General features: G+C 42.3%; 1 protein-coding gene and 3 pseudogenes across 3 annotated transcripts; all 4 read left to right on the top strand.

Annotated features, from left to right (window-relative positions):
• The first annotated feature begins 11,360 nt into the window (after positions 1 to 11,360).
• On the top strand, positions 11,361 to 11,831 carry LOC133102442 (large ribosomal subunit protein eL33-like; annotated as a pseudogene).
• Positions 11,832 to 32,295: 20,464 nt separating this feature from the next.
• LOC133102187 (large ribosomal subunit protein eL43-like) lies at positions 32,296 to 32,562 on the top strand (annotated as a pseudogene).
• A 31,148-nt stretch (positions 32,563 to 63,710) lies between these two features.
• Positions 63,711 to 250,100, top strand: SASH1 (SAM and SH3 domain containing 1). Of its 3 annotated transcripts, XM_061206866.1 has the most exons (20): positions 63,711 to 64,403; positions 104,554 to 104,682; positions 152,298 to 152,348; positions 152,476 to 152,525; positions 177,159 to 177,199; positions 179,418 to 179,504; positions 181,839 to 181,951; positions 189,195 to 189,296; positions 212,922 to 213,054; positions 218,321 to 218,667; positions 224,181 to 224,255; positions 226,542 to 226,685; positions 229,963 to 230,098; positions 231,997 to 232,166; positions 232,935 to 233,144; positions 233,855 to 234,005; positions 238,591 to 238,704; positions 242,749 to 243,878; positions 245,131 to 245,262; positions 246,746 to 250,100. In XM_061206866.1, the coding sequence occupies exons 1-20, from the start codon at positions 64,275 to 64,277 to the stop codon at positions 247,007 to 247,009; spliced, it is 3,708 nt and encodes a 1,235-aa protein (XP_061062849.1). In that variant the 5' UTR covers positions 63,711 to 64,274; the 3' UTR covers positions 247,010 to 250,100. The 3 variants fall into 3 exon arrangements, with proteins under 3 accessions (XP_061062849.1, XP_061062850.1, XP_061062851.1); XM_061206867.1 differs by lacking the exons at positions 152,298 to 152,348; positions 152,476 to 152,525 and having other exon boundaries at positions 64,314 to 64,403; positions 246,746 to 250,099; XM_061206868.1 differs by lacking the exons at positions 63,711 to 64,403; positions 104,554 to 104,682; positions 152,298 to 152,348; ... (3 more) ...; positions 181,839 to 181,951; positions 189,195 to 189,296 and adding an exon at positions 207,852 to 208,190 and having other exon boundaries at positions 246,746 to 250,099.
• On the top strand, positions 183,169 to 185,264 carry LOC133102618 (lanosterol 14-alpha demethylase-like; annotated as a pseudogene).
• Positions 250,101 to 288,358: the final 38,258 nt, after the last annotated feature.

Below are 288,358 nucleotides of genomic sequence, written 5' to 3'. Positions count from 1 at the left end.
CATCTTTAAAACTACAAAGATAATGCTGCTGATGGCCTTTGTCCACTGTCAACCCAGTCTCAATGCTCGTTTCTTCCAGCTCTCACAGTCTTAAACCCTAGAGTACCTTGATTTGTTTATGTGAGTGTTTGGCACGTGGTAGGATGCAAGATAATGCACAATTATTGTTCAGAGGATGCCTGTTGTTAGTCTGCTTGGTCTGCTGTAACAAAGTAGTACCACAGATCGGGTGGTTTAAACAACAGCAATTTATTGTGTCTCATAGTTCTGGAGGCCAGAAGTCCAGAAACAAGATTTTGGCAGGGGTGGTTCCTTCTGAGGGCTGTGAAGGAAGGCTCTGTTCCAGGCCTCTCTCCTTGGCTTGTAGATTGCTGTCTTCTTGTTCACATGGCATTCTCCTTATAAGCGTGTCTCTGTGTCCAAGTTTCCCCGTTTTATAAGGACACCAGTCACATTGAATTCATGCCCACCCCAATGACCTCATTTTGATTAAGTTACCTCTGTAAAGACCCTATCTCCAAATAAGATCATATTCTGAGGTACTGGGGTTAGGCCTCACCTTATGAATTTGGGAGGTGGGACACACAGTTCAACCCACAATGCCAGTGTTATACATGGTTTTTTAAATGTTCATATATTATCAAATTATAGCTGAGAAATGTAAACAAGTTTGTGGAAAGGAAACTTTTATTATTATGATGTTATGTAACAGGACTTTCCTGGTATATCCGAGCTCTTTTCTGCAGGTAAGTGGGGATCTCCCACAGTTGCAAAAAAGGTCGTATCACAGGTTAACTGTGGATCTCTGCCTGATCTCCAGTTGTTATCAGATGTACACTGAGTTTATAGTCTTGGCTTCAGTACTTCTGAGAGTCAAACTCTAAAATAAAAGGTACATCCTATGCGGTAGAATTTCTTTTTTGATTATTGGGCAACTAAGAGGATGGAGAGACCAATGCCTTCCTTGTAGAGATGAGGAAATGGACACCTAGAAAACAGAAGTCAGGTGGCCAAGGCCTCAAGGCTAAGTAGTAGCATTAGTAGCCCTGCAACTAGACTCATAATTCCCTGCTTTTTTCACCACATCACACTCTCCGTCCTCCATACCAGGTATCCCTTGCCTTAACCCTACCTACCAAAATTACCCACTGCTCACTGACAACGTCTGACTTTCCTTACCTCATTTAATTAAAAAAAAAAAAATTAACTAATCCTAATAAATTTGCTAAGTAAGTACATTACGGTTGCCCATGAGCAGGATGAGAATTCTGGAGTATGCCTTAGCTAACTGTTTCCCCAGAAGCCCATAAAACCAAAAAAAAAAAAAAAAAAAAAATCTAGGTGTCTGATTTGGATAAGGTAGTAGCTTTCTTTACCCTTCAGATCCGACTTTTCAGCTAAAACCTGCCTTGCGGCCATACTTATAAATATATGCTTCAAGGTGGAAAAAAATTTTGTCTGAGATGTCCACCTAGTGGCATTTAGTGATTATTCTTGAAAACAAAAGAAAGAAGAGCCCTTTACCCTCTCTTTCCTACCAAGTCTTGATGAATGCATCATAACTGATATGTGAGGTTTGGATTTTAGAGACCACCTAATTCAGCCACTTTACAAATGGAGCTGTGGCCTGGGCAGTGGCTTGTCCACGGCCACTGAGTTAAAGAAACCTGGGGACAGGTCCCTTTATGTCCCATCCAGAATTCTTAACGCCCTCGTGTAATGCTGCTTCATGGTTATTTAGCACATGTGTAAGCTAGTGGAAGTTTAATCTCTCTCTCCCCATGAAGGTAAGAGAAACTGTAGCCATAGTGTTCATTGGTGGGTGACTTAATGCTTTGCCACGTAGCTTCATTATGTCATACTCATTAATTTTAAAGAATAGACTGTGTTTTCTAAATATATAATTTACTGTGACTATTTTCTGACTCTTCACTGGTGTTACTTATACCTAAACTTATCTGTGTGTGCTTTATGGGGAAAGTTTTGTTTAAAAATCTTAAAATTTTTCCTTCAGATTTTTTGCAAGTTAAGAGTTTTTTTTAAAACCTCTTTTCAGGTTTATTAAATGGGGTTAAACTATACTAAGCACCAGCTATGGGTTTTTTTGAGTCTTAGATCCTGGCGAATGAGCCAACCCTGCAGAGTGGTCTCCGAACAGAGGGTGCTGCGCGCTGTAGGCAGTTCATGCCACGGGAACACTAATTCTAGAACATTAAACATATCATGTTAAATTGATTTCTGGATGTTTCTCTGTGGAAGTCTTGGAATAGCCCTCCCCTTCCTTTCTTTGAGCCAAGAAAACTCTGAACCAGAACAATTCAATTTCAATTTGTGGAAAAACTCTACTCCATGGACTAAACATAGTGCTAAGACAGATTGGTGGGGAAGGGGGGCAGGAACATTTTGATCACTTTGGCGTGTTACTAAAATATCTGAATTTCTAGTTAATCGCTCTGAGATGTATTTACAAGCCTTGTTTCCGAGGAGTATTTGCAAGCCTCGTTCTCAAGCCTGGGAACCTCAGGAGCAAAGCCTGCTCTGAGCCATAGTCCTTGTGTTGTATGTTAAGCATTTGGAAGGAACCCCAAGGAGGCCTCAGGAAGCAGTCACTGCCTCTTGACTTATCATCCTGAAGGCGATTCGTTTTAAAGTTGATAATCCCTAGAGCTACAAGAGTGTCCCACATCTGCCCTGAATTGAAAACAGATTGCCATTAAGAGCCTTACATCAGCGCTGCGAATTCATTCGATCTGAGTCAGAAAGGAAGTTGGAGAACATTCGAACGTATGGCCTGATAGCAACACGGCAGCTCCCTTCATGGAGGACCAAGACGGCAGGGTATGTAGGCTGTCTGTTTTCAAACTTTAAGACTGTTTTTCTGTAAGGAAATGTCCTGCTGACCTTCGGGCAGGAATATTCGGGAGGGGACTGTAATAGCTAACAGGTATAAAGTAACTGTCAGTCTGTGGGCTTTTCAGTGCCACCAATGAATCGATCAGAATTCCGAGAGGCTAGGAAGCCTCCCCTGTCCAGAAATTTCTCTGCCAGGTTTTGCGTTTTTGTGACTTATCATTTATATAAGATATATTCAAAAGTTATGTAGATATTTATATAAAATTCTCCCCCCCTAGACTCTAAAACGATTCTGGAAGCCAAGAAAAGTTTTTACTGTTAAAAAGCGAGAGCTTTTCCACCCTCAGCTTATCTATGAAATTATTTTAAAATATTTCCACACATGCCAGGAATGAAGGATGGAACTCTGAACTTCATATTCCAAGCCTCAGGGGACCGGGACCATCTGATTAACTATTTAGCATTTAATATCCTACTGAAGTCTTCTTCTCAGCCGGCTGAACAACTTTTTCCCTTCTTTTTCTGTGGAAAAATTTCTATTATAGAATGTGAGGTTCTTTTTCTTCTAAATTAAAATGGAGATTAGATTTGTTCATCAAAAATGATTAAAGGAAAAAGAAGGCAGCAGTGGTTACGAACAAGGGTCTGAGTACCCCACAGCTTGAGGCATGGATGCTGAGCTGCCCTCCGCCGCTCCACCCCCATAATCCCCCGCCCCAGCCTGGCTCCGGAGGCCCTTCTGGCTCCTTCTCCGGGTCTGGACTGGGCTTTGGCGAGTGGAGGCCTCTCGGGTTACTTCCAGAAGCCTATTCTGCTCACCCTTTTCTCTGAGAAGCTGAGGACAGTGCCTGGTACAGCTGATAGCCAATAAATACTTGTTGAATGAAAATAGCATTGTGGAAGGGAACCCTGGAAGAAGTATCAGTTTGAACGTATGAAGCTAGTGAACCTCTCTTTGGGTCAATTTCCACTCACCTTCTTGGCAAGATTGACACCAGAACTAAAGCATAGAAGGTGACGAGTAATTGAGAGAAACGTGCTAGAGTGTCAGTCAGAGCAACTACGTATAAAATGTGTGATTCCGCGGTTATGGTATTAATAAAGTAAAGAAATGAAATATGAGTCTTGAGAGGTAACAGTTGCCCTACGAGAGTGTTCAGGAGTCCGAGGAAAGCTGGTCCAGGAGAAAGTGAACAAACACAGCTGGCCGGCTTCCCCTTCAACTCAGTGCAGATGTGCTCATCAAAAATGTTCCGATAGCACAAAGCCTGTTCCTGTTACATGTGCTTCCCCCGGTTTCAGAAAAAATACATTAAGAGCAGCCCAGTTGGCAGGTAAGATTTTCAGTCCAAATGCCAATGTACTGTTCCCTCTTGACTGGTTGCCCACAGTTCTTGAAAGGGGGAAGGTTTTTCAGATGCCAAAAATTGAGTGCAAACTGTGTCATGGGACTATGCCCTCTTAATCCCAGCGAGACAGAGGCTCCCTTTTAGAAAAGGAAGCACATTTGGGTTTTTGTGCTGGAGGATGCAAAAAGATGTATTGATCGACTCAGACAGAAGGGGGAATTCTCAGGCTTAGAAACATCGCTTCTGTCCTAGCTGAGGAGACTGGCGAATGAGCCTTGAAATCTATAGAAACAGTTCCAGTTCAGACCAGCTTCCTCTCTGGCAGATGATTATAGATATATAGATATTTATATAGAGATATAGCTATATTTATATGTATCTTAATTTCACTAACTTACTTAATCTCAACCCCGGAAGTTTGGGAAGAAAATAAAAGTAGTGTTGCAGAGACTTCAGGGTGAAACCCATGTCAGAAATTTAACTTCTAGGGAGTTCTCTGGTGGTTCAGTGATTAGGACTCCATGCTTTCGCTACCGAGGGCTCGGCTTCAATCCCTGGTCAGGGACCTAAGATCTAAGATCCCAAAAGCCTCACAGCACAGCCTCACAAAAAAAAGAAAAGAAATTTAACCTCTATTACCTCAAGTAAAATTCACCTCCAAAAAGCTCTCTTGCCCCTTTTAGAGTAACAAGCAAGTCTTCATTTGGGGCCATATCCTCTTTCCCTGCCCTGTGTTTGAACATCAGGCCTGTCTCTAAGGCTGTGCCACTATATGCCAAGTCACAGCCTCAGGGCTCTCCAGAGTTTTGTAAACCATTGTTTGGAATTCAGAACACATTATCCCCCAGAAACAAGGTTAGGCTCCCAGCTCAACTCCTGAATGCAAATTTATCCCAAAATATAGAGAATTTGTTGCAACTTTCTGGAAATGGACAGAAAGAACTTCTATCATTTTGGTTAATGGCATTGAAGAATCAATTTTACAATGAACTGTAATAATGCTTTTGAGAGCATTTTTAATATCCTTGAGAATTAATTATTGGCCTTGCATACCATTCCTTTCTTTATCCAAGCCCTAACCACCTATCCTAGGTGCTTAGTCTCCTGTTACTCCCTTGAATGGTACTCTAGGTAGGAGTCCTAGCAAATTATTTGCATGTACTTTTCCATTTGTGGTTTCTTTTGCCTGGAATATCCTCCTCCTCTTCTGGTTCCTGGCAAACTCTTGATCAGCTCAAACACTAACACAGTTAAAACTCTTCTGTGATGCCCCAGTCAAACTCTCACTTCTCTCCTCCCTTGGACATAAACCCTTCTGAGAAAACTTTGCACAAGTTCAAGTGGTTCCTTCACTGACCTTTTAAAGTACCAGAGATCCTAGTTTTAAAAGTTGCCCCTAGGAAAAGTTAGAAATTCCCCTCCCCACCTCTCCTGCATTTCTCTAAAACCTTATAAGTACCACTATGTATTAACATTCACCACATTATATTGCAAGTTTTTATTTACACGTGGTCCCCTTCCCTAGACGGAGAACTCCTTAAAGATAGGGATTTCTTCAGGACTTATTACAACCCTGGAATATATTAATAGTAAATAATTAATAAAAGGATAGATGGATGAATGGACGGATGGATGAAGTGAGCGCTGGATAAAAAGTTCATTTATTTGGAGGAGGATGAAGAGCTATATAGAAACTTCTATGGGATTCTGAATGGAACTTTTAGTTTCAAGGGCATGATATTGATGAAATTTGACCATTATTATTTTACTTCTATGGTTATGTAAGGAAGGGATTATGAATAGTGGGAAGAGAATGGAGCTTGGAATAAGAATGTATGGGTTCTAACTCTAGTTCTCTACTTTCCAGTTATGTAGTCTTGGGTAAGTTATTTACCTCTCTATTTTTGCTTTTCTTCATCTGTAAGACGGGGGTAATACCTACCTTCAAGGAGTTACCATGAGCATCAAATGGTAATCCATCTATAAGCTCTAGTCTAGTGCTTAACCCATATGAGGTAGAAGGTAAGTGGTCATAAAATATGGATCTAAATCTGAGATGGCAGACATAGAACTTTGAAACCAGGAGGAATCTGGGCCCCTTCTTTCCAGCCTTGGACACTCTCCTTTTGCAACTTCCCCCCTTCATTTTGATGCAGCCTGCCAATAGCATGATCCTAGCTTTTACCAGCCACTTCCCATATCGCTTGGGTGATTAAAAATAAAATAAACTTGAAAGTGTGACAGAAAAGAAGAAGAGGGTTCAGGGGATTTGTGAGTTAAGTACTGGGAAAAAAATTTCCCAAAGCAGAATTAAGTAGGCTATGATGGAGGAAGAAGGAACATTGTACGTACATGCAAAGAAAAGAGCGAGGGGATGAGGAGAAAGCTGTTTGGTAGCGGTGGCTGCAAAGTGAAAGGAAGAGATGAGGAGTTGCATTGCTGGGAAATTGCATTCCGGGATTCTAAAAGGGGCAATTGTGGGTTTCTTTGTTTTTTTGTTTTTATTTTTTTTAATTTTTTTATACAGCAGGTTCTTATTAGTTATCCATTTTATACATATTAGTGTATATATATCAATCCCAATAACAGGAGCAATGTTCATTTACCATACCTACGAATGCACTCCTGTGCATTGGTAACCAAAAAGCACCTTGTGTAATTTCAAATAGTTCACATAAATAAAAATGATAGAAATACATTCCTAACTAACATTTAATGTACCACTTACCAGGTGCCAGGCACTGTTCTTAGCTCTTTACCCATATTAGCTCATTTTATCCTCACAACAACCCTGTGAGGTAGGTACATACAATCCTTATTTTACTGATAAGGAAAGACAACACACTGGGTTGTATGGGAGCCACTGCTCGAACCCAGGCAGTCTGGTCCCAGAGCCTGCACACTTCACGCAAGAATGTACCTGCAGGGACTTCCCTGGTGGCACAGTGGTCAAGAATCCGCCTGCCAATGCAGGGGACACGGGTTTGAGCCCTGGTCCGGGAAGATCCCACATGCCGCCGAGTAACTAAGCCCATGCGCCACAACTACTGAGCCTGCGCTCTAGAGCCCGTGAGCCACAACTACTGAGCCCGTGTGCCACAACTACTGAGCCCTCGTGCCACAACTACTGAAGCCCGCGCGCCTACAGCCTGTGCTCCACAACAAGAGAAGCCACCACAATGCGAAGCCCGCTCACCGCAATGCAGGGTGGACCCCGCTCGCCGCAACTAGAGAAAGTCCGTGCGCAGCAACGAAGACCCAACAACGAGGACCCAAAGCAGCCAAAAATAAATAAATAAATCTAAAAAAAAAAAGAATGTACCTGCAGCTGATGTGGCTCCTCGCACAATCAGGTGGCCGATTCAGCTGTCACGGTCAGCAACGTTGTGAAGTCCACTTTGGTGATGACCATCCCTATGGATATACTTTTCAAAATATAATTTTAATGCCTGAACAGTTAGAATGGTAGAATTTTATAGCATGGAAGGACATTTAGTTGATTATGCCCAGACCAGTAAGTCAGCCTCAGGGACACTGATCGGATTCTCTGGGGACCCACAGGGGGTGAGGGTCAGATGAGCCTAGCCACCCACATAGCACTGCAGTGTCGGAAGGACATCATCTTTATTCCAGATGATGTCCAGGGAATTCTAAAAAAAATTCTTTCTGAAATTAGGTTGACACCCCAGTAGCTTTCCAAATATGAAAATAGATACAGTTGTGCTGTCTTTTTTTTTTTTTAAAGAATCATCTATTTTTGACCTATTAAAAAAGTAACAAAGTATACAGTTTGTGAGCATTCTGTTTATGCTTCCTAGGTTGAGTTTGACAGGTCCACGTTCTAAAGTCATTCCATTACTCATACGCCTAACGCTGAGCTCTTACCTCTCCCTCAAATTGCTCTGAGCAATTTGATTCCATTTTCTCCTACCAAAAATAGGGACACATTCAACTAGTTAACAAATTTCACAAATTCTGATCCAAGGATGTGTTAGGCAGGCAGAAAGAATGTAATTCTCCCTTTTGCTACCTGTTTGAATTATTAGAAGCATTTCTACAATTAATAAAGTAACTGCAAATGCTACAAAGTTTTCTCTCTCTCTAGCTGTTTTAGTCATTCCTATTTTAAGCCTTTCACATGCCCCACTGATGTTTTAGGGCATAGTTTTTGGATGAATAAGGAGGTAAGCTTGCTGGAGAAGTTGCCAGAAGTTTTGCCTGCCTCCAATACATCCACTCTGTGACCCACCTGAGTTCTTTCCTTTGACTCACGAGATCAGGAAACATAGCATTTGGCAAAAATAGGGAGCCAGGAGGAGCCCCACCTCCTCCTTGGCCAGCAGTGGTGGGAGAGGAAGGAGGAAAAGAGGAACGGGGTAGTAAGTGGGTTGCCTAGGTGTCTGTCTTCATTTTTTACTCATTACAGCCTGGCAGGAGAATATCTTATGTAACATCAGTCCCCTGTGGAGCATTTTTACAACCATTCAGGTGTCCTGGAAATAAACATCATTAAGTTAAATTAAGTTTTAATTTAATTTAAATTCTGAATAAAAGGCTTTACATAAACTGACTAAAAAGAGCTTAACTATTCAAAAATAGGTCCAATAGAAAAAGACACTTTCAAGTGTCCAAAACAATCCCATCGTTTTTTAAAAATCGTGCAAGTTCAAGCAATACCTAACAGAAATACAAAATTAAGTTAGATGTGCCCTTCAAGGAACTAATTTTTTTAAATCATCAAACTGCTCCAAAATGCCAAGAAAACACAGGACACTAAAATGAAGTCCAGATTCTCAAACAGAATTTGAATTTTAAGCGAACTCTTCATTGGCCAATGGATATTTCAGAGTCTGGTTTTAGACCAACTAGCTACCTAGCAGGATTATTGCGAAGCTAGGATGAGATGTAATGAATTTCAGTCTCCCAGTCCAGCACATAGTGAACAGTCACTAGTATTTTGTGGAATGAATGCTGAATAATTCTGTTTTTTATATTTATTTTATTCAAGTGTAGTTGATTTAGAATGTTGTGTTAATTTCTGCTATATAGCAAGCGATTCAGTGATACGCATATTTACATTCTTCTTCATATTCTTTTCCATCATGGTTTATCACAGGATATTGAATATAGTTCCCCGTGCTACTCAGTAGGACCTTGTTGTTTATCCACTCTATGTATAATAGTTTGCATCTGCTAATCCCAAACTCCCAGTCCATTCCTCCCCCACCCACCCCCTCTTGGCAACCACAGGTCTGTTCTCTATGTCTGTGAATCTGTTTCTGTTTTGTAGGTAAGTTCATTTGTGTCATACTTTAGATTTCACATATAAGTGATATCATATGGTATTTGTCTTTCTCTTTTTGACTTACTTCACTCAGTATGATAATCTCTAGGTCCATCCATGTTGCTGCCAATGGCATTATTTCATTCTTTTTTAATGGCTGAGTAGTATTCCATTCTATATATGTACCACATCTTCTTTATCCATTCATCTGTCGATGGACACTTAGGTTGCTTCCATGTCTTGGCTATTGTGAATAGTGCTGCTATGAACATAGGGGTGCATATATCTTTTGAATTATATTTTTGTCTGGATATATGCCCAGGAGTGGGATTGATGGATCATATGGTAATTCTATTTTTAGCTTTTTGAGGAACCTCCATACTGTTTTCCATAGTGGCTGCACCAATTTACATTCCCACCAACAGTGTAGGAGGGTTCCCTTTCCTCTACACCTTCTCCAATGATGAATAATTCTGAACTCATGAAGCCAAGCCAACTCAGCTATCCTCTTAGGTCCTAGCTGACACCTTAGCACGGGTTATTCCTCAGATTACATAAAAACAACACTTCCTAGAAAGGGCAGATCCCCAGAAAACAGAAGTCCCAAGTTTCTGAAACTTGTTTTCTAACCTTTTATGAAAGGGTAATGTAAGACTTATGACTGCTTTGCTCTGAGAATTAAAGGATATCATGTTCATCCATTCATTCATTTGTTTGTTTAAAAAATATTGATTGTGTGTTTTCAATGCATCAAGTATTGTTCTTGTGCTTGGGAGACGGATGTAGACAAGGCAGGTGAGGGCTCTGCCTGCATGGAAATTACATTCTCATAGAGCTCCTGGTGTGTTACTCCTGCTGTCACAGCTGTCACCAAGCACTGAACAACCCCTGGGGATGGGCAGCAAAGTGCCCTGGAAAGAGCAGTCAGCTTGGAAGTTAGACTGATACCTCCTTGAATCCAGGCTCCACATCTTGTCAGCTGAGTTTCCTGGGAAAAGTTTCTGAGCCACAGTCCTTGTCTGTAAAATGTGTGTAATAATGCCTACCTTGCAGGGATTCTGTGAAGATGAAATGAGACATATTGAGTGTAAAGTACACACAGTAGGTCCTCAGTAAATGGTAACCTTTTATTACCTTAATGAAGAAATAGATCAAAAGAGTGTCACAGAAGAAGGATATCTTGGGATAAGAAAATTTGACGGGCAGTTGTTTCCTCTGAGCACATTCTACAAAAGAGATACCTTTTCAACCATTTTTGAGATAGACTGTTGATATGGAGCGTGTTGAAAGTGTGATAATAAGACATAGGAGAAGCATGACATCTCGTTATGCATACTACATTGCATTGAACATATGTTCTTTGTCCCCACTCCCTCCTCAAATCGCAGTAAAATGGAAATAAGGGGGGGAAATAAAACCACAAGAACAACAATGATGGGGGGGTGGATAACAGAAATGAGAAATGCCAACAAAGTTGGGAAGATTGAACACAGATTGAGGGAAACAGTAGCAACTGATGTAGAATATAACGGAGGAAACTGAAAATTAATTACGTGGGGTGTGGGGTGTGGAGAACACCCACAGGAACAAGCGTATTGGAGCCGAGAACCCTAAGAAGGTTCTGGGAAAGGAAGCCCCACAATGCAGGGCTTCCAATCTGATTTCTGGTGCCTCAGTCTTAAGTATAAACAAAGAATCATCAGATAACAGGAGAAAGCTGTGGACGTGAAAGACAGCTAAACAGATGGGTGGGGAAAATGAACTCAAAGGTAGCAGAGACAATCTGAGGGACAGAATTGCATTGAAAATACACACTGAGGCTCTTTCAGCCATCTTGGAGCCTGTGGAGGCCTGCTGGGAACAGGACTTCTACAATGACATATATGTCTGGAAGGCTATGGTCCAAGGCCTTTTTTGCTGGCTAGAAGCGGGGTCCCTGGAACCAGAGGGAGCACACAGCTCTTCTGAAAATTGAAGGTGTATGTGCTCGAGATGAAACTAAATTCTATCTAGCCAAGAGATGTGCTTTTGTGTACAAAGCAAAGAACATAGTAACTTTTTTTTCGGCCGTGCCTCATGGCTTGCAGGATCTTAGTTCCCAGACCAGGGACTGAACCTGGGTCCTCAGCAGTGAAAGTGCAGAGTCCTAACCGCCGGACCGCCAGGGAATTCCCAGAACACAGTAACTCCTGGTGGGAAAACCCAACAAAACCAGAGTAGTCTGGGGAAAGCTAACTCAAGCTCATGGAACCAGCGGCACGGTTGGTGCCAAATTCCAAAGCAACCTTCCTCGTAAGGCCATTGGACACAGAATCCGTGTGATGCTGTACCCTTCGAAGATTTAAACTTATTGAAAAGTGAATAAATAAAAGTATGGATTTGTTCTCTTGTATTTTTGTTTATGTGTATATATGTGTATACATACACGTATATACACACTGAGTATGCTCAGTGAGGCAAGAGGAAGAAAAACAAATACAATTAAAAAAACAAAAAAAAGAATATTCTGAAAACAAAAACAATTTATAAGAGGCTTTGAAGATAAAGTTTAGGAAATCTGCCAGAACTAGATAGGAAATGGGACAGAGTCTAAGGAAATTAGATGATCAGTCCAATAGGTCAAATATCCAAATAATAAGGTCTGGAAAGAGAGAGCTGAAAAAACAAAATGGAAGAAATCAATGAAATAATAAACAAAAATTTCCCAGAAGTGAAAGACAGGAGTTTCCTGATTAGAAAGACCCACCTAACACCCAACATAGAGAATAAAGCACATCATTGTGAAATTTCCTGGGTTCCCAGCCAGTGACTGAGCACAGCAGGGGGACGAGGGCCAGCCATTGCTGCCCAGTGGAAGACTTCTTCACTGGGCAGTCTTTAGTCTGGGTCTCATCATCAGCCTGGCCTTGAATTTCTCAGAACTACCCTGCAGTCTAAGTCTCTTCCTACCCAAACTTCCTTCCTTGCCCCTCTCCTTCATGGTGTCAGATCTGCCCTGGAACCACCGCTTTATCTCGTTCATTTCTAATTCTGCCTTGTTTTCTGCTTCTCAGAGGACCCGAGATAACACAATCATTACATTGGGAGGATAAAAAAAGGAAAAATAAGGAAGGGTAGGGGAAGGAGGCAGGATGGAATGTTAAATCATCATCTTTCATATTAGGAAGTCAATAGATAATATCTGTATGTCTGTAGTGGGGGGAAAAGAATCTAAGAAATAGCAGGATAAGCACATAATTTAGAAAGGATGACGACAATGCCAGAAACAAACAAATAAAATAACCAAAAGAGCTAAGAGTGGTTATGTCAGGGAAGGAGGGGGTGAAGAAAGGAACTGTGTGTGGGGGGGAAGAAGGGGAGTAAGGCCTTGAGTACTACTTGACTTAATAAATTTTGCTTATTAAGCTCTGCCTGATATTATGATGATTAAAAAGCATGTATCTATACACATATATATCAAGCAGATACATATATAAAACATCTTTAAATATATTTTTAAAATATGTAAATATATGTCAAACATAATCAAACATCTCTAAAGTATTTATAGTTTAAATAAATTTGAATATGTATTTAAAGTATGTTGAGGAATTCCCTGGCGGTCCAGTGGTTAGGACTCTGTGCTTCCACAGCAAGGGGCACGGGTTTGATCCCTGGTCAGGGAACTAAGATTCCGCACGGCCAAAAATAAAATAAAATAAATAAAGTATATAAATATATTATATATATATAATAAATATACATAATATATATATATTTTAACATCTGATCAAGATTGTGGTGAGGAGTCCCATGTGGTGCCTTTTGCCTTTTTGCCCTCTCCTCCATCTATAGTACGCCCAGCCCTCTCCCCAGCTGCAGCCTCTGCTTCTAAGCATAGCTCATTTCTCTGCGGTGAGGACACACCTAGAGATGTATCCAGGAGGCAGGGAAGGACACTCACGTATCCCTAGAAGGAAACCTGAAGAGATCCAACCAGCTGCTTCGCAACTCTCTCTGGGGACCCCACTCCACAAGGCTTATCATGTGACTACAGCTCAGCCCAGGTTTATTTCTTCCTTATTCTGAGCCGTCCGCAGCTGGTTAAACTAGCCAAATGCTTTCCTCTGGGGTGAATGACTGAACTGGAGAAGGAGGAGGGGGCCATGAAGAAGAGAGGATGACAGAGCAGCTCCCGCTCCCTCCCGCGCCCACCCTCCACCTCCCAGCTGTGACTGCTGCCCTGCGGCCACCTGGGCCCTGAGACAGCTGCCTCAGAGGCCCTGGACTCCTGCCACATTCCTTCCTCCCGTGGCGTGCAGGCCGGGTGGAATGTGGGCAGGGACACTGCGGGGAGGCAAGTGTGTGTGTGTGTGTGTGTGTGTGTGTGTGTACACACCAGAGAAACCTCACACCCTTACCTCACATGACCATAGTTCTTCCCTACTTGGTCAGAAGCATGTGTATCTACCTGGGTCTCCTACTGGGCTTTCCTCATCTCCATCTACTCTTGGAATAGATGACACAAAACAGGAGACACTGAATTGTTTGGGGACCAGGAACTCCAGAAGGCCCGTCCATAACCCTGTGAGTTATTCTGTCAGCAGGAGCACATTATCTAGGCCAAGGAACAAAAGTCATCCCAATTCCCAATATTGGAACATATCAGAAGATTTTTGATGACAAGAACCAATAAGCAGATAATTTTTTATTTTTATTTTTTCCATTTTATAAAAGTAATACATACTGGGAGTTCCCTGGTGGCCTAGTGGTTAGGACTCTGTGCTTTCTCTGCTGTGGCCCATGTTCAATCCCTGGTCGGGTAACTGAGATCCCACAAGCTGTGCAGCGTGGCCAAAAAAAAATGATAAAATAAAAGTAATACATACTCAGTTGCATAAAATTAGAACTTAGAAACAAGTCCAAAGGGCCACAGTTGTACAACACAAAGGTGCCCACCATTTGCCTTGTTCTTTCAAGTCTTTTTCTTTCAGTCTCTTCCAGAACTTTGAAATCTTACTTTATGCGTAATTTCATATTCTGATTTTCCACTTAAAATTTCATCAAATGTGTTTCCTTATACCGTTAAAAACACTTTGTAAGCATCTTTTTTTGAAGTATATATAATATTCCAGCTCACAGATGCAGCATAATTTGCCCAATCATTCTTCTTGTTAGGCTTTTACAATTATTTCAAGAATTTTAAATTAGAAATAACGTTGTGATAAACCTTTGGCATATAAATCTTTGTCCTCATTTCAGATTATTTCCTCAGAATAGATTCCCAGAAATGGAGCTGCTCAGTCAAGTGGTATGAACATTTTTAAGGCCAAGTAAATCTTTTTTCAGGCTGACTGTGAAAAAGATTGTTTAGTATTTAATAATATTCATATTTTTCAGATGAAAACATATAAACCATTAAGTCCATGCCCATGGTCCAGCTTAAGAAGACATATACATCTAAAGGCACTCTGTACTTCTCACCTCTCACATGCCCTCCCTCACCTACAAAGGTAGCCATTATTCTGAATTTGTATTCTCACAGACTTTTTTTTTTTTTAATTTATTTATTTATTTTTGGCTGCGTTGGGTCTTCATTGCTGCGCGCCGGCTTTCTCTAGTTGCGGTGAGCGGGGGCTACTCTTTGTTGCAGCGCGCGTGCTTCTCATTGCAGTGGCTTCTCTTGTTGCGGAGCACGGGCTGTAGGCGCGTGGGCTTCAGTAGTTGTGGCACGTGGGCTCAGTAGTTGTGGCTCGCGGGCTCTAGAGCACAGGCTCCGTAGTTGTGGCGCATGGGCTTAGTTGCTCCGCGGCATGTGGGATCTTCCCAGACCAGGGCTTGAACCCGTGTCCCTTGCATTGGCAGGTGGATTCTTAACCACTGCGCCACCAGGGAAGTCCCTCACAGACTTTTTAAGCAACAGAACTTCAAGAATAGAGGGTCAGGAATTCCCTGGCAGTCCAGCGGTTAGAACTCCGTGCTTCCACTGCAGGGGGCATGGGTTTGATCCCTGGTCAGGGAACTAAGATCCTGCAAGCCTATGGTAAGGCCAAACAAACAAAAAGAACTCAGGTCACTTAGCATCTTTTACAGATATAGAAATAAAAGGTGTTTTAAAAAAAGAATATAGGGTCTTTTGGTTAGAGAATAAGAGAGGATAAGAGAGAGGGGTAAGGACAGGGAGGGAGAGAGAGAGATTGACTTGTTTGGCCTTGAAACATAGTATGCTGGAGTAATTGTCTGAGGAAATAGTTAGAAGGTAAAATTCAAGCAGCTTTGTACCCAATCCATACTGTACTTATGGGATGCCCACAGGAGCAAGAACGTACATGCACACTGAACATACGTGATGCCACCTCCTTCTCTCCCGCTCCAGCCCTTCTCACCTCTCCCCTCACGCCCTCATGGGAATCCGACACAATTGTTGAACCAGTAGGTAAGGTCTGAAGTGGGACTGCCTGTACTTGAATCCAACCTCCAACACCTGCCATCTGTGGCCTTAGAAAAGTTGCCTCCCCATTTCCAAAGTCCCCTTTTTTACCTGGAAAATGAGGATGAAGCTAACACTATCCACCTGCTACAGTTGTGACATGGGCTAAATGAGATAAGCACCTAGCGCCCTACCATGTTTGTATTACTTTACATTGTGGCCTCTGGGTGTTTGCTGGCCCAAGAAAAGCCATTTCACAGGGTGGTAGCCAGAGGACCCTTGACAAGGTTTGGCTGAGGACATGGTACTGACATTACATTTGTTTTTCAAAAAGCCATGAGACGCTATATATTTTTCTCTTTTCCACTATTTTCCTTAAGTTCCAAGATGCCTGAGTAGGGTTTCCTATGGTAATTCTGGTAGAAGTTTTTCCCCCTTTCTCTACTTTTCAAGTGAAGAAACGGTCTAAGCATGAATCACATCTGCAACCCTGAACTTACTTTTCCTATGTTCTAATCAGTTGAGCCAAGAGACTCCAATGGTTTTCAGTCCAAACACACCTAAGATGTCTGCATTATAGGTTTGGTGACCTATGATAAGCAGGTGCCTCAGATTCTTGCTCTGTTACCTGAACCTCTGGTTGTTCGTAGGGGTTAGAGATGGAAGGGATTGTATGGGGTAAGGATTGAAGTTTAGCTCTAGCTAAACTTAGGAATAATCCCGTGATAGTCAGTGGTTGTTAACTTTCTTACATCAGGAACATCTTTTAAAATATGATTCTTTCCTAAAGGATGTGTTCTTTCTCTTTAAAAAAGCACATATGCACATTCACATAAAATGTTTACAAACAAGGGAGTTGAGATCTCCCTGAAGCTAATTCATGGATTCTCCAGTAAGAAATTCTGATCTTATTAGGAAACTAAGACCCAGAGAGAGAGGTCCAGAGACTTGCCCCCAGTCACACAAATATTTAGCAGCAGAAGCAGAACTGCAGCCCAGGTGCCCCATCGGCCAGTCTGCTGACCACCCCCCCCCTCCGCCTTCCCTCCACGTGCTGCCCCAGGAGCCAGCAGGGGAAGCCTAGAGGGTCAGATTTCAGGGCTGGGGTGCAAGTAGAGGTGCTGTTCTTGCTCTGAGTCTCTGATGCCGTCAGGATGCGGCTGAAGATCTAGAATGCACTTTCTTTCCTCAAGATGCCTCTGCAACACTCAAACAATACTGTAAGAAGTCTGTTCCTAATGGCTTCTTAAGCATCTGTAGGGTGATGGTGGGGTGCCAGTGTGATCCACTGTGGCCCTTCCTCCACCACCAAGACCCACAGTGTGGTCTGGGTCAATGGCTTCTGAAGCCCTAGGAAATTAGGGATTTCAGGAACAAGTATTTAGAATCTGGTGGCCTGTTACCATCAAGCATTCTACTCTGCCTCCGTTGGTGTCCAGTGGCCCCTGCTTTCCTTCTGAGTGTGTTTCAGATCTTTTCCAGGATCCTTTGGGGATGTGCACGCCCCCTGCCACCATGGGCACGGTCTCCCCTCCTACCCCTTGCAGTGGCCCAATAACCTTCACCAGAGACAGCAGCTTACTATTGGCAAGTTGTTCCCTTAATTCTGTATGAAATCTATGTTAATGCTTTCTTTGAATGTCTATATTTAAAACTATTTTATCTTGGATTTATTTTCCAAGCAGAATGTTCCTTCATTTCCTGCTTTGTATGCATGTGTGCATGTAATTAGTGAGTGTGTGTGTGTGTGTGTGTGTGTGTGGTGTGTGTTTATTCCTCTGTTGTTTGCAACACCTCCCAGTTGGGGATCATTTGTAAATTCAGTTAATGAGCATTTAACACATTCCCTTTGATGAAGCTGTTAAATCTGGGCTCCACACTGGCATCCCACCAGACACTTCCCCCTCTCCCAAGCCATTTGTGTTTACCTATTCTCAGCTACTTAGTTATGGTTTCTTGTTTGTTGGCACAATATCAAACTAACCTTTTGTCCTGTCTGGAACACAGAGAGCTTCAGGTTTGTGAGAAAATGATTAAATCTGTATTCAAAGCAAATTTACTTTACTAGTGGGCTTTCATTTTCACCAAGCAAAATAGACTGTAGGCAAAACAAACATTCCACGGTCACCCACACCAGGCATGTGGCAGCGACACATCAGCTATAGCTGTGGGCTTTTGCGAGAACAAATACCAAACGCAAAACCTGGGCTCCAGCTGTCAGAGAGTTTTCCTGGATTTAATTATAACTTGATCTCTGAAGAGGGCATGTGTGTCAAGTGTGCTTTTCAATCACTTTGTGAAAGCTGAGTAAGTGGCAGGGCAACCCTGGGATGTGCCTGTGAGATGAGCATCCCTGCAGCAGAGGATCATGGGAGTCATGCTCGAGCCTGTCCCAGTCCCAGAAACACAGTCAGTCTCCTAGGTTAGAGACGTAAAAAGAAACAACACACAGGTGTCTTTAAATTGACTATTTAAAACTCAGTATAATTAAAAATACAAAAACCACGGGAAGGGATTGAACTACATATTCATCTTCACATGAAACAAGAACAACCCCCCAGCTTAGAAAAATTCCCCCACCGCTTTATTTCTTATCTGCCACGGGTGTGTGCCTCATGCACCTTTCCCCAACCTCAAGAAGGATAGTTTAGTTCTATAATTTCCTACCTCTCAGCAAATTCCACGCCAATCCTAGAGCCGACACAGACATACACAGGATAAACACACACACACACACACACACACACACACACACACACACCTGGTCGAACCATCAGAAAAATGTCCTGGTAACAATCAGATTATGATTTCTCACCCGGTTCTCAGCACCTGGCCCCAGAGTCTATGCTTCTAAATGCCAACATACATGTTGCCCAAATCATTTACATCCAAGCCTGGCTACCTAACAAAGACCAGAGAAATTTCTCAGAGATTTCACCTTCCAGCCTTTAGGGTAGCAGAGAGGCAGTTAACTGGAAATGGCCAAATCTCACACAGTGTGCAACTTTTCCATTTTACTGTGCAAAACAGACAGATACTAGGTCAGTTTCGATGGATTATTTAGGTTAATTATGTCAGGTCACCTGACATAATCCATAATTTGAGAAGCATTTTATACTTTGAGCTAATAGCAGGCAGGGAAGGAGGAGGGAGGGAACCGCTGGTGTTGACCCAGGGAGAAAGCAGAGTAAGTGGCAGGGCAGCCCTATGACGGATGACTAAACTTGTGCAAACACGGCCATCCGTCCATCCGTGTGTAAAGGTGTGATCCTACCCAATCCTACCTGATTTCAAATGCCTCACAGTCTCAAGCTTAGAGCCCTTAACCTCATTTTTGTTGCTGTTTTCCTTTCCTGTTGATTTGAGGGTAAAAGGCAATGAAATGGTTAGAGGGAGGGGCCCCCCTCCACAGGAGTCTCCAGGCCTGTCTGATGTATCTGTTTGGATGGGGGCCCCATGGAGGTCCTCACAGTAGCCAGTGGTAGCCTTTGCCATTGTCCAGAGTAAACTTAAGAGAAGGCTTTCAGGCAAATGTTTCTTTTTAAGCTGATTAGCCTCAGAGACATAGATAATTGTTACTGATAAAGCCATTGGATTCGGGGAACAACTGAAAATAGGAACCTAGAAACAAGCGTAATGAGTATTGTACATGGGGAAATAGGAGTTGGAGATGCTACTTCCTTTAATATATAACCAGAGGGTGATTTGATTTCTATCCTGCCTGCATACACGTGTTATATAGCAACTGTGAATGCAAATAATAATCATGAATTCTGTGAGGAAAGTCTAAGTTTCAATGCATGTTCATTTTTATCTATGATTACAACCAACACCCTTAGCTTTTCGTCTTTGATGCCCAGATATATGGTAAGAATTTCCCTTCTCTCTCCAAGTTAAGAATTGGGAATTAAATTTAAAATTATTATTATAGATTTCAATATGTTGTACCAAAGAGATGAAAAGGCATCTTGTCTTCCAGACTGCCTTTTTCTTTACACAATCCTACCCCCTACCATTCCTGGCATTTTCCTGTCCTTCTACTTGACCAGAATATTAGTATTTTTGATAAAAGCCCAGGATAATTAGGACACCTTTTTTGTAGTGTTGATTCTCTTTATTGGTGCTTTTAGAATATCATTTGGCCCATGCTCAAGTTCCTTGAAATATTTCTCACGTGGCAGAGTGAATATCATAAAAACGCTTGGACTGTGATATCACTTTTTTGGTCCTCACATTACTAAGCCCCACTGGGAAATCTTCGGAATATCTTAAAGTAATGGTCTAACCCATGTGGTCAGGCCTGGGAGCCAAGTCACTGGGAAGATCAGCCTCCCAAACACTCATTCGTTCATTGAAAGTACAATTAAGACGGTGTCACACTGAGGGGAACACAGTGTACCATTTTTCAGTGTCTTTTAAATATTGAATAAACCTGAATTTCTGAAATGTAAGGGCCTTCAAGGGTATCAAAGCTTTCTCTTAACTTTTCTGGAATAAAGTTCAAGTTTGTTTAAGTCCTGTTTAGCAAAACGCAGATTATATCAGAGAAGGGGGAAAAAAGTTGAACTTTATTAAGACACGCCAAGGCTCTGGATATGGCTGAGCGCCAGCGAATTTCTCCTGTGGCATGTTTTATCTTGCATTCTTCTCACTAGTTTGAATTATGACCTAACTGGGCCAAGATTGTCCAGGCTACAGAGACTTCCCAACTAAGAGCAAATACTAAATTTGGAAAGTTCCATTCTCCTTCAATAAAGTAAGAAGCTTTAAACGCAAAGAGATCAATAGTAAAAACATGCTATTACAGAATTTCCACTAAGGTCAGTCTTGTGGCCACTACTTGTGTTGGATCAACTGAGTTGACATTGACAAATTTGGGAAGTGAGTTTTGACTGTCTTCTCTCTTTAATCATCTACCATTCTTCTTTCTTTTCTCTTCTAATGGCATTTCTTTTCCTGTTCTTTTTAATTCTCTTTCCTTATCAAAACAAGACATGATATGATATTTTCATTTCTACCTTGGCTGCAACACATTCATACCTCCGTATTGCCTTTCCCAGGGCATTTGCACTTAAAACTGTTTTCTCTGTTTTTAGAATAAAGGGTTGTCCATGATTAAAGGCATTTCAAATAACAGCATGCAGTGGAGGGAGATGTTTTAAAGGACAGAAAAGTAAAACTTTTCCTCATTTTAAGGTCTTGAAAGACCCACTTAATAGGTAGAATAGGTCACTGAGATCCTATCTCCTCCGATTTCTTCTATTTACCTTAATCCTCTTCTCTGAGCCAACTCTCTGAGATATGGGAGCTCAGAGGCCATTTTACCTGTGCTCTCTCTGCCCTCTGTTTCACCAGCTAGAGTGGACATCTGTAATTTCTGTAATCTGCCCAACTCTATAATCCCTTTTCTGATAACAGCATCCAATTTTCCTTTGCAGCCCACTATTGCCCACTATCTGTCTACGTGGTCTAGTGGGATTGAATCCACCTCCAGATCTAAAGGTTGTCCTGTGATGGAGGCCTAGCCATTCACGAGAGCATCACATGCCCATGGCCACTCTGCTTAGTTTAGGTAAGGGCCAGGCAAATCATAGTTGATCTCAGGAATTTTGCTGGAACTACTGAAAAAAAAAAGGTGCTTTTTTCCTACAGTTTCTGAGATGGTTGATTTAAGCCTGGAGCTGCTGGTGGCCATCTTCCCACCATGAAGATATGCCTGCCTAAGATCAAATCAACACAGAGAAAAGCAAAGCTTAGGGAAAGAGAAACACAGATCCCTAAAGGTATTCCTCAGCACTGGAATCTACCCCTGATATTTCAGTTATGGGATCCAATAAATTCCCCTTGGTTTCAACCAATATGAATAGGGTCACTGGCAACATGGAAATCCCACACTCAGTCAGCAGCCCAGGCCTAAAACTTTCCTTCCCCTTCCTGGTCTGTCTCATCCTCTTTCACATTAAACCCAGCATCACCGTCATCCACAACAGTGAAGCCCAGAGATTAGTCACTTCAAGCCTTCAGCATCCAGGACGTCCAAGGAGACAGAAAAGTACAGCTCTAGCAGCTGCTGAAGGAACCCTTCAGGGTGTGAGTCTGGGAGAAGCACAGCAGGAGGAGAGGTACATGGGACATTCCTACAACCCAAGAAGCAATTATCCTAGGCTAGGGTTGGGGAAGGAGGGGACAAGGAAATCCTAACTATTGAGGGGAGGGGTGCAAGTCCCACGCCTGTACTGGTCAGTGCACCTGATGGTGATGGTGGTGGTGGTGGTGATGACACATGGAATCTGGGTACACAGGTCCACAGTGACACCCTTTGTAGATCTTACAAAACTAAATGGGATTAGAAAATAAAAACCTAAAAATCTATGCAAAGTCAAACCAATTACAATTATTTACGTGAAACGCATCCCATTTGTGCCTAATTACCATGAAACATAATAATGATTATGTACTTCATTAAGTATGTGTCAGATTAATTTAATTTCTTAGATTTTATTTGATGGCATATATAAACATGATACGTTCATGCTCTGGGTTCCCAGTTTGTTTGTAACACATACAAATCGGTCATCTGTCTACAACTTTAAAAAATTATAATGCCAAAGTATTTCTATCAATACTTGAGGAAATGAGGGACCAGAGATTGGTAAATAAGTGGCACTGTTCCTACAGTTTCCTTATCAACAGGGAGGCATCACCCTCATATCTTGGACAATTACAGCCCGATGAAGATCAGGTGGTGGATAACTTGCCCATATTTGTTTTAGGCAAAATCACTTCAAAAGGAATAATATCAGGAAGAGCTTTAAAAAGATGAGTGGTTGGGGAATTCTGACGGTCCTGTGGTTAGGACTCGGCGCTTTCACTGCTGGGCCTGGGTTCAATCCCTGGTCAGGGAACTGAGATCCCGCAAGCCGTGAGGCACGGCAAAAAAAAAAAAAAAAAAAAAAAAGGAGAGGTTAATGCAAAGATGAGGCTGTGTGGTAGAGGGAAAAGTGCATGGGGGTAGGGTGAGGCAGACCTGCCTTCACTCAGCCTCTCTCAGCCTCAGTGTTCAGATCTGTAAAATGGGAGTCATATATCCTACCTCATTGAATTGATGTAAGGATCACATGAGAAGATGCAGGATTGTCCAATAAATGCTAGCTGTTGTCATCTTCAGAAAAACGTGGAATTCAGCATGAAGATAGCTTTCAGTGAGCAAGACCATCTAATTCTCTCTGCCTGAATAGAATTTATAGGAAAACTGTGATTCACTGCATAAATATGAGCCCGAAACTCCTATATTAGTTTAAACTTATGAAGTTATGTTTATAGGTCAAAAAATGTTCCAGTATTGGCAGTTTCATGTGGTTCAATCTACTATGAGTAACGGAAGTTACTTCCTCCCATCTGTCCATCCTCAGTGCCTCCAAATTGTGAGAGCCATTCACCCGTCTGATGAGGCAGACTAAGCTTTCTCCAAGAACGCTAAGCAAAGCCGGCTCTCAAGAGAAAACCAAGAGAGATGGAGGGACAGGCAAGATGTGACTGATCTATTAAGTAGTGAAATGCTCTTTGAAATCAAATGAAAGCCAGAAATAAGGGCTGAGGTTAAGAAAGCCACAGCTTGGGGCATAAGATATTTATTGTTATCTTTGTTATTGCTGGTCTCCTGGAGGCATTTGAAGACTCGGTATAAGGAAAAGAACTGAAAAATCCAGACATGGCAAAAAAGAAAAGTTTAGAACCAAGAAAAATAGATACTAAGGTTTAAAAGAATTTAGTTAAGTTCCTTCTGAAAAAGGGCAGCTAGCATCTTTAACACTGGTAGCAAGATGAGGCAAAAAAAAAAAAAAAAGAAAGAAAGAAAAAAACTGAATATGGAACAGGAAGGAAATACCTTTGTAAAATGTACTTAATGAAGTGTTTTTGTTTTTGTTTTTGTTTTTTCTAAATTTTAGTTATATATTTATTTTTGGCTGCATCGGGTCTCATTGCTGCGCGTGGGCTTTCTCTAGTTGCGGCGAGCTGGGGCCACTCTTCATTGTGGTGCGTGGGCTTCCCATTGCGGTGGCTTCTCTTGTTGAGGAGCACAGGCCCCAGGTGTGTGGGCCTAAGCAGTTGTGGCACGTGGGCTCAGTAGTTGTAGCTTGCAGGCCCTAGAGTGCAGGCTCAGTAGTTGTGGCACACGGGCTTAGTTGCTCCGCGGCATGTGGGATCCTCCCGGACCAGGGCTCGAACCCATGTCCCCTGCATTGGCAGGCAGATTCTTAACTACTGCGCCACCAGAGAAGTCCCAAATGAAGTGTTTTTAAGTGTTACTTGAGATTAGAAGGTAGACAGAACTGTCTTCTGTGTTGATCCTTTCATAGAATCATGCAGCTGGAAGACATAGGTTAGTCTTATTTCCTGCCTCGGGAAGCTATATAACTAAGCCATCCAATTTGAATGGTTATCCAATCCATTTTTTTTCAAGGTTTTAAACCACACCCTGCCCTGAGTTCTGAGCTTGCCTGTCACCCACTACTGGCAGAGGGTGACACCCATCTCCCCCAGGCCCCAACCCTGCTTCATCCTGGGATATGGACTAATACAGCCTTCCACAGAAACTGGATTTTCTTTGGTGCATGGATATTATTACAGATATTAGCAACGCTCGGCCTTCCGTCACTTCTGAGTGTGTTGGCCTATGGGCTGCACGACTCAGACACGGCCTCTAGAAGGCTCCACACCTGGAAGAGACCTGTGAAGGACATTCTGCTCAAATGCTGAGTCTCATGGGAGCTCAGTCACTGAGGACGTGGCTCAAGCCAGAGCTCAGTTTTGGCAGCTCGCTTCTCTCTCCAGCAAATAAGCATCAGGGCAGAGCAACAAAGGCAAATTGTATGTGAATTCCATCAATCATAGGCTCTGTGCCAGGCTCTAAAAGGTCTACTTAAATCAACAGGAGCCCAGAGAAGGGAATCACATCTACCATGATCTATAACAGTCTGGAAGGGCTCACTAAACCTGGATGTAGGTCCCTACAGAGTGGCCACAGAGCACCTTGCAAACCCGAGATGATCCAAACCTTATAGGTGGTCAGTGGTGCTGGCAATGACCCTCCAGATGTGCTCAGAACCAGATCACCCCTGGACTAGCGGGAAGCAAAGAAACTGCCCTTTGTCTCCTCAGGTGTGGCTCCTTGCCTGCAGCAAGTCAGCAGCCTAGGAAGCATCCCCAGTGGGGTTACAATTCTGTCGATAAATGCCTGGTTTGAGGAAGTGGCCTTGAGCTGTTTGCTTTTCTTCCCTTCGGAATGCAAGCGCACAGATTGTCTTGCAAGGGCTTCAGGGAAGTCTCGGTATTCCACTTTCTCCACCTGGACCCTGGGCAGCGCTGTGAATGGGTGCTTTCCCGTGTGCCTGGCACCCTTGCCCTTCTCCGCAGCTGCTCCCTCCCAGGCGGCGAGGGCAGGTAGATGCTGGAGACCCAGAGCCAGCGAATCCTGGATGGGGAGGGGGTTTGAGCAATGTCATTTATGCCACTAGTGCTAGGCTCTAAATTTTCTATAATCTGCATGCACCCTGTAGCCTGTCCAAAAGGCAAAGTGAGTTAGAATCCTGGGGGAAGCCATCAGCTAGAGGCTTCCCACAGGTCACAAAACACTGTGTTTTGCCGTCTGGGCTGTCACATGGCCCCTACCTTAGTTCAACCATGCCAGTTATCCGGAGAGAAGGAAAAGGAAAGGTTCTATTCCTTTATCAGAATGTAGGACGTATTTGCTCTTCTCATACACTCGGAGAGCATTAAGATTCATCTGGGAGCAAGAGAAACCTGAGAAAGAGTCATTGGCCTAGTTTGGTGGCTGAATGTTTCACGGGAAATCTTGGAATTGCAGTTGGACCCTTGCCGCAATTCTGGGGAGACCAAGGGAAATGTGTTCTCTGAATAGCATGACGTGTGTATGCCTGCCACACCTGGGCTGGCCCCATCAAAGAAGGATGCTCGCGAGGCGCTGGGCGCTCCCATGTTTCTGGAGTGGCCCACTTAGATTTTGCACAGAGAAATTCAGCTCTATGGCCAATGAATTCCTTTGCAGATTTGTTTTTGGCCACAAGAGAAGGCAGACAAGAATACGAATGAGGCCACAGAGCCAGGAAACTGTGACACGGTTGGCCACCAAATGGAGACCAGTGGCAGAATCCAGGAATAGTTGAGAACATGTTCTTCAGGGTCAGAATTGTACAAATCCTGGATTCTTCCCTTACTCCTAAGGCCCTGGACAAATTACCCAACTCCTCTGTAGGGATGGGTGATAGAGCCTTTCTCACTGGGATGAAGTCCGAATAGGGATGATGGTAATAGGTCCTTTCTCACCAACATGTAGGAAGATTAAATAACATTTGGTAAAACATTTACCTAGAATCCAGCCTAGAACATAACTAAGTACTTGATGCATGGTGGCTGCTGTTATTTTATTATTCTTACACAGAAGGGACTGCACACGCAGCACGGAATTGCTAATGCCCCAGGTTTTAAATAATACTTCATAAATGGCAGTGCGGAGCTGTGAACCTCAGCTTGTCTGATCAAATCCCAAGCCCTCACTCATAATGGAGAAAGAGCGTGGAACAAAAAAAAATGGCTTGAAAATTTCCACTGCCCTTCTGTCTTATTGGGTGGAAAATCACGTGGAAAAAGCACCAGATTTTTTCTGAAGTGGTTCAGCACCTCAGTAGTTTCTAGCCTCAACTCTCTGTGCTACGCATTGACGTTTACCTTTTCCAAAGAATGGGAGTTAAAACCCACTACCACAGCCATTGTACTAAAATGCATCGAATCTGGTTCCCACTTTTGAAAGAGGCAAAGGAAAATTTCATGAATGCTTAGTAAGTCCTTTGTGTTAATAAGACATTTACACACGCGTGCACACACACACACACACACAGTGTTGACTTTGCTTTGCTTGTGGGTAAATTCTAATCTACTGTTCCTGTTTCAGTAACATCACAAGAGAGCATTTTGGATCTGGAAAGGTCTGAGACTGTGTCTAATCCAGTGTCTTCACTTTATAGATGAGCAAACAAAGGCCCAGGATAATGAACTAAATGAGTCCCAGATGTCCTGCTATCCACTTTAAAGGTGGCTTAAATGTAGCTTTGGGGGAAAGTAATGAGTTTTGATGCCTCAGTGGGGTGGGCTGGCTCATTACAGGGGCATCTTGAACCCTTAGAGAAAAGGAGCTCTCTGTTTGCACACATGTGTGCACACTTACACACACGCACGCACACACACACACACACAGACTCCTTGCTCCCAATTTTGCTTTGTCCTCAAATTTCAGAGAAGGAGCTGAAGTAAACACATCAACAATCAAGGCATTTTTTGAGCAGAATAGATCCATTATTCTTTGGGTGAGCAGATTCCAGATTCTGATTTCTGTTCTTAACTCAGCTCCTTCTCCCTTGGAGAGAGAGAGAGAAATGGAGAAAAACCGCAACAAACAATATTATTCCTAACAAGAGCTCTTTCACCTTCTTTCTGAGTACTGATGAGAGGCAGCCACCCCACAGGGCAGAGAGGCATTTCCTCAGTGGCCTGTGGTACATTCAGATTAAGCTGATGGTCAGCACCACGGTGGAGGCAGGCAGAAGTGCACTCTCCCCTCATCTGAAGAAGTGCAGGTGCTTGAAGAAGAGTATGAAATTGTTCCCAGCATGCCTTTCTCCCTCAGACCCCAGCCCAGGTGAGGGCTGCGTGATGACAGCAGTGCTTCACCTGCCAGGCAGAGCCAACTCTGGATTGCCCACACCTTGCCCCGCAGTGCAATTTCTCACATCCGACATTCTGACAGGCTATGTTCCATCCTCTGCACTAGAGCAATGGAGACGAGGACACCGTACAGTTCTGGTAATTTCCCTGTAAGTGTTGGGAAGCCAACTGCTTAGTGTTCTTCCAAACAATGAAATTTAAAGTTCTGTATTATTCTAATACCACTTATATGTATTGACTTTATTAAGCCATTTCTCGTTACCGTTAAAACTTATTGAAAATTCTTGTTACATTAAAGGAGAGAATACTTGTTAAAAAGCAAATTTCTATGGATATTTGCATATTCTTAAATACATTCTTATGTGAGTAATAGTGACGTTTACTTAGCATTTACTCTGTTCCTTGGCCCAGTATTTCATATGACTCTGTGAGCCACATGGTATTCATAGCCCCATTTTATAGATGAGAAAACTGAGGCTCAGGGGGCTTGAATTATTGACCCAAGGATGATTAGCTTAGAATACTGCTCTGTCGGAAATATCCTGGCAGTCCAGATGTTGGGACTCCACGCTCTCACTGCTGAGGGCCCGGGTTCGATCCCTGGTCAGGGAACTAAGATCCCACAAGCCGCGTGCCTCAGCCAAAAAAAAAAAAAAAAAGAAAAGCATGCTGCTCTGTCAAGCTGTAAAGGTAGCACACTGGGACCTACAGAGCCCAGGTATCCAGAGTTCTGTACATACAGTGTTCAATGCTCGTTTGGAGGAAGGAGGCCAGGGCAAGAGAAAGAAGTGTGCTGAGGACAGGAGTCGCCGCGTGGAGGCTCTGACTGCCTCTTGTTTAAAGGATTTGGAAAATTTAGCAAAATATTGAAGGCACATTTTTATACTTGTGAAGGCACAGGTCAAGTGTCAAAGGTGTGCAGCTGTGGAGGGTTAACCTCTGTGTGAGGTTAAGCTAAGGGAAGAAAGGTCTTTAGAGAAGAGAATTTCTTTGTTGCTGAATTCTAGCATTTCCATGTGGCCAGGGCTGCTCCTCCAAAAGCAGGAAGAAACTTCTGTTGGTTTTTTGTCTTTTTTTTTTTTTTGAATTTTATTTGATTTATTTATTTTTACACAGCAGGTTCTTATTAGTTATCTATGTTATACGTATTAGTGTATATATGTCAATCTCAGTCTCCCAATTCATCCCACTACCGCCCACCACTGTCCCCCCTTGGTGTCCATACGTTTGTTCTCTACATCTGTGTCTATTTCCACCTTGCAAACCGGTTCATCTGTACCATTTTTCTAGATTCCACATATATGCGTTAATATATGATATTTGTTTTTCTCTTTCTGACTCACTTCACTCTGTATGACAGTCTCTAGGTCCAACCGGAAAAGCACACCGATAAGGGCCTGTAACGTGAAATAGGATTCATTCATCACAGAGGGTAGGACTCTGGGCCCTGGTGTAACACTGCCCCACGGAGCTGCTGCTGACCTCAGGGAACTACAAAGGAGAGGCCCCGTGGAGAGTCACACCACTGCCGTCACTCGGGCAGCCGTTTTCTTCCTTAGTTTGTTTATTTTCCTGAGAAAAGATAATGATAAGACAGTCAGTTATGGATTTATTTATTAAGCAACTTGTATTTGATTGTGACAACAGTTTAAGATGAGAGCCCTGATATTTACTTTGAGCTAGGGTTGTAAAATTTAGCAGAAAAAAAATACGGGATGTTCAGTTAAATTTGAACTTCAGATAGACAATAATTTTTTCGTACACATATGCCCCATGCGATATTTATATTTTTGTACCAATTATTGTGCAATTATTTGTATGTTATCTGGTAACCCTATTGAAACATCAATGTAACACAGCACCACTACCTTCAGTAGAAATGAGTGCATGGCTATAACTTACAAGTTTTAAGGGAAATAGCATTCATTAAAAGAAAATACAATGAATTGCTGACTTGAAAAAAGTTTTATCACAATTTCTTATTTGGCAATTTCCCACTTTAAGTAAGTCTGTAAATTTGCTATCAGAGAACCAACAGATAATCATATTTTCTCTCGAGTCAAGATATCATTAGGTAATTCGTAAGTAAAGCATACAGGACATTTTGCAAGCATTTAAAATACTTTGTAACTGTAGATAAATGTTTGTGTGTTAAAGGAGGGAATTCATTCAATGAATACAAAAAATACCCATTGAGCACTCACTCTATCCTAGACATCGTTGAAGGTTTGGGGAGAAATAAGGAGAGAAAAAAAAAAAAAAAACAACTTCCCTGTCCTCTTGGGTCTTGATTTTAGAGAATGGTTTTATGAGGCTGTGTGAATTTTAGACACTAACCAATCCCAGGGAGCTTAATGATATTTTGTGGGGCAATATGATGTTATAAAGATTTCTTTTTCATAATTTAGACTTTAGATATTTATTTTTCAGCATTTATTGGTGCTACAAGAATTATACATCCTGATATCATTTAAATCCTTTAAGAAGTTCTCAGGATTTTATGCCTGAGAATTATATAAATTTAAGAAGCCTTTGGGGTGAGAGGTCAAACTGAATTGGGGGGGCACAAGAAGCAAGACATTAATTCAGGACGTTATCTTTAGTTACAAATTCTCAACTCTTAAATCAGAGTAAATTTACAGGGTGCCTGTCCCATCCTCCCCCCATATTTGAATGAAGGTTCTAGGAGCAGGGAATGTTGTCAAGATGTTGGGGAGGAAATGAAACTTTAAGTTCCTAGGGCCTGTTTCCATTGATGCATGGATATCAGTTTAACAACATATTGTAGTTCTTATTCTACACTTGAGAGGTAGTAAATTGCTTTTGGGTAGAAATGAATTAACTCTTTCCTATGACTACATTACCATAACACACTGTCAGAAATGATTTAGTAAACTGAATATGGAAGGCTAAAAACCTTAATATATTGCCAAGAAATAAATTGATTAATGTGTCCTTTTTTCATTAGTATAATCAGATTCACAAGATGACTTCATGCTAATACTCATTTTCATAACCTCTATTGTCTGTCTCAGCAGACTCAAGGTTGGAAGGATGTAAAATGTTATCTAGTCCGACATGCCCGTGTCCATCAGATGCTTATTTTCTCTATAACATCCTCACAATGTGGTCCAACGTTTTTAGGTACTCTAGAATAAATTTCATAGAATTGGTTAAAAAAAAACTCTGCCGCCCAGAAATAAGATATTCTGTTCCCTTCATTTAGAGCAAGGAAACAAGATCAGGCCAGAGTTTCAAAAACCTTAAAGCACTACAAAGTATTCCCTGTATGTTTTACTTGAGGGAAGAAAAATAGCTGATAAACCATTCTTTATTGGTGGCAATAGCAATTCTATATCTCAAACCTAACTAACATTCTGTATCTAAATAGCATCTGTACCTAAAAACAACTAACATAATGATTATTATGTACCAAACACTCTACTAAGTCATTTTCATGTCATTTCTTGTTTAATGAAAAAAGTCATCATTTAATTTTCACAAGAACCTTAAGATAGCGTCTTATGTTCTTGGTTAATAATGATGATCAGAGTGAGAGTTGGAGAAGTTAAGTATTTGCCTACCATTTTAACATCAGAGGAGACCTTTGGAATCATAGAATCCAGTCTTCTAATTTTCTAGGATTTACCACGATATTTGTATCATAAAGTGAGAGTGGGAAACCTTAGATCCATGGTGCTATGATTTCATACAGCCTTATTCTCAAAGTCACATGATATGTCCCCATGCTTCAAAAACAGTCTATACCTATGTATATCTATATATCTATATCCTTCTATATATCTAGTAACAAATGATTGAAATTATTCTTCTCCCAATTTGACCATGGATAAGGTAAAGGAGATGAAAATGTGTTTGATTCCAGGCACCTCTGTACTTTAAACTTGATTAAAAAATAAAAACATGACTCATCCAACAGCAGCAGAGTACACATTTATCTCAGCACAAGTGGAACATTCTCTAGGATGGGCCATATGCTAATCCATAAAACAAGACTCAATATAAAAGGATTGAAATCATACAAAGTATGTTTTCTGACCATTATGGAAATATATTAACAGAAGGAAATTTGGTAAATTCACAATTATAGGAAAATTAAACAATACACTCCTAAATAATGAATGGATCAAAGAAGAAATTGCAAGGAAAATTAGAAGATGTTTTGAGATGAAATCAAAGAAGAATACAGCATATCAAAATTTATGGGATGAAACTAAAGCAGTGCTTAGAGGGCAGTGTATAGCTGTAAAATGCCTATATTAAAAAAGAAGAAAAGCTCTCTGGGCTCAGTTTGCAGCAACATGGCTAAATCCACCAAGAAGGACAGAATCGGGCTTCCCTGGTGGCACAGTGGTTGAGAATCTGCCTGCCAATGCAGGGGACACGGGTTCGAGCCCTGGTCTGGGAAGATCCCACATGCCGCGGAGCAACTGGGCCCGTGAGCCACAATTACTGAGCCTGCGCGTCTGGAGCCTGTGCTCCGCAGCAAGAGAGGCCGCGATAGTGAGAGGCCCGCGCACCGCGATGAAGAGTGGCCCCTGCTTGCCGCAACTGGAGAAAGCCCTGGCGCAGAGACGAAGACCCAACACAGCCATAAGTAAATAAGTAAATAAATAAATAAATAAAAATTAAAAAAAAAAAAGAAGGACAGAATCATCAGTAAACACAAGACCCGTTATGGTTCCTACCTTGGGAAATTGGTGAAAAAAAATGGAAATCAGCCTGCATTCTAAGTTCACTTGCTTTTCTATGGCAAAAGCAAGATAAAGAGATGAACTGTGAGGATCTGGCACTCTAATTCCTGCGTGAAAATAGTAGCTGGTGGTGCCTGGACCTACAACACCACTTCTACCATCACAGTAAAGTTCATCATCAGAAGACTGAAGGAATTAAAAAAACACTAGAAGCTCTACCGTTTGAAACATTGCTAACCCATAATAAATGGGTTAATTTATGTAACAAAAAGAAGAGGAAGAAACAGAAGGGGGAGGGGGAGAAGGAGAAGGAGGAGGAGGAGGAGAAGGAGAAAAAGGAGAAGAAGAAGGAAAAGACAAAGATGGAGAAGAAGGAGAAGAAGTGGCAGAGGAGGAGGAGGAAGAAGAGGAGGGAGAGGAGAAGGAGGAGGTGAGGAGGAAGAGGAGCAGCAAGAGGAGGGATCGCAAATCAATAACCAAATCTTCCATCTTAAGAAAGTAGAAAAAGAAGAGCGAACTAAACTCCAAGCAATCAGAGAGATGAAATTTAAAGACTAGAGCAGAAATCAGTGAAACACACTCTGAAAAACAATAGAGAAAATCAATGAAACTAAAAGTTGGTTCTTTGATAAGATCAACAAAACTGACAAACTTTTAGCTAGCCTGACCAAGGGAAAAAGAAAGACTCAATTTTTTTTTTCACATCTTTATTGGAGTATAATTGCTTCACAATGGTGTGTTAGTTTCTGCTGTACAACAAAGTGAATCAGCTATATGTATACATATATCCCCACATCCCTTCCCTCTTGAGTCTCCCTCCCTCCCACCCTCCCTATCCCACCCCTCTAGGTGGACACAAAGCACTGAGCTGATCTCCCTGTGCTATGCGGCTGCGTCCCACTAGCTATCGGTTTTACATTTGGTAGTATATATATGTACATGCCACTCTCTCACTTTGTCCCAGCTTACCCTTCCCCCCTCCCCGTGTCCTCAAGTCCATTCTCTACTAAGTCTGCGTCTTTATTCCCGTCCTGCCCCTAGCTTCTTCATGACCTTTTTTTTTCTTAGATTCCATATATCTGTGTTAGCATATGGTATTTGTTTTTCTCTTTCTGACTTACTTCACTCTGTATGACAGACTCTAGGTCCATCCACCACACTACGAATAACTCAATTTCGTTACTTTTTATGGCTGAGTAATATTCCATTGTATATATGTGCTACATCTTCTTTATCCATTCATCTGTCGATGGACACTTAGGTTGCTTCCATGTCCTGGCTATTGTAAATAGAGCTGCAATGAACATTGTGGTATATGACTCTTTTAGAATTATGGTTGAGAAGACTCAATTTTATTTTTTTTGACCATTTTTTTTCTTTTCTTTTTTTAAATTTATTTAAAAAAAGTAGTTGTGGCACAGTAGTTGTGGCTCACGTGCTCTAGAGTGCAGGCTCAGTAGCTGTGGCGCACGGGCTTAGTTGCTCCGTGGCATGTGGGATCTTCCTGGACCAGGGTTGGAACCCGTGTCCCCTGCATTGGCAGGCGGATTCTTAACCACTGTGCCACCAGGGAAATCCCACTTAGGTATAGATTTAACAAAAGGAGTGAAAGATTTATACACTGAACACCACAGAACATTGTTGAAAGAAATTCAAGATCTAATTAAAAGGAAAAACACCCCATGTTCATGAATCAGAACACTTAATATTTATAAGATGGCAGTACTCCCCAAATTGATCTACAGTTTCAACACAGCCCCTATAATGGGACCCAGAATAGCCCAAACAATTCTGAGAAAAGAAGAACAAAGTGGAAAGACTCACAATACCCAATTTCAAAAGTTACTACAAATCAAGCCAGTGTGGTACTGGTGTGAAGAAAGACATATAGATCAATGGAATATAATTGAAAGTCCAGAAATAAACCCTAACGTATATGATCACTTGATTTTCGATGAGGATGCCAAGACAATTCAATGGGATAAAGAATAGTCATTTCAACAAATGGTGCTGGGACAACTGGATATCCACATGCAAAAGAATAAAGTTGGACTCCTTCCTCACATCATGCACAAAAATTAACTCAAACGGCTAATAGTCCTAAATGTAAGAGCTAACTATAAAACTCTGAGGAGAAAACATAGACATAAATCTTTGTGACCTTAGGTTAGGTAATAGTTTCTTAGATATGATGCCAAAGTACAAGTGACAAAAGAAAACGTTGGGTTGGCCAAAAAGTTCGTTCAGGATTTTCCGTACAGCTTAACAACCCAAACGAACTTTTTGGCCAACCCATATAAATTGGATTACATCAAAAATAAAAACTTTTGTGGTGCAAGAAATAACATCAGGAAAGTGAAAAGACAACCTCAGAATAGGAGAAACTATTTGCAAACTATATATCTGACAAGGGACTTGTATCCCGAATATGAACTAATGCAATTCAGTAATAAGGAGACAACTCAATTTTAAAATGGCAAAGGATTTGAATAAATAATTCTCCAAAGAAGATATTTAAATGACCAATAAGCACACAAAAAGATGCTCAACATCTTTTGTCATTAAGGAAATAGAAATCAAAACCACATTGAGATACCATGTCACACCCACTAGGATGTTTATAAACAAAAAGAGACACTATAACAAGAGTTGATGAAAACGTAGAAAAATTGGAACCCTTGTTCATTACTGGTAAGAATTTAAGATGGTATAGCTGCTTTAGAAAAACAGTTTGGCAGTTCCTCAAAGTTAAACAGAATTATCATATGACTCAACAATATCACTCTTAGGGATATACCCAGGAGAAATGAAAACACATGTACACACAAAAACTTGTATACGAATGTTCCGAGCAACATTATTTATTTTAAGAAAATGGAAACAGCACAAGTGTACATCAACTGATGAATGAATAAATAATATGACTCTTGAAAACATTTTGCTAAGTGAAAGAAGTCAGTCACAATACACCACATATTGTATGATTCCATTTATATAAAATATTCTCAATTGGCATATTTATAGAGACCTAAAATAGATCAGTGGTGCTTCGAGCTTGAGGTGAGGCTTGGAGGGAGGGAATGAGAATTGCCTACTAATGGGTACAAAGTTTCTTTTCAAGGGCATGAAAATGTTCTAAAATCAGGCTGTGGTGATGGTTTTACAACCCTGGGAATGTGCTCAAATGCAATAAATTGTACACTTTAAATGGGCGAATTGTATTTTAATGTGAATTAACTCTCAAAAAAGCTGTTTTAAAAAATAGGACATAGCATCCTTCTTTATTCCCTCCTAAATCTACCAGTACTCATACTATCCCTCAAATCTTTTCAATAATTTTATTATTGGGAATTCCCCGGCGGTCCGGTGGTGAGGACTTTGCGCTTTCACTGCCTTGGGCCCGGGTTCAATCCCTGGTCGGGGAACTAAGATCCCACGAGCTGCACAGCGTGGCCAAAAACAGCAAAAACAACAACAAAATTATTATTGCTCTTTTAAGACCTAGCTTTAAAAATTCACAACTTCTAGAAAACTTTCTTAAAATAACTGCTATGTTCTATACTAATCAGTTTCTTCAGAATATATTCAGCTGTTTAACCCCTGCTCATATGCTTTTGGTAATTGTTTTAGAGTCATATTCTCATTGACATTCCTGAGCTGAGACTAATTTCCTCAAGTCCTCTACCTTCATTACCTTCTGCTGCAGGGTTACCTGGGAAAGCTGATGATTCTATTTGTTCCCGAGTTTACAGTCGGGAGCTCACCAAAGCTCACTCTCAATCCGAGGAAGCTTTGACCTTGATCTCTATTTCAGAGGGCCCAGGCAGTAGACAGCAGGCTGACTCAAAGGATTTGACGAGAGTTGAATGAAGTGCTATTTCACAGAAGTGTGGCCAGGATTAAAGAACAAGGGATAGTATGGGACTTCCCTGGTGATCCAGTGGGTAAGACTCTGAGCTCCCAATGCAGGGGGCCCGGGTTCCATCCCTGGTCGGGGAACTAGATCCCACATGCCACAACTAAGAGTCTGCATGCCACAACTAAAGATCCCGCATGCCGCAGTGAAGATCCCACAAGCCGCAACTAAGACCTGGCGCAGCCAAAATAAATAATTAATAATAAATAAATTAAAAAAAAAAAGAACCAGGGATGGTGAAGCACCAGACACTAGCAACTGCAGGAAGCCTGTACCACCTCGAAGCCTGAAGGGAAAATTGGGGAAAACAGTTGTTAAGTCAAGAACCATAACCCTGGAAATGGGCTCACCTCTGCTGAGTTCCAAGCTTAGAGGAAGGTAGCAACTGTTAAAACCCTGGCAGGAGTCGGCACTGTTAGACATTGATAGACACCCTACCCTACCTCTCTCTCCTTATACTCTCCTATCCTCCACCATTGACCCAACCCAAAGGAAGCCAGAGGACCAGGACTCAGGCCACCATCAATAGACATCAGCCTCCCAGGAGAAAGATGGCAAAGAAGGCAGAGATGGATCTAGAGGAGCTGATGGTCACTAGCCTCTAAGCACCAAGGTTCCAGCCTCTAACTGGCTTCTAGGAAGCCTCTCCTTGATTGTCAAGGAACATCACTGCTGCCACTTCTCTGTCGCTTGTTTTGCGCTCTGCTTCGTACTTTGTGGCCCTTTCAAAATCAGCTGTTATTTCAGCCCCTAATAGGTCTCTCCAGGAGAGGGGGGTTCTTTGATCCTGTTGACATAGGAGGGCTGTCTCTCCGCACTGGTATTTACAGCCCTTCCTTGGGTTTACAGAGTAATCTTTTCCTTCAGTTTTCACAGCCTCTTTCCCATACCTGGGAACACAGACAGGTCCCCTCAGGGCTGAGCCAGGGGCAGATTTCCTTCCCCATCCCTCCATTCCCTCTGAGAGTGAGGCCATGGAACGCATCACCCAGCAGCCCCCTCAGAACCACTTCTTCCAGCTGACAATCATCCTGTGTCCCAAGCTGAGCTATAAGTCTTTTTGCACTCTCACATCCAGGGAGAATTCCTTATTGGCCGTTTTATATTTTCTTTAATTGACACTGGGGCAACAGTGGGAGGGAGTTGCTACAAGAGGAGCCTGAATATTTTAGGAAAATGGATTATTGTGTTTTACTTGTAATATAGTGATGACCACAGGGGCTAATACCAAGTCAAATAGGACATTTTGCCCCTACAGATAATATAGCCTGATGCTAGTGCCTTCATATTTCTTTTGTCATTATCTTGCAATATGTATTGGCTTAATTTACACTCAGACCTAAGGGGTTCTCTTGTATTGTCACCCCCTACAGAGTACCATAACTTTTTTACAGGCTTATTTTAACAATCTAAGGACTTATCTTACTTCGGAGTTTGCAACTATGTTCCAAATCCTTGAGGTTGCCAAAACTCTGACCTCTGTAAAAGTGAAACATTGTTGGCTTCACTGTTACTTTTTCTTTTTCTTTTACTATGGAATCATTCAGTAGTTACTGAATTCTGAAGCTTCTATCGTGTGTCAAGTTTAGAGGAACAGAGGTAGGAAATGTTATCCAAGCCAGTGTGGATGCCGTGGTTCCAAATTGTAGTTCCTGAACCTGAAGCAGCAGCACCAGCTGGGAACTTGTTAGAAATGCAAGTTCTCAGGCCCGGCCCAGACCTACTGAACCTGACCCTCTGGGAACCCTCCAGAAGGTTCTGATGCAGGTTAAAGTTTAAGAACCACTGGTCTAGTGTACCAAGGGACGACAAGGAGTATGTTTTAGTCTGGGTTCTCTTCAGTGCCTAAATAATGGACTTCACCATTGAAAGTAGCCTTTGAATGAGCATTACCATACCCCTGCCTTGTTGCCTTTGTTTTGCTGTCCAAACAGAAGGCCATGTGAGGCTGGTCTGAGTTCGTTCAACGGCATCACAAGCAGTTAGCCCACTGAGTCTCAGAAGCCAGCTGTGCCCAGGGATTGGGAGAACTTCATCCTGGCCACAGGACTTGGTCAGTACCTCTGGGAATCACTTTGTGCCATGCGCTCAGTAGATACGTGCACGATGACCCGACCTCGGTGTTTTTAAGCATATGTGGTGACAGTGCCTCTTAGTTATCCTTGGGTGCGCCAGAGAACTGGCCACTTGCCACTTTCTGAGCACAACCCTCAAAGGCAACTGGAGAGGAAGCTGAGAGCCCTGTCCTAAAAGATCTTACAGTATACCAAGCTGTCAGACCCATTAAAAAATGACATCCTCCTGGAAGAGGATATGTATAAACCAGGTTCCATGGCTGCCCCAGTATTTTCATGCATCCTATTGTATTTACTGCTCTACCACCCCCTGCTGATTCTCAGGGTCCAGAGGAGGGTGTATGATTCGTCCTGAGAATCCAGCCCTACCAGAATGGCCTGTCATCTTCCTCATGTTGCTAATGGGCAGCTACTTTTTTAATTAGGTTATTAATTTTTTTGCTCAGCCTCTTAGTCAGCTTAACTTGGCTTTATCTTGTTTTGGTGGAAAGCAAATCACTTGGCTGGTAGAATTTGATTTAACTGGCCACTTCACGCAGGGTTTGATGACTTTTCCGTTAATGTTTATTCAGCAAATACATTTTATTTAATTTTCCCTGAAATAACCCAGCTGACTCTGAATGTTCAAGATGTGCAGAGCGCTGAAGAGGAGCTGTGATCCCAGAATCTCTATGATAAGACGAGGATAGAGATCATGGAAGAGACACAGCCTGAAGGCTTGGAGATTTAGCCTGGGGAAGCAAGATGTGCAGCCAACCACAATGCCCTATCTTTTTCTCTCGGTGCCTAATCTCTAAGTCTCTCTATATTTCTCTCTCTCTCTCTAGTGTCTCATGTGTGTTTGTGTGGGTGCACATATGCACATACGCATGTGTATGTGCATTGCACCTCGTACAAGGTATAATAATGGCATCTTACCAGTTTTTTAAAAAATGGTAAAAAAAAAAAAAAAGCAAAAATACATAATAATGGCTAACAATATTGCATGTCTGAAAACATACTCTGTAATGGGCCCTAGGCAAAAAACCTTCCTTGTGTTATATCAGTGTTTACCAAAAACTTGAGAGCATTTTTTTTTTTAGATAGTTTCTGCTTTTCTTTCTTGTTCTCCAGTTTTTCATATCAGAAAATGGGGACTTCCCTGGTGGTCCGGTGGTTAAGACTCTGCTCTTCCACTGCAGGGGGCATGGGTTCAATCCCTGGTCGGGGAACTAATTTCCCGCATGACATGTGGCACAGCCTAAAACAATTTAAAAAAAAAAAAAGAAAATGGAATCGTTCCTTTTCAGCCTGTGAGCATCTCTTCCTCTATGTGGCCCCACCAGAAATGGTTTGGTGTTTGTAGTTATGCTATCTTGGGAAGGAGAGAAGGTGGAATGTTGAATGAGAACTGAAGGTTATTATAATGAAAAATGAGTGATGGGGTAAAAATGCGAAATCTTCTCAGGTGGACTGTGCAAGACCCTCTTGCCTTTTCGGTGGCAAAGGCCAAGCAATGGTCTGTTGGCCTTGCCCTCTGTGAGTTACAGAATGGCCTTTGCTTATAAATCCATGGAGCTGAAGATCATGCAGAGGGCTTGTCCGCACTAGCTTATTTACTCTAGGATCAGACACAAGATGTCAGTTAATCTCAGTTATACTAGTGTTGCATATTTCCTTCCTCCACCCACTGGTTCTGGCCCCCAAATTGCTTCTGAACTAGCCCTGCCTGTTGGCCAGAAGAGACTGGCAAATAACCATTCCTCAGGACAGCCAGAGCTTGTATATCAGGCTGGAATGCTGTCAGAAGAAATGTAATTATCGTCATGCCACCGGTAGACTGAGACCCATGTTAATATGAGGAAAAGACTAGTTCCTCCATCCTTGTATTAAAAGGCTTAGGGTATGGAGGTCAGTTGTAAATATTGGACAGGTGACCTTTGCCTGCCTGCTGGGGGGTCAGAGCTCTAAACACACAGGCATCATGTATGAGGATACTGTTTCTTTCTTGGGCAAGGGAGAACAAGGACTGGCCAGTTTTGAGTGATTATTATTCTATCCTCCATTTAAAGAGTCAGTCCAGGGGTAATCAGTGAGGATTTGCTATGTTCAAGGCACTCTGCTATGAGGGATATAGCGAATTCTGTCAAAGAGCGTATGATCCAGCAGAAGATTAAAGAAATACGTAAACATAGAACAAGGATTTACATAGTAAGAACTTGACCTCTAGAATCAAAGAAACTAGAGTTCAAATTTCTGCTCGTTCTCATAAATGGTGCTATAACAGCTGGAAATCCATAAGTGAAAGAAAAAGAGAACCTAGAGCCATACATCATATATTATGTAAAGGTTAACTCAAAATAGATCATAGATCAAAATGTAAAAATTTAAACCTAGAAAATTTTCCAGAGCAAAGCATAGGAGAAATGTTTTGTGGCTCTGCTAGGCAAAGATTCCTTAGATAAAACAATAAGATCCATAAAAGAAAAAATGGATAAGTTGGACTTAATCAAATGTAAAAATTCTTTTTGAAAGACATTATAAAATAAAAAGAGAACCACAGACTGAGAAAATATTTTCAAAGCACATATCGGATAAAGGACTTGTATCCAGAATATATATTCAGATATCTTAAAAGTCAGTAGTAGGATAACAGCCCAATTTTTTTTTTTTAAACATCTTTATTGAAGTATAATTGCTTTACAATGGTGTGTTACTTTCTGCTTTATAACAAAGTGAATCAGTTATACATATACATATGTTCCCATATCTCTTCCCTCTTGCGTCTCCCTCCCTCCCACCCTCCCTATCCCACCCCTCTAGGTGGTCACAAAGCACTGAGCTGATCTCCCTGTGCTATGCGGCTGCTTCCCACTAGCTATCTATTTTACATTTGGTAGTGTAGATATGTCCATGCCACTCTCTCACCCTGTCACATCTCACCCCTCCCCCTCCCCATATCCCCAAGTCCATTCTCTAGTAGGTCCGTGTCTTTATTCCCGTCTTGCCACTAGGTTCTTCATGACCTTTTTTTTTTTTTCTTAGATTCCATATTATATGTGTTAGCATACTGTATTTGTTTTTCTCTTTCTGACTTACTTCACTCTGTATGACAGACTCTAACTCCATCCACCTCATTACAAATACCTCCATTTCATTTCTTTTTATGGCTGAGTAATATTCCATTGTATATATGTGCCACATCTTCTTTATCCATTCATCCGATGATGGACACTTAGGTTGCTTCCATGTCCTGGCTATTGTAAATAGAGCTGCAATGAATATTTTGGTACATGACTCTTTTTGAATTATGGTTTTCTCAGGGTATATGCCCAGTAGTGGGATTGCTGGGTCGTATGGTAGTTCTATTTGTAGTTTTTTAAGGAACCTCCATACTGTTCTCCATAGTGGCTGTATCAATTTACATTCCCACCAACAGTGCAAGAGGGTTCCCTTTTCTCCACACCCTCTCCAGCATTTATTGTTTCTAGATTTTTTGATGATCAGCCCAATTTTTTCAATGGGCAAAATATTGAACAGAGCACATGAAAAGGTATTCAACATCACTCGTCATTAGAGAAATGCAAATGAAAACCACAGTGAGATATGCCTAGATACCTATTAGAATGACTTTAAAAAATAAACCAAAAAAAAAAAAACCAAAAGCAAAAAAAACCCTGTTGACACCAAGTGCTGGCAAGGCTGTGGAGCAAAGGAAACTCTCACACATTACTTATTGGAATGCAAGATGGTACAGCTACTTCTGAAAAATATTTTGGCAATTTCTTATAAAATTAAATACACACTTACCCCATGGCCCAACAATCCCACCCCTGGGTATTCACCCAAGTGAAATGAAAACCTATGTTCACACAACACCTGTCCACGAATGTTTATAAATGGTTTTGTTCATAAGCAACAAAAACTGGGAAATACCCAAGCATGCTTCAACTGGTTAATGAGTAAACTGGGGTACATCCATACAATAGAATACCACTCAGCAATAAAAAGGAACAAACTACTGATACTCACAGTAACATGGATGAATCACAAATGCTTCACAAACTTCAAATGCTTAGTGAAAGAAACCAGCCTCAGTAGGCTACATGCTGTATAACTCCACTTATGTGACTTTCTGAAAAAGGCAAGCTGTAAAGGACAGAGATCAGATCAGTGTTTTCCAGAGCCGGGGAGTGGGGAAAGGAGTTCACGGCTTCAGTCCATGAGGGAATTCTTTGGGGTGGTGTAACTGTCCCCTATCTTGATTGTGGTGGTAGTTACACGAGTGTAACACAGCACTGTGCAGTAAAAGGTATGAAATTTACCATATATAAATTATGCCTCGATAAACCTGACTTGGAAGAAAAAGAAGTAATACTAACGACAGTACTTAGTTGTCAAAAACTATGAAGGTGATGTTAAAATAAAACAAAACTCCACTGTGGCACTTAAGCTGAGTAAGTGACCTTCGGCAAGTTTCTTAACCTTTGTAAGTATCCATTTCTTCATCTTTAAAATGAGAAGAAATAGTAGCACTGCATACAAAATATGTTCTAAGAACTAAATAACTCATGAAATAAAATTTGCTAGTTTATTCACCATTTAGTCTGTACCAGGCTTTGGATATGGCTTACCTAAGTCAGTTCTAAAAACCTCAGGGAATAGACTCTATCATTAATATGCTGAAAACAGTGCCTGGCATATAGGAAGTGCTCCACAAGTGCTGACTTTGTTTTACTCTTCACTGAGAATCTCTTAAGTCCAGGCACTGTGCTAGGCACTAAGAATAACAAAAGGAAAAGACCATGGAGTCCCTGCCCTTAGGCAGCTCACAGTGAAGAGACGAGGAAGCAAATGAACAATTAAAATGCTGTGTGTTGTTTCCTGGACTTGCCGTGGTGATCATTTCATAATGTATTTTTAGGATCACTATGTTGTACACCTAAAACTCACATAATATTATATATATCAACTATACTTCAATTTAAAAAAAAAGAAGATAGAGAATCTTTAAAAAGTAGTAAAATAGGGGCTTCCCTGGTGGCGCAGTGGTTGAGAATCTGCCTGCCAATGCAGGGGACACGGGTTCGAGCCCTGGTCTGGGAAGATCCCACATGCCGCGGAGCAACTGGGCCCGTGAGCCACAGTTACTGAGCCTGCGCGTCTGGAGCCTGTGCTCCGCAACAAGAGAGGCCGCGATAGCGAGAGGCCCACGCACCGCGATGAAGAGTGGCCCCCGCTCGCCGCAACTAGAGAAAGCCCTTGCACAGAAACGAAGACCCAACACAGCCAAAAATAAATTAAAAAAAAAAAAAAAGTAGTAAAATAAACTAAACTGCAGTGTGTTAAGTGCTGTGTGAGTGGGACTTGCAGGATGCTTCTCTGGGATCATGGAGGAGGGAGAGGCTCGTGCTGGGGAGATGGTGGTACTGCCGAAATCCTGCCCAGGAGAGGTGGCATCTGATTATGTCCTGAAGGACAGGTTGAGCGTCAGCAGACAGAGATCCAGGGCGTGTGGAGTGACTGAGGAGAGACACACTCCAAATGATAACCAGACCTCCCCCGCCCCCCCTCATAAAAGATCATGGGAATTAGTGGCAGAGAAAGGGGATACCATCTGAGCCAAACCCCAAAGTTGGACTTAGATATTGTAGGGAAACTACGGGAGCAGAGGCTGGATGGAAGCTCACGTAAGCTGACATCCTGATTCTGACATGCTCTCCGACTGTCCAGATCTTTGGAAAAGAGCTTTGATAATCTCTATACTCATTCCGGTGTCTTAGATTCACCCTGACTGAGAAAATTCACCTGTAGCTCCAATTTAAAACCTCTTGGCTTCAGTTTTTCTTCGTGCTTATTTGTGAGTACATGTGGAGGATGGTTCCAGGGTAACTTAGCCTGCTAATTTTTTCTACTATTTGAGGTATGGCACATGTTTCACAATGTCCTGTGATTCTCGAGGCTTGGTATTTAAATACAACTAACACTCTTCTGGGTGCAAAATACCACTGCAAAACTATTTAGAAGATTTCTGGCAAAGCAGTGGCGTAGAAGGTGGAAGTGGAGGGAGAACATTGAATGAAGTGGCTCTTTGTCAATATAAATATACAAACCTGGGCTTCCCTGGTGGCGCAGTGGTTAAGAATCCGCCTGCCAATGCAGGGGACACGGGTTCCAGCCCTGGTCCGCGAAGATCCCACATGCCGCGGAGCAACTAAGCCCGTGCACCACAACTACTGAGCCTGCGCTATAGAGCCCGCGAGCCACAACTACTGAGCCTGCGCGCCTAGAGCCCGTGCTCCGCAACAAGAGAAGCCACCACAATGAGAAGCCCGCGCGCAGCAACGAAGACCCAACGCAGCCAAAAATTTAAAAATAACAATAATAATTCAAAAATTTTTTTAAAAAATATACAAACCTGTGTCGAGTCTCTTTACCCTTTTACTGTCCCACAGCCCCTCAATAGGTGGCACGAGCTCATCGACATTTGTGAGCAGATGGGACATCATTTTAATGTTGCTTCTAATTGACAAGGGCGTTGGTGGCTGTGTGCGTGAAGCTGCATGCCTGGTGTAGGGTGGGCAGTGGAATTAGAAACTGCTACCTGCTCCTTCTGGCAGAGGAGCAAGAGCTGTAATTGTGTCAACTGGCTAGAACACATTGTGTTAACTCGTAATCAAAGGCCTTATTTTGCTGATTTTATTTCCCTTAACTTGCCAGTCCTTCCCTCCCTCTTGCAGAGTTCTGAATTTTGGGCAACTTGAACAAGGAAACCTTGTTTCTCTGAAAATTACCTTTAGCATAAGCTCAGTGTTTTCCTGTCCAGATTTTCATAAGCAGTTTGGGTTGCATTAAATTTACACCAGTAATGAGCTTGTGCTTCTCAGAAAAGGTCCAAAGAGGAAGTGAAAAGAGCTGGGAAGTAGCTCAAGCAGTCCTTGGACTCTACCAGGTATTCTAATCAGAGGATAAACAACACGGAGTCGGAAGTTCTGTCCCCGAGCAGCCATAATTTTTGCAATTCTCATTTCATAAGCCATATGGTGAGTAGATGCAGCCCCACTTCCTATAGTGAACACAGACGACGCCAAGACTGCAGCCACATACGCTACCTCACTCGGCGGCATCCGTGAGGACTCTGCCTACTAATGAGAATACTTTTGTTTATGCAAAACAAAGCAGAAAACACTTACTTGATCAGTTTAGGAACGGTCTTTTATATTGTATGGGTTCCCTTTAGTCATTCAGCTTCTTGGAAGAAAACAAATCCCAATTATTAATCATATCCTATTAGATCAGCCTTGAAAACAATTTATATGATAATGAGGAGTTTACTGAGCCCGCTGAGTGTATTATTTTGTGCCTGAGCCTAGGGGTTATTTCTAAGACATTCATGGTCATTTCCCTCTAATCAATGGCATACGTTTTCATGTTAGGCCCTTGAACCAATTTTGGAAGTAGATGTCTATTTTCCTCTCTCCTCTCCACCCAACATCATTACTGTGTCTGAGCTCAGGAGGAGGGAAAGAAAGAGGGGATGGAGTTAGAATAACTTATTCTCTCCTAAGCCCCAAGTCTACTCATGAAAAATAGTATACATGGCTTTTGGGTTTTTTTTAACATCTTTATTGGAGTATAATTGCTTTACAATGATGTGTTAGTTTCTGCTGTATAACAAAGTGAATCAGCTATACATATACATATATCCCCACATCTCCTCCCTCTTGCGTCTCCCTCCCACCCTCCTGTATACATGGTTTTTAAAAGCAGCTATTTATCATTAGTATTAAACAGAATTGAAATAAAATTTTAATAACCACTATTCTCATTTATTCAGTGCTCCCTTTAAGCCAGGTAGATATTGTATTAACTGCTTTTCCACATAATAATAATAAAAGTAGCTAATATATTTTTATTGATCATTTACTATGTGCCACTCATAGCATCAAATTCTTTGCAAACTATCTCATTTATTCTTCTTATCAACACTAGGTCATAGACACTTTCATTAACTCCATTTTATAATTGAAGAAATTGAGGCTTAGAGCATACTTGTTTAAGGTTGAACTTAAATAGTCAAAGTCTATGTGCTCAACCACCACCTTAGATCCTTTGATGAATCCTTAAATAGATTTTGTTTGTTTGTTTCTGATGCAAGTTATCCCAGTGACTGGTCAGTTTTATATAAATTCAAAATATTTTAAGTTTAAAGGATTTTCTTACCTTGGTGGTAGGAGCCTGTCAAAAATCTCAGAAAAAGAATAGCCTGCCACACCGCTGAACACTTCTGCCTTTGAGAATCCTTGCGCTGTAGCCCCACAGACTCTTCCCCCACTCACAACTCTGAGGATACAGTAATCCTTTTGTTCACCGATTTCCTGGCACATCAGTGTTTTCAAACTAGAATCAAAACAGAGTCCGAACTTTACCGCTGCCTAGCTTGGTTTAAACCTCATTATTTTTCCAAGAGATTTACTTAAAATATAATATTACTGGAGTCGGAACACTGTGTTTACTATTTAACGTCAAGTTTTGCTCTTATCTAGGTTTTTCCAGTTGGAAGCAGCTTCGCTGGTCTTCCCTCTGTTTCTCCCCTTTCAGATGGGAGAGGCTGAGTGGAAACCCACCAGCATTCCCAGCGGAGGCAGTGGGGGGAGAGACCGGCTTCTTTATTTTTAATTCACTGTATATGAAGGGAGCCGCTCTGTAGCTGTTTTCAGTCTAGACAGGATATGATGATAATAACACAAATAAAAGTTCATGTATTTCAGCCACGGACAAATGAAGTGGGTGCAGGGCATAGATATATGTCATGCTGTTAGTGACATGGAGCAGTACACAGCCCACTTCAGGGCACGGTGCCCAGATTAATTGGCTTGCCCAGAATGCATCTGTGATTAGAAGAAAGCTCTCAGGAAATGCTGGGCAGTGTGCATTTGGACTCTCAATTTTTCATCTCATAGGCACTGAAAGTTAGACATTTTATTTTACAGACCAGGAAAGTGAGTGGTGTTTGACACCATGGGTTTATGAAATGTTTTGCTGGTTTTCCTTCATAAGTCATAGATATTTCTGGGAGAAACTGGCCACCATATGTTGAGATGATGCAGGGAGTATTGATTATTGCTTTGCCGAGGTGGCCAAGCTCTGGGACAGTCAGGGTTTAAAGAAGTATGGAAAGAGGGGTGTATCTTGAGTATATGTATGCGTGAAAGAGCCTCAAAGTGAGGCTCTTTATGTCACACAAGCTACTGAAATAGAACCCCTGAGATTGCTGTGCTTAAAAATACTGTCGTTTGTGCCTTGAGGAGTATAAAGGTGATCAGATATAGCACCTGGCTGCATGCGCTCCACTCTGAATCAGCTGGAAAGGGAAGGAATCTGGAGAAATAGCCAAGGGCACAGAGCAACTTCAAAAATAGTGTTTTTCCTTGGAAAATCTCGAGATGAATAGTAAAGAAGGTAGACTCTGTATCCAAGAAAAATCAACGGTGAAATTGCTTGTGTTGCTGACCAAAGGCTAAATACTTCTTTTGGATACAGATGAGCCATTCCAATGGCCTCCACGGAACCTGGGCGTGCATGAGCCAGTGATAAAATTCAGTCCAATAAAGAGCTCTTGTTAATCTGTGACACCATATTTATCATCAAACTTGCAAAACCAGGAAAGTTAAACACTCTGGGTGGATCAAAAGAGGTGGTTCCTGAATATTTGTTATTAGTAAGGAGGTTTGAGGAAATACTGAGAAAAGCTTTTAAAACGTGACTCCCAACATCTCCTGCTTGCTTTTTTTTGGATGCTGGGTCCCTTCAGGTTCCATTCCTTAAAAATTTGCCATAGTGCACTCCTGTTCCTTTTTGGAAATGCTACAACATGTAAAAGTTTTGCAGTACATTCCACTGTTTAAATAAACCTACCTAAGGAGGCAAAAGACCTGTACTCAGAAAGCTATAAGACACTGATGAAAGAAATCAAAGATGACACAAACAGGTGGAGAGATATACCATCTTCTTGGATTGGAAGAATCAATATTGTGAAAATGACTATACTACCCAAAGCAATCTACAGATTCAATGAAATCCCTATCAGATTACCAATGGCATTTTTCATAGAATTAGAACAAAAAAGTGTACAGTTTGTATGGAAACACAAAAGACCCAGAATAGCCAAAGCAGTCTTGAGAAAGAAAAATGGAGCTGAAGAAATCAGGCTCCCTGACTTCAGACTATACTACAAAGCTACAGTAATCAAAATAATATGCTACTGGCACAAAAACAGAAATATAGATCAATGGTACAGGATGGAAAGCCCAGAGAAAAACCCATGCACCTATGGACACCTAATCTATTACAAAGGAGGCAAGAATATACAATGGAGAAGAGGCAGTCTCTTCAATAAGTGGTGCTGGGAAAACTGGACAGCTGCATGTAAAAGAATGAAACTAGAATGCTCCCTAATACCACACACAAAAATAAACTGAAAATGGATTAAAGACCTAAATGTAAAAGACAGGACACTATAAAACTCTTAGAGGAAAACATAGGAAAAACACTCTTTGACATAAATCACAGCAAGATCTTTTTTGACCCACCTCCTAGAGTGATGAAACTAAAAACAAAAGTAAACAAATTGGACCTAATTAAACTTAAAAGCTTTTGCACAGCAAAGAAAACCATAAACGAGATGAAAAGACAACCCTCAGAATGGGAGAAAATATTTGCAAACAAAGCAACGGACAAGGGATTAATGTCCAAAATATACAAACAGCTCATGCAGCTCAATATCAAAAAAACAAAGAACCCAATCAAAAAATGTGCAGATGACCTAAATAGACATTTCTCCAAAAAAGACATACGGATGGCCAAGAGGCACGTGAAAAGATGCTCAACTTCACTAATTATTAGAGAAATGCAAATCAAAACTACAGTGAGGTATCACCTCACACTGGTCAGAATGGCCATCATCAAAAAATGTACAAACAATAAATGCTGGAGTGGGTGTGGAGAAAAGGGAACCCTCTTTCACTGCTGGTGGGAATGTAAATTGATACAGCCACTGTGGAGAATAGTATGGAGGTTCCTTAAAAAACTAAAAATAGAACTACTATATGACCCAGCAATCCCACTACTGGGCATATACCCTGAGAAAACCATAATTCAAAAAGATGCATGTACCCCAATGTTCATTACAGCACTGTTTACAATAGCCAGGACATAGAAGCAACCTAAATGTCCATCAACAGACGAATCGATAAAGAAGTTGTGGTACATATATACAATGGAATATTACTCAGCCATAAAAAAGAATGAAATTGGGTCGTTTGCAAAGATGTGGATGGACCTAGAGTCTGTCATACAGAGTGAAGAAGGTCAGAAAGAGAAAAACAAGTATTGTATATTAACGCATGTATGTGGAATCTAGAAAAATGGTACAGATGAACCAATCAGCAGTGCAGGAAAAGAGACACAGACATAGGAAATGGACGTGTGGACACAGGGGGGGAAGGGGGGTGGGATGAGTTGGGAGATTAGGTTTGACACATATACTCTACTGTGTGTAAAATAGATAGCTAGTGGGAACCTGCTGTATAGCACACGGAGCTCAGCTCAGTGCTCTGTGGTGACCTAGATGGGTGGGATGGGGGTGGGAGGGGGATCCAAGAGGGAGGGGATACGTGTTTACATATAGATGATTCGCTTCATTGTACAGCAGAAACTGACACAGCATTGTAAAGCAACTATACCCCAATTAAAAAAAGAAAAAACAAAAGAACAGTGAGGCATTCAAGAATGATCAGAAGGGGCTTCCCTGGTGGCGCAGTGGTTAAGAATCCGCCTGCCAATGCAGGGGACATGGGTTCGATCCCTGGTCTGGGAGGATCCACATGCTGCGGAGAAACTAAGCCTGTGCGCCAGAACTACTGAGCCTGTGCTCTAGAGCCCGCGAGCCACAACTACTGAAACCCGCATGCCTAGAGCCTGTGCTCCGCAACAAGAGGAGCCACCGCGACGAGAAACTCACTCACCTCAACAAAGAGTAGCCCCCGCTCGCCACAACTAGAGAAAGCCCACGTGCAGCAATGAAGACCCAATGCAGCCACAAATAAATTAATTAATTTAAAAAAAAAGAATGATCAGAATTGAAAAGGTTATGCTTTCTTTTTTTTTTTTTAATTTTATTTTTGGCTGCATACAGTATTTGTTTTTCTCTTTTTGGCTGCGTTTGGTCTTCGTTGCTGCGCTCAGGCTTTCTTTAGTTGCAGCGGGCGGGGGCCACTCTTCATTGCAGTGCATGGGCTTCTCATTGCAGTGGCCTCTCTTGTTGCGGAGCACAGGCTCCAGGCATGCAGTCTCAGTAGTTGTGGCTCGCAGGCTCCAGAGTGCAGGCTCAGCAGCCATGGTGCACGGGCTTCGTTGCTCTGCGGCATGTGGGATCTTCCCAGACCAGGGCTCGAACCCGTGTCTCCTGCATTGGCAGGCAGATTCTTAACCACTGCGCCACCAGGGAAGCCCAAGGTTATGCTTTCTGAGACAGGGTTTTGAGAACTCTTTCTTTGTCTCTCAGCTTCAGGAACTCAGTCCTTCCAATTCTTGCAGTTATTTACATAGAGAATGTCGAAGTCTAGGACTTTGAGTGAGTACTGAGAATTCCTGACCATACAGCACACCAGAGACCGTGTGGTTTAAGGTACCAGTATCTTGTGCTTCAACCTCTGCCACTCATTTGTTGAGGTATTCATTCATTCATTCAAATGTCTGGCCGGCATTGAATTTGGCTCCATGAAGGCTTGAATCTGGAGGTGGAAAAGTAGCAGGCATGTTTCGGAAGGTGATGAATAAGTAGCATTACAAAATATATTATCTATAGGACCAGATCTATACACAATAAACATTTAATAAATGTTTAACCTTCATTAACTTTGTGCTTATCATGAAACAACATAGTAACAAAAATAGAAAAATTTTCAAAGATAATTTAATTCAAGATCCCACCATCCTAGTGTATCACCAGTTTTCATTTTACTTCATTTACTTACTTGTTCAAAAAATATTTATTGAGCTCCTACTCAATTACAAACACTGGCATATAATATTTGTAGATTCTCGATTCACCTTTGCACACATGCACTCCTGATTTCTCAGAGTTACGTGTTTCATACGGAGGATATTTTTTCGTGCTGTTACATGTTCTTTATATTGACATTTTAATCAATAGATATTATTCCTTCAATATCATCATTTATTTGACCATTGTTCTCTTGTGGAATATGAAGCTTCTTTCTAAATTTTAAGTGTTATAAAAAGGGCAGTAATAAGCCTCTGAGCACAGAGCTTCTGATTCCTTTCCAATAATTTACCAGGATAAATTCCCAGGAGTCTAAATACTGGATTAGAGGATATGAACTTTTTTATGGATTTTGATGCATCCTGCCAAATTTCTGAATCTTGTACCAATTTACATTTGTAATTTTGTTTATGTCAGTCACGTTCCATTGCCACCTTCCTGAAGATACTGCTTGATTTCTAGATGGAGAATTGAGGAACACTTGGCCTCATCAAGAATGCATGCATAAGCCATTTCTTATAAGGGGTATCTTCCAGATGGCTTAACCCATCTGTTATATAAATACCTTCCACTAACCAGGAAAACTATTTTCCTCCTCCCCAGACTTTTGGTATCTCCTTACTTCCTTATTCCCTAAGACAATTCCTATACCAAAATACTCACTCACAGTATTACAGAACATTAGAAATGGAAAAGACCTCAAATATCTCCCCCCTCCTCATTTTAGAGTTAGGGACCCCGAGAACCAGGAAGATTGCAAATTACTTCACATCGCAGTGTTGGTGGGGAGATCTAGGACGAGATTCTCTGCATGAAGCTGTTTGGTACTGCTGCTAGGAAATATCAAGGGAGGTGGCCCATTTACTAATATTGGAAAGAAAAAGAATCAGCATGGCCTTTGGGCAGGTATGACCTGCACATTAGTGAAGTGTTCCAAATTTTGCTCCCTCCCTAATGTGCCCGTGGCTTTTCATGTGTACTCTGTCATTGCAGGCGTTGGCATTGCCTGTTCAGCCCAGGGACCCTCAGCAGTACATGGTGCACTTGGGAAGTAAAATGAAGGTTACCACTTCAGAAAGGAAATCAGGAAGCATTAAAATACAAAGGATGCGCTCTCCCAGAGCCTTAAGACTAACCTCTTTAGTTGACAGCAGACTAGGTGCAGTGTGACTGACCGTCTCATTCTCTGAGCTTTGGACTAGCTATTCATTCCCTCACTAGCATTTTTTAAAACAGAGAACTTCAAGTTCCTCCAACACATAATATTGTTTTATGTCTTTGTGCCTTTGTTCCTGTTGTTCTCATAGTCTGAAACCAGCTTAGCCCCCATGTGACTGGCTAATTTCAACCTTTCCTTTGAGACTGTTTTAACTCAGACGAAGCCTCTTACAGGAAGGCTGCCATGATGCCTCTAGGCCGCCATGACCATCCAGTCTCTCAGTTCATAAAGGGCCTACGGATTCTTTTATCACACTGGGTTGAGAGTATTTATGTGTCTCCCTCACAAGACTAAGCTCATCAAGATCAGAGTCTGTGACTTTTCATACTCCGCAATGCTTAAATACCTTCCACTAAGTACAGAATAGACATTCAGTAAATGCTTATTGAACTGAAATATCTGAAATGTATGAATGAGGATTTGTAAAAATCTTAAAATCCAGTGAAGATGGTCTGGGTCTAGCATCAGCATAATGTGACTAGAATGTAATTCTTTCTTAGAATGCTTAAATCTGATCAATTTTGTTGTATTATTGAGCAGGAAACATGTGTTAACGGGAAAGGGGTAGTCTGTTTGGACTCTGTACAAGAGAATCCCACCAACAATAATTTCTCAAAAATATAAATTATTATTATCATCACCATCATCTCCTCTGGAATCTTATTCTAGTACCACCCTCTCTTAAATTTCCAATCTCTCCTCCTCTACTATTCCTTTTCTGCTTGCCTTATAAATTCGCTCAAATCTTTCACATGCTTAAAGATATTTCTTCAAACCTTGTGATCCCTTGTGTTATCTTTCTTCACCTACTTTTCTCCCATCATTTCCTCAGCCTCCTGCAATCTTGTTTCTACTCCTTCCTCTACAATGAAATTGCACTGGCTAAGTAGAGTTACCAGTGACCGCTAAAATGAACGTTCAGTTGATACTCTTCCTGTCGACTTTTCCATAATGTTGGACACTGCTGATCCTTCCCGTCTTCCTGTTACCCTCAGATTCCTTGACATCATGCCATCATGATTCTCTACCCCTGGGACTACTCTCACTCAGACACTGTGTCATTACCCCATGTTGTTCTCTTGAATGCTGGTGTTCCCCAAGTTCTGTCTTTCTCAGTTTTACATTCTCACTTACACCAATGGATTTCATCCCTTACTACCCATCATAATCACCTGTGGCTCTTTCAAAAAAATAAGAATACCTGAGAAAAAGGAACATTTGTGAACTGTAGGTGGGAATGTAAATTGGTATAACCACTATGGAAAACGGTATGGAGGTTCCTCAAAAAATTAAAAACAGTACTGCCGGCCTTCCCTGGTGGCGCAGTGGTTGAGAATCTGCCTGCCAATGCAGGGGGCACGGGTTCGAGCCCTGGCCTGGGGAGATCCCACATGCCGCGGAGCAACTAGGCCCGAGAGCCACAATTACTGAGCCTGCGCGTCTGGAGCCTGTGCTCCGCAACAAGAGAGGCCGCGATAGTGAGAGGCCCGCGCACCGCGATGAAGAGTGGCCCCCGCTCACCGCAACTAGAGGAAGCCCTCGCACAGAAGCAAAAGACCCAACACAGCCAAAAATAAATAAATAAATAAATTAATTAATTAAAAAAAAAAAACAGGACTGCCATATGATCCAGCATTTCTACTTCTGGGTATATATTCAAAGGGAATGAAAAATCTTCTCAAAGGAATATCTGAACTTCCATGATCATTGAAGCATTATTCACAATAGGCAAGCTATGGAAACAACCTAAGTGTTTGTCAATAGATGAATGGATAAAGAAGATGTGAGATATCTATATCAATATTGATATCGATATAGATAGATAGATGATAGATAGATAGATTCACAGAATATTATTCAGCCATGAGAAGGAAGGAAATCCTGCCCTTTGTGACAAGATGGAAGAACCTGAAAGCATTACGCTAAGTGAAAGAAGTCAGACAGAGAAAGACAAATATTGTATGATATCACTTATATGTGGAATCTAAAAGAGCCGAACTCGTAGAAATAGAGGTTAGAACGGTGGTTTCCAGGGGCTGGGGGTGGAGGAACTGGGGAGGTATTGACCAAAGGGTACAAACTTCCAGTTTTAAGACAAATAAGTTCTGGGGATCTAATATATAGCATAGTGATTATAGTTAATACTACTTTATTATATACTTGAAAGCTGCTAAGTGAGTAGATCTTAAATGTTCTCACCACAAAAAAAGAAATGGTAATTACGTGATACGATGGTGATGAAGGTGTTAGCTAACAGTATGGTGGTAACCATTGTTCAATATATAAGTGTAACAAATGAGCAAGTTGTTCACCTTAAACTTACACAATGTTATAGGTCAATTATATCTCAACAAAGCTGGAGGGAGAAAGCAGGAGTATTTCAGGGAAAATGAACAGACTGAACAAAACAGAGAAGCAGAAAATAGGAAATACAGAGAATGTGGGGAAAAGTAGATAAGAGCCTTCCAAAATAACTGTATGTTTGATCATAACAGAAAATCAAGCTGAAAAAGCAGTGTGGGATCAGGCAGGAACCGATGTACGTGTGCTAAGTGCCCCCATTGTTAATCCTTGTAGCTCTTGCCTAGATTAGTAGTATGACTGAAAAGTTGCCTTTTCTCAATTTTCACCCTCTTCTAGACTCCACATCACCACTAATTATAAAGTGAACCTAAATTGGACAATTTAACAATTTAATTTCAAAACAATAAGGATTTTACACTCCTGATTAAATGCTCCTGAGAACCAGGGCTGTCTTTTGTGAATACCTAACGTGATGTCAGACATAACTGGAGCTCAATTAACGTTTGTTGCCTGATGAATTAATGAATGAATGATGGACCAGATCTCTCTAATTTGAACCAGTAGGAGAAGACTAGTCAAAACTATGGAATATTCTGAAAGGGTACAAAAAGTAGTATAAATTGAGTGGCTTATTTAGAAGAATTACACATGAAATATTTTATGGCACTCTTAACCAGCTTGAGAAGATTTTTTTCTTGTGTTGGTTAAATATCCTCCCTTTACTTCTCTTTTTTAAGTTTTATCCTGTTAATTTAGTTAGTATACTTCCTCCCCTCCCCCTCCTCATAGTAGAATACAAAAGCAAATCTGGCCCAGCTTGGGATGAATCATCATGAATCATGATTAGTCATTCTAAATTAAAGTATATTTATTTATGAATGTACCAGTGAATGATTGATTTGTCCCTTTGCTATCGTTAATCTCTAGCCTCTTAATTTTACCTTTCAGGAGTTATTACAGAAAGAAATAAAATTTTCATACAGGTATTTTACTGTTTTTGTTTATTTGTTTTGATCACTAAAGAGTAATTCTTTTTTTGGAGAATTTTGGGAGTTCCCTGGTGGCCCAGTGGTTAGGACTCGGCGCTTTCACTGCCATGGCCCCAGGTTCAATCCCTGGTCAGGAAACTAAGATCCCGCAAGCCATGAAGCGTGGCCAAAAAAAAAATAAATAAATAAAAAATTGTATTTTTTATCTTTTTTCCTTTCATGTGTGTTCCATTTAGACCAGGAAATTGACATTTCAGCCCAGAAGACTTAGGCCAGATGTTAGTGCACTGGCTGAAAGATGGATTTCCTGCCCCAATAGGTGACCTCTTAAAGCAAAATAGGCTTTTTCTTAATGGATAGACTGTCCAAATGACCTCATTTCTAGAACAAGGGGCCTTTGTTGTGTCTCTTTGCAATTGGAATCAACATGATCTGATTTTTGAGAACATTCATTAGATAAAGAGGAGCTAGCACCTAGTTGTTTCATTTATAAGGCATAGGAAAAATTTATGCCTAGACAACCTACTTTTTGCTCCTTTAAAAACATTTGTGTTCCTTGAGAGGGAAATGGTGCAGAAAATCTGGGGCCTGCTTATCCATATTAATATTTCTCTTAAATTTCAATCCCCATTCCAGCCAGCACTCACCATAGGAGCAGAGCATGTTACGTGCTTCCTAAAACAGGGAATTGTTTCACTAAGCTTGACCAAGGCACTATTTAAAGAAGTAGCCATGACCCCAATGTCCTGTCACTCAAACTTCTCTCTCTATATGTGAGAAGCTCATTGAGACATTCTCATGGTGCCACCTCTTTTGATGAGTTCTTCACCAAGTTCATTTATTTATATCTTCAATTGTATAAGGCGGCTCAGAAAAACTGAGATAACTGAGCCTTTGTGTGTGTGCGCGCACATGCGCGTGTGCCTCTGTGTGTCACAGGAAATGCAATTTGAAAGAAAGTACCCAGAAGAGGAAAATGGCCTTGAATAACTAAGGGGAGACTGAAAAACTTACTATACATGGAAAGGAAGGGAGTTAGATTGCGTAAGAAGGAAGATATGTTTCTGAGATTCTAAAAGGATAGAAGTTTATAGCTAAAGGGAAAGTTAGGAGATTTCTTTTCTCTTTCTCTCTCTCTCCCTGCCTTTCTCCCTCCCTTGCTTCCTTCCTTTCTTTATTCCTTTAGAAACAAGAATGGGAGTGTCTCTTTTGAATAGCCAACAGGTACATTTTAGGAGTATAAAAATCTTGCTCCTTGTGACCCAGAATATTGGCTCCCCCATGAAAGACACAGAAGAGAGTAAAACGAGGCTGTATACAGAGTTACCATCAGGCTGGGCAGTGCATCTAAGACTCGTGGTTCTTCCTCAAGTAATTTATATAGTAAATATGTGACTCTTTAAAAAAATGAGTAGTGAAAAGGATATCACACTTTCCTTTGCTTTAATGAGTCAATGCATATTTTTTCCAGAATGTTATACTCAGCTCAATGCCTCCCTCCTTTTTCAATAGTCATATGCAAATGTCATTAATTATAAATTATTTTTTCTCGTTGTTCAACCAAAGTATTCTGGATAATACTTCAATTCTGGGTAAGATTTGTAATAGTTTTCTATGGTTTCTGGGATTCATTTTGTGAGTGAGAATCTTTTGTTCTATGTATATAACATTGCACTTCAAAGAAGCAGAGCAATAGTGTTAACTGGAGCTTTTACATTTAATAGGAAAAAAAATATTTTTCACAAGTATGTTTAAGCAGTAGAGACAGCCAAGTAGGCATTCTCATTGGGTAAAGTTTATAAAATAGACAAGATTGATGAAGCAGTTTGGTTGGTGGATGATACTTCCCAGCTGTGCTTTTTAGACTGTCCTTACATAATTTAGAAATATTTAACATAATCTTTCATCTCTTATTAACACATTCCTTTTTTTTTTTTTTTCTTACACTCTCCTAAGCTAAAAAGATAAATAGCAGGGAGTATTATTCTAAAGACCATTCCCTCTCCATGCTTCCTTTTTTTCTCCTTTTCAGTGTCAGGTAGCTCTCAGAGAATCTCACAGCTCTCCACAGGAGACACTGCTCCTATGTTAATTCAGAAGTTATTTCATGGTGAGTTGAAGTCTTTGGGTCCTTTGCCTTAAACATTGTGAATTCAATGTTGGTACCCCACTCAGAGTCTTTTGCTTCTTGTCTATAATGTGTATTACTGAATAGTTCAGAATCCTTGTATTTCAGAATTACAAATGGCTTTAGAAATTACCTAGTCTGACCCAACTATGCAAAATGAAATATCGGTCACGTCGTTTTATGCCTGATGGAATAATTCCCAGGCAGAACCTTGGTGTTTACATAGCATCAGCACAGAGGAAAACCTAACTGGCTAGGCTAGTAATCTTGCTTATCAGAGTGGAAGAAGAGATTTCAGAGAAAAGTATTTATAGCCCTGAATCATCATTTTGTTTATTTACCTTCTCTCCCTAGCCTGTTTGGGCTGTCTTCGCTTGGTTTTAATTTTTCTTTAGTTTGCTCTTAGCTCTTTTCTCAGTCTCTCTTACCAAATACTCCATGATGAAGAGGCTTTTAAACAGGTAATGCTTTAGCATGGGTTTGGCTCACTTTTAAGGCAGTTGTGGAAAAAATGTGTTTGGGATTGTCAAGGGGGAAAATGTTTTGGCATTTCAGTCTTTCCTTGAAGTTAGTCCCCACCCCCCTCCCCCTGAGGCATTATGGAATGCCCCGCGTTAGAGTGCCAGAGAGGATTGCTGACCGTAGGCAAAAATTAAATGAGTTTATCTGTTTTCATTGCTCAATTTCAGAATGCAGTATGGTAAAAAAAAAAAAATTGGACTATTTATAATCTTTTGGATTTAATCTCTGCTTTTTTTCACATCTTTATTGGAGTATAATTGCTTTACAATGTTGTGTTAGTTTCTGCTGTACAACAAAGTGAATCAGCTATACGTATGCATATATCCCCATATCTCCTCCCTCTTGCTTCTCCCTCCCACCCTCCCTATCCCATCCTTCTAGGTGGTCACAAAGCACCGAGCTGGTCTCCCTGTGCTATGCGGCTGCTTCCCACTAGCTATCTGTTTTACATTTGGTAGTGTATGTATGTCCATGCTGCTCTCTCACTTCGTCCCAGCTTACCCTTCCCCCACTGTGTCCTCAAGTCTGTTCTCTATTAATCTCTGCTTAATCTCACATTTTTTTCTGTAGAAAATGTGTTGTCTTCAAAAAATAACAAGTGTTTGAATGAAGCTGTGTTCCTAAAATATGTACTATTCTTATGGATAATACACTTTATTGCAATAAATACATTTAATATTTTATTGTCTGCCCTTAAAAGCCAAATGTCTCTGAACATCTGATTTGGGGATCTCCATTCACATATCTCATGATGGTTTCTTTTACCAGTTAATTTTAAAAAGCAATCCGCTGGTTTAGTTTTTCAACGTATTATATTTTACAACTTCACCTTCCCTTGGCAATGTGTTCCTTTTCCTTATTCTGACATTCCCATAGTTTCAAGCGGCTCTCAAATTTGAGCAGATTTCACGATTGCCTGGGGAGCTTGTTAAAATACAGGTCACTGGTCCCATCCTCAGAGTGTCTGACTCTGCAGGCTTGGAGGCTGGGGCCGGAAATTTGCATTTCCAACAAATTCCAACAAATTAGGTAATGCTAATGCTTCTGTTCTTGAGTCCACACTTTGAGAAGCACTGATCTAGATAAAATAGTGTAAAAGATGGAGCTAGTATGGACTAAGGTGGTGCGTGGTAGTGGAGATGGAGAGAAGTGGATGAACTTGACACATATTTAGGAAGTAGGATCCACGGGGCTTGTCCATGGCTAGATGGGAGTGATGGTGAGATGTGGGAAGGATTCAAGCATGTCTCTGAGGTTGGTAGCTTGAACCAATGGATGGATGTAACAGAGTACTGAAATGGGAAGTGAGCCGGGGTGGGAGGGTCGGATCGTAGTGAGAAGTCATAAATTCTATTTAAAGTTTAAATAAAATATTTTTAAACCTCAAACACAGTGCCTGACATAGAGTTGATTTTCAATAAATAACATCGATATTACTGTTATTACTACCTTTCCTTTCAAACTGAATAGCCCTTATGACTCCACCTTGCCAGAGGTAACCTCCCAGCCCTTCCACTCAGCAGCCACATTCCAGGGCTAGGAATTAACTCCTTTATGTGACCCAAGAGACAGGTATGAACAGGGAAATTTTATAGATATCACCTCGTGGTGTGAGTGAATAGGGGCAGGGAAAGGGGGGAAAAAGTTCTAATTCATAGAGAATTGCTGCCTGCATTTTCACATACAACCTCAAAGCAACTGTATTAAGTAGATGAACTATCCCACTTTACAGATGAGATAAATAACTTGCCCAATGTCTTATAGAAACCTGAGTGAAAATTCAAACTGGGCTCTGTCCTGAACCCATTATATTTGTGTTACTGCCAAACTCTACCTTTACTGCCAGGCAATAGATTTTTTTACTTTTCTTAGGTCAAAATGATGTCCTAAGTAGACTGCAGGCAACACCCTGCAGCTTCTAGACTAGTGGCTTTTAAATTTGTAATCCTGCCACATAGTAAGAAACAATTTTTTACAAAGCAATCCAGTATTTGCATTTATATGTGTATGTGTGTATGTATGTACTTACGTGTTGCACGCATATATGTGCAGCTGTATGACTGACACTAATTTTCCAAGAAGTAACACTTATTGAGATAGGTGCATTTCCAATATTTACTTTCATTGACTGCATTCTGATAGTTCATTGCAATAAATGTTTATCAGAACCCACAGAATTGATTTCAGTCAACTTTTGGGTCTCTGCTAGGTGTCTGGAAAATTCTCTTCTAGATCCCTTTGGGTCCTTGGAATTCACTTACCAACATCATAACAATTCCACAGAGCTGGATGAGGGAGAGCCCTGATGGAAAGAGAAAAGGAGACAGCAGGATTCCTATGTGTATACTTTCCCTATACATGTCTTTAATGGCACATCTACACTTGCCCACCTTACAGAGCTTTGTGGGAATCAAATAAATTACAGCGTAGATGAAAGAACTTTTAAAAGTAATCAAGTCATCTGACTTTGATTCTGCTCAATGTAGCTGTGTCCACTTGGAGTGATCGTTCAAGTTCTCCGGAGCCCATTTCTTCATCCTAAAAATGAGGGATTTGATCCAGATCACCTTCAAGGCCCTGTCCCGCCCTCATGGGATATAATTCTATTATAAAAAGCTCTTTGTAAACAGTACCCTGTGGGACTCTGAAATAGTTTGATGATGATTGTGATGTTGCTAATTATTCTTTATATTTTGTTAAAAAGCCCCTGAAGGAATTTTTGGAAGATTGACATTAACCAAAGGAGAAAAGACTCAATTTGGGAGAAGTAATCAGACTCATTTTGAGTAGAAGCATCATGCAGCTGATTAGCGAAAAGGTTCAGCTTCATTTTTCAGATGGTCAAAAAGATTATTACGTACTACAAGTAGAAAAATGCTCAAAATTTCATATTTATGTACAGACAGCAAAATTGTAGGTACCAACATTCCCCCTCAAATGTATTACTTATTTTCTTATCCATTTATTAGGGAATGCCAGGACAAGGAGCTTAAATATCTAGGGTAGCTTGATTCTCTAAGTACCAAAATGCTGGCTAAGATTTAGTTACATTGATATGTGTGTTTGTATTGTTGCAAAATGGTACCTATCTTTAGATGACTCTGAAATATAATATCACCTCTGAGGAGGTACATGGCAATTAGTGTGGCCTTGCCTCCTCTAGGATGGGAAAACTGCAGCACAGAAAATTTAGATGCTTTGCCCTCAGGTGATCTGATGAGTCTAGAAGAAAGACTCACGACTGGTGCTGGAGAGTCCTGCCCCAACCATCCTGCTTATTTGGCTTCATGCTCAGTCACTTGCCAGAAGGTGTTGATGCAGAAAACTAGCCACCCCCAGTAGAAGCAGCACTGTCCTTTGTATTTTCTTTTTCCTTTTTTTTTTTTTTAATATTTATTTATTTATTTAGGTTGTGCTGGGTCTTAGCTGTGGCGGCATGCAGACTTCTTAGTTGCAGCATGCATGCAGGATCTAGTTCCCCCACCAGGGATCGAACCCCGGCCCCCTGCATTGGGAGCGCAGAGTCTTACCCACTGGACCACCTGGAAGTCCCTCCTTTGTATTTTCTTGAATTGAGTAAGGTACCACATAGCTAATACATAGAAATTCTTAAATATACATAAAATCAACTCAATGGTTATTTTACCTTTTCCTATCATTCACTTATTTTCATGTCTTTATAGATGTAATAATAATAGTAATAATAATAAAGCCCACCAATGCTTTAATGAATTTATTTGGATTCCCAGCATCTTTTTTTAAAATAAATTTATTTATTTATTTATTAATTTTTGGCTGTGTTGGGTCTTTGTTTCTGTGCGAGGGCTTTCTCTAGTTGCGGCAAGCGGGGGCCACTCTTCATCGCGGTGCGCGGGCCTCTCACTGTCGCGGCCTCTCTTGTTACGGAGCACAGGCTCCAGACGCGCAGGCTCAGTAGTTGTGGCTCACGGGCCTAGTTGCTCCGCGGCATGTGTGATCTTCCCAGACCAGGGCTCAAACCCGTGTCTCCTGCATTGGCAGGCAGATTCCCAACCACTGCGCCAGCAGGGAAGCCCCCAGCGTCTTAGAACACGCACCTGACCTAACTCCAGCATCAGCCCAGGGAAAGCACCAGGCCTGGTCATACTGACTCTGCACCCAGCATTCCACTTCAACACAATGCCTCCTTACTATCAAGGGGAAACTTTTGCATTCTTTTTCTTTGTCATAGGGGATTATGCGTATAAATTTAATTACCTTTGAAAAAGTTTTTTCTTTTCAATTTTTTTCAATTTTGAACTTTCCTCTAAGGGCTATTCATCCTTTGGATCCCGTAATTAATGCTTTAGGAGGGGAATTTCGAGGGACGTGATCTTGTACCCCTCCTTTCATGTGGGCTCAGAAGGAAAAAATAACAACAGCCAGAGCCCTCTAAAACAAGCGAGGGCTCTCTCCCTGGGGCACCTCACCTGGGTTTTTGTACCACTCAGTCCTTTAACATAGGGGCGATTCATTGTAGTTTCTGAACTGTTTCACAAAGTGATCAATCACCAGATCCGATGTGAGGTGGACTGTCATCTCCCAGGGAGAATTCTGAGTGGTTTTTAAAGAAACAATCACAAAAGGAGAAATGCCTCTACAGGGCTATTTCCCTCATAAAATAAATCCGTCATGGATCTTGTCCTTAGAAAAACACACACGGGGCCCCAGGTGTGTTGGCTTAATGGCTACAACCATAACATTTCCTTTTGAAAAAGGCCCTTCCCTATGCCCTTACTGTAAAGGAACCATGAAAACCCAAAGCGCGTTCCCCCTAAATAGCTGCCACTCCTAGCAATGCATGGCATTGTGGGCGCCCAGGAACCAAAATGTCCCCCCTTGTAATAAACACGATACAAACAATGGCTCGTGCCCAAGCTTTCACACTTGTTTTTCCCAGTCTCGGCTGCCAGAGGCAGAGCTGTAATTCCTGAGGTCGCTTGACTTCAGGAGGGGCGAGGTGTGCGGGGTAACTACACTACTTGGGAACTCCTTCGGCAGGAGCAGCTTAAAGATTAACTTTCTCGAGTTTCTGTGACCAAAACTGTTTCAGTGAATAGCGTGATTGGAAACTTGTGCAGGCGGGAGACAGCAGCGCGGCCGCTCTTTCAACAGGCGATTTGTTCTCCTGTCTGTGGCTCATTTCCATGCAAAGAGCCTGACATCAGAGCACCTTTTGTTGCTAAACGCTTTCTTTAGCATCAAGGGGAGAGAGTCATGTGGAGCTGGAAGAGCTCATTTTGAAGAGAGGGGGCCCGGGAAGTACCCTCCAAGTTCCAGAGGCGCCGCGGTCACCCCGCGGGGCCCTGCCCAGACTTGCTGGAAGAAATGAGTCTCGTGCCTAGTTAGTCGGTCCCCGTCACAGGAAGAGACGCCTTTGCAGCGGGTTGCATTGCTTCTGGGCTGCCAGAATTCCCCGCCGTAAAACTCGGTGGTGCGAACTTTGCCTCCTGCTACCGGGTTGCCGAGCCGAGCCGAGCCGAGCCGAGCCGGGCTGGGAAAGTTTCTGGACCTGTCAGCCGCGCGGCCCGTCGCCACCGAAAGCCGAGGTGCGGGCGCCTGCCGGGGTCCCCCGCCGGGTCGGAGGCCGGGGCCGCGGGGGATGCGGCGCGGAGGCGCGGCTCGGTGGTGACGCGGCGGGCGGGGACCGGCGCCGGGGACCGGGCGCGCACGGCTGCGGGGCCAGGGCGCCCCGGGGACCCGGCCATGGAGGAGGACGCGGGAGCCGCCGGCGCGGCGCCCGAGCCCGAAGCCGAGCCCGCGCCGGAGCCTGAGGCGGGCGCTGGTCTGTCCGAGGCGTTCTCCCGGCTCTGGACCGACGTGATGGGCATCCTGGTGAGTTACCTGGAGAAGCGGAGGCGCGGGGATGGCGGGTCGCGGGACCCGGGACCAGGCAGTCCCCCGGCGCCCCGGCGCTCCCTTCGCGCTCGCAGACTCGACAAGCCCACTCCTTGGGGTCGTCCTTCTCCGGCTCTAGCTCTTAGGGGGTTAAATACACACGGTTTAGGATTTCAAACCCTAATTAAAAAGATAACCAGCCACAGATCACATCAAAGATATGTTTTTTAAACAATCGGGTATGATATTCCACAGTTTAATCTGAGACACCTGCTGAGAAGTTGGTGTGGAAAAGACAGAGTCCTTCAAAGAATAGATGTAAATAAATACTGTTTGGCTGATGTGCTTTCACAGTCGGATTTGGGAAGAGGCTGATGTTACTGATGTTTATCTCTTCACCATGTGTTGTCTGACCAGGAGAGGAAAACAATTATCTCCTTACTCAGAACCACAGAAAGTTTACTTTGTTTGCAGTTTTTCAACTTGTAGAATTACAGGATATTTGTTGTTATGTGTTTGGGACTAAAAACAATAAGACTTATTTTTCTAAATCTGTATTGTCATGCATTTTGGAATGTCCAGTAACTAAACCCGCCCATGGGTTTGGCATAATTTCTGAAAAATAGTTTTTAGGCATGGAGGATGAAGCTTTAACTTGTTCAGGGTTCAGTGCCTTGAGGAATTAGTAGATTTGCTTTGGTGGAGCTATAGGTAGGCAGGTAGACTGGAATCAGATGGGTGGGGTTCTTACAGTCAGACATCTTACTCCACACATTAAAAAGTCAATTTCAATGGAAAGATTCAGAATTGGGAGTTGTGTAGATCATTGGAAGAGGCTCTAGATTTACTTGGAGTTTTTTTTTTTTAAATAGGAGGAGGTGTAGTTTATAGAAAACTCTTCTTTGGTAATGATGAAACCATTTTTAGCACCGTAATTAAGCTCTTGGACTTTGGAGTGAGTTAGCCTGGATTCAAATACCAGCCCTCCCATTGACTGACTGCATGATCTTGGCCAAGGTACCCAGCTCCACTGACCTTCTATTTCATCCCCTGAAAAGTGAAGCAAAGATTTGCTTCTTAGGTTTTCTGAGATTTAGCTAAGCTGATATATAGCTAGTGCGCCATACTGATACATAGTAGGTGCTTAATAAATAATAGCTCTCTTTCTATTGTTTTTTCTTGCAAATGATCTTGTGTCTCAACTTTCCAGACATCCTAAAGTCCCAGTTATTCCATTTTCAGGTGTCCTTTGGTATTTATGATTATTCCTGTGTAGAGAGCCAGGGAAGGTTGGTCAAAGATTTCTATCTGCTCGTCTCACTCTCCGATATTTTATTTTAATTAATTTATTTTTTGAAAGCAGATTTATTCAGGGAGATACACACTCGATAGACAGAGTGTGGGCCATCTCAGAAGGACTCTCCAATGTTTAAAAAATATATATTTAAAAAAATTTTAAGTTAAACGCTTTTTGCATTTTCTGAACATTACTGATGAATATGGGCCTTCAGTGAAATTCCAGAAAACCCGATGAACATATATAAAAGTTGTGGTGATAGATTGTTTTTTAAGTTTATCAAGCAGGAAGCTTATCTTGTTATTTCTTGCTCAGGTCTCACTCTGTAAATTTTCAGGCACTGAGAAAATTGGCTTGATGACATCACATTGCATCCCTTACTAGGGTATGGGCTGGGGAGGGAAGGGTTAGAGATGCTCACTTGAACTGAAGTGTGGGCTCAGGGTCGTTTGGGGGCCGGGGTGCCATGGACCACTTTCTGAAGATTTGCTTTCCCTTCCCTGGCAGATTCCAGCGCTGTTGGGTCAGTTGTAGCAGAGTGTTCTTTGGCTGAGTTAGAAGATGGGGTGGGGCTCAAGAAGCCCAAACCTGTTATTCAAAAGGCAGATGCAGGAGAAAAGAAAATATGTGCTTCTTACAGAGCTAATAGTTCGGTGTGAGGCTGAAAGACTGTCCCAAACAGGGACAGGACAGTAAAGGACAGTAAAGATTTACAGGACAGTAAAGATTGTCCCAAACAGGTAGTGTTCACCCGTGTTTTCCCATCTTTTATAAGGTCTTATTTTGCTTTAAGTCTTGGGCATCAAGATTGTTCCTTAGTGAAAAAGCAGACAAAGAGGACATAGATTACCTGCTGTCCTTTGTACGTGCCTGTAAGAAGTCACCAGGGGAAAAGGATCTTTATTCTGCTTTTAGAAAGCTGCCGTCCAAGTGTTTATAAGAAACTGTATCTTCGGAAGAATGTATCAAGACACGAAACTGACAGCTGACTTTCTCTGTTCCTACGGAGATAAAAGACACCATTTCCTTCATTTTGTATTTAAAATACGGCATTTTGCAATCATCTATCAGCCTAGACAGGTTGAAGTGACTTGATCCCTGGCACATATACATTGTTAGTGGCAATGTCAGACTGCACCCCAGTTCTCTGACCTCCACCAGTCAAGAGCCTGATGCCGTGATGCTCCATAGTTAACTATCCCAGATCAACTTGGTAGAAATGTAATGACATCCAGTCATTTTAGGCAAATGCTATTTGGAAGATTAGGAGAGTAGAAGTAGTAGGGGAATTATACATCCAGACATCATACTTAGCAGATTTCAGGCACAGTTGCTACTTTATTTTTTAGAATCTTCTTAGTGTAAACTTCAAAGCTTATTAGGTTAAAACTTTTTTTAAATGAATGAGCACAGCCCCTCTTTCCCGAAGGTGCAGTACAGCAAGAAGCCCTCGGCATCCCTTCCCCCTTGGATTTTGTTGGTTCTAACCCGGGGAGGGGGGAGAGTGTTGCCCCAGAGGCATTGATCTCGGTAAATACAGGATGGTTGTTTGAATTCATTGGGACACATTTTACATTTAAATTAATTCAGTCCTGCCCAGTTCAGCACCAATCAGTTGCTTTTATATAATTGCTAACAAAACGCTTATTTAGAGAAGTAATAGTATAACTTATGGCCTGAAAATGTTTGAGTGTGTTGGAATGAATAAAATGCTAACAAGTGAATATGTAAATAGAGAGTTAAGAGAAAATGAGTTTACAAACTATTGATGTGAGGGCCTGGAGGGCATGGTCTGTATTTCACTCATTCTTCTACCTGCAGGGCTTGGGACTTACTGGGTGCTGAGAATATGCTTTTATTGAGTGAAAAAGGAAAAAAGTATGTACTCTTAAATGCAGGAGCCACTTCAAAATACAGTTCTGTAAAGACTCATGCCCCGCCTATAATGGGGCGCATTATGAAGACTTTAATAAATTCTGCTTATGCCAAAGCTACCACTTGGACAGTTGCGTCATGCATACTTAAATCCTGGCACTTCCACTGAAAATGTAATGGCAAATTGCGAAATGTTTGTAAACCCTGAGCAATTAAACCGCGGCCTTCTTGCGAAATACGCTATTCTGTTCTCTAACTCGGCAACGTGTGGTCTGCCTGGGTTTTCAAAGCCTGTCACCTTTCACGAAGACATGCGTAGACTTCTGTTGAGAAGTGCAGAACAAGTTAGAATCCTATATAGGGGATTCTACTCTTTTATCTTTACTCCCTGGTTGCAGACAAAGCATTCCTTTTTCTTTTTTGGGCTGGGGGAGAGTAGGTTTTTTTTAAGAGTAGGAATTGCTGAGGTTATCAGATGAGGTAGATCATGTTTTCAGCCCCAAGTATCCATTTGGTAACTTGTGATGGTTCATAAATTTTTCCTCCAGAACGCGAGGACTTCTTAAACGCAGAATCAGGCCTTTAAAGCTACTTGTTCTCACTGGGAAGGGAGAGGAAGGGAGTTAGTGAGTGACTATTGTTTGCAGGATCCTGCAAGATGCACCTCCCCCAAACCTTACATTTCCCTGCTATGTTCCTACAGTTTACACCCATTTCCTAGCAATGCTTAGAAAATATCCATTGTGTAGACAAACTCTACATGGAGGACCTTCCCCTAGTCTTAATTCCTATTCAGGCTACAGAAAAGAATGTAGTAGGTTTATCTGTTAAGTTTATCTTTACGTTAAGTTATCGGCTAGGTTCATTGTGTTTAAGTTTATCAGCTAGGTTCATTCTGTCTTGCTGTTACTGAAATCCTCTTCCTTAAAAGACCCTCCTTTTGCTCTGTATTTTTGGGCAAAGTGTAGGGGAGGGGAGGTGTCAGTGAGATCCCTAGAGGGCTTTTAAAATGCAGACTCCTTTGTACAGACCAGTGTGTAATTTACATATTCTCTGGGTGGTGTCTTAGGTAAGCCCTTCAGCTAATGACTTAATTTTTTAGGTCTTGGAATCTGAGAGTCAGCCCCAGTTTCCAATATTCTGACTTCACGTTGGTTTTTTGTCCCTGGTAGCCAGCTGAAAGCCTATGGCTTTTATATAAGTAGAGAAATTGCAGGGTGATGTAGCGGAAGACACTGACTGAAGAGACCTTGGAAGTGAGTCCTCAACTCCCTCATTTAGAGAGGAGGGACGGAAGGGCTTGAGGCAGCAGCGTAGGAACCAGAACTCAGACCTCCCGATTTTCACTTCTTTGCCAAAGTTAAGTCTTACGGTTCTGGCTGGGGTCCTTAATTTGCTGTCAAAAGAGGCTCTGGGACTTCCCTGGCTGTCCAGTGGTTAAGACGCTGTGCTCACAATGCAGGGGGCACGGGTTTGGCCGTCGGGGAACTAAGATACCACATGCCCTAAGGCGCAGCCAAAAAAAAAAAAAAAAGCTAAAAAGAGGCCTCTGCACTAAAGCGACTGTTCATGCTCCCCGTCTTCCCACATCCTGCTTTCATTTGCCGCTCTCTACCCTGTAACCCTTCCCTCTTCCACCTGGCTTGTTCTGCATCCTTGTTCACCATCGTTGACTCTCAACTTCCAATGATAGAATGCAGCAACGTGGGGAGGGGAAGGCAGTGCTCACAGGGGCTGAGTCCTGGTGCTGTGCGGGGCCCATCCCAAACTTACCTTAATTGGTCCTCTCACTGTGACCAGTGAGCATTATTGTCCCCATTTTACAGTGGAGAGGTAAACGTGCATGTCCTGAATCACACAGACAGTAAACAGGAGCTGGGATTTGGATCATGTGTTATTTCCTGGAAATTAACTCCTAGTTGCAGTTTTATAGTTCATTCTTTCACATCTCTATCGAGACATCTATTGACTGTCAATCTTTTTTGCTTAAGCTGTTGAGCTAAGTACTAGCCGCACATGCCCCTGACTTCCAGAAAGACAGTAGTTCTGTAGGAAAAACAGCATCCACTGTCCCTCCCCTAAATACCCAGTCCTGCGGTGTAGTGTGCAGATCTCCCCAAAGAGCACAGAGTTGGGGAGGGTTGGCGGTGGTGCTGGTGCAGGAAGTCCAGTCCCAGAAATGCCTTTCAGTTTGGGCCCTGGCAGTGAGTAGGCTTTACCTGAGAGGTGTTTCCCAGTGAGGGCTAAGGAGGAAAGAAGAGAGGAAGGGCCTTCTGGACAGAGCCAAGGGAAAGAAAGATGGGAGAGCAGAGAGCACTGAGGTGGGTGCCAGGTCCTGAGTGCTGAAGTAGCTGGAATCATTCTGTAGGCTTCAGTGAGAAGCCATTGCAGAATTTTAAACTGACATGTGTCACGATCACTTTTTCGAAAAGTGACTTTTGGGGGTGATGAGTTGGTGATGAATTTGGAAGAAGACTACTTCAGTGATCCAGGCAAGAGAAGATGAGAGCTTGGATTAAATGTTTATGAAACATACCAGTTTATCTATCACCTGGCTTCTATTAGTCCCCATATTTTACTCTATAAGGAGTCAAGGATTGCTCATGGTAATTTACTTTTGATAAATTCTTTTAAGCTCAAGAGTAGGCTGGGTTAATGCAAGAGATTTTTAGACATGTTGTAGTGTTGTGATTTCTTTTTTTTTCATTTTAAGAAGAAGTATCTATCTTGACACATCTATGTGTACACGTATCTACTTACCTGTCTCTCTATACTGGAGTAAATGATTTGGTTCCTTAAAGAGGGGAATTATTATTTATAACAATATACACACAATGCTATAGCTAAATGATGTTTAATACCATCTTTTAAAAGCTACTTCTAGGGACTTCCCTGATGGTGCAGTGGTTAAGAATCTGCCTTCCAATGCAGGGGACGTGGGTTTGATCCTTGGTCGAGGAACTAAGATCCCACATGCCGCGCGGGACAACTAAGCCCACGCGCCGTGATGAAAGGTACCGCATGCCGCAACTAAGACCCGTCGCAGACAAAAATTAAAAAAAAAAAAAAGCTAATTCTAGAGAACAGTGAAATAGAGGGATATATTCAGTTGGGCATATTGATCCATAAGCAAATCTGTAGCTCAGTTTTACAAAGGACATAAGAGAAAAACCTATAACTAGCAGTTTACTTAATGTATTCTTTCTAAGAGTACTTTATGCTTCAGACTTAACCGTCATAATCCCACTGTGATATATGATGTGCTTACCCATGGTTTACACACATTCTTTGCTTAGGGTAGAAATAAAATTGATCTCAAAATAATGAATTTAGATGGATAGAGGCTAAGACTAAGAATTAACTGTACTATTTAATACCAGTGAGTGTAGACTAAGACTAAAAGAATTAACCAAACCTTCCGAGTAAGTTTGAGATAAAATGTATTTTTATGATGACCTGGATTTGTCATTTCTCAGATGGTATGCTCATTTATTTATTAATTTAATTTGGTAATGAGACCTGAAATTTGTGGGTCTGTTCCTCATTAGCTTTGCTCCTAGGCAGCTGTCTAGTGTCCCACCTTTTGTTCCATAAGATGTTTCACTGGGTAGCATTAATTCTCTATGAGTTGAGATGCCTCATAGAGATAACCTAGCTTGTATTTTTTCTTGCTTGTCAAGCCGTGTAATAGAGACGACTCCGGCATGGAGATTGGAGACCCAGGCCTTAGAGTATCTTAGAGACTTGGAAGACAAAAGCTTGATAATAAGATAGTTTTTCCTCTCTGTAATCCCTAATTTTTTCTTTTCTGAAGAGATCTCCTATTGTCTTTCACCTTTCTAAGCTGATTGGTAAAAATGTGAATACGTTTGAGTTTATAATGAATGCTCTGTAGACTTTTGTTCCATGTGTCCATAGAGATACTTTGCGGCTCTCCTTGGTGTCTATGACGTAGATTTGATTCATGGTTTTTTTTGTTGCTTCATCCATTGTTTGTTTGGTTTTACAGCAAGTAGTGAGTGAGGAAGGTCCAGTGTGTCTACACATCACTCTGTGCCTGGTTGTGGCTGTGGCTTCATTTTCTGTCCTGGCATGCAGACTTAAAAGTGGAATTACAAGGGAAAGAAAAAGAAATGCATGTAATTGTAATTTTAACTAAAAGTATCATTGAAGGGCAGAATAAAAAAATTGTAGTATGTATCCTGAGCCCTAGTTACTTTAAAAATTTATCCTAGTTAATTTTGGGGACTTGAGTACTTTTGCCTAAGACTTGCTGTCAACCGATACATTTTTCACACTAGAGCTAAAAAATGTTTTTATGCTTGTTTGGGCGCTCTTAAAAATAGGGTGTTTCAATATTAAGTTATTTGTTATAAAGAAGAAAGGAATATTCTAGTTTAAGAATAAGTATCTTCGCTATAGGCTTACATCCATTTTCAGAGGATTTTAAAGGCCACACTTAAAGATAAACCATTAACAATTTTACAGATGTCCTTGTTTTGGATATGCACAGGGTTAAAAAAAAATTTTTTTTTTTTTAACAAAACAATGAGATACCCCTACACACCTGTAACAATGGCCAAAATCTGGAACACTGACAACACCAAATGCTGAAGAGGATGTGGAGCAACAGGAACTCTTGTTTATCGCTGGTGAGAATGAAAAATGGTACAGCCACTTTGGAAGACAGTTTGGCGTTTTCTTACAAAACTAAGCCATATTTTTACCATCCAGTCCAGCAATTGCACTCCTTGGTATTTTCCCGCAGAAAGTGAAAACTTATGTCCACACAAAAACCTGCACACAGCTGTTTATAGCAGCTTTATTCATAATTGCCAAAACGTGGAAGCAACCAAGAGGTCCCTCAGGAGATGAATGGACAAATAAAGTGTGGTGGAATATTATTTAGTGCTAAAAAGAAATGAACCATCAAGCCATCAAAAGATGTGGAAGAGCCCTAAATGTATATTACTAAGTGAAAGAAGCCCACCTGAAAAGTTTTTTATTCTGACTATATGACGTTTTGGAAAAGGCAAAACTGTGGATACAGTGAAAAGATCAGGGGTTGGAGGGAGGGAGGGATGAATAGGTGGAGCACAGAGGATTTTTATAATGATGGGTAGATGGATGTACAACACCAAGAGTGAACCGTAATGCAAACTTTGGATTTGGGGTGATTATGATGTGACACTGTATGTTCATCAGCTGTAACAAAGATTCCACTCTAATGAGTACGATGGATTTATTTCAACACCACCAAGCGATTCTCAAATTCTCAGTGGACACTGACGGAGTTTCCCACAAATTTAATTCATGTCTGACACTATCTACTAGTGTCAGATCCCACAGGTTAGGGGCTCAGTCCCAAAGACTGTCCCTATTTCAGTTGCCAATCGCAAGTCCAGATTGTTATTTGTGCTTCTGAATGACTGGCTATAAATTGGAGGTTCCTGCATCCCCCGTGGGGTTCCATTAATTTGCTAGATCAGCTCACAGAACTCAGGAAACCAATTTACTTGTTAGATTAACCAGTTTACTTACTAGATTACTGGTTTGTTATGAAGGGATATAACTCAGGAACAGCCAAATGGAAGAGTTGCTTAGGGTGAGGTAGGTTGGAAGGGGCGCGGAGCTTCCATACTCTCTGGGGCACCACTCTCCCCAAATCTTCACGTGGTCACCAATCCAGAAGCTCTCTGAACTCTGTCCTTTTAGGTTTTTATGGAGGCTTCATTATGTAGGCATGCTTGATTACATCATTGGCCTTTGGTAACTGAACTCAATCTCCAGCCCCTCTTGCCTTCAAGGAGGTTGGGGGGTAAGGGTGAGGTGAGACTGAAAGTTCTTACCCTCTAATTACTTGGTCTTCCTGGTGACCAGCTCCATCCTGAGGCTATCTAGGAGCCCCAGCCTTCGTGCCTCATTAGCATAAACGCAGATGTGCTCTGAAGGGATTCCTAATGAGTGACAAAAGATGCTCCTATCACTCCAAATTCCAAGGGTTGGGAGCCCTGTACCAGGGCTGGGAAGAAGACCAAGTATCTGTCTCCTGTAAGTCACAATATGACAGTGGGGGATATTGATAATGAGGGAGGCTATGCCTGTTTGAGGGTAGGAGATATATTGAAAATCTCTGTACCTTCCCTTCAACTTTGCTGTCAGTCTTAAGCTGCTAAAAAAATGAAGTCTTAATAAGAAAATAATAATTAAATTTTTTTGTTGTTTTAATCAAGAGAAGGGTAACAGAATGAGAACATTTAAAAACAAAAAAGTGATTAAACACCTCTTAGAAAACTGAAAGGTTATTTTGTGAGAGAGTTAAGAGCAAAGGAAGCAGTTCAGAGTGGCTTCAAATCCTGGCTTCAGCATTTAGTGGACCTGTGACCTGGGTGAGTTCCTTAACCATTCTCTGTCTTGGTTTCCTCATCGGTAAAATGAGGATGATAGCCACTCACATCACTGGGTCTGGTAAGATTAATTAAATCACTAGAACTGTGCATGGCATATGGTAAGCAGATCATAAATGTTCGTTATTATTAGCTGTTAATGGTTAAATCTCCTTTAGTTGGAATATGAATTAATTTCCCGTCATTCTCATCTTCAAATGGAGTGATGATCTGATTCCACATGTTCAATTTAGGATTGATATTAACTATTGATTTAATGTATGTCACATGTCCTTTTTAGAATATACAATTTAAAAACAAACGCATAAATCTCTTCAGAGTATTAACCTTCAGGTTTCATGTTAGGAAACGGGTGTTAAAAATGATCTGTATACTCAAGAGAGAAAATGTATGAAACTTGTGAATAGGCAGGGTTTTCTGGAGGCAAGAAGGTATTTGTAATGAAAACATATTTTCTGTTTAAATGGTGTCCAGATTGCTATTTGCAGTTCTCTTGTGACTAAGTAGCACAATAATATGAGATCTTTTTAATAGTTGCCTTCTTAGAAACATGTAAAATATTGAAAGCATCCACTTAACTAATGATTTTATTTTTTGAATACTGGGCTCATGTAGATGTACTAAATCTACTTTCATTATCTTGAACTTTTTTTGTGAAATATTTTCCCAGGGTTTTATTGAATTAACCAATGTTTTTGTCAGGGTTGCTAAACATTCATTCTGTATTTTTGCATCTTAATTAGGAATCTTCTGTCTCCAGTCAAGAAGTTATAAAAGTGTCATACGGTAGTGTCCCCACCAGAGCCCAAAGCAACCTGCAAACACATGTCAGTGTGAACGTGATAGAAAATGGGATTGCTTGTGGTTTGAGAAAGATTATTATTATTACTAATTATTATTATTATGCAGTATGCCACTTATATACATTTTAATTTGGGGGTAACTTCACTATGCATCTATAGAAAACATGAAGGGATTTGAAACTTTGGGAAAGTCTGTAAAGACGAACACTGGATGCTGGAAAGATAAGACATTTCATTTTTAAAGCATATTTTATCATGAAATACAGTTTTATTGAAAACGTTCCACAAAAGTGTAGCCTTAGGACATAGTCTACTGGGGAAAGGTCATTAATGCCTCTGTAGCATTTTGCTTCTAGTTATGTAACATGTGGTGCCCAGGTGGTGACTTAATGAAAGCCCCTCATAACACTGGTGCATGGTAGTGATTTGCCCTGATTAGGATATTATGAAACTGAGGCTATGCGATGAGCATTAAAGTAAATAGGTGTCAAATGATTCATAAAAGGTACATGAAAGATACACTGAAATCCACACGATGTAACTTTAGCACTAGCAGAGAACTATGTACTGTTTCAACAGACCAGAATGTCAGCGGGTAACCTCCACATTCTATATCAAAGCACTCTTCCGCTTGTCACATCACTGAAAGACTGCACATTCCAGAGCTCGTGTCTTTAGAAAGCCGGGTATCTTCCATGGTGGAAGAGCTTCCATAGAAACCGGAGGGGAGGCAAGTACAACTAATACACTCCTTAGACATCAAGAGATTTTCAGCAGGTCACATCCCTTACTCTTAAGAAGTGCTGCTCTAGAGATTAGATGATAATACTTACACTGGCATATAATTCCTTACATTTCATGGTGTGTCCTTTACATGCATCGACTGGTTTAATGCCCTTATAGCTACCAGAAACCCAGCCTTGTTGGCAGCCACAATTCTCTAGCCTGGTGAGTAATCTAGGGTTCCTGGTTTCCTTTTCAGACACACTGACATTTTATTGCCCATATTTCAATACCCGTAATTCAACAATTTCTGGTTGATTCTGGCTTCTGTAAATTCTAGGCTTCTAAGTTTTCATCTATTTTATCTGTGAATTAGAGGTGAAACTTTGAAGTTATATCTTTGCAAGTATTTTCAAATGCCCCTCCGAAGTAGACCAGACCCAGCTGGATGTGGGCTCTGCTATTTTTTGAGCAGAGTTTGGGGGTAAAGCCAGAAAGTGATCCCTAGTCTGGATTTTCCCATTTTCTACCCAGGCTGCCTGGTCCCTGGGGTCTTGGATGCTCTAGGGTGGGTCAGTGTGGCAAACACCAAGACTTTGCAGGCTCACCTCTTCCAAGGAGGCAGAGAGAAGCACAAACGTCTGGTGTCTCATTGTTACCAGCTTGCCACAAATTCTAGAAAAGCCAGACTTTTGTTCTCATGACTTCCAGTTCTTCTACTGTGGAAAACAGGAAGGCCCACTTTCACAACACTGGGAAAAGCAGACTCTCCTATTGTCAGCCAAAAAGTTTTGCAAGCTGCAAAAGAGTTTGGTTTTATGACACTAGGTTTACATATTTTTTTTAAAAAGTCAAGATTTTTAAAAAGACACGCAAACCTTTCACTTGTATACCTGTGGACTTACTTGCAGACAAGTCTAAGGGTGTTCTGTTTCAAGTCCTTACATATAAAGAAGAAAATCTGGGACAAGAGTTGCTCAAGGGCGCTAGGTTACAGATGGTTCCAAAGGATCAGCCAAAGACCAAGTGAACAAGCCAAAGCAAGACTGGTTTAAATTCCTGAATTTGCTAGTTAGGTCAAGATAAGTAAGTACTGAATTATGCAATGTAGTTGGCAGCAGGGACTGATGAAGCTCCAAAGGTTGTTTTGGTAGAAAAATGACAACAAAATGAATGAGGGCTGGGGGTAGTGACACACTACCTTCTGGTGTCCCCTGAAGATCTAAATCAAAACAAGTTTCATTAGTGCAGAGAAAAGCATGCTGGTGTTGCTGCAGTGCCTTGGATGTGACGTTAGTCACAGCTGTACAACTAGGGATAGAGCCAACATTCTGAAGTATCTGTTAAAACTAAAGGCGATCACCTTTTTTTCTTAATTTTTAAGTCACTACTTCTTAGACCATTAGCAGTCAATTAATTGGTTCTTTGGCTTATGGTTTTCTAACGCTTTGTGTATCTATTGTCCTTGATGGGACTTTTATTTAAAAAATATAAGCATATATTCTTTGTGGCAATGTAGGGAGAGTGTGCAGGATAGAATCAAAAATTTTTTTCTGCAAACTATAGGAACTTAGAAATTCAGTTGTCAGCGGATTCTTTGGAGGACTTCTTTATTGATTCCTATGCAGCTCTACATTCCACGCTTCCTTGAAGCTTCAGAACTCGGTGGATAGAACAAAGAACATTCTACGGTTTGCTACCCAGTCACCCATTGTAATTATTTTTTTTCTCAAGGAATTTGGAGGTTATATTTTTGTGCAGTAGTTGGAATATTCTTTGTAACGTGACTGCCATCAAGACTTGTTTATAAAGCCATTTTAGCAAAGATGCTATGGGGCAGAAAGAGAATAGTAATAATAAATATAGTATTGTTGGCAGCTGATATTGACTGATTGATCATATACTATGTGCCAAACACTGTACTAAGCTCTTTCCATGCGTTATCTCATTTCATTGTCCCTATGGGTTGAATTGTAGCCCCCCAAAGAAGACGTGTTAAAGCCTTTTTTTAAAATTAACTAATTAATTAATTAGGTTGCGCTGGGTCTTAGTTGCCGCAGGCGGGCTCCTTGGTTGTGGCTTGCCGGCTCCTTAGTTGCTGTACCCGGCTCCCCAGTTGTGGCATGTGAACTCTTAGTTGTGGCCTGCATTTGGGATCTAGTTCCCTGACCAGGGATCGAACCTGGGCCCCCTGCATTGGGAGCTTGGAGTCTTATCCACTGCGCCACCAGGGAAGTCCCTTAAAGTCTTAACCCACAGTCTTAATCTCAGAATGCAGCCGTATTTGGAAATAGGATCTTTGTAGATTTAATCAAGTTAAGGAGGTTGTTAGAGTGGCCCCTAATCCAAAGTGGAAATTTGGACACAGACACGGGCATACACAGAGGGAAGACGATGTGAAGACACATGTAGACAGAGAGAACTATATGAAAATGGAGGATTAGAGTGATGCCTCTATTAAGCCACGGAATGCCAAAGATTGCTGGCAAACCACCACAAGCTAGGAAGAGGCACGGAAGGATTCCCCTACAGGTTGCAGAGGAAGCATAGCCCTGCTGAAACCTTGATTTTGGACTTCTAGCCTCTAGAACTGTGAGACAATGCATTTCTGTTTCAAGTCACCCCAGTTTCTGGTACTTTGGAATACAGCAGTCCTAGAAGACTGATATAGATGGGCGCTTTGTTATCTTCTTTCTACAGGGGAGCAGCTGTTGGGAAAAGGAGGAAGGTATAAAGAAAGCAGAACTTTTTCCAGGAAAGTTTTAGTACTTTGCACGGACCAATACCTTGACCAGGAGGAGAAGGAAAATTGACAAGATAGGTAAACAGTGAGCCACAGTAAGAACCTGACCAGGGCAGCACAGACATCTGTGCAGCAAACGCTTATTGGCTTTGGGTGGTTCCGCCAGGCATGAGGAAGACTGACTCCTCTATTCCTCTCCCAAGTGCTAGGGAGTAACAAGAGGGACGAAGGTAGAGGGAAGTGTTTCCTTCGTGATGGTCCAGCATTTCTCATCTGATGAGCTCAGGAATGAAGTGGACTTGGGAAATCGCATTGTATCCCATCTTCTCACCCAAATAAGCCCTCAGGCCAGTGCCTACAGCTTTTCCCTCTTCTGCTCACCATTATTATTACTGTTTCTCTCTCTCTGTATTATATCTATCGAGAAAGAGAGAGAGAGAGAAAGAGATGAAAGTGAGGGGAGGATGGGCGGGGATGATAAGGAAATGGAGACTTAACAAGGCCTTGCATCTTTGTTGTGAAGTGATAGAACTGAACTAATCCTCCAAAGAGGACAACACTTCCTTGCTCCTGCCTCCACCCCCATCTCAACCACTACCCGGAAGAGAAGCTGGGAGAGGGTGCGGAGACAAAACAGATTGTCCCATTGGTGCTAGATTTCTTGAACTGATTTCTAGGGTGGGACAAATAAGCTGGGCCTGGGAGGAGGGTCAGAGAATCTGGCAAAGGGCTTTGGGGGATGGGGCTACATGGCCCCCAAGGAATGTTGGTGGTGATGCCTGTAAATATCAGGCTGTACTCTTTCACCCTTGGGCCACCCTTTGAATTTTCTGCCCTCCATCCTTCAAATCCAGTAAGAGGGAGATGAATCATGGTATTCCATAAGGACTATATTAGGAAAGGAGTGATAGGGGTTTCTAGATGAAAACATTAACCTCTGCTTGAGGCTTCTCCTAGTACCATTTTATTCCCCTGGTCTTTGAGACTGTGTAGAATGCCACAGGTATCTTAGCTATGATAAGATTGGAGGAGTCAGAAACCACTCCTTGCGGGATTGCTGAGGGTTAGGGATGAAAGTAAGAGAGGGTATGGAGAAAATGGAAATAATTTGTAGTGTGTTTTATTTTATTCTCTGTGGATTCTTTACTGGACATTTTCATTAAAATCTTGTGGGATATTCATCCTAAAAGGTTCAGACCCCTGAACAAATTAATTTTAATCCCCACCATTCGTTCAGAATAAATGCTTTCAGAGAACTGTTTTTTTGTAAAGTGCAATAAAAATGAATAGTTAGGAAAATTAAATTTCCTACATCATCTGTAGCCCATCCTGCTGGTAATGGACTGCTCCCCATAGTACATTACCATAGATTACTTTTCCAACTCTAGTTCAGTGATTCAAGCCAAAACCTTCATCACTTCCCTTTGGAGACTATTACACAGCCCAGCAGACATCCTATTAAGAAACCTCTGATTTGCAGAGGAAAAGGAAAATTTTGAAGTTGAGACTGAGAAGGAAGATGATTCATGGTCCCAAAGGAAGAGGGCTCCTGAAGTTTTCAGAGATGGCCCCCAGCTGCCACACCTTCCTTTGGAAACAGACTCACCGAGGGGCCTCGGGAAGTCAGTGGAGTGAGCGCGTGGACCAGAGTGTAGTCCCTTAAAGGAGCGACAGAAGAATCAGCAATTTGGAATCAAGCTCAGCAATGGGTAAAAAAGGGTATCAGACACCTCATTAATGTAATGTGGGAGTTAAAGATGCAAAAGTTGGCTGCCCTGAGCGCATTTAGAGTTTGTGATTCAATATTCAAGAAGAATATAAAACCAAAAATTGCTGTAGTTGGGGCAGGAAATGACTCAAGGCCAAAAGGAAGATCTCTGTTGGTGCCTGGTCAAGGTGAGGGTCAGTTCTGGCTGGTGGCTCTTGTCTGTGATTGACAGGCTTGCTGACACAGGGATAGAGTGATAGCATTGTTCCCAAGAGTTTTGACAGCAGCAAACACTGCAAAATGCTAACAATGAAACACAAAGTCAATACAATATTAGTAGAGGTCTCCCCCCAACTCTCCATCCCCCACCCCAGGCGCCATCACCCACCCTCCCATCCAAAAGTAGAGTGTTCCTGAGACTTCATAAGCTGAAATGGCGTAAAGTGAAGAAGCAGTTGCCTTAGGATACATCTTGCTAACAGATGCACAAAGTACCTCTGTTGACCTTGGAACAACACGGTGGTAGGGGGGTCTGACCCCCGCCTACCCCCATCGAAAATTCACGAAAATCTGCATACTGCTATCTCTGCCTCAAAAACAAAAGAATTGATAAATGACTCACCCAAGGGCAGGAAGCTGAAACGGGATAGAATCAGGACTCAGACCCTAGTTCTTTTGATTCCATGTAGTGTGATCTCTCGTTGAACACAAACTTTTCCCTACATTTAGTTAATTTAAAGATCTGTAAAGTAAAAATACAGGTACTATATTAATTGAAAAGAATCCACATGTAAGTGGATGTATGCAGTTCAGTTGTGTGTTGTTCAAGGGTCAACTGTAAATCGAGGTAAAGCACAGATGATCAGACCCAGTTCAAAGCTATGGCGTCTTGAGGCTGAGAGACTGAGTGTGGTTCCCGGGGAGGGAGGTGCGCGCTGCAAAACATACACTGATCTCAAATTACCCTTTTCGCCTTTTTCGTAAAAATGGAAATCCTCTTTGGGTTTCCTTCGGTTAGCAAGAACAGGGCCTAATGCAGGTCTTTCGTAAACGTGAAGTGGTGTAAAGCGAACTTTTGAAAAGCGAGGGATACTTGTATTATAAAAGACAGCACATTCTACGATTTACAAAACTCTTCTCCAAGTATTTTACCGTGTCCCCTTTTGACCAGGCAAGTTCCTGACTGTCATGCTTCACTGTTATATAATTTACAATTCTGGACTGTTTTTTTATAGTAGCTCTCATGATGTGGCAAAAACAGCACCCACTATTTGTATCACTCATTTGACATTTACAGTCTTTAGGAGGCCTATTAGCCATTTTATTTGTTGGATCAAACTCTTACTACCTTTTTAATTTTTTACTGAGACCTGCTGGGGGGGCCCAGGCGCTCCCTACCAAGACGCTGAGGAGGGTGGTCACAGTGTAGATGTCGCCCCCTCCTCCACCCCATGCCTGCGCTTCTCATTAGGAATTCAAGTGCTGTATGCTCACTTTCCTTAAGCACCTTCTCCGTCTTGCTGCCCCTCGCTGACGTGGCTCTGTTAAAGGGAGCTTCAGTGGAAGAAGAGATGGGGCTAGAAAGAGATAATTTTTTGTTTTAATCTTTTGTGGGATCTTAGTTCCCCAACCAGGGATCAAACCTGCGCCCCCTGCAGTGGAAGCGTGGAGTCTCAACCGCTGGACCGCCAGGGAAGTCCCAAGATAATTTTTGAGGAGGGAATGTTTACCAGAATGAAGAGGCTGTGCCCTGGAAGTTAGTTAGAAGGTGTAAGCACGAGAAAGTATTGGATACTTGGGAGGAACAAAGCTTCAGAAGGCACAAGAAGAATTTCATTTACTTGGAGGTTTTGTCCAGACTTGGGGAGGTGATGGCAGGCCTCTAAGTGTCTGACTTAAAATGTCTAGACCCTGTGTAAAAGAGTGACCGGTATGTAGGTTTGGGCCAAGGACGGCTCTTTCCTTACTTGTGTAAGTATTCATCACTTATTTTGAATTGCCACCTCAAATTCACTGTGAAACAAGGCAGGATATAAACACATGTTATATAATTTATTTTTCTGCAGTCTCTTCTATACAAAACTCTCAGCTCTTTGAAGATGGAATAAGTAATCCAGTTTACCAAGGGGCTAGATTTAAATAGGGTGGTCGAGGAAGGAGCTGGAAATGAGTATCGTGGGGGAGAGCACTTCTCGAGGCAGAGAGAGAACATCAGCTGCAAAGGTCCCAAGATGAGAATGAACTTGGTGAACTTTAGGAACATAGACAAGGCCCATATAAGGCTATTGCTTAGTGACTGCTGGTAAGGCTATTGCTCAGTGACTGCTGGAGATCTGAGTGGGTCAAGGAGACAGTCGGGCCAGAATACATCACTCGTAGCCCAGGTTTTATTTTAAGCATGATTGGAAGCCATTGGAGCATTTAAATGAACTTATGTTTTTAAAAGACCGCTGGCAGTGTTATGGAAAGTGGATTATAATGAGGTGGCAGTGGCTTGGACCAGGCTGTAGTGCTGGTGTTGGAGAGAAGTTGACAGATGTGGAATAGGTCTTAGAGGTAGAGCCTCTGAATTTGGGCTGGTTGTTAGGGGGACGGAGAACTGAGGATGACACTTAGGTGTTTTGTCTGAGCATCTAAGGAGATTGTTTGGGGTTGTGAGGGTGGGGATGGGAAATCAAGATAAACCCAGTGCCATTAAACTGATTTACAGGGAGAGTTTAAAGCTAACCAGCAGACTGGACTACCATGACATGCTCTTTCCCGTGAGAATGTCCACTTGGGAAATTTAATTAGGACCAGAAGGGCACCCAGTTGGGCAGTCTTGATCATGTGCCCATGTCCTCTTGAGTAGACCAGAATCCTCGCTTCCCCTAGAAGGCAGCGTGGCCTGTACCGCAGAGCCAGAGGTGCTGGACTCAGCCATCACCGTGACAGTGACGCAGCCTTGATTCAGCAAGGGCTAGGGTGACAGGAAGGGAGCTAAGGTCGTGGAGGGAATGGATTTGAGAGATGTGTTTGGGAGAAACGATGGGCCTGGGCTGCTGATTCTTGGGGGCAGGGGGGCGGGGCGGATGAGAAAAGGGAGGAGGCTAGCATCATGCCTGAGGCTCACAGGTGAAAGGGATGGGGGGGTCTGTGGTAGAGGAGCTAAAGAAGATGACTGGCCTCCGTGTGGGTACACTCTTCAGCTAACTTTTATTTTAATAATTGTTTTATCATTGTGTTCTGAATTCACAGCATTTTAAAATTTATTTATTTTTTAGTTTATTTATTTTTGACTGCATTGGGTCTTTGTTGCTGCGTGTGGGCTTTCTCTGGTTGCGGCGAGGCGGGGGGCTACTCTTCGTTGCGGTGCGCGGGCTTCTCATTGCGGTGGCTTGTTGCGGAGCACGGGCTCTAGGCGCGCAGGCTTCAGTAGTTGTGGCTCACGGGCTCAGTAGTTGTGGCTCGCGGGCTCTAGAGCACAGGCTCAGTAGTTGTGGCACACGGGCTTAGTCGCTCCACGGCATGTGGGATCTTCCCGGACCAGGGCTGGAACCCGTGTCCCCTGCACTGGCAGGTGGACTCTTAACCACTGAGCCACCAGGGACGTCCCTTCAGCTAACTTTTTAAACTTATGGCCCAAATCAGTCCGCTCAGTTTTCTTGAAATTTCCAAATTTCAAATTTCTAATTTGATCGATTAAGAAAAGACCTTCAGTGTTCCCTCTACCCCTTCCCATGCTGACATATTTTCACGTTGACCTCATTGCTCCTCTCCGGAAGCACAGTGACAAAAAGCTGCACAATCACTATTGTAGGATGTCGTTCGTCTGGAGTTCCCAGTGGTCAGTGACCCACGTGAGCAGACAGGACTGTTCTCAGCTGCTTGGGAAAACCAGGCGCCCACGTCGGACCCTGTGGTGGTGGTAGAATCCACACATGGAAGAGGCAGATCCCACTGTCCAAATGATTGTTGATAACAAGGGGAAGAGCTTTTTTCCTGGGCTGATATCTCTAGTTGGTATAAACAACAAAATCACACGTGCAGTCTCTGGTACTTAAAAATCTGATTCCAAATAATATTTACATGAAACTTTGTGTTTAAAAAGCTCAGTAGGGGAATAATTGCCAGACTTAATTAAATGGCTCAAAAAAATCTCAAATGCCTCTGTTACTGTTTCTAAAAATAAAATATTTTACAGAGAGGTGCATCCTAGGGCTTTGTTTAGACAATTCTCGATTTTTAGTACTTGTAATACTAGCTAAGATTTATTGAGTGCTTATTACATGACAGGCACTGTGCTAAATGCTATTGGGGGGTTATTTCTTTTAATCTTTGCACAGTCCAGTGAGATGAAATGAGATGTAGGTGCTCTCATTATCACCCCATTTTACAGATTGGGCTGAGCGAGGTTAAGTACTTGTCCAGGGTCACACAGAGCTGTGTAACTGTGTAGCTGTGTAACTTTATTGTGTAGCCAGAATAAACCCAAGAATTCTGGCTTCACAGCCCGTATTGGTTTCCACTGCACTCTGGTGCATACATGAATCTCTTTCCTAAAAGGAGTTATGAGCCACCGCTACACTGGAGGTGTCTGTGATGGCCAGGTGCTGGCTTGCCATTCAGTCTGGCAGCATCAGGATCTGGCAGCACCCTTCTTTTTGTGTGACCGTGCCTGGTAAGATGGGCAGACACGAAAGATGGGCAGGGTGGAGAAAGGGAGACAGTTCTACACCAGAGTGTAATGAACAAAAATTCCATAATTATTAAGACACCATAGGAGAAAATGTATATCAGTCCTATGTTTAACATTTTGAGTTACCAGAAGCCAGGTACCGTTTCATCTTGAGAAGAGGTTGGGCCCCCATTGGCCATGAGACTCTCCTGGTCCCAAGGAGAATTTCTAAGGACGAGCACAAACATGAGATACGGTGGATGGGGTTGATGTGAGCAAAGGGGCTGGGTGTGGGGTAGGACAGCATCCTTCCTACTCAGTCGTTTTATTTCCCTTTGTTTTTCTTTTCCAGTTTTTAGTGCAGTGCTCTTGGTGTGCATATATACTCTTATGCACCAGTGTGTAGCCAACTGGGAGGGATTTTCTCACTTCACAGAGAAAACTCTTCATTCATACAACTTTACTGAGTGTCTGCCATGTGCCAGGCACCTTGATAAGTTCAGGGGAGTTACTGGGAGCTTGGTCCTGACTATGGAATTTAATCTCTATCCAGGAGGGTATGAACCTGAGTAGACTAGTTCCAGGCTGGAAAGCATTTTGACCTTTGGTTAGGGAACATGCCTAAGACTGCATGTCTTTTTGTTATTTATTGTGATTATTCTTTCTTAAGCTAAAAGCTTAGGAGAGACCGCCTCCGTCTTAAGCAGTCCTCCGTTGAGTGAAGCCATGCACATTCTTGACTTGTATTAATAAATCTTAGTCATCAGAGCCATTGCTCAGCCCTGCTGCTGCCAAAGAAGCTGTGGAGCCGAGACCCCACTTGGGTGTGCAGGGACAGAGAACAAAACATGCTGCTCCTGTTTACATACTTGGGCTGGGCCACCCATTTCTCTGTAGCCATCAGGATTTCCTCAGGAAGCTGTCCTGGTGGAGGGCAGGCCGGGGTGACCAGGATGTGATGACACACAGCCCCCTCTGCCCTCCAGGTGCTGCGCTGAGGTCAAGCCTAGATCTGTATCTGGACCCACCCTTTCCAGTCTGTAAGTTTCAAGGCCAGTTCTCCTGCCCAGACTGGGGAGGGGGGAATTGGTGGGGAGACACTGAGTTTCTGCCCCCTGGCACCCAGCGCCTGTTTGCCATTTCATGCTCCTGCACGCAGTACTGGGGTAAAGAGCTCGGGAGGGGGCACCCCTCAGAGGCCTCCAGAGCTGCTGTGTCAGCATTTCCGAGCCTCAGCTTTTCCCACTGGGCCTCTAGCCGGTCCCTCAAGGGCTGCTGGATGAGCTGTGATCCCGGCCTCAGGAAGAAACGATGGATTGGATGATGTGCCAATTTGTTTGGCCTGGCCGAGCACCCAGGCGTATGTTTCCTCATTTGTGGTTGAATGAATGATTCAGCTGTACACTTGTGCAGCTTGGGAGTGTTATTAACTAACCCTCACTTTTATTTAAAAATATAGTGGAGGAGTACCTTCTGTGGAAGGCCTTAATAGATGGCTTTATAATTTAAATAAGCAGTAAGGTTAGCTAAGGTTTGTTATATGCCCAACTGCTCTAAGTCCATACTACTGGGATGGTGAAGTCAGGTTTTGGAGTAGACAGGGGTGGGTTTGAAGCCTGGGTCTGCTCTTCATGAGCTATGTGACAGTGGACACATTTGTTACCTCCCTGAGTATCTGTTCTCATTGGTATGGTACAGTTAGTGAAACCTATATTGTCTTGTATGTTTTAAGTTCAATAACTTGCAAGAATACCTGAGATATAATATAGGTATATGTATCCTATCCATCTATCTATACATATAGGTATTTATACGCTCAATAAACGTTAAATTGTCCCCTACCTCTCATCTTTCAACCTCCCCAACACACACACGCATGCACCCGCATGCACACATACCCCGCCCCCATTCTATTACCAGTTTATTCTACAAACTTGATCAAATGGAACAAAAGCAAATCATTTTAAAGCCGTCCATATGATGTCTGAAGCTGTATGCTGTACCATATTCCCCAAGATAAGGATTCGTTCGTTGAACTTTTGCTAAACGCCTACCTGTGTTACCTTGTGGCAGGCACTACAAAGGATTATAGATGCATTGCCTTGCAAGAAGACGCATGCATTGGCCCAGCAGAGCTAATATGTATTGGAGAGAGTACTTGAATGTGCAGATGTGAAAGAACTAGGAATAAACCCATGCAAGGTAGAGTGACTGCGTAAACGTTAAGGGAATACACAGCATAGGAGGGACCTGCCTTTAGGTATATCCCCCAGCCATGGAAGAGGAATAGGCCATTTTGGAAGCTGGACTTTATCATGGGTCTCTTGGCTTTCCACACATTGCTTTTTGTTTGTAGTTATATCTGCTTCACACACTGAAACTGTTTCTACCTGGACAAAGGCAATGTCTTTATGATGCAGTAAAAATTTTGAAGCTAGATAATCCACAGTTGGTCATGATATCCTATAACATTGTGACTACCAATGGCAATTTGATAAGACCTAGTTCCCCGACCACGGGTCGAACCCATGCCCCTAGCAGTGAAAGTGCCAAGTCCTAATCACTGGACCACCAGGGAATTCCCTGGACATCTTTTATTAAAAAACAAATTGTGGAATATGGATAAAATCCAGTGCAACTTTAAGAAACTGGTAGGTGATTAGCTATCATTGGCTATTTAAAGATAGTTGGCAAGATTTGGCCTCGGGAAGAAATTCACACAGAAGTAGTCTGTGGAAAGCTGTGTTTTGTTTTGTTTTTCGCTGCACCTCGTGGCTTGCAGGAACCCACGCACCCTGCAGTGGAAGCGTGGAGTCCTAACCACTGGACCGGCAGGGAATTCCCGGAAAGTTGTGAAATATTAGTCCCAGCCGCTAATCCTTGAGTTCTGCTATTTGAGTGTAGTGGGCTGAGATGTTTCCATCTCAGACTTTTCCTTTCCATGTCTTTGAACAGTGCCATCTTGGTTTTCTCCTATTAAATTCCCTCTCTGATTTGGTGTTATTTAGGGTCTCTTGCCTTTTCAAAAATGTGTTCCAACCTAATACGGTAGTCTCAAATGAGGACTGAAATATATTTGTGTAATAAATAAAATTTTATAATGAAAAAAAAACCTGGTGAAGTATATTGCCAAGTACCTCAGGCTTGGTATCTTTCCATTGGTTATCTCTTTGAATGTTGCTGTCTGAGTACCAGCCTCATGGAACTATAGTTTTCAGGAATGGCTAATGCTCTTCCTTCCTCCATATTTCGTACCTTTTAGTGGTTTTGTTGCCACAGAAGGGAGGATGGGAGAGAAGAGGCTAAAGTCACTGGGCTAATCTTTAGGAAAAAATGAAATAAGGTTGAAATTAATTGACTAATACCTTTTAGATGTTTTCTGAATTATTTCTGTGGAAATTCAAATTGACTTTTCTGCATTGTCACCTGTGACTCATGTCAAGCCTCTGTGGTCACACTTGTCTATAGGGAGGTGAGGACAAGATCTGACCTCAGTCTGGGCACGGAGCCAGGAGGCCCTATGGGTTCACGGTGCTGGCAAAGTAAGGAAAGAGAGTAATAGGGTCGGGAAGCCTTTCACTCACCAGGCTTCCAGGAGGGTGGTGAAGGAGCTGCAGTTGGGGAACAGTTAACTTTAATGGCCTTTTGAGAATCTTTATTTCCTGCATTTATGGCCTAGCTCGCCCTTGCGGGTCAGAAGGTCTTGTTCTGGTATATTCATTAACAGAGCTAATTTTCCTCAGTAGCAGTTGTTCACAGAACTTTCTCTCTAAATCTAATGTAAAAAAATGATTTGGCGTTATTAAGCTAGATCATTTATAATCTGGATATACAGAATGTCTTGAAACAGTCCTCACTCATTTTTACAGTATGGAATACTGTGAATACTTCTCTTCTGATTATGTGAAATTGTTTAAATTGCATATTACATAAAGAGGCAGAACATCACCCTACCACGAATTCAGAAACACTGTCATGTAAAAACCTGCTTCCACTGCCATGTCCTTTAATCATTTTCAAATTTGCACACTGGAGCCAGTTCTTTAAAAGGCCTGTCTGTGTAAGTGAAAGAATTTTCCTTTGGTACTGGCTGTTTTGCAATCTTACGCTCCCTATGTTTGACTTTCTCACATTTATAAAACTAATAAACTACATAAACATAAAAGTGCTAAGTGTTAGAACTGACACATCTTGGGAGTTTTTAATAAGCTGATGTAATTAACACCTTGAACTATATATTCCATTTGTTTCTTTAGAAACCATACAAAGAGAACAGGATGATACACATACAAAAGGCACCAGCAGAGTTAATATTGGCCTTTTAAATTATGATGAAGCCATGGGTGTTTAGAAGCTAAAACTTGCCAGTTACTTTAAGTCTGAGGACTGACGAGTAGATCTGTTATTTAGAAAAAATAAATTAAAACGTAGAGCAGTATATGAATTGTTTATGTCCATCTTCCCCAGGGCCTGAGCGTATAATGCCTGGCACAGTGCTTGCGGATTGATCATTTTATTGCATTCATTCATTCATTCATTCAGCAAATTTATATCGAGAGTCTCCTAGGCACTGTCCTTAACACTGAACAGTGAACAAAACTTAGAGAAAAATCTCTGCCCTTATGGGCGTTACACTTTAGTCGGGAGACAGAGACTGGAAAAGTTAGGAGTCATGCAAACTAGCTTAGATGCTGAAAAGTGGTAAAGAGAAAGATAAGGCAGAGAATGGGGTTAGAGGTTGTGCGTACAGGAGAGGGAGGTTGCAGTGTTAGCTAGGACAACCCTTGAGAAGAGGGTATTGGAGTCACCTTTGCAGGAGGTGAGGGTAGGGCAGGTAACTGTGGGAAGAGCACAGCAGGCAGAGGGAGGAACAAGTTCAAAGTCCTGGCTGGGGCTGGTGGGTTTGGACTGTTGGAGAAGTAAACAGGTGGCCAGTGTGTCCCTGGGGGCAGTGAGCCTGGGAGAGGCCTAAGATGAGGCAGGAGACAGGTGCTGGTTGGAGGTGCAGATGGGGAGGGTCTTTCAGGTCATGGGGGGATGGAGGCCTTTACTCTGAGTAAGAGGGGAGCCTGAGTAGGGCTTTTGAGCAGAGAGCCAGGATCCGAATAGGTTCTAACAGGGTCTCTCCAACTGCTGTGTTTTGAGGGTGCACAGAGTTGAAAGGAGGCAGCCCAGTATTTGATCTCCCAGAATAAAACAGCTGTTAAATTGCTGTGCTTTGTGAACGGAAAAGCACAGCCCATCCTGACAGAATCAGCATTTTAAAACTGGGCAACCCTTTAAGAGGCCTGATAGGGTTACCAACCAGGGTTCTTGGCCTCTTTAATGGCTAGAAATTGATCAGGTGCCAGACAAGAAATTCAGGCAAGGCTTTATTGGGACTCCTTACTGAGAACAAGCAACAGGTTCCCTTGCCCGCTTGCTTCCCAAAGGGGGCCCTGATAAGCTGGTTCCTTCCATGGGGTGAGGGTAGGGGCGAGTCCAGGGGTTGGGCCGGAGGGGTGGCTTTGGTGGATTGCCCACCCCTTTGGTGGTGCTGTGTGCAGGAGGCATGCGCAGTACCCTGCTTTTGCTCCCGGCCCCCTGCCTTTGCTCCTGGCTCTTCAGAAGTGGCAGTTGGGCCTTTTGGTCTTTTTGTATCTTTTTGTCCATAATTTGCCCCAACTGCACATGCATGCAGTTATTTTTAGTGCTTTATAGTTTATTTGTATTTTGTTGCTGGAGGAGACGTTTGTCTAGGTGCAGGCACTGCAGCAAAGGGTCCCAGGTCCCAGCCTGTCTCAGTAGTGCATATAATTTTCTTTGTAGGCTTCCCCCCGCCCCACCTGCAATGTGGCAAACAATTAAAATAAAAATGTGTCCCATACACATCACAGAAAGTGAAATTACCCTTCTTTAATACAGCAATTAAAAAGAATAAAAAGGTTTGGGTAGGCAGGCGGTAGATGTGTTCTAACTCATTCATTTCCTTTAGTGAGAGTGTTTCTTTGTAAATCCAAGATCATGGATAGGAAGGAGGGGGCTATGTCAGAGCAAACACTGACCTGTAAAGCTGTTGGAAGAAACAAGATTTGGCTGATGAGTAGATAAAAATGTTAATTCTTTCTTTTAAATTGAGGTATAGTTAATGTACAAATTACGTAAGTTATAGATGTACAAATAGTGATTCACAGTGTTTAAAGGTTACACTCAATTTATAGTTATTATAAAATATTGGCTCTATTCCCCATATTGTACAATATAGCTTTGTAGCTTATTTTACACCTAATAGCTTGTACCTCTTAATCCCCTACCCTTATATTGCCCCTCCTCCCTTCCCTCTCCCCACTGGTAACCACAAGTTTGTTCTGGATATCTGTGAGTCTGCTTCTTTTTTCTTATATTCATTAGTTTGTTTTATTTTTTAGATTCCACATATAAGTGATATCATATGCTATTTGTCTTTCTGTTTCTGACTTACTTCACTTAGTATGATAATCTCTTAATTCCATCCACGTAGCTGCAAATGGCATTATTTCATTCTTTTTTATGGCTGATTAGTATTCCATTGTATATATATACCACATCTTTTTTATCCATTCATCTGTTGATGGACACTTAGGTTGCTTCTGTATCTTGGCAATTGTAAATAATGCTGCTATGAACATTGGGGTGCATGTATCTTTTCGAATTTGTGTTTTCGTTTCTTTCGGATATATACCCAGGAGTGGAATTGCTGGATCGTTGGGTAGTTCTACTTTTAATTTTTTAAGGAACCTCTGTACTGTTTTCCACAGTGGCTGCACCAGTTTACCTTCCCACCAAAAGTGAACGAGGGTTCCTTTTTCTCCACATCCTCACCAGCATTTGTTATTTGTGTTCTTTTTGATGATGGCCATTCTGACAGGTGTGAGGAAAAATGTTAATTCTTTGATGAAGGGAATTGCTCTTTCAGAAAAGTATACATCAGGGCTTCCCTGGTGGCACAGTGGTTGAGAATCCACCTGCCAACGCAGGGGACACGGGTTCAAGCCCTGGTCCGGGAAGATCCCACATGCCACAGAGCAGCTAAGCCCGTGTGCCACAGCTACTGAGCCTGTGCTCTGGGGCCCGTGTGCCACAACTACTGAAGCCCGCGTACGTAGAGCCCGTGCTCTGCAACAAGAGGAGCCACCGCATTGAGAAGCCCGCTCACCGCAACGAAGAATAGCCCCCGCTCGCCTTAACTAGAGGTAGCCCGGGTGCAGCAATGAAGATCCAACGCAGCCAAAAAAAAGAAAACTATACGTTAGAAATTAAAACTGCGGGTGTCATGAAAAAGCCAGTGGTAATGTTAGTAAATTCTCAGCTTGTGAGCAAATTGAATATTTTCATTCTTGTGATAATTGGCTTAGTTAGAATGATGTCAATTCGTCTTAGATTTTTGTTGTTGTTTCGCTTAGTTGTTGTTTCGCTTAGTTCCTAAGAAGCCTGTCAAGTTTTCATTGTAACCATGTATAGAATGTGGTAGAAAGCAAATCGTCTTCACTGTCAACTTTCAAGATGTTTTTACTCTAAGAGTAAGAACAGATCCATGTGCTTAAGATACTTTTTCAGAGCATTTTCACATTATATTCTTGGCGAACATGAAAATCTTTTATGATGAAAATTGAAATCATCTTGAGGGGAAATGATGTAGTTAAGAAAGAACTTGTCTTCCCCCAAAATTGAAGTAAAAGTATGGCTGTCATGTCATGTAATATTTTATGTGGTTACGTTCATAGATGGACAGATACCTAGATACAGTGACACTCACGCACGTGCCTGGAACAAGAGGAGTAATTTTGTGGGGCTGACATTCTTTAAATCTGATTATTCCTATACGTGACAGGTCAGAATGTGGTACAGAATGAAGCCAGATTTTCTGTGTTCACCCTACATTCACATTGACAAGCAGGCCTTTGGGCCCTCAATGAAGTCCTTAGTGCCCTGATTGCTATTGTGAGTGTCCTGGAGATCAAGGGGCTGGTCAGAAGAGCAAATGTCAGAAGCTAAGTCAGGAAATGTGCTTGGAGGGGGCTAGGTGTGTAGTGAAGAGTTGTTTGGGGACCACTGGGAGTTTTTCCAGGGCAGTGGGTGAACTGGTTTCTCCCTGACTTTGGAAAGAAACCACCCGGTGTCACATGAGCGAAGGACCCTAAAATCGTCTCCAGTAAATAGGAACAAACAGATATCTCTTCAGCTCACGATAGCTCAGTCCCATAAAGGGAATATGCAGGGCTTATTCTCTAGGCAACTAGAGAAAGCCTGTGCGCAGCAACGAAGACCCCAGTGCAGCCAAGAATAAAAATAAAATAAATAAATTTATTAAAAAAAAAAAAAGGGAATATGCATGTTTCAGAGGCCACAGCATTGCTCTGCTATTTGCTTTCTTACAGCACCCGAGCCAGTTGCATTCCAGGTGTGTTTTCCTACTGGTTTCCCTGACGGGAGCTTAATGCAGAGGATTCAACCAGAAAAGTTCCGGGTGTGTTCAGTGCCTTTTTAAAGAAGGCACTCTCTTTGCTTCCAAACACCTCTTTTAAAAAAGTTTTTATTGTTGTACAGTTGACTTACCATGTTGTGTTAGTTTCAGGTGTACAGCAAAGTGAATCAGTTATACATATATTCACTCTTTTTTTTAGAGTCTTTTCCCATATAGGTCATTACAGAGCATTGAGTAGAGTTCCCTATACTACACTAATTCCAAACACTTAATTGTTTTTTCTGTCAGGATAGAGAAGAATGTGAGACTTTAATCTTTAACCTTTAGACCTTAAAACCCATTGCACCAAGAAATTTTGTCCTAAATCTTTTAGGGATAAAAAATTTCCATTGGATTCTTCCAAGATCTATGACCCTTAACATGTGGAGAATTATCAGCATTAAGTGGAGATTATTAGGACTCATTAATTCCTATACATGAAGAATCTTCAAACCTAGGCTCTCTTCTGTCTCTTGGCCCCTGTCCTGCCACACCCCTGCACTGACCCGTCAGCCAACCCCAGGAGCTTTTCCTCTGGGAACAGGTTACGCCATCCCCTGAGTCAGAGGAGTTACCTTTATTGTTCCCACACCCTCAGTCAGTTCATTTGTCATTGTTTCTGATGATATATTTCGTGTTTGAGCGTTTTACCCATTAGAGCGAATTGCTGTTGTAAGGTTGGTGGGACAGGGAGACTGAGCCTGTGAAAGCTCACCATTATATGTGACATGCTGGTTTAGTGGATAGAATGTCATCGCATAGTTACAGAATGAATGTTATCGTTATCCGGCACCCTCAGGAAGGGGAGAGATCATTCTACTAACTTTTGTTTATTCCTTCCTTCCCTCTTTCATTCATTCATATATTCGATAGATATTTCTCAAGTAATTGCCAAGTGTCAGGTGTTGTCATGGTGTTAGGGACTGAGGATGCAAAAATAAGACCCAGATTCAACTTTCAAGGACTTTAAAGTGTGCTGGGGACAACCATCATGTAAATAAGCGAGAGTCACTTTTTTAAAATGTCTTAAAATGGAAAAGTTCAACTACATACCAAAGTAGAGAGAATATTTTAAAGAACACCCGTATGCCAGGACTACAGTTATCAATCATGGCTAATCTTGTTTCATCTGTACCTGTTTCATCTATACTCCTCTCCCCTCCCCCCATGACTTTGAAGCAAATCGCAGACCTCATGGGGAATGTATGATTTACGCTTATGCAGTGGGAAGGTCAGGTGCAGTTGCGAAGGATGGGCTGCTCTCTGCAGGGTCAGTGGCATGCAAGAAGGGTGTTCCGGGCAGAAGAAATAGTATGGGGGGAGCGGGGATGATGTAGTGCTGCTTGTAGTTTGATCTGGCCAAAACTGGTACATGGATGGGGAGGTGGAGCCACAGGTTGGGGTCTAGAAAGGCAGACAGAGTACAAATAAAAAGGCTTTTGTATTGTCAGCAGCAGACTGACTTTGTCACATCTTCACTAGGAGACGTTTATAGTTTTCAAGATTTATATTTTGAAAGTTACAGTGGGCATGGGGTATAGAGTGGGTCGTAAATAAGATGGGATTGGAGAGGGGGTGAATAGCTGGGAACCTTGGTTGATGTCTTGAAACACTGCTAGGATTAGGATGGAAAAATATTTTGAGACATTTGAGACATTGAGAGATATTGGAGAAGAAATATTATATTAGCACTTATTTATGACACATTATAAGACCTAGTGACCTCTTAGCTTTGGGGATAAGTGAATGACCCTGAGAATGTTGGCACAGATCCAATGGGTTGATGCTAATCTCTGGACTACTGGAATCCAGAATGAAAGTTTGGTGGGGATGGAGAGTTTGGACTGAATATGTAGGAAGAATAGGCATAGGCATTTGTCTACAGCTAAGGAGATGAAGGAAGAGTTTTAAGAGTTATCAAAATATAAGTTAAGGGCTACAAAGTTTTTCGGTAATGGGCCATGTGTTCAGTATTCTCAGGTTTGTAAGTCATGTGAATTTTTATTGATAACACTCTTTAGGTATTACCTGCCAGTTCTTCTTTTTCTTTTATTTTTTAATATTTATTTATTTAGGCTGCTCCAGGTCTTAGTTGTGGCTCATGGGATCTTTAGTTGCGGCATGTGGGCTTCTTAGTTGCGGCACGCATGCGGGATCTAGTTCCCCAACCAGGGATCGAACCCAGGCTGCCTTCATTGGGAGCATGGAGTCTTACCCACTGGACCACCAAGGACGTCCCTACCTGCCAGTTCTTAAAAATGTGGAATTTTGGCAGCATCACCAAGAAAGAATTTAGTCAACACTAGCACTATAACACTGAATGGTGATAGGCATGACGCCTTCAGTTTGGTCAGGTCACCAGGACGTCCAAATATCACTTAACAGTCGCACTGGGCTTCCGTGGTGGCGCAGTGGTTGAGAGTCCGCCTGCCAGTGCAGGGGACATGGGTTCCAACCCTGGTCCGGGAAGATCCCACATGCCGCGGAGCAGCTAAGCCTGTGCGCCACAACTACTGAGCCTGTGCTCTAGAGCCCGCGAGCCACAACTACTGAGCCCGCGCGCCTAGAGCCCATGCTCTGCAACAAGAGCAGCCACCGCAATGAGAAGCCCGCGCACCGCAACTAAGAGTAGCCACCGCTCGCCGCAACTAGAGAAAGCCCACGCGCAGCAATGAAGACCCAATGCAGCCAAAAATTAAAAAATTAAAACAAAAACAAAAACAGCACAGTCGCACTGCCCTCAGGAGTCCTCGGAAATGAACTGGATTCAAGTGCATGTCTGACTCCATGTACACCACACCTCCTGACTCTCTGCTAAAGCCAGGGTAGAATATAATTTTCATAAAACGTAGCAAACTCAAATGTTATGCAAAATTTAATTAACATCATAACCAGAAATTTCAGGACTGTTCTAAGATCAATATATTCTTTTCCAGGTTTCTAAGAATATCATAGATCAAGTTTTCCCCCCAATCAGATTTTTGATTGGTCCAGTGCCTGCGAATGCCTGTATCCTCATGAGTATGGGCCAGAGGCAGCCAGAGAAAGCGCAAGGTGTGATTCATACTCATCAAAATCTGTGAATCTGGTCTGAAATTCTGACTTCATTCCCACCCAGCTAGCTCACTGTGCTGTTCTTTCCAAATCTGTGATTCGATTAAGCTCAGGCAGTTTGGAAAGGAGAAATGAGTTGAGTCTAAAATTGTCATCTGCTAAATCCTCATGTCCATTTTAAGTGTGAATCTGCACTTGAAGTTTTTAGAACAAACTGTCAACATTCTAGTCTTCTCCCTGCGTTTTTCAAGTTCTGAAGGTTCCTGTGAAATGTTCTTTTTAAGCCACCGATAGCCCAGCAAATGGGATCTTTCAAAGCCTTTAATTCCAAAAAGACCTTATACTAAGCACACAGTTTAGTAAATCCCTTCAACAAATTTCCGTGACTTAATTATATGACTGCATTAAAATACAGCCATACTTGGCTTTTCTGTCCAGTAATAATAAGCATTCGTGTTTCTTGATTTTATATTGTATACTTAGCACCTAGCACAGCACCTGGAATGCCATAGGTGTTCAGTAAGTATTATTTGAATTAATGAAGTATCCCATTAGGTGTTGATGATTGAAGAACATAATTTTATAGCTCTGATCACTTTCTTCATCACACCTGACAATCATTGTGATGTGAAAGATGCCAGCACACACTCTCCCCACGAGGAGGCCTTTTCATTCCATTTTGTTGTAGCTACTCCTCTCCATGGCCTGTAAACTGAGTTTGTTCATATTTAAACCAAGCTGTTCAAATCCCTTTCCAGCACACACCCAGCAGATAATTAGGGATAACTAGTTCATGCATAAGATTTTGGTAATAACATTTTGGTTAAAGATCTCAAGCTTTTCATATCCTGGGGTCAAGCAGGCTGCACTGAGCCTGAGGGAGGAAGAGGAGAAGGAAAAAATGCTTCTGTTGTGGCTTTAAATCATTTCAACCACAGATGAGATTTCCGCCAGGAGAGCAGGGACCACAAGAAGAGAAAAACACAGGGAGAGCCTTTGGGGAGCATCTGCATTTAGGGGTAAGCTGAGGAGGAGGGTGAGAGTCCTGAGGAGACCCATGTGCACTGAGCTCTAGAATGGACTCGAAAGTGGGAGGACCCCTAGGGTGCAGCCCGAGAGACAAACTCCACCAATGACTTTCAAACTTTTGGCCACAGATTCACTGGAAGATGTATTTTACATTGTGATCAGGTACAGTTATACACACACATAACTGAAAAAAATGTTGCAGGAAACAGTCCTGTTTCTTCATGGGATGTATGCCAACATTTTCTATTCTGTTCTGTGCTCTTCTGTGCTATGCAATGTTGTTTAAACAAATGCTGGTCTCAAATGTCACAGAATATCTTAGGACTGTGTGGTGACTTAGGACTGTGTCAACCCAGAAGCCAGAAGTGAATCAGCAGTAGCCATACTTTTTAGACTCTGAAGGTTAGTGGAGGGCAGTGGGCACTGTGGTGGCTCCCTTGTGGTGTCACCGATCTACCTTGCTAGCGTGAAGTGGTGCCCGGACCCCCAGCAAGTCCAGGTCCTGCCAGGTCTCCGTCATCTTCTGGGGGTCCTGAGCCATCTGAAGAACTCCAGCTTCTCCTGTAGGTCACCGATGGCATCAAGGTTGGAGTTGATGGGAAGCAGATGTGGATTTGCGTGGGCTCTGTAATTTGCGGCAAGCGGGCTCTCTCGTTGAGGTGCGTGAGTTCAGTAGTTGTGGCGCGTGGGCTTAGTTGCCCCGTGGGCTTAGTTGCCCCGTGGGATCCCAGTTCCCTGATCAGGGATTGAACCCACGTCCCCTGCATTGGAAGGCGGATTCTTTACCACTGGACCACCAGGGAAGTCCCACCTTTATTATTTTTTTAATTTTTAATTTTATTTATTTATTTTTTGACCACACCTGGAACTTCCCCGACCAGGGATGGAACCTTCGCCCCCTGCAGTGGAAGTGCGGAGTCTTAACCACTGGACTGCCAGGGAAGTCCCTGAAGACCACTGCCTTTGCAAGCAGCTGCTGAGAGAGTGCTGGGAAGGAGGGGGTGGCCAATACTGGCAGCTTGTGAGGCTCTTCATGCTTCAGGAAGGGATTTATGTTAACTGGACACCACTGATGCATGATAGTGGGGGCCACGGGCACCAAGATCATATTTGCCAAAGCAAGAGTTAGACGTGGGCTCGGGCAACTTCTGGGTGTTTTGGAGGGAGGAGAGTGGAAGATGTGAAATCAGCCCTCCTCCAGCCACCTGCCATGTGGGTGTGCCCCCAGAGCCCTCTCTCACCACCAGTATGACTTAATTTGTCCCTCTGGTGTATGTTTTTGGTTGTTATGTGTAAAAAACTTTCCTGAGACAAACTGTATTTCAGCTCAAACCATCTGCAGAAATGCTGAGAGAGATACCTCAGAGAAATATATCTGAGATCAGTTATTACATAGTCAATGAATTTCTCCAGGATGATACGGCAGGATGGGATGACAGAGCTGGTGCAAACAGTGACATCTCAGGGATTCGGTGAGGCTGAACAAGGAAACCGGAATTAAAGTCTTGTTTATGGTAGTAGCAAGTTCACCTGAAAGGTTTCTGGGAGTGTTTATCACCTCAAAATCTTTACACAAGCTAATTAAGAGTGAGAAGGCATTGTGAAGTCATTCAAGAAATCAGTTAGGCTTTATTGTATTGTAATGATTTGTTTTAGTGGATTTATCTGGTAGGGGACTGATGTAAATACTTATATATATGAATATATCTTCATCCCTCTCCCAAACAATAGTGAGTAGTGGAAATAAAACATATAATTTATATTTCATAAAATATATCATGTACGTACTTACTATTATAGACAGAAAAGGTAGAGATGTGTGAAATAAATGAGGTAGGAGTCCTGTTCCCTTTCTTCCCCTCAACTTTGGGGATTCAGAGCAACGCATTGAGTTTTCCCTTAGGGCTCTGTCTTTATAGATAGATAAAATAGCAGGACCACGAGTTCATTTGCATTCATTTGCATGTAATCTGCATACAGCAGTACAGATTACATTGTGTCTTCTGGTGTTTTCAGAGAAGTTTTTTTCTTTTTCTTTTTTTCCACTTAAGCTTTGTCAAGATATTCTAAAGCATAAATGACATCTGGGGAAAGAAGAGAGCAAAAACAAAAAAAGTAATGATACAAATGCCTCTGTTTTCATAGTACTTTTAGTTTTCACATTTTCCAGAGACAGAAGTACATTGGGATAAAAATGCAGAAATACTATTAAATCAGTTGTTGAGAGAACAATGCTCTGTTTCTTTTCTCCTTAATTGTAACAGCAGTTCACCCGATCTGAATTGTTTGGTACAATGCCCCTTGTCTCTATATTTTTATGTTGGTTGTATAAAAAAGATGGGTGTTTGGTATAAATGCGTGCTGTGGCTTCATGGGAAAATTATACAAGTGAGTCTTCCATTGAGCTGACACTGGTAGTGGGACCCAGATTTAAATTAAGTTCATATTAAGTGAAATGGATGGTCATATGGAAAAATGCTGTGACCTGGTTTTGTAATAGGAAACGGGAAGAGAGCTTGAATTTGCATGTATCTTTTTTTTTTGGTAGAGAGTGATGGGAAAATTCTTGTAAAAAAGTTTATGCGACACAAAATTTCACAATTTACTTTAAAAAGGCTATTTTGAGGAAATAAGACTTTTCTGAGTTCCTAAACACAGAACTAATATTGCTTCAGCCTAATGCATGCGAACCAAAGGGGGAAAATAAAAAGCGAAACAGATTAGACAAGCAATACACTCTACAGCAGAAACTTTTAACACCTTAAAAGAAAAAAAAGTTTAAAAAGGAATCTGTTTCAGTATTTTAATGTATTTATTATAATAAATATCGAAATTTATAAAGTCATACTATATATTTAGAAGTTTATTTTGTAACATCAATGCCTCTTGGCATTAGCATTGTGGGGTGTTCAGTCAGACATGAACTTCACATCCCCCAAAAAAGATGTACAAGGTGTGGTGCTATTGAAACATCAACTGCATTATTTAAATTCCCTAGGGACTAATGTTGCAAATATTTTAATAGAAGTAAATATTTTTACCGAATAGGTTTGTACTATATCAAGTAAGAACAAGTTGGACAGAAAGGATGCAGGGGTCTCCAGACAGTCCTGAAAAAGCATGGATTTGGAGTGGGTGAAGAGAAAATCATCATGTGGCTCCTTGGTTCCATGTGATTGGGATGGGAAAAAATTCCTTTCTGTGCATGGCAGACAAGACCTACTTACACACACACACACACACACACACACACACACACACACACACACGCTTTAAAAAGTTATTTTGCCTTTCTTGGCATTTAAATGATCAAGACTGATGAAAGTGGTAATTATGGGGACTCACTGCACATCTGGAAAGCGATTTGAAAAAACATAGAGGCAGCTGTGCCACCGTGTTCTAAATTATTATTTGCTGAGCATCAAGTGAGGAATGGTTATTGCAGAGTGTGAAATGTTTGCTGTCTTTGGCCTGAGTTGAGTTGAACAGCTGCTTCTTCCTCATGAGCAGCAGATATTTCCCAGGCCCTCAAATATTTGGGGAGTTCCGAGTGATTGGGAGTGAGGGATAGGAATGAAACTGTTTCACTATTAGGAAAAAAAAGTTTGACCAGAAGCCTGGAAACTTTAGAAGTGAACAGTTGGCTTTGAAGGTGTCCCAGGATATATGAGAGAGGAGAGAGAAAGGAAAGAAAGCAATTTGAACAAAGCTATATAAACTATCATTTTTATAATTTTTTCAGGTGGCCTTGATTAGTCCAAGAAAGTAGTAGTTGGTTGTGATAAGTCATACAGTTCATAAACTTGAAAGCTGATTATTTTTGAGAAGCCAGCCATCAAGATTGGAGTGTCTTGCCTTGGTCAGTATAACTCTTAGTGCCTCTGTGAATAAGAGAGAGTGGGAGAGGGAGAGAGAGAGAGAGGTTAATTTCCATTAAGAACAGCAAGCCATAGGGAAATGTGTGGATATAGCCCATCTCACAAGTTCATTCAGGTATTAGAAGATACAGATTTTGTATTTGGTCAAAGGTGGCAGGTGTGTTTCATTTCCTGGAGGGAAGAAGGCAGAAGTTTCTTGATGAGGATGGCATCATACTCTCGAGAGACTAAGACAATTCTAAAGAGCCCAAGATCTTCCAGGAGCCCCAGTTGCTGTGGAGAGTGGCAGGATCAGGGCAATAACTCATGAAGATGGGTTCTCAGGTAACATTGTTGCAAGTCCTGTCCTTTTTACCTTCCAACACACACTCATCTTTCCCAGTATATACTGGGTGGGGGAGCTAAGGAAACTTGGTGCTCTTGAAGAGAAGTGGGATGGTGAGGGCCTTGTGTCTTTGAGGTGTAAGCAAACATCCTCGGTCAGTAGAAGGCAGATACCCTGATGTTAAAGGTAGCCAGTTCCCTTTGTCCTAGGAACCGTCCAGATGCTTCTCTCTGGCCGAGGCAGCGGTGGTCCGGAGCCCTTGCCTCGCTGGGCACTGTGCTGTCATAGTCCTGGTCGTTGGCTGGAACAGATGCTCCCATGGGAGCAGCCCTTCTGCCCTCGCTCTTTCCTAAAGTTTCTTCCAGTGCTTTCTCTTGGTGTTGGGGGTGGCATGGGGGCTGGGGGAGCCGCCACTGTGGGGGCTGCCTGTCCTCTCTGGCTCCTCTGGTCCTCCCCGTCGGCAGGCCTCAGCCCCCTTCTCCACCGGGCTGGTAAGTTTGGGGTTTATTTGTAGAATGGGTGATGTGTGTGGCATGGATCATTCTTAGGGGAGAGAGACCTGGTCTGATCTCTGTTTTGCAAGGTCACTTTGGTGACTGGATCCAAGGCAGATGAGGCCAAATGGGGAAGGAGAGAAGAAGACCAGTCAGGAGGTTGTAGATTTCCATGTTGTGGCCCATGGGGCACGTGCTGTTCAGTTGAGACGAGTCAGGGCAGACCTCAGGATCGTAATCCGATTTATGATGCAATTTGTCAGGAGCCTCACCTCTACTAAAGGCAGTAAAGCAAAGACTGGTAGGCTGATCCCCTCTGTGTGTTTCCTCGGAGGCTAGCAGCAGACTTCCATTTTACTCCTTCTTATTTTCCCTACTGGAAACTTGACAAACATTTTTTTTGAGGGGGGTAAGCTCCTGCCACCTCTGCTGTGTCCATCCAGCCTGTTGTCTCAGAGGGGAGGGACTGACTTTTGCCCAGACACGTTCAAACATCTTACTGTTCTTGTAAAGAGCTCTGTAGTGGAGACTTTGAGACAATTACCTCAAACATAGAACATTTTATTGGTAACAAAGGAAGAATCTTTTCTAAAAAAAAATCATTTCTTTCAATTCTGTTTCCCCACTCGGTCAGTTTTGTGAAATTGGTGAATGCAGAAGTGGGATAGAGATGGTCACTTGCTTTGACCCACGCATCCTGACCAGGGCCTTGAGGTCTTTAGCAGAAAGGCTTTTTAAAAAAATTAATTAATTAATTAATTAATTAGGCTGCATTGGGTCTTCACTGCTGTGTGCGGGCTTTTTCTACTTGCGGTGAGCGGGGGCTACTCTTCATTGTGGTGCAGGGGCTTCTCATTGCGGTGGCTTCTCTTGTTGCGGAGCACGGGCTCTAGGCGCGTGGGCTTCAGTAGTTGCGGCGCATGGGCTGTAGAGCGCAAGCTCAGTAGTTGCGGCGCCCGGGCTTAGTTACTCCGCGGCAGGTGGCTTCTTCCCGGACCAGGGCTCGAACCCGTGTCCCCTGCATTGGCAGGTGGATTCTTAACCACTGTGCCACCAGGGAAGTCCCAGCAGAAAGGCTTTTGAAGAACTCTGTTTTCTCTTTTGTATATACTGTAATTTTATTTCAATAGCACAAACGAAGTTAGCGTGAAGGAAATTTAAATGAAACAGTACCGTATAAATAGCAGAGAACCAAAAACTCTAAAAAAGGAAGTACATCTAAAGCATGAGAATTCAACATTCATTGGTATTTCATCTTCAGTTTTGATTGAGACTTGATGTTTGCAAATTTTGAAACAAACTTTGAGATCATGATGACTATTCTGAAGAGATTTCAGCACCAGCACTGAAGAACTCTTAATTCCCAAAGCCTGTCTGCGTCTAAGTGTGCTTTGCAGTCTTAGACACATGCGCTAAGGGTGGTGTGCTGGCATTAACTATGCGACAGGGCTGGCCAGTGGTCTGTCACAGGGAAAATGTGTGTGCACTTCTTCAGTTGTCTAAGAGTTGTGTTTTCCTTGGTTATCTTGGTAAAATCATTTTCCTTGGTTGTCTTGGTAGGGTCTTTTATTCATACCAAAGAAAGAACATGTTGGGAGGTGAAGAGGGGCAGGGGAGATGCTTCTGTGAAGGAAGGAATGAATGAATGAATAGACACAATGGCATAACCTACAAATGTATACAGCATTGCTGTCATCCTCTGTGTATGTGTTCAAACATGTATTTAGGAATCAGTTCCCATAAAGGAAGACTACAATCTGAAACATTATTTGTAGTGAATATTATTAGCTAAGTAAATTGAGCCCTGAATATGTGCCAGAAGGACTGTGAAGGACCAAGCCCTGAGTGTGTCACGTTACTTCATCGCTCCTCACGGGGAGGTATCCCAGCGTTGCCAGAGATTAGGAAACATGCTTAAGGCTGCCGAACCAGAAGTGGCCGCTGAGCTGGATGTGAACTTGGGGGTGTGGGCTCCAGAGCAGCTTCTGGGCCCGTCCCTCAGTGGAGACACAGATATGTTTCCTTATTTATTTAGGTGAATTTGTTCTCTTGCATCTGTACTTGAATGATGTAGGGAATAAGAGTTCCCACTTTTCTGAGGGTCTCATGGGAGGTATGGTTCAGGTGTGTCCCATATGCAGCATTCCCTGTTGGCTTCTGAATTCTCAGCTTCCCATCAGAATTCCCAGGAGTGGTGTCCTGGCATCTGGGTTTCTCAAACGCTTCCCCAGAGGTTCTGATGCAGCCACTGACTGGGCTTTAGGGTGCCTCGCACTGACACAGTGGTTTTCCCAGGGGTTTCTTGGCCCTGCAAGGCAGGCAGGGATGTGGGTTAAAACTGTGGCTTTGGCATCAGACAGTCCTGAGTTGGAGGCCTGGCTTCTTTGCTTGGTAGCCGTGCAATCCTTGGGCTGTCACTCGGCTTTTTTGAGCTGCTGTTTGTCCATCTATACACAGTGAGGAAAATAGGTCCTGTGTCCCAGGGCTGTCCTCAGCATTAGGAGCTGTCGCGTGTAAAATTTAGCCTGGCACACGTCCACCACTGAAAAAATGCCAGCTGTTATTAGTATAAGTGCTGCATAGAGGAAGACTAGATGATGTGGGGCGTTTGCAGGTGGACTGATCGCCTTTGTTCTCTTCCTGTTTCGTCCCCCTGCCCTCCTCACCCTCAGGACGGCTCCCTGGGAAACATCGATGACCTGGCACAACAGTATGCAGATTATTACAATACCTGTTTCTCCGACGTGTGCGAGAGGATGGAGGAGCTGCGGAAACGGCGGGTTTCCCAGGACCTGGATGTGGTGAGTGGGGCACTGGGGATATGTTCTTGCCCAGCCGGGCTGCTCCTGGTCCAGCGTCCCCTCCTTCAGCCCTCTCATGGTTGTGCATGCATTATTACTCTGCAGGCTGCTGCACTAGTTTGAGATGAAAAATTCAGACCCTAAAAGGAGTAACCCAGGTCTGTGGCTGTCAGACTGAATGAGTATTAGTTGGGGCAATAATGATCAAATTTTTATATTCATTAAAAGATTGCATTTGTATTTTAATTTTTTTTTAGCTTAAGGGGAAAGGATGTTTTTACTGTTGGGCGGTAGATACTACATTTTTAATGACTCTAAGCCAAAAGGAGGTCTAGGCTAGTTCTTTCCTTGTCTCCTTCCTTCTTTGTTTTCTTCTTTTTGTTTTAAACAAAATAAAATTTAAAGAAACAAGAAACCACCCTAATTTCTCACCTAGCAATAACCACATTGGTGTTTTAGCAAGTCTCCGTTCCGTGTTTTTCTGGGCATTTTTACATCGGCAATGTAATTCTTGCTTTTTTACTTAACATTTTATTATAGTTCTTCCATGTTGCTAAGACCTCTTTGTAATCACCATTTTTCATGATTTTACCAAGATAACCAAGGAAGACACAACTCTTCTGTCAGGTGCATTGAAATTCATTTGGCTGTTTTATAAAGACTTTTATATGTATGATTAGTGGAGCATTTGAAGTTCCACGTGATAAACAGTAACTACAGAGCTTAGGTCTATATAATCTATATGTGTGCTGGTACTTCCATGTTGTACATTTACTAGAAACTTTTACATTGGTACATGGTACATTTGGTACATTTACCAAAACTTCTGCATTTATTAATTTAAATTTGCTATATAGGTCTTGGGTTCATTTTGGTTCAGTGCGTCTCAAATTGTTCCGTTTCATTGTGGTGACCTTAAGACCATTTTAGGAATGAGAGGCAGAAGAAAAGGCTCAACACTCCGTGTTTCCTCATCTGGACCAGCTCCTTTTTAAGCATCTTTTATGTATTAGGGGACTACGTGGCTCTTTTCTGAGTAACAGTACCTCTGCCTTTAAAAAAAAGTTTGAAAACTACTGATTCAATTGAATCCTTATTTATTTTGTGATTTTTCCACAAATCTACTTCGAGTAGAGATGAAAAAATTAGTAACTCAGAACAGATAATTCTTTTATTAATAATTCCTTTTCTGTTTGAAAAAACCTATTGGATAAGGGACCCACCAAGTAGTTTAGGCACCGCTGCTGTATATTCCATAAGTAGACATCATTCACTTCCACTCTAAGTGAGATGCTGGTGCTCTTATGCAGTTTCATTTCTTTCCTTAACTCAGTCCACATAAAGATTTCTTATATCATAACTGTCAAATAACTATTGATCCTTTTTCCTTTTTGTTCGCTGATTTAGTGTTCAACATGGGTGGGAGTTAGTATAATGGAATCGATTGAGGCTGAGAAGCATCCGTTGGGGGCAGAAAGCCATCACCCCAGGAGCCTGACACCCTGGCCCAGGCAGGCACATGGGCATCATTATTGCCAAGGGCTTCTTTCCTGTAACTTTGTCCCTTGGCGTGTGTGAAGGGGGGGAGGGGCGTTATTGCCTTCCTTTTAAGAAAGTATTCTCATGTGGCAAAAGACTGTTAAAATTAATTAGGCTCTCCTGTTGGGGCACAGTTAGTGCCTTTTTTTTTGGCAAGATTGCAGCCAAACAACAACTTCATTATTGCCCTGAGTTCTTGAATGTTGCGATTTTGACCTTGAATAATAGGATACTCTGTGGCTTCCTTGGACATTTCACCGTGCAAAGAAATGATGGCTGTGAACTGACAGATGATCCTTGATACGACACCCAACAGCTTTTCCCCAAATTCTAGCCGGTTAAGAGTTGGGGTTACCATAGTCATTCCACAGTGTTTGGGAACCTTGGAAAGCAGCTTCTTGGTAGGAAAGGAAGCCTGCCTGGAGGTGGAATAAATAACTTCTTCCCATTTAGACAGATGGGCCTAATTTGGTGTGCTCTGTTCCAGAGCTTTTGCAAAAGACAGTGTGGGGAGAAAACACCGCATGAGCTAAATTACTTCTCATCAAAGGTGCAGGAATGTGGTGGTGGATACAATTGATGGGAGCTAGCTGGAAACTCTCTTCATCTTTTAAACTGTAGTTAGTGAGACAAGTAAGATCCCAAGTCAGCATATTCAAGTTCCCGTTCTATGAGATTCCAGGCAAGTACTGAAGACCAAGTTAGATGCCATGTGGTTCACGTCCTTCACACGGCTCAGGAGTCCAGAAGTTAGAGGTTGTTTCAGGTCATCGTTCAGGCCGTGCTTGCAACACTGGCGACTTAGGGAAAGTTCCCTCTCACGGTGGTCAGCTCATCACAGATTGAGTCCTGATGGGAACTTATTTTCTTGAAAAGCTGCAACTTTCAGTCCGTAATACTACTTTTTTTTTTCGTAACGCCACTTTTTATTGCGTCAGAATTTACCTGTATTTCTAGATTGTGAATTCTGCCTTCGGACGAGTAGGCAAACTTCTTGCATGCTAGGCTTTTGGGGCAGCTTGGGGTCTGAGGACCTGCAGCTTAATACTTGTTTTCTGTGCTAGTGAGCAGCCCTGGCAAAAGCAGAAGTGAGGGACTTCCCTGGTGGTCCAGTGGTTAGGACTCTGTGCTTCCCCTGCAGGGGGCACGGGTTTGATCTCTGGCCAGGGAACTAAGATCCTGCATGTGGTGCAGCTCGGCCAAAAAGGGAAAAAAAAAATTTAAAAAGCAGAAAGGAAAAATTAAAAAAAGCAGAAGTGAGATGACTTGGAGAAGAAATGATCCACCGAAAGCACTAAGAGGAAATAGTAACATGTTAGGAGCATAAAACAATTTATAGGGAAAACAATAGCATTAAGTTTGTTGTATCTGCTGTAGAAAAAGTCATTAGAGACAGCTTTGAGGGCAGAGAGTTTGGGGTGATGGTTTAAATTGGTTTTATGGGTTTGTTTCATTTCACATCCTATGGGTGAATTTGGGAGATTGAAGAAATGTTCTATAGACAGAATAGATATTTAGATATTTATGTTTGGCTTTAAAAAGTCCAAAAATGCGGTGTCCTTAAGAGCTAATTACATGTCAGCTGGAGAACAAACAAGCCAAAAAGTCACCCTGCCCACAGAAATGCTTGACTTAACCCTGAAAAATAAAAGGTTTTGATAATTATGTTAGTAATTAACTTTTGGGACTGGATATCAAGCTACTTCTCCAGGACCTAATCACCTGGCCCCTGACTGGAATAAAGCCCGTACTTAATAAAGTGTTTTGGGGGCCAGTTAGTTTAGACGAAGGTAACAGAGAGAGTACAGATGGGTGAAAATTCAACAGCATAAGCACGGATTATGATTGAGATTATAACTATCATGAGAGTTTCTATTTAGCACCAAGTGGGCCCTAAAGGAACCGTGTGTTTGGACCACAGCCCTTGCCTCTGCTGGGGATTAGGTCGTTAGTGGTTGGGAACAGCAGGGAAGTTGCCCATATTTCCATACATTTGGGCACATCCCTGAGCACTGTGTGTTTTTTTGGCTGTGAGAAGCTGCATTTGGAAATGACAGCAGCTTTCCAAGTCCATAATGGGCCCATGTCTAGCGATGCTAAGTCTGACATCTGTCAAAGTGACACCATGGCCAGGAGAGGGACACATGCAAGGCAGACACTTATTACCGGCCATGTCAGCTTCCTCGGCATCTTTGCGGCTGAGTCTGCTTGGATGTTGGCAGAAACAAGTTTGTACAGTGGTTGCTGTATCATAGCCTTGTCAGAGAAGTCACCACTTACAGGATCTCTGTGCCACTTACAGGTGACTTACAGTTTGTGCCACACTGTTAACACATCTGTGTGGGCCTCAAGAGCCCGGAGCCCAGGCAAGACTCACCCAGGTCTTTGAGGACTGGGACTGTTGCATATTATCACAGAGAAATGTGATCTCAGAGCCATTGCCGATGGTGTAGGAATGATTCTGGGGCATAATTATTGTTCCTAGCAATTTTCGTAATTTAATCTTTTGAGGTATAATTCTGGACAAAGACAGAGGCACTAAGAGTGGTGTCTGGCGTGACTAGTGGTGATTCTTGGGGCTTCTTCAGACCCTACCTCTCCCACCCCACGCCCAAGCTGGCGTCCTGGCCTCGGCGATTGTCACAGTGGCAAAAGGGTGTGAGAAACAGGATGGAAGGAGACTGGGGGAGTCAGGAAGACTTGGGTTCAAATTCTGGCTGTTGTACTTATCTGGCAAGTTGTGTAACCTTTCTAAGCTTCAGTTTCCCCATCTATAAAATGGGGTAAAAATATCTCATAAAGTTGTTACAAGGATTAAATGAGAAAACTGCTATAAAGTATACCTGGTCCCTCATTGTAAGTGACCTATAACTGTTCATTTCTCTTCCTTCCTTTCTATTCCTGCATCAAAAACTCCTGTCATGATGCAGGAGTATCTTTTATTTGTACTTCATTAATATTTATTCACCTGAGTGTAGAGGTTTCTTTTAGCTTTTATTTCGGGAAATTTCAAACATATATAAACAGCATACTATAACAAACTTCCTGTGCCTCTTACCCAGCTTCAACAGTTACCAGCATCCTGCCATTCTCACTTCATCTTTACTCTTCACGCCTGCTTTTTTTTTTAAATTTATTTATTTTTATTTATTTATTTCTGGCTGAATTGGGTATTCGTTGCTGTGCGCGGGCTTCTCATGCGGTGGCTTCTCTTGTTGCGGGGCACGGGCTCTAGAGCGCAGGCTCAGTAGTTGTGACTCTTGGGTTCTAGAGCGCAGGCTCAGTAGTTGTGGCACATGGGCTTAGTTGCTCCGCGGCATGTGGGATCTTCCCGGACCAGGGCTCGAACCTGTATCCCCTGCGGTGGCAGGAGGATTCTTAACCACTGCGCCACCAGGGAAGCCCCTTCACGCCTGCTTAATTATTATTTTTTAAAAGTTCTTTGTGAGGTAAAATTTACATATTGAAATGCTTGCATCTTAGCTATACAGTTTTGTCAAGTGGATATAGGCATGTTATCCACACCCCAGCGTGATGTAGGGCACCCCACAAAGTTCCCTCGTGTCCCTTCCCAGTAAATCCTAGTTTGAGGACAGGGATTTTTGTCAGTCTGTTTTTGTCCTTTCTGTATTCCAGCATGGAGAACAGTGCATGGGACATAATAGGTGCTCAGTAAGTATTTGTTGAATTCATTTGTGTATGTAATTATTTAAAACTATTAAATGAGCGTCAAGCATCTGAGATGTTGTCATTCCAGAAATACAGATAAAGATGTGTTCCCCATCCACAAAGATGTCACAGTTTAGTGGGGGCTTTAGACTTTAGTAAGCAGACTTTTTGTTGTTGTTGTTGGCCACGCTGCGCAGCTTGTGAAATCTTAGTTCCCTGATCAGGGATCAAACCCCGGCCCACAGCAGTGAAAGTGCCAAGTCCTAACCACTGGACTGGCAGGGAATTCCCTAATCGGACTATTCAAATGCCGTGCAGGAGTACACAAGAGAGCCCCTGATCCAGTTTAGGAAAATCAAAGAAGGCTTCCTGGAGGAGGTGATACCCAAGCCCAACTGTAAGGAAACACAGATGATTAATCTGGTTGGGGAGCGAGGTGTAGACAGTGCAGAGTAATTTAAGGCAGAGGTCACAGTTAGTGAAAAGGTCAAAAATGAGAGAGAAAATGTGGCTTTTATGGGCCACTGAGGGAAGTTTACTAGGGCTGGAACCTAAGGCATAAACAGGTGTGCAGAGAAAAGATACATGCTGTCCTTTCACAGGTCCTTGGATCATTGATGATGTAAAAAGATAGAAGGTTGCTCTGATGCATCACCATTCACAAGACAAAACAAAAATAATTGCCATTTCGCAATAGTTGACAGGCTGGGCCAAGGTGACCTTGTGGCTTTCCTCAGTCATGCAGACTAGTCCAGTCTCTGTGGGGGGTTTTGTTTTGTTTTATTGACTGCTCTTCTTTTGTTATTTGCTAGAGACTGCAAAGCCTGTGGAAAACAGGTTTCCTGTACCTTTGAGCTCCCTGAATATTCAAGAAAAGATATTCCAGAAAAGATAAGGGTTGCCTCCACCTCAGTGCTTAGGGAACACTGGCTGCCCCAGGAGGCTACCTGAATTCTTATTCTCACCCCGAGGATAAATATGTGAGCTGTGTTGCAAATTGTCCTGACTTTAAATATTCAACTGCTAAATGCTAAAGCCCAACTGTTGCACCAGGGCATTTGCTTTTGTTTTGTTTCATTTTGTCTTAATGGACATTATTTGCTAGCTTTGGGCTACTGTTGATTTGCAGATTGCAGTCAGAAACGGTGGGCATTAGACAGTGAGTCTGAACCACATTCTGCTGTGGGATTTACACACTTGATGTCAAAATACACTGAGGCTTTATGTCTTAAGCCAGATGGTAATACAGTTCTCTGCTTGGGCTCCTCTCAGACAAAGTCCCATTTGTAGTCAAATGCCCAGTCCCAACTTAGCATTTTTTTGTTCATTGCACCACATTAACATGGACATAAATATAAATAGGTCTCTGGGCTGCCAGATTTGATCTTGGCATCCCGTACCTCTCATAATTAAGAAGATTTTTATTATACTTAGGATCAATTTAGGTATGCTTCCATCCTCTTAAACTTAGAGACCTTTGTAGACTGCTCATACCGTTATGGAAACGGACAGATTAGATGTGCTATGTGTGATAGAATAGTTGAGCTGTCTTCATCAGACTTTTCAAATAGGAATCAACAACATCAGCTTCTTTTTCTGGTTTTGGTCCTGAGCATTCAGAAATGACTGATTTTTGTTTGTTTGCATTTATAAACACAATGTGCCCAGGGGATTAAACACCAAAATAGGATTCTGCTCAAAATATAAATGCTTGCCAGAAAGGGAAAAAAGTCTGAGCTTTGTAGTTGTTTTCATTTACATACAACAGAGAGCATTCCTAGATGTTAATCAAATTAACAGTAATTGGGGAGAAAAGCCAAGAAATTAAAGAGGCCACTTTTTGATGGCAGAATCTGGGCTTGGAGGGGAAAGGAGTGTCTCTGTTTTTGCAATCGGGATCTTTCAAAGTTAAGTGAGGCCCAGGCCAGGTGCATTTTGGAGCCCTGGAATATTAAAACCAGGTTACCAAAAGTATAGTGTGATCTCAATGTTTACATTTAACAATTAAACACTTTTAACGTGGAAGATTACAGTGTAATTTATTTATGCTAATCACAAGCTAATTATAGGCTACTTAAACATGCTAATTTGTGGCACACTAGAGGCAGTATGGTCTTGACTTGAGACAAAATGTAAAGGAGTGTGATGAATGTTTCCTTATTTTCAGGCCCTAAGACTGGGTTTCTGTAGCTGTATCTACAGTGTTACTTGTTATTTGTTATTGTCAAAGGTCTAAGTTTGAGATCCTCAGCAAAGACTGAGTGGCCCAGGCCAAGTGGTCCACCTGTCCTCTAAGGCCCAGCTTGGTTGAAATGGCAAGGGTTGGGTCTGGAGTGGGATTACGCAGGTGCGTGCAGGGCCCGGGCAGGAGGTCACCTGGAGCAGGGTTGTGAGCCTTCTCTGGTGTCAGCACACACAACTGACATTGGCCTTCTGACCTTATAGGTCCACATTGCGTGATCAGGGTAATATGGCTGTAGACTAGGTCCATATTTTATTTTATTTTATTTGTTTTTAGCCACTGTGGGACCTTAGTTCCCCAACCTGGGATTGAACCTGGGCCCCGGAAGTGAAAGTGCCACGCCCTAACCACTGGACCGCCAGGGAATTCCCTAGACTAGGTCCATATTTTAGAAGGATCTCTCATCACAACTCCTGTGAACCAATTGAAATGACTAAGGACAGAAAGAATTGGGCTCCGGAACACCAAGTATATTGACTGGACCTTTCTCTGGCCACCTGTTTTGAGAAGATCATTACACCGGTTTCAGCAGTAGTTTTTGATTTGGAGCTGCCTTTTTTTTTTTTTTTTCCAGTTTGGAAGTTTCGAGAATTTTATTTCGAACGGAAGAAAGCAAGATGGTAAAATGTTGAGCTACTTTGTTCTATGCAGTTGGTTCAGTTGGTTCTTCTGGCTTTTCAACCATTTGGTGTTTGGAAGGACACAGAGTAACTTGGTGACTGGAAAATACATGTTAGTAACTTCAGAGCATGTCTGTTGCCTTTCCATTAAAGTCTCACTGTATTACTCGAAAAAGGACATCAGATTCCAGTTTTTTGCCCTCCCCCCCATCCCCCATGTCAACCTTTGTTTTACAAGTGGAGGCTTAATTGATCAACTGTAGAAGTGGTCTTAGAGTTTGGGTTCAGGAGTAAACCAGTTTCTCTGTCTTTGGTTATTCTGAGGTTTGTGCATAAATCATTTATTTCTAAGGGACAGTTTGAGAGACTTTCTGCAATTATTTAGACTATGAAGATGTTCAAAATTTGTGCTACAGCAAATGTCATCCGTCTCATGGGCCCCAGCAGAAGCTGATGGAACTTAATCAAAAATAAATCAAGGGTATGTCCAAACCAGATTGGAAGCACATCATGAATATTCGTGAACATCTGGATGTGTTTGTGGGAGTGTATGTTATTTTTTAATGTGTGCGATAACAGAGACATGGCTTCTTAACAAAGATGCCAAGAGGAAGACAGATTTCCAGCTGTGATTTCAAAGGGTATTTTTGTTTGTGTGTGGATATCCTTTCTCCTTGGGGTGTGGGGTTCACTTCTCCAAGATACTCCTTTGATCTCTTTCATCTTTTGGAATCTGTTTTGATATTTTATCTGAATTCTTCATTGGAGTCAGTTACTTGACTCATGAAGATTAAACCTTTCTTTCTAAAGGAGAATTTTAGCTTAAGTAAAAACTCACTATTTAGTGTTTCTGATGAATCTTTTACATGCTGGTGATTTTATGATAATTATCAATGAAGCTATTTTGCATCGTTGATCACCAGTATAGCCTAACATGTGTAAAACTCAGGGTACTTTATCTGCCTCACTACCTAAAATACTGCCAGTAACTAGAAAGGAAGGGTAAAGTGTGAGGAGGCCATAATAATGATGCTAATAATTATTGTAATAATGACATTTTAAAAGTGCATTGGGGGCTTCCCTGGTGGCACAGTGATTAAGAATCCACCTGCCAGTGCAGGGGACACAGGTTCGAGCCCTGGTCCAGGAAGATCCCACATGCCACGGAGCAACTAAGTCTGTGCGCCACAACTACTGAGCCTGCGCTCTAGAACCCACGAGCCACAACTACTGAGCCCGCGTGCCACACGTACTGAAGCCCACGTGCCTAGAGCCCGTGCTCCGCAACAAGAGGAGCCACCACAATGAGAAGCCCGCGCACCACAACGAAGAGTAGCCCCCGCTCACCGCAACTAGAGAAAGCCCGCGCACAGCAATGAAGACCCAATGCAGCCAAAAATAAATAAAATTTAAAAATAATAAAATAAAATAAAAAAATAAAAAGTACATTGGAGTTTATGAGACATCCACATGTACGAGCTACCTTATTTAGTTTTAATACCCTTATGAGATGGGTATTAGTAATCTTATGATTTCAGTTGGGCAGAGGCAGAAAATAATGCTCCCAAAGAGAGGCCAAATAACTTGGTAGGGAAGCTGCGTCGCCCACCTGTCTGGACATTTACTGCTTGGGACCTGCCTGGAACCTCGGTTTGGGCACTGCCAGATGGGGATGACAGGGCTGCTTCATCAGATGTTGTGAAGGTTAAATAAGATAATGTTTGTAGAGCACCAGGAAGAGTTCCTGGGTACATGCTAGGGCTCAGTGAATATTTATAATAAGTATTATTTGTAATAGGAATACTAAATAAGTAGGACTTATTAAAAATCTAATAGCTGGTAGGTATCAGAGATGGAATTTGAAACCAGGAGGTCAGTGCAAAATCTCTGAACCCCCCCAGGCCACCCACTAACCTTGCATTTTTACTCTCAGGAGATTCCTTCCAAAGCAGGCCTCCCCGCCCCCCCCCGCCCCCCCCCCGCCTCTTCCTCCTCCTCCCCCCCCCCCCCCCGCCACCTCCTCCCCCCTGCCTCCTCCTCCTCCCCCCCCCCGCCTCCTCCCCCTCCCCTCCCCCGCCTCTTCCTCCCCCCCCACCTCTTCCCTGCCTCCTCCTCCCCCACTTCTCCCCAGGGAGTAAATCTTGATTTACAGATTATGTGTTTGGGTAATATAAATGTGTGATATTATAAACAATAATATAATATAAAGTAATTTTTATTATACAAATTACAATAATACACTCATTATAAATATTTTTTTAAAAAAACCTCACAAAAATTCCTTAAAGTAGAAGTTTAAAGTCTCCTAATACTTACCAAGGATAACAATTCTAAACAGTTGGGTTTTAAGTAGCTTCCTGGAGTTTCCAATTTTCTATTTGTTCATTCTTCTTCATCTCTTCTTTCTCTCTTTACATACACACAAATATACACTCACAAATGAACGTACGTGACACTCACAAATGAACGTACATGATGTTTTACCTACGACAGAGTAGAAGCAGTAAATTAAAAGAGGGTTGACTCATTGCTAGAGACAGTCATCTGATAGTGGTAGGAAATGTTCACAAATGGAGACACAGAAAATTTAAAAAGTAAATAGAACTCAAGAATCTCGACTATATAGTCTGGACTATATAGAAGAGGGGCCAAAAACCTTGTAAATTAAAAAGAATCTGTTAAATTATATTCCCTACATTGTTACAGAACACAAGGGGTAATAGACGTTTCAAGAATTCCATTAAAGAAGGTAAAATAACATGAAAGGTAAAATAATAAAGAAAGTAAATAAAGTAAAATAAAACATTTTGCTGTTTTACCTGTATCCTTTTCTTGAAAATTTAGTTCAACAGAATATTACAGGGTTCTAAATATTGTAATTTTAGTGTATTATGTAATAACTATTTTAGAGGTAGCTAAATGATGGCACGTATTATTCTTCCTGAAAGTGAATACAGGGAACTGGTAAAAACAGCATTTATTGGTTTTCTGGCGTGTCTCAGTAACATAGGTGGTGTCATGGGGGAGTTTTTAGTCACAGAAAATATAAGCCTCATTTCAGGAAGTTCATGTTGCAATAGAACAAGACATCCAAGGATAAGATTCTGTTAGTCATATTCATAAGTGGGTGATACATAGAGATCTGCTTACAGCAAATTCTAGTATCCATCCATCCGTTCACCTGGAGGTGCGTTAAGCATTAGGACAATAGAAAAGGTAAAGATGGTGATGCTTGTTGGTTGGAAAGCTTAGCTGAATTGGTCTGGAGGAGCAGGTGCCTCAGGCTAGGGTCGGGACTCTACAACCTAAAAGCAAGCACAAGGCTGGTTTCTGAGTAATTGGACAAGATCTTGTACAGTTGCTCAGCTTATTCTGTGCCATGACCTAGATCAACACAAGGAAACAGCTAAGGTTGGGATGAATTTAACAGGGCTGGACTTATAAGGGCACTTATAGTTAGAATGATAATGCTGACTACAGTAATAACCAAGATTTTATATATATATATATTTTTTCGAGTAGGTATCTTCTTTTAATTAAATACCACAGTTGATTGTGTTCTTTGTAAAGCGTTTATTGAATACCTAACATGTGAAAGCGCATAGTACATATTATCTCCCTTCAGAACACTCCCATAGGGCTTTGTAAAATGATTTTTTTTTTTGAGATGTAATTCACATACCATAAAATTCACTCTTTTAAGTGTACGGTTCCCTGGTTTTAGTGTATTCCCAAGGTTGTGCAGTCTGTACCACAGTCTACTTCAGAATCCCACAGTACTTCGTGTTCTGTCTTTCACCTTTCTATAGTGAGTGTATAATAAATACATTCTTCACTACTGCATTTCTGTGGCTAGAACAGTTCCCAGCATGTACTAGATGATCAATAAATAGCTGTGAAATGAACGAATGAATGACAATGACGATGGCATTTTGAACATCTTTGAATTTCTATCCTCAAAAAGTGAGGCTTCCTTATTACTCTCTTAGTGTTTAAAATAAGCATAAATAAGAAACTTTTTAAAGCAAGAAAGTTTTGGAAAGTATAATTCTGGGGAAAAGTGCCTTTATTACAAGAATGAATCCATTGACTAATAAAAACATAAAATATATTAAGAGGTTCAAACTTCTGATTAGAGGAGAAAAGTCTCCCAATGAAAGTATATTTGATAATAAAAAAAGTCTTTTCCTGCTTTAAAATTTGGTTATGTAAACCTATGCTTTAGTATGGTTCTAAGGGATAGGCTGCTGTCTTAAAATGGGTATCTAAATGTGAAAACCCAGGATCCAATGAGGATGATCTTTGTAAAAACTGGAGTACAATAGAAAAATGCATTCGGTACCCGCATCTTTTCCAAACTGACTTCCTAGCGCCCTCACCTCCCCCACTGTGTATTGCTTGTGAGGTTCATACCTCTCCAAGGCAGCAGCTTGCCCTTTCTTCCTCCCTCCCTCCCTCCCTCCCTTCCTTCCTCCCTTCCTTCCATTTACCGCAAGTGAGAGCCTGTTGTATGGTCACATGGAACAGCAGAATAGTGGACAGGGAACCAGTAATAAGGCAAGTGGTGGAAGCTTGGGTGAGGACCCAAGAAAGAACCAACACTAGCTCTTCATAGACTTGGAACAGATGGTTGATTCTGTCCCTAGCGTAGCTGGACCAAAAGCCCCTAGTTTACAGACCTTCCTGCCAAGGAGCAGATGCTCAAATGAGGGGTCGCTCCTCCTGCCTCTTGTCTCTCCTCCCCCTCTCTTTTCCTCTTTGTGCTGCACACCCTGAAAATGGGGCACAGGGAGGCCCCTCTCATGGGCCTGCCTGTCCCTTCAGCCCTGGCATTCTCGTCCTCACCTCCTGCCTGAGATCACCCTGTGGTCATGTGTGGGTGAGTGTTTACGTGTGTGTGTGTGTGTGTGTGTGTGTGTGTGTGTGAGAGAGCGGGGTGGGGGAGGGAGAGAGAGAGAGAACATCAGCAGATAATGGTGACGACGGTTGTAGAAAATATCTTGTCCCTAGAGAGGGACGAGAGAGAGAGGGAGGAGGAAAGACCAGAGAAGATGCTCCTCTGCCCACGCCTCTTCATGCCCCCGCCCCTACGTTGGTAGTACTTGGTTCAGGGGCACGAGGAGAACAGGAGATTCTGCCCCTATTCCCCTCCCCCTGTTCTACTTCAGGGCTGGTTTGCAGCAGGGCTGAGAGTGCAAGATGCCAAGGAGCTCTCGCGCCCACCCGCTACCCTTCCTCCGCATCTGTTGCTCAGCGTTCCCACCCTCTCCTCACTCGCCTGCTCCTGCCTTCATCCCTTCCTCTCACCACCTGGCCCTCCGTCTACACCCCTGGGCCTTCACTGCCCAGGTGAAAATGGCCACCGGTGACACCTCGAGGCCGTGCACCCTCCCTCAGTCCCCCGGGGGTGAATTCATCTCGGACTCCATTTTCCCGTAGAAACTTGTTACGCTGGCGAGTAGGCTCTGCATCTGCATCCCAGCACATCCTGAGAAAAACTGGACTGGTGACCTGACCTTGGGATGTGTCCATTTTTGCTAATATTAAAGCTCAATTTTGTTACCTCAAAAAAAAAAAAAAAAAAAAAAAAAAAGAACCCTCAAAAGAGAAACTGACAAGGTAATCCTTGGAACCCAACCCATCTTGTGCTGGGCGGTGGCCTCCAAATCAATGGAGAATTTAGAGACATTTTCTCCAGGTGGAGATGTGTTTACACCCACATCACACTGACTTGAGGATGGGAATGAAGAAGGGGCAGGGCTGTAGAACAGGCCAGATGGACATGCTTCTCATTACTGGGTGCCAGTCACCTGGTCTGACCTAAGGAAAAGCAAACTTTGAACACAAGCCAGCATTTTAGTCAGATGAGAATTTGTTCAGCAATGCTTGTGTTTGTTTGCTTGTTTCTTTTGGTTGGAATTCTCACCATATGCACCTCAAAGAATACCTCTGAAGGACATCATTAGGAGATCCAGTGCAGCCGCTACTGATGTGAGTGAAATCTGTTTCTGAACTGCAAGAGTTGAAAAAGAAGTTATACATAAATGCAATTGGTATGTGTTATTTTAATTTGTTGTTATGTATGTTACTGTTTATATACAGATTTCTAAATTCAGTGCTTAAGCTTAGAGAGAATGGTGTCCTGTCCATCAGCACCTAGCAGAGAGACAGCCAACATATGTATGTCTTCTTCTAGGACAACTTACGGGTGGCCTGTGGAGCTTGAGTGCCAAGAGGTTGGAATAGGAATCCAGGTAATCCAGGAAGGATCTGGCCCTAGGGAATTGGCCGGAAGGCAGAGAGGAGCAGGGAGAATCTGAGGCCAGGGGGACAGGCCCTTCTCAAGTCTAGGAAGCCGTTGTTCATTACAAGAGGGTAAGTGAGGGGGGTTGAACTTGTTTTAGTTTGGTTTAGCTTTTTTTTTTTAGTTCAAAAAATTATTTTTTTAAAGACTCTAGTAAAATACGCATAACATAAAATTTGCCATCCTAACCATTTTTAAGTGTACATTTCGGCGGTGTTAAGTATATTCTCATGTGCTCTCATCACCATCCATCGACAGGACTCTTCATCCTGCAAAACTGAAACCTGAGGCCTGCTAAACAGTAGCTCCCCACTCCCTGCTCCCCCCAACTCCTGGCAACCATTCTACTTTCTGTCTTTATGGATTTGGCCTCTCTTAAGTATCTCACATAAGTGGAATTATATAGTATTTGTTCTTTTGGGACTGGCTTATTTCACTTAGTATAGTTTCCTCAAGGTTTTCCCATGTAGCAGCATGTGTCAGAATTTCCTTCCTTTTTTTGTTTTTTTCTTAAAGATTTATTTATTATGTTTTTATTTATTTTACTTATTTTTGGCTGCGTCAGGTCTTAGTTGCGGCACATGGGATCTTTCGTTGTGGCACGTGGGATCTTCGTTGCGTCGCGAGGGCTTCTCTCTAGTTGAGGCGTGTGGGGTTTTTCTTCTCTAGTTGTGATGCGTGGGCTCCAGAGCGTGTGGGCTCTGTAGTTTGTGGCACGCGGGCTTTCTAGTTGAGACGCGCGAGCTCAGTAGTTGTGGCGCGCTGGCTTAGTTGCCCTAGGCATGTGGGATCTTAGTTCCCTGACGAGGGATTGAACCCGTGTCCCCTGCATTGTAAGGCGGATTCTTTACCACTGGACCACCAGGGAAGTCTCCCTTCCTTTTTAAGACTGAATAATATTCCATTGTATGTATTTACCACATTTTGTTTATCCATTTATCCATCCATCCATCAATAGACAGTTGAATTGCTTCCACCATTTGGCTATTGAGAATAGTGCTGCTGTGAACATGGGTGTACAATTATCTCTCTGAGTCTCTGCTTTCAATTCTTTGGGGATATATACCCAGAAGTGGAATTCCTGGAACATATGGTAATTCTATTTTTAATTTTTGGGGGAATCTCCATACTGTTTACATTCCCACCAACAATGCACAAAGGTTCCACTTTCTTCATATCCTTGCCGATGCTCATTCTTTTGTTTCTTTCTTTCCTTTTTTAAAAAATAGTAACCATTCTAATGGATGTGAAGTGATACCTTACTGTGGTTTTGATTTGTATCTCCCTAATGATTAGTGATGCTGAGCATCTTTTCATATGCTTTTTGGCCATCTGTATATTTTCTTAAGAGAAATGTCCATTCAAGTTTTTTTGTTTTTTCATTTTTTTCCCCCATTTTCAAATTAAGTAGCTTTTGTTGTTGTGTTGTAGGAGTTCTTTATGTATTCTGGATATTAATCCCTTATCAAATAAATATATGATTTGCACATATTTTTCTCCCATTCCCTGGGTTGCCTTTTTACACTGTTAATAGTGTCCTTTGATGAACAAAAGTTTTGTTTTGTTTTTTTAATTTTTATTTTATATTTCAGTATAGTTGATTTACAATGTTGTGTTAGTTTCAGATGTACAGCAAAGTGGTTCAGTTATACGTATATCTATTATTTTTCAGATTCTTTTCCCATATAGGTTACTAGAGAGTATTGACTAGAGTTCCTTGTGCTATACAGTAGGTCCTTGTTGATTATCTATTTTATATATAGTAGTGTATAAAAAATTGTATAATTTTGATGAAGTTCAATTTCTCTAATTCTTTTGTTGCCTGTGCTTTTGATGTCATATCCGAGAAGTCATTGCCAAAACGATGTTCCCCTATGTTTTCTTCTAAGAGTTTTATAGTTTTAGCTCTTATATTTAAGGTCTTTGACCCATTTTGAGTTATTTATTGTATATGGTGTAAGGTACTTCCTTAGCTTTTATTATTATGAAGTACATGCATTATCGCATAATTTCAAGAGATTTGTTGTGAAGAAAATCAGTCTCTGCCTCCCTTCTACCCCGTTTTTTGTGCCTAAACAGTCATTTACCCTCTACACATGTCACTGCATCCTGCTCTAATGCCATCTCTGCAGTGTCTTCATTGGTTCCCTAAGGCAAATGACACTTGTCCTTCTGAATTCCTGTTGCAGTTTTATGATACTTTTCATATGATATCTGTTCTTTCCTACCTTTTATTATTATTCATGTACTTGTCTCATCCCTTCTACCAGATTATAAGCGCCAAGATGGCTGGCTTTAATTGCATCCCTGTATCCTTCAGAGCATTTGCCACAATACCTGGTGGCTCATGGTGACTCGTACCTTGTAGAGGCCAACGATTATTAACTGTATACCCAATTAGTAAGAGTTTTAGAAGATAGTATTGTGTGAATAGCAATATTGAATTTAAACATTCTCCAGTTTTAATTTTTGCTTAAATGAACTCTCAAGTTTGGTTTTGTTTTCTTTAAAATGTCAGAAAATGCTATGAAAATTGCCATCAATGTTCTAATAAGAGAATTAGAGAAGAATAAGAGCATAAGAGAAGGGAGGAATTTTTATACCAACATCACCTTGGGGCTAGCTAAGAAATTTCTTACCTAAGTGACTTCAAGATTGTCCTTAAAAACTACGATCTGCGTTTAAAGCCAGACGGCAGAAGGTGATTCCCTGTGCTTTCAATAAAGTTGAACTCCTGGAGGCAGGTCGTGAGGCACGTATCAAATGACCAAGTCTGGTCCCTCGCAGAGTCACTTTCACCACAGACCATAACAGAACACACCCTTAGCCTGAAACCAGTACTGCTACTTCTCCCATCAGGAAGATGTCTTTGGAAAACCTCCTGGTGTATGTCAGTTTGAGGTTGTGAACACATCTCTGGTAGAGAGTGTTTTGTAGAGTGATCTCAATGAGTACTCACCATGAGAAATGGATAAAATAATGAGGTGAGTGTACTTTTGTTATAAGAAAAAGGCGATGTTGTGGAAAGCAGTGCTCATGGTTGTATTTTTAATGCTTTCATGTTCAAATCACAAAAGAGATCACTTGTGTTCTAGAATAGTTGTTGTTTAATCTCAGAAAGTTCTTTAAATTCTCAGTCGGTTCTCTTGAGACAAGAGCCATACCTTCCTGTAAACCAAGGAACCATATTACCACCATTACATTTTCTCTCTAGGACAATCTAAATTAGAAGTTGCACAAAAATTCACATTCCATAGTAAATGGAACTCTTATGAGGTAATAAACAACTACATCACATTAGAGGTAACAGGTGTTCTAAGAAGGACCTCATTATAACCTAATATAACACTCTGTAGTGTCACAAGCTACCCAGTGGTATAAAATAAAGCTTTGCCCATAAATCTGAGACACAGACATAAAAATTGCCTCCCAGATCTGTATTTTTATTTAAGCAATGTCACGAATTTATATTTATATGATTAAATATATAATCCTGTCATTCAATCCGATACTAAATATTGATTGAGCACTTTACTAGGTGTCCTGGGGTCCAAGAGAAATGCAATATAAAAATTTTTTTCCATTATACAAACACACATGAATTAGGAGAGGATACAGTTTTATGTAATTCAGCATTATGTAATTCAGCATTATGCAATTACATTTAGTCAACATATATTGAGTCTTCACCATGTGCAAGGCTGTATATAAAACTATAGGAAATAAAAAGAAATGCCATTTGAGTTTTTAGTAATTTTCTATGTAAAATTTGATGAAATTAATATGAAGCATGAAATCCCCAGTTCTCAGAGACCATAATGGGAATATTTGCCAAAGCTTCTATGCAGGCTATACTCTTGATGGATTTTCCATTAGTTTTTCAAATCCTTAATCTCCATTTTGGTAAAATTCATGTTGTTACATATCCTTCATGGCCTGAAGCTAGACTGAACGTTGATACTTACGACTCGTTACGACTTGTAGTTAAGGTGTTAAAAAAGCATGTATATGTCTGACGAACCATATTTCAAGATGTTTAAGAGGCTTACAGTTTTATAAGTATGAGGGATCGTTTTGGCTAGATTTTGATTTAAGGATTGAGAAAATCAGAGTTCACTTAAGAAATGATTAAGAAGTACCAAGTGTCTTTCACATAAATTTTAATTTGTACCTCACTCTCTCCTGGCAATAGTAGTAATCTACTTAGGTGCTGGCACTTGGAGATAAGTATTCTTTAATAGACTACAGTTACACCTAAAACATCCATGAATGGAAGGAAAAAAAAAGTTGCTTAAAAAATGATGTAAAATGATACAATGAAGATTTATTGTTTGGTTTTTAAACTTATAATTTGTGCCATCGTTTCTGCAGTTTGCAACAAGTACCCCAGAGTTGGAACACTAGATCATGGAGTATATAGGGAAAGAATCACAGGAAAATCATTATTGTTGGAGGAAAGAAAGAGGCATTTCTTAAAGAAAGCAACTCGGTGATTCTGAATAATACTAAGGTTTTAATGATGAGACTCTAGGGGAATGTTTACCATTTTAAAAACTGTGTGAACCTTGGTGTGTGTGTTGATTTCTTAACAAATGCGTGAAACTTAATTATAATTTTAGTAGTTTGAGCTACTTTAGTACTTAGTTAGTTTGAATCATGTTTGGATGTTCAAGGGAGCTTAGTGCAGTTCAGTTTCAATTAAATTAGTGAGATTAAGTAACTTGTAGAGTAGGTTGTACCTGTATCATGGAAGCCTTGAACACCAGTTTAATAATTGGCATTGTTCTGTTTTTAAGAGGGAGCGTATGAAGAATTTTTTTTCTTTTCCCTTGTGGTTTACCACAGGATATTGACGTTCTCTGTGCTACACAATAGGACCCCGTTATTTATCCATAGATAGTTTGAATCTGCTAGTCCTAAACTCCCAGTCCATCCCTCCCCCGAGCCCCCTCTCCCTTGGCAACCACAAGTCTGTTCTCTATGTCTGTGGGTCTGTTTTCTGTTCCGTAGATAAGTTCATTTGTGTCATATTTTAGGTCCCACATATAAGTGATATCATACGGTATTTGTCTTTCTCTTTCTGACTTACTTCACTTAGTATGATCATCTCTAGGTCTGTCCATGCGGCTGCAAATGGCATTATTTCATTCTTTTTTATGAATGAGCAATATTCCATTGTGTATATATACCACATCTTCTTTATCCATTCCTCTGTTGATGGACACTTAGGTTGCTTCCATGTCCTGGCTATTGTGAATGGTGCTAGTATGAACATAGGGGCACATGTGTCTTTTCGAATTATAGTTTTGTCCAGATATATGCTCAGGAGTGGGATTGCTGGATCATATGGCAACTCAAGTTTTAGTTTTTTGAGGAAACTCTGTACTGTTCTCCATAGTGGCTGCACCAATTTACATTCCCACCAACAGTGTAGGAGGGTTCAACATGTGAAAATTTTTGATTAGGAGAATGACATGAGCATTATGTTCTTGGAAAGTTTGATTTATCAGCAGTGCATTCAGTTATTTGGGAGGAGAGAGCAGTGAGAAGGCTGTGGCTCCAGTCCAGATGAAAGGGAAGGGAAACCTGAGTAAAGACACCAGGTGTGGAAATGGAAATGATGAAACGGAGGCAAGAAACATTCTGCTGGAAGAACTTAGAACTTCATTGAGTCTCTGGAAGGGACAGGGATAAGTGAAGACGCTGGGAGGCTGGTGTGGCTTTTTTTTTTTTTCTGGCCGCACCACAAGGCATGCGGGATGTTAGTTCCCTGGCCAGGGATCGAACCCATGCCCCCTGCAGTGGAAGCACTGAGTCCCAGCCACTGGACCGCCAGGGAAGTCACTGGTGTGGCTTTTTGCAGGTAAGAGAAAGACGAAGGCGGGGTGTGCGGAAGATCAGGAGCTCACTTTATACTGTGTGGAGGTTGAGGTCCTGTCCAGATGTTCTCGTGGAGCTGTACAGCCAGGGACCTGAGAATGGTGGCAGTGTTTAGATTTAGAGGAGCAGCTGGCATGAGAGAGATACATTCTGAGATTTATTCATCATCATCTTCTTGGCACCTACTTGATGTCTGGCCTGAAATGAATGGGTTCGTGGGAGGTGAATGGAGGTGGTGGGTATAGAAAATTCATTCAAGAAGTTTGATCTTTGGTGCTGAAGGAACGAGTGCAATGAGTAGAGTGTTACCCAACCAACCCCCCTCCCTCCCTCCCTTCCTCTCGCTCTCCCTCCCTGCCTGCCTTCCTCCCTCCCTCCCTTTTCTCCTTTCCCCTCTGCTCTCCTCCATTTTACTTTCTGTGGGGAGAGTTGAACAGGTTTGTGTGCCAAAAGAAGGGAAGAAAAGAATGGTAATGAAGATTAAAAAATAAAAAGGAAGAATAAATATGTGGGGGAATTGCTCCTCCTTTTTATGAAGTCTGTGTAAAAACAATGGAAGAAGTGTGACCTTCCCTGTTTGGAGAATGAAAAATATTTAAAGCTTGGGTGGCTTTCGGATCCTCCTTTTGCCAAGGGCACATCATTCGTATTTACAGCAGGCGAAAGTCATCCCAAAAGGTTTGTGTTTCTACTTTTGTCTGTATAATATTTGCTAAAAAGAAAGGTAATTACGTAAAGAAATAGAGGAAGCACCCAGGCTTAGCTTTGAGCCTCCAAACATGCTAAGTATTAGGTCATAAGGCACAGTCAGAAAGCATATCATGGGAAGAATTTCTAGAGTGTTCCTGCATGTACAGTTGACCCTTGAACAACAGGGATTTGAACTGCAAGGGTCCATTTATATGCAGATTTTTCTACAGTAAATACTACAGTACTTCATTGTCCATGGTTTGTTGAATCTGTGGATGTGGAGGAGCCTCAGATATGGACTATAAATTATATGCAGATTAATCCCCACGATGTTCAAGGGTCAGCTGTATATTCATATTGTTGGATGCAAATGGTTTTAGTAGGTAACTGACTTTAGGAGACTGTTAGGCAATAGAGCAGAGTGGTTCAGCTTGAGTGTAGGAGGGCAGGCAGAGGGGAGGGGAAATCTTGGTTTTACCACTTACTAGCCATGTGACTGGGAGCAAGTTACTTAATGTCTCCGAGCCTCAGTTTCTCCTTCTGTAAAAAGGAGATAAACATAATCTCAACCTTTGAAGGCTGCAGTGAGAACTATGGAAAATTGTTTTCTTTTTATTTATTCGCCAAATATTTATTCAGCACCTGTTACGTGCCAGGCACTGGGGCTGCAGCAATGAAGAAAATGGGTGACGTGTCTGCCCCTGTGGCACTTATTATGTTCTGTAGGGTCCAGGAAGAATGAATAACGTTTCTCGCTATTTGTCAAGTGCCAGGCGTACTGCCTGGCCGTGCTCCGTGTGAGCCAACATCATTGACATCCGACACTGCAGAATGTTTTCGTATTTTTTTAGTGACAAATGGGTAGGGGCTTCCATTAGCAAATGAATTTAGAAACTGGTGTTGAATATTTTTAATTTGGGGGAGGAAATCACTTAGTCCTATTGGTGCCTGTGTGTCATCTGTACAATTTACATGTTGATATTAGTCTATGATGATCATGTGTATGACTAGGAAATTCTAGTTACTATGAAGGGGCCTGGGTACTGATTTTCATGTATTGTGCTTCTTCCGTCTATTAAATAGGAAGCACCAGGGAAGAATATCACTTTTCTGACATTTGATAGCTTTGACCCAGGGTTTTCTCTAAAAGGCGCCCTTGTTATGTCACACGTGTCGGGGAGAAAACAAGATTGATAAAGCAATACTTGAAGAAAACTATTAACTTTGTAGGAAATATACCACAGGGTAGTTTTCTTAAAAAAAAATAATCAAAGACGGATCACTGTTCAGGTTTGACTGTCATTTGGCGCGATCAGCATTGTTGCGTCAGAGCTGAGATACTGGAAAGATAAATGTGAGACGTGAATGGATTTTTGTTGTTGTTGTTGGGGATGGCTGCACCACGAGGCTTGCGGGATCTTAGTTCTACAACCAGGGATCGAACCCAGGCCCTCGGCAGTGGAAGCAGGGAGTCCTAACCACTGGACCGCCAGGGAACTCCTGTGAGGGAACTCTCTCCTGGGTATGAGAACATGCCAGCCCCTGCCCCTGCAAACTTCAGCAACTTAAAAATTGGTGACAATCGCCTGAGAGCCAGCAGGACACAGGTCACCAGAGAGCTGTCACAATGGTCAGTTAATCATAGAAAGGAGGACTTCCCTGGTGGCGCACTGGTTAAGAATCTGCCTGCCAATGCAGGGGACATGGGTTCCAGCCCTGGTCCGGGAAGATCCCACATACCGTGGAGCAGCTAAGCCCGTACGCCACAACTACTGAGCCTGTGCTTTAGAGCCTGCGAGCCACAACTACTGAAGCCCGTGAGCCTAGAGCCCGTGCTCCACAACAAGAGAAGCCACCGCAATGAGCAGCCCGCGCACCACAACAAAGAGTAGCCCCAACTCACCGCAACTAGAGAAAGCCTGCATGCAGCAACAAAGACCCAACGCAGCCAAAAATAAAATAGATAAATTTATTTTTAAAAATCCTAGAAGGGAAAGCCTGGGGGAAAGTAGGCAAACCCTAGTGGCTGTCATTGGAGGACTACGACGATTTGGGGGAACTACCCACAAAACTCTTAGCCAAAGGCAATCCATTAAACCTACCCACTCCATCACAGGGTTCTCATTGGCAAAAGGAGGCATTCTTAAAGAGGGGATGAGGGACCTGCCCTCAGTCATTAAAAATAAACTTTTTAGTTTTCCTGAAGAGAAAGAGTGCTCTGGTGTATTTCAAGATGGTTCCTTTTCCCCTCTCCCTGCGGGAAGCACAAGAAGATTTCTCTCCAGTGTTTACTACAGGAATCTGGTCAAGCTCCTGGAGTTCCAGTTTTCCTCCCAGTGCTGGTTCCCACAGTGGTTTCTGCTTCTGAGTCTCTGCTTCATTGCAGTTAAAGAAAATGATAGGAGGAGAGCACCAGAATCACAACTAACTGCTGAACAATCATCGACAGGAAGACACTGGAACTCACCAAAAAAGATACCCCACATCCAAAGACAAAGGAGAAGCCTCAATGAGACAGTAGGAGGGGCACAGTCACAATAAAGTCAAATCCCATAACCGCTGGGTGGGTGACTCATAAACTGGAGAAAAATTATACCACAGAACTCCACCCACTGGAGTGAAGGTTCTGAGCCGCACGTCAGGCTTCCCACCCTGGGGGTCCGGCAACGGGAGGAGGAATTCCCAGAGAATCAGACTTTCAAGGCTAGCGGGATTTGATTGCAGGACTTCGACAGGACTGGGGGAAACAGAGACTCCACTCTTGGAGGGCACACAAAAAGTAGTGTGCACATCAGGACCGAGGGGGAAGGAGCAGTGACCCCATAGGAGACTGAACCAGACCTACCTGCTAGTGTTGGAGGGTCTCCTGCAGAGGCGGGGGGTGGCTGTGGCTCACCGTGTGGACAAGAACACTGGCAGCAGAAGTTCTGGGAAGTATTCCTTGGCGTGAGCCCTCCTGGAGTCCACCATTAGCCCCACCAAAGAGCCTGTGAGATCCAGTGCTGGGTCGCCTCAGGCCAAACAACCAACAGGGAGGAAACTCAGCCCCACCCATCAGCAGACAAGCGGATTAAAGTTTTACTGAGCTCTGCCCAACTGAGCAACACCCAGCTCTACCCACCACCAGTCCCTCCCATCAGGAAGCTTGCACAAGCCTCTTAGATAGCCTCATCCACCAGAGGGCAGACAGCAGAAGCAAGAAGAACTACAGTCCTGCAGCCTGTGGAATGAAAACCACATTCACAGAAAGATAGACAAAATGAAAAGGCAGAGGACTATGTACCAGATGAAGGAACAAGATAAAACCCCAGAAAAACAACTAAATGAAGTGGAGATAGGCAATCTTCCAGAAAAAGAATTCAGAATAATGATAGTGAAGATGATCCAGGACCTCAGAAAAAGAATGGAGGCAAAGATCGAGAAGACGCAAGAAACGTTTAACAAAGCCCTAGAAGAATTAAAGAACAAACATCTAGAAGAATTAAAGAACAAACAAACAGAGATGAACAGTACAATAACTGAAATGAAAAATACACTAGAAGGAATCAATAGCAGAATAACTGAGGCAGAAGAACGGATAAGTGACCTGGAAGACAGAATGGTGGAGTTCACTGCCACAGAACAGAATAAAGAAAAAAGAATGAAAAGAAATGAAGACAGCCTAAGAGACCTCTGGGACAACATTACACGCACCAACATTTGCATTATAGGGGTCCCAGAAGGAGAAGAGAGAGAGAAAGGACCTGAGAAAATATTTGAAGAGATTATAGTCGAAAAATTCCCTAACATGGGAAAGGAAATAGCCACCCAAGTCCAGGAAGTGCAGAGAGTCCCAGGCAGGATAAACCCAAGGAGAAACACACCGAGACACATAGTAATCAAACTGACAAAAATTAAAGACAAAGAAAAATTATTAAAAGCAACAAGGGAAAAACGACAAATAACATACAAGGGAACTCCCATAAGGTTAATAGCTGATTTCTCAGCAGAAACTCTACAAGCCAGAAGGGCGTGGCATGATATATTTAAAGTGATGAAAGGGAAGAACCTACATCCAAGATTACTCTACCCGGCAAGGATCTCATTCAGATTCGATGGAGAAATCAAAAGCTTTCCAGACAAGCAAAAGCTAAGAGAATTCAGCACCACCAAACCAGCTCTACAACAAATGCTAAAGGAACTTCTCTAAGTGGGAAACACAAGAGAAGAAAAGGACCTACAAAAACAAACACAAAACAATTAACAAAATGGTCATAGGAACATACATATTGATAATTACCTTAAACGTGAATGGATTAAATGCTCCAACCAAAAGACACAGGCTTGCTGAATGGATACAAAAACAAGACCCATATATATGCTGTCTACAAGAGACCCACTTCAGACCTAGGGACACATACAGACTGAAAGTGAGGGGATGGAAAAAGATATTCCATGCAAATGGAAATCAAAAGAAAGCTGGAGTAGCAATTCTCACATCAGACAAAATAGACTTGAAATTTATTTATTTATTTATTTATTTTTGGCTGTGTTGGGTCTTCGTTTTTGTGCCAGGGCTTTCTCTAGTTGCGGCAAGCGGGGGCCACTCTTTATCGCGGTGCGTGGGCCTCTCACTATCGCGGCCTCTCTTGTTGTGGAGCACAGGCTCCAGACGCGCAGGCTCAGTAGTTGTGGCACACAGGCTTAGTTGCTCCACGGCATGTGGGATCTTCCCAGACCAGGGCTAGAACCCGTGTCCCCTGCATTGGCAGGCAGATTCTCAACCACTGCGCCACCAGGGAAGCTCCAAAATAGACTTTAAAATAAAGACTATTACAAGAGACAGAGAAGGATACTACATAATGATCAAGGGATCAATCCAGGAAGAAGATATAAGAATTGTAAATGTTTATGCAGCCAACATTGGAGCACCTCAATACATAAGGCAAATGCTAACAGCTATAAAAGAGGAAATCAAAAAAAACACAATAATAGTGGGGGACTTTAACACCTCACTTACACCAATGGACAGATCATCTGGACAGAAAATTAATAAGGAAACACAAGCTTTAAATGACACAAAAGACCGGATAGATTTAATTGATATTTATAGGACATTCAAAAACAGCAGATTACACTTTCTTCTCTAGTGCACATAGAACATTCTCCAGGATAGATCACATCCTGGGTCACAAATCAAGCCTCGGTAAATTTAAGAAAATTGAAATCACATCAAGCATCTTTTCCGACCGCAACTCTATGAGATTAGAAACCAATTATAGGGGAAAAAATGTAAAAAACACAAACACATGGAGGCTAAACAATATGTTACTAAATAACCAAGAGATCACTGAAGAAATCAAAAAATACCTAGAGACAAATGACAATGAAAACACGGCAATCTGAAATCTGTGGGATGCAGCAAAAGCAGTTTTAAGAGGGAAGTTTATAGCAATACAATCCTACCTCAAGAAACAGGCAAAATCTCAAATAAACAATCTAACCTTACACCTAGAGGAACTAGAGAAAGAAGAACAAACAAAATCCAAAGTTAGTAGAAGGAAAGAAATCATAAAGATCAGAGCAGAAATAAATGAAATAGAAACAAAGAAAACAATAGCAAAGATCAAGAAAACTAAAAGCTGTTTCTTTGAGAAGATAAACAAAAGTGATAAACCTTTAGGCAGACTCATGAAGAAAGAGAGGGAGAGGACTCAAATTAATGAAATGAAAAATGAAAAAGGAGACGTTATCATGGATACTGCAGAAATACAAAGCATCATAAGAGACTGCTACAAGCAGCTCTATGCCAATAAAATGGACAACCTGGAAGAAATGGACAAATTCTTAGAAAGGTACAACCTTCCAAGACTGAACCAGGAAGAAATAGAAACTATGAACAGGCCAATCACAAATAATGAAACTGAAACTGTGATTAAAAATCTTCCAACAAACAAAAGTCCAGTACCAAATGGCTTCACTGGTGATTTCTATCAAACATTTAGAGAAGAGCTAACACCCATCCTTCTCAAACTCTTCCAAAAAATTGCAGAGGAAGGAACACTCCCAATCTCATTCTACGAGACCACCATCACCCTGATACCAAAACCAGACAAAGATACTACAAAAAAATAGTTTTTCTGAAGCCAGAGAAGCTTTCTGTAATTACAGTCTGAAGAGGTAGAGGCGATCCCACACTTTAACCTCCAGCCATCAAGGCGCTTGGCTTAACTGACCAAGTAAGTCTAGCCAGAGCCTCAGAGATGCTGGCCTTGGTGTTTACAGGTTCCAGGCCATCCCAGAAGCCTTCTCAGTGCCCTCAGCTGGCCCCCGCCGTGACTCACCCTCCTACCTGGAAATGACATCTAGACAGACATGATGCAATAGGTTCCCTCTTTCCTCATTGGAATTGCTTGTTTTCAAAGGACTGGATGAAACAAAGCAAGCTCTTTGAGGTTTCTCTGAAAACTAGACATTGCTTGTAAATAGTTTTTTTTAAGTGTCCTTTGTATCATGTTCAGTAATCCCCACCAGCTGTACGCTCTTTTCGAGGTATTCCAGTGAAAGAGTGGTGGGTTAACAACAGTCTGCAAAGGACATACTCTAGGTTCTGTTCAACTGGTAGAGAGACTTTAAAAATAGCTCTTGAATTTTGCAATGTGGAATGCCATGTGTGAGCTCCTGGGACAACATGTGTGCTACACATTGCAAAACCCTTCACAAGTGTTACCTAATTAAACTGCACGCTCTCTGACAGGTGGCAGGCTCCACAGTGTCTTGCAGGAGAAGGGAACTGCTGCACGTCCAGCACCAGCTCGGAACAGTGTCTTTGTGTCTTGAGGTTGTGCTGCCTCAAGAGCGAATGAGTCTTCGTTGGACTGCAATTGAAATAGTTAGAGAACCCAAGATCTTCCCTGGGACGTGGTTAATTATTATGTGAGATTCATTACCACCCTTAGCAACTTCAGAGTTTTGCCAACAAGGCCAGTGATTGATGGCAGGATCAGAAACAAGCCAAAGAGACCAGATCTTGGGTATAGACCTACCCACTGTGGTGGCCTCGTGTCAGGGATCTACTGGAGGGCTCAGGTCTCCAGCAGGAAGTTCAAGTCTGAGTAAGCAGCAGGTGATGGGGTCCTACGGACAGAGGAGTCGGGTAGGGGCAGCACCAGGAAACTGAGAGCAGCTCCTAATGGATGCCTGTCCGTCATTAAGCCTATGAGGAGGTGGCAGTGACTGAGTCATCAGGCTGAGCAAGGATGGGGCAGAACCCCTGTCTTGGGAGAAGACCAAGGTTATTGTCAGTTATCAGAACAAAGCCTTAGAATGAAGAAAACAACAAAGCAAAACACTTGGGTACAGGCTAAAGAGCAGGGGAGGGGCACAGGGACTCGGGAAGCTAAAGGTAGCCTGAGTGTCAGCACTGGAGCACTGACCCAAAGGGCCAGTAGATGTAAGCATAGCAATTAAGACTGTGTACCCAGGAATCAACTAGACTTCTAGCATGTGGTCTATAATCTCTCTGTGCTTCAGTCTCCTAGTTGGTAAAATGGAAATAGTAAAATTTGCTACCTCATAAGGTATTCCAGAGGATTAAATGAAATAATATATGTAAAGTGCCTAGAATGGTATATGGCACCAAGTGAGCGCTTAATCGACGTTGGTGATGATGGCAGTGAAGTGAAGAAGATGATGATGGTGATGATGATGGTGACAGTGGTGATGATGATAATTATGTTGGTGATGACTATATTGATGATGATGATGAATCAGAAAGTACTGTGGGAGTACCTGCTCCTCAAGACAGAACTGGCCCTGGGACAGGCATGCAACTTATAGGTGGAGATCCAGTGACAGCCAGCTGGTGGGGAAGTGGGATGCAGTGTAGAACAAGCCTTGATGAGCACTTGGTAATTATTTGGTGTTTAGAGGTCTGTTGACCAGGTAACCCCAAGGAGTTTGTTGCTGCTCTTTCTTTGGTTACTTGATAGTACCTTTGTGTGGATAACTGAATCCATCAGTTCCATTTTTACAATGGGTACCATTTGAATATTTAAGAGAGGATTTTCAAGAAAATAATTATTTGTTTTTATGTGTCCCTAAACTTCTCCAGTTTTTCCCCTGGTTGCCTACTCAGGTTAAGCAAGGACAAATGGCAGTCTGTGTGGTCCCTAACAACACCGTTGACACATGTCGTGGATGATACAGAGAGCTTAACAAGGTTTCTGTCCTTCCTTGAACATGTTTCTGTCATTGTCTTGTCTTTATTTCTCAACATACTGTCTGTCTCATGCTTGTGGATCAAATTATACAATGTCTATACCTAGGGATTAAAAACATAATAGAAATTTTAATTCAGTTGATAAATGTCTGTTGGTTTCCTACTGTGTACAAGGCACTAGGCTTTCTGTGCTGTGGTCTCTCCACTTCCTGTCTTCTCTACTCTGCTAACTTTCATTCATTTATTTGTCCAATAAATATTTATCATTTAGATACTTAATCTCTATGGGTGCTTTACAGGTCTCGGGATGTTAATGGTGAGCAGCCTCAGCCCAGAAACCTTCCTTGAAATCCTTGCAGACGAATAGAGACAATTGCAGTGTTAATGTGGTTAAATGGTGTGATGGGGGCACCTGACAGTCTTGGGGGATAGGGGAAGGCCCACGGAGAGGGTAACGTCTTTAATTTTCCTAAAAGTCTGTCAAAAACATTCATTAACTTCCAGACTTCAAATCATGACTTCAAAGGCCTCGACAGTTCTGATGCAACCCGTCTTTTCCCCAACGTTGAATCTTGCCTGACAATTATCCCCGCCTTTCCATCTCTTGCCTGTTTAGTCATTCTCCTGTGCTGCATTGCTCATCCCAGCATTAAAATATTTTTGGTAAGATTTGAGGGGGTTACTTATTGCTCTGTCAATACTATATGGCAAAGAACTGAAGAATCCTCCATTTCCAAAGATCATTTTCTCTTTAGTGTGATTAGCATTTTCATGAGTTGTTAAGGTAATGTGTCTGGTGATTAAAATTTGGAATATTTCAAAGAGACTCTTCGTAGCAACTTTCAAGATCTATATGTTTTACATTTAAAATTTATACTAGGATGCTGTCCGTTTCTCCTAGCTTAGGGTTTTGTGGTAAAGGTGAGCACTCTGATCCTTGGGTTCCCTTTATGTTGAATTCTATGGAATGAATGAAAAAGTCGTGTTAGTGCTTTGAGTTTGCGTACATTGGCTTGATAGAAAGGAAAAATTTGGGTGATTTCGAAGTGATACTGTATCGCTACATGGATTACATCTTTTTTTTTTTTTTTTTTTTGACAGACCTGACTGTACCATGCAAGATTCTTTATTCTCTTGATTCTCCAAGTCACAATCATATCTCTAGGTTCATTTCAGCCTTTGGGAGGGACATGTCGGATTCAGGGACACAGCCAGATCTCCTAGCCGGTTTCCCAGGCACACTGGTCATTGGGCTTGCACTTTTATCCGTCCTGCTGCAGATGCTAGGGAAGGGCTGTCCATCTGTTTTCTGCCCTTGGAGATCAGGTCTGAATGTGTTTCCTGTTTGTACTCTTCTGAGGCTTTTGTTTGTTTGCTTTCCTAAGGAAAAAATGCTACTTGCTAGGGGCAAATTGGCTTACTGTTTGTATACATGCAAATTCTCCGTGCATATTATATGCATAATCTTATATGAAATAACCATTTTCTAATTAACACCCCGGTGATATTTAGGTGATTGAGGTTAGTTAAGAGACAACAAGGAAATACTTCTAATTTTATCTTTCCATGCTGTGGGGAAAAGGAGAATTTGACAAGACAGTTTAAGAGAAAGGGAAAGTAAAGCAAATTTTCTGTGAGGAAAATTCCAAATTATTGATGTTTCAGAATCTTCAATATTATAATGCAGTTTAAAAACATAAGGCACTATGAAGTGTGTGTTTGTATGTCGAATAATGTATCTTTTTTTTTTTTTTTTTAAAGTGGACCTGCTCTTTTGAAAGGAGAGGAAGTTATTGGAAAACACTGCTATTCTTTTTTTTTTTTTTTTTTTTTTATGGCTGTGTTGGGTCTTCGTTTCCGTGCGAGGGCTTTCTCCAGTTGTGGCAAGCGGGGGCCACTCTTCATCGCGGTGCGCGGGCCTCTCACTCTCGCGGCCTCTGTTATTGTGGAGCACAGGCTCCAGACGCGCAGGCTCAGTAATTGTGGCTCACGGGCCCAGCCGCTCCGCGGCATGTGGGATCTTCCCAGACCAGGGCTCGAACCCGTGTCCCCTGCATTGGCAGGCAGATTCTCAACCACTGCGCCACCAGGGAAGCCCGAATAATGTATCTTTAAATGACAAGTGTTCCACACAAAGATTTATTTGTAGAAAAGGAACCAGTCATCATGTGAGATTTTAAAAAATTAACGTACATCTTCTATGCCTTGGGTATTCTAAGTCCCAGTTATGGTATGGAATCTTGATAGTGTACTATGTATATGTGTAAATTTTGAACCAAATCTGACTCTAGATCTAGAAGGAATAATATTAGGAAAAATACATTTTAAATAGAAACATTTTTGTCTTGCTTTCTGGTTTCCTATACTGTATATACACAGTATAGAAAAATAAGAAAATACAGAAAAGCCTAAAAAACAAACTAATTATGTTTAAACCTCTAATCCCTACCCCCATCTCAGATTTAACCACATGTTGGCTTATTTCCTCCCAGACTGTTGTCTGTGTATGTAGAGTACCTACTTTTTGAATTGCCAGACACCGCTGGGTTCTGGGGACACAACAGTGAACAAAACACACAGAATTGCCTGCCCCAGTGGACTTTACATTCTGTATATATCCACCCATTTACCCAAATACACATTGGGATCAAGCTGTCATACTGTGCGCTTGCTTATATTCCTTAACCTTCTATAAGGAACACTTTTCCCTTGTTAAATATTCCCTGGTGTTGTGATTCTTAATGGTTATATACCTTTTTATCTTGTGAATGGACCATAGTTTATTTATGTATCCCTCAATTCAAGCTATTTAAGTGCTTTTTGTTATTATAAAAATAAGTAACCATGAATATCTTTTTCTTTTTTTTTTTAAATTGGCCGCGCACCTTGCAGGATCTTAGTTCCCTGACCAGGGATCGAACCCATGCCCCCTGCAGTGGAAGCACGGAGCCCTAACCACTGGACTGCCAGGGAATTCCCAATGAATATCTTTAAAAGTACATCTTCACTTTCATAATTTATCATCCTTAGGGTAGATTATTAGATAAGAGTTTAGCAGTTTGAAAAGTAGGAACATTTTAAAGACTCCACAAACACTGTTATATTACCATCTTGAAATATTGTATAGTTTGCACTTTTATTAACAACATATCTGTGCTCCTTTTTAAAATGTCATACTTCCCAGTATTTAACATTATCAGGATAAAGAAAACTTTACCAGTTTGATTGGTGAAAAGTATTCTCAAGAGTTTTCAATCATAATTCTTTGATTATTTCTAAGAACACACGTTTTTTAATATCTTTATTTCTGTGGCTCATGTTTTAAAGTCGTTTGCCTGTTTTTCTGTCTAAAGTATTGTTTTTCTTATTCATCAGCACCCTTTATATATTGAGCCATTTAGTCTATTATCATGTATGTAGCAAAATTTTCCCTAGGTGGAGAATATACGGTTTCCCCAACTTTTCCACCAACCAAATCACGAGACGGGAAATGAGGAGGAGGCCCTCCTCTTGGTGTGGATTTTAAACCAGAATCTCTCTCCATAACCACAGCAGCAACAGCTAAGTTGCTGTGATTGTAGTACCTGCAAGCGGTGATGTCCAAGAAATATAACAGTTCTACAGACAGGGCTGCGTTTAGTGCCTGAGCTGCCAGTCATGCAGGTAAAAGTAGGCATGTGAGCACAGAGATCGAACTCAGTACTGGGCAAATGGTACTCTACCTTGCCCCTCCCCCAATGTAGTAGTCGTGGTGCACGTGAATTTAATTGGTTTCCAAAAAAAGCGTGCCATCTATATGTACCTCAGTGTACATATAGATACACTTTCGGGTTATAAAAAGTCGAGCCTCGTGGTTGTGGATGAGTGAACAATGAATGAGATCTTGACAAACAGCTGCTGTTCTGAACGGGGGGTAGATTTATGCTTAAACCAGAGTAAACTGTGCCACCAGGTAATAATTTTGAGCAATGAAGTACGTTTGCTACAGTAACCGTTAAAGAAACAGATAAATCACAGTAATTTCAACATGGCACTCTAGCCGTTCAGTAAATGGGTATTTTAGATTTCATTTGCTTTTGAACTAAGTTCAATAATATATAGAGTGAGGCATTCAAAGATTAATGCTTAGAAAGGAGGAAAATCACTGTACAAGAACAGAAACATATCATTTATGTATATTACATTAGGGCTTGGTCTGCCTGTGTTTCCATTATAAATCTGCTTTTTCAAGCATTCATAATACAGCAGTAAGAAGTTTGCCCTGGGCTGAAATTTGGCAGTTGTCTCAACTTTCTGAGATTCCAATTTTTATTTTATTCTTACTTTTCTTAATCAAATACTATGACATCTATGCATGTGTTTTTTTTTTAATTTGATTTAATTTATTTTTTATACAGCAGGTTGTTATTAGGAATCTGTTTTATATGTAGTAGTGTATATATGTCAATCCCAACGTGTTTTTAAATGTTTTACATCCTTGCTATTAATTCAAAAGTCCATTTCTTTTAGAAGTAAAAGTTTGTGGCTGATGATTTCAGAATACACTGTATTGTCATTGATTGTCATTGATTCTGAGGCTTTTTAAGATGTTTAAAAAACTTTTGGGACTTCCCTGGTGGTTCAGTGGCTAAGACTCCACACTCCCAATGCATGGGACCCGGGTTCGATCCCTGGTCAGGGAACTAGATCCCACATGCTGCAACCAGGAGTTCGCATGCCGCAACTAAAAAAAAGATCTCGCATACCACAACTAAAGATCCCGCATGCTGCGACTAAAGGATCCAGCATGTCGCAGCTGAAGATCCTGCACGCGGCAACGAAGATCCTGCATGCCGCTACTTAGACCCGGCGCAGCCAAATAAATTTTAAAAAATAATAAATAAATAAAATTTTAAAAGATGGTTAAAAAACTTTTAAAGATGGTTTGAAAATATGATTCAAAGACTGAGAAAGGACAATGGTTAAATGTTATGATAGCGTTTGATTTTTATAGCTGCCAAAACAACAATAAATCATGACAAAATGTGAGTCAGTATCTTAGAGGATTCGTTTAAATTTGGCATCTCCAGTTTGGTGAAGCTACATAATTTTGTAAAACCCATATTCAGACACCCAGTCTGCTTACTAATCAGAGCAGATGTTATTTATGTGATGATATGGAAGCTTTGGGGTTTTTATAGTCTCAGTTATGTTCATCTTACTTGACCATGAGCTCCTGAAGTTCAGTGACTATTCTTTATACTTCCAGTACCCAGCATGTCAACTAGGTACAGAGGTGACACTTAGGAAATATGGGTTGAATAAATGAATACATGAGTTTTGTTCAGTTATAGACTGTCACCAACTTCTGAAGATTATTCGTTCTAAAACACGTGAGTCACTGGGTTAGGACTTGTTCATTTTCCTGTAAAAGTATAATGTAAAAAGTAAATTTTCCCACAAAGGCTTATTTACTTTCCAACGATTACACTCCAGCACAATCACTGTAGTCGACAGAGGTCTGGATCAGTTTCTGAAAAACACTCCGTCCCAGTCAGTAGACAGTCCCGTGGTAATGCTCAAACCCTCCAGTTATATGCATTCCACATGTTGTAAATAATTCATTCTATTATCAGACACCTGGCTTTACCTGCCTTTTTTTTTGTTTGTTTAAATAATGTTGAGCCTATCTCTTTCCTTTTACTTTAAAATCATCAATCTTGGGAATTCCCTCGCTTTCACTGCCGAGGGCCCGGGTTCAATCCCTGGTCGGGGAACTAAGGTCCCACAAGCTTCGTGGTGTGGCCAAAAAATAAAAATAAATAAATAAATAAAATAAAATAAAGCATCATTAGTCTTGGTCATCCCCTTCTAGAGCAGGGAAGACCAGGCTGGAGTTTAGGTGTGACTCAGGGTATACTGATCCCTTCAACCTCCAGGCCACTGAATCCAACATTAGAGTCAGCTCTGAGCAGCCTTGTCTGGGGCAGCAGTTCTCAAAGTGTAACTCCCCAGCCAGCAGCGTGCGCATCACCTGGAACTTGGTAGAAATGCAAATTAGAGGGCTCATCCCAGATGGACTGAATCTGTAATTCTGGGGAGGGGCCCAGCAATAGTGTCGAACAGGCCCTCCAGGGGATTGCAGGGTACTAAGTGTGGAACCTCTGTTCTAGGGCTCACTGGAGCATGGTCCCAAGGAGGGACCTTGATATGCGATTCCTCTGGCAGCCAGCTCAGTGGTGGCGCGCAGTTCATCAGCCAGTTGCCCAGCACTCGGCTGCCGTACATCATGGTCAAGGGGACTTGGAGCTGTTGAAGGAGTTTGGGGCAAGGTTCAGGCATGTAGTCCAAGGTGCAGTTGTCAGACACGGTGGCGCAGGGACTCTCTGGCCCCGTGTGACTGAGCTAGTTTCAGGATGGACATTAGAACCTGGTCATTTTGTAATACCTAATATGAAAAATTTTAACTAGATTTGAAATCTGTTACATTTTCATAAGAGAGTTCACTGTGACATTAGGCAAAGTGCTGTTAGATCCTTGCAATGTAAATTGCCATAAGTATTTCAGTGGTCATAGAAATGGACAAAACAATTTTGATGACTTAGTTGTGTGAATAAAATTCCTTGTTAGTAATGACCAACAAGAGTGGTAAGAGCTCATCACTAAAAGTTTTGGCCTAACTTAGCTTACAGTCATTTCAATCATATAACTTAATTTTTTTTTAAGTTATTTTTCAGTAAGCTCGAAGTTCTATTAAAAAACTAAAAAGATTTTATTTGGAAGTTTTGTACCAATTCAGTATTTAATATTTTCATGGGACTTTCCTGGCGGTCCAGTGGTTAGGACTCTGTACTTCCACTGCAGGGGGCACGGGTTCCACCCCTGACTAGGGAACTAAGACCCCGCATGCCGCGGGAAAAATTTAACATTTTCGCTACTACTCTGGTATAATCAGTATATATTATTTAAACATGTAATAAATGTTTTCCCACTCAGCCCCTCCTTAGTGCCTCAGTGTGCAGGGGCCTGTCACTGTTGTGCTGTATGGGAAGAGGCACAAGGCGGCTGTCTGCCCTCTCTCCCTGGAAGCCCTCTCTCCCTGGAAGAAGCCCTTACCATGTTTGCATTCTCCTTCCCTTCTCTGAGTAAACAGCTCCAGGTCCTCCCATTGATCTCGTTTATATGATTCCATTTCTAGACACCCTTTTAGCGAAGGTTCTCCTGGTTTTCATTATCATCTGGAAAATATGGCATCCAAAGCTGAGCACAACTGTCCCGGTATCAGCTTCCTGGTGCTAGAACAGAAGGAATACTGGGCCTGTGATTTAGACATTAAGTGCAAATGATTCCCATGAGTGACTTTAGAAATCACTAGAATGTAAGCTCCATGAAGGCAGCAACTCTTTTCACTGTTTTATCCTTCTTGACTAGAACAGTGCTTAGCGTATGGTGTGTGAACAATAACTATTTTTTAAATTAAGGAGTGGTTAGATGAAAGAGCAAATGAAGAGACACGGAGAAAAATTAAAAATAAGTGGACCCCGTTTAGTTGCTTTCTGTGACCTTTGTCTCAGGTTTATCAATCCCAGTCAGCAACTACTAGATGTACCCAGAGTATCTCTTGGTGAGTGTGGATCACTGCACATTGTTCTCACAACAGTGAGATTGGATGGGCCATCCAGAGTGGCTGGATGTCGTGGGTATCCGCCACTGGGAAACGCAGGGGGCATTTGTATGTTGGTCTCCATAAGCCAAGTCCTGCTAGTAAAATGAAAAATTGAATTACACAACTTTTTTTTTTTTTTTTTGGCTGCACCACACGGCTCGCGGAATCTTAAGTTCCCTGACCAGGGATTGAATCGACCCCAGGCCCCGGCAGTGAAAGCACCAAGTCCTAACCACTGGACTGCCAGGGAATTCTCTCACAACTTTTTTAAAAGGATGATTAAAATGTCTTCATGACACTGTGCCTTTAATATTTACATTTATATGACATGACATACTTGTGTTAGTTTTGTTCATAGTAAAAGGTGCATTCTTCTACCGTGATGCATTTTATTGAAATGATCTATCATCAGGCAACGGTTTAGGTCTTATTCCTACCTCTCTTCAAGATGCTTGGTGCATGCTATGTACTCAACACTGTTAAAGTTGTAGCCTGAAAGATCTAGTATATCATTTCCTAAGACAGTTTAGAAATTAAAGAATCGTTCTGCCTTGTTGTTTGAAATGAGGCATGAGAGTACCAAGCTTGACAATCTTAGATTAAAATTATCCCTGATTTTAACCAATTCATCTAACATTCACTGACTCTCCCCTGTGTTTTAGCACAGTCATGCTTCAAGATGGCAGAACTCACCCTGCTTTCTCCCCAGACTGAGTTCTGCCCCTGTCCTGGGTACTTCCAGTAGATAGGAGGATGTGCATTTCATGAATGTCCCCTTGGGAGGTCCCTTGGTTTTCACTGGGGGATCTCAAGCCTACCTCCAGCTTTGCTGAAGTTAAAGCACTTGTGGGACAGTTCTGCAGGGGCGTGGCTTGTGATGTTGGTCAGTGTGATGTAGTGTCCTCTCTGCCAGAAGCCAGAGGAGAAATTCTCATTCTCATGATGGATAATGTCAATCTAACCGATCATGTCTCCTTTGCATTAAACATTAGAAGCTTAGCCCCAAATGTGCGGTCTGTCTTTAGTGTAGAATCCATAACCTGAATTTTGTGAACTAACCTAATTCATGGACCAGTTTTACTACACAATCTTGATTTTTCTCCCCCTTTGTATCATTTACATTAGTTTTTTAACGTTATCAGGCAACATTGCACTTCAGCTTTATCAGGCATTTTGTCATTTTTTGGAATGTGGAGAGGTCTAATAAATATGTAACAAATGCTTGGAGAACATGGACTAATGCAGCAAGGAGACTCAATTACCTCAGAGCAGTAATGGCTAGGTGGAAATTGCCACTTTTGGTTTCTTATCAATGCTTATAGAAATTCACTGATCTGTTCATTATAGTTGGGTTTTAAGGCTGCAGTTAGGGGAATAGCATTCAACCGTGAAAAAAAAAAAGCTTTTTCCTTGGAACATTTCTTCTTTGATGTGGTGGGATGAGAGTAGTTTTCCATTCACTTTCACTCATTAGAAAAAATTTGGTATGCTGGGCGGTGAGCTTATTTACAGGAGCCTGAAAATGACTAACGTTTCCTGTTTCACCTATGAACGATTTAGGTGAAATAAGATATGACAAGCTGTGGGACCGAATTTAGAACACACAGACCACTACAGATTTTACCCTAAAAGTGATTCGATACCTCAACATGGTCTTTTTAAGTTCTTATAGGTCTAAGTTGTAGATCTTTTTGAGAATATTTGTTGAATTGCTTTTACTTACCGATGTAACTCTGCAACCCAAAAGAAATCTTAAAGCATGAAAGTACACGTCCCAATCAGTAGGACTGGAATGAAAAATTAATGGAAGAGTCAGAATTACTGGCAAAGTAATCCAGTTTAAACAAATCAAACCAATAGATAGCCATCAAGCACTTCTCTTGTTCAGAAAGTAACAGCCATGAGGAGAGGGCCCCCTGTCTTGTTCACTGCTGCCTCTTTAGCACTTCACATGGGGCTTGGTCCATAATAAGTGCTGAATAGTTTTTGTTGGACTGTGAGACTCTGTGTGTGTGTGTGTGTGTGTGTGTGTGTGTGTGTGTCTGTGTGCCTGTCTGGGGGTACAATGAATCCCCGTTAAGAAGGCATTTATAGTCTAGTTGAGGGAATAAGATGCAAATAAGTGAGCAGAAGAGTAGCTACACGTAGGGACCCTCAGGAATGGCACTTAAGGCACAGTTGGGCAGCGAAGGTTTAATGGGAGGTGGGTTTGTAGCTGGATCTGAAGGATGACTAGGGTTTGGGTGGAAAGGAAGCAGAAGTGAAACTACTAGGACAGCACACACTCAGGGGACATTGGACCCAGCACCTGGTCTCTAAGACATTGGACCCAGCACACGGTTTATGATCCGGCCTGTCGGTCAAATGGCCTCTCCTTCAGAAACGTGGACTTTATCCTGTTGGTATTGTGTTTCCACATTTTGGGAAAATTTTGGAACAGAGAAATGACACAGAGTACAAAGCAGTGTGCTTCTCAAAGTGACATGAGCGAACGGATCACCTGGGGATCTTGGTAAAATGCAGATTTTGATTCAGGAGGTCTGGGGTGGGGCCCAAGACTGCCTTTCTAACAAGCTTCCAGGTGATTCTAATGCTCATGATACATGAAGCACTTTAAATAACAAGGACATAGCATTAGGATTTCAAGAAGATTTAACGGACAGTAGTGCTTGAATGGGCATGACCCTGCTCCATCCTGGGGTTTTAGAGTCCAAAAGGAACTTAAAGATAATCAAATGGTCCATTTCTCTTTCATCGCCATTGGAAAGACCAAATAAAATAAAACGGAGGTCTAAAGCGGGAGCCGGGCTGGAACTCAGTTCTCCTGGCTTGACGTCATCACCCCCCACTCTGCTGTGCAGCGCCGTCCAGGTCTGTGAGGGGGAGGGCTGCAGAGAAGCTGGTGTCTGTAGGAATGGAATGGGTTGGCTGGATGCAAGAAGCCATGTGAAGGGAGAAGCAGCAGCTCCTAGTAGCTGATGTGATGGGGAGTGAGAAAACGCCTAAGAAAACATTGAGGTTTAAATCCTGGGAAAATGAACACATGCCACACTGATGGGCTGGAATGGAGGAGTCAGACAAGAGGGGAGGAGACTCGGCCAACAGGAGGTACCACCACTTCAGTCTTCTCGTCAAGTGAGAGATGCCACATGCGTCTTAAAATCGACCACCAGCAACAACTTTGCCCGGCAATTCAGAGCTTGGTTCCCTCCATTCATTGAACACATTAATAAGAGCATGTGGCATTTCACTTGTAGCTGAAAGTTGTAAGCACTCAGTCCTTTCACTTTTTCCGAGTCTTCCTTCCTGTACCCAGGGTGGAGGAGGAGAACTTGATGCTTAGCAGAGCTGGTGGGCGCCTGACGTTCTCCCGCTCCGCTTTTGGGATAGGAGAGGGGTTTATCCTTCCTGCTCTTCCAGCTGTAAAGTTCATTTGGCTTCCAGCACTGCCAGCATTAAGGGAGGGAGAGGTGTGGATTTCCACAGGAACGTGGAAGCAAAGTTGGGGTGAGGATGAGGGCAGGATACTTGCTTTCCTGGTCCTACTCTGCCCTGAGTGGGTTTTTTTTTTTTTTTTTTTTTTTCCACACACACTGTATTTTATTTTTACAAGAGATAAATAGACTGACACCAAGCATTGTACATGGATGACCACAACAAAAGCAACAATGATTGCAATTACCAAACATGAAACACACTCATACTATGTCATAATATTGACATTCAGTCCAGTAATCCTCCACTGTAACAGCTCTTTTACTTTGCAGTGAAAATTGATTTGTATATTCTTTGCCTCTGAGTCCTTGTGGGATTTTTTCTTTTTTTAAATTCAACCAGAAAGTCACAAAAATTATACTCATCCTCATCAGTTCCCTGAGTGGGTTTTTGACGCGGGTGTATTGCACAGTGGATTGTAGCACTTCAGAGTGAAAATGTAGCCTATTAGGGTCAGAACCTTAGTTTTCTATTTGACCCATGCCCTACTGGTGTGACCTTATAGAGTGTGTGCGTGTGTGTGTGTGTGTGTGTGTGTGTTGCCCGTGTTTGGGCACGTGTGCACATGCCCAAGCTGGTGAAAGCACACACGTGCTGTCATGTTTTGGTTTTGGTTTTGGTTCTGGTTTTGGCAAACCAGAACTGATTTCATCTTGAAACATTTGTTCTTTTTTTTGCTTCTATGTTACACGTAATAAACATTTAGGGAACTATTTCCAGAAATTGTCCAAGTTGACAAGAAATGGATTTGAGGTTTTCTCCCCTAGTAATTTTGTCATCTGATTCCTTTCTAAAAAAACTGTATGATACTATGGTTTAGTCTCTTTCATTCAAATTATGAATATGAGATTATTTCTAAAATCATCATGGGCCTTTATTGTTAAACATAAAATTCATGCATAGCTTTATGACACTAGTTATTAAAAATTTTAACACTTGAAGAATTTTAAGCAGGGCATGGCCTAATTTGAGAAATTAAGTTTTGATATTTCTTAAGTTTTAATTTTAATTGTTGAGATAAAACTAAAATTATTATCAGATTTAATTTTTTAGAATGGTTATTATGTTTAAAAAATACAAAATTAATATGTGCTTGAAAATACGTTAAAAATTCCGAAATACAGTGGCCTTTGCAGGAACTATCATTGGTGTTTAGGAATCCTTTCAGATGTTTTCTCATACATTTATAAACATATACATGTAGATAATTTAAAAACATATATAGGATCTGGAGATTGCAGTTTAAAAATTTTAATTTTTATAACTAACTTTTAATTTTTTATTTATTTTTTAAAAAATTGAAGTATAGTTGATTTACAATGTTTGAGGTATACAACAAAGTGATTCAATATGTTACATATATATGTATGTATATATATTCTTTTTCAGATTCCTTTCCATTATAGGTTATTACAAGATACTGAATATAGTTCCCTGTGCTATACTGTAGGACCTTGTTGTTTATCCTTTTTTTTTTTTAAACGTTTATTTATTTTTGGCTGCTTTGGGTCTTTGTTGCTGCCTGCGGGCTTTCACTAGTTGCGGTGAGTGGAGCCTACTCTTCGTTGTGGTTCTTGGGCTTCTCATTGAGGTGGCTTCTCTTGTTGCAGAGCCCCGGTTCTAGACACGCAGGCTTCAGTAGTTGTGGCGCACGGTCTCAGTAGTTGTGGTACACGGGCTTAGTTGCTCCGCAACAAGTGAGATCTTGCTGGACCAGGGATCGAACCGGTGTCCCCTGCATTGGCAGGCAGATTCTTAACCACTGCGCCACCAGGGAAGTCCCTATCCGTTTTATATATAGTATTGTGTAGCTGTATCCCAAACTCCAAATTTACCGCCTCCATCTTTCCCGTTTGGTAACCATAAGTTTGTTTTCTATGTCCGTGAGTCTCTTTCTGTTTTCTAAATAAGTTCATTTGTATCTTTTTTTAGATTCCACATATAAGTGATATCATATGATATACTTACGATATCATAAGTAATCATTTGTTTTTTAATTTAAATTTGTTTAATTTTAAAAACTTTTTTCTTCATTTCTTACTATGTATAATACTATTATTACAACTTAAAAAAAAAATTGAAGTATAGCTGACATACCCTCCGCCACATCTCTCCCTCCCTCAATGCTGCCAGTGCTCAAAGCCAAATGAACTTCACAGTTGGAAAAGCAGAAGGGGTAAACATCGTGTTAGTTTCAGGAGTACAACATAATATTTGATATTTGTATGTATTGCAAAATTATCACCACTGTAAGTCTGGTTTGGAGATTGTATTTTTAAGCTGATTTTCCATTGTTAGAAAAAGAAATAATAAAGGTAATGCAAGATTACATGCTTGTAAAAAGCGGCAAAGAGAATAGAAGTGTAGATCCTCTCAGACCTTTTCCTATGCACATACTTACATGCACCCATGTTGGGCAATATTTATATTTTGCTTTGGCTTTCTCTGTTAATACTTCATTAAGTTAGGGAGGTTTCGTAAGCGTTCATAATTTACAAACTCACTAAGAATTTGTAATGTTAATGATATTTGTCATTCTTAACTAAGGCATCCACATGTTGCTTAATGACAAGCAGTTTAATTCATAGGTCAAGTTCCATACATCTACTTTCTTTTTAAATTTTTTAAACTTTAACTAAGTTATGATACCCTAACCTACAATTACAGGTTCAGGCTCAGCTTCCAGTGTTGTGTGGCTCTCTGGATGCCCATATTGAACATGGACCAACGTTTGGAGTTATTTCTCATAAAATACTGCTTAGAATACTCTGTCAAGAGCAAAGGCAATGAGCATATCATACTCAAAAAGTATTAGGATGATAGATTTATACCTGGGAAACGGTAGTGAGTCCTTCTCTAATGAACTCTGTGGTTGTGTTCAAGTTGGAGTGTGTTTCTTCATGTTCTTTTGCAACATTTAGATGGAATATCTAAATTTGTTGAAAGTGATTTTTTTTTTTTTTTTTTTGCAATGACCAAAGAAAGTTTTCCAGTGCTAGGAAAGAGTCGAATTCTTGATAATTGAGCCATTTGCTCAAGACTGAGCCACAGTTAGGATGTAAGAAACCCTGATAGCTAAACCTTAACATTGAAAATTGTGAGGGAATTCCCTGGCAGTCCAGTGGTTAGGACTCCGTGCTTTCACTGCAGGGGGCACGGGTTTGATCCCTGGTCGGGGAACTAAGATCCTGCAAAAAAAAAAAATTGCGATATTTCACAATACGGTGTGTGGGATTTTCTTCAAAGTAAAAGGGTGGAGCTGAATTATGGGTGAAGGTATAGATGAAACAAAATTGATCCTGATGAGTAGATAATTGTTGATGCTAGGTAATAAGCATTTGGGAGGTTGTTATATATACTGTTCTCCTTCCTTTTGTATATTTGAGATTTTCTATAACAAATTTGAAATAAGAGACAGATAATAACTGTAGCCTAAAACACTGTGATACTTCAACTTTTAAAAAAATTCAATAGTGCTTTACAATTTTCAAAAGTTTCACACACATGATGTCACACAATACCATTAATAACTCTTTTTCCCTCCTACCCCTCTATTGCCCCTCCTCCCTTCCCTCTCTCCACTGGTAACCACTAGTTTGTTCTGTGTATCTGTGTCTGCTTCTTTTTTGTTTTATGTGATAAGTTCAGGATGAAATATATTGCCATGATATGCTGCTTGAGTAAACTCTATAAAAATCACAAAAGAATGTTTCAGGACATTGTCAAGAATAAATAGTCTCATCTCATTCTTGGTTTCAAAAACTTACCTGAACTCCCATCTCCTTGGCAGTCAGTATGGTGGACTGTAGTTTCCAAACAGCCTTAATGATACCTCCCATCCCAGTGCCCTTCTTACCATGTGACTTTGACCCTCCTCCAAATGAGAGATGGGGCTCGGACTCTTGCCTCCGGAAGGGCTTGTGGGTCCAGCAGAAGTGACACCGTATAAGGCTATGTTATAATAGGTAATACATATACATATATCTATTCTTTTTCAAATTCTTTTCCCATTTAGGTTATTACAAAATATTGAGGAGAGTTCCCTGTGCTATACATAGGCCCTTTGGGTTATATATTGTATTTTAATTTTTATTTTATATTGGAGTATAGTTGATTAACAATGTTGTTAATTTCAGGTATTCAGGTATAAGTATATATATGTATTCTTTTTCAGAATCTTTTCCATTATGGTTTATCACAGGATATTGAATATAGTTCCCTGTACTATACAGTAGGACTTTCTTTATCCATTTTATATATAGTAGTGTGTATCTGTCAATCCCAAACTCCTAATTTATTCCTCCTCCCCTACCCCCTTTCATAACCATAAGTTTGCTTTGTGTGAGTCTGTTTCTGTTTTGTAAATAGGTCCATTTGTATCGGGTTTTTTTAGATTTCACATATAAGTGATATCATAGGATGTTTGACTTTCTCTGTCTGACTTACTTCACTTAGTATGATAATGTCTAGATCGATCCATGTTGCTGCAAATTCTCTGCCCATTCTGACCTGAATCTGGCCTTCTGAATCATGTAAGCAACACCCTTTATTGCTGCACACATGACTGGTGCTCCTTCTGCCTGACTCTATCACACTTTTTCATTTCACACTGTGCTGTGAAAAAAAATCTAATTTTTTTTAGAGATAAACAGAATAAAAAGTTGTCCAGCACTTTTTCCTTAAGTGTGTATGACACATTTTCAAGATTTGTTTCATGCTCTGTACATAAGGTGTTTTATCCAAGTGTACATCAGAACACCTGCTAGCTTTAACTCTTATTTGTAATGTTCCATTTCTTAGGCTCGATGGTAGGTCCACATGGGTTTCATCACATTCACAAGAACATGATAGAATGATAGTCTTTTGTATGTTTGTCATTAATATCATGTGACATCCATCAGTGTCATAATGATGGAATTTTGCCCATAGTCCATTCTGTTTTCTCACCAAACATCATATAGGTCCTTAGTGGATAATTTTACAAGCTTCTCCTCAATTGTGTAATATTTTTACTTTAGGATACGTTTACTCTAAGAAATGCCTCTTAACAATGATGGTCGTCTCTCCTTGAGAGATGAAATTAATAATGTTTGCTCTGAACAACATTATTTTGTGGCATGTTCCGGGGGAAAAAAAAAAAACACACTGGAAACATCATTGTGCAAGATCTCCTGTTAAACATATCCTGTTCCTGATAAAACAGATGTTCTGCATGGAAACAATAACTGGGTCCATTACTTCAATGGGGTGAATTTTAATACATTATATATCAAACTACACACCCAACCAATTTCCTAAGTAGCTACAGCACAGTCAAATGTCTATTATAAGTGACAAACTAACATGTGAAAATGAATTGTTTAGAATATTAGTTCCAGATCATCAAACATTTAATATGATTGTTAACAAGCATCAGCTTTGTATGCAGGAACGGGTGCATTTTGCATAATATACCATAAACATTGTGTTCATGGTGTGGAGTAACAAGTGATGCACTCAATAAATAAAATTTATTAGAAAAGTGCAGATAAAAATGTACAATAAAAGCAGGTAATTTCCTATCATGGTCTATGTTACCAAGTAGTGTAGAGACTTAGAGTATGAAGAAAGTTAAGAACAGAGGAGGGGAAGAGAGTCGAATCAGTTACTTTGTGTTGATGGTTATGGAGTTGGGTGTTAGAGGGACCATTTCAGAGGAACTAATAGAGTTGTGTCAAAATGCCAAGGCTTCCATACCGACTCCTGAACAGGAGGACTTAAGGTGAAAAAATTGCAAGCTATACCTTTGCTTACCTTCTGCTGTTTAAGTTTGTAAATTTCTCTATGCGATAATGCTAAGAGGTTAGGTATCAGGGCATCGTGATTGGTTTCTAAGCACCAAGAACCTCTGAAATGCATATCCCCTTTGTTGATTGCACTTGAGTCTGACATCATACCAATCGGACTTGGAATGTAACTCAAACATTTCCATACATTGTTTTGCGACAGAGTATAAATTTGATCATTATAAACAAAGGTGGCAATAAAAACCAGGAGGATGTTAACCAAAGAGAAGTTCACTGGGGCTTCACACCACTCTGATATTTTTTCATGACAAATAAGGTCCTGGGACTGGAGGTGAGGGGGTTGCCAGTCATTAAACACTTTTCTCCTGTGGTCTGCTTGCCCACATCATCCTCTTCTCAGGTTTAATCACCCCAACACATTCATGTTATCTTCTGTATTTGTACCGGATTCCTGTTACCTTGTTTACATTTATACTTTCACTCCGAGTTACACTTACGTTACTGTTTCATTGCTAAGTTTTAAAATATTGGTCTAGATTTGCAGTTGTGCTAATGATGAAATAGGCAACCTGAAAAAAAATGAACAATTAGATGCAAGTGAGAATTCGTAATTTGGATGATCTGCCCCCATTTCCTGAATGTTAGCTGAGACCAACAAAACGGTCTTCGTGTAGTGCACATACAGTCGTGAAGAAGATAGCAATCATTAAGAACCCAATAGGATTATTGGAAAACTCATAATTAATCTGATAGTTCAAACTTGCACAACATTAGTGATATTACTCCTTCCTCTAAAACTGCCCATCATCCTGCTTATGACGTGCTGATCGGCCGGGGACCACCCCGGACTTGGATCACACTTTGATGCAAACCTCTGCTTTAGCACCTATTTAGATTTAAAAATTTTCTCTACTTATGAAAAATTATCAGTGCGGTGCTCTGTGCTCTATTTACTAGTCTAACTCTCATTTTCTTGTAGCATATTCTAACACTTCTAATAGTGTAATTATCCTGTTTTGTTGTCAGAGCTTATTTCAATATATTATTTTTTATCACAGGTAACAGGTTTCTCTCTCTTTTTTTTCTTTCGAAGGGGAAACAGTTTTTTTTTTTTTAAACCATGAAATGCGTGTTATACTCTATGACTTTATCTCTAAAATTGTTTGAGTCCTCTGCCTCTTCTTTATGACTTTATGGCACAAATGGATCATAGTAAATTCTGTGTCCTGACGATGGTCTAATCACATCCAGAGCATCATTTCACCATTAACTCTCAGTACCCTTCAGTTAGATTGTGCTTTTTTTCTTCTGCAGTAAAATGGTCAACAGTGTCAAGTGATGAAGTTTGGAAAACAGTTCAATTTTAAAAGGCTATGGCTCTCATTTTAAAAATAGTTTTTCCAGAAAATCTGTTTATCTCCTCCATCTCTTCCCACCGTACCCTAGCATTTTCCAAATCCCCCCATCTCTTCTTACACAACTATTTGTCTTCTGGTGTGTGCCATGTTAGGAAGTCTCATTAAACCAACATCTGTTCTGTTTTAGGAGAAACCCGAAGCCAGCCCAACGTCACTTCAGCTGCGGTCCCAGATCGAAGTAAGCACAGTGACTTGAATCATCTATTTTTGCTTCTGTCCTTTTTTTTTTTTTAAGTGGTGTTATGTACAAATCAGATGAAGCCTGCTGTTCTGCCTGCACTGACGCTGTGAATCTTCTCTCCTAGGAGTCACTGGGCTTCTGTAGCACCGTGTCAACACCAGAAGTGGAAAGAAAGTAAGTTTTCTTCCTTCTGTCCAGGAGCAGAATTTCTAAGGTGTCTTTTAGGTCCATCCAGAGAGACGTGAAATGGGTGATCGTATTGTGTATGTACTACAGAGCTTGATGTCATTTTCCTTACGTGGTGTGTGTGTCTGTGTGTGTGTGTGTGTGTGTGTGTAGATGGGTGAGTGTGTTTCGTAATTCAGTTGATGATGCAGAGGATTCCGCAAAGCGTTAATTGATTTTACACTCCTTATGGTAAGTGAGCTTAAATATCTGAAAGTGAGCATGGAGAAAAGGAAAGGACAGCTAAGTCAACCAAAATGGTTTTCTTCTTTTACACTGGTTTTTGATATAGGATGAAAGTCATTAAGAAGCAAAGTACAAAAATAGAATACATTCCAGAATAATACAGTGATTACAGGACCCTCTATGCACCTTGCTTTGGTGGGTGACCTTAAAACAAGGATAAATGCTTGTGACAGAGATGACAAAGGCTCACTACCCTTTCCTCTTAAAGGTAGTATGTTTGCCTCCTTGTCCTAACTTGGACCCTGTAATTTTTACTCTCATGGAAGATAATTCTATGTTACATCTTATATTTCCAGTATTTCTTTTAGGCCACTTAAAAAGAAAACAAAGCAAAATTTTTTTTTTCCTATAACCTTTCCCTTTTCTACTTCATTCTATCATAATTATGGTAGAATGTTCTATTTATGATTTTCTGAGGTAAAGAACTTTTGAGAAAGTCCACATCTTTCAACAGACACTTCCTCTGGCACAGAGCCACTCATACTGTTTCAGGCCAAGAGAGGCGTAGAAGTGGTTTAGGCATCAAGTATTTCTGGAATGAAAAGCACACGTTAGGCGAGCGTGTGTGTGCTTTACAGCACAGCTCTGCCTAATCCATCCTCGTGTGTGTGCTGCTGGCACAGACGCGGCTTCCAGGAGGGAAGGCTGCTGTGTGCCAAAGCTTCGGTTCTCACTGAGCAGCTTTGGATCAGGCCTGAGGAGTGTTAGGGGTGATGAGCAAGAGAAGACCAAGGCCATTGCCCACTCAAGGTTGGAAGGTGAATGTGCAGTGAATAGGAATTTCCTTTGTCTTAGTTGCATGTATTCTCCCAGGAACTTAGTAGTGTGGGGGCTGAAATAGCCAAGAGAGCTGAGTTGACATTGATTTTGAAATTGGAGGTACGATGGTGGTGTTGAACCGAGTGTGGGCAGAAACACTGAGTAAAGGGGCTGTGGGCTTTTCTGACCTGGTTTGCTACCTAAATGGCATGATTCAGGCTGAGAACTCAGGTGATCTCTCAGACTCTCTGAATCTTTCAGTGGACAAGAAATGTTTGCCTTTCCTCCTAAGAGGAAGTGACTCACCAAGTCACCAAACTTGTACTAATCTTATTTAGGCTGGGTATTTCTCCTTCCCCTCAATTGTGGGTAGTCATTTTTCCGTGTTTATATCCTCCACTTAGTAAAATGTGGCATGACGCTTGTGGCCCAGAGAAAGACTGACAGCCTCCTGAGGTTAACAATTTTGAGACACACACACACACTAAGACACACACACACACACACACACATACACACACTGCTGCTGACAATCCCCAACCTCCCATCTGTAATACTACCGCTCTGCTTCTGTTAAATTAAATAGTTTATTTAAATTTAGTTGTTTCTAAAGAATTTGAAAATTTCAATCCATTTCCTCCTCCACTTCCCTTTAAATGGTTTTCGAAAACAATGACACTTTTTTTTTTTAATTAAAAAAAAAAACTTTTGAAAAGATTTTTAACTTACAGAAAGGTTACAAGAATTGTGTGATGAACTCCCATATAACTTTTACTTAGACTCACCAATCTGCATGCTTGGTCTCTCTCTTCTACACACATACACACACTTAGGTAATATCATTAATTTTTACTGTTACTTCACTGAGTTGCACACCTCATGACCCTCACTCCTAAATACTTTAGCATGTATCTCTTAAGACAAGGACAATCTTGTAGAGAACCACAATATAATTACCAAATTAAAAAATTTAATAGTGATTTTCCTAATATAGAGTTAATATTCAAGTTTCTCTAGTTGTCGCAATAATAATTCTTATAGCATTTTTTTTTCAATCCAGCACTTCAAAAATAATTACTCATGGCATTTACATGTCATGTCTCTTGCACATTTAATCTGAAAGGCTTTCTTGGCTTTTCTTTGTGATATTTTTTGAGAGTGTAGGCTAGGTGTCTTGTGAAATGTTTCTTGATCTGGGTTTGTTTTTGTTTCTCGTTTTTTTTTTAAGATTCAGGTAATGCATTTCTGGTGCTGTGGCCTCCACAGTGCATTACATCATGATGTCAGTTTGTCCCATTGTTGGTGATATTAATTCTGATCTTTTGGTTAGAGTGATGTCTGTCAGGTTTCTTCTAAGAAGTTACAATTTTCCCTTGTAATTAATAAATAGATTCTGTGGGGAGATAATCTGAGACTATGTAAATGTCTTGTTCCTCATTAAATTTTTACCTAATGGTTTTAGATTCTTTTAATGATTCTTGCCTGAATCAGTTTTTACTGTGATGGCTGCAAAATGGTGATACTTTTTCTGAAATTGATGATTATTTTGGATTTAAATCTTGCAAAGTTTTTTTTTTTTTTTTGTCTTTTTTTTTTTAAACATGAGGTATCACCCTGGACGCTCAAGGTCAGATTATAATCTGAGTAGGTTTGATGTAGTGTTTATATTGAATTATTTGTATTTTTCTACTTGAAAATGCAAGTACTTTGAAATGCAAAATCCTGCCATTCTTCAAATGAAAATCCTTGCTGGTAACTTTGCAAGCCCTGGAGGACGACCTGGCAAACCAGCTGGTTGTGTCTGGTGAGTGTCTGCAGAGTCTCTGCCAACCAAAATATCCTTCTGAGTCAGCAGTGTTGTTTTATTGGCAGATGGTTTCTTCTACTTTTTATTCAAAAGGCAGGAGAACTCAGTAAACAAAAGTGGACAAATCCAACAGCAGCACCACCTTAGAAGTAGAGGCATAGATGATGGCAACAGGTAATAGGGGAGCTGAGAGGTTGATGGGCCCTTCCAGATCCACTGTCCCCCCTCTCCCCACAGTTGTCTCAGGGGCCTCAGCACCCCTGCCCTCCCTTCTCCCCCAGTTAAACCTGTTGTAAGAAAAGTATTAGGCATTAATTATGATGCAAATGTCTGTTTTCTAAAAAATACATCACCTCTCCCAGTGGTATTTTGCATTTCACAAGGTTTAAAGTCTTAAGTTACAGGAATATAACTCTGGCAAGAAAACACCCAGGAGGTGGGTTTTGTGGGGGGAGACCAGCAGTGAGAATTCTAATATACCTGGCCTGACAGCACCTGGGTAGCCTGACAAGTGGGGGGCTGCTTGGGCTCTATTTGGCTTGGCCCATCTGGCGTCTAGATGTGCAGGACCTGCATGGTGAAAGCAGGGATGGACGGAGGGATGGATGGAGAGAGAGAGAGAGAGAGAGGGAGGGAGGGAGGGAGGGAATGGACCTGCCAGCCGCCCGCCTCCCAACCCCCTTCCCAGTGTGACAAAGTCCCCATTCATCCTTAATTTTCTTACAGTCTGTGGGCCCTCCATATGCTTTCACTGAAAATAAGGAGGCCAAAGGAGCTTTAATTCGAACCTCTTCTATGTATATCTATTTGCATTGCCTATTGATGAGACTATCCACTTTATTACACCAATCTTGGATTTGTGTTGACTGGTTGCAAAGGTGAATGTTAGTTAAAATTTTTGTTACTCACCAGTTATTCTCAAGAATAACTGAGAGCAAGCCGTTTTGGTTGGAAAACATCTTTGTAACGGTACCTATTCGGAGTGGGTGTGGGCAAGGGAATGTGTTGCCTCCATCCCAGTTCTGTAAGGATGGAGCCCTCAGCCACTGCAGTGCCTCCCACCCCAGGGAATTCTGTATGGAGAAAACCCAGGAGACCTTCTGTGCTTTGGATCCTGGCCCTATTAGTTAAGATGCATACCTAAGGAATAATTTCAGTGAGCCCAGATTCTTGCATCTTCCCATACATAGAAAGCCACTAAAATAATTAACTTGAGATGTCTGTTTTTTTTGGTGATTAGTAGTAATCTTTTGATGTTCAGCTATGTGTTTTTTTCTCAGCCAAAAAAAAAAAAAATCCTATATATCCTGGTTCCTCCCTTGCCTCTTAGGATCCGTTCCTCAGAGCTCTCTGAGAGGCTGTCCCCTGGGCTATAGTCTTCAGTAGGATCTCCAAATAAAACTTAACTTGCAACTTTTATGTTGTGTGTTTCTCTTCAGTCAACAAAGTTTCGTTACAGGTAACAGAAAACCTGACAAATAATGGCATAAACTAATACAAGGTTCACTAGATACATTCTTGTTCATGGGTAGGTCCAGGGCTGGCACTGTGGCTCAAGCAAGCCTTCAGGAACTCAGACTGTCCTTTCCCTTTCCCTTTCCCTTTCCCTTTCCCTTTCCCTTTCCCTTTCCCTTTCCCTTTCCCTTTCCCTTCCTCCCTCCCTCCCTCCCTCCAGTTTTAAAATGCTGCTGCATCTTCCAGGAGGGAAGGAGAAGCAGGGTAAAGGGAAGAAGGTAAAAGGGCAAAAAGCCAAAGGCACTTCCCTTACAAAGCTTTCCTAGAAACCCTGTACGACACCACTTTACCCTACTCATTTCTTCATGCAGCATCTGTTCCCAAAGCACCAGCTATGAGCACAGGGCCCTGTTCTGGGTGCTCTTATTCCCATTAACAAATGCAGAAACTGAGGCACAGAGAGGTTGATAAATTGCCCAAGGCGACACAGCTAATACGTGACAGGTCCCAGATTGGCTCCCACTTAAGAATTCATGCTCCTAACCACTAAGGTCTAATTCCAAAGTACCTGTAGTTGTATTGCTTATGCAAATAGAGGGGTGAGAGGTGAATTGAGTTCATGAGCATTATGTAAATAGCAGCAGTTAAAACCTCCGCTTTGGTTTCCCTTGGAAGTAGGAACAAGTTTTATTCTTATATAAGCTGGGTCTCTCATTTATCTATAGAGGCAGGAAGGTCCAAAATAAACCTCAAAACTTCACCTTAGCCATTATTTATAAACTCTTTTCTACTAAGTCTTTCACTAGAGTTGAAAATTCTCTGATTTAGTTTCCCTTTCTTTCATTACCTGTGGTGAAAAAGCCCAAACAATATAGTAGCATGATGGAAGAGGAAGATATAATAAAAGGGAGGGAGCTGTGTTCTGTGGTCGGATAAAATGGATAGAGTTTATAAATATTCTATGCAAGCATTTATTCCATTTGGTTTTCCTTCACTCTCGGAACTGTTTCATCTGGCAAGCTGGTGACTTTCTTTGGCCGTGCCACATGGCATGTGGGATCTTAGTTCCCCGACCAGGGATCAAACCCGCGCTCCCTGCATTGGAAGTGTGGAGTCCCAACCATTGGACCGCCAGGGAAGTCCTGGTGACTCTTTGGAAGGTGTCAACTTTCCTTTTTCCCCCCTCAAAAATCTGTCTTCACCTCCTCTTTCCTCTAGACTCCAGGGAAGAAGCCCCAGCAGGCATTCATGTGTCCCCTTTGGTCCATCACCCACCTCTGTGTCACCTGCTACCTCCTCTCCGGATTGCTTGCGTCCTGGTCACATCTACCCTCTGCCTACCTCGATGCCTCCTCCCTCCATCTGCTCCAGGTGGGTGGAGCGCCTGCAATCTCGCAGACAGGCCATATTCTCCTGCAGACGCTGAGCCTCTTGACTGCTGTTCCTCTGGTGGGGTGCCCTGTCCCCTACTCTTACCATCCTCCCCACCCCCCTTACCTGCACAAGCTCTGTTCAACCTTATTTTTATTATTTTTGGCCGTGTAGCATGTGGAACCCCTGCATTGGAAGCGCCGAGTCTTAACCACTGGACCGCCAGGGAAATTCTTCCATTCAACCTTAAAAGCTCAGCTCTGGTCTTGCCTCTCCCAGGAGTCTTCCCTGATTTGCAGATGGAGGTGAAGCGTCCCGCTGCTGGACTCTGTAACCCCTGAGCTCTCCTGCTGCTGTTGCAGTGGACTGCACTTATGGGTGCTCCTATGTGGTGACTGTGTGTGTGTGTGTGTGTGTGTGAGTGTGTCACCTCCCACGCTAAGGCCAGGATCTTTTACATAAAAGGCTTTCAGTAATGTTGGATAAATGCGTGAGTGGGTGGGTGAGCGCACACTGGTACATGCCACTTCTTCTCCACCCCATGAGAATCTCTCCATCCTCCCAAACCATAATTCCATTTCTCTGCCCTCCTAGTTGCTAAACTTCTCCACTAAAGCTGGACCCCTCTCTTCCTTCCCTGCTGAGATGCTCTTTCCAAGGTCCGAGGCCCCTCCCCCTCGCAGATGCTTGTTGCATTTGGCACTGATTTTCCCTTTGGTCACGCTGCTCTCTCCACCCTTAGTGTCCATGACTTTGTGGTTTCCAGTTTCTCCCCCCTCACTTTATGCCCACTATAGGCAGCTCCCTTCTTCCCTGCCCACCCCTTACTCTGGTTGTTGTTCCCCTGGAGCTTTCATCCAGCCTGCAAGTTCTCCCAAGATACCTACCCCACCCGTGGCTTTGAACTACTGCCTTGGGCACCCACGTCAAATCTACGCCTCTCCCTCTGCCCTGTCCCCCCATCTGGTGACCCGCCTGTTTGCAGTCTTTTGCCGGACGTCTGCTCATTGCGATTCCAGTCACCCCAAGCTGCACATTCTTTTTTTTTTTTTTAATTTTATTTATTTATTTTTGGCTGTGTTGGGTCTTCGTTTCTGTGCGAGGGCTTTCTCTAGTTGCGGCAAGTGGGGGCCACTCTTCATCGCGGTGCGCGGGCCTCTCACTCTCGCGGCCTCTCCCGTTGCGGAGCACAGGCTCCAGACGTGCAGGCTCAGTAATTGTGGCTCACGGGCCTAGTTGCTCCGCGGCATGTGGGATCTTCCCAGACCAGGGCTCGAACCCGTGTCCCCTGCATTGGCAGGCAGATTCTCAACCACTGCGCCACCAGGGAAGCCCTGCACATTCTTATGGTAGAACATACCACCCCTTCTTTATCCTTCCTTCTCACTGTGACAACCTGTTCTTTGTCCATATGTCCCCTCTTTTGTCCTAGGGACCACTTTCCACACTTCACGCAGCCTTTACATCTTATTCCCGCTCTTCTTCCACGATTCCAAAACCTAACTGCCAAATCTTGTTGCTCCCTGCTTCTATAACTTTCCCTTGTTCCCCTCCTTTTCATCGTCACTACTCCACGTGAGACCCTTAACGCTCTTCCCATGAACTGGAGAAGAGCATTCAGGAAGTTACTCCCTAAAGTACAGTTAGGCAATTAGGTCCCGTCACACTGAGAGGATGCTGAGATCCCCTCAGGGACACTTATAATTTAGGATCTCTGCAGGTTTTCACCTTCGTGATCAAAACCCGCCCCCGTGCCTCCTCCTCTCCACGCGCCCCCCCTGCCCCCCATAGAGCACCAGCCCATCTTTACTGCTGCATCTGCCAGTTTCCCAGCCACATGACCCAGTTCCAGACCCACGGGACGCTCTTGTTTCCAAATGCCTCCTGGGTTGTCTGGAGTTCCTGCCTTGAAAGCATTTCCTTCTTTTAAGTCCTGTTTTAAGGACTGCTTCTCCTTGAATGCTTTCTCAATCCCGTCGCCGGCTGTATTCTTTCCATCTCTTGGAATCCAGTAGCAATTTTGTGTGGATTTGATGTCACTTAATGTACTGTCACATGTGTCATCATCATCATTGTTGTCAACATTATAGCACTGCTTCTTGGGTTATTTATGTGTATTGGGCACTGGTGCTAGTCACTTTTATTGTATGTTATCATTGAATTTTTCATGAACTCATTGAGATACGTACTATTTTTGAGGATAATTACCTTGCCTGAGGTCCCAGAGCAAGAGACAAAAATCCTAATCTGGTCGAAGTGCCATTGTAGCCTTGGGGTTAAGATGCCTGGCCTGAAAGCAGATTCTCTGGGTTCATATCCAGGTGCTTTCCTCCAGCTCGTCAGCTCTTGGATAGTTACTTACCTTTATATCTACAGATTCCACAACTATAAAATGAGGATAACCATTACAGTACTGGCCTCAGTAAGCTATCAAGCATCTAATAAGTGCTCAGCAATCATGTCTGTTATCATTGTCTGTTCCGTCTGACCCAAGTTCATGCCCTTGCCCCTGGCTCTAGCCCCTCGTGCACTTTTCTAATCCCACCCAACCCAGCATGATCGTGGGCTCCTTGAGGCCATGAACTCACTCTCTTCCTCTCTTTGGATTTTCTTTAATATCCAGAACAGTGGTTTGCATAGAGCAAGTGCTCATTAAATACTTGCATCAAATTTATTAAATGCCCCCACTACTTTGAAGTAAGATTAAAACTGGATTATCTCCAGGACTGGAATTACAGAAGACCTACTTTGGTCTCACCTGTTAGCTAGCATATGCCAGTGTCTCCCTAAAATGATAGCAGTGTCATATGAAGTCAGTGCTTTCTGCTTGTGAATATTAGCATTAAAAAGACACCTGTTAAAAGCATTTTAAAAAACATGTAGTGGAGAGAATGGTAGTTTCCACAGATCCCCAGATCTCTTTCTAAGAGCTGCCCCTCCCCTTCGCACCCGATTCCATTCTGCAGTCTTGTTCAAGTTGTCTCAGATTTTCCCTCCTCTGTTAATCAGAAATAACAGACCACATAACATCTCCAGATAAAGGTATGGTATGGAGAAGCACACAAAATATTAATTTAAAAAATCCTTAAAATGTTTTAAGCCTGCAATTTTGTTGGGAAAGTACACTTGTTTTATTTTATTCTTAGTAACAGATTTATTGATATAGTTCACATACCATACAACTCACCTGTTAAACGGTATACAAGTCAGTGGGTTTTAGAATGTATATTCGCAGGGTTTTTGCGACTGTCACCACAGTCAATTTTGGAGTATTTTTGTCAATTCAAAAAGAAATCCTGAAATGTGTAAGAAATTTCATAAGTTCTTTTCGAAGCGGGACCTCCTCCTCTTCCTCAGTTAGCTCGTTCCCAGCGCCTGGGCTTGAGGAGAGGGGCTCAGGCTTCATCCGTTTGTGGAAGCCCCCTGAGGGCAGGGGCTGAGGCCTGTGGTCGCGTGGACTCCTGTGTGACGGGCCGGGGCTCTCTTTCTCATTGGTAAACGTGAGCTCTAGAAGGCCACATGCACGGTGATTGGTTATCAGTCCTCCTTGGGAACAGACCAGAGTCAGTGAGAATTGCTGATGAGGCCTGCGAGTTTGCTGGGAAATCCAGGTCAAGCCGTGTCCCCCGGAGCTGAGACTAATGCTTCCCGTTTCCACATCCTGTTTGTGGCAGAGCTGTGGGGTGTGGAGGGGAACACCACTTCTCTCCCGTGGGGAGAGAGCACGTGTGAGGAGTGCAGCAGCCTTGTGGAGGCACGTTCTTCAGAATGGCTCACAAGTCGGTTCTGCCCGGTTCAGGTGGGTGTGTCCCCGCTGTCCCCCCAGGAAAGGGAGGTGGGTGCTCGTGGCCCGTTAGAGCAGCACCAAAGGCGACTCGGGCCCCCAGTGGCTGGTCCTTGGAGCTCACGGGGAGGAGGGGGCGAGGTGAGACAGGCAGACAGCAAACTTAAGTTTCAGAAAATAAATAGGCTGCACCAAGAGCCAGGCATCGGCATATGTATTCTGTATTCCTTTGCTTTAATCAGTTGAGCAGTAGCCATCTGCCAAGGCTGTGGACATGAGGGCAAGGGGCTGGGCTTCCAGTCTGTCTGTGATTGTCACCCCTCCAGGCTTCAGCTCCCGGTGACACGGCGGTGAGTCTGAGTCAGGGGGTCTCCGGGTTCCTTCTAGCCTGGGCCATCCCTCCTTTTCTGACCCATTCCGAAGCATGCCGGGCACCGGCCAGCGTTGTGCGGGCTCTCCGCGTTCGCTGTCGCTGATGTCAGCTTTGGTGTTGGACAGAACCTGAGCCTGAATTTAAGCTCTGCTAGTTGTGGGATTTGAATTCTCCAAGCCTCGGGTTCCTAATCGATAAAACGTGCAGGATAAAAGCTCCTTCCGAGGGTGGCTGTGCGAAATACCCGGTGCCGTGCCTGCCTGGGTAGGTGCTGTTCTCTCCGCAGCCGCAGAAGGTGGGATGCTGCCCTGCACGGCAGCGCACCTGTGGTTTCCACCCTGCGTCTCAGCAGACAGTGCCGGACACACAGCTCGTAGTGGCCACGGTCACTTACACTGCGCCTCTCCCCCATGGGCTGTCCTGTCCTTTCAACGCCCCGAAGATAGGAGGGTGGGGGAGGGCTGGGAGACAACCACCGCTTTCACAGAGCCCGTGCGGTCGCAACGTGCTGAAATATGTGTTTGTGTGGGCGGCTGTGTGCCACACACGTGTGCGCTCCATCGCGCGGCATATTGGAGGGGCTCAACATTCCAGAACGCAGGGGCTCCAAGTAAGAGCAGCTGTGCCAGAATTCTCCACCTCAGCTGTTTCCCTCTGAAAACTCTATGGCCCGGAACTCTGTCTGGTGAGGGAGCCTCCAGCTGACCCAGCCCAGCTTGAGTCCACGTGCCTGGGCTGCATCGAGCGACTGCCAGGAGGTACTTAGCATGCAAAGGTGGCCACTAATGATTGTCTGTCCTGCAGGAGAGGTGACCAGAACACTGGGCCGGGGGGGAGGGGGGCTATCAGTAAATAAATAGCATTCCTTTCCTGGCAGGAATAAGGGAGGACCCATACCTACAGCTTGTGTATGTAAATCCTCCTAACAAAACTATAATGTAAATGGTAGTTGTCAGTTAAGGAAACCGAGGTTTAGAAAGACTAAATGACATACCAAGATCACGAGTCCAAACCTTGGTTGAGGCAGTGGTGGAATTCCAATCCAGGTCTGTTTATCTGCCAGCGCCAGGCCTTTGTCATAGACTCCACACCCGGGACCACACAAGGATGGATGCACTTAGGGAAGACAAGTGATGGGCTAGGTCTCTAGTGAAGTTTAATTGAATAAACACTTTTCATGTTTCGGCTGCACGGATGAGTATGCTAGGCCCTGGAAGGATGAACAGGATAGGAAAGGTCGCCGTCCTCTGACACCCCGAAGAAGACAAGATACAGTGATGTGATGCCCTGTGGGCACAGTGCAGAGGCGCTGAAGGAGGAGGGACAGTCCACCCCTGCAGGGAGGGGCGGGGCCGAGAGCCACATAAATTCCCTATCAGTCAGGCTTCTGTTGGAGAAGCAGACGTTAATAGCATTTTGACCTCATGTGTCTGTGGAGGCTGGTTCCACAGCCCGGGTGAGGCTGCTCCCTCTTTGTCCAGTGATGTGGCCTGAAGTCAGCAGGACTGGCACTTGGGGCAGAAATGATGTGGGAAAGTGAGGAAAGAGGACAGATTGCCGCCTACAAGGATGGGCTGAAACCCAGTCATCTTCACTACCGCCCAGCCAGCCTCCAATGTCAGGAACCTGCAAGAGGGGCTGGCGTCCTTCCCCGGCAGGGAAACAAACCACAGGCCCAGGATCGGAGACCCCAAAGAGGAGACTGGGCAGGAATGCGAGCGCTGCAGCCCAGCTGCTGCCCTGCCACTCAGTGATCCAGGGGACACGTGACGACACGTGTTGGCCTCAGCAGGGCCTCATGCCCTGCACTGACCCTGAAGCCCAGAAAGAAAACAGCTACTACGCCGCTTCTGCTTTGCGCACCTCGCGTGAAACATCTCACGTGGCCCACGCTGACCCTGTCGGGGGAGGGGATCTGGGAAACGTAGTCCAGCTGAGCTAAGGTGATGGACTGCAGATCCACCACAGCTCCCCAAGTCAAGACTCAACCCCGCCCCCGACCTTCTCTAAAAGCTTTGTCCAAATAAAACCTCACAGGATAACGCTTGAAGCATATCGGCTGCTTGTTTTATCGTAGTGTATTCTGTATTCTCTTCTGAAAATCTCACTGGCAGTACTGCTTTCCATATTTGGAGGTGGTGGAGTACAAGGATACAAGGAGGGGATGGAGAAGGAAGGACGGGGCACGCGTTTCCCATTTTCTACTGGGTTACAGCAGTGGTTCCAAGCACATCCGCAAGGCAGAGTCAGCTGGAGAGCTTGTTGAAGACAGACCCTCGGGCCCCGCCCAGCCCCAATGAATTGGATTCTCCAAATGTGGAACGCCGGAGCCTGTGACAAGTTTCCCAGGAGGTTCACAAGCAGCAGCTTGGCTTTATGAACCTCTGCCAAAACCTGTTTCTTGTCAGTCGGATTGAAGCTGTGTGCTTCTTCTCCACACCTCAGTCACCAGTGGATCCCGGGGGCCACTCAGATGATGCTGGTGGACGTCAGTTATCGTCATGGTGTCCCTGGCATTGCTGCCTGGTGTCCGAATCATCTCTAGCAGGTGCTCGTGCGTCACTTCAGATAAAGCCACAGAATCAGGAGGAGGAAGGATGTGAAGCAATCCGAGAGCAAACTGAGACCAGCCAGCGGAATTACAAAGTTCAGGGAGGATGTCGGCAGCCGCTTAATGGCTATGAATGTGGAGGGCACGAGGATGTGACAAAGGAGATGTGTGGGGATTTAAAAATGAGATCTGAATGGTGACGGATGTTAACTAGACTTACTGTGATGATGATTGCACAATATATACAAATATCATATCACTGTGTCGTACACCTGAAACTAATATAAGGTTATACGTCAATTGTACCTCAATTTAAAAAATGAGATCTGAGAAGATAGGAAAGCTTGAGTTCCCATTTTCATAGTATTTATAACATCCAAAAGTTTTTCATCAGCTGTGTCTGAAGGAATTAAAAGTGAAAAAAAACAAAAGAAAGACTGTGGCAGTGGTTGCTGTGGAAAGGACCTGATCCTTTGTGCTGCCAGCCAGGAGACGTAGGGCTGGCAGGTGGCTCCCATGCCGCTGTCCTAGAAGGTGGTTGGTCCCTGTGCCTCCAGCACATGATCAGGCCGCCAGGAAGGGCCCTGCATGCCCGCAGCTCTTCCAGCTTTGGCCTTTAGAGGTGGCTTCACTGACTCCCCCGCTCCCCTCCCAACAGCTGACAGAAGAAAGGCTGGCAGCCCTGGACCCCGCATCCCTCCCCAGGTTCCTCTGTGTCCAGATGGCACAGCAGCCAGTGTGGCCGGCGTGGCTTGGGTGATGGTGAATGGGAGCCACTGTTTGTTTCCACTGAGAAAGTTCTGACCCGCTTCCCGAGCCATCGCCATGGAAACAGACTGAAGAGATCATTGAAAGGAGCCTCTTTTCCTCCTATCTCCCCGCTCCCTTTCCCCATCCTGAGGCTCTGGCTGGTAGGGGCCAGCTCTTTGCAGCCTGGCTTTCCCTGCTGGTCCATGCAAATTTGATAAGAATACCAAAGGGCGGTTTTCCTTACTGTGCCAGCCTCTGCTGGGATAAATTACCCCATATGCACCCTGTACCAGGCAGGGTGGCCGTCCATTGCCACACCCATTCCTGAGCTGGGTCCTGCATCACGCATACTGATAACCAAACGGCCTTCCAGAGGAGCAGGCAGGTGCTTCCCTGTTGATCCAGCCAGCCTCAAATCTCAGCCACGTTTCCTTGCAGAAAAGCCTTTCTTGGACCACATATTTATTACACATATGCAGTAAATTTTAAAGGGGAAATAACTAGAAGGAAGGAATAATTGTGCTCTATTTACAGAATAAACAGCAGCCATTAAAAGTGTAAACAAAGCTACTTACAGGTTTTTTTTCTCAATTTATAAAAACTAGCTTTTGTGGTGAAAATAATGTGATAAAATCCTGTTTTGTTTTATTTTGGTTTTGACAGTAATTTAGTAATTCTGAAGATAATAAAAACCTAAATAAAATGTAAAATTTGGGACTTCCCTGGTGGCACAGTGGTTAAGAGTCCGCCTGCCAATGCAGGGGACACGGGTTCGAGCCCTGGTCCGGGAAGATCCCACATGCCGCGGAGCAACTAAGCCCGTGCGCCACAACTACTGAGCCTGTGCTCTAGAGCCTGTGAGCCACAACTACTGAGCCCGTGTGCCACAACTACTGAAGCCTGCGCACCTAGAGCCCGTGCTCCGCAGCAAGAGAAGCCACCGCAATAAGAAGCCCGCTCACCTCAACGAAGAGTAGCCCCCACCCGCCGCAATTAGAGAAAAGCCTGTGCGCAGCAATGAAGACCCAACGCAGCCAAAAAAAAAAAAAAATTAAATTAAAGTTCGCATCGAGGCCGTTAAAGGAAGGCATTGGTTTTTACTGTTTACACCAAAACGAGAATGAACAGAAGTTCAAGATCTCTTTTTTTTTTTTTAAACGCTTTAATTTGTATGCCTGTTGAGGAAACATCGAAAGTCAGAGCTTGACCTGGGGCTGCAGCCTCCTGCGGCCAAGTCACAAACTTAAATTGCACTGTCAGTGCCCGTAAATGCACATCGTTTTGGCTTCGGGCTCACAGTGTCGTGAATCTGGTTTTTAGTGGGAAGGACATTGGATTGGATGTCAGAAGAGCTGAGTTTAAGCCCCAGCTCCGTGACTTAGGGACAAGTCACTTCCATGAGTACTCCAGGCCTCAGTCTCTCCATCTATGTAATGGGGCTAGTTCTTTTCAGGGTCTCTGTGAGCCTGAAATCTGATGAGATATATATGAATGTGCTTGATAAACCCAGACCAATGCTTTATAGAAGTTTGTCATTTTTACTTCTTAACAACCAAATCTGCAGTGTTGAGGCACATGGGGACATATTTTTTTCATATAGCAAGGAGTCTGGAGGTAGGTATTCCAAGGAATTATTTCCTCTACTCCTGTATCCTTAGTATGTGACTTTCTTTCTTATAATAAAATGAAAACTGCTGGGGCATTCTGCCCATGTTTCAGGCAGGACCAAGGGGGAGGGCAAAGGGCAAAAGATGTGTGAAAACTGAGTCATTTCTTCTCACTGTGAAAACACTAGCTTTCCCAGAAACACCCTGCTGTAAAGTTCCAGTTATGTCTTCTCGGGCAACCCAGACACCTGGCCTCCACATGCTGCAAGGGAGTGTGGGTGGGTGAGTAATTTAACAGGGCACACTGCCACCCAAGCAAAATCAAGGTTCTCTCAGTAAGAATGAAGACGAGAATGGATATTGAAATGGAAGTCAACCGGCCTTGCCAGTGATGAGCACTCACTCAACCGTTCGTATCTCGCAGTGCATCAGTATAATCTACCGAATTATGTTGTATGCTCCTGAAGGTATGGACCATGCTGTGTGCATCTCCTTCATCCAGCTGCAGAGGGCTTCATTATCTGTACCAAACATGAAACACTGAGCAAGAAATCATCCTTGGTTGTTTTTATAAGAGACTGATTAGTTATTGATGCCTTTTTATATGAACTTTCATAAAAAGATACTATTACATACCCTCCACTGTGTCACGTGGATATTCTGAAGATAAGTTACTAAATCTGAAGGACTTGGGAAGGCATTTATAACTTCTCGGTGCTGAGATAGATGCCGGTACTTTCCACAGTGCCATGAGCATCACAGCTGGCATCCACAGCAAGGTTTTAGACAGGTTAGACCCAGCAGGCCACAGATGAAGAATATGGCCCAGATGGAAAAGAGAAGACGCACTGAGAGGCTTTGGAAACCTTGGAGGATGACCATCTGCGATCCCAGGTTGGACTTTCCCTGCCCCCAGCACCCATCTGTGGGCATGTTGAGCTCTGCACTTCTGCACTTTGTATAGTCTTAGCTGGAGTGAAGTTGTGGCAACGACACAAGTAGGCCACGGGCCTCCATTGTGGAGAGATGGCTTTTGGCTGCTTTTCAGACAAGAAACTCAAACTTCTGACAGTGTCCTGCATCATTAACTTTCGGCATAAATTACCAGTTGGTGAATGAAAGGACACACATCTCTTTCAATGCACCTTTGTGAAGGATTTGCAGACTCAACAGGGGTGGAGCCCTGCTCTTGGCCTGGAGAGCTTGTTGGTCACCTGCGAGGTGCCAGAGAGCCAACCCCTTCCATGTTGAGAAACTAAGTGCATTCTAGAGAAGGACTACGAGAGACTTGACCCCATAAGGAGAGCTGGGTGAGAGCAGAGGCCAGCAGTCGTGATCACTGGCTTCTTGGTGGTGGTGCTTATCACGTGCAGGCATGTTCTAAACACCATGCAAGGCACAGTTCACTGAAACCTCTAGAAAACCCATATGATCAGTAATAATATTGTCCCCGTCTTGCATAGGCTGAAACTGGGATTCAGTGGGACTAAGTGGCTGGTCCAGAGTTGCTAGTTAGTAAATGGTAGAGCTGTCTTTGAACACTGGCAATTGGACTCCAGAACCCACCTTGTGAGCCGTTGTGCTGGGCTGCTTCCTGGGTCGTGGCCTCAGAGAAACATTAGAGATAATGTCATTCATGTCTAGATACCAGTGAGCTGCCCATGCATCTCCATGTTGACGTCATGTTCAATCATTCGTGTATTTTTTTTCATTTTAAGGAAAACATTGACTGCTTTCGTAAAGTGCAATTGAGAAGTGGAAGAGGAATCATTATGTCCATTCTAACTATGTGAGGGCAGTTAGTGTTAAAAAAAAAAATGGCATGCTTTGCAGCAGAAGAGATCTTGTTTAAATACCTAGAACTTCCACATCCCTAATATAATTAGCAGAGGATTGAGGGATAACAAAAATGATCGTTGTTAGAAGTCAAGCTGCACACCCAGGTTGGCTGTGTCTTTCTATTTTTCTGGATAAGATGCTCCTCTTGAGACATCTTGTATGGAAGGAATAGGCTCACCTAAAGTGATTCTGATGGCAGTTTTAAAACCAAAGATATTATAAAGCAGAGGGTAGAATAAGAAAAAGTTGAAGAGGCCAAAACTCATGGCTAGAAATTTCAAACTTTTCAAATGTTCTTTTAGCACTTTCCAAGTGTGAGAATTTGATTTGTGCGGTAAGAGACCCTCTTGAAATTGGAATTAAAGATTGGGTGGTATTCTTTTTTGGGGTGGGCGGGGACTGTACCGTGCAGCTTGTGGGATCTTAGTTCCCCAACCAGGGATCGAACCCACGTCCCCTGCAGTGGAAGCGAGGTGTCCTAACCGCTGGATTGCCAGGGAATTCCCTGGTATTCTTGCTTTGGGACAATATCCACACTTAAACCTGGAAACCCTGCCATTTCTTTTGGAGAGTTAATATTACATGATTGATGGGCCCTAATTATTTCCCATGATATGTACCCATATGGAAATCTACTCAACATAAATGAAGAATTATTTAGTATACACTGTGCTGAACGCAGTCAGCTAAATTGGTTCAGTTCTTACTGCTTAAGGAAGACAGTAGGATATAAGCAAATATTAATTATACTATGCTGAAAAAAATGGATAAAGTGTGTTGGCATCTTGTTCAATTGTCGTTGTGATTTCTTTTTATTTTTTGGAAAATATGCCATTAAAAAAAATTTTTTATTGGAGTATAGTTGATTTACAATGTTGTGTTAGATGGTTTTTGTTTCTGTCTTTTTTTTTAATTCTGAGAAAAACATGAATTGCTTGTATGAAGTGAGATTGAGAAGAGGAAGAGAAATCACTACATCCATCCAAATTTTTTGAGGCAAGTTAATGTAAGAAAAATAAGCAAGAGGAACCTTGGTGGTTCAGAAACTGCTGGAGTCTAGAATAGGGCTGAGTAGCGGCAGCGCTCAGTGGGATGAGGGTGGTGTGATCCTGCCCAAAGACCGAGCATATTCATGTGTTTGAGGCGGCTCTGGGGAGTAGTTATAAGAGGTCACATTTACTGGGAACTCACCGCGTGCCAGGCACCGCCCTAAGCCCTTTATATTCACTGTCTCCTGTAATTCTCCTAACAACCCACTAAGGTAGGCACAGTTTTTACACCACAGTTTTACTTCACAGAAAAAAGGAATATACGGCTTAGGTTTGCGGCAGCGCTGTCACGGGTGTGCCTGACTTCTGAGCGTGTGAGCACTGAGACTGTGCAGTGTCGGCCATGGCCTTGGATTTGGTTCTTGCCTTGATCACTTAGGAAGGTGACCTTGCAACAAAAAGCCAGAAAGTACAGGCCAGGAATAGACTGTGAAATGAAAGAAAAAGCCCGGATGGAGAGTGTTCACCAGGGTGACAACATGTCACCAGCGTTGTCAGTTGTCATTGGTACTGAATATTCAGGGAGTTCTAACAATAAGCCAGCCGCTTGGCAAGAGAGTTACCTTCCGTCCCAGCCAGTAAATTGGCAAGCTGATTTCCAGTGTGTGTATGAAATACAATGGTTATTGGCTGGGAAGGGCCCCATCAAGGGTAAAGCAAGAGATTACAGAGGGCACGGAATTTAAGGAGGCACTGGGGACCCTCCATTTCGGATGCCTCATCCTATTCCTCACCCCATGGCTGGGGAAAGGGGGACCCTTACATTTTCATGGCAGACGGTGGATAGTATGAGCTGAATTTTGTTTCATATTTATTTCTATTAAATAGAGAAGAAATGCTCCTGTATGAAAAATACCTTTGCTACCCAAAGGATAATAAGAAATGTCAAATTAAGGAATTACCTATTTTACACAAAATGATTTGTCACTAAATATGAAAAATATAAATGTGAGTAGTTTGTTATATTTAGGTAAGGTATAAAGCAAAAGAAGGGAATTCCCTGGCAGTCCAGTGGTTAGGACTTGGCGCTTTCACTGCTGGGGCCCAGGTTCGAGTCCCTGGTCAGGGAACTACGATCTCACAAACCACGTGGTACGGCCAAAACGAGAAAAGAAGAGAATAAAGCAAAAGAGAATATTAACTACTAAAAAGGCCCTCAACCCATTTACCTTCTTCTCCCTCCCCCATGCACGTATAATTCAATAACACAGATGCCTCAGTCCTTTTTCTGCATCTTGAGGAAAATTGCTGCTGGCTTTGGGGACTGCCTTGGCAGGCCAGAGGATGATGCAGGCAAAGACCCAGACACTGCAAAAGCTCTGATTCAAAATCCAGCAGGAAATAAACTAATATATATTAGTGTATTTCCGGAGACTCAAGATAAAGGAACCTTTAAAACCTCTTAAGTATACATTTTCCAGTAACATATAACACGTGGTCCTTTCTTAGAAATGAGGTTAGAACAGTTTTTCTTTTGTTTTTTGTTTGGTTATGATGAAGTTTCTGGACAGTCCATCAGAACAAAAACACAAAGTCTGTTTTAGAAATTCCTTTATGCGTGGGCATTTGTTATACCTTTCTGGTGTGCCAGCCTAAGTGTGTAACAACGAGATAGAGCTGTCTCTGCCTGGAGGTACCTTAGGCTATTTATCTATAAATAGACAGAAGAAGAAAAATGGGTTTGAGCCAAATGATGTGGCTTCCTTTCCTTCGACAAGCAGACAAGAGGACCATGCAGTAGTAACACAACCGAATCCTGAAAAGTGTTTTTGAAATACTTAGTTCTTATAAACTCATAGGCCATGTTCACATTTGGGGTTGAAAACATGCTGTCTCCTCACAAATCCTCTGAGTGTCATTCCAGGAACTTACCCAAGAGCCAGGCTAGTGTATCATGTGATGTGATTTTCTTTTACGTAAATGAGAAGCAATATGTTCAGTGAAGTGGGTGAAGCTTTGGACTCAGACACACAGTTAAGTCTCTGACCACCTCTGTGTCCTTAGGCAAGGTGGACTCCTATATACAAACGTAGTAAAGAATTTCGTTTTGACCTTTGTTAGTTTCCTCTTTCACTCTGGTCTTATGTGGATCTCTGCTGTGAAGCAATAGATTCAATGGAAAAATAGAGCAACCTAGAATTTACCCTGTATGGCGTCTGAGGCAGCAGTATCATCTGTGTTAAATTGATTTTAGTATTAGTCTAGCCAGAAAGGTAAAAGTGTACTTTCCTGGTTTTCCTTCTCTCCACTGGCCCCTCCCTGGAAGTCCCATTGCCTGCTTCCCCTTCTTTTCCTGACCCATAAAAATTGGATTGCCCTGGAGCTCAGTCTCAGCTTCTGTTCAGTTTCAGTTTGCCTCCTGGCTTTAAATATCCAAGTGACTTCCAAATTCTTAACTCCAGTCCTCAATGAGTCCCCTGAACTTAGACTCACATATCCAACTATCTCTATAATATCTCTGCAGGGATGTTCAACAAGCACCTCAAACTGAACGTGGCCAAAGTAGACCTCTTACTTCCTCCTTTCTTTCCCTACCAGTCTTCCCCAGTGGAGGGAGTGGATGTCATGCCAGCTTATCATTGAGGTATCTGCTCACCTGTCACCTCTTCAGAGAGGCCTTCTCCATCCATCCTTTCTAGAATTCTCCCTACTTCTTGATCTGCACCCCCCATCCTAGCTCCAAGGGAACAGGGATCTTACCCATCTTTTATTTACTGCTATGATCTCAGTGCCGCAGGGATGCCAGACTCAGAGTGAGAGCTTGATAAATATTTATTGAATGAAAGAAACAATGAATAAATGAATGAGTGAAAATGAAGGAAGGAAGCAATTTAACAAAGAATTTGCTAAAGACTGGAGTGTAGGATGAAAAGAATTGGCTCAGTTCTGGGGATGCTGTCCCTTAAATTGATTTTTTGATCTAATTCATGTATTCCTTATAATTTTCTGAAATGAATTTGGCCTTCAGGGAGGACTAGAGTAGTTTTAGGGGTCTTGAGGAAAGTTTACACTTATGCAGTTTTGGGGTCTAATAGTAGTAGTTATTGATGAAAAGGTACTAAGATTGAGTTCAGAGACTTTAAATGCAAAACTATTAAATGCTTTAATAGATTCTCAAAGTGCAACCGAATATTAATTATTGCTTCCCAGTCATTGAAATCTGCATGGAAATCACCATCCTTTTTACCCTGTTGACAGTGAAAGTGATGGCTAGAAATAGGCTGCCATTTTCGTCTGCAGTATCTGGCTGGAAGGATGTATTACGAGGAGGCCTCTTTGTTTTGTTTTGTTTTTATAAATTTATTTATTTTACTTATTTATTTTTGGCTGCATTGGGTCTTCAGTGCTGTGCGCGGGTTTTCTCTAGTTGCGGCGAACGGGGGCTACTCTTTGTTATGGTGCGTGGCCTCTAGGCGTGCGGGCTTCAGTAGTTGTGGTGCACGGGCTACAGTAGTTGTGGCTCGCAGGCTCTAGAGCACAGGCTCAGTAGTTGTGGCACACGGGCTTAGTGGCTCTGCGGCATGTGGGATCTTCCTGGACCAGGGCTTGAACCCATGTCCCCTGCATTGGCAGGCGGATTCTCAACCACTACGCCAGGAGGGAAGCCTGAGGAGGCCTCTTTGGAACTGACTTCTGAGCATTAATTTCTTCCACCAGGAGATCAGTAAACGACCCCTTCCACATGCTGCCATCCGAATTTGGAATTCGGTGACATCATTGATTTTTGTTCCTGCTGGATGAATTTTATAATCAGTCTCAAGGAGAAAGGAGATAGCATTTTGCATTGCTGCTCTGCCAGCTTCTGTTTGCAGGGAAAATCACTGCATCCAAATTAAACTTGATATGGCATCATTTTACCCCCTTTGTAAATTGATGAGTTGGGGGGCCTCGTGCTTATGAAACATTGGCTTGCTATCTTTGACCAGTATCTAGATTGTGAACTGGTGAAATTTTAAATACAAAATCCCCACTGGCTACCATAAGCAAGTTGAATAAAGAAGCTACAGTGCCATCTGCTGGCATTCTGGGGGAAATGCAAATGATGACTAGGAGAAGCACCTCTTATGTAACAAATAGATCAAAAATGCAAACCCAAGGGTAAATATTCAAAACAAAACACATGATAATTTGAAGAAGGTAGATAAAAATAATGAAAAAGTTCTAAGCCAGCTTTTTATAGAGGAAAATACAATTATATTTTGTGATAACTATGTAATAGTGAGAACATAACTTTTCTGTAGTATGAATTTTGGAGTGTTTTTACGGTATTAGATATTCCCATTGGGCAGAACGAGTGAAAAATGGGTTGAAAACTTAGAAATGAGCCTTTGGACTTTTGACGAATCGTACTGAGACGGGCAATTTTATATACGCTTCATGCAGATAGGGAGAGTCAGGTGTATTTTGGAAAGACAACCAGGGTAGCGATCCCTCAGTACAGCTCCTTGCTGTTCTGTAACCAGTCAGGGAAACGTGCGCCACTTCTGTAATTTCTGGAGACCATGGTTTTCTGTGAAATTGGGATTGGATTAAACGATGGGCAGAATTCCTTACAACTCGATGAAGTGTGTTATTCTAAATCAACAAAGGACTGAAGAAAAGTACTCTTTCTTTAGACCATTTTCCCATGAAAATATTTCTTTTAGAAAAAGTGAAAGACATATACATATTTTTAGTTTATTACATAGGTAAGTAGTTTATCAAGAGCTAGGGATAGTTGATATAGTTGGTTGTAAGCAATTAGGTCCCTAGTGTGAGTATAAAAATAAATGTGCCACTTCCTTTGCCATCAGAGGTCATCTACAGAAAGCTTGGTGATGGTGCTGGTAGATCATGGCCAGTTGAAGTAGGGTGGGCTGAGGCGTATTACCATGACTTTGAGCTACAAATGCAACAGAGTAAAATTTAAAAAACAAAATGGAAGTATTCAAACCTTAGCGTAAATATTATTTTCAAAGGATTTCCTGCCTTAATCCCCAGTCAGCTAGCCAACTCTCTACTCAGCTGTCTGCTGGTATTTGCCTTGCTCCTACTTCTGTGGCCTTGAGCACCTTCCTGGCTTGTGTTTTTGTTCCTTCTCTTCATCCTCCTCCTCCTTCCTCGCCCTCTCCCCTCCCCCACCCCATGTCCCCTCCCCCTCCCCTCCCCCACCCCATGTCCCCTCCCCCTCCCTTCCCCCTCCTCCTTCTGCTGTTGCTTCTCCTTCTTTGCCTGCACTTTGTTCATGTTTGTCACCCTCCCTCCATTGTACGTCCTACTTCTTCACAATTGTCCATGTACCTTACTCACAATAGCATCAACACGTTTTTGCCGAACGAAGGAAACTGAAATAGCTATTTCATAGAAACCTTTCAAGTAAGTATATGTTTAGGGATTTTCTTTTGTGTGTGTGTGGATTGGAGGGAGGAGAGTATATCCTAGAAGCTAAATGTGGCGAAATGTGCTGACGAGGTGGATTTTCCGTATGTTTTCTGCGCGGGCAGCGTGGTAGAAAGGGCAAGAAGCTAGGCCTCAAGTCTAGCTCTTCAGCAGCCGAGTCCTTTCCCCTGTTTTCTGTTCTTTGCTCTTACTCTATCCCCTCATGGACAGTAGAGGTCTGTCAGGCTTGGGTGCTAGTCAGAAACAATTCTCTTCTCGCAGACGTGGGGTCTGAAGGTGCTTACAGGGCTCAAGTCTTCAAACGGCAGCCAGCAGTCAGCCAGCGTCGATGCAGCTGTTCCAAAGAGAGATGGCTTATCATAGGTGACTCTGCAGGAGAGGAAGCCCCCTGCCCCTCTCTGGTCACCTTAAGTTCTAGAGATCCTTCTTTTTACCTGCCAGGTAGGCAGAAAATCACTGCTAAGTGATTGGGACGTTCTGCTCCTCTTCCTGATTGGTTCAGTGGAACTCTGGCCTCCCATGCTTTCTCACACTAAAGAGTGTTTCGCCAGATGCCACCTCCACCCTCCATCTGGGTGGATGTACGAGCAGTGAAGGTTCAGGTGTAAACCCCCTGAGCATCCCTGCTTCTATTCCGATGCAGGTTCCTTCTTCCTGGTTTTCCTGGTCAGCAAGCTCAGGGACACTGAACTTGCCCTCTCGGCTCTGGACCCACCTAGCGGAAGATTATGCTTCACCTCTACTCTTCCCCTTTTGAGAGAACCAATTTAAACTTTCTTTGGCTTCCCTGCCTTCTTCCTTTAAGTTGCTATCTGTCTATGTATATTCTGGAGAAAGGCTTGATCGCCTGGGTTTGGGGCCGGGTTCACTTTTCAGGTTATTTGAGTTCATCTGTATCCACAGTCACACACTGGCAGCTAGGGTCGGGGAGGGTGTGGCCCAAATCTGATGCCCAGACATGTGTTAATGAACTTGGACACATTTTTAGAAATATTGAATTATTTGCCATCCTTAAAAATGTGGAGCTCTTGTAAAAGAAATGAAGACTTCTGGCTTCTGTTTGAAATTGGAAGATCTAGAGAAGCACGTAGTACACTTGCCAGATGGCAGCAAGGGACCAGAGGAGCTACATCCTAGCTGCCCCCCTGCTTGGGGCATCCAATCTCCTGTTGCTTGATGTGCACAAACCCCTGCACCCCCCTTATGTGTCCTCCAGGTGACCAGTTTACTCATCTGCCGGGTCTATATTCTTATTATTATTTACCTTCTCTTTCCCACTTACATGAGAGACTTCTCAATGGCAGTAACTTAACATGTAAATAATGATTCACAGAAATGGAAGGCACTTCAGCAATCAGCCAGTGAAGTCCGTTCCCTTCATTTAATATAGGTCTTACCCTGGAGTGAGCCTTTAATTAGTGTTGACAAATGGTACCTAAGCCGGTTTCTAGAAAGGCAGCAGATGGCTGGGGAAGGCCATTAGTAAATATTCTGTAGAAATTTCCCTGGCTCTCCTAAGTTGATTGATGCTGGGTACCACTAGTTAGGAGGGTTTTCAGTCCTCACATGAAGGTAAAGCTCCCTGGTAATCACACTTGTTTTTCTTTTGTAGGAATCCTCTTCATAAGTCACACTCGGAAGACAGCTCTGTAGGTCAGTACCACTTTTCTTGGTTTAACCATTTTTAATTAATTATTTTCTTTTAATACTTTGCGGAACACATAAGTATGTGAACATACAAAAACCACAAAGAATCCTTCCACCCAGAAATAAACATTGTTAAGATTTTGATGTATAGCTTTCCTCTCTTTTTCTGAATTTGTGTGGGTTTCAAAAAAACATTATATGGATCGTATTCTACAATTGAATATATCCTGAGCATGTTCCTACATGATTGAGTATTTTTTACAGTAAAATTCTTAAGTCTGCATAATATTCTGTCATATTGGATGTGCCATAATTGAATCAACCAGCCTCTTCTTTGCTGGGCATGTAAGTTGTTTGCAGTTTTTTCTCTATCACAGAGAAATGATGCTACCACTAAAAATCCTTGAGCCTATCCCTGATCATGTCCTTAGGATAAATCCTTCTATTTGGAACTTTTGAATGAAAGATCATGCACAATTAAGGTGTTATAAAATCCACTCTTGATTTTGTAACATTTCTTCTGTTTGGGTCTAAGAAAGCCTGGCAAAGTAATCATGATTAGGTGCATAAGTGCTCAAATCAAGCTTTGGTTTGGATTTGAATCATGACTACCAACTTTACTAGTTATGACCTTGGGCAAGTCACTTGCCTCTCTAAGCCTCGGTTTTCTCATCCACCAAATGGAAACAAGAATACATCATACGTTCATTGTGAGTGAGTATTAAATAAGATATGCCATTAGATACAAAGTGCCTGGATATGGTAAGTGCGGGATAAATGTTAGCTCTTGCCATTTTTTTCTTAAGCTGCACATCCATTTCAGAAACATTAAAATGGGAGAAGGGGAGAGTATAGCTTACAAGAAATACATTCTATTCCCAGATAGCTTGTGAGAAAGATTGAAGTAGTGATAATCCTACTTCACTTTAACCTTTCATGGCTGATATTTGCTGTCGTGTTTAGTCCAGAGGCGGCAGGCACCTTCCAGATTCTGGGTACAGAGGCAACCTCAGGCTGGCGGACTCCAGTTTCCTTCCCAGAGTCCTGGGGATTGTCAGAACATAACGAGGGCATCCCGCTTTGACAAATAATGCCCTTAGCCTAGGAGCCCCTTGCGCGGGGTTTCCACGGGTCTGTTCTGTGCCACACTGCCTGGCACCGCCAGTCTAGACTGTGGAGACCAACAGTGCATCACTCCGCTGGGCCCTGTTTCCAGCGGCCATGGAGCAACCAGACACGGAATGGTGACGAAGCCGCAGCTTTGGGTGTGCCCCGTCCACGAGAGCAGATGGGGCTGCTGCTGCTTCGTTTTATTTTGAAAGAATAAAGGGCCACCCTCTTCTTTCCTTTTCCTTACTTTCCCCCTTTCCTCTTGCTTTTTAAAAGGTATTACATGTTCCTGATGATCACAAGCTGACCAGATATGAAAAATGTCTAGCCATGGCAGTGAATTTGTTTTCACTTCAGAGTCACCCAGAACAGTCTGGGAAGAAATGGGAGACAGGAGGGGGGGACCGAGTTGGGAGATGTCACAGCAGGATAGCAGCCTGCTTTTCTCATCATGGTGCCCTGAGTGAGCTGTAGGGAGGTCAGCAGGTAGCCTGAGTATCAGAGAGGTGGGAATCGTGCCCCACCTATGCCCTAGCTAGACCCATGCCAATTCCACACCATAGAGAAATAGCTGGTTCCACGGGTCTGTCAACCCCACAGACACGTGGAACCAGCTCTACTGACCAGTGTGCACAACACATACCAACCATTCTGTTCTCTTCATTAAACCTGGGATAACAGAAATAAATCAAGGGTAGATCAACAACAGAAATAACAACAAAACAAAGTTAACTTTTTAAAGTACCCTATTTGTGGTTCAGTTGAAATCACTGTGGCTGAGACCAAAGGGGGAAAACTATACCACAAGACAAGGCAGAATTAGACACACTAGTTAAACAAACATCAAAGTGAAAATAAGAATGCATGTTTTGCCTGCTTTTTGATGTTTCTTTATTTCTCATCTTAACCCTACTGTACCATTTCTTGCTCTTAGGAAATCTGCATTTCTTTTAAACAACTTTATAGGCATTTCTAAGTCTTTTCACAAACTGAAAGAGAAGAACTGTCTTTTTGTGAAATCAAAGTATTCTTACAAGCTTTGAATTGTAAGGAAGAGGCTACTTTTGTTATTAATGAATTTATTGCTTGTGCCTTTTTTTTTCTTTTTTTAAAGGAAAAGGAGATTGGAAGAAGAAAAATAAGTATTTCTGGCAGAACTTCCGAAAGAATCAGAAAGGAATAATGAGACAGACTTCAAAAGGTACTGTAACACAGCTGGCAGACAGTAGGTCCTTTTAGCTCTAAAATGTTAAGAAGCCTGGGCTACTAATCTAAATGGTTGCTGTAAGTTAGAATAAGTCATTGCATGTGCCCATACGCTGTGCAGCCTTTCTGACATTCCTATCATTACTTTAAGACTTCATCCCAGTGGGGTTTTTTTTTCCTTTTTTAAATCAAAGAAATCAAAATGGAAAGAGTTCACAGTCCTTTCTTTTATAGATCTGGCAGCAAAGGCCAAATCTTTCCTTTTCTCAGTCACATCAACCTCAGGGAGACCTTTACTGGCCAAGATGGGCCCTAAAAGGGTCCAGAAAGTCTTAGCATTTGTGAGTTTTGGACCCTCCCCCCTGCCCTGCCACTTGGGGCCTTTGCAATCTTCTGAACTTCTGATGCTTTTCTGTGGCAGGGACAGTTATGGGGTTGTTACCCCTGGAAACTCTGTCTAATGGGCTGACATCATGGGAATTTGCCCGGGCTGCTTTGTGAAGGCAGTCCTGCCCTCCTCTTAGCTGTGTCTTTTGTTGTTGTTTATATAGTAAGTAAATATGTCATCCCTTTGAGGCCCAGTTATATAATTTATGTTTCTCCAGTATTCAGACAAGGAGGGGAAACGAAGCTACTTCCAGATTCCAGTCTGGCTGGATAAGGTTATCATTAGATGAACATTTTTAGTTGCTCACCACTGACACGACTTATTTTCTTTTACAAAATCTTGGTGTCCTAGCCTGTGCAGAATGCTTCTGCAGTTATTCCTACACACGGAAATGAGGAAAATGGACACAGTGTATGTCAGTGGCACACCTGGGTTCCTTGGCAGCCATCAGTGGGCTTATTTAAGTTGTCCTGCTGTGAGAGTTATTCTTAAGCATTCCCAGTTTTTCCTTTTGAGACACACCCAGCATCACTTATGATTCAAAGTAAACCTTGGATTCTAACAAAGTCTTATTTAGAAAGAAGGAAAAGGCGAAAGAGAGAGAAAGGGATGGAGGGAGGAAGCCACCAGTTTACCGGCTCATGTGGATTTCTTTTTAAACCCAGGCAACTCTCTCCACCACTCCCCTCCACCACTGGAGGCGAGGCAGATAGTAAAATGGATCAAAGCTGCAGGCTCTCCCCTCCCCTGGCACACACCATTACTCTTCCCGCACAAGGGGCTGAGTGGCGAAGGGCACTTGAGTGGTGTTTCTGGGCTGATTGATTACAAAATGGAACTGAGATAAGGAAACACAGGGGAACATAAATTCCAAGGTAGGTCCTGAGTGAAATGGGTTCCCACAAGTCTGCAGCCAGACTCATTCAGTCCATCCGTCTATACCGCGGGCAAATGAAGCTAGAGCCGAGCCTCCTGATGGCACTGATTCTAGTAAGGTGTGTATGGGAACAACAGGGTGGAGCAGAAGGATGAGGGGTGAGAACTCCGGCTGCGCATGACAGCCCACCTTCACCGACACACTCTCCCCACACGCTGATCAAAGGCACATATGCTGACGTGGCTCACGTATATGAGACGTGATGGCAATTTTGCTTTTCAAGAAAACACTTTCAAAGGATTCTAACTGAGGGATTCTCTTTCCCTCTGCAGTTCTGGCTGCCTTCAGTTTTGAGCTAGAAGTTGAGTTCCCCTCACAGTTTGGAAACATATTTATGAGAGTGATACTTTCAGATATATACATAGATAGTACCTTCCTTCTAATGATCTCCAGATGTTTCACACCTGAGATGATATTTATTTGCGCGTGTCCCCTGAGGAACAGCAGTCAAATAGATTAGTAGGCATCTAGGCTTTCACCAGGATGCAGGTTTTGTTCTGCAGCAGACGCTGTGACCTTCAAGTTCTCTGTCGTGAAAGAGGGTTTCCTCTCCCTCTCTGTAAAAACATCTTCTTGTTCATGTTTGAAATGGAAGGATGGCGAGAACCTTCAGCCGAAGGAGCCTTGGAGTGCTTGTTCGCTCTAGTCGGGTCTTTAAATTAGGTCTCTGCCTCACCTGTCACTCCAGACTCCCTGTCAGCCTTCTTCCAAAACTCCTCCCCTAGACCCTCCATCACAAAAGCTCTGGTCATTTTGAAGGATTTGTTTCCATGGTAACATCCATTTGTTCTTGGAGCTTGTTTCTGAGTGAGATAGGCTCACTGGCTTCCTAAAAAGCAGCCCATTCCTGGTCCTGTGGCTCCATCAGTAACAGTGCTAGACGGTGCGCCTGAATTACATCCTTCTCTAGTCCCAGATGACAAGCCTTCAAGACTGGCATCCTGTTTTATCTTTCTTGTTTTCTTCTTCAACTGTTCCTATTGTTTTTCTTCTTCGATCTCTAGGAGAAGATGTGGGTTATGTTGCAAGCGAGATAACAATGAGTGATGAGGAACGGATTCAGCTGATGATGATGGTCAAGGAAAAGATGATCACCATTGAAGAAGCACTTGCTAGGGTAAGAGTGCAGATGTTTGGTTTTCATTTGTGAGCACTTGACCTCCTGACCTTGAGAAATGTTGGGGGATTGCTACAGACTGAATGCCTCCACCCCAACCCCCCACCCCCCCAAATTCATATATTAAATCCTAATGCCCAAGTCATGTTATTTGGAGGTGAGGCCTTTGGGAAGTGATTAGGTCATGAGGGTGGAGCCCTTATGAATGGGGTGAGTGACCATGTAAAAGAGGCCCCAGTGAACTCCTTTACCCCCCTCCGCTGTGTGAGGACACATGCTGTCTGTGAACCAGGAAGTGGGTCCTCACCAGACACTAAATCTGCTGGCACCTTGATCTTGGACTTCCCAGCCTCCAGAACTCCAGAACTGTGAGAAATTTCTGTTGTTTATAAGCCACCCGGTCTATAGTGGTTGGTTATAGCAGCTCAAACAGACTAGGACAGGGACATCAAAGGGTATAGGAATATACTGATAAGATTGATAATGATAAATTACTAAATAACCACCAAAGAAAAAGTAAATACAGCCATTATAAGCATTAGTTCTATAAGATGCCTTCAACAAACTAAACTTTGACTAACCTAAAAGTCAAGCTTTATCTATAAACCTTAAACTTTTGCTTACTTTCATTTCTGAGTAGATATTACAGTTTATTGTGTCATATTTTTTTGCTCTGAGTTAAATTAAGCACTGAAAGAAGCCTAATTAACCTTTAGGACACTGGAGTAGTGTTTGTGATAGCAAGACAGCAATTCTTAAGAGATGTCCTGCTTTGTTGTTACCCAACTAACTGGCTGATTAATTCTTGGATTCTGACTTTGAATACTTGGTTCGGGATGGTGTAGACAAGTCATAAATTAGGCAGGTTTAGAACTTTCAAGTCACTAAGGAATCATTGAACAAGTTATGACTTTACCATTAAGCAGAATCTCTAAGGTCTGAAACCTTGAAACAGTGACAGACATACTTTAGTTTAGTATACCTGACTCTAAACCTCAATAGTTAAAAAAAAAGAAAGTTTAATTTGTTGCTGAGACAATGCTGGAAAAAAAAAAGTGCTTGAGGGGAGTGTGAGGTGGAACCTGTAGTAGGAGACCTGAGGGCCAAGGTCTCCACCAGATGCCCATCTGCCAGCTTCTCTCGCTCTGTTGATTCGGAAGAGCAGAGGTGATCTTGCCTCCAGCGTCTCTGGGGACTGAAGCAGTGCCCGGGCAACGATGGAGCAGGTGACAGGTGGCAGGGTCTTGTCCATGCTGCTGATCACCTACACCTGCCCTTCACCCTCAGTCTGGTCTCCCTGCTCCACCATGCCTTCAGCCACCCCATCGAGCTGCCAGCTAGGGCAAAAAGTCCACCAGACATCTCTCCAGTGCCATTCCTTGAGCATGCCATAGCACTTGAAAAAAGTCCAACTGAATTTCTAGAAAATGCGTATGAGAAACACGGACCTGTATTAATTTTACCATGGTAGGCAAGATGTTTACTTACGTTCTGGTGAGTGATGCTGCTACGTTGCTGTTTTTAATTGTAAATTTGAAGATCTAAATGCAGAAGATGTCTGCAGGCATCTGACACCATCTGTGTTTGGAAAGGGAGTTGCATAGGATGTATCTAATCCAGTTTTCCTGAGGCAGAAGAAAATGTTAAAAGTGTCCTTAACATAGTCAACTTGAGGTAGCACGTTTCTATAATTGAAAAAGAAACAAAGGAATACTTTCAAAGTTGGGGAGAAAAAAATTTGTTTGATGCTCTTTCTGAGCTGATAATTTTAACAGCTAGCCATTGTTTACATGGAAAGGAAATCAGAAGTCAACTCCATGAAAAGGTGGCACAGCTGTCTGCAGGTTGGATGGAGGTTTTAGCCATGGAGTCTGTCTGTTGCCAGGCTGGCTGCCTTTGCCTAATTTTAGGATGGAGCTCATCAAGACATCAATATTTTCTATAAGGCAATCCAGAAACACAGATTAAAGAAAAAATTGATGATATTCTCCAAACTTTATTAGATTCTGCACACAAAGGTGGGTGTCCTTTGACAGATGATGAAGTAACAGGGAAGCTTGTTGGTCTGCTCTTGGCAGGGCAACATACATCCTTGGCTACTAGTGTCTGCATGGGCTTCCTTTTAGCCAGAGACAAAACACTTCAAGAAAAATGAAGGATCTCCCTCCTTTAACTTATGATCAGCTCAAGTGTCTAAAATTTATTTGATTGCTGTATAAAAGCAACATTAAGAGTTAGACCTTCTGTAATGACCATGATAAGAATAGTCCTTCAGGGCATCAGGCATGTGTTTCTCCCACTGTCAGTCAGAGTCTAGAAGACCCATAGGTATTTAATGCTTTCATGTTACTAAAGAATTATTTTAATCTGTTTCAGGTGGCTGTCTAATTCTGTTTTATAAGACATTCTATAAGAGGTTAAAACATTTGCATTTTGAAATTTTTATGCGTTTTTACATTCAGCGTAGCTAAGGAGGAACTTGGAAAATAATGTTAATTAGCTACTCCACTGCACTTTTTGTATTTGAATTTTCTAAAGTTATGCCCCTTAAACAGTTTATTTACATAAACTAGCTAGTAAATATTTGTGGTGTTCAGGACACTGACTTGCACAGCCCTTGGGGCACATGGAACACAATTCAGAGTTCGTTAGACACTTATGTACTTTGATATATATTTCAAAGATTCAAACTTTTTTTTTTTTACCGTAAGTTCACATGCTGCCATTTAGACACAATTAACGTACTGTGATCATTTTACCATTGTTCAGATAACGTTGCATAGCCTAGTGCTTTTCTTTTACAGCGTGAGAAATTCAGTTCTGAAGACTGTGTGTGCAGGATGTTGATGTGGTCCCTGTAAGAAATACTAGGGTTGGTCTTGATTTACCAAGAAGATGTAATATTTTCTTTTTCTTTGACTTGTTAGGAATACAATAACTTGTGTCCTGATTTGTTACACATCGTATTTTTGCAACATTAATGAATTTAAATGAATTAATTGGAAAGTTTGGGGAAAATAAAAGACCCGTATAGAATGTCTAGACTTTAATCCTTATAGGACAACCCAGCATCAGGAGAGAAGTTTGCCTGTATGTCATTTGGAGCCGAGTGTATCCCCCAATGCGTCGTTGTATTTGGGAAAATTTTGCATATGTTCAGATGAATACAATTTGGTCCACTATGCTTTGTTTATATGAATTTGATCTCACTGCTGAGTATTTTCCCCCTGTGAAGTATACAGCTATGATTCACATTCCTGAAAACCCAGTTGTCAATACAAAGATGAAAATGAAAAAGGCTGCAAAGAACTAATATGTGAAACACCATTGTCAGCTGCAAAAGCATTTGAAGAGAATGAAGTTTACAAGATAACTCTGTGTACACAGTGTGTAATTTTAAAAGACAGCAGCTTAACTTATGATTTTTATATTTTATTAACTGAATAGTTCCATCAAATCTAACGGCATTTCAAACATTTTCTAATGGTTTTATGATGGATACTTACTCTGTATGCTTCAAGGAGTCTGGCACACTGGTTAAAAAAATTGTTTAGGGAGATCTAGAGTATTAGCGTATTCTAGACAACACAATTTACAGGTGCTAATTTTAAGACTGTTCATAGCTCTTGGTGAGTAAGTTCAGGGTATTCAAATGTTGGACTAGTTCTGCAAGGTGTAGAAAGCCCATGAGACACTTGGAAGCTACAGGTTATTAATTTATGTGGGTAATTTATGTGGTGTGTGTGAGATTGGGAGGGTAAGGAATAAACTCACTTTTAAAGCTTTGCATAAAGGAGAGCACTATTGTTTTGGAATGATGGCACTCAGCCATGATGGAGCTGTGTTGTTGAAAAATATGTCCTTTGACATTTTAACTGGAAGAAGTGTCTAGGGAAATTGAGAGAGATTTATGACCATGATTTAATAATCATGTTCCCTAAAAAATAATGTAAGTATCAATATTGATACTAAACAGTTGCTCATGTAATTTGATCTAATTACTAAATATTATGTATTTATCCACCTGATAAATATGTGCTGGGTTCCACAAGGTCATATCTGTGTGAAAGTCCAAAATAAAGTCCTTGTGGGATTTGAAAAACAAAAACAAAAAACTTGATGTTTGTCACTGACTTGACTGATGTTTTGGCATGGTGAGCTTTTCTTAATGCCAGCTGTCTTACATCAGGTTCCCTAGAAGCAGAACCTGAGATGTGGATTCTTGTGCACATGATTTATTGAAGAAAAGCTTTCAGAAGAAACCTGTAAGTGAGAGAGGGAAGCAGGAGAGGCAGAGGAAGAAGCTGGGCAGAGATGTGATTTCAGGAGAAGTCTAGTGTCAGCCTCAGCCTGATCTCACAGGGAGGGGTGGGGAGCTCTGGAAGGTGAATTGCACTGTAGAGTTTGTCCTGCCAGAGAAAAAGAGGCTGAAAGCTGATTGGGGAGGAGGGAACAGCCTTCTAGGCATCTGTGGGGAGACAACGCCTGTCAACCATGGATAGTTCTCCTGAGAAGGGTATATAGATGTGAGTCCATATCTACGGTAATTGGGAAATCAGAGAACAGTCTTTTAAAGAGTCTGGGCATCTGGTATACCAGAGCACAAGATTATGAGCTGAGAACCTATATAAATTATTTCCTTGTAGCAGGTATTGTGCATCAATCATAGGAATGTGGACAGCTAGAGAGGCTCATGGAGAGAGTCCATAGGAGAGCAACAAAGTGATTGAGGGTTTTTTTAAATAGGTCTCTTGGGTTGGAATCGGAAAGGATTTATCTCAGAAAAGAAGCAGAAAAGAACTTATTCACTGTCTTCAAGTATATGAAGGGTTATTAGACAGTACATCTTTAGGATGTACTGCACAGTGTTTTGTTTTCATCTCTACTGAGGAGAGCATAAAAGGAAATGAATGAAATCGCAGCTGGAGGGGATTTAGATTAAATATAATAGAAATGTTCTTTATAATAACTGCTCTTAGAAATGGAAACATTTTAGAATCTCTCTCCATAAAGGTCTTTAAGATAGAATAAGCATTAACCTACTGCAGATGGTCATTCCTCTAAGAATCATGTCATAAACTTCAAGTGTGGGAAAACTATGAGACTAGGGAAAATAAGATATGAAGGTAGACAGATGGACAGACAGACCGACACCCACACCCACACTTTAAAATGTCATTATTTTAAAACTTCCAGAATTAAACTAAAACTCTATAAATTTGCTTTAAAATACACAAGTTTCTCAAATGAACATCATCAGTTGTCTTTGGGAGCAGAGTGGAATACAAAAATGTGATTATGTAAACAATAACCAGGGTTTTTTCATTGTAAAATGCACTTTAAAAAATTGTTAGAGATCCTGGTTTTTTTTTTTTTAATTAGGAAATTAAAAAACAAGGTAAATTTAGATAGAGCACAAATCTGAATCTTTATCAGAAGAAGCACACGGGGAATTCCCTGGCAGTCCAGTGGTTAGGACTCTGCGCTCTCACTGCTGAGGGCCCGGGTTCAATCCCTGGTCGGGGAACTAAGATCCCACAAGCTGTGCAGCCAATAAATAAATAAATGAATTTTTTTAAAAAAGAAGAAGCACATGTACTCTTAGGTACCAACATAAATGATGGAAATGGACAGATAACAAAAGAAAAATATTAAGTCTGTTTATGATTGACTAGTGAGGAATTTGTTTTGTTTACCTAAAGATGAAGATTTTATTTAGTGCTTCCTAGAAAGTAGAGCAGAGACCCTGAGAAAACAAATGATAACCCCCTTTTTCAGAGGCAGCTATTTCGATCATACAGGAAGAATAATGCACTTCAGAAACCAATATATCTGGAAAGGAAGAGCATTCTAATATGTCACTTAAATGTATTATAGAGATTAGAACAACATTAATCCCCCTAATATACTAGAAAGATTAAAATAATATTAAGCACCTGCATAGCAAAGGTTCAAATACCTGGAGTTGATGTGAACTTTGAGCTCTCTCTTATCTGCAACCACAGGGGTGATAATAATACCATCATAAAAAGTCTGTTGCATGGGTACAGTATACTAAGAGCTTTGCTGCATTATCTTACTTTATGCTGGGAATAGTCCTGTGATATAGTTTATTGTCATCCCGTTTTCCAGGTGAAGGAACTGAGGCACAGAGAGGTTAAGTAATTTGCCCAAGGGCTTCCAGTTATTTGGGAGCCCTTACCTGTTAATCAGTACTGTCTGCCTCCCCCTCATCCATTGCCTGTCACAAGTATGCACAGAAAAGAACTTCGTAGTAGAAATAATGCTTTGGAAAGTTGCTTTTTCCTAGAGGAGTGGCATTGCCACGTCCACACAGCTCCAGTGGAAAAGGACGGTCCTGGCACCATCTCCTGGGCTGTCAGGTCAGATTGTGTCTGCTTTCTGGTGTCTTGATTCCATGGAACATGATTTGATCGATGTCTTAACTTCATATCCAAAAACTGTTTTATAACAGAATTTTAATGCTGTGACAACTTAATTGTATTCCGCACAGAGTTAAATTTTTATGTATTTTATGAAAACACACCTGGAACTTCTCACATTGGCCATTCTGAAAGATCTTTCATCTAATTCTGCTAGGTTAAATTTGTTAATTTTCTATAATATTTCGTTTTGTCCTTCTGTGTTTTTCAAAAAGTAGAAACCTAGTTTTTAAGCCCGAACTTTAAATGTCTCTGAACATATTCTAGATATCTAACTGCTATTTTCCTCTCATCCATAGGATCCCCAATAAATCCCATAACATTTGTTAGGTGATAACATTGAACTGGTAACATGAGGCAGTCTAGAACAAAACAAGCAAGCGATTTTTAAAAATCAGTTTCAGGCTTCCACCTCTGTTTCTCTAAAATCTCCTTAGTCTACACATTTTGTCTTCCACAAAGAGAGGTAATCCAAAGGTCAAACTACAGACAATTTCTGTTATCAAACTTATAATTGAACTGATAAAGGTGTTTTGATGTTGGAAGATGTTGGAGAAGGAAAATCAAGGTTCTTTTTGGAACACAGAATACAAAGAGTCCGTTGTGTCTCTTGGTTTGATTTAGATGAAAACCTGCAGGGAAGGACGTGTTTCTCCTTTCATTTGGGTGACCCTTGTCTTTGGCTGGCACTTAGTCACCAACAGTGGTGCGAAGAAGGTGCCCAAAGGATTCATTCTGCTGCTTGGTAGACAGCCTTGGCCATCATTTCCGTTTCAATCTTCCATTTTCTCTTGTTGCAGCTCAAGGAGTATGAGGCCCAGCACCGGCAGTCAGCTGCCTTGGACCCTGCTGACTGGCCAGACGGTTCTTACCCACCATTCGATGGCTCATCAAACTGCAATGTAAGTTTGCTGTCTCTTTGAGCATCTTAACCACTCCTACTAAAAAGGGACAGCCTACACAATTTCAGCCTTTAGACTTCTTTTTGCAGTTACCAACTTCCACCTGGATCTGGAAAGAGGTGTCTCTTCTGACGTGTTATTCTTTTCTTTACCTGGTAGCTGGGACAGTGCTATTCATGCTGGTTTTTTTTTTTTTTTAATTGAGGTAAAGTAGACACAACTTAAATTTTACCATTATAAGCATTTTAAGTGCTCAATTCAGTGGCATTAAGTACATACACATTGCTGTACAACCATCTTCACAACCCACTTCCTGAACCTTTCCATCATCTGAAACAGATATTCCATAACCATCAAACAATAACTCTCCATTCTCGCCTCACCTTCCCCAACTCCGGCAACCACAGTTTGCTTCTTGTCTCTATGAATTTGACTAGTCCAGGTACTTTATATAAGTAAAATCATACAATATTTTTCCTTCTGTGTCTGGTTTATTTCACTTAGCACCATGTTTTCAAGACTCGTCCCTGGTTTATTTCACTTAGCACCATGTTTTCAAGACTTGTCCACATTACAGCTATACTACAACTTCATTCCTTTTTATGGATGACCAATATTCCACTGCACATATATACCACATTTTGTTTAATCATTCATCTGTTGATAGACACTTGGGTGTGTCTCCCTTTTGGCTATTGTGAATATTGCTGTTATGAACATTGGTATACAAGTATCTGTTTGAATCTTTGCTGTCAGATCCTTTCCGTATATACCTAAGAGTAGAATTTCTGGATTATACGGTAATTCTATGTGTAACTTTTTGAGGACCTGCTATACTGTCTTCCACAGTGGCTGCACCATTTTCCATTCCTGACTGCTGCGTGAAAGTTCCCATTTCTCCGCTTCCTCACCAACACTTGTGATTTTCCCATTTTTGATACTAGTCATCCTAATGGGTATAAAATGATATCTTTGTGGTTTAGATTTGATTTCTCTAGTGTCTAATGATGTTTAGCATCTTTTTATGTGCTTGGCCATTTTTATACATTCCTCAGAGAAGTGTTTATTCAAGTTATTTGCCCATTGTTGAATTGGGATTTTTGTTTTGTTGTTGGTTGTTGAGTTGTAGGAGTTCTTTATAGAGTCTGGATATTAATCCTGTATCAGGTACATGACTTGTAAATATTTTCTCCCATTCTATGAGTTGCCTTTTTACTCTCTTGATAGCATCCTTTGAGGCAGGAAAGTTTTTAATTTTGAAGTCCAGTTTACATTTGTTTTTGGTGTCATAACTAAGAAATCATTGCCATATCCATTGTCGTGAAGATTTTCTCCTATATTTTCTTTTAAGAGTTTATAGTTTTAGCTTTTAAGTTTAGGTCTATGACCCATTTTAAGTTAATGTTTGTATATCATATAACATATGGGTCCAGCCTCATTCTTTTGTGGGTAGATACCTTGTTTTCCCAGAACCACTTGTTGAAAAGACTGTCCTTTCCCCCATTGAATGGTCTTAGCACCCTTTTTGAAAATTAATTGACCATATATGTGAGGGTTTATTTCTGGGCTCTCTTATTTTATTTCTTTGGTTTATATGTCTTTCCTTTGCAGGCATCATACTGTTTTGATTAAGATAGCTTTATAGTAAGGTTTGAAATTGGGAGGTGTGAGCCCTCCAACTTGGTTCTTCTTTTTCAGGTTGTTTTAGCTATTAAGGTCCCTTGAGATTCCATATGAATTTTAGGATGGGTTTTTCTATTTCTGTGAAAAGTGCCATGAGATTTTGATAGGGATTTTATTGGACCTGTAGATTGATTTGGGTAGTATTGTCATCTTAACATGAAGTCTTCCAATCCGTGAACACAGCTATTCTTCCATTTATGTCTTCTTGAATTTCTTTCAGCATTGTTTTGTAGTTTTCAGTGTACAAGTCTTGTCTCCTTGGTTAAGTTTATTTTTAAGTATTTTATTCTTTTTGATGCTATTATAAATGAAATTGTTTACTTAATTTCCTTTTTGAATTTTTTATTGCCAGTATATAAAGATGGAACTGATTTTCCTGTGTTGATTTTATATCCTGCAACTTTGCTGAATTTCTTTATTATCTCTAACAGATGTGTGTGTGTGTGTGTATGTGTGTGTGTAAAATCTTTAGCGTTTTCTACATATAAGACCATGTCACCTGTGAACAGAGGCAATTTTTCTTCTTCTTTTCCAGTTTTGATGCCTTTTATTATTCATGCTATTTTAATGTGACCAAAACATTGCTTCTCAGGAGTTCCACCAAGATCATAGGAATTAGAATTCCAGAGTTTCAGATAGACATTTCATGGTGCTATCATCAAACTGCGTGGAGTGAGAATGGAGGGAGTTAACCTTTTTCATCTATTACGCAATTCTTTTTTTTTTTTTTTTGGTTTTCAAGATTTTGTTTATTTGAGTAGTTTGCAGCTACTATGCAGTTGTTTTGTTTGTTAGGTCCTCTCTTCCTTAAAGTCTGGAAGCAACTCTACCTCCATTTCTTCAGACTCTTGTTTCCTCTTGTCAATGCTCCATACAGCCAGTCATCTTTCCAAAACATACGTCTCTTCTTACATTCATGTGTTTCAGAAAAGCCTGATGGTTTTCCAGTTTTACAAGATAAATTCCAAACTTCTTGGCACACTCAAGACCCTCTGTGATCTGGCCTTAATCAATTTCTCTACTCCCATCTGTCACCCCTTGCTCCAGTAGGTCTCCACTCCATCCACATTGGACCCTGAATGCCTTACTGATCATACCTTGTATTTTCACACTCTCTGCTTTAATTTGTGCATTTCCTCTACGTAAAATGTCTTCCTGCAAATTTTCCAGGTAAAAATCTATGCATCTTTCAAGGTGAAGTCCAACTGCCACCTCCTCTGAAACTTTAGCATCCTCAAGTGTATTTTTATAGCTTCCTGTTCTGTGCTTTGTTAAACTAGCTTGCTACGTGAAACCTAACAGTTATCCTGGAGTATCAGAATTAATTGTATATATTTCAACCTCCGTGGAAATTGTGAGCTCCTTGAGCAAGAAAGGCAGCTGTATTATCTTTGTGTCTCCAGTGAGTGCCTAACTCAGTGTTCAGCTCATATAGCCTGCTTGAGAAATATTCAGTGAACAAACTTGTATTTGAATGGTCATCCTTCCTGGCTGCTTTAAGAGCATGTTTTATGTCTTGAGACTATAGACTCAGTCTTTACACTTCTTTGCATCTGAGTAACAAATGATGGCATATCATTAGTAAATATAACCCTCCCACTACCTTCTTGTCCCTGATTTCCTGAATCAAACACCAGATTCCATTGTAGCTAAAACAAACAAATAAACAAAAAACCCAAAGGATTATTAATTTGAAAGCTCTGCCTGGTTTGCTTTTGTGTGGAGGGGACTGAGATGTTACCATTTATAATAATAAATGTGTCATATGCTAGCCAGCAGCATGTCCTGGGACTATGAGGTAATCAAAGGAACCATGTCCATGGTTTTCACTGTGCCTTTTGGGGTCTCTTATCCCCTAGTTCTAACATAATATAAATGTAAATCATGAATCCAAAGAATCATGAAGAATAAATATCGTAACTCCGGACTGATGTGATTCAAACCCAACTCGGGGGAGAACACATCGCCTCAGTTGTCCATAGTGGGTCTTTTAGTGTCCGTCTCACTGGATACTGTCCTGATTAATAGCATCTGAGTCAAGGGAGCGGTTACAAGACTTTATCCATTCAGAGAAACAGGCCTGTAGTAAAACCTCACATACTTAGATGGTAAGGAGAGAGGCTTATCTCATTTAGGAAAAAGTTACTATAAATAGAGTACTGTAGGCATTTTGAACAAGCTGCTAAGAAAGTATTATATTAAGTATTGGTTTGTTGAACCCCTTTCAGAGGGTAAATCACAACCATCACCTTGATATCAGCTGACAGAATGAAATGGGTACTTCTTAAAAGTTGGGCATTCGTTCTCTTGAGCATTTCTTTGTTCTTTTAGGAGGCATCTGTGGAGCTTCTGCAGAGCGCTTGCTATGTGCTAGGCTTCATGCCAGGTATCCAGGTTACAAAGGTGAAGGAGAGAGAGAGGCCCTGCCCCAGTGGAGTTTACCCTGCAGTGCAGAGGTTAAAATTAGCCTCACACGTGCTCACACAGACTCACGTACATGGTTACATTATTAACTCCTTACAAACTGTTTCTTCATAGACGGCTCAAAAATAAACTCAGCCTTTCCTAGTTGGAGGGAGGGCCAGGGATACGATATGCTCCTTCCACTTCCAGCACAATTTCCCAGAAGCTCTAGAATGACTTGTCTTTTTTGCTGAAAGATGTAGGTGAAGACAGTCTAGTCAGCAGTGGAGAGAGTTTTCTGAAGAAAGGCTGTTTACTCTGTGTATTTTGCTAGCTGCCTTTGTGCAAACAACCCACACCCATGTTCAGTCACGCTGTTCATTACTGCGTGGTGATGAACCGTTGGCACCGAAGTTTGCTTGTACTTGATTGTGATCCCGATGTACGTGACACTTGCCCCTCTTACCCTGACTTTAGTCTGTCCCATGTTTTCCTGGAGACTCAGCAAGAAACTCCATCCAAAATATTCCTTCTTACTGATGCTCCATTTGCCTACTAGCAGGGTAATTAATTTCAGATAATTCCCACTGTGTCCTACTCCAGCTGCCTTGGGTTCGGTGCTTTGATTATCTTTTGTGCGAGGGCCAGGGCTTTTCAGCTTTCTATCGATTCTTTTCTATACTGAGATGCAAATAGCCCACTGGCCATAGTGGGGAATGCCCAGGCCATGAAAGTTGCAGAGATCATAAGGCCTTTGTCACCAGACCTCAATGCCTATATTGATGCCTGTCGTGCTTTAGGGTTTCATTTGCATTGATTCATAGGCTTCTCCCACCCCCAGAACTGGCATTCGATAATTGCATGTTGCTTCACAATAAATCCATATTCACATTCTCAGTTTCCAAGAGTATTAAGTACTAAAGATAGTTACCAGGGGAAGTGAAAAATAGCTTTCTCTTTGCCAGAGGGGAATCAGTTCTCTGCTGTTTTTCATTAATAACAAACTTCTGTTGTGAGTGTTAGAGTTTTTAAAAAGAATTTCTGGTTGAGTACTTAACTGGATTCCTTGTTAAACATCTCAACATTTATTTTAATATTTTTCTTTTTATTTTAGTAACTTTTGTTTTCCTTCGCCTCCTGCAGGGGAGAGATTGTAAGAGTTCTCATTTTAAGCTTTCAGCTTTGTGCGTTGAGATTCAGTTTACCTTCTGATTAAGAAAATGTTTAAAGAAATTGTGCTCTCTATCTTACTGGGGTTTAAAGTTTTTTTACTCAAGGCGTACATTTTAGTAAATCATAGTTTTTGTTTTTACAAAAGTGGTAGGTAAGAGTTGGTGATCTGTACCTGAAATACTTGTAGTGAAATCTCTTTCCGAAAAATGTCAAATTGTAGATTATTTGATTATGATGCTATTCAAATTATTTTTTTTAATGTATAATATATAAAGAAATATTAAAGCAACAACAAGGACAGTAAAGCACCAGAGCTCTTAGAGTCCATTGCAGACATCTATTTTGGTCGCGTTTAATTGTTTCACTTCATACAAACTGTGTTCCAGAAAAAGTTGGAATTATGTTTCTGTATCTGGAGCTCCTTACCAGGGTGAAGCAACTAACAAAGACACAACATCAGGTGGTCATTTCTAACACTTTTTACAAAATACTATTTTAAGTGTTTCCCTGATTGAGGACTTTCAAGGTCACAACTAAAATATCCCCATATTGTTGGCATGATGCAAGACTGTTAAATCTTTTGGGGGCTTTCTAAAATTATAAACCATAAACTTGGCCCTCACCAGCAGATGGTTTTTACTGAGGCTTTTCAGAGTCATTTCACCTGCCTCAATTACAGCCATTGTCTTCCAGCCAGAAGATTCAGGTCTGTTGTTTTGGAAGAAGAGGTTGCTATAGCCTTAGTCTAATCTAGAACTTTCTAAAAGATAGTGTGCTGAAGGCCAGGAGAGCATTCCACAAAGTTACTTTTTTAGTGGTTCTCGGGGTGAACGGCCTAATTTCTATTATGGCCAAAGAAAAGGTGGACAATTTAATCATTTAATACAGAATGTGGTCAGAGAACAGAGCTCATGCTCATGGGGTGTTCCTTTCGGGGGCAGAACGATGCTTATGCTTGTCCGAGAGACGTCTGTAAATGTGAGGTGCTCTTTTTAGAGTCCAGGACTCTGGGTTGAACCAGATTTTTTTAAACTTAGCTATTCTTAAATATAATTAATAAAGTGAAAATAATTCTTATTTTGAATAGGTTTCTTTTACTAGGGTGGACTTCTAGACAATGCCTATAAGTTAAAATGTATCAGAAGTTTTATTTTTATATTGCAAAGGTGTTAAAGGAAAATAGAAACCAATATTATTAGCTTTGTTGTTTGGGGAAATCTGATTCCCAAACAACATTGTCATTTTTTTAATGACAATACATGATGAATTTACAGAATTGTCTTCCACCTATAGATAGTACCAGCGATTTTTTAAAAATAAGATTTTCATATTTTTGCTGACTTTGGGTAAATATTTATTGGATGCATAAACTATGTGAAGATTCACATAGACCTTAGTATTGAAGTTGACATTATAGGTCCAGTAAAGGTATCTTTATGTAAATGGTTGACCTTCTTTCTACTGTCTTTCTGCTCTTATATTATTGGTTTTATACGGAAATTTAAGAGAGAATAAATTCCAAGCATAAAAATAACTTACATTACTGAATGTAAGTTACTGTTTGCTTTTAATCGTGTTGATATGTTTTCTTTGAATCTCTCTTCCTAAAGGATTTTTTTTCATAACAACTTATGGGTTTCAGCTGAAAAGGGTTCTCACTGGCAAGGTAAGTTTTGATTTGTGGCTAGAAAATGGTTCTGCTTGCTGTAACTTTAATTCTTATACTAGCTAGGCTTAAATACAGCATGGTTGGATGTGTGCTTTGGCTCTTTATTTCTTGAACAGAGGAAGAGCTTTACTCAGCTCATTTGACTTCTAATTTGACCAGGAGAAAGAGTAGAAGTATGGCCTAGCGTTAATTTGCCAGAGGGCTTTTTTACCCTGTTTGCTTGGGCTAGCATGTTCATGCCATGCTATGTTACACTGTGTCAAAAAAAGGAACACTTTTCCAAATCTTTCTAAATATAACTATGGCAAAAATAACTCTTATTGATTCAGGTCTTTTAATGCGTACTTGAAGCCTTGAGATGATTATAAAGACTTTCATAGATACCTTCTACAAATTTCTTTTTTATTTGGCTGGGTGGGAAGAGGAAGAAATATTCCTCTTAATTTTAACAAAAGTAATTTTGAAATGAAAATGATAGTAAAATATAGACATATTAAAATTCTCTTTAGAAGAGTAGACGTAATGATTCTTTAGACCTGTAGCTTATGGAGAGACTAGAGACAAAATCAGTCCATTGGAATAACATGTGTCCCAAAGTCTTGTGAGAAAGGTGACTTTTGCTCTCACTGGACATAAGCTGACCAAGAACCGCTGCTTAGATGACTTCTTGTCATTTATTCCACACCACCCTCTCTCCCCAGCCTTGTCCCTGGGAGAAGGGCCAAAGTTTGAGGCGTGCGTTTGCTGTGAGTCCCTTGAGATCATCATCTTTAAACAAAGTTAGACAGGAAGGAGGTTCTGGCCTCGGGAAAGCCAGGCGTTTGCCCGGTGAGGGGCCTGGTTAAAGCGCACAGATGTGAGTCAGACTTTGGGTCCAGATCCCAGCTCTGCCACCTATTAGCTCTGCATCTGAGGGCAAGTTGTTTCATCTCTTTGTGCCTCAAAACTTGGGCCAAGTGTATCTACCTCACACGGGTGTTGCAAGGGTTAAATGGCACCAAGTAAATACCCAATGAACGCCAGCCTCTATTGCTTATGTGACGATCTTCTACCTCGCCATTAACTGTCATTCTTAAAATACTGGAGTTCCTGTCAAAAGTTTTATTTTTGTACATGCCATTAACATGGCAGCAGCGCTTCTGCTTTTGCATATTACGGCAGACAGACTGGAGTTGTCAGAACAAGCTTAATGTAAATAGTGTGTGTTTAATTGGTTATGTTTTTACCAAACACATAATCAGTGTATTTTCTGTTTCAGAAGGTATAAGTGTCTGTGGGCTTAGGAACGGGTCTGGTATGATTTCAGTAACATATGTGGCCTTAGGATTACAGTTTGGGAAAAATAAACACTAATCGTATTGAAATTATCTAGGGCCATATAGTGACAATGAGGTGTGGGCTTCCATGCCCGTTACGTTGGGGGGTGCTCTTACAGCAGGCCCAGAAATAGTTGGAAATTTGGCTCTTTGCACCTGGCAAACCAGCCAGGTATCAGTACACATCTATCTTCACTTGTTTGTATGGTCACAGGGAGTTGAGAGTGCTGCCTGCACACCCTCCTCAACACATCAAGGGCCACGTGAACAAAAGTAAATAACGACAAAATATCCAGATACATTATAATCTGAGGGTTATGTAACCTATTGTTATCACTTTTAAAATTTAAGTTAGTTTTCGGGCACATTCTGGTCTGTTATTTCTTTTCTTTTTTTTTTAAGATTTTACTGTCACCCTCAGCTTCATCTTTCTTTCTTTCATTTTTAAATTTTTTTGGCCACACTGTGTGGCTTGCGAGATCTTAGTTCCCTGACCAGGGAATGAACCTGGGCCCTCGGCAGTGAGAGCGTGGAGTCCTAACCACTGGACCGCCAGGGACTTCCCTGTTGTTTCTTTTATTAGGTCGAACCACGTGAACTGGAAATATTAGCTTTTGACCTTAAAAATAGCAGTCTCATTTGTCCAACCTTATACGTAAATACCAAACAGGATCTACGACATTTACCCTAGCTAGCTGATTATATCTAAATACAGATATTTGTAATACAATATGGGTTAAGGATTGGCATTTAGATTTGCAATGCCAATTTCTTACTTCACTTTTGGGATGAACCTTAGGGAGCTTGGGGTAAGAGAGGATTTCCATTACTTGCTTAATGATAGTGATTCATCACATGTTCATTCCTCATTAAATCATTTGCCCTGGTACCAAATCTTATATAATGGATGGATTGGAGAGAGACCCAGGTCCTATCATGGTTCATGAGTCAGATCCAGACTGAGGGCCGGTTCCAGCCTAAGCCAACTTACTGAAGTCATGGACTGCCCACCACTTGTTCAGAGTCCGTTTGAACTGTCAGTCACTATATCAAAACTCTTGGAACTATACCCAGTCATCAAGGACATTCATCTAGAAAGCAATATTTTAACACAACCAAATTCTAATTCAAATTCTAATTATTCACAGAATAATTTCTGTAGAAATATCCCTTTATTCTCTTCTCTGTCCCTTTTCCTTTCCCTCTTTGTATCACACCGTCTCTCATCCCTTGTTGATTGTACTATTACTAGTATAATTCTAATAACATTGCATAATTAGTTCCTACAAGGGCACTTCTTGCCCTGTGCTTTTGAGCCAGAGTGTAGGTGAAAGAATGCCATCTTGAACATTCTTTTACTCATTCATTGTGCAAACATTACTGAGTACCTACTATAGGTCAGTCCCTCTACACAGGCGTTTATATTTGAGAAGAAGAGACAGACAAGTGGATAGCCTGGTTGGGGCCTTAATTGGAATATTTCTACCGAGTGTGTGAAATACGCACAGAAAGTCCATTAAGCCCCAGTGAGGAGAGTGTGGAAAGCCCAGTGAAGGTGACTGAAACTGAGCAAGAGTTCACCAGGAGGAGGAAGAGAAACCTGTTAGGTAGAGGGAGCAGCAAGGCCAGTGGCTTAGGTGAATAGGTGGGTAAATCTTCAAACTTGGGTCATATGAGAAAATGGATTTAAATAATAAAGTTTTTCTCAGTATCAATATTTTGACTAATACGGTATTGATTCTTTTCTTTGCTCATTCTTATTTATAAATTGGCTCTGTAATAGGTTGTTTGGTTCCTTATGACTGCAATTTGTTTTGTTTTTTGTTTTTAATTGAAGTATAGTTGATTTATAAAGTTATGTTAGTTTCAGGTGTACAGCAAAGTGATTCGGTTACACACACACACACATACACACGCACATTTTCAGACTCTTTTCCATTATAGCTTATTATAAAGTATTGAATATAGATCCCTGTGCTATACAGTAGGTCCTTGTTTGTTATCTATTTTATACCTAGTAGTGTGTATCTGTGAATCCCAAACTCCTAATTTATCACCCCCACCCCTTTCCCCTTTGGTAACAATAAGTTTGTTTTCTGTGTCTGTGATTCTGTTTTGTAAATAAGTTCATTTGTATCATTTTTTAAGATTCCACATATAAGTGATATCATATGATATTTGTCTTTTTCTGTCTGACTTACTTCACTTAATATGATAATTTCTAGGTCCATCCGTGTTGCTGCAAATGGCATTATTTATTCTTTTTTATGGCTGAGTAGTATTGCACAGTATGTGCATATATATATATATATATATGCCACATCTTCTTTATCTGTTCCTCTGTCGATGGACATTTAGGTTGCTTCCATATATGATTGCAGTTTTAAAATTTATATCATCCGTGTTTTTCATCTTGTCTTTGAGGTCTCATTTAATTGAATTCATGTTCTTCTTTAATTATTTTATAGAGAGAAGCAACTGTTAGGAATTTCTTCCTGTTCCTTGAGTTATATTTTCTTCTGATAGAGAGATGGGATCAAAAGATAGAATCATTGTGTTTGTCCATGCCTTTTCTCTCTCTCTCTCTTTTTTTCCCCTTGTTATAGTTTGTTTGAGTAGTTCTCATGCATTTCTTTTCACTTTGATCATGCTTGGGTAGCCAAGTCACATTTTCTGTTTGTGCTGATATAATGAAGATTACTTTTTGACCTGTTTGCCATGCTGTCAGACAGTGGAGTGTTTTCCTTCCTTTATTTTGTGATCCATTCATGTTTGTTGTTGCTATAGCCAAATGTGATAGCTGGGGACGTGGGAAAACCCAGCCGAGGTGGAATGTGGTCTTCATTGGGATACCTGGGCTCGGCTTTCTCTCCCCCAAGAGTTTGTTAAATGTGCTGCATCCCTGTTCACGTTGCTTGCTTAAGGGTGGGGGAACGGGTACACCAGAGCCAGTCTGTCTTTAATTTATTCCTCCAATTCCTGGTGAATTTCTAGAGGCTTCATTTCAATCAGGATCAGCCTTACCATTGACTTTCCATCTTTTCACTCATTACTCTCCTGAAGAAATTTCTGCTGCTCTTAGATCAGAAAAAGATAAAGAAGGCCACACAGTTTGCTTCCTTTTCGGTGGGTCTTCAGGAATTTTTTTCTTAGCTTGATCAGGGAGTTCTCAAGTTTAATATATTAGGTTATATACTTTTGTTTGGATGCTCTTGGTGGAGTATTTTTGCCAGTTTTTAGTAATTGTGCTTTGTAGGACACTATTGTTCATTTTGTTAGTTGTGGGAAGGATATTCTGTGGTTTAGTTTTCAGCAGTCATCATGACCTGATTGTTTTGCGAGTTAGATGACCACAAACAATTTTTCTAGCTCTAATTGATTCATTTTCTAAGCCAATGAATCAATTGGGGCCTTCTGATCACAGCCATCAGGTGAATGTGTTATTCTTTGTGTTTATAGAAACACAAAGACAGGCTAAGCTGTCTTCTATTTGGAAGCAAATTTGCTTATTATTCATTCTACAAACATAAGGAGAAGTGTGTTAAGGTCACACATAGATCGTGACTCTGGGAGGTACCTTCGGCCCATCTGCCTCCGTCTTCAACAGATGCCCGTGCTGATCAGTAGCCTAAGTTTGGGTTGGAGGGAAGAACTTGGTGTCCGCACCTTCCCTCCGTTGCCTTGCAGGCTCCATCAGTTCTCTGTATTCCTACATCATCGTGTGCCTAGGCAAGGTTGTTTGGCGGCCTTGTCCAAGAAGTCATCGTGCCTGATCCATGAATCAGTCAGTCTAAGATGCCATAAAAGTAATGTGACTTTGCAAACACCACCCAGTCTCTTGGGAGACTTTGCGCTTCTGGGATGAAAACTTCCATCAGCTCCAGAAACTAGAGCCTCAAAAGCGTATGTAATTGCCCTACTTGGCAGTCCTGTTCTGAATCATCCTTTTTCCATGGCACGGGCTATGTGAGAATCGAATACACTTGGGAATGAGTGGGTTTGGTGTTTTGCTTTAGCTCTTAGTGTGCCTGACACCATAGATTTGTTTTGGGTTACACTCCCCCACTCTTTACAGAGGGACCTGTAGAGTTAGTTGTTGACTACCTTCCCCTAACTTCTTTTTTATCTCAACTCACCTATTTTATATGACCAGCAGGGTTCTCTGACCTATGGGCAGGGTGACATAATCTCAAGCAGTAAAATCTTCCAAAGATTTACAAAGTGAAGGGGAAGTCGGTTCTTTTTCCTCCACTTAACCTCTCTCCTCCCCCAACTCCTTTCAGGAGAAGGAAAGGCATTTTCTCTGCTTCATGGAAACTTGCAGAATTGGGACAAGTGTGCTTACTTGTTATTCAAGTCTTCCTAGACGTGGCTGTAGGACTCCTGAGGTCTTATATTTTCTCGTTCCTTATAGGGAAAGTAGCAACATTATTTGGGGGTGATTAAAAGCAATTCAGAGTTCATGAGTTTTAAGAAAAAGAATAGAGTTTATTGTGGAATGTAGCATCCCTTTGCTGTTCCTTTGGTTTCGTAGTTAGTTTTTTAAACAGTTTCTTTAAGTGAATTAAGTGCTGACAAGCCTTTGCCTCTAGGGGATGGTAACATTACCTCAAATTCTCACATACTTTTTACAAGTATGAGTATCATGTAATTATCTTCTCCTCCTCTGTCTCCTCCTCCTTCTTCTTCAAATCTGGTGACAACTAGTTAATTTTGAAACTGCCAGAGAGATTATTTCAGTGTTACACTGTATGTACCTCTGGGAGAAGAATGGAATTTCATCTTTTTTTCCATATGCTGACAAAAATCTCCTAATTTCAGAGGGCAATGATGTCACCAGCTAATGAGCAAAATATTTCTTACTAAACAGATGCGTCCTCCCCTGACTCCTTTGTGAAATAAGGGAAAAAAACCCACAATGTGTTTCATAGTTTATATAGTTACTGCAATTCATAAACACTTTTTAAAGTAATTCTAGTAATTCTGGTAATTCTAAAGTAATTCTCTTCTTCAAAGAGTGAAACAAATTTTTCTATAAACACAAAGAATAACACATTAACCTGATGGCTGTGATCGGAAGGCCCCGGCCACAGCCGGACAATGATGACTGGTAGCTGATCTTGAACGTACCCAGCCGGAGCCAATATGCTGCCCCCAAGGTAGGGAGTGACCTTGAATGCATCACTTCTTGGACCAGTGGAGGGAGATCAGGCATGTTGGAGAGATTATGAAATCAAGTTTGGAGAAGAGGAGGGCCGTGAAGCTGTTGTTGATTGGTGTCACATGCTGTTTATAAAGGCAGCAGCAGCTGAGCTCTTCTCTGAGCGTCCAGATAGGCAGCATCTAAGGTCAGCAGGAGCCATGTGAACACGGGACTTCTGGGCTCATATAGGGACATGGAAGTGCCCCCAAAGCCATGGCGAGTGCCCGTCCCCTCACTGAAGCATGTCTCAGTTTCCCCAGCCAGAGGTGATTTCACCCACTTCTGAATCCCTGTATCTCTTTGTTCCTCTTACCCATTTATCACAGTTGACTTACATTAATCATATTTCTGAACTTCTCTTGGGGCATCTCTACCCCCAGACTTCTAGATTATAACCTTTGTAAGTCCAGGTAAAGCCACCTTACTCATATTGCGATTCCTTCTTCTTCCTAATGCCTGGAATCAGTACATCCCTCCATTGATTTCAATCAGGAAATATCTATTCATCGCAAATATAGATATGATCTTTAATTGTCTCAGTGGGGAAGAATATTGTAATGTTCAGTGTTGGCAGTTGTGTGAAGAAATAGGTACTCTTTTTATACTACTTGTGAGATTTTTTTTTTTTTTTTTTTTTTAATTTACTTATGGCTGCGTTGGGTCTTCGTTTCTGTGCGAGGGCTTTCTCTAGTTGCGGCAAGTGGGGGCCACTCTTCATCGCGGTGCGCGGGCTTCTCACTATCGCAGCCTCTCTTGTTGCGGAGCACAGGCTCCAGACACGCAGGCTCAGTAATTGTGGCTCATGGGCCCAGTTGCTCCGCGGCATGTGGGATCTTCCCAGACCAGGGCTCGAACCCGTGTCCCCTGCATTGGCAGGCAGACTCTCAAGCACTGCGCCACCAGGGAAGCCCTACTTGTGAGATTTTAAAATAATACAGTGTTTCTTCTGAGCAAATTGTTAATATGTATCAAAAGACAACGATTCGCCCATTCTTTACCCATCAGTTCAACAATCTAATCATTTATTCTAAAGAAAGAATGTATTAGATGCATTCGAAATTTTACCACAGTGTTCATTGGAGTATATTTTACAATACTGAAAAATTGGAAACATGCAAATGTCCAATGATTGAGGATAGTATTTAAGTAAAGTATGGTGTACTTCTGTGTCTGAATACTATTGAATCATTAATGTATTGTCATATTTTATTTTTTGAATATTTGTTGATGTGGGGAAATGTTCAAAACATATTAATTTTTAAAAGCAAGTTATAAAACAGTTTGAACAGTGTACATTGAGAGCCCCAGTGTTTCTCTAAAGGAAACATTAAGAGGCAGCAGTGTGGCTCAGAGGGTCACAATTATAAGCGGGCACTTTGTTTCTATTTACACCTGTGTTCATTTGAGGGAGGCTTTGGGGACCTTGATAGTAACTGTGGGGGGGTGGAACAGCTAAAGATCACAAGGTCATCCTTTTTTTGTTTAAAAAAAAAAGTAACATAAAAGTGTATTGTGTGTGTGTGTGTGTATGAAGATATAAACCAAAATATTACTAATTTTTCTGATTAGGAAGATATAAGTATTTCCTTTCTCTTTTTTTCTGTATCTGTATTTTCCAAAATTTCTAATTAAAAATATATCTTGTGTTAGTAGGAATAAACAATAAATGTTACTGAAATACAGATAGAGGAATGGAAATGACAGTGCTTTTGTCCTCTTGAAGTTTAGTGAACGGCTAGTAATACTGCGATAATGTATTGAGCTAAGTCCTAAGAGAAAGTCTGTTAGGTTGCTTTGCAGCCACCTGGCCTAAGGAAGATGAGGAGGAAAGCCAGGAAGGCTTTCCAGAGGAGGTGACACATGAACTGAATCTTTGTTTTTTGGCTGCATTGGGTCTTCATTGCTGCGCGCGGGCTTTCTCTAGTTGTGGCGAGCAGGGTGGGCTACTCTTCGTTGCGGTGTGCGGGCTTCTCATTGCAGTGGCTTCTCTTTGTTGCAGGCTCTAGGCGCGCGGGCTCAGTAGTTGCGGCGCACGGGCTTAGTTGCTCTGCGGCATGTGGGATCTTCCTGGAGCAGGGATCGAACCCATGTCCCCTGCATTGGTAGGCAGATTCTTAACCACTGCGCCACCAAGGAAGTCCTGAACTGAATCTTGAAGGATGAGTAGGAGCTAGGGAAGTAGATGGGGGTGGGCAGAGATATTCCCCAAAGAGGAATCCTCAAGTGCAAAGGTGTGCAGGCACGTGAGAGATGGGGTATCTGAGATGCTGTGAGGAAGTCACAGTATGAGAACCAGGTGCTATGAGAGACTGTTTCCACGTGGTGTCTGCATAGCTGAGCGTAACATGCACAGAAACTGGAAGTAAGGGCTCTGACCACGCAGTCCTACTTTTCACAATATGGCCTTTGGACTTTGCTCTGAGGACCTAATGAATAGTTCCTTAGAGTGGGAGTCAGATGCTCAAATCTGTCCTCTGCAAATTTGCGTACTTACATGTGCTGGGTAAGTTCAAGTCCACTACCCAGTGGACAAGACCAGCGATGCTCTTCCTTTGTGAAGTTGATCTGCCCTGTTTCCACCTTCCCTCCACCAAGAAGCGTCGCAGGGTGGCCTGGACCAGGCTAGTCTTTCGAATATCCCGCAGTTTACTCAGATACACAGCAAGGGCTGGGAGCTATGGGGCCGAAGAGTCTCAGCTTCTTCATTCTACGTGCATTATTTGCTGCAGGCGCACTGGTGCACCGGGCACCCCACTTACAAGGAGGGGAATGGACATGGTCCCTGTCCCTGTGGTCTCTCCTGTCTTCTGAAAGAGAAGCCCTTGTTGGGTGCCCGTGTAGCTCCCTACATGGAGTGTCTCCATAAAGACCTGGCTCCTCCTCTGAGAGTGGCAGCAGTGACAGTTAAAAAGGGGGGTAAAGGGACTTCCCTTGCGGTCCAGTGGTTAAGACTCTGAGCTTCCACTGCAGGGGGCTCAGGTTTGATCTCTGGTCAGGGATCTAACATCCTGCATGCCGCTTGGTGCAGCCAAAAATAAGGGGGGTGGGCAGGAGGAGACCACTGGGAGGACAAGCAGGAGATGGGTCCTTCCCTCCACCCGCCTCACAAAACCTGGCTCTTAAGGCCCAGCTCCCTCGATCTCACACTGTAGAGGTTTCAGGACCTTCCAGGCTCCAGGCCTCACAGTTAAGGTCTCCTTTCATTCTCTCAAAGGACCCTAAGAGGCTTGTCACTGTCTGTTTTATAAATGAGAGTTCACAAGTGGCATAAAGGAGACCTCAGCCTATGTCTGCGGGATTCCAGAGTTCTGGCTCTGAATCCTGCCCAGAATCTTCTGTGTATCTAAACAACCTGTTCAGACTCAGCCTCAAATATTGGCCATTATCACTTGCTTTCATGTGTTTTTGCTATTTACATGGCACCTAAAACAGCAGTTTGCAAGGATTAAAATAGCTCTTGTTTGAATTCCGATCGGTAATAGATAGAATGCAGATGTAATAATCACTTACCGAGCTCCGAGCTCCGGGGGTCGATTATACACAATTATATACAGACTTTGTAAAACATCAACACTTTAACACAAATGTTATTAGACGAAATTTACGTGGAGGAACACTAAGACCCATAGGAGTAGAGTGATTTGCTGGAGGACTTGGAAATTAATGCCAGGCAGTTCTAGCTCCAAAGTCTATGAGTATTTCCCCACTGTCTTTGGGGCATGCACGTTTTCTTAGTTTTCATGAAGTAACAAAGAAATTCAAGTGAGACTTCTACTGACAGTCTTAAGGAATTCTCAGCACAATGATGCATGCAGTGTGGTTGTCAGTCTTGGGTGAAGGAAGCCCGGGTAGAGTTAGGGTGGTGCAGGAGCAAAACCATGAAGTATCACAATCTTCCTCTGCCATTTACTGTCTGTGAAATGAGATCATGTGTGCAGATACTCAGCAGAGTGCCTGGGAATTGTGAGCATTTGATAAATATGGGTGATTGAAGTCCCACATTGGGAAAGCACGGCCACCACTTGTGGCACATGTGGGTCCTCAGATGGCAGTGTGGAAGGGAGCGGATGTGAAACCAGAGAGGGCATCAGGGAATGGCTTTGTGAAATGGGAAACAGACAGTATAGGGAAGGTGTGGCGAACCATTGTGGGGAGAACTAATAGGAAATTCGATAAATAATGGGAGGAGACATTTTGGGGGCAGAAAAATTGAGGGAAAGGGAATTTCATGCAGAGTGAGAGATGCCAAAGCGACCCAGGGAAGGAGAGCAGGACAGGTGCCCAGGAAAAGAGGGTGAGCTCTGGCCGTCTGTGATACCCCAGGATCTCTGCTATGTGATGTCCTACCAAGAGAGGGGCCCTCGCATAGTACATAAATAAAGACCCACACAGTGAGAGGCACCTAGGAGTGGGTAGCTCGGACTACACAATGGGAATACATGACTTACCCCACTGAATGAATTTAGCCCTGAAAATACAGACATGACTTACAACCTGTGTCACGGAAACTTCACATGGGTTTTCAGTCCTGCCTTTTTAGATGGTGTTCTGTTTAAGTAACAGAACGTGATGTCGCTCCCTAGGCAGCCCTGAGAAAATTAAATGACCATCTAGTGACAGCGTCTCCGTGCTCACATTTTAGAATCCAAGAGAACTCAGCTGCTCTGAAGTGATCATTGAAACAATTCGGTTAAGACAGTTTTAGAAACATCAGTGAAGGGGACCTACATTTACTCTAGTGGTTAAAATAGAAAAGAAAAAAAAAAAAAAAACGAAGCGGGAGAGAGACAGAAAGTGACAACTTTAGGAGAAAACCACAATCATAAGTTTTAATTCAGGAATTTCAAAAATAGCCCTTGGAAGGTGTCTATTTTCAATTGCGATGACTCCCTTCAGGGGGTGTTGGGAAGACTATCTGCAAAAAAGATCTTTTTTCAGTTCAGTCACTCGTGAGGGTGAGTCCTTGTCCCGGATTTGCTGAGATTCTCGCGTTCTTTTTTTCTTTCTCTGGAATTCCATAGACAGTAATTAAGGAACTGGAGGCCAGCGGGAGGTCAGGGAGCCTTCGTCAGTGAAAACAGGGATTGTTTGCCACGTACAACACTCCCTTTTTTCCTTGTGGTGAATAGGAGATTTGCTTAGAGCTGATGACTTCTGCCTTTCTTACAAGTTATGCAGTTAGCGAGGAACTGGGGAATCAGGCAGCAGGCAGCAAGCAGCTAATTGAAACCAGTGTCTTCACTTTCTTCTCCTTCGGATCATAAGCTGTGCCGGCAGAGCCTGCCGGATCATGTAACTCCCAAGGAGCATGTTCGAGGAGTGCCTCACCGTCACTTTGAGATTACAGAGGTGACAAGCAGGAGAGAAGACGCACTCAGAGTGGGGAGGGGGCGGGGGTCCCGGACGAGCTCAGAATCACCCCTGAGGCCTGCTCAATGCCGAAGCCGGTAAGTTCGCTGGACACGCTTCACGTGAAGGGGGGAAATGTGCTTTCCGTCACTTCAAGGAAAAGCTTTTTAATTGTTCCCGGCTATGATGCTTCCGTCTTTCCTATTCAAATTCCTCTAGATTCATCCTTCTTCCCTTGTTTACTTCCCTACCTTATAACCCAGAGCATTCTTTCCTAGCTTGCTCACCCGATACTAAGGCATAGCTTTTGGAGGAGAGGAGTGAATATTATTTTGAGAATAAAGCGGGCATGCGGGGGGTTGGGTGTACGTGGGGTTGGGAGCTTAGTTGCCACTTGTGGAGGTTTCTCACGCGGAAGACTTGGTTTCGGGCAGCTTTGCACACGGCTTTTCATAAACCTACGATTGGTTTCCTTCTCTTGAAGGTTAACGCCGTGGACATCGTGTGAATTTCACAGGCGAATATATCGCCAATTTCAGAATACTTTTCAGAAGTGCATAAATATAGTGTTCCCGTGTGTAGTTCCGGGGGGAGATAAGTTAACTTAGTCGGGACAGCATGCTACGTGTTTGGAGCTGGGGAAGCAAGCTGAGTAAGTGTGGTTCTGCAAAAGGCACAGCTGTAATCCTGTGCTCAGCAAGGTCTCCAGCGGTCCCCAAAAGGGTTCTAGTTGCTCCTTGCAAGTTCAGTTTAATCTTTATTACAGCACGTTACTCCTGTGCCTGCGCGACTGTGCCACGCAGCTTTTGGAAAGCATTTGTTCTGGCGCATCATGATTTGCAAGAACTGTTTGTTACAAGGTCAGGGCGAGTGAAGCATCTGTTACCGACCTGCAGTGTGACAGGCTTCAGTTGAACAATAAGGGGATGCTTTTACTTTGCTCCATCCAGCACACACATTTTTGTATCTACAGATGCTATTAATTGTGTTCCTTTTTTTCTGATTATCCTTAATGTAGCTGTGTTATAAAAAGTTCTCCACGCTGGCTCCATGTCTTTCCCATTAGAACATTGCAGATGTGTCAAGGACGCACATGTTCCAAAAGAAGCCGAGAAGGAGGGAGGCTCCACCCTCCGTCACAAGCCAAAAGGGCCCCATAGGCTCCTCCTCATTCAGCACCCTGGCAGGCGAATTGTGTACTCTCTCTTTAAAGCAGCTATAGTTTTGTGCCTTGGCTTGGTCAATTTGTTATGGTTTAAAACTGTGGAGCCAGCTGTCTGCAATCTGATGTAATGTTGCCATGGAAACCAGAAATGAAACACTTAAGCATTCACCACAGAATTACTACATATAGCATTAGCCAAAGTAATTAAAAGTTGAGCCATATGCGCTTTCTGGTGGAAAAATATGCAATAGAGAGGCTGGAAATTAAATGTTTCTATTTACAGTATTGTAAATCCACATCCTTTGGTGGGGTAAATCAATTGCCTTTTCTACTACAGGTTTGGAGGTGGGGGGTTTTATACGGATGATTGAGTTTTCACCTTCTAATTTAGAAGCTGGTCAAACTAAAGTTGATCTTAGCCCTCTGACCTGGGCTAGGACAGGGAGGGGAAGAGATACCATCTCGTGTTTGAATGTATATAAACATATACTGTTATTTTTTTCACTGTAGTTTATTTAAAACCTGTTTTATAATAACTGAGTCTATTTCTTGGAATCAGTCATTCATTTTATATACATTGCAGATTTCCCTCATCTTCTACAAAGTTCCTCTAGGTGTGGGGATTTCCTTTATATACCCATATCTGTTTCTTAGTTTTAAAAAATTCTCACACCCCCATCTCACACATATATCTCTGGGGGGGGTGTATTTTCTGAATAAAAAGACAAGTCTTTTCTTCAGCATTTGGGAAGTGGCACACGCTTATTTAAAAGGAGACACGTGAAATGAGGAATTTAAGCTTTACTCCCTAGTTTAAAAAAAAACTGCATGCCGTTTACAGAGTCTTTATGTTGAAACAGCTGGAGAGAATTTTTTAAAGGCAAATATTTCACAACTCTTTTTCCTCTGGACTCAGAAGGAAGTGAGAAGTCAACACCTCTCTCAATAAAAAGCATCCTTGGGATACACTGTTCAACTACCTCCAGTGACTTCTGGGCTCACTTAAGAGGAGATTTTCTATTTTTAAAATGATATAATAATAAGATATATATGTATATCTTGAATGACTTTGGTTTTATCGTACATGTCTCTTCATATAAATTGTGCTGCATCTATCTCATCTAGGGTTCAAAAACATGCAATGCAAAGAAAGTTATTGGTTGCTATGATTTGTGATTTGTCCGTGGCAAACACCTCCAGACTTAGTTTTTTTAAAGAAAAAGAAAAATAACACTAATTCAAACTTCTAAAAGAGTTCTTGTTTCTGAAAAATAGATGGAACATGTGAAAGCAATTAAATAAGTACCTGGAATATGTTCTTTTTCGCCCCAGTGAATCTGGGGCAGAGGAAAGTAGGACTGGTGGGGCATGGGGTGGAGGTAGGGGAGGTCATTGCCTTTAAATCTGTTGTCCTGGTTTAACTGTTTTGATTTCTCCCTGAAAAGCTCCTTCCCGTGGTCTGTTTCCTACAAGTGATTTGTGTCTTCGTGGACTCAAGATTTTTGTATTACTCCTTTCCAGGTCCCATTTCTCTTTTTAGTTCCCCCCAGCCCCCATGCACACCACCACCAGCAACCCCCAGGCTAGGTATGAGTGATCTTCATCCTGTGATGCAGCTTCCTGAATCTTATTTATGGACAACCTGTGCTTATTTCATTTTCACTTGACTTCAGAATTTTTTAACGTGAGGGTTATAGATGGTCTAGATTTGTAGGTACAGAAGCTTTCTGTAATCACGTGTTGACTCTTCTATTAGAAGTACTTGACTTTTGAGATACATCAAGAAGGCAGAATGTTTTTCAGTGTTTATGTGTAATTCCATGCACTGTGGTTTTGTTCAGGTGCTGATTACCCAGAATGAGGGCTAACCAAGTTCTCATTCCTCTGGTTGACCACTCCGACCATTCCATCGCAAACCAACAATTCATCCAAGAAAAAGTAAAATTCAAATCAGACAATTGCCATTATGTAGTAGAAGCTGTACTTATTATTTTAATTTGTTACATTTTAAGTTTTAGACCAAATGCCTTAAGCCTGATTACCAGCATGCAATGTATCCTCCTTCCCCTATTATCTGGGCGTCAATTTCTGCTCTTCATTACCGGGTAACCAGCAGTTAACCTTAATTCGGGAATGTGTATGCAATATTTTACCTAAGACCTTTAAAGAAATTGGACGTTGACATACTTCACAGAAGGGAAGCCTGAGAAATACCCCTGTCCCGATGACTGGCCAGTCATGGGTTATAATAATTATTCTTTAGCGAGTTAATGGTTTGCTTATAATTTTGCAGTGAGAAAGTGCAATGGCTCCAGTGCTGGGAACTCCAGGGCGAGGACAGAGGCCATGATATGGGTCATATCTCCCTTACGTAGGGCCAGAGTGCTACAGAAATACTTGCGGACTCACAGCAGGCACTATTTTTTTCTGCCTAAGTAATTAATATAATCCCTACCTCATTTGCTCTTGAACTGTTCTCTGCTAACTCTTGCTTACCTATTTAGTTTCTATAAAATTGGGATTAATGAGAGCATTTCTTGGAGGGGGAGTTCTCCTTATTAGGCTCGTGTTCGGAGATGTGGTTTGTTTTTGGTTGGAGGCATTTCTCTCCGGACTCTGTCAGTGAACTAGGCTGGAGGAGATGGAGAGAAGGCTGTTGGCAGGATGCACGGGGTGAACTGGAGCCGCCCCGAGCGGCCGGGGCTCTGCGGAGGCTGCGCACTTCCGCCGGGCTCTGCGCTCCTGGGGATACCTGCGCGCCCGGCCCGGGCAGCACGTCCACTGAGTTGGAGACTCTGTTTCACATTTTGAACAGATAAAACAGAGGAAGCTGCATGTTGAATGTTAAAGCTAACTTGGAAATGAGACCGCATTTTGTTCACAAGGAAAGGATTGTTTTTCGCTTGGGTCACTGCTGCAGAGAGACTTTTTTTCTCTCTCTCTTTCTGTAATGTTTGATACTTGAGGGAAAACAGCTGGACTGAGCATACTTCAGTCACTGCAGAACGAAATGGGATGCTGGGGAATATGGACTGGACTGTATGGCTGAAAAGGTCAGCTTTTTCCCTTGTCCCTCGTGGAGGAAGGCAGGGTCTGTCCCCATGCTCGCCTTGTGAGCTCTCGGAAGGAGCTGGGAGAGGCCGAAGGAGGGATGGCTGAGACGTGGCAGACGGTCCTCACAAATGGGACCGAAGATGGCTCTTTGCATCTCTTCCGTTTTCCTGCCCTGCTGTTTTTGATTTTCGGGGAGGACTGGAACAAGTCAACAGAATTTGGGTTTGGAGAAGTAGTCGATGACCACGTTAAACAGCGAGTCCTGATGGGCCAGACAGAGAGCCTGGCCCAAACCACAGCAGTGTAACTGGAATTACAGGGCCAGCCTAGGAGAGCATCCTGCCCGAGCTCTCTAAAAGAGACCCGGAGTTCATTGAGACAAATGCACCACATGCCGGGCCAGGGCATCGGTGTGTGTTGTGGTGCCTAGGACCTAATTCTCCACCAAATTAGACCTTAAGATGATGATACGTGTTGCTCCAAGAACCTGTTGGGCAGCTTTGTTGGTGCCCCAAGTTCAGCTGCAGAACTGCCAGAGTTCAGACTGGCCGTGAGGGCAGAGCTGCACCGGGCAATTATCTAATTAACTTTTCCTTTGTTTCTTTGCCAGTCAAGAGAGCAGTCGGATGATGAGACTGAGGAGTCGGTGAAGTTTAAGAGGTTACACAAGCTGGTAAACTCCACTCGCAGAGTGAGAAAGAAACTGATCAGGGTGGAAGAAATGAAAAAGCCCAGCACTGAAGGTAAAAGAGCAGACTCCACCCCGCTTATTCCAGAGTAAATCATTTGGGCTCCGTCTATCAGTAGAAAATATGAAAGTAGAAAATGGGTTGAGTTCTGGCTGAGGCTGGCGGAGGGAGAATTCGGGTCTGCAGGTGAGCAGGGCAACGCTCAGTACCTTCTGGAATGAAGGATCCTGGCGCCCAGCCTTCCAGAGGCTTAGTTATTTAAACATTACAAAGATGGGAAATGGCTAGTGTATGACAATGAAATCTTCTCGAGATGTGGTATGGCTTTCATTTTGACCTTATACCATTTTATATAAACTTTATTTTATAACACCTTCTGAGTGTAAGCCTCTGCTCCCAAAAGGACGGTGGTTCTAACCCTGTGAATTTAGTCCAAATTTAATATACCTCCATCTCAAACAAACATCTAACAAACGAGGCACTTAATGTCCTTTCAGATCTCTGAGGGATGATTTGTTCTTCCTGTAAATGGTCTCAAGTCTCAGTTCCAATGAGGCTTTAAGGACCTCACATTCTACGTGGATCCTTAAGAGCTAGATCCCTGGCTAAGCCACTTGTCAGAGGAAGCAGTAATGTCAAAAGGGGCATGAGCTTGGATTTACTGCAATGAATAGTTAACCTTTGAAGTGCAATTATGACAGTTTGAATCTCAACCGTGTCCATCTTTCTTATTGTTAGTAAAGTGCGTTTGCAGCATCTTGTAAAATTCTTCCAAAAAGTTACAATAAAAGAGTAAGATTTCCTGTTTGGAAAACAATTAGTGAATTGAAGGAAATACTGGAAAGAATTTTTTTTTTTTTCTTTTTAAAGCACATTACTTTTTAAAGTGTCACATCTACATTGCAAGGAAGTTCAAAATTTTAACATGTAGATTTTAAAAATATCATTATAGAGGCTTTTTTGTTGTACATAAATCAAACCTTGGAGGGAACTGAATTCCCCTTTATTTAAATAGATGCGGGTTTCTTGTTATTACTGCTGTTCTTAAAATTTTTGTTTGATGTAATTATCAGTTTAAATCCCCTGGAGGAATACTGAAGGTGAGGGGGTCACTGTGGGAAAGTGGAGATAAAAAGGGAAAAGAAAAGAGGAGAGAGACAGAGAAACAGAGGGAGAGACAGAGGAGAGAAGCTATCTGCTTCACGGCCAGTTTCATAAACTTAGAGTTGTGTTTAGTTCCAGGGTTTCATCTGGGTGTCTTTTGCATGGTAATTCCGGGTGCAATGCTGATTTACATTTGGCTGTTCTAATACCTGCCTGTCTGTCATGATTTCACAGGACAGCATATAGCCTGACTTCCTCTCCCCGTGGCAGCTCTTACTGAAATCACACACAGTGTCGTTTGGTAATATTAAGTAGAACCATATGGAAGAGCCATCATTCAACGTTGGGAGCGTTGCATTTTTAAAACAAACCTCATGCATGCTTGCCAAAATTAAATCTCATATATCATGCATAGATTGGTGGGTCTTGTCCATAAATGAGATAAATGGGAGAAGTACCTGGTCCTGGGCCTGCCACCCAGGAGCCCCTTCATATGTGATAGTCATATGTGTTGGGGCAGCCTTTCCACTAGAATAACACTCATAAAAACGCAGAAATATTCTCATTTGTATATTTATGTCAGAATAAATCAATTCAACTGTCTCTGAGAGACATGGTTGAAAAAATGGGGAAATATACCAAAAGAGGTAGCTGTAGGGTAAAAAGTAATAACTATACGGACTTTTAGCTCTGAACTTTGATTCATCGTGGTATGAATGAGGTGTCATAGATGGAAGATGGATTTAGTGAGTTTGAATCCCCAGTGACACGTCTGGTGTCTGGGGAGCTGGGGTGCTATTGACCAGGCTTGCCATTGTCACCAGGAGAGGCCCCAGGTGTGTGTGCAGCTGAGGTCATCCACTGCAGGCTGCACCCAACACCGTGCTAGATGAGAACGCCTCCATCCCTTGCATGGTAGAACTTTCTGCGGTTCCTCAGTAGCAAGAGAACTGATGCTGGTACAGAGAGGCCACCTTGGCACCTGCTTTGCAAAGCTGGAGAGATTCATACTCCCAATAACCGGCTCCTGCCCCTGGGCCTTCAAAGAGCTGATCCTTTTGACTTCCCTCATGCCTGTGCCAATACTAAGTTGTCTGAATAATAATGAGCATTTACGGAGAGCCTTCTGTGCGCCAGCCACTTTCCTAAACACTTGAGATTTTGTGTTCCTGTTAATATGTCATCTTCAGAATAGCCACCAGAGGCAGGCACTAACACTACCCTCATTTCACAGATAAGGAAACTCCGACAGACACAAAGAGGGGAAGTAATTTACTCATGGTCACCGAGCCAGCTGGCCGGAGACCCAGAGTTACATCTGAGCAGCCTGACTCCTCTACCTCCTGGGTCTGTACTCTGCTCCCACCCCATCTCTCACCCCCCAGCTCTGGAGTCTTGGAAAAGCCAAGAGAGTTACAATCCATCACCCAGTCTTACCCTTGTAACTTGAGTTGCAAGTCCTTATCTGGGGCATGCATGACCTTAGACAATATGAACTTGTAGGCCAGGGCAGCGCCCTTCATCCAGCCATTTCTGTGTCTTCTACCTAAAGCTGATACCCACCCACTCTCTTCCCTCATTTCTCCAGTTCATCTGTAACCTGCTAATGAATCATTAGCTTTTGTACAGTGCTTTTCAGCTTCTGAAGTACCTTCACATATCTCTCTTCATTTAATTTTATCCTCTCAATGGCCTTATAATAGAGACTAATAAAATAGGTAGGCAGTGGGAATTCCCTGACTGTCCAATGATTAGGACTTAGTGCTTTCACTGCTGTGGCCTGAGTTCAATACCTGGTCAGGGGACTAAGATCCCACAAGCCTCACGGCACAGCCAAAAAAATAAATAAAATAAAATAAAATAGGTAGGCATTATTACAGGTGAGGAAACAGACTCAGAGAGATGAAATAATTGCCCACAGTCATGGAGATGGTGAGTAGCAGAGCCAGGGCTGGAATCTAGGGCATAAATCTGTGTTCTTGGCATTAAGCCATCCTGTATCCTGCCTCCTTCCTCTTGTCAGAATCACCTTTCCTTCTGTAGTCTGATCTCAGCTGAGCAAGAAGCAAATCACACGCCAAATGATGATGGAATGAGTGCATCTTGATTGTCGTACTTTTGACTTGAGACTTGTACTTTCAAGTCAGAGGTGAATGGGAGAAGTAATGCTCTAAACCCAAGGAATCCAGTCCGGGCTGGGATTTCAGGCCTTGGGTGAGGCACAGACAGAAGAACCTGTACCACATGAGGACTGCCCTCAGCACAGGCTAGGGTGGCCTCTTTGGAAGCATTTGCCATGTTTCCCTCCAAACTCTTTACCAGATGCCGACTTGCCAGAACCAGGAAGTAGAGCTACATATATCACGGGCATGTGTGAACCAGCTGGTCCCAAACTCAAATGTGACACGGAAGTATTGGAATCTCTGATGACAACGCCAAATATAGAATCCAGAAAATTTCCACACCACTGCTGAGTGACAGGTCCTTAACTTCCCCAAGGCCCCTTAAGACTATGCGTAAATAAGGGCCTTTGCACACCTCTGTGGACACCTGGGCTAAATATGAAGTCATGATCTGTGATTGGACTACTTTTAGAGAAAAGTCCTCTGTTGGGCTGCCCCTGCCACCAGGCTATGCCTCTCAGCCCCATCACTTCATCCCTGGAAGTGGAGGGTAGACTGTATCCGGAAGAGGTTGCCATGTTTACTTCCAGTAACGGAAGGACCCGTGGTCTCCAGTCCACATTAGGTGTCCTGAGGAAGGAGCGGGAGACATTCATGATGTGTGCACATTGCTTCTGGTCTGGCCAGTATTCATCAGAACCATAGACGCTGCTTTTAAACTCCCTTGAAAGATCCGGGAATAATTCTTGAGTGAATATATTTGTGCTGCAGATTATGGAGAACTTTGGACCAGATATAATTCTGAATCTCCCTCCCCACCACCATCTCCTTGACATCAAAATCAACCTTGGGTTGTGTTTAATAGCAGCAGTCCTTTTTATATTTGTAACTGTAATTCCCATCAGTTGGAAATCTAAGAAACTTCTGGAATTTTAAAGGCCTGCTACCAGTCGCTCATCTTTTCCCCCTCTGGAGTGAGCCACCCTCTCCCTTTATCTGTGACATTTAACCACACACTGGGACCCTCATCCCAGGTGGTATATTTAGTGCCATCCCTCTGTTCCAAGGAACTTGGTGCCTTTTCCTCTTCACAATTCAGCTGGCAGAAAGCTGCAGTGCTCAAAAGTTTCCTTATAATTAAAGGGACACAGCTAGTTAGGATCACTACACCCAGAGTTTGACCTACTTCTTTTCTCACAGATGTTCACATAACACACGCAGAAAAGAACTCAATTTTCCTGCCAGCAAGTCCAAACCTTTCCACTGGGCTCTGGAAGTCTTGGCTGGATACCTGGCTCCAGTGATGGCTTGAAGAGCTGGAATCCTTGAGAAGAAATGGAACACTCCATGGGGCTGCTTGCGTGTCCAGGCCCTCAAATGCCCTTGCTGCTTTGTAGCAGGGCCTGCGTTGATGGGAATGTCTGTCTTGGATCACCCAGTTCCGCAACGTTTTGTGTTTGGCTTATCAAGTGGGGACCATTTGTCAGTTGCATTTGCAATCTACGACCCTTTATGGCGTTTCCTCACCCAAACTTCTCCCTTGGTGACTTAATTACTTAAATGGCATATGTACCAGTAAAAAAATCACTGTCAGCCACATGGCATTCATCACACTCTGACCATAAAAAGCCAACCAGACTCAACAGGAGAGCCTTTCAGAAGGGGGAACGATTCTGATTCCTAGCTTCTGAGGATTGCACTTGCAAACTGGGAAGGATAATTATCATTAAATGCTAAGGAATATTGTGTTATTGATGGGCTTAGAGTGTCCAAATGCCATTTTTAATAGGTCTGTTAAGGTGTTTGGTCTACAAAGGTATTGAGAGGAGGAGGAGAAATCGCATCTGAAACCTTTTAACATTCAGCCTGTGTGAAACCATTATTTGCTCAGGTTATTTTCTTTTTTATATGCATTTATTTAAGCAGGAGCTGGGTTTTTGGAGGGTAAGTGATTGTGGGGAGGGGCATCCCTGCGGTCGCCGCATGGTTTAGGTTATGTTTTGCAGGGCTGGGGGTCTAAAGACAGATCTGCGAGAGAACGCCAAGGTTTGTTGACAGGAGCCCGTGACTGTGTCTGTGTTGATTCCCTCCAGGCGGGGAGGAACAGGTGCTTGAGAATTCCCCGGTCCCGGATGAAAGGTCTGCCCTGTACTCTGGAGTGCACAAGAAGCCATTTTTCTTTGATGCCTCTCCTGAGAAACCTCCAGAAGATGATTCAGACTCTCTCACCACTTCTCCATCATCCAGCAGCCTGGACACCTGGGGTGCCGGCCGGAAGTTGGTCAAAACCTTCAGCAAAGGAGAGAGCCGGGGCCTGATCAAGCCCCCCAAGAAGATGGGGACCTTCTTCTCCTACCCAGAAGACGACAAGGCCCAGAAGGTGTCCCGCTCCCTCACCGAGGGGGAGATGAAGAAGGGTCTCGGGTCCCTGAGCCACGGGGTAAGTACTGATGGCGTTTGCTTCTATGACAGCCACCGTCGCCGGCACCACCTCCTAGTGTCCCTAGAGGCGGTTCAGAGCGTCCGGAAGCAGATCCGCTTGAAGAAAACGGATACTAATTATTCGTGTTCTAGAGCTTTCCTCTGCCAGCGTCCCTCTAGAAAAGGCATCAACAGCACCACCTGCGACCTGCAGCTGCTCCGGCAGAAACCCAAAGGGGGCGGGGTCTGTGGCGGCCCCGGCAGGAGGGTGCGCGGGCGCCCCTCCGTCAGCGAGTTCAATGTCACGTACGTGGTGGAGCGCAGCCTGTACAGCCACCTGAACCTGACCCAGCTAGTGCGTCCTGCCTCAGACAGGACCCTGAGCAAGGCCGAGAAGCAGGACCTGAGACGGTGCTTGCTGGAGGAGGAGGAGGAGGCCAAGAGGAAGTGGGCCGCCACGGTGGACCGCTGTACCAAAGGGGTTCTCTTGAGAATCCACCAGAAGTCCGTGAGTCCAAGACGGTCATGGGGACGGCCTTGTCATTTCTGTGATGTGCAGTCAAGCATTATGGCCTTTCTTGCGTGCAGCCTGGCGTCCTCCCCGCTCTTCTCATGGTCTGTCCCTCCGTCACCTCCATTCCTGCCCCCGCTTTCCTTGAGGAATGGCTTCTCCCTCTTTCCCATTTGTCCTCTTGCCAGTTGAAGCTGTTTGAGTTTTAATTTAAAACTAAACATTGAAGCTGATCCAGAGAAGGGCTCTCAGAGTACAGGGATGGGGTCTGGCCTCCTTCTAGAAGTGGCTGTCTTGAGTCGCAGCCATCGTGTCACTTGGCCTCACGGAAGCTGATTCAAAACAGAAGGAAGTTTTGCCCTTAAAAGAGATGTTTCTTCTCTCAGTGAGTTAAAACAATAGGAACTAGCTCACGGTAGATTGCCGCCATCATCGTCGCCAATTTGGTGATTTGAAAAACACTGTAAAGTACTTTCTTTTATTACTAGGGGCAAACGGAAAGTTCTCAAATCTAAAAGGAAAGAAAAATTAGAACTCTTTTTTGTTTTACTTAAGTATATTTGATGTGCTTATCTTTTTAAAGAAAAGGATCAACGTTTGGAAATGTCCTCCACTGCCCCATAGATTATTCTGTACATAGCAAGGAATAAAGTACTTACTTCCAAATAATGAAATGGTCTTCAATGTTATTACTGAATTATTAGAGACCTAGTAAAATTTATTTTCAGGGCAAGGCTTATATTGAACTGGAGAACGTAGGGATTTAATCCCCCTGAAATTCCCACCCAACTTTTAGTTTGCACAAGAGCCCATATAAAATGGCGCAGGGTGTGGAGGAACTGTACGCTTCCTGGCCCCTGGCGCCCTGCTTAATCCACCTGGGTCTGCTGGCCTGTCCCCTTTTATAGGTCTGAAGGAGTAGACTGACTGTACTGCCACCTCCCATGCTGGCTTCTCCCAGAGTTCCTTCACATTTGTAACATGTTCTTCCCCAGACGGTTGCTGTAATTTAAATTCATTCAATCAAGTTCTGCTTTTGTGGTCAATGCCATCCTTAAAGGATGCTTAGGTCCGTACCAGCCCTTAGGTTTTCCAAATATTCCCATGTGTTGACTTTCTTGCTCGATCTCCACTTTTTTCACATTCTTATAAATCTTGCAACACTTTTAATATTATCAGTAACAGCTTTTCCTCTGGCTCTTTGTCATGGCAACAGTCTCGGTTGGTTTTGTTTTTGTTGTAAAATAACGGTTCTTTGTTATTATTTCTTGTTGTCACTCCTTCAGTTCTGACCCACAGATCTTTTAGGAAATACTTGTGGCTACTTAGTCTTGGTATAATTTGTTTTTTACCTTCAGAGGTGTTCTGCCTAGTTCATCTGCCTCTGTACCTTTGGACATGACCTTGATAGAACAGATCCACCTCTTCTCTGTGAATTGATGACTCAGCCCCATGGGTTTAAATCATGCAATACTGAGAATTTTTCCGATTGAGTGCCTTGAGTTGCTCATGTATCCCTTATATTATTTATTGACCGGTTAATGATATAACTTCATCAGGACCGTCTCTCTAGAAGTTATATTTCCAAGATTTGTGCCATTGTGGGCCCTTGTGTGCACATTGTGAGCCAGTGATTAATTCTTCATTGACGTTTGAGTATGGACATTTGGACAAGCTTGTTTTCACGTACCAATTCCACCCCCTGTAAAAGTGGCACTCTGTAACCTCTATCCCCAGTACCAGCCTGAGGCTGGGTATTTTTAAAGTACTATGAACTTGAGGCAGTACTGGACAGTTTTAATACTTGCTGAAATACGTGTTCAGTGCTAAATCAGAAATTTGTACATACCGTTTCTTGTAAGTATAATTGTACAATCAAGAAAACAAAATTTAATTTTCTAATTATTCAGAGAACATAGGGGAATGTAAGTTCTTTTTCTTTTGGCCGCACTGTGCAGCATGTGGGATCTTAGTTCCCCGACCAGGGATCAAACCTGTGCCCCCTGCAGTGGAAGCTCAGCGTGTTAACCACTGGAGCACCAGAGAGGTCCCAGAATATAAGTGTTTTAACAACAGAAGAGGGTTTTTTTTGTTTTTTGTTTTTTTAAGGGATTAAAATAATTTCTTTACTTGGTTTACTCAAAAATTGTTTTCCTTTCTTCTTGTCATATATCTCTTTCATTTTATTCAAAAGTATAGTTTCCTTTACTCTTCAACCTTGATCTTTTTGTCTTTCAAAAAATGCCATATTTGCTTGATGAAACCTCAGGGAAATGACAATGCTTTGTACTCACTGGAAACGGTCACTTGTTTTGCTTTTTATTTGGTCATTCAATTTTTGTTTGGGGCAACAGACATGCATGACATTTTGGAATTTTGTCCATTTAAAAAAAAAAATCCAAACCCCCCCAAAACGTGTTTTCAGCTGCATGACCATTCCATTGACTGGCTCTTCTCATCCACAAGCATCTATCTAAAATGTTCTTGTAATTATCTGTACAGGAGATGTTTGAACTTGAAAAACCTCATTTAAGCTTTATTCAGGTAGACCACCAAAGATTGGTTTACATTCTTTTACTATTCTCTCTTGTTTTCTCTGTTGAAAGAGTGCTGCTTCAAGAACTACCTGATATTACAGAAGAAGTTGGAGATTAGTTCAAGTGGTGCTGGCGGTTATATTTTGTTCATCCTCCATTGATAAAGAAGAATCAGTTCCAAATATCTTAGCATGTCACTGGGAGAGGTTTTAGTTGGTAGTTAAGAAAACCAGTGCACTCTTTCCTCTAAACTTCTTATTTTAGGAAACAATGCATGCAGCAGTCATATGAAGACATAAATGAGCTTCTAATTTATTGCAGTTGTAGTTTCCACATAAATTCTTTGTCAGTTATTTCATATGCATCAGAAATAACATGCTGGCCTCCAGTGCTGCAGTCGGTGTTGGAATTCAAAGCAGGGAAGTACAAAAGCCATAAAATGATGAGGCATCTGGACGCCATACTGTGTCTGTGGAGCCCTGAGTCACAGGAGAGGAACTAGAATAAAATGACTGCCTTTGCAAAAATGAGAAAATTTATTTGACACTATAAGCTGGAAAGGGAAAGTTAAAGTTAAAAATTAGCCTTGAGAGATGGTCATAACATTGCTTGCAGATTAGGGGATTTGGTGAGTGTTTTCGTTTACAGAGGTCTTCCTCTTTTTATAGAGGAGATATAGGTCCAGTTAAGTTGACTGTAAGGGAAATCAGATTGTCCATTGATATTTTTATATAAAATGAGAATAATGTCCATTGAAAGTTATGTCTGTGGTTGATTATTTAAAACAGCAGCAACAGCTTTGCTGAAGGAGAAAAAAACAGCTGTGTGATATCCTGAATGTCGGTTATCCTGAAATGTAACACTTCTGTATCTCCTGGCCTTTCCTTCTGCTACACCTGCTATCTTTCACTTTTTGGCCGATTCCTGGGATTGCTCTGGTTTTACAGTTGAAGCTCCCAGAATTATAAGGCCCAGAACTAAGCTCCAGTTCTTCATTTGCATATTTAGAATGTTGACTAAGCCTAAACTTCAATAAAGCAATTGTCAGGACAAGCTACCAAATTCTCAGTGTGGCCCTAATGAAAAGTAGTGGAAGAAACCAACATTCCTAAAGTGTCTGCTTTGTGCCAGGCAGTGTGCTAGAAGTCTCAAATATAGGCTATAGATAGTATTTTACTAATGAAGAAACCAAAGCTCAGAGGGTTCAGTACTCTACCTGTGGTCACACAGCAAGTTAAGTGGTAGAACCAGGATTTGGATCCCTATCTGTGTGATTCCATAAACCTAGGCACTTTCCTTCCTGGATGTTTCTACTTTCTCAGTTCAGTTAATATGTATCTAAGGTGTATTTATTTTAAAAAAGCAATGTTTATAGTATATGGTGTGCTTCTCTGTTCATTTCTTCCTTTTAATAGCTGTTAACTAGAGTTCTCTGAGAAACAGGTAATACAAAATATTGGCACCCAAATCTGTGATTCACATTTTATTACCAATTGCTTAAGAAGATAATCGGTGATAACAAAAATTAATGTGCTTTGAACTTCTCCTTTTTCTTAAAGATTTGGGGGTTGGCGGGGGGAGGTGGTGCTTGAGTAGCTTTTGCTAGAAAAACAACAGAGAATTCAAACCAAGTTCTGGAAATATAGAAGCACTGAAACATAAGCAGTTCCATAAAGTTTGAAACCAACCGAAAGGACAGTAAAGTTTTCATTCTATCAGTGTTTTTCCTATTGAAATTAAAGTAGTGTGGTCAGAGACAGTCACGGAATCAATCTTTTTCTTTCTGGGCAAATGTGGTGTCTTTTTATTTCATACACTCTGAGGAAAGGGTCATAAGTAATTAAGTTGGGCAGTTAGATGGGAGAGTTATCAGCATTTTTGGCTAGGTCAGGGAAGCAATGAGTGAGTAATCCTCTTGGCCTGATTGGACTCTACTATAAACATAACCTTTTCCCCTCCATCTCAGCGATTTAAAACTAAACAAAACAAGAGTCCCTCAGAAAAGCCTGCTGTCAGTGGCAGGGCTATAGGACTTCACATCTGGGTTTCCAAGACCACTCTGAGCACATGGGTTCCCTAATACATGTTGCCTCATTATCACTACTGTATGCAGCCGATATTAAGGGGTCTGGAAGGGAAATTTTGTTGCTAAGAGACAGGGAATCTTAGAGCACTTAACACATGTATGGTTTTTTGGTTGGTGTATTTTTTTTTTTAACCAGTTGGTTTTTGCCTGTGAAGGGGATTCTGAACCTCTGGTGTAGGCACAGTTCCAGTGGCCTGTGGAAGGGCAAAATGAGTGGCGTCTCCTTATAACATGAATCATGTATTTTTTTCTTCATCATTTCTCGTTTCTTACGCTCATCCTGTAACACGTTTGTGGTTCAGTGACATCCTACAAAAGGGACATGTGTTGGGTTGGTGCACTGCTGGATGACCTTAACATAACTGGATTGTTCCTGCTCTGCCCTCTCCTTTCCACAGAGAACCTGCAGTTTTGGAGGATTTGACTTGACAAATCGTTCTCTGCACATTGGCAGTAATAATTCTGACCCATTGGTGAGTATACATCAGAGGGGAAGCAAAAGATTTGGATTCAAGTGGCGTGGTTGACATAGTTTCACATTTAGTATCTTTGAGAATCGGTACTGGGTGACCTTTTCCTCGGGATCCTAAATCGCATTTGGAGAGAAGCTCTAGTTCCCCATCTTAAAGACTCTTCACAGTCCCACGTGGACTGAATGATGACCAACTGTGGCCTCCATCTCTCTCTTTGCAGTAGCATCATTTCTTTAATACCCTGGTTTCCAGGTTTCTTCAAGTCACACATCCAGATGAGTTTAGATGGTCTTAGTTATTGGTGCACGTGTGTTTTTGTTCATACCAGTTGCAAGTGCACGTGGCTGTTACACATAGGTAGTGCCACAGGATGGAGCCCTGTGATTTGGGTTCCGAGAGTATGTGACAGCATTTCTGAAAACCAGGCTTGTCATAGGCCAAGTGCATAGCCCTACGCCAAGCGTAGGTCTTTCTGATCTGGGGTATCCTGAAATGAACCCAGTCCCCTTGGGGCCAAAGCAAACCAGACTCCTCCAGGCCAAGGTGACCGCCTCCTCGGACCTGCCACTGGATCACAGTCCGGGGACAGGCCACCTTTACAGTGTACAGGTTCTCCCTAAGGTTTACTTTCTGAGGTGCCAGAGATGTAGGTGAGTTTTCCATACAGTTTTGTCTTCCCCTTGTGCATTTGGTCACGCAACTGTGAAATTAGTATTCTGTGCTTTATAGTTGTTATGGTCATGTGTTAACGAAAGCACCCATCTATGATTTTTTGAAGTGTTTGAGAATTTCCTGGAAGAATAAAACTATTTTATTTGGATATCAAATTTTACTGATTGATAAACCAATAATTTTATGTAGTCAATCTTTTTTTTTTTTTTAAAGGAATTCCTTTTATTTTTATTATTTATTTATTTATGGCTGTGTTGGATCTTCGTTTCTGTGCGAGGGCTTTCTCCAGTTGCGGCTAGCGGGGGCCACTCTTCATCGCGGTGCGCGGGCCCCTCACTATCGCGGCCTCTCTTGTTGCGGAGCACAGGCTCCAGACGCGCAGGCTCAGTAATTGTGGCTCACGGGCCTAGTTGCTTCGCGGCATGTGGGATCTTCCCGGACCGGGGCTCGAACCCGTGTCCCCTGCATTGGCAGGCGGATTCTCAACCACTGCGCCACCAGGGAAGCCCTGTAGTCAATCTTTTAAAAAATAAAAAGTATGATATTTCCCCCCCTCAGGGGAATTTTTTTTTTTTTTAATGGAAAATAGAATGAAAGGAGACCACAATCTAACTTGTTCAGAAAAGAAAATTTACACAGTCTTAGGAGTTGGCCACACGAAGTGCTACAATGATATAAATCTGATCGGATGCTGGACTTTTTTTTTTTTTTGGCTGCGTTGGGTCTTCATTGCTGCGCGTGGGCTTTCTCTAGTTGCGGCGAGCAGGGGCTACTCTTCATTGCAGTGGGTGGGCTTCTCATTGCGGTGCCTTCTCTTGTTGCGGAGCATGGGCTCTAGGCGCACGGGCTTCAGTAGCTGCAGCACACGGGCTCGGTAGTTGCGGCACGCGGGCCCTAGGGCGCATGCAGGCTTCAGTAGTTGTGGTGCATGGACTCAGTAGTTATGCCTTGTGGGCTCTAGGGTGCATGGGCTTCAGTAGTTGTGGTACGTGGGCTCAGTAGTTGTGGCTCATGGGCTCTAGAGCGCAGGCTCAGTACTTATGGCTCATGGGCTTAGTTGCTCCCCAGAATGTGGGATCTTCCCAGACCAGGGATCGAACCTGTGTCCCCTGCGTTGGCAGGTGGATTCTTAACCACTGCACCACCAGGGAAGTCCCCAGATGCTGGACTTCTAATGATTGAGATTTGCCATTTTGTTCTTACCACTTTCTTGGGTGATTCAGTAGTATTATCCTTTTCTTCTTCCCCGCTGCTGGGATTAAGTGAACATTGGTTCATCTAAATCATTCTTTATTGATAAAATACAGTCCCCTTGGGTATTTAAAATGGTGGGAAAACATGTAACAGGACAAGAATATGCTAAGTTTAAATAAAACAAAGTGACTCACATCCCACTTTAAACAAACAAATAAGCAAAAGCCACTTAGTCAATAGCTTTTAATTTTTAATCACAAAGATAAATAACATAGCACTGAGTTAACATAAGAAAAATGTGGAGATCCTGGAGCGTGCCAGTGTTTGCTGAGAGGTAGGACATTCATGGTTAGAATAATAAAACCTGTTTGGGGGCTTCATTTTCTGTGATTAAGATACTTATAACATTTTATTTTACAGGGTAAAGAAGGAGATTTTGTGTATAAAGAAGTAATCAAATCACCTACCGCCTCCCGAATCTCTCTTGGAAAAAAGGTGAAATCAGTGAAAGAGACAATGAGGAAGAGAATGTCTAAAAAATACAGCAGCTCTGTCTCTGAGCAGGTATGTGACAGCCGAGCAACAAGCCCCCTTGGTTCTTCCCAACAACAAGAAAAGCTGAGGATTGTTGGTCTGAGATTTTAAATGGTGGTAAATATATTCACAGGCATTAACCAGGCTCCAGGACCATGCCTGGTTTATGTAGACAAACACTGGATTCAGCAAATATTTATTAAGTGCTTAGGGTCGCCCGAGCACCAGGTTTGGTGCTGGGAATACAAAGCAGGCCCTGACTTCTATGTACAAATGAGAGAAAAAGACAGACATGTAAAGAAATGATTATTCTTTAATGCAATAAGCACCGAAAATTAGAACACAAAGGAAGGATTTTATTTTCTAAAATATTCCTTGCTCCAAAATGGATGTCACCAGAATCAAACCTTAAAAAGACACTCAAGTTTTCTTAGACAGACGACTTTTCAAATAAATGTAGCATAAGTTGTTCTTAGGAGCACGTAGCAAGTCTGAGAAGTCAAGTCAGAAAGTGCTTCCTGGCTGCAAGACTTACACAGTAATCGTGTTTCTGTGGGGGTGTGTTCACTAACCAGCCCTCTCTGCAGACTTTAAGATATCACAGAATTGACACCACTCCCTTCCCCCATTCTATAAGTTCATCACTAGGAACGTAACCTTCTTTTTATGGGTCTTATTTTTATGGGTGGGGGGAATAAAGACACTTGGAAAGCTGGGCCTGAGATAATTTTGACCATTAGATTTTCAAAGCGCTCTCCTCTGGCACCTTTATAGTATGCCTTCTGTAGTCTGTTGGAGTCTCCGTGTGTGATCTGGTTGTCTACTTGAAATATGTAGGTGATGCTGCTTTATCTACCAAATAGAACAGCAGGGAAAGCAGGCATTTTTGCTCAGCTGCTGCCCTCTGGTGGACATGGTGAGCTAAAAACCAAGCATCCCCCTGTTTGAATCACTCTGAGCACCAGCTAGCCAGCCTTCCGCACTGTGCTTCAAAGCCTGCACATCTCCAGCTTATTACAGTGGTTCTCGTGGGGTATTGGGTGGGGGTGGAGGGGTTGATTTTGCTCCCCGACCAACCCCAGGGGCATTGGCTAGGGACATTTTTAATAGTGGCAGTGGGTTAGGGTGGGGTGGTATCGGGTGCTACAGGCATCTAGAGGATAGAGGTCAGGGATGCATCTTATGATGCACAGGACAGTCCATGAAAACCAGGAGTTAACCATGCCAAATGCTGAGAGTGCTCAGGTTGAGAAACTGTGGCCGGTTAGCCCTGCAGGGGAAGTCTGGCTGCCTCCAGTATCTCTTCTCCACGAATATTGTCCTTAATCTTTTCGTTTCTTGTCCCTATGGGCGTGGGAGTGATGGTGATTCTATATTTCTGCCCAGCAGTGAAGCAAACTGCACGCTCGAGTGAGACAGACATCATGCCAGTGAAAGCAGTGCCACGAATTAAAGCACTTTATTTAGTTGGCTTTTCCCCCAAATTGAAACATCTACTAAAAGCTCTTGAAAACTTACATTCCTAGGGGTTTTCTGCTTTGTGGATCATGAGCATAGAATTTTCATGTCATTTTGAGCATTTTTCTGTAATTTTACTACTATATAGATGTAGTTTTAGTTCTGTTTTTTTTTTAAAGCGGTCGTTTCACATAATCAAAAAAAGAAGGAATCATTATAATGCTTTTTAGAGAGAGGAAATTAACATTGTAAGGCTTTAAAAAAAAACTTTTTAGTAAAGACACCGACTGTTTTAGTACGGATTTTTATCTGCTCTGTTCCTGCTGTATGCCTGGCCTCTGAAATAATACCTCTTCTTGTAATCAATAAATATGTGATGAATAAATTAATAATTTTTAAAAAGCATTTGTGAACATACAGTATCAGAGATGTGTATTTCGTATTGCTGTTTTTCAGACTGGGAGGTTTTTTTCAGAAGCATTTAAAAAAGATTTTATTTGGAAAGGTGGCTTATTTTTATGATTCAGAAAAGAGGAATGAAAACCTCAGGAATTCATCCTTTGCAGCTTCAGTAACCTCCTAATGATGCACCTCTGTTTGTAGTTGTTGCGGTTGTTTGCTCGCTTTCCTTAAATGTAAAGCAGAAGTGTGTTTTGGATCAGAAGCTGCCCTTTCTATTGTCCTTATATGTTTGCAGGGCCCCGCAGAATCTCATCAAAGCCCTTCTGATGATTCGGCACTATGCAAATGACAGGTTTCCGTTAGATGGTTTTGTGTTCACGTGGCTGTGTAATATGCCAGAGAGTGTTCTCTTTGGGCCAGTAAACCGTTCTGACTGCAGACTTTTTAAAGTGTGACACTGTCTATCTATTAGCACCTCAAATCAAATGAGCGTGCTATAGTTACATGTGCAGATGCGGGGCTGTCAAACTAATGATATGTAGCCACCCCAAAAGTGAGAAGTACTGCTGAGTCACTACTGTCAGCATTCTGATCTAAAAGGGACTTCCCAGCTGTTTATTAACAACAGAAGAAGAAGTGAAAGAAGCTAAAATCGTAGGGTGACTTAGGGAAATGGTATTAGAGACCGAAAAATGGTATGTTTGTTGTACAGCTGACCCTTGAACAGCACAGGTTTTGAACTGCATAGGTCCACTCATAGGTGGATTGTTTCAATAGTAAATGCTACGGTACTACACGATCTGTGGTTGTCTGAATCCACAGATGCAGAGCCGCAGATAAGGAGGGCCAACTGCAAAGCTGGTCGACGCCCCTAACCCCCGTGTTGTTCAAGGGTCAACTGTATATCTGGGTCCTAAGTTGGTATTTTATTAGCCAATTTTAGTAATTTGTGTAAACAAATATAAGAATCTGGGCTTTGTGTGTGTGTGTGCGTGTGGGGTGTGTGTGTGTGTGTGTGTGTGTGTAAATGTTTCCCTTCAAATAGATTAAATATTCTCTGATGATACTTCCGGATACTACATGACTAGTGGGTTGTATCTGATCTACATTTGAAGTCCAGTGTTATTACTGAACTAGGGAGTATACTAAGAGTCTCTAAGCCTTTAACGAAATGTTTTGTCTACAAGGTAGATAGATAGATTCTTTTAAAAAATATCTATTTGAGCATGAAAAATACTTTTTGAGTGTTTAATTAATAGTTACATGAACCACAACTTTAAAATGAAGCAAGGATTTAGATTAAAAAGGAAGGTACATTTTGGGTAAAGAATCAGACTTGGGTATAAAGATGGATTTGACTGATTCCATTGAGGGCTAAACTGCTGTGAATTACAAAAGGACACCCATCCACTCTGGTGAAACATAATTTTGTCAAAACCCATTTCAGGATTCAGGCCTTGATGGAATGCCGGGCTCCCCTCCATCCTCTCAGCCTGACAGCGAACACATGGACAAGCCCAAGCTCAAAGCCGGAGGTTCTGTGGAGAGTCTGCGGAGTTCTCTGAGCGGTCAAAGCTCAATGAGTAGGTCTAGTTTGCAAACGTAGATGATTTCCTTGGAGTCAAAATCAGACTTTTACTGAGTGTCAGGTTCAGGCAGTTTAAAGATAAATTAGACCAAGTTCTTACCCTTAAGGTGCTGTTACAGAGACAGACCTGCAAAATAGTTGGCCCTAGAGTCCTATTTGTTTAGTAGTTGATGTCTAGCAGTGCCACAAAAGAGAAGGTAATGATTTTGGTTGGAGGAGAGAGGGAAAGCGCGCCAGCAGAACATCTGGAGACTGGAGGGGAGTAGGTCAAGGGGAAGGGCTCATGAAGATGAGCAGCAAATTGAGAGGAGAGGACTTCGGGCTCTGCTGCGCACACGTCGCCCTCCTGACCTGGGAGCATCCTCCACCTACAGTAGTAATTAGCGATCCTCTGACCACTTTTTTGTCTTATAGATTTTGGTAAAAATCTCTCATCTGTGCATTGCCCCCTGCCACTTTCCTTGTCATAGTGAATCCAGTTCCTTTGTTAGCATTTTAGTGGGGGTTTAATAAAAGAGAAGACAGATGCTTCTCTTCAGTCTCCAATCCTTAATCAGAAACATTTTATGCAGAATTCAACACAATAATGTAATGTTATTTTTCCCTGATGCATTTCGGGTAGTGGGAAGTGCCAATAATTCTCTTCTGGCTTGACAAAGAAAGCTAATGTCTTCATAACTTTTATGAATACAAAATGTTGATTAAAACATTATCAGAGCAATAAAATAATCAACTAAGAACCAGGAAAAAAAATAATAATAAGAGGAGAAGAGAATGACAGATGTCCCTGAAACAAATGCTGTGCAACCACTCCCGTTCCAATGGTGGTGTCCGCCGAATGCTATGGGGGAAGAGACCAAGTTTAAACTCACTACTTTAAAAGCATTTGGCCTTGAGCAAGTTACTTGACCTCTTTAAGTTTCCTCATCTGTAAAATGGGGTAAAAATAGTTATGCCTGACAAATGAGAGGTTATGAATGTTAAGGGTGGTGTCCTCCATCAGGGAGTCTCGGTGTCACCTGGATTCCCTGGTCATAAAGATAACTTGATGGAGGCCCCTGTCTGATGAGGGGCTTGATTAGGGAGAACAGTCAGAAAACTCAGATCCTCCCCTGGACTCTGCTCTGGTCCTGACATTTGGCTGTGTCTCGTGACTTCCCTCCTCTGGCCTTTACCTTCCTAGCCTGTGATGCCTTCAGTGCCTTCTTTTTTTTTTTTTTTTTTTAAATATTTATTTGGCTGCATCAGGTCTTAGTTGCGGCACGTGGGATCTTCCTGGCATGCGGGATCTTTCGTTGTGGCCAGCAGGCTCTAGTTGTGGCGCACGAGCTGCAGGGTGCGCAGGCTCAGTAGTTGCCCCGCGGCATGTGGGATCTTAGTTCCCCGACCAGGGATCGAACCCGCCTCTCCTGCACTGGAAGGCCGATTCCTAACCACTGGACCACCAGGGAAGTCCCTCTTTTTTTTTTTTTTAAATTTATTTATTTATTTATTTATTTTTAGCTGCATTGGGTCTTCGTTGCTGCACGCAGGCTTTCTCTAGTTGCAGCGAGCGGGGGCTACTCTTCGTTGCAGTGCACGGGCTTCTCATTGCGGTGGCTTCTCTTGTTGCGGAGCATGGGCTCTAGGCACTCGGGCTTCAGTAGTTGTGGCACGTGGGCTCAGTAGTTAGGGCTCGCGGACTCTAGAGCGCAGGCTCAGTAGTTGTGGCGCACAGGCTTAGTTGCTCCACGGCATGTGGCATCTTCCAGGACCAGGGCTCGAACCCGTGTCCCTTGCATTAGCAGGCGGATTCTTAACCACTGCGCCACCAGGGAAGTCCCCTTCAGTGCCTTCAGCTTTGCTGTGCAGGAAATCTGTATTGAGCCGTGTTCTGCCTGTTTTCCTGTACAGGTGGTCAAACAGTGAGCACCACCGATTCCTCGACCAGCAACAGGGAGAGTGTTAAGTCGGAAGACGGTGATGACGAGGAGCCCCCGTACCGGGGCCCGTTCTGTGGGCGCGCCAGGGTGCACACCGACTTCACGCCCAGCCCCTATGACACAGACTCACTCAAGCTCAAGGTGTGTGTCTGCCTGGCCTTGGAGCAGTAACGCTGGGTGGCTTGTTGCCTTAAGAGGTGTTCTCTTCTCCTTGCTGTTAAATGCTGGGCTGTTGTGGTGCAGACTGGCCAGTGTCTCTGCTACCTTGATAAGCTGGTCTCCTCTGTAGTGGAAAATGAAACAGAGAACAGCCAGCATTTGGGGATGGAGGAGGATCTTGAGTTAATCCTCTTTGGTCACCACCTCATCCCTCTGGCCCTGTCCTCTGACCTCAGCTTCCCTCCAGAATTCCTGTTGCCCTCCACCCTCCAGTCTCTGTGCTTTCACCAGCTGAAGAGACATGACTGGCTTCTCTGTGTGATCAGTGACATTCCTATGGGACAGATGGGGTTCCACGAAATGTATGAAGCTATTACAGGACAGCGGTTGCCACTGACATCTCATTGGTGGGAATTCTTTTTCTAAGAAGTAGGTGCTCTCTGGGTAAGGGCAGGGCATTTAGAGAGCCAGGTGCCCACCCAGCCGTGAGCCCTGGTGGACACCTCGGGCCACTGCCCTGTGGTGCAGGAGGCCAGAGGGGATGGGACCTTGGGCCTCCATGAGATCCGGCACGGTCAGGAGTGTTCTGTCCGGTATCTGCCAGACTCCCAATCGTAGCAGGTGACTCGTGGAGCCCTGATTCTGGACTTCATAGTGTCTTTACATGCGTGTGATTAAGGCTTCTGATTGACAGATGGTTCATGCTTGGAAATGTACCTAACGGAAAGATCTTTGTTCCCTGGGCCACAGAAAGGAGACATCATTGATATAATCAGCAAACCCCCCATGGGCACCTGGATGGGCCTGCTGAACAACAAGGTGGGCACATTCAAATTCATCTACGTGGACGTGCTCAACGAGGAAGAGGAGAAGCCCAAGCGCCCCACCAGGAGGAGGAGGAAAGGAAGACCCCCCCAGCCCAAGTCGGTGGAGGATCTCCTGGATCGCATCAACCTCAAAGTGAGTTCCGTCCTGTTCTGGTCCCACATCTGCTACGATGAGTACCCATTATCCTACAGAAATAGTTACCAGCACCATGACTCTGCCCTTGACCTCCGCTGGGGGTGACAGCATAAACTCCAGGTCGAAATTTGCTCCTAGTCCAAAGAGCAGCTTTCAGAGAGCTGCGAGCTTCAAGCCACTACCAGGAAGGGCTGTAAGCACAAACTCCTGGTGCCCTGGTTGACTTCTCAGAGGCCGTAAGGATTCTCCCTTCCACCCTCTCTCCCACTATTACTCCTGGCATCTAGCGGGGTGGGTCTACATGGTAGATTCTGTTTCCTCCTTGCAAAACTGTCTTGCTACTGAGGAAGTCACAGGTCTCTGTGAGCTGGATTTCAGTAGCTCTAAATGAAAGAAGAATCTCCTCCACTGCACACTGGGTGGCATTATAGGCTTCAGCTCACAGGAAGGGCACAATTAAAATGCAAGCCAGTGGAGTCCATCTCAGCCTGCAGTGTAAATCTTCTTAACCCCTGATGAATGAAGTGCCCCGCCTGCCCACTAAGCTGTAGGACTGGGAGGTACAGACTGTGCTAAAAGGATACTTACTAATTTTTGAATTAGCATAAAAATGACTGTGGAAAAAGAGTTTAGGGGTTTGAGTTCGGTCATTGGTCGTGGATCCCATGGCTGGGCTGCTGACTCACTTCTGTCTTGTTTCCCTCCAGGAGCACATGCCCACTTTCCTGTTCAATGGATATGAAGATTTGGACACCTTTAAGCTCCTGGAGGAGGAAGATTTGGACGAGTTAAATATCAGGGACCCAGAGCACAGAGCTGTTCTCTTGACAGCCGTGGAGCTGTTACAGGAATATGACAGTAAGTCCTTCCCAGCACAGACGTGTTCACTGTTAGATCCGCCACGTTCTCAGGTCACCAGCAGGCGTCCCATAAGCTGCTAGCATATGCTTGGGTCCTTGGAGTCACTCATTGGATCCTACTCTTTCCAAAGCCAAGGTCAATTTTGTATTATGTCAAATAGCACAGACATAGATTCCCAAAGCAGACCTTCCTGCCAATGCAGGAGCAAAAGAAAACCTTACTAGCCTATACTTTCCCGGCATGTGTCTAGGTAATCGTTGACGAAAACGCTCCTCTTTGAGTGACTGAGAATTGAATTGCAGTTTTCTTAAGACACACAGTTCATGCCACCTTGGAGGCCGGTGGGATGTGCAGCCTTCAGGAGGTCGTGAGGATACCTGGGCACAAGAGTAACTGACAAACTGGGAGTATCTTGCCCCACCAAGGGTTAATTACTTCTCAAAGCACATGAGGAGTTGTTTTCTGATTGAATAGGTTAATTAACGAATAAATGAAATTCATCAGCTTGCGTTAAAGAAGCAGGAAATAATCTCAAGTGAATATGTAGAGCAGAGAATTCCATGCTGCGATTTCTCAGCTAAAATGATAGCTCATTTTTACAACCCATGAAGAGAATTTAGTGAGCTCACAACTTTCATGTAGTCTATTTGAATACACTGTGTCCTTTGCTCCATTAACCCAGTCTTATCTTGCTCTTTATTCTTCAGTCTGACATCAGAAATATTCCTGAAATTATTCATCACGAAGTGGGGAGTATCCTTGCCAGTTATTGAATTCAAAAGCATTTTCTTTCAAATGCTCTGCTTCAGGAATATCAGTAGCTAATAACATTTCCATTGCTAAAAGACACACCAAAACCATGGTGAATGGTGGGAAAAAAAATTGTACATTACTGAATGTATCAGGCCCTAGAGACATGGAAGCAAGTGTCTCAGGGCAGTTAAATTCACTTCTGCTTAATAAGTCCTCCCTCTAAATTAACTGATGACACACCATCAAATAGATGCCTAAACCCTAGATAAACACACTGCCTTCAGGGATAGATTTGAAGGGAATTGTGTTTCGTAGTTTATATCACTTTATAACCTGGTCTCTTTCGTATTGGAGTTCCCCAGGAAACACCTTGGGGATCTGTGGCCAGGTTGTGTCAGAGCCTGGCCCAGTGCCTGGCATGGCCAACCAGCTATATTAATATCAATTAACGTTCAATCATCTAGTCTCCTGGACCACATCTGCCCTGTAAAATAGCTCATTTGCTCTTCCTCAGCCACTGAGAACAGCTGGTTTATAAACTCCATCCATTGCGTTTCCTTTAGCATTCAGACACAGGAGGAGCAAAGCTAAATTCTGAGTGTAAGGTGCAGGGTCTGTCTCTGTCATGCCACAAGGGCTAAGACTCCTTGTCCCTCCTGGGATCATGTCCTGAGGTGTGCACTTAGGCATATTTTATAAGAGGGAATCTTTGCCCCTCATGATGCTCACTCACGAGTCTAAGGAAGGCTTTTTGCTTCTTCATAAATCCCATTTTGAATCTGTGCTGTGCCACTGTATAGAATATCCCGCATACATAAATTGGTACTTCTTTTTAGTGGTTCTAAAACAAAGGCTTCAAGGGCTCAGAGGTGCCAGTGAACACCAAGAGCCTGGATGCAGGATTATCCTAGGGTTAGAAGATTCTACATTCAGTGCTTTTAAATTCATTGTGTTTAAGAAGTACTCTAAGTAACTGATACCTTAGAGGAAGACAGTCAATTTCTGTCAGACTAGGCAGATCCAGAGACCTGCTGAGATCTGAGAGATCTTGCACATCTTCCAGCTCAGCCCCCCACAAGAGCAAGAGGCACATCTGCATCATTGCTTGGCACTCGGATGGGTCCAGCTTCTCTCATTGCATCTGTGCATGGGGAATGCCAGCCTTCCTGCAGGGTTCCATGTGGAAAAGCCTCTCATTGTCCTGGGGCAGTTCCTCCTACTCATCCCAGACCCACTCTCCTAGGTCTGCCAGATGAAAGCTCTCTTTTAACAAAATCATTTTCATAAGAATAAGAATTTTAATCAGGAATTATTTCAAATATGCAGGAAAGTACAGAGAAAAATAAAACAAATCCACATACCACTTCCTAAATCCATGTAAAGTTAACATTTTGTCATATTTACTTCAGTGCTTATTTTTTAAAGACATAAGTGTTGCAAGCCCATTGGAAGGCCTGCTATCCAAGAATCCCATTCCTTTCCCTTCTTCTTTCCCAAGGTAACTACACTCCAGAAAATGACACATGTCCTCACGCATAAGCACCTTTTGATGTTTGGCTGTCTAATCAATGTCTTAGCATATTCTTTCTGTGTGTGTGTGTGTGTGTGTGTGTGTGTGTGTTGAGATGGGGTTGGGGAGAGCTTTAGTCCAAATTCAGGTCATGTCCAAATGGAGTTTCAGCCCCACAACCCAGTCCTTCGCTCTTACTTGACTGTGAGAATGTTCGTGATTCTAGCTCCCCTTCTTTCTCGTCCTTTGTGCCTTGGCATTAATTCTAGTGAGTATGGGGTGCGGGGAGGATGTGGCCTTGAATGTGCAGTACATCTAAGAGGTGCCCCGCCTCTTCATTCTCCCTAATGAAGAAGGACAACCTACTGGGGAAACACTAGCTTTTAGTTTTAGGGAATTTGGCTAAATTTGTTGGGTTCCTGCAAGTAGCTGCTGATTGGATCCTTCAGGAAGAAAGTGGCTGTAGCCCCTTGAATAGGCCTCATGATTTTATAGATTGAACTGCGGTTTTCAGGCAATGCAAGGGACCCCTTCACTCCCCATAATAACTTCAGGTATCCTGCTGTGTGGTGAGGCTGGGATCCCGAAAGATGCAGGCACAGTCTGCATTTTCCTGCAGTGGCAGGGACAAGTCTTCTGTTTTATTCCCGTCGGTCAGCATTTTGGAGTCTGTTTTGGCCGCTGCAATACACTGAACTATCTCGCCAGGGACAAACTGCATTGATTCCTCTTCCTGGGTTGTAATTGATAGCTCCAAGCCCTCATTTTATAAGTATCATTTTACAAAATAACATGCTAGGCTAGAACAAAGGCCATTCCAAATCCACAGACTCCCTCACACAATGAGGACACCACTCTAGAATGTTCCACTTTCGGTGTGGGGGAGGGGAAAGGGTTTTTCTCTTTTGCTTCCAATTAGTTAATTTTTCATTAATCACTTTAAAAATAGCATTTCTTAATTTGGTGCTCTAATTTAAGGGCTTGTTCCGCCATGATTTCTGTTATAAAATGCTTTCCATGTGAGAAATACAAACAGGAAGTGGTCAATGGACAGTAGGAATGGTAGCCCTCAGCCTTCCCGCAATTTTTTTTTAATGACCCAAGAAAAGGCATCAGATTTCTGGTTTATTGATTTAGTGTGTGTGTGTGTGTGTGTGTGTGTGTGTGTGTGTGTGTATGTGGTGGGGGGAGGCGAAGTGAAGAGAAAGAAAAGTAAATTAAAGCCATTCATTGTCAACTACTTATTTTAGGTAGAAAATGTTTTCTTGGTTTCCATTTTTATCGACCAAGCATTTAGTCTGCATAATGACTGAAAGACAGTCTTCCTGTAACTTTGAACCTACATAAGGCCAGCCATGCCCTCTTTATAGAATGTGCAGAGTGACACGGCTGGGGTAGTGAAGGCCCACGTGATTTCCCATGTGATTGATTGGCTCTAGGCCGACTTTCAACAGAAAACATCTGATGCTTCTCTCTAGAAGGATTCCTTAGGATGAGGATGCTCAGCCTTCCGTCATCCACCTTCAGGGTATTCTGTACTCAGTTTCCAAGTTGGAGGGTGTTTTGAGCTTTCCATGTCTTACCCTTTGTGTGCAGGGAATAGAAATGCTGACCCAAGACAAAGAGAGAAGCAAAAAGGAGAGAAAACCCTCTAACCTATTTCAAATAACAGTAGCAAAAGGATTTGCCCCTGGCCCCTCATCAGCTTAGGGGTTTATGTCCCCTTTATGTCAGCCTTGCTCCCTTTGAGATGATACGAGAGCCAGCACGCGTCACAGAGGGTTAAAAATGCTCCTAAATGCTAATAAAATTTGATGGTTTATTTGACACTCACTTTATATTAGCTCCCAAATTTGGAAAGCTGGGAACAAATAAATTGAAACACAAATCTTCTAGATCTCTAATAAGTATACGGCGTAATTCCTCCTTGTGAAAAAGGCATTTATTCAGTCTCTGCTTCTACTTGGTGGTACCATCCCTCAGAAAGGACTGTGGTTGCTCTCCCCAGACTTTTGACATGATGCTCTGAATTTCTCCTCTCCCTGGTTGGCCTGAGGGTAACTTAAAAGGCATTGATGTATTTCAACTATGTCCTCTGTCTACAAACTTACCTTCCTGTGATACTTGATTTGAAAAGAAAAGTGTTCTGATCTCACTCGTTCATTTTTATCTCATTTACTTAAAAATAATTTGTTCTCTTCCTAAGTCCAAGGCTTCAAAATGTATTATGAGAACTGAGGATAACATTGGGATGCGGTTGATTTGGAGCCTGCTTTTCATTCCTTTTACGATCCCGTGCTATGTGTTCATCTTCTCTAGGTAACAGTGACCAGTCCGGATCCCAGGAGAAGCTGCTTGTTGACAGCCAGGGCTTGAGTGGATGCTCTCCACGAGACTCAGGATGCTATGAAAGCAGTGAGAACTTGGAGAACGGTACTGTCAGCCCAGATAATCATGAATGCATCTTCATACGCAAGCCTTCTGGGCCATTTCTTGACATCTGTGCTTTGGCTAATGACTGTCTTTCTTCCTCAGCCTGAGCCATTGCTTTTGGGAAAACTGGCAATAGGGAGAGGAGTTTTTCCAGGGTGATTGGTGCTTAATTAAGATCCTTAGGAGAGAGGAACATCTCTCAAGAACCTAGGCAACTGATGATGTTGAGAAATGAGTAGAGAGGTCTTTTCATCAGTTACTCTTCCATCCCACATAGCACATAATTGGGAAGAGTTTAAACTTGCATGTCAGAGAAAGGGACCCTAAACTTTCCACTGTCCTGCTGCTCTTAGAGGGTTAGGCCCCTCCCCACATCTGGATCATGCAAAGAGCTGTGGGGCTTTAGAGTGGGGAGACCTGGGGTTTGAACGTGAATAGGGCATAGCTGAAGACTTTGGCCAAATTACATCTCCGACTCCTCCTTACCTCTTTTTTTTTTTTTTAAACAAATTTATTTACTTACTTACTTACTTATTTATTTTTGGCTGCGTTGGGTCTTCGTTGCTGCGCGCGGGCTTTCTCTACTTGCGGGCAGGGGCTACTCTTTGTTGCTGTGCACGGGCTTCTCCTTGCAGTGGCTTCTCTTGTTGCGGAGCACGGGCTCTAGGCACGCGGGCTTCAGTAGCTGTGGCACATGGGCTCAGTAGCTGTGGTTCGCGGGCTCTAGAGCGCAGGCTCAGTAGTTGTGGTGCACGGGCTTAGTTGCTCCGCGGCATGTGGGATCTTCCCGGACCAGGGATCGAACCCGTGTCCCCTGCATTGGCAGGCGGATTCTTAACCACTGCGCCACAAGGGAAGTCCTCCTCCTTACTTCTTAAATGGTAATGTGAGTTGTTTTTTTTTTTAAATAGATTATTCTAAGACAAAGTAATAATATATTAAAAATACCTAGCACTTTGTAAACACTGATTATGAATGAGGCAGTGGGCTAGGTGCGCACGTATGCAATTGCTAATTATCACTCAGATCCTGCAGTGCATATATTATAGATGAGGATGCTAAAGAGAGATTAAATAATAACTGAAGCCCTTGTTCTTTTCCTCTTGGCACCACTCTGACTCATAATAATAGGCTCTCAGTCAATGGTAGACAATATTTTAGACCTGATTTTCCAATACCATAAGCATTTTCAAGTCCGTACTCTAACTACTTAACGTCATCATACATCAGCCAGAGGTATCGGGGCTTAGTTGAACTTCAAGCCAGAAGGGATTTAGTTTGTATGTTATCATAAGTACTTTCACAAACCATGGATTAGATGAAAATAGGTGGACCTATATTGGGAACAAGGAAAAAGGCAACATATACCATAAAAGGTCTCTTTGCCTATTTGTTTGCTTATTTATTCTGAAAAGCAAGAATATCCCAGTGCTTGGGACTGTCATCCGTGAGTCTCTCATTTCTATATGAGGATTTTGAGGAGCCCCGCTGAGAACATGATGCAAAGCCAGGGCATGAAGGTTTGGTTCCTTCAGTATCATCATCATCCCTCACCTCAAGTTTTCTTCTTAAGTAGACAGTAAAGCCTGAGCAGGGGCGGCCCTCGGTGTTTGGACACTGCCCGGGAAAAGAGGCATGCTCGTTAGTTCAGGGATCGCAGTTGCACGATGACTCCTTCCATAAACAGATAGATTGGGATTGACATATATACACGAATATGTATAAAATGGATAACTAATAAGAACCTGCTGTATAAAAAAAAAAATAAAATTCTAAAATTCAAAAAAACCCCCGCAAAAACAGATAGCTCCTGGCAGCAGTATATCATCATTACAGTATGAAAATATCTAAATTCATATTAAAATAATGTGAAAAGTCTATTCAAACATTTCTTCATTTTTATGAAAGCTAGATCTCTGAATGAAGGGTATATAATTAAATCTTAAAGAGCACATTTTTGTTTTAAAAAAAAATCTCAAAACTTCAGACCAGCTAGACAGACAGAATATAATTACCCACATCCAATATGGTACCTCCTTTCTCCCCGCAGACAGCATGACCGGGGGCTCAGAGTTATGATCTCCAAACTTCACGTCACTGGGCCAGCCATCCTCATGGTCTAGTTTTTGGAAGTTATTGGAGAATGTGTATATTTGGCTCCCATACCCACTACAAATGTGGACTCAGTTTGAATCAGTGGTTTACTTATATCCTCCATAGTTATGTGCACATAGAAAACATTTACTAAACAGATTTTGGAACAACAGAATCAACCATAAATTTCACTTTGAAAAGCAGCATAAACATATACAGTGAAGATATGAAATTGCTGGAAGCCCACAATTCAAACCAACCAAAAGCACTTGAAAAGCAAGATGTTTTCAGAATAGATTTGACATTTCTCCACCCCCCCACCATCTTTTCTGCTTTGTCCACGTAACAGTTAAGGACGTGGTACCTCCCCACCTTTGTTTTCTCAAACATTAAACCAAGCTGCACGATTTTGTTCTAGTTTTACTAGGAGAGTATTTTCACTGAGTGGAGAAATAAACGCAAGGTTTACAGAAGCAGTCCCTCTTATGCAGTTCGTAACTTCTGGTTCAGAAGCTCATGCTGCCTTATGCCCTGGTTTTTAACTGTGGTCTGCGGGGTCCCGAGGATGGGGGCCTTGGTGGCGGTGTGTGGGCCTGGGCCTTGAGAAACCTCCACACTTCAACTTTGATCTGTTTTGTAAATGAAGCTTCATTAAAAAGGATCCTCCTGCTTTGAAAAGTACTGATTTTAAAAGTGCAGTGTTCTGAGAAAAGACAATTCTCTGACCATCGTGAACGCAGTGCTAATCTTTTCCTTTCTGACTTCTTCGCCATTCTCGTTTCTAGTTAGCCTCTGCTGACTTCTGTGTGAGGTGAATAAATTCCATCTAAAATACCTGCAGCCATAAAACCTAAATTGTGTGTCTCCTATGTCCTCTTTTTTTCGCAATAAAAACCAACATTTGAGTGTTGGGAACTATTAGGTCCATGAGGAAAACACTTTACCAAGTAGACCATCCATCAGGGCCACACGAGCAGCAGTATCTTAAATGCCTCAGCGGCACGGCCTGAGGACAGAGCAGTTTCGGAGGGAGAGGGCCATTTGAGGGCCGCATGCCTTGTTTGTTGCTTCTGTGTCCTAACAGTCGGGAAGCAGTCCGTAGGAAATTCAGACAGCTTACTTGTCTCAAACAGAAGAGGAATCTTAAGTGGATTGGGGTCAGGTGCACTCAGGGTTACCATGGGTGGCTCTGTTCACCAGACAGCAGTAGCAATTAGTATCAGTCAACAGTTGTCAACTAAGTAGACTGTGACTGGTTGATAAGTTCAGTTATCAGTCTGACGATCATTTTATTTTAATCAGGTCTATCGCTCCAGTGGCAATTAGAACCATATCAGTATCTTATAGATTGCCTCTGGCGACATACTCACTTCAGCTTGTTTACTCATTTGTACCAAGGTCGGCTGACTGTTTCTAGGGTACCTTTATTTTACACACCTGAGCAAAACACAAGGCGGGGAGGGCTTGAGAGGTTTGAGAATTCAGCGGTCACCAGTGAACCTTGGGGGATACCATTTAAAGAACCTGTCCCAGAGTTCAGTCCACCTCCTCTTTGCAACCATGGTCTTAGGAAACTGTACTCCCTAAACAGAAGTCCCATCAGTGTGGTTCCTAACTGGGGTGTGGGTGTGCCTTGTTCCACACTGACTGCAGCTACGAACAGACATTAGACCTAGGTTTATTTTATTGCCTGACACAGCATATTTTCTTTCCACATAACTCAATTAACTTTCATCTCCCTGAGTCCTTTAATAAGACTAAGAATTCTTTCTAAAAATAAACATGGGACCACAATGACTCTACATCACCAGTGGTGATTTTATGTCCTTAGTGTAATTCAACAGTGGGATATAAGAGTTGGAGATTTCAATTACGTTAGCACACCTTTTACATCAGTTTGATTGATTCGCTTTTTAAAATGTGATTGTAAAATATTTCCTTGTCTCGTAGGCAAGTCTCGTAAAACCAGCCCCTCTGTCAAATCATCAGCCGAGTCCAGCTTGAAGTCTTTCAACAGGAATCAGCTGGGCAACTACCCAACCTTGCCTCTAACGAAGCCAGTAGATGCGCTGAAGCCGGGAGGGGAGGGGAGGCTGGGCAGTGGTCTCACCCCTCACACCTCCAAGCACTGTGATCCCCCGTGTGTGACTGACTTGAATAAAAACCGAAGGAGCCTCCCCGTTTCCATCTGCCGGAGCTGTGAGACCCTGGAGGGCCCCCAGACCTTGGAGACTTGGCCCCGATCCCACTCCCTGGACGACCTTCAAGGAGAGCCTGAAAAAGGTGTGCCTGGTGAGGTGACAGAACCTTCCCCTCAGATTGTACCTGAAGTGCCACAAAAGACAGCACCCTCCATCACAAAGGTTCAAAGCCCCAAACTAGATTCTGCTGTTGACAATGCACTGCTACTGACCCAAAGCAAGAGATTTTCTGAACCTCAGAAAACGACTACTAAGAAACTGGATGGCCCGATGGCTGCCTTTTCCCATGGCACATCCCCTCCTCCGTGTTTACCCAAAACCTATGACGCCCAACCGCCCGCCGTTAAACACGGTTTAACAAGGACGCCTCTTGAGGGTCACAGGAAAGGACTCGATTTCGAAGGGACACATCACCCCCCGGGCACCAAAGAAGGCGTGGATGCTGCGCAGAGGGGCCCTGAGGCCAGAACGCAGGCCAAACCTCCCGCCCAGCCTCCCCCCGTCCCCGCCAAGAAGAGCAGGGAGCGCCTTGCCAACGGGCTGCATCCTGTCCCTCCTGGTCCCCCCGGCACCCCTGGCCCCGATGCACCCAGCCTGCCCCTTAAAAAGGGCAGCGCCGGCGGCCCCGGCGACTGTCCCCCACCGCCAGTGGCCAGGCCTCCCGCAGGGCCGGAACCGGGCAGCCCGCCGAGCGCCAGGCCTCCACCCTGGCTGTCGGAGCTGCCTGAGAGTGCCAGCCTCCAGGAGCACGGCGTGCGGCTTGGCCCTGCCCTGGCCAGGAAGGTCTCCTGCACCCGCGGGGTGGACCTGGAGATGCTCACCGAGAAGAAGTTGCGGGCCGAAGGCATCGATCTCACCGAGGAGCCCTATTCCGATAAGGTATCCGAGGCCCTGACCCCGCTGCACAGGCTCTTCTAAGTCGGGTGGGGGCCAGGCGAGAGGAACGGCACTGCCCCCCACCTCCCAGCCCCCGGAGGCAGCTGGCGGCGAGGACCAATGGACAGTGACGATACGGGTGGCCCACGGCGGGGGCTCCTGCCCCCCCCCCCCCCCCGCGCTGGGTGTTCAGATGAACCGGGAGCACAGTGCCCAGATTACATGCAGACACAGCCTCAGGGGTTTCTTCTCTTTTCCCTTCTCTTCTTTTCTCTTCTCTTCTTTCACTTGTTTGTATTTAATTTGGGGCAGCTATCCTTTGCAGGGAGAGCTATCAGTCAGTACTAGACCCAGTTCCTGAAAGGATAAACGTGAGTTCCAGTTTCCATGTCTTATTCAACATCTTTGATTTTAGACTTTAACACATCCCCATTTCATTTCCCTGTGCGTAAAATGGAATTAATAATGACCTGCATAACTACCTCTTAGAGGTATTAATAGGAGCAAATAAAATAAACCTGAACCTACTTTGAAAATTGTAGAGCCCTATTCAGATATAATAATTGTACTGTATAATTATCTGTATGGGTATCAGGGGAAAAGATACCTCATTTTACTAAAAACATTAATGAAAACTCATTTCTCATTTGAAGAAAAATAAAAAAGAGTAGATCTGCCAATACCAAAATGACTTTGAATACAAATACATGATAATAGATGTAGCTGTATGTTCTCCTAGGAATGCATGAATTGTTATAATGCATTCCCAGGAGTCTTTGTTATAAACTTCTAATGACCAAGAGTGCCTTACAATAAAATACTCCTCTGCCTTCTTGATATTTAGTGAATGAACCCCTTTGAATGGAAAGTAGTGAGAATTCTACTGTACAGTAAATGCTGGTCTAGTGATATGGCGGTATGACTCTACATTGTAGTTGAGGAACCAACAGTGGACTCTCTGTAGGGCACAAATTTGCCCTTCTCCCCTGCAGTTTAGAAGACTGTCTTCAATAACATTTTACAAAATGATCAGATAAGAGGGAGGTGAGGGCGTTGGACCCCAAAATATAAAGATGTAAAAGTATTGTCTCTAAAACATCCATCCTGACACTAAAGAAAATATATTCACTTCAAATTAAAACTTTTGGTCCTATTTTCTAGTAGCTAAATGTCTTATCCTACCTTGTGTTTGCCGTTCTTGGAGAAGGAAAAAGATCCTCGCAACCCTTGATAAGAGATTTCTGTTCCCTTGCAGCACGGCCGCTGTGGGATTCCTGAGGCCCTGGTACAGAGATATGCGGAAGACTTAGATCAGCCCGAGAGGGACGTTGCCACCAACATGGACCAGATCCGCGTGAAGCTGCTTCGGAAGCAGCACCGCATGGCGGTAAGCAGCCCACACTTCGGGGCTCCCCTCACCCAGCTTTTTGAAGTCCATTCAGTTCTAGAGCTTAATGATGAGCATGCTGGCAGCCGCTACATAGCCCAGGGTTCATTGTAGCTATCGAAGGGAGACACCTGGGAGAGAGTAATACCTCTTCAGCCTACAAAGGTTTAAAAATACCGTTTTGGAGAGAAAAAGATGAAAATTATCCATAACCCCAGCACTGTGAAAAAGTCCATCTAGTCATTTATCTGCACATATATAATAGTACATGTACAGTTTGCAAACCTTATTGTTTTCGGTTATCAGATGGTGAACCTCTTTCTTTGTTACTAAAATTTCTTTTATATTATCAGTTTTTCAAAGTGCTCTAGTAGGTATGTCATAGTTCAGCCCATTCCACATTGTTGAAACATTTAGATTTTTTCCAGCTGTTTATTTTAAACAATTGAGGGAAGAACCTCCTGGTTAATAAATTTTTGTAGACTTTTGGGGTAAATTTCTGAGGATATATTCCTTCAAGAGGATTTGCTTCATCAGGACTGCACAAAATCTCAAGGGTTTGCACATTTGGTGGTAAATTGCCTTTCTGAGGGGTGTAGCACTTGGCCTTCTCAGAATTCAAGTATAAATGTCCATTTCCCTGCCTTAGCCAACATTTATTATTGTATTTTTAATTCTTTATGACTATATTGATTAAATGCTTAATTTTCTGGATGTTAATGTAGACTCAAAATACAGAAGAAAATCTACTTTATAAAAACCTTACCCACTGAGTATCTTCCTTTTCACACTATCACGTAGGTTTGCTTCTTCAAGTACCGTAAGGAGCATTAGTTGAAGAGCGTGGCCACCATGAGACAAAATAGCCAGAAATATAAATGATTACAGTTTGGAGACTTACACACATAACTGGGGTTAGATCTAATTCCAAGTACCTTCTGGAACCTCCAACACTTCCTTGAAGATTTGTCTCACCTTTGAGAAGTCAGGAAAAAATTCATTCATTCATTCATTCATTCATTCATTTATTCATTTATTTATTTATTTATGGCTGTGTTGGGTCTTCGTTTCTGTGCGAGGGCTTTCTCTAGTTGCGGCGAGCGGGGACCACTCTTCATCGCGGTGCGTGGGCCTCTCACTATCGCGGCCTCTCTTGTTGCGGAGCACAGGCTCCAGACGCGCAGGCTCAGTAGTTGTGGCGCACGGGCCCAGTTGCTCCGCGGCATGTGGGAGCCTCCCAGACCAGGGCTCGAACCCGTGTCCCCTGCATTGGCAGGCAGATTCTCAACCACTGCGCCACCAGGGAAGCCCAGGAAAGAATTCTTGATGCTAGTCATGTTCTTGGACATCTCATAGCATTATCCCTTTCTGATAGTGTAGTAATAAATATGATATTTCAGTAGTGTTCCTTTTAGGCATAGAAGAAAGAGCTCTCCAGTGGCACCTGTTGAATCTTGATAAATTGCTTTCTTTGGTTACCCAGATCCCAAGCGGTGGACTCACAGAAATCTGTAGGAAGCCCCTATCTCCTGGATGCGTTTCATCCGTGTCGGATTGGCTGGTTTCCATCGGTCTGCCCATGTACGCCAGTGCCCTCACTGAAGCGGGCTTCAGCACGCTGGGCCAAGTGCCTTCTCTGTCCCACACTTGCCTTCAGGAGGCCGGCATCACAGAGGAGAGACACATAAGCAAGCTCGTGTCCGCAGCCAGACTCTTCAAACTGCCACCAGGCCCCGAGGCCATGTAGTCAGGCCCGAAATGGACCTCCCTGGACAAGAGCCACCCGTTCACTGTGTTTATGATGCTGATGCAATTCCTCCTTGGCTGGACATGCAGACCAGACCCAGAAGAAAGGCCCAGTGTGTGGCCAGCAGAACTCGGAATCTTGGCACGGGACTCTCTTCTCCAGAAAAGCCCCCTCCAGGAAATTGGTGTGGTTCTCTTTGACCCCCAAAGAAAAGACAAGCACTTATTTTTGTTATCAGGACACAATAGAACAAAGATGCCAACTTGCCACAAATGCTCTGCCTGCAGTCTGTCTTGGTGCACTGGGTGAGGGCAGGGGGCAGAGGGAGGGGCAGCCTGTCCTGTTTCTCAGCGTGCTTCTAGCCCTTCTGTCTGTCACCCTGCAGGGTTCCCGAGGCCCAGATGGGCTTTAGCCAGGCCAAAGTAACAGACTCGGGAGTGATTGTACACTATTGACCAGGCTCATTTGTTCAAAAATAAGAAAATCTGGCTGCACTAGGAAAAAGAGAAAGCCCTATTCTCCTTTAGATAAACAAGAGACATTTTAATAATTGCTTTCTAGCAATCAGCTTTTATTTGCCTTAATGTAAGCTTTTAAGCAGTTATCTAACTTAGTGTTCACTACCATGTAACCATAGTTCCAAATCTTCATCTTAGACTGCCATCTAACGTATCTGGGATGTTTCCAGCAGAAATGGGCTTTTCTAATTGTCTCACTCTAACATGGCTTATTCTATAGGGGTGTTTATCAGGCCAAATTTCATGTTGACTTTCAGTTTTTAAACTAACTACAAATCTGGTAAAAAGCGCTCTTAAATTCACAAAGATATCACGTGTGAGAGTGTATGTGTGTGTTTGAGGTTACGATCTTTCATTTTAATCAGTTTAGTGCTGTTACCACGTTGGTCGTCGTGCTGCAGTATTGACTTGGAATCTTGACCGTGTCCATTCCAAAATTCAGTCATTAGCTAACAGATCACCTTTGCAAAAGGTCATTGTAAGTTGAATATTTAAGAAGGTTGTTTTTTAAAAGGGAAGTAGTTTATAAGATATTTTAAAAGTTTTTTTTTGGGTTTATAATTAAAATACTATTTTCCATCTTTTCTTATTTAGATAATTCACTTAAATATAATAAAGGTTCATTTTGGAGCCAAACTACATTGGCCATGTATTAAGTAGTTGCATATTTTCAGTTGTTTTCCGACTGATTTCAGCATTCTCTTTTAGTCTAGTGGCTGATTCTCTAGCAAACAGAAATTATTGTTTCCAGTTGCTTACAAAGTGATTTTTCCTTTACATTCTTATCATGAACCCTATTTTAAGCACTGGGTGTGATCATTTACGATAGAAATGTTTTTAGCCTTGATTTAAAAGTTCTGTAATGTTTCATCTACTCATTGAAACAAATGATATCCCTCAGGGGAGGGGGAAAAAAAGGTGATTTCATTAATTACAAAACCATTTTACCATTTGCTTTATATATCTGGATCCATGTTTCTGAGGAAAAGGACATTCTCAGGTGACGTATTTTTTTTTCATGCTTTTGGTATACATTTGAAAGAATAATATATATTTCTTCAATAATAGTCACCTTCTATAAGATGCCATGTAAGAAGTTGTGGAAATGTGGAAAAAAAGCTAAAGCTGCCAAATTTCTGTTGAACTCTTCAAAACAGCCCATTTTTGTCATCTGGGGTATGACATTCCTGTGGGCTGTGACATTCCATTTAGAAGGTAACGAGGCTGCAGGGCTCTCCTGTGTCACTGGAAGGAATTTCAAGTGTGTGGTGAGGTGGGCACTGTAAAAGGGGCTCCTCACCCTGCATTTTCAGTACCTCAGCATGACATCCGAGAGAGCCTGCTCATAGCTTAAGCTGAGCTAAAAGACCACACATAAAGTCAGGTAATAGGTAACAAAGGAGAAGGGGAAATTGTACATGAATTTCCAGGTGTTAGTTCATTTTCACGGTAAGATTTTCACTTAATGTAAAAGTGGTGCCAGAAAAGGGAGCTTTCTGAATATGAGTTTTTGAGAATGCCAAACTGTATCTTTTTCATTCTTCTTTGGAAATCATTGCCTTTGCATGGAAGTGAAATTCAGGGACCATGAATCATTTTCAGTGGGAAGGGCTTCCTAGTCTGTGGGATCTGAGGTTATTTTTACTTTATTGTGCTTTTAAAAAAAATTTTGTTTTTGTTTTTGTTTTTTTACTTTTAGTATTTGTTTGGTCTTCTTTTGCTTTAAACTTTTAATTTGATCTTAGAAAAGCCTGAATGTGTGTGTGTGATGTTTGACCCAGGTGGTTTGGGGCCTCCTGTGGATGCCAGAAGGCAGGTGGTCAGCTTCAGCAATATCCAGTTTTAATCCATTGCACCTGGTGCAGAATGTTGAGGAAGGGTGAAAATTGTCGTCTTTGGAAAGCACAAAAGAAACCTGGAGAGGCAGTTTGGCTCAGGTAGCTACACATCCATTGTGTGTCATTTTTTCCTTTGAAGCTGTCTACAAGGAAGTGCAGCCAGTCCCAACCACTACTTACATTCCCAGATAACCAAGAAGTAGATTTTCCTGGCCTTGCCTTAGTCAGAGGCCTTTTCTCTTTCCAGGTAAAAGTGAAATTGGAAATAACTAGTCGACTGAAAATCAGTTCCTGACAGAGCAAAGTTTGCTTTCATAATTGCAGCAAAAGAAGTCAATTCACCAAGTCAATGCTGCATGTGTGTACTGTATTATTTTCAGAAAAAAAAATATAATAGTCTGAGTCCAAGTTATCTCGATTTTAAATTGATAAACAAGAAACTGTCAAGCAAATTATATAACAACTAACAACATTGCACTTTCTGTATATGAAATCAATATTTAAATAACTTATTTTTCTCCATTGCTGTTCTTAAACATTGTAAGTAGCTGTAATATACCAGTACCAATATGTTCTTGCGATTGCTTCAGCCCAAGAAAGCTGTGTATTGTTTTAAAAATTGTAAAAATTATTGTGATGATTCATTTAGCAAAAAGAGGTGGACAGAAGGGTTTTCCTATGTATCAAAACTTGTCTATAATTATGTCATCTATGTACCTAGAAAAAAAAAGTAAATAAATTTCTTCAGTTGAATATGCCTCTTTTGTTGTTCCCTGGGTATTATAAAGGTACATAGAGTAGAAATGAAAGGGAATTTATGAAGTGTGGTTTAAGAATGAAATATATTGTAAAAATAGTAGTTGTACACAATTACTTCTGCCACATCACAAAAACTCACTATCATACTCACTCAGATTTTCTTTGCCAATTTATTTCAGGTTTTTTTCAAATATTGCATAATCAAGTCACATAATTGCAGCATCTTAGCCCAGAAAGAGATTTTTGGAAGCCACCTCTAGTCTAAACCCGTTGTTTTCAAATAAGAGTCTGAGTCCACGCAGACTTGCCCAATATCATGCGTAGTTAAATGGAAACAATCCAAGTCTTCCATTGAGAGAGAAAAACATCTAGATTGGGATATTCTAGAAATCACCTAACTTGACAAAAATCATTTTTCAATGTTAGTGTGCCACAGTTGACATAAAAACACATTTTCAATTAGGAGGGAGTGTGTAATACAACATTTTGAGTAGGTAAAATGTGCACTTGAGGCAGACCAAAAAGTGACCCTTTCCTTTTCTCTCAGCCACCTATTTCTCACACTACAGGTAAGTAGTATAACCAGTGTTTGCATATCTTTTCAGAAATGCTGTGTTTATTGACAAAGATAACTGCATATGCATTTTTCCATATAAGAATGACAGCATTTCCCCACACTTCTTCACCTAGCATGTGGAACCACTGTGTTAAAGTTACGTATATTTAAAATTTTGATAGAATAGTTTAAATCCACTGGTGGATTTCAATGTAGGAAGCTCTACCATGGTAGGTTTTATTTACAAATCATTGTTTTATTCCCCACTCCCCAATCCCTCTTGTAAATGGGGCTATTTCATATATTCTTAAAGTTGGAGATTCCTCTGAAGTGCTGCATTATTTTAAAGAACTGACCATAAACCTCAAATCTTATTTATCTCAAGTTGACTCTTAAGATTCTATAGTTCAATTCACAGAAGATACTTTTTTATTATGATTCCTAAGAAACCGTGACTGGATTCTTGGCATTTGTTCTAACTTGGCTTCATGTATGGATATTTATGTTGAATTCACTTAAATTATAAAGAATGTAAGTTTGATTAGGGAAAGGAGAAAAGGGAAGGGTGGTTGTCATTTAACCACAGCTTATTTGGGGGCCTTAGAATGATGACTTTACTCAGCTCTGAGGACCCACTCAGAGAAAAGTACGTACACAGTACTCCTAGGGGTGTGTGTGAGGGTGTACGTGAGGGAGTGAGAGACAGGAGAGGATGGATGCTCACTCAGGTGTAGGTCTGGACCACTCGTCCATCAGGGGACCGTGGGCAGTGTTATTTGGAAGCATTCCAATTTCTCATACAGCGCTCCTCCTACACTGTCAGAGAAGAACACTGAAAAGGGAATTTAGCCGTCACCTCTCTAAAACTTAAACAAAATACATGAAGGTTTTAATCAAACCAGGTTTGAGCCCAGTATGGAAGGACCCCAGGGTACGTGTGTGGGAGCCAAAGGAGTTATGACTAATCTGATTGCAATTTACTACCATCCCCGTTCATCCTCAACACTCCAGTGATAAATATGGTCGGAGCCATAAGAGATGTGTACAAAGGGCTGGGGGAGCCAGAGGGGAAACTGACTCAGTCTGGAGTTGGATTGGGGGGGGGGTGGAGCCCAAATGGAGGAGGTAGTTATGTGGATTATAACTGTGTATCCATGTGCTAAGAATGTTAGACTCTTAAAAAACAAAACCAAAAACAAAAATCTTGAAAAACATGAGAAAATATCTTCTGTGTCCCCAAACTCCTGATCCACTTGGCTGTCATCGTGAGTGGACCATGGCTTCCCCTACTTAATAAAAAAATTGGAAACCATCCATTGGGCCATCTCTCTGGACCTCCTTTCAGCTCACTTGCAAAACTCCCCTGCATCCTCCGCTAGTCTTTCCTCCTCGCTCCAGCCACGACAAAAGGGGTGTCCCTCCATCTGTCTAGTCCTAGCTGTTCTCAGGATCCTGTCCTGGGACCCCCCCAGTCATCATATATTCCCTCATTTCTCTGGATCTTCCCCTTGAACATGTTTGCCATAGGCTGTCGCTGTCTTTTCCGGGCTGGCCCAGATTGCCCCTTTTTGGATAAGCACACTCTGCATTTCCTATGGGAGAACTAGCATTCCCTACATTTCAAGGGATCCTGGTGCAACTTTCGCTGCAGTGTCCCCCGCACCCTCCGAGCAGTGAGAACAACTCCATTCAGCCTCCTTTTGCCCAGACTTGGGCTCTGGAGCTGAAAGTCAGATACATGAGAGGGGCTGGGGCTGAACTGTGCTGATGGTGGTGCCCACAGAGCCCAGGAAGCCCAGGAACTGAGGTGCCTGTGCCTTCCTGGGCTTTCCAAAGCCTGTTCTGCCTTTCCTTGGATTCCTTTGCCAACTGCCATCAAACATCTTTACTCATGTACCCCTAAAATAATATCCCCAAACTAAGGACTCCCTTGCACATTTTAAAGTTGCCCTCCCAAAGTTCCCAATCATAAGTTTAAATAATTGTGAGACTGTACATTTCCAGCTTTTTGTAAATATTTGCATTTTAGAATACAACTGCAACATTACTTAAAAAAATATATCCAATGGGAAATAAATACCACAGCAGTGTGATACCTACCATTGTCCACTGAAAGCGCACAAGAGCAAACAAAAAATTTTACTCTCCTTCAAAGCCTATAACCATTCTACTTTCTCCACACATTTTTATCCTAATGCAATATATTTTGTATGTGTGAGTGTCTTTTTGATCATCTTGTCATATTTCCCTGTAATAAAAATGTTTGTGAATTTAAGTTTAATTTTTTTTCATTTCTTTTGATCATTAGGCTCTATTTGTAAAAAAAAAACAAACAAACCTGGGTTTAGTTATACTTACCATGATTATTATTAATCAATTATCAATATACAGATATTTCACAGTTTTTGATAAATAATGATAAAATATAAAAATTAAAGTGTGATTGGAAATGTCTCTCATTAGTTGGATGGCAGAGGTGGGCAGGTGCCTTATGGCCCCCGGTTTATAGAAGATGTTGCAACCCCAGTTATTTCAAGTTTGACTAATTGCTGGGAGCCCCAGACATCTCTACAACATTTTGCTTTGTGTGTGTGTGTGTGAAGTGGGAGAAGGGCATTTATGAAAGAGATGGGAAAGGAATGCCAGCAGGAGGTATCCTCAGGCAGATCAACTTTAGGACCCTATTAACTTGGAAACAGATTCCCTTATTAAAGCTATCCCAGGCAATGGAGCCTTGGGAAAGAATACCAAATTGAAGACCTTTGCGGTGGGCTACATGGGATTCTTACAACAAATCCCTTTTCTTGCCAGAACTATTTGTTGCTTTTACCTGTGAAGAAAATTCCATCAACCAGATCAGTGTTCGTCATTCCTCATTTAAAACATTCTCTCTCAACTCCACATTTCCCTTACCTAGATAATCCCCCTGCCCCCCACCCCTCTCTTGCTTTTCACAGACAAATATCTTGAAATTTTTTCCTGCTCTCATTGTCTCTTCTTCGCTATCCTTCATAGATTCCCCAGCCCACTGCTCTCTGGATGCACCCCAGGCCACCCTTGGAAGCCACGCCCTGATTTCCAAATCCTCCTGGTCTTCTCTGCAGCGTCCTCTCACTGCCCTTCCCAAGCTTCCGCTTCCCCACTCCTACCCACCCCACCTGCCTCTGCAGCAGCTGCCTCTCGGTGTCCCTCTCCCCACCCTTTGAATGAATGTTCACGAACCTCAGACATCCATCCCAGGGCCTCTTCTCTCCCACGGTGATCTCTCTGTTTCACCTTGAAGAGCCTGCTTAGAGTAAAAGATGTAATCCCAAACATCGATCATTTAAGAAATGTAATGCCTTTTTTTTTCTTTTTTTGGCTGTGGGGCTTGTGGGATCTTAGTTCCTGGACTAGGGATTGAACCTGGGCCCTCGGCAGTGAAAGCACAAGAGTCCTAAACACTGGATCACCGGGGAATTCCCGAAATGTAATGCTTTTAACTGATAGGATACCTTTTACAACAAGAGACAAGAGCAAACCACGTGTTAAAATACCTTCCCAGCTATTTGCTTGTGAGGCTAAATATGCCTCCTCTGGCACCATCTCATTTTGTGTCCTTGTGGTGTATTCAGCATCTGGGCTCCAGAATAAAGCCAAAGAAGAACAGGCAGAGGCTGTATTCAGCTGTGGAGGCAACATCGTTCTCTAATTTCTATAAGAATATTCCACAGTCTATTCTTAGGGAGTCAGTTCTATGGTTTCTGTAGATCTGGAAGGCTGCCACTCAAGACGTCCTCTGGTCCCTCATGGGTCCATCCGAGCCTGTGACACTATTTGTCCTCCAATGGGTAGAAAGCAAGGAGAGGGTGGTTAAATCAGTTAATTACCGGACAGAGCACTATAATGAGTGCTTAAGGCAATGTACCTATTTTATTCATTCAATCAACTCCAAGTGGTCATTTATTATCATCCTTGTTTTCCCAGAGCACAAACTTCATGAGAGCAGGGACTTTTTGTTTACGTCTATGTTCCCACATCCAGAACAGTGCCTGACACATGGGGGTGCAGAATAAATAAATATGACCTGAATAACAAAGTTCAAAGAAGGTAAGACAGTCTTCCAGGCTGACACAGCCAGTAAGTAACAGGACTGAGATTTCAACACCAGCCTGTATGACCCTAAAACCATGCTCGCTATAGTAATGATAACGACTCCAGCAAAGATATTCCTCTGCAGTGCCTGAACTTTGCACTTTCAATTCTATTTTCAAATAGATCACGTTAAGCTCAACCGCTCACAGACGGAATGTCTGATCTTCACCTCCATTTCCCATCTCAGTTCATGGCGCCTGCCGGTCACGTAGCTCAAAACCCTTCTTTTTTCTCTCACAGTCCGCATTCAATCTGTCAGGAAATCCTCTTGTCTTTACTTTCGACACCTCTCCAGAAGCTGACCCCGTCTCAACACCTGCACTCCTACCATGGCCACCACCTCCTCTCACCTGGATTGTCCCGGAGCCACCTGCTTCCTAGCCCCCATCCTTGCCGTTCAGCCCGTGCAGCAGGCTGAGTGACTCTGCTACGAATGTTTGTGTCCCCCGCCCCGATTCAAACGTTGAAGCCGGCCCCCCAGCGGGATGGCATGAAGAGACGGGGCCTTTGGGAGGTGACTAGGTTTAGATGAGGTCATGAGGGCAGAGCCCCACCACAGGATTCGCGTCCTTATAAGAAGAGGAGGGGACTCCAGGGCATCCTCTGTGTCCACCTGTGGGAACACAGCGAGAAGGCTGGCCGCCACACACTAAGAAGAGGGTTCTCACCAGAAGCTCAGTCCTGCCAGCACTTGATCTTGGACTTTCCAGCCTCCAGAGCTGTGAGAAAATTTATTTCTGTTGTTTAAGCCACCCAGTCTATTGTACTTTCTTACGGCAGCCTGAGGAGACCCTGTAAAAACAGAGGGCAGGTTATGTCACTCCTCTGCTCCAACCCTTCCATGCCTTTCCATTTCTTTCAGAGTCAAGGTTAAATTCTCTGCGGTGGCCTGCCAGGTTCTATGCAATCGTCTCCCATTTCCTATGTGGTGTCCCCTGCCCCCCATTATACCCTCCGTGTAGCTAATTCAGCCAGACAGGCTTTCTTATTGGTTCTCACACAAGTCAGTCAGGCTCTCACCTCGGGCCTGTGTACGGGTTTTCCTCAACCCGGAACGCCCTTCTCCAGAAAATCTACAGGACTAACAGCCCACGGGTCTGTGTTCAGAAGGTGACCTTTCAGAGCCCTGTTCTGAGTCCATCACCTAAAACTGCACCGTCCCTTAGCTTTCACCTTCGCCACCAGTTCTGATCCTCACACGGGCTTTATTTTCACCTTCTAACACACTATGTAGTTTATTTCTTCGTTATGTTTATTGCTCATTAGCTGTGTCCTCCTTCTACAGTTTAAAGTCCAGCAATGCACAGGTGGCTCTCTGACGATTCTGAACCTCTACACCTGACACATAATATTGATATTTGTTAGATGAATGACTGTCCCTGAATCGCAAGGCTTTGAATCCTCAATGTTAAAGCTGGAGATGATCTACCTTAATTTCATTTTATAGGTGAGGAAACAGACCCAGAGAGGCAAGAGCTGAGCTCATACTCACATGGGCAGGGACAGAGTAAATCGCTAAAGAGGCACATCCTCTCTACCTATCAAAGACTTCGCAGGAGCACGTGAGCATGCGCGCCTTAAAAAGAAACCACAGCAAACCGAAAGAAAGATCCCGAGCCGCTTCCCAGCAAACAAACCCTTGCGGAGTGCGTAGTTGCTGCAGCGTTTGGCCACCGGAGGGCACCGATGGGCCAGATGGAAGGCCGAACCTGACCCGGCGGAGGGCGGGAGGTGGGAGGAGCAGGAACGCGCTTGCTCAGCACAGCCAGAGGGGCAGGGAAGGGAAATGCGGCGGCGTGAGGGAGAGCCGGACCTCCGCGACTCTCCAAGTTATCAGCCAGACCTTGAGTGCTGTAAACCACCTATTAAAACGCCATTGGAGGGGCTTCCCGGGCTTCCCTGGTGGCACAGTGGTTAAGACTCTGCCCTCCGAAAGCAGAGGGCCTGGTTCGATGCCTGGTCAGGGAAATAGATCCCACATGCATGACACAACTGAGAGTTCCCAAGCCACAGCTAAGGAACCAGTCTGCCACAGCTAAGACCCGATGCAACCAAATAAAAAAGTAAGTATTAAAAAATAAATAAAAATAAAGGTGATGTTTAAAAAAAAAATGCCATTGGAGAATGATGATGGAGACTGGTGGAATTCACAATCCATTTTAATAAGCACTGAGGGGCTCTTGGCTCCCGTCTTTTTACTCCTTTAATTAGCAAAGAGGGATGACGGCTTCTGTTCGCTGCTCCTGGTGGGGCTGGGTGTCTGGGTGTGTGCAGGAGCCCTCCTGCCTGCCACAGGAGCAGGATGGAGGAAGGAGGTATTTAGGTGACTCTGAAACAAAGTCCTAAACTTTACATGTCAAGCAATGAGATGTAAACCAGGCTCAGTTTTGATTGAATAGTATTTCGTTGCTCATGGCCCAGAATAGCCTGACATTATCAGAGCAGGGGCCAGGATGCAGTCCAGATGTTCACGGAACTTGACATACATGAGAGCATTTGGCGTTCACAGTGTGCCCCTGCAGTAGACACTGTGATCCCCATTTTACAGCTGAGGGACCTGAAGTCACAGAGCTGTAGGCAGAAGAGATGAGATTTGACCTTGGGTTATTTTATTCTGATGCCCTTTGGCTTAACCACTACTGAATAACTCCCCGGTTCTCAGCCTGAGCAACATAGTAAAATCATTTGGTGTATTAGTCTGGGTTCCACCGAAGAAGCAGAACCGATCGGAGATATATATTAAGAAATGTGGGGACTTCCTTGGTGGTCCAGTGGTTAAGACTCCGCACTTCCACTGCAGGGGGCGTTGGTTTGATCCCTGGTCGGGGAACTAAGATCCCGCATGCTGCGCACCTCAGCCAAAAAAAAAGAAAAGAAAACAGAAATGTATTTCACGGATTGGCTTCTGCAGTCATGGGGGCTGGCTGGGAAAGTCTGCCATCCGTAGGGCATGTTGTCAGGAGCTGCAGGCTGGAACCCTTGGGCATGAGCTGCAGCCGTTGTCCACAGGCAGGATTTCTTCTTCATCAGGGACTCCTCAGCTCTGCTCTTAAAACCTTTCCACGGATTGAACCAGGCTCACCCAGATTTAGTCTCCCTTACTAAAAGTTAACTGATGAAGGACTTGAAGCACATCTACAAAACACCTTCACAGCAACACCTAAGGTAATGTTGATTGACTAACTGAGGGCTGTAGCTGTCTCAGTTCAGGCTGCCATAACACAATACCACAGACCTGCTTATGGACAACAGACATTTTATTTCTCACAGTTCTGGGGGCTGGAAATTCGGGTTCAGAGTGTCAGTGTTGTCAGCTTCCACTGAGAGCCTGCTTCCAGGTTAGACTGCCGACTTCTCCTTATATCTTCACGTGGCAGAAAGAGAGAAGAAACAAGCTCTTTCTTGTCCTGTAAGGGCACAGATTCCATTCATGAGGGCTCCACCTCCCTGACTCATCTCATCCTAATCAGCTCCCAAAGGTGCCACCTCCTAACACCATCACATTGGAGGGTAGGGTTCTAACTTAGGAATTCTGGGGGAGCACAGACTTCCAGTCCTTAACAGTAGCCTGGCCAGGTTGACCCATTAAGAACGCCATTGTACTGTGAAGGCTTTTAAAAGCAGACTCCTTGGGCCCCATCCCAGACCAGAAGTGGAATTATTGGGTCATATGGTAGTCATTTCTTTCTAATAGATCGATTCCTTGTAAATCAATTCAAGACCATGTTTGAAAGTGCCACAAATTGTCAGAAATTCTGTCCAAGGACACTTTGTTGTCTCTCATACATGCGTCTCAGTTTCCTTTAGTATGTCATTTATCTAAAGGGCCAGTAATAGAAGTTAAGAGAATACTTCTAACAGCTTTGAGCTTGCTCCATTTCTGAAAGTAACCAGTTTGCTCTCTTCTACCAGTGTGGTTTAGTCCTTTTCTATCAAATTTAATGGCCTCAGTCCCCACTTGCCCAAATTACAGGGCATCCTGTATCTCTCCCTAAGACATGCCTGAGCAAAATTGCCCAAGAATCCCAGGATTTACTCACCTCAAAGGGCCCTGTCTTGCTTCCAAACAATAGGTTAAAATCAGAGCCAGAGAAGTCAGTCATCTATAGACAGGCTCCAGCTCCTGCCAAGCTCTTTTGCTACAGGGTCACTGTGTCCCTATGGTTCACTGTCCTCGCTTTCACCACTCCCAATGAAGGCAAATGCCATAGTGACATTTTGTTTTGAGGGAGGACAAAAGACAGTCTCAGAGTTCTGTCTATCTGAAGCTTGTGGCCTCCAAAAGGGGTTTACACTCAGCACCACAAGATGCTCTCTTTGCCTGGGTGGCTTTACTGGGGGTACTTTGGGCCTCAGCCAAACAATCTGCCAAACCAGCCCCCAAATGGACCTTGCAGTGGGGGAACTGGGCCCAGGTTATTGTCAGACTCAGGCTCCCCTAGAACTGGGTTCCTTGTTGGGGGCTCTTGGTGTCCTTCCCTGTCTGACTCATCTCAGTCTGTTGGAGACATTCTATCACGTTGCATTCTCGAAAGGGAAGAAGTTAGGGGACTCTACCTCTTTCTTTCCCAGGTAGCAACTTGGTCCCTATTCAGCTTTACCCACATTCCTCCAAGTGACCACTTTGCATAACAAGGGACATAGGGAGACAGTTGTTCAGGTCACAAAGGTCCCAGGGTAATTAGAGACTTAAACCAGAATCACCGTGAGGTGCCACTCAAGTGACCGTACAGGGACGACTGTTGTATCCACCTAGACAGAGTAGACAGAGAACTACCTGATCCTTTTTTTTTTTTTGGCAGCTTCTAAAAGTACTGCTTAGTCAGACTCCTAAGAATTCAGACTCTAAACTCTGAAGGGGCTCAAGCTTCGCTAGGAACTCTGGTCGGAACGGAGTGGAGTCACATGACAGAAGTCAGGGATTTTAACAGGTGCTGGGCTTTCCCCTGGCATCCCTCCCTCCTGGTGTGGTCTGTGTGCAGCCGGGCTGGGAGAGTACACGTGGGAAGCCCCCAGTTTCAAGGACGTGGCCCTCCCTCAGAAGGCCGGGGGGTTGGGACAGACCCAGGAAAGCAGCTGAAAGCACGCTGCCCTCCATCTCTTCTCTGTCACATTGATAGGTGGTAGGATGGGGCTTGGGATGTCACACCGAGGCCACGATGGCGCATCGGAAGATGGGACCATGCCCCCCGCTTGTCCTCTCGCATAGCTCTTCTGAGGTTAACTTCAATCCTTTCCCCTTTGCCGAATGCCAGTCCTCAGCCCCACGAACCCTCCTCTTGGCTTCCATCACAGGTGCCAAGTCCAAATCTCTTTCGAAGGGGTGTTTCTGGAGCAGTGGGTCCTGGCGGGGTTGGAGGGAAGGAGGATAAAGGGGGAGAGATTAGACATTGCCCTGGACCTGGGACCTGGGCCTTTGACAAGAGTGACTTAAACCAGAATCACCCTGAGGTGCCACTCAAGTCACCCAAACCCCTTTCTCCAGTTTGGGCTCTTTGCTGCAGAATCGCTCACTGCTTCTGAAACAGCCCAAGTGTTTGTCAAGGACCTCCTCAGATTAAGGCCTCACTGCTGAGAGCTGCAGCTCCCTGCAAAGGCCTGCAGTGGTTTGCAGAGCAGATTCGGTGCCGTCTCACTGGACACAGGGACGGTGTGCGAATTTCTTCCATCTTCCTAGGAGAAGTTTCCAAAAGTTTTCCAAGGCCCCTTTCGGCTGTGGTCTAAACGCAGGGCCTTGGCACCTCTCCTGGGAGGAGCCTCATTTACTTTGGCACCTGGGCACTTCCTATTTTGTCCCAGGCTCAGAATGTATGGAATAAGGCTTTGCTGGGAGGCACACCGCAGTACTTCTCTGTGCTGTCAGGACGGATGGAGACTGGCGACCCAAGCCATCGGGGAACTCCCATTCTCACCCCCGGAATTCCTCCCCTGTTGGCTTTGAGGTAGAAGGGAGTCGCCCACCAAAGAATGTTTGATGAGGGATTCATGCTGGTTGGATCGTAGAGGATCTTAAATTTTCCGCAAATCCTCAAATTTTCCTTGCAGATATTTTTTCCCTCCAAAATTGGAGAAAATGTGTTCATTCTGGAAAATCTATTCAAAAGGTGCACGGAAGACTGATTTTCACAAACCAAACCAAGAAATCAAGTTTTTTCTTCAGGATCATGGTTAACACAGCCTGGTGAGGCCAAATACCTGCCCGATGCAGGAATACTGGTTCTGCTTCAGAGCGCTCTCTAAATGTACAAATTGAACGATTCATTTACTCATTTATTTGGGGCAGGAAGAGGGAAGGAGGACTTGCCAGGACCCCGTTCTTTTACCTTAGCCCCTCCCAGGCATATGTTCATTTCGTGAGTGCCATGAAGGTGATCAACTGTGCTTCGGCCCGGGGTATCAGCTCAAGCTTCTCTCGCCCATTTTCCCCCCGGAAACACAATGGGCCAGCGCTCAGAAGAGATCTCAGAGGCGCTCCGTCCATCAACGTTCGCGGAAGCACCGCCGTGTTTCACCCGAAGCCTCATCCGTGCATCTCGTCCTGGCAGATTTCCCGGCTGAACCACCAGAGCCGGTCCTGCTTCTGGGCGTTTGCTGAACCACTGAGGCTGCGGCTGTGGCAGGCGGTAGCTCAGAGGTCGGGGTTTCTGGCACCGTTTCCCCTCCTTCATCCCCCCGTAGTGACTTGCTCATTTCTCTCCGAGGGATGGCACCCAGAATTAGTTTTCAAATTTATGGAATTTTATAAACCGTTTTATCCTTGTGTTTTACTTCTTGGCCTTCTGGTTGGCATCGGCAGGGAGTGGGGCTGGGGAAAGGTGGGCTGGCGGTGGGAGGGCATAGAAACGGAGTGCTTTCTCAAGGGTGATGGCAAGAAGCTCGGTCCCCATTCTCTCCTCCTGATACCTTGATATCCGTTGCTTATATTTATGCATAGGGTAAAACCCTGAGAAGGAAGGTAACCTAGAGTTTAGACGATTTCATTTTAATAATTTAAAGCATTTTGAGTGTCATTTTTTTCTTTTTCTTTTCTTTCTTTGTGTGTGTAGGTGAGAGCGTTCACTTTGAATATATCTGCCTTAAATGCATTCCTTTTTGCCCCAGTTGTATTGAGCTATAATTGACATATAACATTATATTAGCCTTAGGTGTACAACAGGAAGATTTAGTGTATGTACACATGGAGAAATGATCACCACAGGAAGTTTAGTTAACATTCATCACCTCGCGTAGTTACAGAGTTTTTTTTCTTTTGATGAGAACTTTTAAGTTCTACTCTCTTAGCAACTTTCAAATCCTGTCAGTTTTTTGTTTTTGTTTGTTTGTTTGTTTCTTTAATGAGGTGCACCTGTCAGCCCACCTCCCGGCTCCCCCAGCATCAGGGTGGACTTCTGAGCCTGTATAGTTACCACGAGACACTGCAGTGATATGTCTACTTGTCTGTTTCTCTCGCTAGACTGAGGACAGAGGCTGGGGATTCAGCATGACTTCTCCAGCACCCAGCACAGTGCCTGGCACACACCAGGGCTCAGTAGATATTTGTTGGATGAACAGAACACACCAGGAAAGTATGCCAGCACTTTTTTTTTTTTCTTTTTCAAGAGGCTACCCCAAGGGAGAGTGGAATTGGGCAAAAAGCAAATGCGCAGCCTCTGGACCTTAGGAGGCCACTCTGCCCTGTCTTCTGGTCTGGATTTCAGGACACGAGTCTACAAGCCGTATAACCCAATGAGGGCAGACAGCCTGGTCTTTATGGTCAGTAGCCCAGTGGTCAGTGGGTCAGTCGTCCCATCCAGCACTGCCCATGCAAATGCACAAGCGTTTCCTCCTTGCCTCACTCACTTGGCCAAGGCGTGGGCAGGACCACGGGACCATCCAGCACAGATTCTGAAGTCTGCCATTGTATTCTCCTGTGAGCGGGCATTGTGCAGCCAGGACCTGCCCCTTTCCTGACTTTTAAGGCCGCATGCATTTGTGTTTTGCACACTGCCCCGCAGGAGGCGGAAGCTATGGTGGGGTGAGGTGGGGGAGCAGCCGAGGCCCCTGCAATTCTACAGCAGCATGCACGTGCAGCTTAGGGGCCCACGCTCGCGTCGGGGTGACTGTCTCCCTGGCGTGAGCCTCACAGATACGTGCCTGGTGTGTAGACAGGTCTAGGTCAACCTCAGGCTAATGCTGGAATTACCTCTGGACAGGGGTTCTGAACTCAGAGGGTCCATAAACTTGAATAGAAGAATTATATCCTTTTGCTTCCACTAACCTCTAACTGAAATTTAGCTTTTGCTTCAATTACGAATGTAATGGCACCGTCTGTGATGTCACCAACACAAGCTACAAGTGTTTTCATGTCACTTCACAGTGCCTACAGATCTTCCACAATGTCTTTTCCAGTCATTGGTACTTAGAAATTATGTAACTATTAGACCCACTGGTCGATCTTGTTTTCTAATGCATGAATCGTGTTACTATAGGTATTTGTCAGGGTTCTCCAGAGAAACAAAACCAGTAGGGAAGGGATGTATGTGTGTGTATTTATTATGAAGAATTGGCTCATATAGTTATGGAGGTTGAGAATCTGCCGTCTGTAAGCTGGAGACCCAGGAAAGCTGGGTACTACCTGGTGGCGTAACTCTCAGAAGCAGAGGACATTAAGTCCTAATCGAGGTCGGGAGAAGACTGATGTCAGCTCAACTGTCAGGCAGAGAGTGAATTCTCCCTTCCTCCGCCTCTTTTCTATTTTTGTGTTTTTACAAATAATAACTAAAGGTTTAATTTTAAAATGATACGTTATAAAGAAATCACTAAAAGAATAAAACAATAATTTGTTTATAAAATATTCATTATAAGGGTCCTTGGAAGAATAAACTCAAATAGATTTGAATATAATTCAAATGATGAAAATATGATTTACTGCAAACTTTTTAGGAATATATATGCAGCATATGATAAAATATACCTTCAAAGGTAAATCTGATGTTTTGTGCTGACCTCAAAGTTAAATAAAATATAAAGAACTGTAATTCTATGTATTTTAGATTATACATTTTAAAACATTATTTTGAGAGGATATACACAGGCTTCACCAGACAGCCAAAAGAGTTTATGACACCAAAAAATGTTAAGAACCGCTGTGAGAACAACTCTGCTGTGTGGCCACCAGCCTCTGGCCACTTCACTGGAGGAAACAAATCCCTCTCAAAATTCTGTTGTATATTCTTTCAATACATTGAAAGGAAGGAGGTGTGTGCCAGTTATCAATTTATTGCCCCTCAACTCTAAATTCACCTTCCTTGACTTAGCCAGGGAGCCCAGCACTGTAAACTTTTCTCCTTTGTAGCTGGCATGATGCTAAACCTTGTCAGTAGAGGGCGCTAGAGGGACCACTGCAGGAGGAAGGGGTTTCTCTTCCTAGCAGCCAGCATGCTTGTGTTCTTTTCTTCTTGCTCCTATTCTGCGTGGCTACCAGTGACATGGGGTGGTGGTGGGGATCCTCTGGGGCTCACTGGGGCATTTCAGCAAACTAATTGGGCTGCAACCCCGCCTTCCCCAATGAGGTCTGAATTCCAGTTTGGGGAGGAGGCTTCCTGTATTCATTTCCTAGGGATGCGATAACAAACAGAAATTTATTGTATCAGATTTCTAGAGGCTGGAAGTCTGAGATGAAGCTTTCGACGGGCTTGGTTCCTTCTGAGAGCTGGGAGCGAATCTATTCCATGTTTCTGGTAGTTTGCTGGCAATCTTTGGCATTCCTTGGCTCATAGAAGCATCACCCGCATCTCTGCCTTCATCTTCACATGGAAGATGCTCTCCCTGTGTCTGTGTCGGTGTCCAAACCTCCCCTTTTTATATATGACACAAGTCATTTTGGTTTAGGGTCCCACTCTACTCCAGTATAACCTTATCCTAACAACTAATTACATCTGCGATGACCATAAGGTCATTCCAAATAAGGTCACGTTCTGAGGTTCTGGGGTTTAGGACTTCAACATATGGATTTGGGGGACACAATTCAACCCATAACACCACCCTTTTTTATATATATATAAATATTTATTTTTTATGTTAATAAAAATGTATTGAAATCCTGCTAATTGTATAACCTATTTTTGGTGATGTGGATATATTTTTTTTTCACTTTTTTTTTTCAAACATCTTTATTGGAGTATAATTGCGTTACAATGGTGTGTTAGTTTCTGCTGTATAACAAAGTGAATCAGTTATACATATACATATGCCCCCATATCTCTTCCCTCTTGTGTCTCCCTCCCTCCCACCCTCCCTATCCCACCCCTCTAAGTGGTCACAAAGCACCGAGCTGATCTCCCTGTGCTATGCGGCTGCTTCCCACTAGCTATCTATTTTACGTTTGGTAGTGTTTATATGTCCATGCCACTCTCTCACTTTGTCCCAGCTTACCCTTCCCCCTCCCCGTATCCTCAAGTCCATTCTCTAGTAAGTCTGTGTCTTTATTACCATCTTGCCCCATGGTTCTTCATGAGGATTTTTTTTTTTTAGATTCCATATATATGTGTTAGCATACTGTATTTCTTTTTCTCTTTCTGACATACTTCACTATGTATGACAGACTCTAGGTCCATCCACCGCACTACAAATAACTCAATTTCGTTTCTTTTTATGGCTGAGTAATATTCCATTGTATATATGTGCCACATCTTCTTTATCCATTCATCTGTCGATGGACACTTAGGTTGCTTCCATGTCCTGGCTATTGTAAATAGAGCTGCAATGAACATTGTGGTACATGACTCTTTTTGAATTACGGTTTTCTCAGGGTATATGCCCAGTAGTGGGATTGCTGGGTCGTATGGTAGTTCTATTTTTAGTTTTTTAAGGAACCTCCATACTGTTCTCCATAGTGGCTGTATCAATTTACATTCCCACCAACAGTGCAAGAGTGTTCCCTTTTCTCCACACCCTCTCCAGCATTTACTGTTTGTAGATTTTTTTGATGATGGCCATTCTGACAGGTGTGAGATGATACCTCATTGTAGTTTTGATTTGCATTTCTCTAATGATTAGTGATGTTGAGCATCCTTTCATGTGTTTGTTGGCAATCTGTATATCTTCTTTAGAGAAATGTCTATTTAGGTCTTCTGCCCATTTTTGGATTGGGTTGTTTGTTTTTTTGATATTGAGCTGCATGAGCTGCTTGTAAATTTTGGAGATTAATCCTTTATCAGTTGCTTCATTTGCAAATATTTTCTCCCATTCTGAGGGTTGTCTTTTCATCTTGTTTATGGTTTCCTTTGCTGTGCAAAAGCTTTTACGTTTCATTAGGTCCCATTTGTTTATTTTTGTTTTTATTTCCGTTTCTCTAGGAGGTAACACCACCACCCTTTTAAGTTTGCTCCTCCCCTCAGTATTCCCTCACTCAGCCTTAGGGTATTCTTCAGAGATATTTTTTGCCCCTTTATAGCTAACACCCTTGTTTGTTTATTTTATAATTTATTTTACTAAAATACAGTTGATTTACAATGTTGTGTTAATTTCTGCTCTACAGCAAAGTGATTCAGTCATACATATATATATTCCTTTCCTTTTTTAAAAAAATTAATTAATTATTTTTGGCTGCGTTGGGTCTTTGTTGCTGCGCGCGGGCTCTCTCTAGTTGCAGCGAGTGGGGGCTACTCTTCGTTGAGGTGCTCAGGCTTCTCACTGCAGTGGCTTCTCTTGTTGCGGAGCACGGGCTCTAGGCGCAGTAGTTGTGGCTCGCGGGCTCTAGAGCGCAGGCTCAGTAGTTGTGGCGCACGGGCCTAGTTGCTCCGCGGCATGTGGGATCCTCCTGGACCAGGGCTCGAACCCATGTCCCTGCACTGGCAGGCAGATTCTTAACCGCTGTGCCACCAGGGAAGCCCTATATTCTTTTTCATATTCTTTTCCATTCAGGTTTATTACAGGATATTGAATATAATTCCCTGTGCTATACAGTAGGACCTTGTTTATCCATTCTATATATAATAGTTTACATCTTAACACCCTTGTTACTAGGTAATTATTCTCTACGTTAAACTTCTCCTTTCTCCTGACTGAACCCTAATGGATATGAAAGTAGAGGAAACTAACAGAGGAGGTGCCAGGAACTTTACTTTTAATCTTTCCTCAACCTTATGAGGTAGGGATTATTCTCACACTCATTGATAAAGTGATTATGTAGCTTTCCCAAGTGCCACGCTTGGGGAGTGGCAGTGCTGGCACTTAAACTTTTGTTTTGTTTTTTGTTTTATTCCAAAGGCTGAGCATCCTCTACTGCCCAGTGCTGCTTCCATACTGAAGATGCCTGTGTGGGTCTCCAGCAGGCTGGTCTTGTCGCCACCATGATGGTCACAGTCTCCATCCAATGAAAATGTCGGCTTTGTTCATTTGCTCATTTATTCATTCAACAAATATTCACATTGTGTCTATTTACTACTACATGCTAAGTTCTATATGCTAAGGGACACAGAGAGGGCTGAAGCCCTGATCTCCAAGACCTGAAATTAAAATGGCAGAGGCTGACAAGTGGGAAACGTGTTAGATGCTGTGGAAAAGCTTCTCTGAGAAAGTGATGCCTGAACTGAGGTTTGGAAGAGAGCAAACCAGGAAAAGACTGAGGGAAGGATATTCCAGGGAGAAGAAAGAGCAGGAACAAAGGCATGAAAAGAACTGGGCGTGGTTTGTTAGGGAGACCATATCAGCAGTGGTTGAAGGAATTGAGAACATTAAACCTATAAAAACGAATATGTTTCTCAACATACAGGATTCCTATGCCCTTAAAATGCTTGTGGTCCAAAAACCATGCACGGTTGTGATAGACAGTCATGATCCCAGGATGTCAGCCAGGCAGCAAACCTAGAGATTCTCAATGTCCTCATGTGGAAAATGGGTATAATTATTACTTCATAGAAGGAGATAAAATATGGAAAGCTCACATCTGATATTAAGACCATAGCTGTGAACAAGGGGGAGTATCAAGGGCCACACTGGCTCTTTGCTAGGCCAGCCTGGAGATCCCGAGGGCCAAGTCTTACCTCTCCTAAGCAACTCTTGAAAAGTGATGCTTCACAAAATCAGTGTTCCCCATATGTTTTTGACCTTACACGCTTGTCAGTTACAACGTTTTGAATGCACCCCACAAACACAGATTATATAAGTATATCACTATACTAATGTAGTGTACCCATTATGAAACATAAGTGAGATTTAAAAGTATGAGATGAAGACTAAATAAACAATTTAAATACATTGTTTTTACTTATTAGTGATGCCAAAAGCCCTTGACCTATCTCCCATGAGAAGTACCATTTTTCGTGAGAGCACCCTGATTATACATACTTCGTTTCTGAAAAATCTTGATTTACATTTGGCGATACAGGGATTTGAAGGCTTATTTATAAGCGTGGTCTTCATGGCATTAGCAGCTGAAGCAGATCCCTCACAAAGATGCAAATGGAAGAAGTCATCCTTGGCTGAGTTTACGAAGTTATGGTAACCATCAGTAGCTTAGTGAAGCCAAGTGGTGCCTGACGGCAATATAATAATGCCCTGTCTTCCTAGACTTGCCCAGAAATGAATAAATACATATAAAACTAAGGGGTATTCATGTGTTCAATGTTCAACAAATCTAAAAATATTAACTCGGTGCAAGATTGAAATGAAAAATTCTCTTACTGGTGTCTTTGTTGCTCCTCGTAGCTGACACTGAGAACAAATGAACCTTTGCACCACCTTCACCATCACTGGCAGGGTCTGCTATTTGACGTGGCAGCCGACTTCCCACAGAGCAAGCGAGTGATCCAGGAGAGCAAGGCAGGAGCTGCAGGAGCCTTTCCTGACCTAGCCTCCCAAGTCACACACCATTACTTTCATTGTATTCAATTTGCCACACGGGTCAGCGTAGGAGGGAACTACACAGGGCAGAAACAGCAGGAAGCGTGGATCTCTGCGGACTATTTGAGGCTGGCTACCACAGAATAGGGCAGAAAAAGGAGAGAAGGTGCTGAAAAAAATACGTATCTCTATGACAGCCAGAAAACAGAGAATCCAACTTAAGTAACAGAAAAGTCCCAGGGTGACACTGTGTAGCAGGCTTAACAAGCAACCAGAGCAGACTGTATGAGGAATCTGCTGAGGGGGGCAGGCGGGAGTCCTCCAGGAAAAATAAATAAACAAATAAATAAAAAGATAGAAAGACCATCTGGTGTGCTTAAGTGTTTTTAAAAGGTGGTTGGTATAAAAGATAAACTGAGGTATATTACAAATTTTAAGAGTTTCTTAAAAAAAATCAGTTGGAATCTGGTAGCACCGAACAGGAAGTGGTTAGTGGCCCTCTCCTACAGGAGCCAGGGGAGACTTCGATAAAGTGCAGCAGCAAAGAAAGGAAATTATTTGATTGGCTATAGCTTGAAGCCTCCTTGGATGTTTGTGATTGGTTGTCCTTAGCGTTTTCGTAACCTGGAAGCATTTACAGGCTTAGATTTTGGGTTGCTTATGTAGGCTTCCATAGTATTAGAGTCACCTCAGTCTAATGGCCACCTTGTTTAATTTAACAATATATCAAATAATTATAAAAATTATGGTGTGTATAATTTTAATAATTATGCAGGAAAATCAAGCCTTCAATACATAAAATACTATAAAGGGAATAAACAAGACAGTTATAAGTCTAGGAGAACAAAACATTTTGCCAGAAAGACAATATAATAATTGTATGCTACTTAGGTTTTACACTGAATATTGTTTCCATGAACATACTAATGTCAAAAACTTTTATTCACCTAGCTAAATAAAAATGGAATATAACTGTTAGAAAAATGGCAAGAGATGACGTAGGAGTAGAGAATACAGAAGCACTAAATTTTCATCCAACGTAACAGAAAATCAATAGGTAACGTCCAAGGTTAAAAAAACTCACATAAACATTACTTAGAAATCTAGAAATAAATATCAAACAAAATGGTTAAAGAATTTAAAGTCACCTCCTCTGGGGATCAGAACCAGGGATGGGGGAGCTGGAGGGGCAAGGCAGGGGCACCTGTTTTTTGTTATAAACCATTTAGTACTATTTAATTTTCTTTGCTCCTATAAAAAAGAAGACTAATTCAAACAATATGTATGAAGTAGATCTCCTATGATCTAGGAACTAGCATTTCTGAATTTCGACATTCATGCTTTAACATTACAACACTTATGGCTGCAAATATATCTGGAGAGTAAACTGCCACGGTGATGAATATAAAAATGTTTTCACTGTACCACACACAGTCAATTATAGGAACTAAAAAGGATCCGAAATACACAAATACATGGCTATTTAAATTATCCATTAAAAACCAAATATTTTCAACCCTTTTGGAAATCATTGCTTTAGCCCCTTGGTTGCACGTTTCTTCCCTTTTCTGCCCATTTTGGCTGTCTTAGCCAGGACCTCCACGATGCCTCCTTCCCCAAGATTTCAACACCTATGCTCTGCTGCCACTCCTCTTTCCAAGTCAGAAGAAATCTTTCCTTCGGCTCAACTCCTTAGCACTGCTTCCACACTTCATTTATGACATTTTAAGCTTCTGCCTTGTATTATTTATGTCCATGTCTGGAGGACAAGGTCTGTATTCCCATTAGCGCCTTTATCCTACTCACGTGCTTCAAAAATGAATGGCTTCTGCAACAGGATTTTATTAGCTCAGTGCAAAATTGAAATGAAAGATTATCTGAGCAGTGTCTTTGCTGTTCCCCACAGACTGACACCTGGAACTGCGTGTCTCCTTTACACCCCCTTCACTAGATATTTCAAACTCAGTTCTTTGACTGCTGAGTTATTATGAGCAGCCAACCACCCTTATCAAAGCTTAAGGCAGCCTGTGGTTATTGGGCAATGAAAAGGGTGGCTTTTAAAAGTTATTACCTGGAAGCTTAGAGTTCTTATGAATATTTCTAGGAAGCCAGAGACTCCTGGGGAACATTTCAATGAACACTCTGGTCAATAGCTAGCTTTCTTCAGTGATAAATTCAGGTCAACATTACTCCTTTATCCTACTAATGTGCTACAAAGATGAAGTACTTGAACAACATGCCAAACACAGGCCTCTGCCTGGACTGTCACTTTCAATCAGGTTTACCTGAGTTTGATGCAAGTGTGCCTGATTAAAACATGCATAGGTATATATCGAGTTCTTACATGGAAGACAAAGTGTGCATAAAATGTTAAGATAGAACAAAACTCAAGGAAATGTCTTGCTTGCTCTGCATTGGCCAGAGCTTCCCTTTCCTTTAGAGACCTGATGGCCCACACTCCCTCCCTCTGCCTGGGACATTTTAGGAGAGGCTGAGAAGTGAGTGCATTGAGGTCAGCCGTCTAAAGACATACCCTGGGACCCCCTGGTGGAGTGTCAAAGACAATTCACTAGAATAAAGGGTAAAAATATTAGAACTTCTATGTGTATTTAATTTTTATATTAAAAATAATTAACCATTACTGACATTCTATATGAGCTGTCACTGACATCATCACTAGGTCCATAGGTCAGATGCCCAATGTCACTTGGCACCCTGAGGAAAGAGTTCCACAACAAGGCGGTAGGGGGAGGGGTGGGTGACAGTGACCCTCATTCATTTATTCTCTGAAGAATTTCCAAGGTGTTGCTGTTTCTATGTGACTGTGGAAATAGTTTTCAAGATATATCACCGGATTTAACTGAAATGACGCTCACCGAATAGGCAAGTGAGCGCTAATAATGCAGGTGCAATGGGCAGCCAGAAAGTGGCAGAATGGACCTGTGGTCTCAGGAAGATTTGTCTATGTCATAATAATAAGATAAAAAATAATGATTATCCAATTCTATCTTATAAAATGTTGGTCAGAAAAATTCAAAAATTTCAAGAAAAGACTCAAAAGAGGGATTCACATCCATTATCTGTAATAGTGAAACTTAACCTAAGTGTATTATATGTTGTGCCTTGGGATGTTGGCTATTAACTATATCAAGTTTCCTGGAAGAGCAAGACATTTTCCAATCGAGCATCTGGAGCATGAAGACAAACCTCTATAATTGGTGTACTGGGAGGGAATGATATTTATTTCTAGAGTTCTAAATAGTGTGCTTACAGACTATTTTTTAAAACTTGGATATTACGTATTGATTTTCTGTTATGATAGGTGAAGATTTAGTGCTCCTATATTCTCCACCCCTACTTCCTCTCTTGCCAGCCCCCCAGTAGTTATATCCCATTTTTAGTAAGGTCAGTAAGGGTATTGACATTAGTATGCTTTGGTAAATAATATTCATAGCAAAACCCAAGTAATCCACTATTATCATCTTATCATTTTTTATCCTTGCAAAAATGTTTCTTTTCCTGGAGTTATAATTGTTGTACTTCCTATACACTGAGACTTGATTTTTTCCCCATCAGATTATTTATATATCAACCAATTTTTTTATGCTCAAGCATATCAGATGGTGTATCATTTCATCACTGTTGCTCTTACCTGGAGACCCACACCCCTAACACCCTCCATCCTCCACATACAATCTGGACTGTTCACTTTCTAGGCTGCAGTACTGTGTCATCCTGCTTATTAGGGGACTAGATGGAAAAGGGATTGGAGCAAGATTGTCAAGGGGCTGGTTTGTCACAATAGGGGGTTTGGATTGCATTAAGTTATTGGAAGACCCCATGAAGTGAGAAGATGAAATCTGCTTGATAGAGTCATTGCACCAGCGCAACCCAGGGTTAAGGAGATCATGTCTTTCCTGAAGTTCAGCTCTCAGCTGCAGGTTGAGGCACTTACAATGGGAGGAAAACAATCTATGATAAAAAGTTGAGGATAAAGAATTTTCAATGTCACAGAAATTCATAGTTCAGGCCACTGTAAATCTCTAAATTTCTCTATGCATTTAACACTTTCCAAAATCTGTGTCAGAACAAACATTTACTTAAAATGCAAACTTTGAAGTTGGAAATAAAGCTGACCCGAATCATTACAAAGAGAGATTACTAAGACAACTTGAATTTCAAAGGGCAGCAAGAACAGGAGAAAATTTGTTCTGGTGGCTACACTGCAGCAGGCAGGACCCATGGAGCCACCCCTCCGACTTCCCCATTCTTTGGACCCCCGCACGTGCTTTTGTCCTCTTCTATGCTTTTTCATTTATATTATTGAAACTACATTATCGTGGCTATCTTACTGCCTTATAGTACTTTGTAATTTTCCAGTGCTTTCACAAAAATCCCATTAAGCCTTCTGACAGCATACAAGGTAGATATAAGGTAGATAGATAGGGTCAGTGGTGTAATTTCCATTTTTATAGGTAAAAAAAGGCTAAGAGAGGTTTAACAACTTGTTGAGAATCCACTAGCTGGTCAGCAGCTTCAACAGCTTGAACAGTAAACTTTTCCAACTATCAACAGTGTTTTACCTCTTTCTCCTATGACTCCTTGTCTTTCTTTCCCAGCTCACATCCAGTTCTTGTTTTCCTTCTTCTTCAACATGATATCTGTATTATTATAACGGAAATCTATTGCTTATCATATTTATAAAGTTTGTTTTCTGTTGTTAATAATTTTAAATAATCAAAATAACTTTAATAATTATAAAAATTGATCTATATTAATGATAGCTTATATGTTAACATAATTTAAATATAAATTAAAATATAACTACCATTTATTATATTTTAATAAATAATATTTTAAATAATAAATAGTTTTTAAAGAAAATTATGTTTTTCTTAAAAAGCTCGTTCTTTGTACTCGCATGTGGTTGTCAACTCTTTCCTCCCACCCCACCCTGACGGTCATGGGGTTATTGGGGAGGGAGATTGCCACGCCTGCAACAGAATCCGAATGGGTCACATTGGATCTCTCACCCACGTGTTTCTGTTTGAGGTTTGTGTGAGTCTCGATTTCAGAAAACCTCATTCTCACATTCTGAACGTATACAAGAAATTAGGAGGGTTGAGCTGAGGCATGGTTTATCCACTTTCTTTGATCTGCAAAAGGTAACCCCACAGGATTTGTGTAAACAGCAAGCTAAGTCTATGTTTAATTCAACCCAGCTGTCTTCAATTCAACCTGGGAAAATCAACCTGGGAATTTCCCGGCTGGTTTACCCGCCGCCTGACGCCGCTGACGCAGCCCAGCCAGCGGGGGAGCCGCTGCGCTAGGGGGCGCTCGGAGCGGTCGCTCGGAGGAAAGGGTCGCGGAAGCTGTGGCCGGCGAAGGAGCATAGAGTTCTACGGACGTGAGGCCGCGTCTCTGAGCTCTGTAGTCTTTTCGGGAAGAATGAGGACCCCGCTGTCCTGATGAAAATTGGTCCCAGCGGTAAGCCATCACCCTGTCATCTTCATCTTAATTGGTTCATGTTTATCAAGTTCTAGGGCACGGTTCCTCCCTGCCCACAAATAAAGAACATCCTGGAACACATGGGAGAGCAGCCGACCTTAGTGACTTCTGATTTGACAAAGACAGTTCTCTGTAGCTGACTGTGCCCTGTGGACCTAATCCCCCGAGTCACAGATTATCCGCCTGGGGTCAATCTGGCCTAGGCACATGCTTTATTTAACTTGTCGTTGTAAGCAAAATGTTTAAAAATAGATATCAACACTTAAGAATGAAAAGACTCACAGGAAGTCCCGATTTTCTGTTTCTTTTGGAAAAAAAGCTATTCCTGGCAACCATGGCCCCAAATTCCTACAGGGCAGCCGTGAGGGTGGGCTGGGCCTGGGCCCCTCAGTTCCGCACAGACCCCATTGGCCAGCCTGGCCTCTTAGGGGCTCACCTGGTCACCATCTGCTTAGTGTGAGCGATTCCTGCGCTGAGGTTTTCCTGCAAGGGCCTCATCCCCTTCTCAGCGCAGGCTGTGTGCTTTGGTCAGCTTTGGGGGAGCAGGGTTGGGGGGTAGTGTCTATGTGTTCTTGGGGGGCGGTCAACCACTTCGTCCCGAGGACTTTGCTTATCCTTGATTCGTCACTTTCCTTGCCAACTTCCTTAGGTGTGGCAGAATCTTATCCCCAAATATACGTGATATTCATCCCCCAGGCCTCTGAATAGCTCATACCACCTGCTGTGTGGTTCCCTGACGGAGCCAGGGACCTCTCCCCTTAGGCTTGATCAGAACATCAAGTCTAAACCCAGACCTAAACCAGTGGGGAAACTGAGGTTCAGAGCTGCAGGGTGGTCCCGAGGCAGCCAGCATTGCAGGGCACTGGGGCTGAGAGTGGCTGGCACTGCTCTGTCATTTACTAAAGAAATTCACCACCTAATGTCGCTTAGCTCTCCTAGATATGTAGTTTTTTATTTTTTAATTTTTTTTTGAATTTTATTTTATTTTTTATACAGCAGGTTCTTATTAGTTATCCATTTTATACATATTAGTTATCCATTTTATACATATTAGTGTATACATGTCAATCCCAATCTCCCAGTTCATCCCACCAACCCCATCTCCCCCCTGCCACTTTCCCCCTTGGTGTCCATACGTTTGTTCTCTACATCTGTGCCTCAATTTCTGCCCTGCAAACCGGTTCATCTGTACCATTTTTCTAGGTTCCACATATATGCGTTAATATACCATATTTGTTTTTCTCTTTCTGACTTACTTCACTCTGTATGACAGTCTCTAGATCCATCCACGTCTCAACAAATGACCCAATTTTGTTCCTTTTTATGGCTGAGTAATATTCCATTGTATATATGTACCACACCTTCTTTATCCATTCGTCTGTCGGTGGGCATTTACGTTGCTTCCATGACCTGGCTATTGTAAATAGTCCTGCAGTGAACATTGGGGTGCATGTGTCTTTTTAAATTATGGTTTTCTCTGGTTATATGCCCAGTAGTGGGATTGCTGGGTCATATGGTAATTCTATGTTTAGTTTTTTAAGGAACCTCCATACTGTTCTCCATAGTGGCTGTATCAATTTACATTCCCACCAACAGTGCAAGAGGGTTCTCTTTTCTCCACACCCTCTTCAGCATTTGTTGTTTGTAGATTTTATGATCATGCCCATTCTAACTGGTGTGAGGTGATACCTCATTGTAGTTTTGATTTACATTTCTCTCATAATTAGTGATGTTGAGCAACTTTTCATGTGCTTCTTGGCCATCTGTATGTCTTCTTTGGAGAAATGTCTATTTAGGTCTTCTGCCCATTTTTGGATTGGGTTGTTTGTTTCTTTAATATTGAGCTGCATGAGCTGTTTATATATTTTGGAGATTAATCCTTTGTCCGTTGATTCGTTTGCAAATATTTTCTCCCATTCTGAGGGTTGTCTTTTGGTCTTGTTTATGGTTTCCTTTGCTGTGCAAAAGCTTTGAAGTTTCATTAGGTCCCATTTGTTTATTTTTGTTTTTATTTCCATTACTCTAGGAGGTGGATCAAAAAAGATCTTGCTGTGATTTATGTCAAAGAGTGTTCTTCCTATGTTTTCCTCTAAGAGTTTTATAGTGTCTGGTCTTACATTTAGGTCTTTAATCCATTTTGAATTTATTTTTGTGTATGGTGTTTGGGAGTGTTCTAATTTCATTCTTTTACATGTAGCTGTCCAGTTTTCCCAGCACCACTTATTGAAGACACTGTCTTTTCTCCATTGTATATCCTTGCCTCCTTTGTCATAGATTAGTTGACCATAAGTGCGTGGGTGTATCTCTGAGCTTTCTATCCTGTTCCATTGATCTATATTTCTGTTTTTGTCCCAGTACCATATTGTCTTGATGACTGTAGCTTTGTAGTAGAGTTTGAAGTCAGGGAGGCTGATTCCTCCAGCTCCATTTTTTTTCCCTCAAGACTGCTTTGGCTATTCGGGGTCTTTTGTGTCTCCATACAAATTTTAAGATTTTTTGTTCTAGTTCCGTAAGAAGTGCCATTGGTAATTTGATAGGTATTGCATTGAATCTGTAGATTACTTTGGGTAGTATAGTCATTTTCACAATATTGATTCTTCCAATCCAAGAACATGGTATATCTCGCCATCTGTTGGTATCATCTTTAATTTCTTTCATCAGTGTCTTATAGTTTTCTGCATACAGGTCTTTTGCCTCCCTAGGTAGGTTTATTCCTAGGTATTTTATTCTTTTTGTTGCAGTGGTAAATGGGAGTGTTTCCTTAATTTCGCTTTCAGATTTTTCATCATTAGTGTATAGGAATGCAAGAGATTTCTGTGCATCAATTTTGTATCCTGCAACTTTACCAAATTCATTGATTAGCTCTAGTAGTTTTCCAGTGGCATCTTTAGGATTCACTATGTATAGTATCATGTCATCTGCAAACAGTGACCGTTTTACTTCTTCTTTTCCAATTTGTATTCCTTTTATTTCTTTTACTTCTCTGATTGCTGTGGCTAGGACTTCCAAAACTATGTTGAATAACAGTGGTGAGAGTGGACATCCTTGTCTTGTTCCTGATCTTAGAGGAAATGCTTTCAGTTTTTCACCATTGAGAATGATGTTTGCTGTGGGTTTGTCATATATGGCCTTTATTATGTTGAGATAGGTTCCCTTTATGCCCACTTTCTGGAGAGTTTTTATCATAAATTAGTGTTGAATTTTGTCAAAAGCTTTTTCTGCATCTATGGAGATGATCATATGGTTTTTATTGTTCTATTTGTTAGTATGGCATATCACATTAATTGATTTGCCTATATTGAAGCATCCTTGCATCCCTGGGATAAATCCCACTTGATCATTGTGTATGATCCTTTTAATGTGTTGTTGGATTCTGTTTGCTAGTATTTTGTTGAGGATTTTTGCATCTATATTCATCAGTGATATTGGTCTGTAATTTTCTCCTTTTGTAGTATCTTTGTCTGGTTTTGGTATCAGGGTGATGGTGGCCTCATAGAATGAGTTTGGGAGTGTTCCTTCCTCTGCAATTTTCTGGAAGACTTTGAGAAGAATGGGTGTTAGCTCTTCTCTGAATGTTTGATAGAATTCACCTGTGAAGCCATCTGGTCCTGGACTTTTGTTTGTTGGAAGATTTTTTTTTTTATAAATTTATTTATTCATTTATTTATTTTTGGCTGTGTTGGGTCTTTGTTTCTGTGTGAGGGCTTTCTCTAGTTGCGGCAAGTGGGGGCCACTCTTCATCGTGGTGTGCGGGCCTCTCACTATCACGGCCTCTCTTGTTGCGGAGCACAGGCTCCAGACGCGCAGGCTCAGTAGTTGTGGCTCACGGGCCCAGTTGCTCCGCGGCATGTGGGATCTTCCCAGACCAGGGCTTGAACCCGTGTCCCCTGCATTGGCAGGCGGATTCTCAACCACTGCACCACCAGGGAAGCCCTGTTGGAAGATTTTTAATCACAGTTTCAATTTCATGACTTGTGATTGGTCTGTTGATATTTTCTATTTCTTCCTGGTTCAGTCTTGGAAGGTTATACCTTTCTAAGAATTTGTCCATTTCTTCCGGGTTGTCCATTTTATTGGCATAGAGTTGCTTGTAGTCGTCTCTTAGGATGCTCTGTATTTCTGCGGTGTCTGTTGTAACTTCTCCTTTTTCATTTCTAATTTTATTGATTTGAGTCCTCTCCCTCTTTTTCTTGATGAGTCTGGCTAATGGTTTATCAGTTTTGTTTATCTTCTCAAAGAACCAGCTTTTAGTTTTATTGATCTTTGCTATTGTTTTCTTTGTTTCTATTTCATTTATTTCTGCTCTGATCTTTATGATTTCTTTTCTTCTGCTAACTTTGGGTTTTGTTTGTTCTTCTCTCTCTAGTTCCTTTAGGTGTAAGGTTAGATTTTTCATTTGAGATGTTTCTTGTTTCTTGGGGTAGGCTTGTATAGCTATAATCTTCCCTCTTAGAACTGGTTTTGCTGCATCCCATAGGTTTTGGATCATCGTGTTTTCATCGTCATTTGTCTCTAGGTATTTTTTGATTTCCTCTTTGATTTCTTCAGTGATCTTCTGGTTATTTAGTAATATATTGTTTAGCCTCCATGTGTTTGTGTTTTTTCCCCCTGGAATTGATTTCTAATCTCCTAGCGTTGTGGTCAGAAAAGATGCTTAATATGATTTCAATTTTCTTAAATTTACTGAGGCTTGATTTGTGACCCAAGATGTGATCTATCCTGGAGAACGTTCCATGTGCACTTGAGAAGAAAGTGTAATCTGCTGTTTTTGGATGGAATGTCCTATAAATGTCAATTAAATCTATCTGGTCTATTGTGTCATTTAAAGCTTCTGTTTCCTTATTAATTTTCTGTTTGGATGATCTGTCCATTGTTGTAAGTGAGGTGTTAAAATCCCCACTGTTATTGTGTTACTGTTGATTTCCTCTTTTATAGCTGTTAGCAGTTGCCTTATGTATTGAGGTGCTCCTATGTTGGGTGCATATATATTTATAATTGTTATATCTTCTTCATGGATTGATCCTTTGATCATTATGTAGTGTCCTTCCTTGTCTCTTGTAACATTCTTTATTTTAAAGTCTATTTTATCTGATATGAGTATTGCTACTCCAGCTTTCTTTTGATTTCCATTTGCATGGAATATCTTTTTCCATCCCCTCACTTTCAGTCTGTATGTGTCCCTAGATCTGAAGTGGGTCTCTTGTAGACAGCATATATATGGGTCTTGTTTTTGTATCCATTCAGCATTTGTTGTAGAGCTGGTTTGGTGGTGCTGAATTCTCTTAGCTTTTGCTTGTCTGTAAAGCTTTTGATTTTCCGTCAAATCTGAATGAGATCCTTGCCAGGTAGAGTAATCTTGGTTGTAGGTTCTTCCCTTTCATCACTTTAAATATGTCATGCCACTCCCTTCTGCCTTGTAGAGTTTCTGCTGAGAAATCAGCTGTTAACCTTATGGGAGTTCCCTTGTATGTTGTTTGTCATTTTTCCCTTGTTGCTTTTAATAATTTTTCTTTGTCTTTAAATTTTGTCAATTTGATTACTATGTGTCTCAGTGCATTTCTCCTTGGGTTTATCCTGCCTTGGACTCTCTGTGCTTCCTGGACTTGGGTTGCTATTTGCTTTCCCATGTTAGGGAAGTTTTCAACTGTAATCTCTTCTAATATTTTCTTGTGTCCTTTCTCTCTGTCTTCTCCTTCTGGGACCCCTATAATGCGACTATTGGTGCGTTTAATGTTGTCTCAGAGGTCTCAGGCTGTGTTCATTTCTTTTCATTCTTTTTTCTTTATTCTGTTCTCTGGCAGTGAATTCCACCATTCTGTCTTCCAGGTCACTTATCCGTTTTTCTGCCTCAGTTATTCTGCTATTGATTCCTTCTAGTGTATTTTTCATTTCAGTTATTGTATTGTTCATCTCTGTTTGTTTGTTCCTTAATTCTTCTAGGTCTTTGTTAAACATTTCTTGCATCCTCTCGATCTTTGCCTCCATTCTTTTTCCAAAGTCCTGGATCATCTTCACTATCATTATTCTGACTTCTTTTTCTGGAAGGTTGCCTATCTCCACTTCATTTAGTTGTTTTTCTGGGGTTTTATCTTGTTCCTTCATCTGGTACATAGCCCTCTGCCTTTTCATCTTGTCTATCTTTCTGTGAATGTGGTTTTTGTTCCACGGGCTGCAGGATTGTAGTTCTTCTTGCTTCTGCCGTGTGCCCTCTGGTGGATGAGGCTATCTAAGAGGGTTGTGCAAGTTTCCTGATGGGAGGGACTGGTGGTGGGTAGAGCTGGCTGTTGCTCTGGTGGGCAGAGCTCAGTAAAACTTTAATCCACTTGTCTGCTGATGGGTGGGTCTGGGTGCCCTCCCTGTAGGTTTTTTGGCCTGAGGCGACCCAGCACTGGAGCCTACCCGGGCTCTTTGGTGGGGCTAATGGCGGACTCCAGGAGGGCTCACGCCAAGGAGCACTTCCCAGAACTTCCGCTGCTGGTGTCCTTGTCCTCCCTGTGAGACACAGCCACCGCCCCGCCTCCGCGGGAGACCCTCCAACACTAGCAGGTAGGTCTGGTTCACTCTTCTATGGGGTCACTGCTCCTTCCCCTGGGTCCTGATGCGCACACTACTTTGTGTGTGCCCTCCAAGAGTGGAGTCTCTGTTTCCCCCAGTCCTGTCGAAGTCCTGCAATCAAATCCCACTAGCCTTCAAAGTCTGATTTTCTAGGAATTCCTCCTTCCGTTGCCAATCCCCAGGTTGGGAAGCCTGACATGGGACTCAGACCCTTCACTCCAGTGAGTGGACTTCTGTGGTATAATTGTTCTCTAGTTTGTGAGTCACCCACCCAGCAGTTATGGGATTTGATTTTATTGTGATTGCGCCCGGCCTACTGTCTCATTGTGGCTTCTCCTTTGTCTTTGGATGTGGGGTATCTTTTTTTGGTGAGTTCCAGTGTCTTCTTTTCGATGATTGTTCAGCAGTTAGTTGTGATTCCGGTGTTCTCACAAGAGGGAATGAGAGCACGTCCTTGTACTCCGCCATCTTGAACCAATCTCCTAGATATGTAGTTTTTAAAAAAATTAACCACAGGAATTGGCTTTTTTCCTCCAAGTAGGTTGAGTATCTTTTATATCATTTAAAGTGTCTTCCTCTATAGTAGAAGGGATTGCCAGATGTTTACCCAGTTTTCTCCTCTTCCCCCCAGGGCACACAACCAGAGCTCATTTCCCAGCCTCCCTTGCTGTTAGTTGAGGTCATGTGACTGGCTTCTAGCCAATGTGATATGACAGGAATAAAACTGTCCCATCCAGGGCTGGCTCATAAAATCTCTCACATTCTTCTCCCTCAGAAGCACAGATTGAAGAGAGTGCAGGTTTGAATGGAGTCTCTCTCCTGAATGAATTCTTCCGTGTGTAGCATTTGATAGGTTACATCTCTCCTCTACCAGTAAGGGGTAAATTAGTTAATTTTTCTGTGCCTCAGTTTTCCTCATCTGCAAATTGGGAATATTGATTGTAACTACCTGTTAGAGCTATTGGAAGTATTATATGAGTTAATATTTGTAAATCACCTAGAAGAGTACTCTGCTTATAGTGAGCACTGCATGAAAAATGTGTTAAAATATTAAAAGCTCTATAAATATTATAATATTAGCTTTTATGGCTGTTCTAAACGTTTTCACACATTTCTTTGGACGGCAATGAGAATTTCCTTGGCTGACAGGTTTGCTTGTTTGTTTGAGGATAGGATAGAACTTATGAGTTGTGGCCTAGGTGTCAGATGGATTAGCCTGGGTTCAAATCTTGGCTTTGGCACTCAGCTGTGAGGCATTTAAAAATTACTTAACCACACTGAATCTCAATTTTCTCATTAATAGGACCCTTAATGCCTACTTAATATGGTTATTGGTGGATTCGTGAGATAAAGTTTATAAAAAATTTAGTCAAGTGGCTGGCACATAGTAACTGCTCATTAAATAGCATTGCTGCTAGGCAGTAAGTGATTGAGAGGTCTGGCTTGAGATGCAGTTTTCCAGAACATTTGTAATTAATATCTGAACCTTTTTCTTCATCCCTACAATGAGGTGGTTAAGATGAATTTGATTTTGATTTTCAAACGTTTTTTTTTTAACCTGCAAAACTCTTCCTTCAAGCAAAATCTTAGATAAATATCCAATCTAACATAGATGGAAGCAGTAGGGTAAAGAGGGAGGAGACTCCTCTCCACCCACTGTTTTTCCCTTACAACCCCTTTTTGGATTGTCCCTGAATCACCTTTGTGGAATCCCAGGGTTCCTCAGCACAGTTTGATCATTTGTAGGACTTGAAATTCTCTAAACTATTTTGTTCCGACTCTAACATTTTATGACCGCCAAGAACTGGCATTTGGCAATGAAACAGAACTGTGGTTGAAATGATACCGACACAACCTGTTCCCTATGCCAAGGCCTCTTCTGACCTGTCCAGCTGCTTCCAACGCTGCCTCTCACACTCACCAGTTTGACCCTCTCTCTCAGGGAACAATCCCTCCCTTTCCACCTGCTTCTGCCACATGGAGACAGGGGGCAGGATACTGACGCAGGGCCACTGCCCAGCTGTCTCAGACCTCATCTAGGGGCCTAGCCTGTAACATCTAGTGGAGCCACACTAAGGCAAGAGGTTGAGTTTATGACAGATAAGTCCCTCAGCCAATTGCAGAGCAAGGTTTTAAAACAAAATAAGCTCTCTCAATACTTCTTCTCTAGCCCTACTTATTTGTGTCAATGTAAACCATCCAGTCCAAGCTCCAGTCAGCCAGCTCTGACTGCAGAGGAGCAGCTCCATTTCCCTTGCATTCAGAGCAGGTCACTTTGCTGCTCAAACCCTCAGGGGACTTCCACTTCCACTGAGGTGACATTCAAAGACTTTTCCTTGGCCTCAGACCTCATCTCCCACCACTCTCCTCCTGGCCCTTGCTGCCACAATCATAATGACTCTGTAGTTCCTCCAACATGTGAAGCATCTTCTGCTTCATCTCTTTCTTGCTTGAGGATACCCTGAAATTTCTCAGTTCCCTCTATTCTAGTAAGCCATCATTCTGTGATTTTTTTACCTCCTCTATAAAGCCTTCCTAAATCAATAGATAAGATCAGTGTCTCTCTGGATAAACACAGTTATCACAAACTCACATACGTACAAACTGTAAAAAAACAGGAGGAAAAAAACCCCTCTTTCTCTACCCTCTTAGGTTCTGTGACTGGAGCTCTGGAAATTAAATGGACAAAAGTCAGACTAACAAGAGAAAAACAGAGTTTATAAACTTGTGCAGTGCAAATACACTCAGGAGTTGCTCAGTGATGCGTAACTCAAAGGGGTGCTTACAACTTGGGGCTTATATAGCACCTTCAGAAAGAATAATAGATTTGTGGAGAAGTGACAAGATAAAGAAAAAAGGGTTCAGGCTCCTAGAAGTGGCCAGCTGTGGGAAGGTAAGTACGTGGGGGGAAGTAACGGAAGATAAGGGCTGTTTTAGTAAGATTTGTTATGTATATTACATCTCTGGGCTAAGAGTCTCTGGTGATTAAGAGTCATCCTGCCCTTCCTGGTACAGGGAGGGCACCTTTCTCACAAGAAATTTTAGATCCTGCTTTTAGATAGAAAGGTCACAGCCTTTCTTGCATTGCTGTGTCTGAAGTATCTTCAGCTCAAAATAATATTTATGCCAAAGTGGCATACTTTGAGGGGGCATATTCTGATTCGCTCCAATGTATATAAGGTGGACCAAATTTCTACCATTGCTACCTCTACCTTTAACTCTTACTATTAATAAATTCAGCTAATACTTATTAAGCACAATTTATATGCCAGTGAATGTGCTAAGCATGTCACATAGTTTATTTCATTTAATTCTTTCAACAGCTCTATGTGGCTCAAAAAGGTTAAGTTAACCTGCCCACAATAACACAACTAATAGATGGCAATAGACCAGGAATCCAACTCAACTCTACGTGACAACAGATTACGACGGGTTCTCCACAGCCTCACTACAGACTACTGAGCTGAACTCAGCCAGTAGTTGGGGTGTAGTTATCTTTACTGCCTTTGAATTTTGCTGTGCCAAGCACCCCCTAAGGCTAAGAGGCTTCTGTTATACATCTTAACTTGTTAGCTCTGAGAGGCGAGGAAGGTCTTTACACACAATGGGCACTTAAATCCATTTGAATGATGACTCTGCTGCCTTTATAACCATGACAGCAGTTTGGACTGGAGTCCAGCACTCTGGGCCGCTCGATAAATCCCTGTCAGGGTGATTGCTGATGGCTTGTTTTCTTTCCTTTGCTGGAGTATTTATAGAACTTTGAGCAAGCTCCAAAATGTAATACTCTCCAGAGATACTTTTTGGACCTTGAAACTATGTCCTGTAAAGAGAAAAAATCGCTAGGATTTCAGATAAGGCTCAAATATTGATTTGTAAGTACCTCTCAGAGAACTCAGCTATGCTTAATTGAATCCTGTATTATTCCTGTCCAATCCTACCACTGAAACAGACTACTAACATATTTAAGTAAATTCTGACTAAAGTAAAAATTTTTAAAATATTTTAGTAACTTTATTGCCAAAAACAAGTTGTTGCATTACTTCAAACTTGTCGCAGAATCTGAGAGTCAAACAGGAAATTTATAAACCATGTAGTGCAATACCATTATTTTTCAGAATAAGAGATGTAGAGAAGAGAATGAATTTGCCTGAGATCACAAAGCTAGTCTTTGTCTCAGTTATAAGTAAGCAAATCAAACTTGATATCTATAATGCATCCTTTTGGATGTGTTGCCCACTTCCTGAATTTATTACTTTTTTTGTGGTATCTTCAATGCCTGGCACAATACAAACACAATATACAAGTGCTCAAGAAATGTTTACTGAGTTGGACAATGTTTCAAAAATCTGATATGTTTCCAGATACAATATTTGCTTTTATCAGTTACTGATCCAAATAATTTTTTAAAATAAAAATGCATCCATACTGTAAAAGAAAAAGTGTACCAGAGTCAAACAGTCCAGGAAGACTTTGTTCAAGACTATTGCAATTGGGAAGAGAGATTGAACTCAACTCTGGTGAAACAAAAGGTAGGGAGAATTTTTGAACACTAAGGTGAGCTAGTGAACAAATATTGGAGGATGTTAGTGGGGAGGTTGATCATCTGTGTCTGCTATTAGGCTCCTACCCTCCCACAAAGGGTGGGATACGGGGACACTGTCGTTCTTGAAGATTACATATCAGAGGAATGGCTCCCAGGTCCTAGAGAAGATGTTCCTGGGTGTGGCAAGAGGCTAGGAGAAGATTTATGTCTCAATGGGAGAGAAAGAATTTGTGATGCCAGGTTTTCTAAAGTAAATGCTCTAAGCAGAGGGAGGTCAGGGGCCAAGGGTCAGGAAGAAGGCTGTGTAAAGTTTAGTCGAGCTGAGGGGAATGCTAAGGTTGTTTTGGTGAGTACCTTCTGGTAAAGAAGGAAGTTTAAACACATATATTTACTTTTACTCTCTCCCAAAACCCCAATAAAATGCTAGCAAAAATATTTTTGTTAAGGCTTAAAACCACAAGGACTGGAGGTAAGAGTAAAGAACTTTTGGAAACTGGAAAGCAAATAAAAGAGCAGAAACTGACTCTTGGTAGACTGAGAGATTAATTCCTTAACTGGCTTTGTGGAAAACCAAGAAGCAACCTGATTTATGTTGCACACCCCGCCCCGCCCCCCAAATGTTTCTGAATTGTCAGTATCAGGAATATCTGGATGTGAAGATAGGGTTAAAAACAGGGTGACTGTTTGAATAGCACAAATGAAAAACTCAAATGGTTGGAAGATTAGTTTGAGGAAATCTAACGGAAAATGGAACAAAAAAGGCAAAGAGATGAAAAAAAGAGGAGAGACAACTATAAGAAAATTAAAGAACTAGTCCCTGAAATCACATAGCCCCCAAAGGAAGGCGTTCTAGAAATAGGACAAAGAATATAAAGGGGAGGAATTAAACAACCAAATAATGCAAGATAATTTGCCAGCACCAGATCAAAAGGCTTCCACATTAAGATGCATCAATGTGAAATTTTAGAATGTTAGGGGCAGCAAGAGATCCCGTGAATTTCCAGAGAGGAACAAACGAGGTTGCATGTAAAGAATGGGGAATCAGAATTACAGCAACATTTGAAAGTAAAAAGGCAATGGAGCCTTAAAATTCTGAAGGAAATCTTTTGAAAAAATGTATTTTCGAATAGAGAATTTCAACCTTTCCAAGCTATCACTTTATATGTGAGGTCAGACTAAAAAGAGTTTTGGATGTTCTAAGTCTCCTATATTTACCTCCCATGCGATTTTTCTCAAGAAGTTAATGTGTATCACGGAAATAGAGGAATGAACTGAGAGAGGAGAGCGTGGAATGTAGGAAGAAAGAGATCTAATACAGGAAAGAGGAAAAAGGCATCTCTAGGGGGACAGGGAATGTTAACTCCAAGATCACAAGTGTGCCCAGCTTAGATGGCAAGTTTAGACTACAAATACTGTGTGCTCTCACTTATATATGGAATATTAAAAAACCAAACTTGTAAAAACAGACAGTAGAATGGTGATTACCAGGGCCTGGGGGGTGGGGGAAATGGAGAGATGTGTGACGGTACAAACTCGCAGCTAGTAGATGAAAAAGTCCTGGAGATCTAATCCACAGCATCGTGATTTTAGTCAACAATACTGTATTATAAACTTCAAAGTTGCTAAGAGACTAAATTTTAATTGTTCTCACCACAAAAAAGAAAGTAATAATTATGTGATGATAGAGGTGTTAGCTAATGCTAAGGTGGTAACCGTATTGCAATATATAAATGTATCAAATCAACACGTGTACACCTTAAGCTTCCACAATGTTATATGACAATTCTATCTCAATTTAAATAACTACATACATACATACATGGATACATAATTAAAAAAGAGAGATTAAAAGATTCCTAGTAGTTTTCATTATGAAGATTAAAGTGATAGAATACCTGAGAAGAGATTTAGCTATTTGATGGTGATTTGGGGCTTAAATTAAGGATCAGGTTATAGAAACCTGAGAAGTTTAACATACAAATGGACAATGGCCAGACCATATATAAAAATGGAGCTGTGACCCACAGTCTATAGCAATCAGACCAGAAAACCAGTCCATTAGCTACAGTAACTGGCCCAGGAAGCCAGGCTGTGCTATCTGTAAGTCAGACTTGTAGGAAGTCAGACTACCATCTCTAGATAATGGTCCAGGAAGTCAACCAATAATCGCTGTAACAATCAGCCTCAAACAGCCAGGATTTGATGAATGACTGACAGCTTTCCTAATTTTTATTCCTGCTTCCAGCTTAGGACTAACCAGAGAAAGCCAAATGCGTACCGCTAACCAATCACATGGATGCCCTGCTTCTTGTTAGTCCACTTACAGCTTTCCCAGACCAAGAGTCTCTATTCAGGGCACACCTGAAGCCTTCCCTTTGTTTCACTATGAAGCTTTCCTACTCCACTGCCTGCCTTTGAGTTTCTGCTGAAAAGCAAGTGATGGTGTCTGACCCTCTTGCTATAGTGATCTCTGAGTAAATAGCCCTTACTTGTTCTCATATTTCCACAAACCCAAGCCAAAAAAAAAAAAAAAAAGCCATTTTTAAATGCAACGATTTTAAAAGCAATGATAATCTATCATGAGACTTAGCTGTGAGTAAAAATTTCATAATCATAAATTTTAATTTATGTTTATAACTTATAATTATGTTTAATTTACATTAATGTATAAATTTTAATGTAAGCATTAAATATTAACCCATATTTTTATTTGCTTTCATGGACAGAGTTAACAAGTATATCTAGTCCATTGTACTGCAGGAGATAGAAGCCACTAAAAATCTTTTTTAAAGAACACTATGCTATTGTGATATAATTTGTATATAATTAAAGACATCCATTTAAGTGTAAGGTTTAATGAGTTTTGACAAATGTATTCACCCGTGTGACCACCACTACAATCAAGAACATTTCAGCATCCCCAAAAGTTCCCTTATGCCCCGTTGGATGCCCACTATACACCCAGCCCCAGGCAACCAGTGATCTGCTTTCTGTCACTACTGATTAGATTCCTTAAGAAGAAATTGCATATAAACAGAACCAAGCAGTACCATTGTTTTACCGTTTTACATCCTCACCAGAGATGTACTACATGAGCATCAGTCATTTCAC

This window comes from Eubalaena glacialis, chromosome 12, assembly GCF_028564815.1.
Source record: "Eubalaena glacialis isolate mEubGla1 chromosome 12, mEubGla1.1.hap2.+ XY, whole genome shotgun sequence".
Classification (NCBI taxonomy): domain Eukaryota; kingdom Metazoa; phylum Chordata; class Mammalia; order Artiodactyla; family Balaenidae; genus Eubalaena; species Eubalaena glacialis.
This window is presented reverse-complemented; position numbering and strand designations above follow the sequence as displayed.

Excerpts from the sequence above, each read along its gene's own strand:
- SASH1 (XM_061206866.1), top strand. The coding sequence starts at position 64,275 with ATGGAGGAGGACGCGGGAGCCGCCGGCGCGGCGCCCGAGCCCGAAGCC. Across the intron at positions 104,683-152,297 it reads TTTCCCAGGACCTGGATGTG|GAGAAACCCGAAGCCAGCCC; the intron begins GTGAGTGGGGCA and ends GTTCTGTTTTAG. Across the intron at positions 177,200-179,417 it reads CTCGGAAGACAGCTCTGTAG|GAAAAGGAGATTGGAAGAAG; the intron begins GTCAGTACCACT and ends CTTTTTTTAAAG.